The 288,358-nt window shown below is 43.7% G+C and overlaps 4 protein-coding genes, 1 non-coding gene and 1 pseudogene across 5 annotated transcripts; 1 reads left to right on the top strand and 5 right to left on the bottom strand.

Annotated features, from left to right (window-relative positions):
- The first annotated feature begins 23,190 nt into the window (after nucleotides 1-23,190).
- Nucleotides 23,191-25,877, top strand: LOC139378943 (uncharacterized). Its single transcript, XM_071121572.1, has 3 exons — nucleotides 23,191-23,371; nucleotides 23,750-24,095; nucleotides 24,359-25,877. The coding sequence occupies exons 2-3, from the start codon at nucleotides 23,906-23,908 to the stop codon at nucleotides 24,409-24,411; spliced, it is 243 nt and encodes an 80-aa protein (XP_070977673.1). The 5' UTR covers nucleotides 23,191-23,371; nucleotides 23,750-23,905; the 3' UTR covers nucleotides 24,412-25,877.
- An 89-nt stretch (nucleotides 25,878-25,966) lies between these two features.
- LOC139378942 (claudin 7a) lies at nucleotides 25,967-42,309 on the bottom strand. Its single transcript, XM_071121571.1, has 4 exons — nucleotides 41,664-42,309; nucleotides 39,055-39,219; nucleotides 29,125-29,209; nucleotides 25,967-28,004 (listed from the first exon to the last, which is right to left on the bottom strand). Exons 1-4 carry the CDS (start codon nucleotides 41,884-41,886, stop codon nucleotides 27,830-27,832), a joined length of 648 nt encoding a protein of 215 aa, XP_070977672.1. The 5' UTR covers nucleotides 41,887-42,309; the 3' UTR covers nucleotides 25,967-27,829.
- Nucleotides 42,310-43,796: 1,487 nt separating this feature from the next.
- trnaa-ugc (transfer RNA alanine (anticodon UGC)) lies at nucleotides 43,797-43,867 on the bottom strand. The gene has a single exon. It is a non-coding gene; the product is annotated as a tRNA-Ala (tRNA).
- A 6,525-nt stretch (nucleotides 43,868-50,392) lies between these two features.
- Nucleotides 50,393-69,980, bottom strand: LOC139379197 (acetylcholine receptor subunit beta-like; annotated as a pseudogene).
- A 2,724-nt stretch (nucleotides 69,981-72,704) lies between these two features.
- Nucleotides 72,705-97,787, bottom strand: LOC139378941 (cholinergic receptor, nicotinic, beta 1 (muscle)). The gene is made up of 11 exons (XM_071121570.1): nucleotides 97,562-97,787; nucleotides 95,678-95,811; nucleotides 94,888-94,932; nucleotides 94,239-94,348; nucleotides 92,851-92,959; nucleotides 91,473-91,617; nucleotides 91,023-91,211; nucleotides 84,022-84,245; nucleotides 79,842-80,017; nucleotides 73,859-74,006; nucleotides 72,705-73,535 (listed from the first exon to the last, which is right to left on the bottom strand). The coding sequence occupies exons 1-11, from the start codon at nucleotides 97,620-97,622 to the stop codon at nucleotides 73,389-73,391; spliced, it is 1,488 nt and encodes a 495-aa protein (XP_070977671.1). The 5' UTR covers nucleotides 97,623-97,787; the 3' UTR covers nucleotides 72,705-73,388.
- Nucleotides 97,788-110,711: 12,924 nt separating this feature from the next.
- On the bottom strand, nucleotides 110,712-244,128 carry LOC139379423 (fibroblast growth factor 11-like). The gene is made up of 5 exons (XM_071122235.1): nucleotides 242,960-244,128; nucleotides 184,195-184,305; nucleotides 167,538-167,641; nucleotides 111,150-111,348; nucleotides 110,712-110,973 (listed from the first exon to the last, which is right to left on the bottom strand). Exons 1-5 carry the CDS (start codon nucleotides 243,150-243,152, stop codon nucleotides 110,831-110,833), a joined length of 750 nt encoding a protein of 249 aa, XP_070978336.1. The 5' UTR covers nucleotides 243,153-244,128; the 3' UTR covers nucleotides 110,712-110,830.
- Between the last annotated feature and the right edge of the window lie 44,230 nt (nucleotides 244,129-288,358).

The raw sequence follows: 288,358 nt of genomic DNA, 5'->3' as shown, positions 1-288,358 counted from the left end.
AGTACTTCTCAACAGAAGATGTATGTGGTTGGCCTCCCGGGTGGCACAGTGGTTAAGGGCGCTGTACTGCAGCGCCAGCTGTGCCAACAGAGACTCTGGGTTCGCGCCCAGGCTCTGTCGTAACCGGCCGCGACCGGGAGGTCCATGGGGCGACGCACAATTGGCCTAGCGTCGTCCGGGTTAGGGAGGGCTCGGTCGGTAGGGATGTCCTTGTCTCATCGCGCACCAGCGTGTCCTGTGGCGGGCCGGGCGCAGTGCGCGCTAGCCAAGGTTGCCAGGTGCGCGGTGTTTCCTCCGGCACATTGTTCCTCCGGCACATTGGTGCGGGTTGGATGCGCGCTGTGTTAAGAAGCTGGGTTGGGTGTTAAGAAGCAGGGTTGGGTTGTGTATGCAGGATGCATAACTTTCAACCTCTCCCGTACGGGAGTTGTAGCGATGAGACAAAAAAGTGGTTAAAAAAAAAAAAGAAGATGTACTAGGAATACAATGGTTCATGGTCAAATTGGTCAAACATCTTCAACAACACAACCTTGCGTTTCAGTTTAACAATTTTAATGTTATTTTATTTATTTATTTAACCTTTATTTAACTAGGCAAGTCAGTTAAGAAAAAAATCTTATTTAAAATGACTGCATACCCCAGCCAAACCTTTCTCCAACCCACACGACGCTGGGCCAATTGTGCGCCACCCTATGGGACCCCCGATCATGGCTGGTTGTGATACAGCCAAAGATTGAACCCGTGTCTATAGTAACACCTCTAGAACATCGATGCAGTGCCTTAGACCGCTACGCCACTCAGGATCCAAAATCACACATCAGCATATTGTCTAAGGGTAACTAAGGACTCTACAGTCTGCAGGTCATCAGATGTGTTCAATTACTATCCACTAACCGTGTACATTATTGGATTCAAACGATACATTGTTTTGAAGAATTTATTGTTTGACGAGTGATTTAGGTGCATATCCTGAGTCAAGTTTAGCTTTACAACTGCATTGAAATCTGTCACTTTTTCCATGCAGTGTTTATTTAAAGCTGCACTATCCAGGTCTGTAGCGACCCAAAATATTTTCAGATAACAATATGGGTTGTAAAAACAGGATTTGGGTCCATTCCATTTAAATTCCAGTCAATTCAGGAAGTACACTGAAATTCCAATTCTATTCAATGCTTTTCAATGAAGAACATTTGGAATTGGAATTTGGTTAACTTTCTGAATTGACTGGAATTAAAATGGAATTCACCCCGACCCTGGTTATAGATCTGTCATTTTGTGGCAGATCTGTTCCATGTACTATACTTCTATGCTTCCCCTTCAGTTTATTGAAATATTTGTTGTAAATAAAAAATAAACAGAAAAAAAGGTGCCTACATATCTTGAAGTTTCAGACAAAAGGGGGTATTTACTTCGTAGAGGTCTTGTGAATTCATAGCCATTTTAATTAAATGGTGAAACGGACCACTAAAGCAGACCTCCAATTGTTTTGTGCTATGGATCCTTTATATGATGTAATCAATGGAAGCTATAGATAGGTACAGTATGTAACGCATTTTGTTGTAAATTATTGTATTGCTTACATTAACAAATGTATCCTTTGCAATAATTTACAAGTACATTGAGTTTTAATGTTATTCTCTTTGAAATCAGGTCTTACCATGAAATTGATGGTAATGATTGGTGAATCATTGAAACCCATTTGCTGTGACGAGTCCATCTCCATGGGTAGTCTGAAACTGACTCGCTTCCAGAGGACTCACAAGGTACAGCGCGTTCGGGAAAATATTCAGAACCCTTGACTTTTTCCACATTTAGCTACATTAGAGCCTAATTCTAAAATGGATTAAATTAAATTTAAAAAATGTATATAATAAGCAAAAACAGGTTTTTAGAAAAGTTTGCAAATGTATTACAAATAAAAAACAGAAATGCCTGGTGCATCCTGTTTCCATTGATCATCCTTTAGATGTTTCTACAACTTGATTGTAGTCCACCTGTGGTAAATTCAATTGATTGGACATGATTTGGAAAGACACACACCTGTCTATATAAGGTCCCACAGTTGACAGTGCATGTCAGAGCAAAAACCAAGCCATGAGGTTGAAGGAATTGTCCACAGAGCTCCGAGACAGGATTGTGTCGAGGCACAGATCTGAAGAAGGGTACCAAAACATTTTCTGCAGCATTGAAGGTCCCCAAGAACACAGTGGCCTCCATCGTTCTTAAATGGAAGAAGTTTGGAACCAGCAAGACTCTTCCTAGAGCTGGCTGCTCAGCCAAACTGAGCAATCGGGGGAGAAGGGCCTTGGTCCGCGAGGTGACCAAGAACCCAATGGTCACTGACAGAGCATTAGAGTTCCTCTGTGGAGATGGGGAAACCTTCCAGAAGGACAACCATCTCTGCAGCACTCCACCAATCAGGTCTTTATGGTAGAGTGGTCAGGCGGAAGCCACACCTCAGTAAAAGGCATTAGACAGCCTGCTTGGAGTTTGCCTAAACGCACCTAAAGGATGCAGACCATGATCTCTGGTCTGATGAAACCAAGATTGAACTCTTTGACCTGAATGCCAAGCATCACATCTGGTGGAAACCTGGCATGATCTCTACGGTGAAGCATGGTGGTGGCAGATGTTTTTCGGATGCAGAGACTGGGAGAATAGTCAGAATTGAGGGAAAGATGAATGGAGCAAAGTACAGAGAGATCCTTAATGAAAACCTGCTCCAGAGCACTCAGGACCTCAGACTGGGGCGAAGGTTTACCTTCCAACAGGACAATGATCCTAAGCACACAGCCAAGACAATGCAGGAGCGGCTTTGGGACTAGCCTCTTAAAAAACCTTGAGTGGCCCAGTCAGAGCCCGTACTTGAACCCCATCAAACATCTCCGGAGAGACCTGAAAATAACTGTGCAGCAACGCTCCCCAGACAACCTGACAGTGCTTGATAGGATCTACAGAGAAGAATGGTAGAAACTCCCCAAATACAAGGGTGTCAAGCTTGTTGCGTAATACCCAAGAAGACTCAAGGCTGTTATCGCTGCCAAAAGTGCTTCAACAAAGTGCTGAGTAAAGGGTCTGAATACTTATTTACATTTTAAAAAACTGATTTTGTTTGGTCATTATGGGCTATTGTGTGTAAATTGATGCAATAAAAAAAATCCAACCATTTTAGAATAAGGCTGTAACTTAACAAAATTTTGAAAAATTCAAGGGATCTGAATACTTTCTGAATAGACTGTATATACAGCAAAGTCTTATTTTTATCAGTTAAAATAAAAGTAGGGATATTTATATATATTTTTTTTAGGTATTTGTAATTCAGAGATCAATTGCCATGTGAGTGAATAAAACAACTTGAAATACGTACAATAGTGAACTTGGGGTAGGTATCCAAAAATGTTTTAATTTTTTTATACAGAGTTCATCTTGAATCTTGAAGCGTCTCCCCTGGAAGGCACATCTGGGGCTGACGCCCCTGAAAAAGGCTGGCCAGACAATTTCACCACATGTGAGGACACTGTCACGAATCCCGTTTCCTGAGTCTGTTTTTTGCCTATGTTCTGTCCTGGAGTGTTTTTTCCGGCGTCCTGGAACGCACCCTGTCTGGTTGCCGGGCAATGTAGCCAGATGGGGTTTCTGATTACCCGCACCTGTATCCCATCAGCTATCTGCACACCTGGTCCTGATCATCATCTCTCCTCTTCATAAGCCCGGACCTGACATCCATTCCCTGCCGGATCGTTAGCCATGAACAGTATGTTGTGCCATAGTATCAGCCTCAAGTTGGATAGAATTTGTTTTGTTGTTTTTTTCATATTGCTTGCCTTAAACTTACCTCCGTTTGTTCTGTCTTCAGTTACTCACCCGGATTATTTACCCCATTCCCGCCTGGTCGTCGGAGGATTCCGCTTCCCCATTGGATCCACCTATTTACTCCCATCAACTCACCACCGATGCCCGCTACGCCACCTGGATATATCTACCCATTCACTTGTAAATAAATACTCACCTTCTTCCTACTCTCCTTGTCTGCTTCTGGGTTCGATTTTGAAGAAACGTGACAGACACTTTGTTAATGAAGCTTCAAAATGCCTTTTGGAACAAAGTGGATCTCACAAAGCCTCAATTTCATCACCCGAGGGGTATGTTGCAGTCTGCATTTGTTGACGAAGCACACAACATATTTATTTTATATATTTATTTTGCTCCCTTGCACCCCAGTATTTCTACTTTGCACATTCTTCCACTGCAAATCTACCATTCCAGTGTTTTACTTGCTAAATTGTATTTACTTTGCCACCATGGCCTTTTTTTTGCCTTTACCTCCCTTATCTCACCTCATTTTCTCACATCGTATATAGACTTGTTTCTACTGTATTATTGACTGTATGTTTTTTTACTCCATGTGTAACTCTGTGTTGTTTAGGTCGAACTGCTTTGCTTTGTCTTGGCCAGGTCGCAGTTGTAAATGGCAACTTGTTCTCAACTTGCCTACCTGGTTAAACAAAGGTATAATAAAATATCATGAAAGGTACCAGAAAATGTTTATGGCAAATGCCATAATCTGGAAATGGCAACACCCTGAAGGCCAAATGGGGTTCACCCACTACAGTGTGGCTTACGTGTGTTATTGACAAAGTAAAGAACAGACGACGAGGCATAGTCTGGCGTTTTAGGAAAAGAGCAGCAGAGGGTGAGGGAGCGTCTCAGACACCAAAACAAAATGTAGGACTGACTCTTCAACCGGTGTGAACTTGGATCCACCGACATGCCAGGCCACAGCAGATGCAGTATCACTACTGAATGAAGAAATAAGATAAGTGTTCTTGAGGAAACATTCACAGAAAGGAGAAAGTTACTAAATGCGTGACAATAAAGATGAAATATTCATGGAATATCCCTTTTTGTTCAACAAATATGGATTTAGCTTAGACTTTGAACTACTCACTAACTCAACACAGGTACTCAGTGACTTTCAGAGATATGCTGCCACTCAGGCGGTAAAGTTATTGCATATGGGCAGAGACAAAATTGAAAATGGAGTGCAACCCACAGCGAAGGAACAATTAAAAGGGAGCATTCCTCCAAGACATTGTGGAGAGAATGAACATTACCTTCGAGGAAGACATGAAGGCACAAGACCCAAGTTGAATGGTAACACAACACCATACTATAGCTGGCCTCCTGATGCTTCCCCATCTCTTTGGGGAAGAAAGTACACTGTAAAGTAGTTTTCAGTAAGTTACTATTTACGGTATTTCAGGTATTGGTGTATGCTACATTCTTTTTCATTCAATTCTATGATATATTGTATTTTATTCATTTCAAGAGACTTCCACAACATCTGGTGTCACCACAGGACTTCCTATGTTGTGACTATTGGCTCAGTCCATTCCTCAACACGTTTCTACTTGGTGGTGGACAACAAAGCACTTTTATCCCTAGTTTTATCCCTAGTTTTATCCCTCCATCTCAGTCATTTTCTCATAGGGATTTTACCCATGGCAAACAATGTCAGTATACAACAATTTATCTTTAAAGATTAGATTCACAGCTATACATAAGACACATTTTCAGGGAATGTTCAGGTCAACAGAAGTTTGAACTTTGACCTCTATGGAACATTTCAGAATGATGTGTATAAATTGCTTTTTAAAAGGAAATACTAATACATTTTCAACTTTGTTTGACAAGTGATTCTGAAATGTTTCTTAGTGATATAATATAACCAACTTTGAAAGCACTAGCTATAGCTTATAGCCTTATAGCCTTATACAATTCCGTGTAATTATGCAGCTATGTTTTTGGATTGTAACTTTGGTGATAGAGGCACCAAATGTTACATACACAGCTAGAACAGGGTTTTAAAAAGATTTGTATATTTCAGGGCTATCACAGGATTCACACATTAACCCCACAGAAGCCTTTTTTTTCAATATGGCCGCCAAACAACTCAATCGAGTCTTATTGGATACGTTTCGCATGACCATACCTGTATGAAATATAATTGTAGAATATGCTCAATAATATCTAAAAATGTTCATAGTGATGTAGAATACACAACCAAATCAGCCAGGTGTGCCAGATATATAAAGACGTTAAATTATTCACAGAATTGTTGTAAGAATGCACCCAGAAAGCTGTAATATTGCAACTATTGATCATAACATCTTCAGAAATTAGCTCTTCGGACAGTTTTTTGCATCTTAGGTGTCTAGGGCACCGCACCAGAATCTCTCATTAGTGTTCAATTGGGTTGAGATCTGGTGACTGATACGCACACACACATACACACACCCGTTAAACCCCCTATGCTCCTTTGAGAGTCCTCTTTCAAAGTCACTGAGATCTCTTCTAGCCATGGTAGCCAAAATAATGGGCAACTGGGCATTTTTATACACGACCCTAAGCTTTTGAGGTTAATGTCTTAATTAACATTTGGCAGTTACCTGTATCTGGTAGCATTGAATATAGGACCCTCCCTGTATGTTAGCAACCAAGATTCTGCAAAAAAGCTTGAAGTGCTGCTATTTCTCTAGAATCACCTAAAACAATGTATTATATGCAGACATATCAGTGACAATCAAAATATCAAAGACGTGTGAAACACAGAAACAAAAGACGGCCTTTACAACTCTAGTTGATCCCCTCTGATTATTTTCAGTTTCCTCGGAACTTGTTTGGCATGGTTTTGGAATGTTAAGGCCCCGAGTCAGTTCCTAGAAGATTGGATGTCATCTATTTGGTGGTTGAAGGAGGCCATCGAAACCTCATAAACCACAAAGAGAATAGAATGCCGACTGACTGCATTCCACCTCATTCCACCCAAAGTGACAGTAAAAGAGGCAAAGACAATAATAATTGAGATACAGTGCCTTGCGAAAGTATTCGGCCCCCTTGAACTTTGCGACCTTTTGCCACATTTCAGGCTTCAAACATAAAGATATAAAACTGTATTTTTTTGTGAATCAACAACAAGTGGGACACAATCACGAAGTGGAACGACATTTATTGGATATTTCAAACTTTTTTAACAAATCAAAAACTGAAAAATTGGGCGTGCAAAATTATTCAGCCCCCTTAAGTTAATACTTTGTAGCGCCACCTTTTGCTGCGATTACAGCTGTAAGTCGCTTGGGGTATGTCTATCAGTTTTGCACATCGAGAGACTGACATTTTTTCCCATTCCTCCTTGCATAACAGCTCGAGCTCAGTGAGGTTGGATGGAGAGCATTTGTGAACAGCAGTTTTCAGTTCTTTCCACAGATTCTCGATTGGATTCAGGTCTGGACTTTGACTTGGCCATTCTAACACCTGGATATGTTTATTTTTGAACCATTCCATTGTAGATTTTGCTTTATGTTTTGGATCATTGTCTTGTTGGAAGACAAATCTTCTTCCCTGTCTCACGTATTTTGCAGACTCCATCAGGTTCTCTTCCAGAATGGTCCTGTATTTGGCTCCATCCATCTTCCCATCAATTTTAACCATCTTCCCTGTCCCTGCTGAAGAAAAGCAGGCCCAAACCATGATGCTGCCACCACCATGTTTGACAGTGGGGATGGTGTGTTCAGGGTGATGAGCTGTGTTGCTTTTACGCCAAACATAACGTTTTGCATTGTTGCCAAAAAGTTCCATTTTGGTTTCATCTGACAAGAGCACCTTCTTCCACATGTTTGGTGTGTCTCCCAGGTGGCTTGTGGCAAACTTTAAACGACACTTTTTATGGATATCTTTAAGAAATGGCTTTCTTCTTGCCACTCTTCCATAAAGGCCAGATTTGTGCAATATACAATATATAGATTGTTGTCCTATGGACAGAGTCTCCCACCTCAGCTGTAGATCTCTGCAGTTCATCCAGAGTGATCATGGGCCTCTTGGCTGCATCTCTGATCAGTCTTCTCCTTGTATGAGCTGAAAGTTTAGAGGGACGGCCAGGTCTTGGTAGATTTACAGTGGTCTGATACTCGTTCCATTTCTATATTATCGCTTGCACAGTGCTCCTTGGGATGTTTAAAGCTTGGGAAATCTTTTTGTATCCAAATCCGGCTTTAAACTTCTTCACAACAGTATCTCGGACCTGCCTGGTGTGTTCCTTGTTCTTCATGATGCTCTCTGCGCTTTTAACGGACCTCTGAGACTATCACAGTGCAGGTGCATTTATACGGAGACTTGATTACACACAGGTGGATTGTATTTATCATCATTAGTCATTTAGGTCAACATTGGATCATTCAGAGATCCTCACTGAACTTCTGGAGAGAGTTTGCTGCACTGAAAGTAAAGGGGCTGAATAATTTTGCACGCCCAATTTTTCAGTTTTTGATTTGTTAAAAAAGTTTGAAATATCCAATAAATGTCGTTCCACTTCATGATTGTGTCCCACTTGTTGTTGATTCTTCACAAAAAAATACAGTTTTATATCTTTATGTTTGAAGCCTGAAATGTGGCAAAAGGTCGCAAAGTTCAAGGGGGCCGAATACTTTCGCAAGGCACTGTAGTTCTTGTTGTAGTGTTAGCTTTGGTACTAACTGCAATTTGTGCATGTTGTGTTGTAATGGTTTTCTTGAGGTGAAGGAGAGGCAGACCAAAATGCAGAGTGGTTTCTATTCATGGTTCTTTAATAAAGAAAACTATACATGAATAGACTAACAAAACAAACGTGCGAAAATCTAAACAGCCCTATCTAGTGCAAACACAGAGACCGGAACAATCACCCACAAACCCCAACACCAAACAGGCTACCTAAATATGGTTCCCAATCAGAGACAATGACTGCCTCTGATTGAGAACCATATCAGGCCAAACACAGAAACAGACAAACTAGACACACAACATAGAATGCCCACTCAGATCACACCCTGACCAAACAAAACATAGAAACATACAAAGCAAACTATGGTCAGGGTGTGACATGTGTAGAGAAGCAGCAGTGGAAATGCCACTCTGTGTATTTATCAAGACTGGACAGACTAGTTGCCATCGCCAAGATGATTGACACTAAAATATTTTAAAGCTGAGTCACACCCACCTTCACTGAATATCACTCATCGTTCCTCTCCTCTCTCATTTCTTCTATCGCCATTCTTTAAACTTTTGCCCTTTTAAAGTTTTCCTTGTGTAATTGTACCTTGTTCGCCGCTCTCCTAACAACATCACCATTTGCTTCTCTACTATCTTCCTTTTTTTTAATGAATTATCAGAGGAGACCACAACAAATTTCATTTACAAAAGTATATGACTATTTTGAACAAGCTGCTTTGTTCATTCTTCATGCAATAGGTTGGCTTGCATGACGCATCAGAAGCTGGAGAGATGAGGAAGGGATCAGGGAGAGGAAGGACAGAGCCTGCATGTGGTGAAAAGCCCTGAGGGTGTAGTCAGTAGTCGGTGTCAATGATGTCATAGGTTTGTCTCATGGTGCTATAATATGAAGTTGCCTCAGGAAGAGACTGAATGTTACGAGAATTAAGTTCTCATGTTCATTAACCAATTCAATTAAACTACTCAGTCTGCTATATCAGGATTTGTAGGATACTGATAGAAATGAAAACAGACAGAGGCCAGTCTACAATAGTCATGAATGTTTATTTATGAGAGCTCTCATCATTTCCTGTACATCAGTCTATATACCTCACATTTTGTCATAAATGTCCCTTCCTCCTCTCAGAAACAATGACAATATAGTTCACAAGTCTTCTCCTACTCATACATTGTCTGCCACCTGTTATACAATCTACTACAAGCCCAAGGTCTCTCCCCTCCCTGGGTGGGGACAGAATGTCCTGTAAAGAACACAGTAGTATAGCTTGTCTGTCGATAGCTCCTCTTATCATTTGTTTCACACTTGCACCCTGCTTACATACTAAAAAGGGGAAAAAAAGTCCTAGTTCTAATTCTGACTAGAACTACACACAACAGATTTAGATATATGATTCTAATGAATTTCATACGATCATATAGTGACAGGGTAGAATTCTGTTAGTTATAGTTCTACGTTAAATGTATACATAATTTAGTCATTATTCATAAAATTCATAACACTGAACCAATGTCATTTTTCCATTGCTATCTCCATCTACATCAAGTGCACCCCCTGCAGGGAGGTGAGAGCGGTGGAGAGGTGGGTAGAGGTAAAGGTGGAGGAGGAGGAGGAGGAGAGAGAGGGATCAATAGAGAGCGAGTGTGTGAGAGAGAGAGGGGGGGGAGTGAGTGAGTGAGTGAGTGAGCGAGCGAGCGAGTGAGCGAGTGGGTAGCAGAGAGCTCAAACTGTGTAGGTGGTTATAAACTAACAATAAACAAGGTGTTCACTGAATATCTCTGTGTTGCAGTACTTGATACCACATAAACAATTCACATGCAAAGGAGTGTTCAAACAGGTGGTGGATCAGCTATTAGTCTTCGACACCTGTCCATGTTGCTTCATTTTATTTTCTTAATCATCAGAGATTAATAGTGAGTCTGACAAGTGCATTGACCAATAGCCTCTGTTTTTGTGTGGAAGAGCTCTCTCTAGAGACAAAGATGGTGTACGGCAGTGCCGTCAAAAACTAGACCTTGTATCTGATATTTCCACACTATAAGGTTGATAAAGCCTTAAATTGAATTAAAAAATTTTAATTGTAAAAATTACGGTAATGTCCTTTTTGTGAAAGAGGAAGCCATTGTTATTTTCATGAAATAAACACAGTGATTTATTAGGCATACAGTGATGATTTAAAATGCAATCAAATAGTCTGCATGGGGGCTTTGATGTCTTGCAGGTCCTGGAACATTGGCGCCCTGTTTTTCAACTACTTGGAACTACCTTTAATCTGTGGTTTTGATTTGCTCTGTTGCAGATGCTGGTGAAAGGTGAATGCATCGTACCAGTGTGTATGGAAAGATAGAAGCAGGATGTGAGGGTAACACAGATGTGAGCATTTATCTGTGTGTCTAACCAGAAGAAGAACATACAAAATGTTTTGCACCAAAATGTATGTTGTAATTTTTTTAATTAATCCCCTTTATTAAAATAGTGAATTTAAGGATATTTTTAATACATGACAATTAAATCAGATGCTCGTCCATCAGATACTAACTGCACATACTGCTTAGCAGAAGGTATGGTATCTATAGCTCACATACTGCAGTAGCAGCAACAGCCCACTCTATCTCAGTGGGCCAAAACCATTCGATTTCTATGGCCTGACTCCAACAACTGGTATCAGCCCATTGCCCATCAGTTCCTCTCTTATCTCGATTCTCTCGTCTTCCTCTCTAACAGGGAATTTCAGTTCTGTTCTTTTGGTTCATACGTGCACCTTGGCCCAGGCAAGCTCTTTTTGCTGTGTTGTGTTGCCCAAATTTGCCTACCGCCAACCGCACTGTCAGTGACTGAAACTGTGTGAGCTGATGACCTTCAGTTTCAGAGGCCCTGGAGACAAACAGGTGCCATGTCAGGCTGTTGTGTTGACAAACAATACCTACTAGCTACTTGCATCTGTGCGCAGTGTCCAGATGCATGCTTATTACACTGTCATTACATTATCATGGTGACCTGGCAGGATATATATTCATATTAGAATAATAATATAATAATATACCATCCTAATAGTAATATATCAATAAAGCAATTGCTAATTGAAAGGGCTAATCCCCCCCCCCCCCCCCCCCACAAAAAAAATATGAAGTTTAAAAGTTCTACACAATGACATCGTCATGTTACATTTTAAAAACAGTGATTTTCAAGCACTATGAAATTCGCAGTGATGCAGAGACCAAGAAAATACTCTCTCTCTGGCTAGAAACTCGTTGCAGGTTTTGAAAATCACTGTTTCTCTTCATTTTAATCCTACCCTGTCACGTCAAAGAGAAGCATTTTTTAGGACCTTTCTTGTCATCTTTTTAACCACAGATCATAGAAACTTGCTGTTTTCACATACAGTATGTAGACACTGGTATGGTGCTGGAGATAATCAACATAAGGTTGAAAAGTGGTGGAATTGCCCTTTAATGTATGACAATTAATCAATTAAGAAGGCCCTTTAGTTTACCCTTACCTCTATGCCATATTGTTTCCTGACAGACACTCTCATGGCCAGTGAGGCAGGGGGCACACACATCCCCCAAAGCACAGACATCCCTGGGTTGCTTGTCTTTTCAGTTTGCTGCAGCTAGAAACTGGAACGAGCTGCAACAAACACTCAAACTGGACAGTTTTATCTCAATCTATTCATTCAAAGACTCAATCATGGACACTCTTACTGACAGTTGTGGCTGCTTGCGTGATGTATTGTTGTCTCTACCTTCTTGCCCTTTGTGCTGTTGCCCAATAATGTTTGTACCATGTTTTGTGCTGCTACCATGTTGTGTTGCTACCATCTTGTTGTCATGTTGTGTTGCTTCCATACTGTGTTGTCATGTGTTGCTGCCATGCTATGTTGTTGTCTTAGATCTCTCTTTATGTTGTGTTGTCTCTCTTGTCGTGATGTCTGTTTATTTGTATTTTTAATCCCAGCCCCCGTCCCCGCAGGAGGCCTTTTGCCTTTTGGTAGGCCGTCATTGTAAATAAGAATTTGTTCTTAACTGACTTGCCTAGTTAAATAAAATAAATAAATAAAACATATCTGATACAGTCCAGCAGGGGAAGATGGGGGCATTCCCCCAACACACTGGTTGTCTTACACAGGCAGACACCACAGGGCACAGCAACCGGGAGACAGACATTCACATATGTACGCACGCACGCACATACACACAGACACACACGTTCTTGTTTTGGTTTACGACCCGTAGTTTCCGATCAGTTAAAGAAATGACACAGGACAAATTCCATTGGTGAATCTTTCACTTAAGTTGACCCACCATATGTCAGTGTCTCAGGGTCCATCGCTGACCAGTGGAGAATGAGCCATACAGTTACAGATGTCTTTAAAAGGAGTTCAGTTCATTGGAAACTGTCGTGTTGCAATACCATACAATATGACTGTATGTGTTGCTTCCTGGCTTGGAAGCTTGTTGCTAAGTCAGACTCACAGACAGGGGTGTTGATGGCTAGTTCCTGATGTGAAGACTGGGTTCCCATACAGGAGTCTCCTGATCAGTGTTCACCCGTGTCTCAGTACTCTCAGATTACAGTCCGTGCTATCATGTTTAACCTCTCTGTTACTCGTCCTTACCAGTGGTTTACAGTGTAAACAGACAGAAACCACCTGGAGTAAACAGCAGTGGACTCACGTTCCCACGGAAGCTTACAAGGATTTGCTGACCTGACTGTAGTTTGCATAGTTTTTCCTTTCACTTGGTGATATTTTATGCCAAAGGACTTTGACATAAAGTAGGACTTTGGCACAAAGTAAAACTAAAACCAGATTGAGGTTGAGCTCTCCATGATGAATAAAACAACTGAACATCCATTACAGTACTGCGCCATCACTTTAAAACTGTGATTTCACATGTTATTGGTTGATGATATAACTGATGCCAAGGCCCAGCAGTGTGTGTGTGTGATCTGTCATTGAGATTTCCTCATGACTCTTAAGTCAGGGTTAGATGATAGAGATACAGTACAGGTTATTTTGCAGCAAAGGCATTTCATCAGCTTGTGCCTCTCGGTGTCAGTTTTGGGAAAGAGTGGTTTACAGCAGATTTCTCTCCCAGTGGGAAGAACTGAAGAGAGAGAGAATGAGATCCACTGAGCCATTCAATTACACATGCGTATGTCTTTAAACACATGACAGATTCATCATAGTTATGCTATGTTTGGATGTTGACGAGGACCTTTCCCCAGGCCTGTAGGATACTTTGTACAGAAATAAGTTGTAGTTTGAGTTCAAGTTCAAGTTTAAGTTTAAGTTTAACTAGGCAGTGGTGTTAACTTACAGCAACTGCTTTATAGTCAACAAATACAATGAATATGTCTTCATTGGCATTTCTAATTTACAGTACTTACTAAATAGGCATGCTCACCTTTGCACCGGCACGTACAGAGCATGTCCCTCACAGACCATTTGGCAAAAGAGATGATTAGACAAAACGGAGAAGAGTTAACTTAATCATTGTTCCCATTTTGCCATAAATGTTGAAATGCTGCAACAACGCGTTACTGATCAACCCCTGAGAACACAACAGTCCATTCAAAAGGTGTGAAGTACATTCACTGTTTAATATCGGTTAGTCATTGACCGTGCGATGTTCAGGTGTCATAAACTGACAACATGCAGGCATGCAAGACTTACCTATGTAATGCAGAAAATGTATTGTAAACCCACATATAATATACTGCATACTGTATTGTACCTGTGCTGTCGCACCAAAAGGAGACCACGACGACCAGCAGGAGAGACACCCAGATGATCTTGGACATGATGATGGCAGCCGTGAACACTGGACAAAGTGGGTCTTTACTCTTGGTAATGTCTCAGTAGTGTTTCAGTGAAATAGTACATTTCCTCCTAAGACCTCCTTTATATAATATCTGGCAAGAATCACCAACCCCTTGCCTCTCTGTCAACTCTCCATGGGTTTTATTTGTGTTCTTGCCAGGCAGAGAAAGAGATAGGTCTGCACAGGCCGTAGGGGCTTTTTGATTTCGTCTACCACGGGCCTGCCTTCCCAGCTGATATGTGATGATGAAGGGGCTAGAAAAGGCAGGACAACAGGATGTGAAGCAGAAAAACCCATGAAGACCCATCTATGGCTAGCCCCAATGCTGCAAGAGGTGTTGTGGTGGTGGTGGTTAAGACTGATTGGGGCTGTGTTCATATTAATATGGTAAAGATTTGATCTGTAACTAGGGCTACAATATGCAAGGTGGGTGATCATTGCCCAACCATTAGTTGTTGCATTTTTACCAATGGCTTTTCAATCGGTAACTATTCAAAGAAAGGCCTTCACATGTAAAATGTGCATTTCTTTCTCTGATTATATCTGTTTACCTGGAATTTAACAGTGCTCTCTGCAATCATATCACATTATTCAAGATGTATAAAATATGAACATTTACTACATAGGCCTAGAGACCCTTCACAAACACTTTACACAAGGTAAAGGGCTACCATTGAATTCTGCAAAAAAAAATACACAAAAAGAACTGAGGTTGGCACAAGATGGAGGGAAAGTTGGAGCATAACTAACAAAATTACAGTTAACAAAAATGTACAGTATAAACTAATGTATAGAATTTATTATACAAGAGACAAAATTCACAAATTCTACAGCACAACGCCAGAGTAATGTCTTAAGTTTAAACTAATAATTACTCGACAATCCATGCTTTCTGGTAAAGCTATAAAGTCCGGAAGTTGTGGGCGGAGCTAGAAAGTTGGTTGTCAGAGGTATTACAATGTAAACTTACTTTGAATCCATCTGTCTACATATTTCAAGTATGGCATATGGGGGAGATACCCAATGGGCTGGCGATTCTCTTTTCATCACTCATCTTGAAAAAATGTATACTAAAAACTTGGAAATCAATCTGTCATCATTAACACAATGGAAAAATCTATGATTTACAGTGCCTTGCAAAAGTATTCATCCCCTTTGGCGTTTTTTCTATTTTCTTGCATTACAACCTGTACTTTAAATTGATTTATATTTGGATTTCATGTAATGGACATACACAAAATAGTTATTGAAATTATTGTTTAAAAAAAAAAAAAAAAATGGAAAAGTGGTTCGTGCATATGTATTCACCCCCTTTGCTATGAAGCCCCTAAATAAGATCTGGTGCAACCAATTACCTTCAGAAGTCACATAATTAGTTAAATAAAGTCCACTTGTGTGCAATCTAAGTGCCACATGATCTGTCATATGATCTCAGTATATCTATACCTGTTCTGAAAGACCCAGAGTCTGCAACACCACTAAGCAAGGGGCACCACCAAGCAAGCGGCACCATGAAGACCAAGGAGCTCTCCAAACAGGTTAGGGAGAAAGTTGTAGAGAAGTACAGATCAGGGTTGGGTTATAAACAAATATCTGAAACTTTGAACATCCCACAGAGCTCCATTAAATCCATTATGAAAAAATTGAAAGAATATGGCACCACATCAAACCTGCCAAGAGAGGGCTGCTCACCAAAACTCACGGACCAGGCAAGGAGGGCATTAATCAGAGAGGCAATAAAGAGACCAAAGATAACCCTGAAGGAGCTGCAAAGCTCCACAGTGGAGATTGGAGTATCTGTCCATAGGACTACCTTAAGCCATACACTCCACAGAGCTGGGCTTTATGGAAGAGTGGCCATAAAAAAAGAAAAAAATTGGTGTTCACCAAAAGGCATGTGGGATACTCCCCAAACATATGGAAGAAGGTACTCTGGTCAGATGAGACTACAATTTAGTTTTTTGGCCATCAAGGAAAACGCTATGTCTGGCGCAAACCCAACACCTCTCATCATCCCGAGAACACCATCCCCACAGTGAAGCATGGTGGTTGCAGCATCATGCTGTGGGGATGTTTTTCATCAGCAGTGACTGGGAAACTGGTCAGAATTCAAGGAATGATGGATGGCGCTAAATACAGGGAAATTCTTGAGGGAAACTAAACAAATAGTTTGCATCTTCACAATGATAGGCATGTTGTGTAAATCAAATGATACAAACCCCCCCCAAAATACATTTTAAATCCAGGTTGTAAGGCAACAAAATAGGAAAAATGCCAAGGGGATGAATACTTTTGCAAGCCATTGTAATATTGAAATAGCATGGGCGACCGAGAAAAACAAATTTGTACAATTTAAGACTAAGTGGCAAACAACAGCGCAGATTAGATGTAGTCATTGTTTGTGTGTTTCTCTGTAAGTTTTGTTTGTGTAAATGTGCATCTGTAGTGGGGGAAAAAATATGAAAGGATTTTGGGAAAAAATATTATATACAGTACGAGTCACACTAACTCATTCCAGGGTTTTTCTTTATTTTGACTATTTTCTACACTGTAGAATAATAGCTAAGATATCAAAACTATGAAATAACACATATTTATTTAACTAGGCAAGTCAGTTAAGAACAACCTTTTATTTACAATGACGGCCTACCGGGGAACAGTGGGTTAACTGGCAAAAGGCCTCCTGCTGTTATGGGGGCTGGGATTCAAAATGTTTAAAAAAAATAAAATAAAAAATAAAATAAAGAATATATACAGTGCCTTGCGAAAGTATTCGGCCCCCTTGAACTTTGCGACCTTTTGCCACATTTCAGGCTTCAAACATAGAGATATAAAACTGTATTTTTTTGTGAAGAATCAACAACAAGTGGGACACAATCATGAAGTGGAACGACATTTATTGGATATTTCAAACTTTTTTAACAAATCAAAAACTGAAAAATTGGGCGTGCAAAATTATTCAGCCCCTTTACTTTCAGTGCAGCAAACTCTCTCCAGAAGTTCAGTGAGGATCTCTGAATGATCCAATGTTGACCTAAATGACTAATGATGATAAATACAATCCACCTGTGTGTAATCAAGTCTCCGTATAAATGCACCTGCACTGTGATAGTCTCAGAGGTCCGTCAAAAGCGCAGAGAGCATCATGAAGAACAAGGAACACACCAGGCAGGTCCGAGATACTGTTGTGAAGAAGTTTAAAGCCGGATTTGGATACAAAAAGATTTCCCAAGCTTTAAACATCCCAAGGAGCACTGTGCAAGCGATAATATTGAAATGGAAGGAGTATCAGACCACTGCAAATCTACCAAGACCTGGCCGTCCCTCTAAACTTTCAGCTCATACAAGGAGAAGACTGATCAGAGATGCAGCCAAGAGGCCCATGATCACTCTGGATGAACTGCAGAGATCTACAGCTGAGGTGGGAGACTCTGTCCATAGGACAACAATCAGTCGTATATTGCACAAATCTGGCCTTTATGGAAGAGTGGCAAGAAGAAAGCCATTTCTTAAAGATATCCATAAAAAGTGTTGTTTAAAGTTTGCCACAAGCCACCTGGGAGACACACCAAACATGTGGAAGAAGGTGCTCTGGTCAGATGAAACCAAAATTGAACTTTTTGGCAACAATGCAAAACGTTATGTTTGGCAACACAGCTCATCACCCTGAACACACCATACCCACTGTCAAACATGGTGGTGGCAGCATCATGGTTTGGGCCTGCTTTTCTTCAGCAGGGACAGGGAAGATGGTTAAAATTGATGGGAAGATGGATGGAGCCAAATACAGGACCGTTCTGGAAGAAAACCTGATGGAGTCTGCAAAAGACCTGAGACTGGGACGGAGATTTGTCTTCCAACAAGACAATGATCCAAAACATAAAGCAAAATCTACAATGGAATGGTTCAAAAATAAACATATCCAGGTGTTAGAATGGCCAAGTCAAAGTCCAGACCTGAATCCAATCGAGAATCTGTGGAAAGAACTGAAAACTGCTGTTCACAAATGCTCTCCATCCAACCTCACTGAGCTCGAGCTGTTTTGCAAGGAGGAATGGGAAAAAATGTCAGTCTCTCGATGTGCAAAACTGATAGAGACATACCCCAAGTGACTTACAGCTGTAATCGCAGCAAAAGGTGGCGCTACAAAGTATTAACTTAAGGGGGCTGAATCATTTTGCACGCCCAATTGTTCAGTTTTTGATTTGTTAAAAAAGTTTGAAATATCCAATAAATGTCGTTCCACTTCATGATTGTGTCCCACTTGTTGTTGATTCTTCACAAAAAAATACAGTTTTATATCTTTATGTTTGAAGCCTGAAATGTGGCAAAAGGTCGCAAAGTTCAAGGGGGCCGAATACTTTCGCAAGGCACTGTATATAGGACATAACACACATCATGTCAAGAGAGACAACACAACACTACATAAAGAGAGACCTAAGACAACAACATAGCAACACATGACAACACAGCATGTTAGCAGCACAACATGGTAGCAGAACAAAACATGGTACAAACATCATTGGGCACAGACAACAGCACAAAGGGCAAGAAGGTCACGCAAAGCAGCCACAACTGTCAGTAAGAGTGTCCATGATTCCATGAGTCTTTGAATGAAGAGATTGAGATAAAACTGTCCAGTTTGAGTGTTTGTTGCAGCTTGTTCCAGTCGCTAACTGCAGCGAACTGAAAAGACGAGGAACCCAGGGATGTGTACTTTGGGGACTTTTAATAGAATGTGACTGGCAATACAGGTGTTGTATGTGGAGGATGAGGGATGCAGTAGATATCTCAGATAGGAGGGAGTGAGGCCTAAGAGGGTTTCATAAATAAGCATCAACCAGTGGGTCTTGCGACGGGTATACAGAGTTGACCAGTTTACAGAGGAGTATAGAGTGGAGTGATGTGTCCTATATGGAGCATTGGCGGCACCCTTTCCTGCCGATCTATAAATTACGTCTCCGTAATCTAGCAGGGGTAGGATGGTCATCTGAACCAGGTTTATATTGGTAGCTGGGGTGAATAAGGAGCGATTACGATAGAGGAAACCAAGTCGAGATTTTACTTTAGCCTGCAGCTTTGATATGTGCTGAGAGATGGACAGTGTACCGTCTAGCCATAATCCCACGTACTTGTATGAGGTGACTACCTCAAGCTCTGAACCCTCAGAGGTAGTAATCACACCTGTGGGGAGAGGGGCATTCTTCTTACCAAACCACATTACCTTTATTTTGGAGGTGTTCAGAACAAGGTTAAGGGTAGAGAAAGCTTGTTGGACACTAAGAAAGCTTTGTTGTAGAGCGTTTAACACAACATCTTGGGAAGGGCCAGCTGAGAATGAGACTGTATCATCTGCATATAAATGAATACGAGAGCTTCCTACTGCCTGAGCTATGTTGTTTATGTAAATTGAGAAGAGCGTGGGGCCTAGGATCAAGCCTTGGGATACTCCCTTGGTGACATGCAGTGGCCGAGACAGCAGATGGTCTGACTTTATACACTGCACTCTTTAAGAGAGGTAGTTAGCAAACCAGGCCAAAGACCCCTCAGAGACACCAATACTCCTTAGCCGGCCCACTGGAATGGAATGGTTTACCGTATCAAAAGCTTTGGTTAAGTAAAAAAAAATAGCAGCACAACATTGCTTAGAATCAAGGGAAATGGTGTTAAGGTTGCAGTGACACATCCATAACCTGATAGGAAACCAGATTGCATACCAGAGAGAATACTATAGACATCAAGAAAGCCAGTCAGTTGATTCGTTTTTTCAGCACTTTTGATAAACAGGGCAAAATAGAAATAGGCAGTTAAGATCAGCTTGATCTCCCCCTTTAAGTAAATGATTAACCGTGGCTGCCTTCCAAGCAATGGGAACCTCCCCAGAGAGGAGAGACAGGTTAAAAAGGTCAGAGATGGGCTTGGCAATGATTGGGGAAGCAACCTTAAAGAACCAAGGGTCTAATCCATCTGACCCAGATGGTTTTTGGGGGTTAAGTTTAAGGAGCTCCTTTAGCACCTCAGACTCAGTGACTGCCTTCGGGGAGAAACTTTGTAGCGGGGCAGGGGAAAAAGATGGAGAAGCATCGGGATAGTGGCATTAGAAGGGGTGGGAGATGAGGAAATGTTGGACGGGCAAGGAGGCATGGCTGAGTCAAATAGGATTCCTGACTTAATGAAGTAGTGATTAAAGAGCTCAGCCATGTGCTTCTTGTCAGTAACAACCACATCATCAACATTAAGGGACATGGGCAGCTGTGAGGAGGAGGGTTTATTTTCCAGGTCTTAACCGTTTTCCAGAACTTCTTGGGGTTAGACCCACAGAGAGAGAACTGCTCCTTAAAGTAACTAACTTTGGCCTTCCGGATAGCCTGAGTGCACTTATTTCTCATTTGCCTGAACGAGAGCCAGTCAGCCTGAGTATGCTGGTGCCGAGCCTTTCACCAAATGGAATTCTTGAGGTGGAGTAACTCTTCAAGATCACGGTCAAACCAGGGGCTGAACCTGTTTTTAATTCTAATTTTCTTTATGGGGCCTTATTTGTAAACAATACCACAGAAAATATTAAAAAAGAAGGTCCCAGCACCTTTGACAGAGGGGATCAAGCTGATTCTATACCATGTTACAGAGGCCAGTTCATGAAGGAAGGCTTGCTCATTAAAGCTTTTTTAGCAAGCTTCTATGAAAAATCAGAACAGGTCGTTTCACTGAGCAGCCATTACGAGCACAGGCTGTAAAACAGTGATCACTAAGGTCATTACAGAAAGCACCAGACTGGTACATATCAGGATTATTTGTGAGGGTAGAGGAGAGTAGCCTTTTCTGGGTGTTTGGAGTCATACCTTGTTGGATTGGTAATGATCTGAGAAAGATTTAGGGAGTACCATTGCTTTAGGAGTCACAGTTTAGGTCACCTAGCAGGACAAATTCAGACTTAGTGTAAGGGGCCAGGAGAGAGCTCAGGGCAGGTAGGGTACAGGCCGGTGCAGATGGAGGACGATAGCACAAAGCAACAGTCAACAAAGAGCTATTTGAAAGTTTAATGCTTAAAACCAGCAAATCAAATTGTTTGAAGACAGACTTGGTGGAGACAACCGAGCACTGAAGGTGATCCTTGGTAAAGATTGCCACTCCCCCACCTTTGGAAGATCTGTCTTGCCAAAAAAGGTTATAATCAGAATGGTTAACTTCAGTATTCACAACACTCTTGGAATCATGTAGTAACCAAAAAGTGTTAACGAAATCAAAATATATTTTTTTTATTTGAGATCATTCAAAGTAGCCACCCTTTGCATTGATGGCAGCTTTGCACACTCTTGGCGTTCTCTCATTCAGCTTTATAAGGTTGTTACCTGGAATGCATTTCAATGAACAGGTGTGCCTTGTTAAAAGTTAATTTGTTGAATATCCTTCCTTTTAAGCCAATCAGTTGTGTTGTGACAAGGAAGGGGTAGTATACAGAAGATAGCCCTATTTGGTAAATGACTAAGTCCATATTATGTCAGGAACAGCTCAAACAAGCCAAGGGAAACAACAGTCCATCATTACATTAAGACATGAAGGTCAGTTAATATGTAACATTTAAAGAACTTTGAAAGTTTCTTCAAGTGCAGTCGCAAAAACTATCAAGAGCTATGATGAAACTGGCTCTCATGAGGACCGCCACAGGAAAGGAAGACCCAGAGTTACCTCTGCTGCAGAGTTACCTCTGCTGCAGGGTTACCTCTGCTGCAGAGTTACCTCTGCTGCAGAGTTAGCTGCACCTCAGATTGCAGCCCAAATAAATGCTTCACAGAGTTCAAGTAACAGATACACCTCAATATCAACTGTTCAGAGGAGACTGTGTGAATCAGGCCTTCATGGTTGAATTGCTGCAAAGAAACCACTACTAAAGGACACCAATAATAAGAACAGACTTGCTTGGACCAAGAAGCCCGAGAAATGGACATTAGACCGGTGTCCAAATTTTAGATTTTTGGTTCCAACCGCCATGCCTTTGTGAGACGCAGAGTAGGTGAACAGATGATCTCTGCACGTGTGGTTCCCACCATGAAGCATGGAGGAGGAGGTGTGATGGTTTGGGGGTGCTTTGCTGGTGAAGCTGTCTGTAATTTATTTAGACTTCAAGGCACAATGAACTAACATTGCTGCCACAGCATTCTGCAGTGATACGCCATCCCATCTGGTTTGTGCTTAGTGGGAATATAATTTGTTTTTCAACAGGAACATGACCTAAAACCCACCTGCAGGCTGTGTAAGGGCTAATTTACCAAGAAGGAAAGTGATGAAGTGCTGCATCAGATTACCTGGCCTCCACAATCACCTGACATCAACCCTGCAGAGTGGACTGCAGAGTGAAGGAAAAGTAGCCAACAAGTGCTCAGCATGTCTCCTTCAAGACTGTTGGAAAAGCATTCCTCATGAAGCTGCTTGAGTGCATGCCAAAAGTATGCAAAGGTGGCTACTTTGAAGAATCTAAAATCTAAAATATATTTTGATTTGTTTAACACTTTTTTTTGGCTACTTCCATACTTCCATGTGTTATGGCATAGCTGTGATGCATTCACTATTATTCTAGAAAATAGTAAAAATAAAGAAAAACCTTGAATGAGTAGGCGTGTCCAAACTTTTTTATCTGCCATTTGACCTCAATGCATCTGGAAGAAACCAGCTACTGCAGATGGCAGATGAGTCACTTATTTTGTGTGGTTGGTGCGTTATAGGTTATGCATATATTGCGTGGATGGCGCGGGTAGGTTCTATTACACCCACGTTTCAATACAGTCCCTCGCAGTGACGTAGAAAAGAGCAATGTGTGTGAGTCAGAAAAACTAGGAAATCCCCCAGTGAGAGTTACGACAGAAGGTGCTGTTCCTTTAAGCGGAGACTTCCTAAAACAAGCACGACACGAAAGGAGCAGATAAACAACAACTGCCGGGGGTAGAATAACCTCGAATAGACCGTTTACCGGGATTAATCTTGTTCATACAAACGACGGATCTTTAAGGTAAGAGTGTTGTTTACAGCTAGACAATTATACACAAAACGTATGTTATTTATTAGTTATAAGGAAAAGGGTACATTGTACGCTTTCTTATAGCCCAGGCCGGCTTGGCAAATATGGACATTGACATGACACACACCACACTTTAAGTCCAGAAATGAATCCATATTGTATAGGCTATTGCAACACTATGTTTATGTGTACAGGTAGGCCACTATATAATTCATAGGCTCAATGCTGTGAATAATTATGTAGCTAAGAGACTTAATTCGTCAATACTGTTGTTTCATCGGCAAACGAGCTTCTCCCGTTATGCGCACTTCATTTGGTTAATACTCAGGAACGCAACTAATTTCATGGCAACTATTTCCCCATCCGTAGGTGTGTCCGAGCACAATTTCTGCTGATTTTGCATATCAAAAATCCCAGAACACTGTTGAAAGCCATTGCGGAAGTAAACCCAACCTCGACGTGAGAAGAGAGAATAGGGGGCCACCAAGTGGACTCAACGGAGAAATACTGCGCGCGACCTTCTGTATGGGAGAGATGTACGGATCGTCAGGAATGCCAGATCTGATTCCATCGAATGGCCCGCGACAGCCTGGTCCGGCCGGCCAGTTCAACCCGGGGCATAGGCAGGTAGCACAGAATGGGCATGAGAGGCCCAACCCCCAGAGACTAGGGCAGCGGGCGCCCAAGCTCGGACAAATTGGTCGTTCCAAGAAAGGTGAGTAAAGTGGAAATATTCCTCTCCCTGTACACCCACATATTTTGAGAGATATATGCCTACTGTATTGTGATTTTGTGGTTATGTCAGGTTTTATGAGTATAGACCAAGATAGAGACATTTAAAACCAGAATCTGTCATCTTTCCAGCCTCCCCACCACTATATAATCTAATCAAAATAGGAATAAAATCTGATTATTCTCAACCTTATTGACACTTGTATGAGTAGATATTCAACTAATTGTTACCTTTCCCTTTTCCAGTGGACCTAGGGGATGAGGACGTGGATGACATCATGAATAATAATGGCCAATAAAAATGTTCCGTGTCCCTCAACCTCTCACCCATCTCCTAAACCACACCACATGTGCCAATGAAGATCTTCGAAGCCAAACTCAACTGAATCCATTTGACCTTGATCAATCAACTTTACAAGTGACCTCCCCTGAAGCTTGGCCTAGGATATCATAGCTGAAAAGCTCATCGTGGCACATTGAGGGACAGTTCTATTGCCGGAATTCTAGACATTAGTTCTAGACATTAATTTTAGGATTCTATAGACCTTTGCATCAAAAGCTTGTATATTGCGGTTTTAACTTGTCTGTTGTTATACTGTGAATGAATTGTACTGAAACTTGTTCTGCTCTTATTACCTCTGTAGTGGACTATCTGCACTTGGGAAAGTACAGTGTGGCTTGTCTTTAAAGCTTCTAAAGGGCTACATTTGAAAAAAGTTGCACTCTTTAAATGATAAGGTAAAATGAAATGGAGTAGGAGTGCTGATCTAGGATCAGGTCCCCACTTGTCTATAGAATCTTATTAAATATCATCTAAAAGGCAAGTCTGATCTTAGATCAGCACACAGAGGCTATGAATACAGTTTTCTTCTTGGTTACTGATTTTACAAGGTGGATGTTGTGTAGAAGAAGGCAGGACGGAAGCCTGTTAACATGTAACGTACAGGTGGAACATTGAGTTACTGACAGTTGTAATTTAATCTAAATCTGTGGTTCTCTCACCTTGTGGAGTATCAGGTTACTGCTGAATGATCACTGTTTTGGAATGCATGGACAGTTGGAAAAGGTTACTACTGATCATTTATATTTACAAAAAAAATATTGTTTTGGTTTATTACCTTGTTTTAAATCAATTATGGATGGCTATTATTTTCCAGCACATTTTTTTTTTAGAGTTGATATAATATATGGTTTATGTTGTTTTTCGTATGTTATTGCGTAATGGTGCACTTTGTGGGAATGACTGTTAAATATGTGACGATGAAACTTTACATATTTCTATGCACGGATTCTATTTAAGCATCAACAAGTCGGGGTATACTTCCTGTCCAGAAGGGCTACTTTCTTCTTCGTTTAAATGTTTTTTATCATAAAGGCTGAGGCCCAAACGGCACCCTATTCCCTACATAAGTCCTATGGGCCATAGTCAAAAGTAGTGCACTATATAGGGAATAGGGTGCCGTTTGGGACACATATAATATTTAATGTGGACTATAAGGACAATGTTGACCTAACTAATGCCTGTAACTTTCTTGTACACTGGTCACTACTTTCAGTGAAACATTACATTTCACAGCATAGCTAATAGTGACGCTGTCATGATCACATGGCTTAAATGGATGGAATTGTTATGTGCATTGGGAATGTTTGCATGAAAATGTGATTTTTGCATAATAATTCATTATTGGTAATAAAGGAGGGAAGAGCTTTTCTTTTTTTAATGGAACATTTATTATATCATTATGATTGAAATGCAACCTCCAGAATTACACTCGCCCGTGTCGTACTTCTAAACAGCCAAATACGAGCCCCCATGTCGAACCAAATACGACAAAGAACACACATCACCCGTTGTATAATATTCCTGTCGTGTATTTTATTATCAGAGATGTTCCATATTGGGATATTGATAGGTATAACATTGCATTTTAACTGTTGTTATGAGAAAACAAGAACCATTGGATAACCTTTCAATAAAATAAAAATGGGCGACATATACAAATTGTAGAAGAACATGTATTATGTAGTAAGCTACATGGCCATTTATTAAAATAAACATTTCTAGAAACATTTTGGACATCTTACAACCATAGAAATATCATTTCTATTTAGTAATCTGGTTACTATTACTATCTAATAATTGTATTTCTATGCTTACAACATCACCTAATACAAAAGCACCCACGGTTAAAATTCCGCTGAGCATCTTCTCAGTCAAAGGCAGGATGGTTGAGCTTTCTCAGTGATCACAAATATCAAACATAACATATTATTTATGCTGTCTAAAGCTAAAAGCAAAAACACAAGACTGTACTGGAGACACAAGGCTACACTAGCACTTGGGAATGGTACTACCATATTCTGCTACATTTAAAACACAAACAGAGGCTACAATCAGAGCTCAACACTAGCATACTATATAGAATGCATTCCAAACATATTGCTCCGCCCTAAGTAGAATACTAGTGTGGACATCAGAACAGAGCAAGACTTCATACAGAGTAATTAACAAATGGTCAAACACATAAATAAAAACCTGTTTTGATGATAATAATATATATTGTGTATTTCCGTAATAAAATAAAAAACACTCCTTAGTAATAGTCAAGGCACCTGTTAAGAATGACTGCGGTGAAAGATATTTTATAATGGGATAGAGTATATTGCAGGCCTGTATGAAAAGCCCTCTCCCTTTTGGAGTGCAGTGGTGAATTGCTTGGGGATTCACCATAGTGTATGCAGTCACTCACAATTAGTGTGACGTCAACACTTGGCTTGAACGTTGAACGTCCTTGGTGACAGTCACGTCGACAGAAAACTCCATTATAAAAGAACTGGTGGCGCGCTAGTCCCTTTTGCTATTATACATACATAGCTATCCCCTGAGTGTGCCAAAAGTATGCCCTTAGCACCACACCGAGTTTAATTTATTACCTTCAATTACAATGGAAATGCTAAATTAAATGCACAGTGTTTCTTACAGGGGGGTGAGAGTGTTTGCCATGATGCTGCATCTTGGCTGTAATACGAGAAGTGTGTGTGTGTGTGTGTGTGTGTGTGTGTGTGTGTGTGTGTGTGTGTGTGTAATACGAGAACATACACCCTAAGACATGGTCTGTTAATATAAGGCGCTTCCAATAACCAATTACAGTGTATTTGTGAGGTCCACTCATAAACTCATAAACAATTGTGGAATGTTGGGAGGGGGTGAGAGACGTCACTCAAAAACAAACTACTGCATGATAGAGTCTTGTTGGGGTGGGGGTCGGGCGGTCTCCTCTGTAAAACTATATTCACATCCAGTAATTCTTTCTTTTTTTGTCATCCTGTCATACTATCTCTATATGCCCCCCAAATGCAAACTTCATGGGCAACATTTACACTGTCCAAAAGAGCACAGATCTGTGCAAATTTCTTTTACAGTAAATCTCATTATAATCTGGCAGCTGGTTCAATTTGAAACTCATGCGTTACTCTTTATGCATTGCTCAGTTTACTAAACTCTAGTTAAATAACCGCATCCTTAATACACATTTCAGATGAAATCACGGTGCCAGAATATAATGAAGTTTACGGTATTTCTTATACATATCTGTGCTCTTTTGCGCATCAAAAATTTCACCCCATAAGTACAACAGACTAGTAAAGTTCGACTCCATGTACAAACGCTTTCATATTCAAGCTTCTGTTATTCCGGTTATCGGCAGTAGAGGGCACTCACACATACTCCTTGGTGCTGCTGGGGGGGGAGCGGGCGCTCACGCCACTCATGGCGGGGTATTTGGGCACCGGCTTTTTACTCCTGGGGCAGGAAGATGCCAGCATGGCTCCCCCCAGCACATCCAGGAAAGAACCTCCCCAGGCAATGAAGATGGCTGCTCCAAACTCAAACCTGTGAGTGGGGAGAGGGAGAGAAGAGTGAGACATGGTTTTAGAGCAGTGTTCTTACATTCTTCGGTAACACTTTACACCTTAAGTTGCCCCTATAGCCTTACAATAATAAAACATAGTTTTGTCCATTATCGCCCTTACGAAAAAAAAATAGCAGTCATAGTGCAGTATAACTGCAGTTAAAGTGCAGTTTAACTGCAGTATGCTGCAATTACTGCGCCCAAAATACCAGTCGACTGCAGTTACTACACTTTACTGCAGTTTAAAAACTGCAATCTTTTTTTGTAAGGCCGCAAACAGGTTAATGTAGCCCTAAAAAAAAAATCAGGAATTGTGTAGGCAGCCAGGGCTGTCTCAGCCTCCAGTATTTATGCTGCAATAGTTTATGTGTCGGGGGGCTAGGGTCAGTCTGTTATATCTGGAGTATTTCTCCTGTCTTATCCGGTATCCTGTTTGAATTTAAGTATGCTCTCTCTAATTCTCTTTCTTTTTCTTTCTCTTTCTTTCTTTCTTTCTTTCTTTCTTTCTTTCTTTCTTTCTTTCTTTCTTTCTTTCTTTCTGAGGCCCTGAGCCCTAGGACCTTGCCTCAGGACTACCTGGCCTGATGACTCCTTGCTGTCCCCAGTCCACCTGGTCGTGCTGCTGTTTCCAGATTCAACTGTTCTGCCTGCGGCTATGGAACCCTGACCTGTTCACCGGACGTGCTACCTTGTCCCAGACCTGCTGTTTTCAACTCTCTAGAGACAGCAAGAGCGGTAGAGATACTCTGAATGATCTGCTATGAAAAGCCAACTGACATTTACTCCTGAGGTGCTGACCTGTTGCACCCTCTACAACCACTGTGATTATTATTATTTGACCCTGCTGGTCATCTATGAACATCTTGGCCTTGTTCTGTTATAATCTCCACTCGGCACAGCCAGAAGAGGACTGACCACCTCTCATAGCCTGGTTCCTCTCTAGGTTTCTTCCTAGGTTCCGGCCTTTCTAGGGAGTTTTTCCTAGCCACCGTGCTTCTACACCTGCATTGCTTGCTGTTTGGGGTTTTAGGCTGGGTTTCTGTACAGCACTTTGTGACATCAGCTGATGTAAGAAGGGCTTTATAAATAAATTTGACTTACTTGGTGTTGACAGGAGTATAAGGGTTATAGAAGGCCCGGATGACATTGTGAGCGAACCACGAACAGGCCACTACTGCACACAGAGCTGAATGAGAAAGAAAAAACATTCACATACAAATAAAGAGGGATGAGAGGGATCAGCATTGTTTTACGTCAGACGGTGTCACTCCTAAGTGACGCTCATCCCTCAACCGATCAGTCTTGTAGGATGTGTAACTCATATTAACATTTTAATATTCCAGAGCATCCGACATTCAAATATGAAAACATATTTCCTAATTTATGATGTCACTGCGCTTTCATTGATCCTCTATGAAATAGGCAGAATAGCTAGCTAAATCATCAATTGCAATGGGAGAAAAAACAAAATGGTGGCTACCTCCTAGTAAAATGATGTGCAAGCACGTTAGCCGCAAGTGCCGCAGCTGCTTAATGTTAGCTAACTTGTAGCTAGCTTACTGGCATAGCTACCTAGCTGACTCTACCTTACTGACATAATCGGATTGCTTGGCTTGTTTAATTACCCTCAAGTTGTAGACATGCTGCCTCAAAAGTAGGAGGGAATGTTATCTGATTCTGGGCACAGACAGAACAGGTAGCGCATCTGCCTCATGAAAACAGCTAGCTTTGGTGGAAGCATTCAGCATTGAGTGTGCAGCACAATGTAGCTGGTTGGTTAGCAGCATCCCATTATTTGTTTTATATGAAGTGACTGGCTCAGCTAGCAAGCTAATGTTGGACAAATTTAAGCTAGCTTTCGTGCACATTGTCAATCTTTAGAAATACTGCTTGTTAAAGCACAAACTCCTCTGCTAGATGTAAAATGATGCGACTAAGACTTCCTCACCAAAAACCGTCAGAATTATTGACTAGGTCTGTTATGGTGGCCGTATTACCACCACAACGGCAGGCACATACATTCCATGTGACCGTTTACTCAACGTAACTAGACTTCTCCAAGCTATGATGCTGATGCTGGTCATTAGTAGCCCATCAAACTTGCTAACTGCCTGGTACTCAGCACACTATTGTCCATCTAATCTCTCTGACATCAATGCAAATGTAATCAAAAATCTAATTAAAACACTTCATGAGAGCCCATGAGCTCATGTTGCTCAATATTTCAATAGGCTATGCAATTGCGTGAGAAAACAGAGTTTGGATGGCCTATATTAAAAAGAAGAGGATCCCATCAGCTTTCTATAGGCTAGGCCAACTATATTTATTTCTCAACTTTCCTAACATTAAGCACATTGCTTTGCTTTACATCAGGAGTATAGCCTACCTGGCTGGTATGAAAATGAACCCCGGGAAAAGTATCCCTCATTTGCTATTTAAGTGCATAGATGACATTTATTTTTTCCCCTGCCCCTGTTCCGAGACAGGTGCATGATAACCATCCATGCGTAATTGCACTTGTGGTCAATTTTGAGAAGAGTGTTTTCCTGCTAATTGATTGCATTTTGGAACATTTGCACTTATGGCCTACTGCTGTGCGTGCATTTCTGCACTTACAATGTGAAGAAATAGCCTAATAGTTTATCAACATTTTAAGCTCAATGTTCTGATCTGTTGCATCAGACTAATTGCTATTAAAAGGTTTTTGATGGGAGTGGCTGTATTAACCTCTCTTGGGTAGGGGGCAGTATTTTGACTTCCAGATGAAAAGCGTTCCCAAAGTAAACTGCCTGTTACTCAGGCCCAGAAGCTAGGATATGCATATATTGGTGGATTTGGATAGAAAACACTCTAAAGTTTCTAAAACTGTTAAAATTCTGTCTGTGAGTATAAAATAACTGATATGGCAGGCGAAAACCCAGAGGACAACCCCAGCCTACCTCTATTTTCAATGGCTATCATTTTAATTACAAAGCCAAGTCCTCCCAGATTGCAGTTCCTAGGGCTTCCACTAGATGTCAACAGTCTTTAGAAAGAGTTTCAGGATGGTTTTTGGAAAAATGAGCCAGAAATTGTAGTTTTTCTAGGTGGCTCCCATTTTGGCTGTAGTGTTTCCATGCGCGTGGTATTTTTCTCCGGTAAAGACAATAACGATTCAACGTCTTAAATTGTATCGTTTATGTACGTATAAGGGTACCTAAGGTTTGATTATAAACATTATTTGACTTGTTTGGAAAAGTTTATTAGTAATGTTTGGGATTCATTTTGTATGCATTTTGATGGAAGGAAACTGGGTGGATTAGTTGACTGAAGCACGCCAGCTAAACTGAGTTTTTATGGATATAAAGATGAACATTATCGAACAAAAGGACCATTTGTGATGTAACTGGGACCATTTGGAGTGCCAACGGAAGAAGATCATCAAAGTTAAGGCATTTTAATTCCACACAGTTATACATAAAGAGATCAATGATCAATTCAAACAATTTTACTCTGCGCTATACACCTATGAATCCCCTCAAGACCCTTTGCTGATTGATTCCTTCTTTAATGGCTTGAATATGCCTTCAATTGATACAGACTCCCATGACTGTCTAGAAGAAGAATTTACACCTGAGGAGATTGCAACAGCAGTGTCCGCAATGAAAAGTGGTAAATCACCGAGTCCGGACAGTTTTCCAACCAAATTTTACAGAATGTTTTCTGGTCTGCTTTGCCCATTCTTGTCTCGATTATTTGCATAGTGCGTTAATACCTCAAAGATACCACCTAGTCTTTATCAGGCTTCAATTTTACTATTAAAGAAAAACAAAGACCCCCTGGAATGTGGATCCTGTCGCCCAATCTCGCTTTTAAACTGTGATTACAAAATCCTAGCCAAGCTTTTAGCCATCCTTATGGAAGGCTCGCTGCACCAGGTAATACACCCTGACCAGACTGGTGTAACAGTATAACTTTAGACCGTCCCCTCGCCCATACCCGGGCGCGAACCAGGGACCCTCTGCACACATCAACAACAGTCACCCACAAAGCATCGTTACCCATCGCTCCACAAAAGCCGCGGCCCTTGCAGAGCTACTTCAAGGTCTCAGAGCAAGTGACGTCACAGATTGAAACGCTATTTAGCGCGCACCACCGCTAACCAAGCTAGCCGTTTCACATCCGTTACACTGGCTTTATGAGAAATAGGCATTTGTTTTTCAATATTAGGCGCCTTATGAATATACTGTACTCCCCAGCGTCAGGTGGTGGTCTCAGTTGATGCAGAAAAAGCTTTTGACCGCGTTGAGTGGGATTACCTAACAGCTGACCTTAATAGATTTGGCTTTGGCCCCAAATTCATTGCGTGGATAAAGATTCTTTATTTTTCCCCCATGGCTTCGGTACGGACTAACAACTTGTCCTATGACTATTTTCCCTTGCACCGCGGTTCCAGACAGGGTTGTCCACTCTCCCCCCTGTTGTTTGCTTTGGCAATCGAGCCTCTCGCTATTGCACTATGCTCTAATGATGCCATTCAAGGAATAATTAGGACGGGCTTAGAGCAGAAAGTCTTGTTATATGCTGACAACCTCCTTTTGTTATCTCTAACCCTGATACCTCATTCCCATGTGCCTTATCTGTTCTTAAAAAGTTTGGATCAATCTCAGGGTACAAGCTGAATCTAGGCAAGAGTGAGCTTTTTCCTGTAAATAAGGCTGCTTTAAAGTGCTCTTTTACAAGTTTTCAGTTTAGGATTGTCCGGGATCAATTCACCTACTTGGGAGTTAAAGTGACAAGGAAATATTCAAATTTGTTTCAGGAAAACTTTGTTGCTCTAGTAGACAGTTTGAAATAATCTTTTACTTTTTGGAATTCGCTACCTTTCTCTCTTATCGGAAGGATTAATGTCATTAAAATGAATGTGTTGCCCAAATTTTTATATTTATTTCAATGTTTACCCATTTTTATTCCAAAATCTTTTTTTAATTCACTGGATCAAACATTCATGTATTTTATTTGGGATGGCAACGTACCACGGATTGGTAGAAAACATTTACAGAAGCCTAAGGCATTGGGGGGTTTAAGCTCTACCAGATTTTCAGACATACTATTGGGCTGCAAATTTCAGAGCCCTTCTGTACTGGCTGCAGACTGACCCTACTGGCCCTAGACCACTCTGGGTCCAGATGGAGTCTGAATCGTGTAAACCTGCTGCACTTTCTTCTGTGTTGTGCTCGTCTCTCCCAGTGTCCCTAGGCAAAAGGTGTGTCAACCCAATTGTAAAGCAGTCTCTTAAAATTTGGAATCAGTTCCTTTTAGCCTTTAGCCTCCGAGGCTTTTCTCTATCAGGCCCAATCAATCAGAACATTTTATTTCCTCCATCTTTGAATGATGGGGCTTTGCCATCTGGCACTCACTAGGCCTCTCCTCACTAGCCCAATTATTATTTGATGATACATTTACCTCTTTTGCTCAGCTACAGGACAAGTTCAACCTCCCCCAATCCCACTTTTTCCGCAATCTCCAGACTGGGAACTTTGTCAGAGCTAACACACCTGAATTTCCCCATAGGCCTGCGAATACAGCTATAGAGAGCATCTTTGAGCTGAACAAGCTTCCTAGGGGCGCAATTTCAGATGTATATGCAACCATTCATGACTTACAGAACCCTTCTTTGGTTCCTTTAAAGCCTCGATGGGAAAAGGATTTGGGGGAGGAACTTGGGGAAGACACCTGGGAATCTGTGCTGCACAGGGTGCATTCTTCCTCTTTTAGCACGAGACACAGCCTCATTCAATTCAAGGTGGTTCACTGTATCCACTGGTCCGGGGCCAAACTTGGAAGAATATTCTCTGATTTTGATCCTGCCTGTGTCAGATGTAAAATGGAACCAGCCACACTGTTGCATATGTTTTGGGGCTGTCATAAACTGTCAGGTTTCTGGGAATTAATATTTAAAAGTTTCACTGATATATATGACACTGTTATAGATCCGTCTCCCCTTTTTGGAGTACTGCCCATAGGTACCCCCCTGTCAAGAATCCAGTTGGACACTGTTGCTTATACAACTCTTTTAGCTAGACGGCTAATATTACAGAACTGGAAAATGGCAGCACCCCATCTTATAAATATTGGGTGAGAGATGTGTTGTGCTCTCTGAGTTGAATATATTATTTATATTGCTGTGTGTTGTCTTCTGTGTAAAATGTAATAAACAGAGTTTTCAAAAAAAGTTAAGACATTTTTTATATCGCTATTTCTGACTTTCATGTCGCACCTGCCTGGTTGAAATATGTTTTTCATGTGTTTGTATGCGTGGTGCTGTCCCCAGATAATTGCATGGTTTGCTTTCGCCATAAAGCCTTTTTGAAATTTGACACCGTGGCTGGATTACCAAGACGTTAAGCTTTATTTTGATGTATTACACTTTAAATTTTATGAAAGTTAAATATTTCTAATAGTGTCATTTGAATTTCGCGTTCTGCAATTTCACCGGATGTTGGCCAGGTGGGACGCTACCGTCGCATCTCACAACTGTCCAAGAGTATGTTTGGAATATTTATTTCTCACACAGAACCAATAGAATAGGTAAACTTATGTACTATGGGGATAGTAGATGGACACATTGCGCAGCAACTCACTGCCTTCCAGAAGACAAACAATGTATACGAAATGCTTCAGTCTGGTTTTAGACCCCATCATAGCACTGAGACGGCACTTGTGAAGGTGGTAAATGACATTTTAATGGCATCGGACCGAGGCTCTGCATCTGTCCTCGTGCTCCTAGACCTTAGTGCTGCTTTTGATACCATCGATCACCACATTCTTTTGGAGAGATTGGAAACCCAAATTGGTCTACACGGACAAGTTCTGGCCTGGTTTAGATCTTATCTGTCGGAAAGATATCAGTTTGTCTCTGTGAATGGTTTGTCCTCTGACAAATCAACTGTAAATTTCGGTGTTCCTCAAGGTTCCGTTTTAGGACCACTATTGTTTTCACTATATATTTTACCTCTTGGGGATGTCATTCGAAAACATAATGTTAACTTTCACTGCTATGCGGATGACACACAGCTGTACATTTCAATGAAACATGGTGAAGCCCCAAAATTGTCCTCGCTAGAAGCATGTGTTTCAGACATAAGGAAGTGGATGGCTGCAAACGTTCTACTTTTAAACTCTGACAAAACAGAGATGCTTGTTCTAGGTCCCAAGAAACAAAGAGATCTTCTCTTGAATCTGACAATTAATCTTAATGGTTGTACAGTCGTCTCAAATACAACTGTGAAGGACATCGGCGTTACTCTGGACCCTGATCTCTCTTTTGAAGAACATATCAAGACCATTTCAAGGACAGCTTTTTTCCATCTACGTAACATTGCAAAAATCAGAAACTTTCTGTCCAAAAATGATGCAGAAAAATTTATCCATGGTTTTGTCACTTCTAGGTTAGACTACTGTAATGCTCTACTTTCCGGCTACCCGGATAAAGCACTAAATAAACTTCAGTTAGTGCTAAATACGGCTGCTAAAATCCTGACTAGAACCAAAAAATTTGATCATATTACTCCAGTGCTAGCCTCCCTACACTGGCTTCCTGTCAAGGCAAGGGCTGATTTCAAGGTTTTACTGCTATCTCTCTGATTTGGTCCTGCCGTACATACCTACACATACCTACGGTCACAAGACGCAGGCCTCCCAATTGTCCCTAGAATTTCTAAGCAAACAGCTGGAGGCAGGGCTTTCTCCTATAGAGCTCAATTTTTATGGAATGGTCTGCCTACCCATGTAAGAGACGCAAACTCGGTCTCAACCTTTAAGTCTTTACTGAAGACTCATCTCTTCAGTGGGTCATATGATTGAGTGTAGTCTGGCCCAGGAGTGTGAAGGTGAACGGAAAGGCTCTGGAGCAACGAACCGCCCTTGCTGTCTCTGCCTGGCCGGTTCCCCTCTTTCCACTGGGATTCTCTGCCTCTAACCCTATTACAGGGGCTGAGTCACTGGCTTACTGGGGCTCTTTCATACCGTCCCTAGGAGGGGTGCGTCACTTGAGTGGGTTGAGTCACTGATGTGATCTTCCTGTCTGGGTTGGCGCCCCCCCTTGGGTTGTGCCGTGGCGGAGATCTTTGTGGGATATACTCGGCCTTGTCTCAGGATGGTAAGTTGGTGGTTGAAGATATCCCTCTAGTGGTGTGGGGGCTGTGCTTTGGCAAAGTGGGTGGGGTTATATACTTCCTGTTTGGCCCTGTCCGGGGGTGTCCTCGGATGGGGCCACAGTGTCTCCTGACCCCTCCTGTCTCAGCCTCCAGTATTTATGCTGCAGTAGTTTATGTGTCGGGGGGCTAGGGTCAGTTTGTTATATCTGGAGTACTTCTCCTGTCCTATTCAGTGTCCTGTGTGAATTTAAGTGTGCTCTCTCTAATTCTCTCTTTCTCTCTTTCTTTCTCTCTCTCGGAGGACCTGAGCCCTAGGACCATGCCTCAGGACTACCTGACATGATGACTCCTTGCTGTCCCCAGTCCACCTGGCCGTGCTGCTGCTCCAGTTTCAACTGTTCTGCCTTATTATTATTGGACCATGCTGGTCATTTATGAACATTTGAACATCTTGGCCATGTTCTGTTATAATCTCCACCTGGCACAGCCAGAAGAGGACTGGCCACCCCACATAGCCTGGTTCCTCTCTAGGTTTCTTCCTAGGTTTTGGCCTTTCTAGGGAGTTTTTCCTAGCCACCGTGCTTCTACACCTGCATTGCTTGCTGTTTGGGGTTTTAGGCTGTGTTTCTGTACAGCACTTTGAGATATCAGTTGATGTACGAAGGGCTATATAAATACATTTGATTTGATTTGACATAGGTTAGTGCTTTTGCTGTTTGTTAGGCCTACTTATCTTGTTGGCTGATGAAAAGTAAATGTGGACAGTTCTTCTAACATCTTGAATATGCTCCTCGGAATGAGATAAGAAGGAAATGCGCAGTTGCGTCCCTGATGTGTCTGTCTCCACTTGTAGCCTACTTCGAAGCTAAGATGCCTGTGAAATGGACCCGATCACGCAACGGGCATTGGCTAATAAGAATTGAGATCTCTGAGAGAGCCATGTGAGTGAGAGGTGCTTAGGAGAACAGCGATTAGCAGCCGGGAGAAGGGAATTATAATTATTATATTCAGCCCCAGGGCAAAACAGCCACACAAGGATGCTGCCGGGAAATTCAAGGCTTGGTGAGAATATTATCAAGTGCTTGTCAAATTGTGAATGAGAGACTGATGAAGTGTGTGCAGCCTGTGCAAGAAACAAAGCAGAGCTCATGCCTTTCATGAGACTTTTTTCAAATCATCATTAGAGTCACATCATGCAGCCTTGGAATGTACAGTATGAAAAATCAAAACATATAGCCCAACGTTTGAATCACAACTAAAGGTGCATAAATAACTCTAAATGAAGTATTTGGAGAACCTATTTCTTTGTTACCCGCTCAAAATAGAATAGCCACATGTGCACACTCCCTCTGAAATCATTTGGAGAAAATATCCTTTCTATTTTATTCAGCTTTTTTCAATTGTGTTCTTCATACTATTTTGCCACAGAATTCTAAGCCAATCTTGTCTGCTAAATGAACTAGTGTATCCCACAGCCATATGGCATAGCCAGATGAGGACCTAACATAACGTCAGGGCATGCTATTCTGTTCTTCTGAAATAGACTACATTTTCTTCATGTCATGTTTCTTTAGACCTGTCTAAAATAAATAATGGTTTTATTGTGATGGTGTAGGCTATATTAAATTGATTTATTATACTTAATGTTAATGTAGACATTCCAAAGGTCTGCATCAGTGGTTTATAGGCTATGCGTGGAAGCTAGGAGATGCTAAACATTTTTATGTTAATTAACAGGCAATTACCATGAGACCGGCAGCTATTGGCTTGACAATCAACGGCTGACAAAATGTCATGACTGCAACAGCCCTATTATTGACAGAGTTGTTGTTTTAGCTTAGATTAATTGAGACGGTTTTGAGGCATAAATGGGGTTCAGCAGACAAAGTTACCTAGGTAATGGTATGATAGCCCATTGTAGCAGGACTACTTTAGAGCTATCCCATTACGCTTTGCGAAATATGAGACAGATCATTGCAGGAGGAATTGAAGCGCTATCGGACAATGGCAGATCAGTACATTCAGGTATCATCAATACATATTTGAGAGAGGGGAGCCAAACACTTCTCAAGAAGTCAATGGGCGGCTAGCTATTAAATCCCCCCTCCCCCCCAACCATACTGCCATTGTCCTATAAGAGTTTTCACATGATCTAAGATTGCATGCTAGTTCGTTCATTATAATCTAAAAGGCAAAACTGATCTTAGATCAGCACTCCTTCTCTGAGACACTTTAGACCTGTAAAATTGCAGGTAGTCTAGTACATATTTTTTTCTACTCTGAGACCCATTAGCTTTTTACTGGCATTGTTCTATGAGAGTTTCTAATGACCTCTTATATAACAGTAACAATCTGTATCCCAAATGACACCTTATTCCCTATATAGTTCCCTTAATATGACCACCAGTGACCAGTGACATTTGACTAGTGAAAAGGAGTGCACTAAATAGGGAATAGTGTCAGAGTAATAGCCACAGTCAGTAAAACGTGCCCATTCTCTCCCTCTTTGATCTCCAGGGGAACCTAGGTAGATGAGTGGGACTTTTATTGTGCAACTTTTTGACCCGAAGGCCTTTGCCAGGTTTAGATGAGTGGGAGAGCAGCTGGTGGCCAGCCAGAGGAACAAACCCCTCATTTATAATGGTGACCAACTGAGTGTGGTGATTCTCTTGATCTCTTTCTATAGCTCCTGGTATGGACCAGAATGATCAAGTGATCTAATGAGCATGGATTTCAGACCGGTTTAGAATGATTTTTTTTACAAAAGTAGGGCCCTGAGATTTTCATGACCAAGTCATTTAATCATGTGGGGAAAACTCTGGACCCTAAAAAATAACATGTTTGTGGTGATTCTCCTGATCTCTCTCTCTCTTTCTCTCCCTCCCTCTCTCACCTCCAATCAGTAGGATGATGCCTCCAGTCATGGCGGTCCGAGACTTGCGCACTTTGTTGTTCCCTCCGCAGGTGGTACACTTCATGCCCATAGTGGCCACGCCCAGCCCAGCGATGGATACGATGATGCCAACGATCATCAGGGCACGGGTGGCCTGGAGAGCACCTAAGACACACACACACAAACACCAGGGAGGGGAGCGAGAGAGGGATAAGGGAGAGGAGGGAAAGGAGTAGCAAGATAGTGAGAGAATGAGGGAGGGTGTGTGTGTGTGTGAGAGAGAGAGAGAGAGAGAGAGAGACAGAGACAGAGACAGAGAGAGAGAGAGAGAGAGAGAGAGAGAGAGAGAGAGAGAGAGAGATGGTACAGTTAGTTATAGAACGATATTGTTTAGAAAGCTTTCATTTATAGGCATGGAGGATATATTGCAAATGTCAATTAATAAACTTTTGTTTTTTATCAGCAAGTAAGCAAAAGTTGTGAACAAATATAAAATATGCATTATCAACACAATCCAACCCCAACCGTGGATCATATACAGTATGGTGTTCACAAAGTATTGGATTTTAAAAAAGTGACTGTATAAACACAGCTCAATGGATCACTGGGGTTTAATGTGCGCTGACAGGATACTTTAATGTGTGTTTTTCCTGGATGAGAAACCCTGAGATACACCCTTCCTCTCCCTCCCCCTCTCTCTCCCTTTCTCTCTCTGTCTCTCTCTCTTTCATGCTCTCTCTCTTCCATCTGCTTTTGTTGAGAGGAAGGGGGCAGTGAAAGCTACTGTCAGGACACCCTAATCTGTCACCTCCCTCCTAAAACTGACAGAGGGTGGGAGACAGAGAGGGAGAGTACCTCCTTGGTCCACCCTGAACCAGTCTGTGCCAGTCCAAGCCATCCCTGAGCTCACAAACACAACCCTCCATCCATGAGAAAGGGAGGGAGGGAAGGAGAGAAGGGGAGAGTAGCTTTCTTTTACTTTTAGATTGGTGTGTATTGATGTGAATTGTTAGATGCTACTGCACTTTTGGGGATAGGAACACAAGCATTTTTGCTACACCCACAATAACATCTGCTAAATATGTGTACATGACCAATAAAATAGGATTTGAGGATGGGGGTGGGAGAGAAGGCAACTGTGGGTGGGGAGGAGAGGGAGGAGAGAGGGAGGCGGAGAGGGGAAGAGGGTGATGAGGAGAGAGGAAGGAAGAAATACTAATCTTCTGCTGTACTTTAAACACACAATGAGGGTCCTTTCACCAGCATGCAAATTGGGGCTACCATGGAATATCACCCCATCACCTCTGTACCCCACCCCCTGTACCGTTCCAATAACCCCCAAACCTGCCCTCTGTCAGCAGGTGCAGTTACAACAAGTTAACCCCCCCCCAAGTGTTCTGAATCTGAACAAGCCTCTCTGTTCAATGAAACCCCTCACACCAACAACAATGACCAGAGAAACCAACAGGAGTAGATGGGGAGTTATATCAAATCACACCCTGGTTCTCGTCATCATGGTGCCCTAAGGGTTTGGGGCGAACCGAAGTGGGGGGAGGAGGAGGTACAATTCCTGTACAGGGTACTGTGCTGCTGTCGTCATGGCTACTCCTGTGTTCTGTATTCTTCTGGTTGTTTACTGTTAGGTCGTTAGGACCAAGTCGTCTCTGGCATCTGGAGCCCCAGCCAGCCCCCAGTCCCCTCTCTATGCCAGGGAACAGTGGGTGATGAATGGGCAGGGGCCTGCTTAGGGGGTGGAGCGGCCCAGCCATGTGAGAATATACAGCAGAGAGGGGTGGAGGTGGGTGGGGAGGTTGGTGAGAGGGTGCCAGAAGTTAACAATAACCCACTGTATGTTAACACGAAGGGTGCTACTAAATGATAACCATGAGGGCCAATGACTGACTAACAGCTCTGAGCCAACACCTTTATCAGCAGCACCAATGTGCTATATTGAGGATGCACTACACCATAAAGGGGAGTGTGGGGAACCTCAGCTGACCGTCTCAGGTGTCTGCTCACCTGTATCACCCGTCAATCAATACTATTTACTGGTACAACATGAGACTTCCTGACACAAGTGAAGTCACCAACTTCCCAGAAATTCTCCTTTGATAATTAGATAATAGTGGATATACAACAAAGTGCTGCACAGGATGCACATATAGTCACAGACATTGGAAGAAAAAATAAGCATGGCATACATTTTATATTTTGCTTAAACTGGCAATCTGCAGTTGCTACTTCCCTTTTTGGAATTTATAAATTCATGATGATGTGTACCCATTGATTCTTGAAGACTATAACTTATAACTGCCTCATGAGCTTACTTCAACTGTCCTACCCCATCAGAACCCAAAATATAACATCGTTTTACTCCAATAATGTAAACAAAGAAAACCCAAACAAACACTATATAACCTTGAAACATGCTTAAAACTATAATGTTGATATCATGGATGGTCAGTCCTTGTATCCATAGCTCTGTCTATGAATTTGAGAGTGGGTGTATCTCTCCAGCCACATCCATCAGCTTTTTACCAAAACAGGGGCCGGGATCGCTTTCTTATTGTTTCAACTTCTGATTGCCACTTTAAAGCATCTATACTTACTGTCGAGCTGCAGGATCGAGTCGTATATTTTACATTGGAGCTGCCCTGTGCTCTGAAAAGCGCATGACATCCATAATCCTTGGTACATGGCAACCGCCGTTATGATGTTGTCTCCTATGTACGCAGACATCTTCCACTGTGGCAGAATGGTCCCCACGATCAGTGCAATAACACCGACGAGTGACAGGGCGAATCCTAAAAGTTGAATTCCCGAGTTTGCCATCTTGAAAAAAAATAAGATTTTGTGGATTATTTTGATTCCTAAATAAATACGTTTCTGTTGGCGAAAAAACGAAGAATCCTTTGGGTGCGTGTGTCTAAAGGCTACGGTTATCTTGCTGCCCACCCTTTCTCACTACACCTGCTGTCGTTATACTTCCAATTAGGTATATCTACCTATGTCCCTTTTACGCGGCAGAATAGCGGAATCAGTAAACACAATCTCTGAGTTGTGAAAAGGTTTTGCTTGTCTATCTCCTTTCCACCTGTTTTCTGTTATAGTTCGAGTCGCGCCTTGAATACTATAGTAGTGAGAGTGCGGGCGGAATATTTAAATTCTGGATGGTGTGCGCGCGAGAGGTGTCCGGTGCCGGGTGATGCGTAGGTCTCTTCTCGCATCCCCTCCTCCGGTGGCAGTTACCGTTATGTCACGCCCATTGATTTGGCTACTCCTGCATTCCGAGGAAGTTGTTCCTCAAGCTCTAGCGGTTCGGTAGTCGGTACTGTAAAAACCACGGTACAGTTCATATCGGGCTGACCCCCCCAGTGGGTTCATATTTTACCTTCAACAGTTGTCCAGCTGACAGTAATTGACCTTTTCTTAGAACTTGTTTAACAGTCAGTGATGCCTCTCCTTGTAGTCATAGACGTGCATTTGTTTTAAGATAGATGGCATTATAGGCCTTGTTAATAACATTATAAAGGCTTATATGTGCTTATAACAAGTTAGACATCAGTATACGTGAATGCTTTAAGTAAAACGTTACCAAAATATCCACCTGATTCTTTATAATACGTTAGTCTTGTGTTGAATCATATTGCATTGTTCAGTTCAGTAGGTAAACCTTGTTTGTTATGTAATTTAAACACAGGATACACCTCATTAGAATATTATCAATCTTTAATAAAACATTTTTGTCGGAATAATATTTTTTATTGTCTAGACTTTAGAAAAGCGAGCAATTACAAATTATACCGAATAACAATCACATTCCTTTCAATCTTTCACCCAGATTTTAGCAGCGATACAGAGAAGCATTTTTAGTTCTTTAAAAAAATTGCCTCCAATTAGGATACAGACAGATCAAGCGGTATGCTTACATATGCAGAAAAATACTTGGTTTAAATGTAATCTGGTACCTTATGATAATATCATGATATTTGTGTATTAATTATAATGCCAGGGTATGTGCCTGTATTGATGATGTGTGTTATGATCCCATGTGCTGTGTTGTAAATTGGATGTAATATCATAGGCGTGTTAGTGCAGTATATTGAGATGTGTGATTTACAACAGTCAGAATGACACCCTAATTAAAATTACAATTAGACAGGTAAAGTCGTATGCTTAGATGACCTAAGCAGACAAATCGACATATTTTTTTACACAGAATTAGGCATAATGATTATGGCTCCAGATTGCAGGAAAAAGCTGTTTCAGGTGTTTGAAAAATGCAAAATTCCAGTCAATTTAGTACACTGAAATGACACAATTCCAATTCTCTTCAATGAGGAACATTTGGAATTGGGTTTACTTTCTGAATTGACTGCAATTGAAATGGAAGCGACTCCAACCCTGGCGGGGCCAGTTGGAATCTGATGGTTTTCAGCATTTTCTCAAAGAATCATCTAATCTTTTGCGGCCAAATTTGGCTTGATTTGAATCAATTGCAAACACATTTGAGTTCATGTTTGATAGATTTTGTCATTGGCTACAGTAAAGGAATCATTGCCAATTCTGTTTGGCACTACTTGTTAGAGTAGGCCTATAGTTGAATCAACTGACCCAAATCTGATCCCTTACCCATCTAGTCCACATATAATGATCTCCCTACAGTATTTCATTTGCATAATTCAGCAGACGCTCTTATCCAGAGCAAGTTACAATTGTGAGTGCATACATTTTCATACTAGTTCCCCGTGGGAATCGAATCCACAACCCTGGCAGTGCAAGTGCCATGCTCTACCAACTGAGCTACACGGGACTACTCCCAGAGCTGTCATGCTGGCTGAATCAATCAATCATCCAATGAGCACTTCACTTCACTTCCTGGTTGTGATTGGGCCGTAATCGTAGAACAATGACCGCCATTGTCCCAAGAGCAACATGACTGGCGCCACAGTGTGTGTGACTTCACACAGCTAGGAAATCCCGATCCACAGCCGGACACTGGGAGGAAGCTATGATCATAGACGCTCGGGAGGAAATCATATCTGCAGTGCCAGAATACTAAGATTTTTACAAGCTGCCAGTGGATTAAAATCATGCATACTTAGAGCTTGATGGGTGTTTCTCACAAAGCATGGTAGGCTACAGGATGTCCCAAGGGCAGGGCTGAGTCCCCTCCCCAATCACCCCTCCTCCGTCCCTTGAATCTCCGCAATCCCCTCCCCTCCTCCACCAGCACCCTTCATCTCCCCACCCTGCAGCCAGTAGCCCTGTTTATACCTGGCTCTAACATGCATCCTTTGTCCTGATCTTCTCCACATTCTGATTGTTTTCAGACAGGTGTAGACGACTAAAAGATGCGTTGTGATCTGCATGTGTATCAGATCTTCCCGACCACCTAAGCCAGTAGGCACCCCTTGTGTCTGGATATCTTACAAGTGCAGAGACATATGGACAGTGAAACCATTAAATCATCATTATCCCATCTTCTTAAATCATTGACAGTTTACACCATTGACTTATGGCATCACCATTTGACTTAAAATTAATAAATATTGTAGCTGTCAAATCATTTCCCTAGCCGAAGGGTGTCACAAGGAAATCGGGTCACAATGCAGACACAGTGGACAGATATCAGACATTTTAATACCATGTATTGACATATTTCAAAAAATGTGGGCACAATCAGAATGTGTACAAGATCAGGACAAAGGACCCATGTTAGTGCCACGTATAAACTAGGCTAGTGTTCAGCCTCTTCCTAGCTAGGCCCGGAGCCTTGATGCTGGGCTCAGAGGACCAACAAATGGCCCATTGTCACTGGGGAGAAGGTCCCTGTAACTTAAGGAATGTCCTCTAGTCCTGTAGCTTGACTCTGAGAAAGCATGGAGGTAGAGGAGGAGAGGGGGTATGTAACTTATCCTCAGGGTAACCCCTATAGCTATCTCAGTGCTGATAAATAACCAGGTGCTGTTGCTCCTGGTTACAGCATGCGATTCATCTATCGTCCTATTGGCCGGTATTGGAACCAGAGTTGCCAGGACACACAAAATAAACTGTTTTCTCCCTCCGTCTCGCTTTCCCGTTCTCTTTAACCACCCCCCCCCCGGAAAACTCACATTTGTCTTTTTTTTTGCCGTTGCACTGCTCGATGGGAGAGCAAAAACAGCTAAATCAGCCCTTAAGAAGGGCAAGGCTAACATCTCTGCCTTTCTCCTGCGGGCCCCCTGCCCTCCTCTGGTGTTGGAGAAAGTGAAGCCCAGTGAAAAGCAGTGATTTAAGTCCTGCAAGCTCCCTTGGAAGCCACTGAACCGTTAACAATAAAACATGCTGGGTCCTATGGCTTTCCCTGAAAAGCCAACAGTCCACAACAGGGTAATGGGAAAGACTGACTCCCTCCGCCACTTTTCTTTTCTCCCTCTCTCCCCTGACTCTCTCTTTCTCTCTCCCTAATTTCTCTCTATATTGCTCAGTTACATTCTCTCTCTATTTCTCCCTTAGTCTTCTTATGCAACAAGGTAAGCCTGTAGTCCATAGATAGCAACATAGTCCGGGGGAAATTGTCTTGAACTTTTGGGTTCATTTCTCATGTCAAACGACATTAAGAGAGGTAATGTTCTTTCCATTTAGTATGTGTGTACTCAACTTCATGGCCAATTGACCATCTAACCTGTATGGGAGTGAAAACATGTTTTGATGACTGGTTAAACAGAAGAATACAGTATGTAGCGAATGTCATGGTAGTTTGTACTCATACCTCAGTTGGTGGTTTGTATTGAACCTTTCCTTTACCAGGTTGTCCCATTGAGATCAAAATACCTCTCTTTCAAAGGAGACCTGGCAATGAAAAAACATTACCACCAATTGATCTACATCACTCGGTGTCAAGAACCTTATTAATGTTTACATTCTGGTTTCCCCACTTCATATGTACAGTTGAAGTCGGAAGTTTACATACACTTCGGCTGGAGTCATTAAAACTTGTTTTTCAACCACTCCAACAAATTTCTTGTTAACTAACTATAGTTTGGGCAAGTCGGTTAGGACATCTACTTTGTGCATGACACAAGTCATTTTTCCAACAATTGTTTACAGACAGATTATTTCACTTATAATTCACTGTATCACAATTCCAGTGGGTCAGAAGTTTACATAACCTAAGTTAAACAGCTTGGAAAATTTCAGAAAATTATGTCATGGCTTTAGAAACTTCTGATAGGCTAATTTACATCATTTGATTCCATTGGAGATGTACCTGTGGATATATTTCAAGGCCTACCTTCAAACTCAGTGCCTCTGCTTGACATGGGAAAATCAAAAGAAATCAGCCAAGACCTCAGAAAAACAATTGTAGACCTCCACAAGTCTGGTTCATCCTTGGGAGCAATTTCCAAACGCCTGAAGGCACCACGTTCATCTGTACATACAATAGTACGGAAGTATAAACACCATGGGACCACACAGCTGTCATACCGCTCAGGAAGGAGACACATTCTGTCTCCTAGAGATGAACATACTTTGGTGCGAAAAGTGCAAATCAATCCCAGAACAACAGCAAAGCACCTTGTGGAGATGCTGGAGGAAACAGGTACAAAAGTATCTATATCCACAGTAAAACGAGTCCTACAGTATATCGACATAACCTGAAAGGCCGCTCAGAAAGGAAGAAGCCACTGCTTCAAAACCAGCTTAAAAAAGACAGACTACGGTTTGAAAATGCACATGGGGACTAAGATTGTACTATTTGGAGAAATATCCTCTGGTCTGATAAAACAAAATTATAACTTTTTGACCATAATGACCATCGTTATGCTTGGAAGAAAAAGGGGGAGGCTTGCAAGCCGAAGAACACCATCCCAACCGTGACGCACGGGGTGGCAGCATCATGTTGTGGGGGTGTTTTGCTGCAGGAGGGACTGGTGCACTTCACACAATAGATTGCATCATGAGGGAAGAAAAGTATGTGGATATATTGAAGCAACATCTCAAGACGTCAGTTAAAGCTTGGTCGCAAATGGGTCTTCCAAATGGACAATGACCCCAAGCATACTTTCAAAGTTGTGGCAAAATGGCTTAAGGACAACAAAGTCAAGGTATTGGAGTGGCCATCACAAAGCCCTGACCTCAATCCTATAGAAAATGTGTGGGCAGAACTGAAAAAGTCTGTGTGAGCAAGGAGTCCTACAAACCTGACTCAGTTACACAAGCTCTGTCAGGAGGAATGGGCCCAAATTCACCCAAATTATTGTGGGAAGCTTGTGGAAGGCTACCCGAAACATTTAGTTAAACAATTTAAAGGCAACGCTACAAATACTAATTGAGTGTATGTACACTTCTGACCCGCTGGGAATGTGACGAAAAAAAATAAAAGCTGAAATAAATCATTCTCTCTGCTATTATTCTGACATTTCACATTCTTAAAATAAAGTGGTGATCCTAACTGACCTTAGACATGGAATTTTATGATTAAATGTCAAGAATTGTGAAACCTGAGTTTAAATGTATTTGGCTAATGTGTATGTAAACTTCCGACTTCAACTGTAAGTGGAGAGCCTGTTTACAACTCTAAGCATTTTCCTGCTGCCGCCCCCAAGGTTACAAAGCACATAGTGTAGTCCTGGGTTTTCTAGGTAGCTGTGCACTTCAAAGTAATCAAGGGGCAGGGCTAAAGATGAGGAGGGGGAGGAAAGAAGGGGGAGCTTCAATTAGAAGACAATGTTATGTAACAGTTTGAGAGTGTTGAGGACAGTTATCTTTCAACATGGTCAACTTTTTTGGAATTCTTAACAATAGGGGGAAGATTGTATGTGAAAATGAAAACAAAGAAATCCTACATAAATAGTTGAAGTGTGAACCACACCATGAACCGAAGTTCATAAATAATCTATTCATTTACAGTATCTCTAGAGCAGGCATATTTAACCATGATCATTGTGAAAAGAAAACATACAGTACCTACTCATTCAATTGTTTTTTTTCATTATTTTTTACTATTTTCTACATTGTAGAATAATAGCGAAGACATCAAAACTATCACATAACACATATGGAATCATGTAGTAACCAAAAAAGTGTTTAAGTAGCCACCCTTTGCCTTGATGACAGCTTTGCACACTCTTGGCATTCTATCAACCAGCTTCACCTGGAATGCTTTTCCAACCGTCTTGAAGGAGTTCCCACATATGCTGAGCACTTGTTGGCTGCTTTTCCTTCACTCTGCGGTCCAACTCATCTCAAACCATCTCAATTGGGTTGAGGTCGGGTGATTGTGGAGGCCAAGTCATCTGATGCATCACTCCATCACTCTCCTTCTTGGTCAAATAGCCCTTACACAGCCTGGAGGTGTGTTGGGTTGTTAAAAAGCAAACGACAGTCCCACTAAGTGCAAACCAGATGGGATGGCGTATCGCTGCAGAATGCTGTGGTAGCCATGCTGGTTAAGTATGCCTTGAATTCTAAATAAATCACTGCAAAGCGCCCCCACACCATCACACCTCCTCCTCCATGCTTCAAGGTGGGAACCACACACGCAGAGATCATCCGTTCACCTACTCTGTGTCTCACAAAGACACAGCGGTTGGAACCCAAAATCTCAAATTTGGACTCAGGGTTAGGGTTAGACCTGGACTTTTACCAAGAAGGGCTATCTTCTGTATACCAACCCTACCTTGTCACAACACAACTGATTGGCTCAAACGCATTAAGAAGGAAAGAAATTCCACAAATTAACTTTTAACGAGGCACACCTGTAAATTGAAATGCATTCCAGGTGACTACCTCATGAAGCTATTTGAGAGAATGCCAAGAGTGTGCAAAGCTGTCATCAAGGCAAAGGGTGCCTACTTTGAAGAATGCTAATTATAAAGTATATTTTGATTTATTTAACACTTTTTTGGTTACTACATGATTCCATATTATTTCATAGTTGTGATGTCTTCACTATTATTCTACAATGTAGAAAATAGTAAAAATAAAGAAAAACCCTTGAATGAGTTGGTGTGTCCAAACCTTTGACTGGCACTGTCCATATTACATGATGTAAGTAATAAAGAAACATGTGTTCTACAAAAACTCCTGTTCTGAGGTGTTGTGGATCTACTCAAGACTTTGGAAATAGCTCAAACTCAAAGTGAAAGCAACAGTCATGCAGTCACATGCTCACAGACCCAGCAGAGTGGCGCTAATACCAGTAGCAGGTGAATATACAGTGCAGTCTGCTGCCCCCCTCTGTCTAAATGACCAACTGCAGGCGATGAGAGGTTAATCACCATTATTTCGCACTCCCAAAACATCTGTTACTTTTTAATTTCAACCTCTATAAATCATTCTAGGGCTGCACGCTAAACAGAACCTTAGTCCCTATATAGTGCACTACTTTTGACCACAGGTCTATCAATATATACTGAATAAGGTGCTTTTTTAGATGCAGACTGTTTGAATGGGTCATTAGAATAGCTTGGTATAAGAGGATGTTGAGTTTAATAATGCAGCCAACCATTGAGTCAATCTGCCAATACAAGCATGGGAACTTTACACTCAGACTAGAGAAACTACTATACCCTTCTACTATATCCTGGTCCCAGATCTGTTTGTGATCTTGCCAACTCCCTTTCTGTCATTGCCGAGCCAAACATGGCACAACAATTCCATAAGGAGATAGCAAGAGAGCAGATACAGACTGGCATCCAGCAGACTGGCGCCAAGCAGACTGGCACCAAGCAGACTGGCACCAAGCAGACTGGCACCAAGCAGACTGGCATCCAGCAGACTAGCACCAAGCAGTCTGGCACCAAGCAGACTGGCATCCAGCAGACTGGCATCCAGCAGACTGGCATCCAGCAGACTGGCACCAAGCAGACTGGCACCAAGCAGACTGGCACCAAGCAGACTGGCATCCTGCAGACTGGCACCAAGCAGACTGGCACCAAGCAGACTGGCACCAAGCAGACTGGCACCCAGGCTAACCTCTCTACGGAGAATAATTATTCGACAATGGTTGGTACATGGATTCAGTCTTGAAATATCACGAGGTCAAACCATATATTAAATATATAACATTCATAACTTATATAAATAATACATTTGCAATATATAAATAGATGCTAATCTATAAACCGTATATATTAGATTAGAATTGGAGAAGGGGACTATAAAAGTACATGGTACTGTGTCATCCCAAACAATGCAACAGTGACAATTATACATAGGGCCCTGAGTTTTACCAGGGAATACCTCTGGCCCTATTCATACAAAACAAGTTGACACTCATTGTAATCCCGTGTGGGCAACAGAGTGGCTGTACTGGGGTGTGTGAATGGACTACTGCCCCAGGGGGAAGGGTTCATCTGGAGTGTAGTTGAGTCTGGCGTACATAAACATGAGTCCCCAGAGTAGAGATGATGACAAACAGCCACAGGAACAGCCTGTCCACCACGATGGCTATGTACGGCCAGTCCTGTCTCCTGTAGGGCAAACACACGCAGGCACACACACACAAAGAGACGGAGACATACAGTGCCTTTGGAGAGTATTCAGATCCCTAGACTTTTTCCACATTTTTGTAGGGTACAACCTTATTCTAAAATGGATTCAATTGTTTTTTCCCCTCATCAATCTACACACAATACCCCATAAGGACAAAGCAAAAGCTGATCTTTAGAAATGCAAAAAAAATGTACTTAAAAAAAACTGAAATAGCACATTTACATAAGTATTCAGACCCTTTACTCAGTACTTTATTGAAGCACCTTTGGCAGTGATTACAGCCTCGAGTGTTCTTGGGTATGACGCTACAAGCTTGGCACACCTGTTTTTGAGAAGTTTCTCCGATTTTTCTCAGCAGATCCTTTCATGCTCTGTCAGGTTGGATGTGTAGTGTAGCTGTACAGCTATTTTCAGGTCTCTCTAGAGATGTTCAGTGGGGTTCAAGTCCGGGCTCTGGATGGGCATATCCAGGACATTTAGAGACTTGTCCCGAAGCCACTCCTGCGTTGACTTGGCTGTGTGCTAAGGGTCATTGTCCTGTTTTTCTCTTGTTCTCCCATCTCCTCAGGTGACCATCATTGGTTACCATTGGTTACCATTGGTTACCTCCCTGACCAAGGCCCTTCTCCCCCGATTGCTCAGTTTGGCCGGGCGGCCAGCTCTAGGAAGAGTCTTGGTGGTTCCAAACTTATTCCATTTAAGAATGGTGGAGGCCACTGTGTTCTTGGGGACCTTCAATGCTGCAGAAATGTTTTAGTACCCTTCCCCAGATCTGTGCCTTGACAAAATCCTGTCTGGGAGCTCTATGAACAATTCCTTTGACCACATTGCTTGGTTTCTGTTCTGACATGCACTGTCAACTGTGGGACCTTATATAGACAGGTGTGAGCCTTTCCAAATCATGTCCAATCAATTGAATTCACCACAGGTGGACTCCAATAAAGATGTAGAAATATCTCAAGGATGATCAATGGAAACAGGATTCACCTGAGCTCAATTTTTGAGTCTCACAGCAAAGGGTCTGAATACTTATGTCAATAAGGTATTTCTGTTTTTATTTTTAATACATTTTCTGCTTTCGGCGTCGTCATTATGGGGCATTGTGTGTAGATTGCTGAGGAAATTGTTTTATTTAATCCATTTTAGAATAAGGCTGTAACGTAACAAAATGTATAAAAAGTCAAGGGGTCTGAATACTTTCCGAAGGCACTGTACGCAAGCAATGTAAGTATTGAAGAATGAAGTACAGTATGTCTGCAGTGACACATGGACATCACTAGAGCATGCTAGGAACACTGACTGTGCTATGGGACTGGAGATGAATGTGATGAGAAGGGAGGTTGTGTGTGTGTGTGGTGCCAATCGAGGCAGTGCCATCCTGCTTCTTCAGCTGCTCAGCCATGTATGTGACGGCAGCTATGGCTGACTTGAGGTCCGGGGGGAGGATCAGACAGTAGTTGTCACTGTCAAAGAGCCTCTGGAGCTGCACTGTACTCTCACTCCTGAGAGGGGGGGGGGAGAGGGAGGGGTGTATGGAAAGGAGGAGAGAGAGAGAGCAACAGCATATGAACACACACACAAACAAACAAATGCACACACACACACACAAACAAACAAACAAATGGACACACACAAGTATTATGTATTTAGGGCCCCCCCCCCCTGTCCGTCTATCACTACTTGCACATCCTCATCTGCACATATATCACTCCAGTGTAAATTGCTATATTGTAGTTACTTTGCCACTATGGCCTATTTATTGCCTTAACTCCATACTTCATTCGCACACACTGTATATAGATTTTTCTATTGTGTTATTGACTGTACATTTGTTTATTCCATGTGTAACTCTGTTGTTGTTTTTGGTCGCACTGCTTTATTTTGGCCAGGTCGAGGTTGTAAATGAGAACTTGTTATCAACTGGCCTACCTTGTTAAATGAAGGTGAAAAATATATATCAATATATCATTAGCAATATATCACTATGTCATTAGCAATATATCACTATATCAATATATCACAATATTACTATATCATTAGCAATATATACACACTCAACGTCAACAAAACTAAGGAGATGATTGTGGACTTCAGGAAACAGCAGAGGGAGCACCCCCCTATCCACATCGATGGGACAGTAGTGGAGAGGGTAGTAAGTTTTAAGTTCCTCGGCGTACACATCACAGACAAACTGAATTGGTCCACCCACACAGACAGCATTGTGAAGAAGGCGCAGCAGCGCCTCTTCAACATCAGGAGGCTGAAGAAATTTGGCTTGTCACCAAAAACACTCAAAACTTCTACAGATGCACAACCGAGAGCATCCTGTCGGGCTGTATCACCGCCTGGTACGGCAACTGCTCCACCCACAACCGTAAGGCTCTCCAGAGGGTAGTGAGGTCTGCACAACGCATCACCGGGGACAAACTACCTGCCCTCCAGGACACCTACACCACCCGATGTCACAGGAAGGCCATAAAGATCATCAAGGACAACAACCACCCGAGCCACTACCTGTTCACCCCGCTATCATCCAGAAGGCGAGGTCAGTACAGGTGCATCAAAGCTGGGACCGAGAGACTGAAAAACAGCTTCTATCTCAAGGCCATCAGACTGTTAAACAGCCACCACTAACATTGAGTGGCTGCTGCCAACACACTGACTCAACTCCAGCCACTTTAATAATGGGAATTGATGGAAATTGATGTAAAATATATCACTAGCCACTTTAAAACAATGCTACTTAATATAATGTTTACATACCCTACATTATTCATCTCATATGTACATGTATATACTGTACTCAATCATCTACTGCATCTTTAAGTAATACATGTATCACTAGCCACTTTAAACTATGCCACTTTGTTTACATAGCCTACATTACTCATCTCATATGTATATACTGTACTCGATACCATCTACTGCATCTTGCCTATGCCGTTCTGTACCATCCCTCATTCATATATCTTTATGTACATATTCTTATCCCTTTACACTTGTGTATAAGGTAGTAGTTTTGGAATTGTTAGTTTAGTTTACTCGTTGGTTATTACTGCATTGTCGGAACTAGAAGCACAAGCATTTCGCTACACTCTCATTAACATCTGTGTGTGTGACAAATAAATTTGATTTATATCCCTATATCATTAGCAATATATCACTATCAATATATAAGTATTGATGCTCATTGAATATTTATTTCACCATACATGTACAGTTGGTTTTATGGAGATACATGTACAAATATTTCAAATTATGTTCTTTCTTTGGCACTATTTGATAGTCACACAGCCGACGAGAGATGTGTGTGTTCATTAGCCAGGCCCAGGTCCATTCAGTATCTACCAGCTATCACCTCTTTAGGGAGGCCAGACTGGCACCAGAGCCCACCTATTAGTCACCACCTCCACCATCATGTGGACATCATAACCTCCTGGCAACACAAAGGCTAAGGGAGTGTGTGTGTGAGCTAGGGTGTCACTGAGGGGAGCATGATGTCACCAGGGACACAGGGCGACACCGGATATCTCCCCTTAGACCGGCGAAGTAGGAAACCAGACCAGCTCCGGTAAAGAAAGGGGGATTAAGTGTGTGTGTGTGTACGTATGTGTGTGTGGTATAAAGGGTATCGGGATAGGAGGAATAGAACTACAATGCCAGACTCATATTTTATGGGGGCTGTATATCCCTGAGATGAGACATCAATTGGTCTAGTGAAGATTATACTACTGCCAAGAACGGGCACACAGTGGACCTAACTGTAATAGCAAGGCTGGCACTGGAGAAAAAGGGTCAAATAAAGTAGCTGTGATCTACTGGTGTGTCTCTGTTCTGTCTGTGTGTCTGTGTGAGAGGGTGTGATATGTATGAGTTCATGAGTATGTGTGCCTCTATTTGTTTACTCTAAGTGTGGGTGTCTGTGTGAGTTTGTAAACTATATCTGTCTCTGTTTATGTGACTGTGTGAGTGTGTGTGAGTGACAGAGCGAGGCAGGCTCCATCTGTCTGTGGTAATGAATAGAAGCCCTGGAATGCTGCTGTCACGCAGTAGGCAGAACGGAGCATAGCTGGGCCCTGAGGTGGAAAGATCTCTCTCTCTCTCCCCCTCACTCTCACACACACACACACAGGCGCTTGTTTAATGTGAGCGAGACGCAATCTGAGGGCCACCGAGCCCATCTTTGAGCAGTCCCAGACATCCTGACATTTTCAAACAGGTTTGATTTCATGCTTCCCGAGTGGAGTAGGCATCACTACTGACCCAGATTTGATCCCGTGTTCTGTTAGAGCCGGACGTGACCGGGAGACCCATGAGGCGGCTCACAATTGGCCCAGCGTCGTTCGGGTTAGGGAGGATTTGGCCGGTCAGGTTGTCCTTGTCTCATCGCGCTCCAGCATCTCCTTGTGGCAGGCAGGGTGCCTGCAAGCTGACTTCGGTCGCCAGTTGCACGGTTAGATCCGAAACATATTGGTGCGGCTGGCTTCCAGGTTAAGCGAGCAGTGTGTCAAGAAGCAGTCGTGTTTCAGAGGACGTATGGCTCTCGACCTAAGTTGCAGCGATGGGACAAGTCTTTAAGTACCAATTGGATATCACGAAATTGGGGAGAAAAAGGAGTAAAAGATTTTAAAATAAAATAAACGTTTGATTTTAACAGCACAAAGTCTGCTATGCTCTTGTAGTGTGCAACATCAAGTTTTGAGAACAGTTATCGGCAATAGCCAATGAGATCTCGCCAGAGAAGAAGCCAGTGAGATGACGTTGTTTCGCGTCACCCAGGATGTGTAGACTCTCGAGCAGGAGCAATGATTACAACTAAATTAGTATGCATTTGTACTTGGCTTTGACCAGAGCCAAAGTTCACCACCAATGTTATTCAATTCAAAATGATGGCTAGACATTTCAACTCTGTATGGCAAGAGTGAATTTCTGACTGAAAACAATTATGAGCCCACTTTGAGGCACAGCTCATTCTAGCTACGTTAACATTCTAATCACATCATTACATAATTGTTTTCGCGAGACAGCATGGTATCGGGAATTCTCACAACCTAGTGAAGAATCTTGTAGTGTGATCATCGTGTGGGCACCACTACGTTGGCTAGAAACAACTACAGAAAAGTTGGTCGTCTAATGTGAGAGGCTAAGCAATTAGGATTTTGAACATTGTGCAATGCACACCCGGCATTAGACTGTTGTCCTATGTACACACTCATTGAACACAGGTCACTTGTTCCAGTACCCTGAACCTAAGCAGAAGCAGAAAAAGAAGAAGCAGAAGAAAGAAAAAGCAGAATCCTAGAGTCTAAATCTCATGTAGACTCCATAGCGCCGACATGTAGGCTACAGCTTACCTTGTGTGTGGAGGGGGACCAGGGGTGCAGGTTGAGGACCACCACACTGAGGATGACTGAGAAGGTGACCACGATCATGGTGAACATGACATAGTTAACTACAAGAGTGATAGCCAGGGTGTCACGTCCTGACCTTAGTTCCTTTTGTATGTTTCCATTTTAGGTTGGTCAGGGCGTGAGCATTCTATGTTTTGTTCTTGTGTTTCTATTTCTATGTGTTTGGCCTGGTATGGTTCCCAATCAGAGGCAGCTGTCAATCGTTGTCTCTGATTGAGAACTATACTTAGGTAGCCTGTTTTCGCACTCTTGTTTGTGGGTGGTTGTTTCCTGTTTAGTGTATGTCACCTTGCAGAACTGTTTCGTTTCTTCCATTCACTTCGTTATTTTGTTTTGTGTGTTCAGTTAATAAATTAACATGGGCACTTACCACGCTGCGCATTGGTCCGATCCTTCCTACTCCTCCTCAGACGAAGAGGAGAAGCGTTACACAGGGAGGTCTCAGGGACCTTGTCAGTCAGCAGAAGCATGGGCACAGTGCCAGTGATGAGGACAGTGATGGTCAGGGTCATCTCCACAGCTAAGAGAGAAAGGGAAACACAGGGTTAAAAAATGGTGACTATTGATCTACTGTTGTTTGGCAAGTGATAAAGACTGGGCATAAACATTATGAACCAGCTAAAGACAAATAGTTTATTTTACAACTACGGGCCACATTAAATCAGTTCACGGGCCGCATCTGGCCCACAGGCCGCCAGTTTGACCCATGCTCTAAAAAATAAATAAAGAATAAACAGACTAGATAAACATCTTCCCCGGAGCACAACATATATTCTTAATGATAAATCCTTGCTTTGTAATAAACAATGGCAAACTACCCATCTCAAGTTATCATAGAGATGGAAAGAGGGTACATGTCATGTCTTTGTGCTGCCCATGCTAAAGCATGCTTTGTGGCAAGTGTGCCCTGTATCCATCTCTATGCAAGTTACGCATGCCAATGAGACAATGTGCATGTTTGGCATGGTGTGCCTGCATGGGACGGACATGCGTCAGGTGGTAGATAGAAGACAAAGATGCCCAGGACCATGTTGAGGATGTAGGGCACGATGATGAGGGGAGAGTGTGGAGTTAGAGAGGAAGGAGGAGGTGACAGGGAACAGGGGCGTAAAAAAGGGCATTGTGGTGCTAGAAGAGGAGAGCAGAGAAGAGCGAGAAAAGAAAAGTAGGAGATACGAAAAGAGAAGCCTGGCGAGATTAGAGAAGACACTAACCAATTAAGGCATTCTCATCTATGTCCTGTATCTCCTCTTCATTCTCATCCAGGGCATATTGGAGACCCACCTCTGATGAGTTATAGGTATAGGAGCAAAACACCACAATGCAGCTCTGCCAGTCAAATGGGAAGTACGCCACCTACAGGCAAGGAGGAGTTATTACAGAACCCCCCCATCCATCTGGCACTCCAGGCAGGCTAATGCAAACTTGTGGCGGGCCGGGCGCAGTGCACGCTGACACAGTCACCAGGTGTACAGTGTTTCCTCTGACACATTGGTGCAGCTGGCTTCTGGGTTAAGTGGACATTGTGTCAAGAAGCAGTGCGGCTTGGTTGGGTTGTACTTCGGAGGACACACGGCTCTCGACCTTCGCCTCTTCCGAGTCCGTACAGGAGTTGCAGCGACGAGACAAGACTAACTACCAATTGGATACCATGAAATTGGAGAGAAAAATGGGTAAAAAAAAATATTAAAAAAGGAGGATATGAAAGATCTTAAATAGTATTTGAACCCAGGTCTGGCTATGATGTCCTGGTTTATAGGGCAGCTGCTGTGGTAGATAGCAGGAGGCAGCCAGGTCACAGTCTCATCGCTGTAGACCAGCACATTGACACACACCACGACAAGAGAGACAACACAACATAAAGAGAGACCTAAGACAACATAGCATGGCAGCAACACATGAAAGCACAGCATGGCAGCAGCACAACATGGTAGCAGAACAAACATGGTACAAACATTATTGGGGACAGACAACAGCACAAAGGGCAAGAAGGTAGAGACAACAATACATCACGCAAAGCAGCCACAACCTATTGCAGATTCAGTCTTCCCAGGCCTGGTGCAGGTCTACAATTTTGTTTCTGGTGTCCTTTGACAGCTCTTTGGTCTTGGCCATAGTGGAGTTTGGAGTTTTGACTGTTTGAGGTTGTGGACAGGTGTCTTTTATACTGATAACAAGTTCAAACAGGTGCCATTAATACAGGTAATGAGTGGAGGACAGAGGAGCCTCTTAAAGAAGAAGTCACAGGTCTGTGAGAGACAGAAATCCTGCTTGTTTGTAGGTGACCAAATACTTATTTTCCCCCATAATTTGCAAATAAATTCATTAAAAATCCTACAATGTGATTTTCTGGATTTCTTTTCTAATTTTGTCTGTCATAGTTGAAGTGGTCAGATGAAAATTACAGGCCTCTCTCATCTTTTTAAGTGGGAGAACTTGCACAATTGGTGGCTGACTAAATGCTTTTTTGCCCCACTGTATATTGTACACATTAACACCAATAAGCTCTAAATTCTGCTCTAAGTAAATGAAGAAAACTGTTCCATAAAAACCACAAGAAAACTTTAAGAATGTTCAGAGAACGTCCTAAGAATGTATACAATTCTGTTCTCAGCATCAACAAAACTCTCTATCAAGTTAAGTGTGTTAAGGTGTGTTGGTCATGCCCACTAATTAGTGACACCCGATGTTAATGAGTGCTTGTTTCCATTCCTTTGAAATGGGGTCTGTTTGAGTAGACTAAAAAAGAACAGCTTTGTTTAAGTAAAATAATCATGGCATGCTAGCTCCATCCTGGTGGCCCAGTGGAATTTGATTGTTCCTATATCGTTTGATACCAGAACTACTGAAGGTACAAGGACACACTGGTTACTTAGCATTGTATTGATGACATTATGAACACTGTGATTTGTATCCTTAATACAAGCATCTAGGGCGGATGTTTAGAAAACATTTGTCTGATTGGAATATAAAGGGCCCGTCTCCAAGAGACCCGTTAGACTTTTTCTTTGCCTCTGCTCTGAAGGTGTTCTCCCTGACTTCTTGTACTTTACCAGATGTGTTTCTTTTTATTGATGAACAACTGCTCTTCTTTTGGTTCACCTGAAAATACTGCCTACACCAGGATTACCCACAACAATTGAGAGGTAGAGCCTAAATGTGAAGTGTTCAGATGATCCCAGTCTTACAGGGATCAATAGCTTTTTCATGTTGCTGTGAAACAACTCTTACATTTGAAATAAAGTCAAAAGGCAGCCCAGTCACTTGGTTTGCAATTAAGCTGAGGGATGGGGCTGAAGGAATCCAATCATAATCAAATTCATAGCTGGAGGTCTGGATGCAAGAACTAGCAGTCCGTGAGATCAGCATGGCCGTTTTTTACACTTTCCATCATTGACGATTCCAGTTACTGTATGTGGAAAATATCTGTGTTAGGCAATTGCATCGTCTCAGAAAGCATGCATTTCCTCCTACACTAGAACTAACTTTTTTTCTTTTTTTTATATAGCTGAAAACATAGTAATTGGATTGCTATACCCGGAAATGTTAGCCTTTGACCAGCTTCAGCCTGTCACTAGTGAAATGTATGAGGCTACTGTATTTAACACTTGAGGTTTGTGGAATCCAAACTAAGGGATACTACACCCATTGAGAGGGAGAGTTGAAGTGTCTTATTTTTGACTTCCCTAAGGTCATGTTTCTGTATACGTGTCACAAGAGCCCAGGCAATGCTGACAACACTAGAAAAAAACATTGCCTGCTTGTTAGAAGCTCTTTGTAGAGTACTGCTTACTTTTCCCACTCTCTCTTCAACAGATTCTTCTGGTGACATCGATCTGAACGTACAGACCCATTATATCACGTCTGGGGCTGGGCTCAGTCTTAAAGGCAAAAGCTTCAGCATGCTGGCCATCATTGAGTCCTAGGAAGAGGACGGGAGCTGCCGCGAGGACAACACCAGCCAATATCTGTTAATATTTCTGTTAAATGTTGGCCTGGGCTGCCTGGTCCTGTCCATGTGTCTACAGATGGACAGAACCATGCGTCTGCACACCTTCATGGGAGCCTGTGGCCTCTCAGTATTCCTGTTCGATGTGGTGTTGGCGTGTGGTGTTCTGGCTCAAGAGCGATTGGCTGGGGCCGTACAGCGATCTCCCTGATGACATCTGCCAGTGGCAGGTTTACTGGCACTTAAGTAGAGTTGTTACAGACTCTGAGAAACATCCCAAGGCTGTGTTCAGCCTGTCAGGCAGGGACAGAAACCCACTCCTACATGTCTGAATCAGGACAAATGACAAGCGGACGTGACTCATGGGAGATAAGAAAGCAATTATGCTGTTAGACAACCTAGTTACCAGGCCTAGCCTCTGATTGCCAATAGTTCTTGCCCTTGACATAGCCCTTAGTTTAGGCTACCTCATAATTACCACACACGCTATGACATGGGCATAAAAAGGACCTGCAACAGTTTATGTAGTCTACTTTTTCAAATCAAATCAAATTTTATTTGTCACATACACATGGTTAGCAGATGTTAATGCGAGTGTAGCGAAATGCTTGTGCTTCTAGTTCCGACAATGCAGTAATAACAAGTAATCTAACTAACAATTCCAAAACTACTGTCTTGTACACAGTGTAAGGGGATAAAGAATATGTACATAAGGATATATGAATGAGTGATGGTACAGAGCAGCATAGGCAAGATACAGTAGATGGTATCGAGTACAGTATATACATATGAGATGAGTACGTAAACAAAGTGGCATAGTTAAAGTGGCTAGTGATACATGTATTACATAAGGATACAGTCGATGATACGTATGCATATGAGATGAATAATGTAGGGTAAGTAACATTATATAAGGTAGCATTGTTTAAAGTGGCTAGTGATATATTTACATCATTTCCCATCAATTCCCATTATTAAAGTGGCTGGAGTTGAGTCAGTGTCAGTGTGTTGGCAGCAGCCACTCAATGTTAGTGGTGGCTGTTTAACAGTCTGATGGCCTTGAGATAGAAGCTGTTTTTCAGTCTCTCGGTCCCAGCTTTGATGCACCTGTACTGACCTCGCCTTCTGGATGATAGCGGGGTGAACAGGCAGTGGCTCGGGTGGTTGATGTCCTTGATGATCTTTATGGCCTTCCTGTGACATCGGGTGGTGTAGGTGTCCTGGAGGGCAGGTAGTTTGCCCCCGGTGATGCGTTGTGCAGACCTCACTACCCTCTGGAGAGCCTTACGGTTGAGGGCGGAGCAGTTGCCGTACCAGGCGGTGATACAGCCCGACAGGATGCTCTCGATTGTGCATCTGTAGAAGTTTGTGAGTGCTTTTGGTGACAAGCCGAATTTCTTCAGCCTCCTGAGGTTGAAGAGGCGCTGCTGCGCCTTCTTCACAATGCTGTCTGTGTGAGTGGACCAATTCAGTTTGTCCGTGATGTGTATGCCGAGGAACTTAAAACTTGCTACCCTCTCCACTACTGTTCCATCGATGTGGATAGGGGGGTGTTCCCTCTGCTGTTTCCTGAAGTCCACAATCATCTCCTTAATTTTGTTGACGTTGAGTGTGAGGTTATTTTCCTGACACCACACTCCGAGGGCAATCACCTCCTCCCTGTAGGCCGTCTCGTCGTTGTTGGTAATCAAGCCTACCACTGTTGTGTCGTCCGCAAACTTGATGATTGAGTTGGAGGCGTGCGTGGCCACGCAGTCGTGGGTGAACAGGGAGTACAGGAGAGGGCTCAGAACGCACCCTTGTGGGGCCCCAGTGTTGAGGATCAGCGGGGAGGAGATGTTGTTGCCTACCCTCACCACCTGGGGGCGGCTCGTCAGGAAGTCCAGTACCCAGTTGCACAGGGCGGGGTCGAGACCCAGGGTCTCGAGCTTGATGACGAGCTTGGAGGGTACTATGGTGTTGAATGCCGAGCTGTAGTCGATGAACAGCATTCTCACATAGGTATTCCTCTTGTCCAGATGGGTTAGGGCAGTGTGCAGTGTGGTTGAGATTGCATCGTCTGTGGACCTATTTGGGCGGTAAGCAAATTGGAGTGGGTCTAGGGTGTCAGGTAGGGTGGAGGTGATATGGTCCTTGACTAGTGTCTCAAAGCACTTCATGATGACGGAAGTGAGTGCTACGGGGCGGTAGTCGTTTAGCTCAGTTACCTTAGCTTTCTTGGGAACAGGAACAATGGTGGCCCTCTTGAAGCATGTGGGAACAGCAGACTGGTATAGGGATTGATTGAATATGTCCGTAAACACACCAGCTGGTCTGCGCATGCTCTGAGGGCGCGGCTGGGGATGCCGTCTGGGCCTGCAGCCTTGCGAGGGTTAATACGTTTAAATGTCTTACTCACCTCGGCTGCAGTGAAGGAGAGACCGCATGTTTTCGTTGCAGACCGTGTCAGTGGCACTGTATTGTCCTCAAAGCGGGCAAAAAAGTTATTTAGTCTGCCTGGGAGCAGGACATCCTGGTCCGTGACTGGGCTGGATTTCTTCCTGTAGTCCGTGATTGACTGTAGACCCTGCCACATGCCGCTTGTGTCTGAGCCGTTGAATTGAGATTGTACTTTGTCTCTGTACTGACGCTTAGCTTGTTTGATAGCCTTGCGGAGGGAATAGCTGCACTGTTTGTATTCGGTCATGTTACCAGACACCTTGCCCTGATTAAAAGCAGTGGTTCGCGCTTTCAGTTTCACGCGAATGCTGCCATCAATCCACGGTTTCTGGTTAGGGAATGTTTTAATCGTTGCTATGGGAACGACATCTTCAACGCACGTTCTAATGAACTCGCACACCGAATCAGCATATTCGTCAATGTTGTTGTCTGACGCAATACGAAACATGTCCCAGTCCACGTGATGGAAGCAGTCTTGGAGTGTGGAGTCAGCTTGGTCGGACCAGCGTTGGACAGACCTCAGCGTGGGAGCCTCTTGTTTTAGTTTCTGTCTGTAGGCAGGGATCAACAAAATGGAGTCGTGGTCAGCTTTTCCGAAAGGGGGGCGGGGCAGGGCCTTATATGCGTCGCGGAAGTTAGAGTAACAATGATCCAAGGTCTTTCCACCCCTGGTTGCGCAATCGATATGCTGATAAAATTTAGGGAGTCTTGTTTTCAGATTAGCTTTGTTAAAATCCCCAGCTACAATGAATGCAGCCTCCGGATAAATGGTTTCCAGTTTGCAAAGAGTCAAATAAAGTTCATTCAGAGCCATCGATGTGTCTGCTTGGGGGGGGATATATACGGCTGTGATTATAATCGAAGAGAATTCTCTTGGTAGATAATGCAGTCTACATTTGATTGTGAGGAATTCTAAATCAGGTGAACAGAAGGATTTGAGTTCCTGTATGTTTCTTTCATCACACCATGTCACGTTAGCCATAAGGCATACGCCCCCGCCCCTCTTCTTACCAGAAAGATGTTTGTTTCTGTCTGCGCGATGCGTGGAGAAACCCGTTGGCTGCACCGCCTCGGATAGCGTCTCTCCAGTGAGCCACGTTTCCGTGAAGCAAAGAACGTTACAGTCTCTGATGTCCCTCTGGAATGCTACCCTTGCTCGGATTTCATCAACCTTGTTGTCAAGAGACTGGACATTGGCAAGAAGAATGCTAGGGAGTGGTGCACGGTGTGACCGTCTCCGGAGTCTGACCAGAAGACCGCCTCGTTTCCCTCTTTTTCTGAGTCGTTTTTTTGGGTCGCTGCATGGGATCCACTCCGTTGTCCTGTTTGTAAGGCAGAACACAGGATCCGCGTCGCGAAAAACATATTCTTGGTCGTACTGATGGTGAGTTGACGCTGATCTTATATTCAGTAGTTCTTATTGATCAAACACGCTTCCATGTTTGATCAATAAACTCTGACACTCACTACACACGTTTAATGTTTCTGTGCAACAGTAGGTAGGTCCAGGGTTGTGTTTCTGTGCAACAGTAGGTAGGTCCAGGGTTGTGTTTCTGTGCAACAGTAGGTAGGTCCAGGGTTGTGTTTCTGTGCAACAGTAGGTAGGTCCAGGGTTGTGTTTCTGTGCAACAGTAGGTAGGTCCAGGGTTGTGTTTCTGTGCAACAGTAGGTAGGTCCAGGGTTGTGTTTCTGTGCAACAGTAGGTAGGTCCAGGGTTGTGTTTCTGTGCAACAGTAGGTAGGTCCAGGGTTGTGTTTCTGTGCAACAGTAGGTAGGTCCAGGATTGTGTTTCTGTGCAACAGTAGGTAGGTCCAGGGTTGTGTTTCCGTGCAACAGTAGGTAGGTCCAGGGTTGTGTTTCCGTGCAACAGTAGGTAGGTCCAGGGTTGTGTTTCTGTACAACAGTAGGTAGGTCCAGGGTTGTGTTTCTGTGCAACAGTAGGTAGGTCCAGGGTTGTGTTTCTGTGCAACAGTAGGTAGGTCCAGGGTTGTGTTTCTGTGCAACAGTAGGTAGGTCCAGGGTTGTGTTTCTGTGCAACAGTAGGTAGGTCCAGGGTTGTGTTTCTGTGCAACAGTAGGTAGGTCCAGGGTTGTGTTTCTGTGCAACAGTAGGTACACATGGTTTTTCAATATGCTTCAGAAAAACTAGAGTACTGATGTCTATTTTTATAAAAAAAATTAGAACAATGGTATTTTTTTTTTCTCTTGTTTTACGTTTTGCGATGTACACTGACTACACCTGAAATGTTATGCAAATTGAATGGTACATGACAGCTATTGCTATGCTACATCAACTGGAATCTTTCAATAGAGATTAAGCCTAATGCGTGGGAATAAGATGGACTATCCTATAGCCACAATCATGGCCGCGTTAAGATGTGGTGGGGGTGCTGTCTACGGGGGTATTCACTGCTAACTCAGGAGTAATTTGGTTGGGATTTCTTATGTCAAATTACTCAAGTTGACTTTGTTCACAAATACAGCTTAATGTATGTGGAATTCATCTTTATGGCCTTGTCATCTAGACTGTGCCTGTTGCCAAGTGTCTAACCGTCACCTAAACTGGCCAATCCTGGTGGCGTAGGCTACATTTTAAATCAACCAATGAGGGGAGACTAGACTGGTACATTATTCTGGCTTGTAAAATCATTGATTTTAACTGACCATGAGAAAAGACAGCTACTGTACGACAGTGAATTGAGCCCCTAGTGTGGGCATACACTGACCTACACAATTATAAATAAACTTTGTCATCAAATGTGGTGGCAGCCCTTTTGCTGCCAACTATACTGCCTGTGTGTGTCACACGGCCCAAACCAAATTGACAAAAGACTCCACATGCTAGTAATGGAAAACGGGGAATATCCTAATGAGTCATAGATGGGTTAGCTGAGAACGTCACGAAAACGATGTGCGCGCTTCAGTGGGGCAGAAGTCCGTGTCTCGTTTCAGAAAGTTTTATCTTGTTCTTGATAGTGTCCTGTTTTGAGGTGTTTTGACTGATGTCACGTACATGCTAATATACAGTTGAAGTCTACATACACTTAGGTTGGAGTCATTAAAACTTGTTTTTCAACCACTCCACAAATTTCGTGTTAACAAACTAGAGTTTTGGCAAGTCGGTTAGGACATCAACTTTGTGCATGACAAGTAATTTTTCCAACAATTGTTTAATTCACTGTCACAATTCCAGTGGGTCAGAAGTTTACATACACTCTATTGATTATGCATTTAAACAGCTTGGAAAATTCCAGAAAATGTGTCATGGCTTTAGAAGCTTCTGCTAATTGACATAATTTGAGTCAATTGGAGGTGTACCTGTGGATGTATTTCAAGGCCTACCTTCAAACTCAGTGCCTCTTTGCTTGACATCATGGGAAAATCAAAAGAAATCAGCCAAGAACTCAGAAAACAAAATTGTAGACCACAAGTCTGGTTCATCATTGGGAGCAATTTCCAAACGCCTGAAGGTTCCACGTTCATCTGTACAAACAATAGTACGCAAGTATAAACACCGTGGGACCATGCAGCCGTCATACCGCTCAGGAAGGAGATGCGTTCTGTCTCCTAGAGATGAACGTACTTTGGTGCAAAAAGTGCAAATCAATCCCAGAACAACAGCAAAGGACCTTGTGAAGATGCTGGAGGAAACAGGTACAAAAGTATCTATATCCACAGTAAAACAAGTCCTATATCGACATAACCTGAAAGGTCGCTCAGCAAGGAAGAAGCCACTGCTCCAAAACCGCCATAAACCAGACTACAGATTGAAACTAAACAAGATTGTACTTTTGGGAGAAATGTCCTCTCGTCTGATAAAACAAAAATATAAATGTTTGGCTATAATGACCATCGTTATGTTTGGAGGATAAAGGGGGAGGCTTGCAAGCCGAAGAGCACCATCCCAACCATGAAGCATGGGGGTGGCAGCATCATGTTGTGGGGGTGCTTTGCTGCAAGAGGGACTGGTGCACTTCACAAAATAGATGGCTTCATGAGGGAGGAAAAGTACGTGGATATATTGAAGCAACATCTCAAGACATCAGTCAGGAAGTTAAAGCTTGTTCACAAATGGACAACGACCCTAAGCATGCTTCCAAAGTTGTGGCAAAATGGCTTAAGGACAACAAAGTCAAGGTATTGGAGTGGCATCACAAAGCCCTGACCTCAATCCTATAGAAAATTTGTGGGCAGAGCTGAAAAAGCGTGTTCAAGCAACGAGGCCTACAAACCTGACTCAGTTACACCAGCTCTGTCAGGAGGAATGGGCCAAAATTCACCCAACTTATTGTGGGAAGCTTGTGGAAGGCTACCCGAAACGTTTGACCCAAGTTAAACAATTTTAAAGGCAATGCTACCAAATACTAATTGAGTATATGTAATCTTCTGACCCACTGGGAATGTGATGAAAGAAATAAAAGCTGAAATCATTCTCTACTATTATTCTGACATTTTACATTCTTAAAATAAAGTGGTGATCCTAACTGACCTAAGACAGGGTATTTTTACAAGGATTAAATGTCAGGAATTGTGAAAAACTGAGTTAAATATATATTTGGCTAAGGTGTATGTAAACTTCCGACTTCAACTGTATAATATCAATTAAAATCTGGACATCGAAGCCAGTGTAGTTCCACTGCTGATTTTCATTCTTCCTCTCTATACAAGGACTGATTTAGACCTGGGACACCAGCGGGGTGTAATTATCAGGTATAACAGAAAACCAGGGGTGTATTCATTAGTTGGATTCTGTTGCAAAATGTTTTGCAATGGAAACAGTTCACTCAAAAAGCTCTTCAACATGAAGTAAAATTGGTTGGGTTCTTAAACGGAAGTTGTAGGTCATTTAAATTGTACTAAGTGGCTGCGGATCCATCTTCTCTGGAACCCTCTTCCCAACAGCTAAAGGTCCAAAGCTTCTGCACATGTGCATGATTCTCTACTTTACACACAGTCTTTGCTCTACTTCAGATGCTCAGAGAACAGGCTGCTCTGACGAATGGTGCTTGTTGGAACTAACAGAACCGGATATAGTAGCATAGTATAATGTTACTGTAAGACAAAAACTTTTTAGAATTATTGTGCGAATGATCGCATTTCTCTCTCATGCGGGCCAAAATCATATGGCCCCGCACCACTAGGCAAAATATGTGTTTTTATTCAATCAAAACACTGTAGGTTACTTCGAAACAACACTTTAGCCTACATAACTCAAGAACATCTAAACGCATGACCCCATGAAACTGATTGAAATCAAATGGTTGGCATGCAGATGCTGCATGGACGTTTCCCCCGGTAAAACTTGAATAATTGTTGTAGGCTGACGTTTATGGGAATGAGTCTTGTCCTTGAGGCAGAACTGAGAGATTTCCTCTAGATGGGCTAATAGGCTATATTGTAAAAATGCATTAAAAAAAGCTTTTTTGTCTTCATTTAATAAGGTTAGTGTTAGGCATTAGGGTTAGCAGTGTGATTAAGGTTAGGGTTCAAATCGAATTTTGTGACTGTGCCAGCTAGTGACCACTGCCGAGCTGCTTCCAGAACAAGAGTCATGACGAAAAACGCTAACCTGCAAAATGATCATTCACGATTGACATTTCGAGAAATGAGAAGGGAGGGTTGAGGTAGCTGTACAGAAACACATGAGCAGAACGTGATTTGAACGGGACAGGGGCGGTTACCTCCGGGATTTCCTCCGGTTCCGCAAGGCCCCAGTTTTAGGGACATCTAAGGAGTGCAGAGTTTTTCCAGTTCAGTGTCACATAGTCAGAAAAAACTGACGGTCATGGAACAGGGATGGCGTTCTATGCTATTCTAAACTCTTGGTCATGTTCTACGCTATTCTAAACTCTTGGTCATGTTCTATGCTATTCTAAACTCTTGGTCATGTTCTATGCTATTCTGAACTCTTGGTGGTGTTCTATGCTATTCTATTTCGGAGCGGGACAGGAGTCTGCCACACCTTGTCGGGAGGAATCGTGAGGACTTCTATATTATTCTAATCTTCTGGGTTCCATGATAGCCTGTAGTCTGTCCACGCCTAGAGAAAGAGGGAGGGGGGAGAGAGAGAGAGATTAAGTCACGAAACAAGGAGGAGATAATAGAGAAACGACAGAATGGGAACAGAGATGAAATCGTTATTACAGTTCTCTGATGTTGCTGTCATTTCTAACGCTGCTGTGGCGGTCTCATTTACAAAGACACTGCACTGTCACACACACACACACATACCTTCTCCAATAACAATTTGCGCTGCAGACCAAGGAAAAAAAAGCCAGGCGAAAAGCGAGAAGAGCGAGGCTACACACGAGAGAGATCCAGAAATAAATAATTTCATTTTGAAAAGAGACGAGAAGAGAGCGAAGCTTAGAGGAGAGATGAGGATAAATGTTTGACGCTCACCATATTCATGGACATTGTTGGTTGTCATCGCCTCGTTCTTCTCATACTGCCCAGAGAGATAGACTTTAGACTGGGGTTGGGGGTGAATCTTCTTGTACATGGCAGCCTGCTATACTCAATCCTGTCCTAGGAAAGCTTAATTAGCCATGCATGATTGGAGGCTCGATGTCGCTGAGACAGGGCTGGCTGGCAGTGCCAAGGGAAGGAGGCCGTGGCTGTGTTTATATATGCATGCGCAAGTGTGTGTGTTTACGAGTGCATGTTTATACAATGAGTATACCAAACATTAGGAACACATTCCTAATATTGAGTTGACCCCCCCACTCTGAATGGCACACATACACAATCCATGTCTCAAGGCTTAAGAATCCTTCTTTATCCTCTCCTCCCCTTAATCTACACTGATTGAAGTGGATTCAACAAGTGACATCAATAAGGGATCATAGCTTTCACCTGGATTAATCTGGTCAGAGCAGGTGTTCTTAATGTTTTGTGTACTCAGCGTATGTGTTGTGTTGTACCAGACTGACAAGCTGGGAGAAGGATAACCTCACTCTGACCTAGACTTTCTGCTCCCAGTGTTTGGCTGGCTGGGCCTTCAGGTTGTAGTTATGGAAGATCTTCTGGTGAAGCTGCACCTGGGAGGGGGGAGATTTGGGTAAGGACTTCTGATTTACAGTTTTGATTCGATCAACGTTATTTAATTTACCAGCAAACCATCTCTACCCCCCCCCCCAACAGGTCGTTAGCTTCCTGGTTTCTTGTCCTCCAATCCTAGTGACTATGACTGTCTGGCCGCCTCTCTCCTTCACCCCATTTACCTCTGTCTCCCCCTTTCTCCTGCTCCCTTTCCCCCTCTCCCTTCTCTCCTCCCCCCTCTCTCTTTAGAGGAAATCATAAAATCCCTGATCCATCCATACCTGTCCTGCCTGGTTTTCCTCCCCAAAGAAAGATTGTCTATCCTCTGACACTACACCAGCACTATAGGCACCTAATTGCCCAGAGGTCACTACACCAGCACTGTAGGCACCTAATGGCCCAGAGGTCACTACACCAGCACCGTAGGCACCTAATGGCCCAGAGGACACTAGACCACCACTGTGGGCACCTAATGGCCCAGAGGTCACCAGCTAGCATGGGGGGGTGTTTGTTTTTCAACACCCCCACTGGGTCACAAGGTCAAATTCAAAGGCATTGTCGTTCAGGAACCTGGGTAGTAGGAACCCAACACGTCTCCGAAACCATTAACCCTCACACACACTCCAACTAACACATGCCTCCACACACACACCCAGGTCCAGAGTGTGAAACAGGCCAGCACAGCCGCTACACCGCCGTATAGCTACACCAACCTGCTTGTGCGTGCAAAACGTTTCTCCCTCTCTCTGTCTCTCCTCTCTTTATAGGTGGGCGTCGTCCGCTTGGGGAAGCTCTCGCCTGATTGGCCGGCGGTGCTGGGATTGACAGGATGGAGGAATGGGTTTTGGCCTATGGAAGCCACCGTAGTCAGATACCTGTTGTTGAGGTTTGGTCGGGGTGGGGAGAGGGGGGCATGACAAATGGGGATATTTTTGGGGAGAACAAAGTGGGAGAGGTTCAGATGATCACTCCCCCCCCCCCGTAGGAAGGAGGGGGGTATACCGGAGACGCCACACATCAGGTCGCACCATGCTTTTGGTGGAACCCTCATTGCATGCTACCCCCTAATGTCTCTGTCTGTCCATCTGTGTCTGTCTCTCTGGCTAGTTAGACTATCCGTTGCTCTCACTCTACTACCCCCCAGACTCAGATTCTCTCTCTCTTCTTCTGTCCTTTGATGGAATGGCAGGTGTTCTCAACTCTGCCCATTGTGTGATATGCAGATCATTAGAAACCCTGGGGGAACTCCAGCACACATAAAGTCCAGACCATAAAACACCACAGCAGTATTCAACACCTGGTCAACACACTCAAACATCACCATCAACAGAGGTAATCAGGCTAGAAAGCAGCCTCAAGGGCTAAATGCATGTGTAAATCGGAAAAACATAGGGACAGGAGTTTTCATTCATGACAATCCTACAGGAAAACTCTGTGTCTTGTTGTAGCCTATGGGTGTTTTCATAGAGGAAAACTAGGGCCCAGAGTTTTTTCAGGTCAAGTCAAACAGTCTGTTGACGAGGCCTCCCACTCTGTGTGTGTGTGTGCATTCTCCATTATTATGCGCAGGGATCGCATTTTGACAACAGATGGAGCCTTTGATTTGACTCATCTCAGATCTTTATTTTAAAAAACTAAACAAAAGCACGACAAGCTTAACAGACAGGTGTGTGTGTGTATGGGAGAGAAAGGTGGTACAGATTTCTATAGTAATGGGAATTCCACAGACGGTTGGCATGCATGCATACATGCATACATGCATACCAACCGCCTGTGGAATTCCCATTACTGTATAGTATACATACAGTGGGGCAAAACAAGTATTTAGTCAGCCATCAATTGTGCAAGTTCTCCCACTTAAAAAGATGAGAGGCCTGTAATTTTCATCATAGGTACACTTCAACTATGACAGACAAAATAAATTCCAGAAAATCACATTGTAGGATTTTTAATGAATTTATTTGCAAATTAAGGTGGAAAATAAGTATTTGGTCACCTACAAACAAGCAAGATTTCTGGCTCTCACAGACCTGTAACATCTTCTTTAAGAGGCTCCTCTGTCCTCCACTCGTTACCTGTATTAATGGCACCTGTTTGAACTGGTTATCAGTATAAAAGACACCTGTCCACAACCTCAAACAGTCACACTCCAAACTCCACTATTGCCAAGACCAAAGAGCTGTCAAAGGACACCAGAAACAAAATTGTAGACCTGCACCAGGCTGGGAAGACTGAAACTGCAATAGGTAAGCAGCTTGGTTTGAAGAAATCAACTGTGGGAGCCATTATTTGGAAATGGAAGACATACAAGACCACTGATAATCTCCCTCGATATGGGGCTCCACGCAAGATCTCACCCCGTGGGGTCAAAATGATCACAAGAACGGTAAGCAAAAATCCCAGAACCACACAGGGGGACCTAGTGAATGACTTGCAGAGAGCTGGGACCAAAGTAACAAAGCCTACTATCAGTAACACACTACGCCGCTAGGGACTCAAATCCTGCAGTGCCAGACGTGTCCCCCTGCTTAAGCCAGTACATGTCCAGGCCCGTCTGAAGTTTGCTAGAGAGCATTTGGATGATCCAGAAGAAGATTGGGAGAATGTCATATGGTCAGATGAAACCAAAATAAAACTTTTTGGTAAAAACTCAACTCGTCGTGTTTGGAGGACAAAGAATGCTGAGTTGCATCCATAGAACACCATACCTACTGTGAAGCATGGGGGTGGAAACATCATGCTTTGGGGCTGTTTTTCTGCAAAGGGACCAGGACGACTGATCGGTGTAAAGGAAAGAATGAAAGGGGCCATGAATCGTGAGATTTTGAGTGAAAACCTCCTTCCATCAGCAAGGGCATTGAAGATGAAACGTGGCTGGGTCTTTCAGCATGACAATGATCCCAAACACACCGCCCGGGAAACAAAGGAGTGGCTTCGTAAGAAGCATTTCAAGGTCCTGGAGTGGCCTAGATCTCCAGATCTCAACCCCATAGAAAATCTTTTGAGGGAGTTGAAAGTCCATGTTGCCCAGCAACAGCCCCAAAACATCACCGCTCTAGAGGAGATCTGCATGGAGGAATGGGCCAAAATACCAGCAACAGTGTGTGAAAATCTTGTGAAGACTTACAGAAAACATTTGACCTCTGTCATTGCCAACAAAGGGTATATAACAAAGTATTGAGATAAACTTTTGTTATTGACCAAATACTTATTTTCCAACATAATTTGCAAATAAATTCATTCAAAATCCTACAATGTGATTTTCTGGATTTTTTTCAAATTGTCTGTCATAGTTGAAGTCTACCTATGATGAAAATTACAGGCCTCTCTCATCTTTTTAAGTGGGAGAACTTGCACAATTGGTGGCTGACTAAATACTTTTTTGCCCCACTGTACATACATATATACATACATATTCACATATACATGTGTGTGTGCTATTCTACTCTTGAATACAAGAATAAACTTCACACACACTAAAATACACAACAGATGACCAGAGGTACATATAGTATATATGCCAAACACACATTCTCACTCTGGTAAATTAAATGTATACACTTGGTATTTTATAGTATCTGGTTTTCACTGTCTTTATCCTCAAAACAAACATATAGCAATCAATAAATATATTTTTGTAAAACCATGGCCCCTATTCAGAAAGCATCTCACAATAGAAGTGCTGATCTAGGATCAGTTTAGCCTTTTAGAACATAATGAATAAGATTCCATCGACTGTGGGCTGATCCTAGATCAGCACTCCTACTCTGAGATGCTTGATTCCTACTGCCCCAGAACTACAGCAATGTCACACTTCAGCACAGCAGATATAGAAAAAGAAACCCTTCCATGTACAGTATAGAGTAGCTATGTCCAAGGCATGTAGAGGATCTCGCTATGCATGTCTGTTTTGGAGGCTGGGGCAACTGTCATGGCTTCTGGGGTTTCAGTGAGGTAAAGTTTGGGATCTTGTGTGTGTGTGTGTTCATGCATACGTGGAGTGTGTGTCCCACGTTAGGGGTACTTAAAGGGGTCGCTGGGGGTGTGGTTGAAGCTGGCGTCGGCGAAGATGCCCAGGGTTCCCACAGTAGTGAAGACCACAAAGATCCACAGGAACATGCGATCCACTACCATGGCTACATACTGCCAGTCTTCCTTCAGCTGGAGGGGGAGAGAGAGAAACAAAGAAGAGACAAAAGTCAGGAAAGTAAAGGGATAGAGAGAGAAAAGGAATCCATAACAGGAATAAATAGGTACGAGTGAAGGAAGAGAAATAGACGGAGCTATGGGGAAATGTACAGGCTAGAAGCTATAGACATCTAGACTTTCCCTTTCCTCTTAGACCCCTCTCCATCCACTCAGCCCATGCCCAGACCCTATATAGCTCTTCAATATTTTTCCAGAAGCTGGAGAAATTGTAAGGGAAACTAAAGACTTCAAATGAGAACGCTCAACCCAGGCAGGTCCCCCCACACAGCACTCACAGCAGCAAAGTCCTTCTCAGCCTGTAGCTGCTCAGCGATGTAGATGATGGCCTCGATGGCAGTCTTGAGCTCCGGAGGCAGAGTGAGGTAGTGGCTGGGTCCGTCAATGAACTTCCTCAGGTCAGTACACATGCCCTCAGACTGGTACCTAGACATAAACAAGATACAAATGTCCAATCCCGAATAAACTACTACTACCTCCTATTCCCTATACGCCTAGGCCGTTTCGTGGCTCTGGGCCTGTATTCATAGTGTCTCAGGGTGCTGGTATAGGACTAGTTTCCCTTTCTGATCCTAGATCAGCACCCATTAAAGCTGATACGCTTTATGAATAAGGGCCCTGAAGGCAATGATTGGTGTAGGCAAAACAGGGTACATTTCTGCCACGCTACTGTATCAGGGATTGCAAAGTGGACCTAAAACTTCAATCTTCTTATCTTTTCATATCTACAGAACTGCATAGTGGGAACAGGGGTTGATTTGAGAGAAAGGACGGGTAAGGGAGATAGAAGGGGTTAAAACTAGTCCAGATGTCACCACAGAACAAGCAGGCAGAGATGTGCAGACAGGCCCAAACTCCACAAAGCTCATCACTAATTAACCAGCCAGCTAACAACAGTCTGCACTTCCTTTCCCTGTATGTTGAGAGAGAGAGAGGAGAAGGTCAGATAAACTTCCTCTCAGCTTCTCCCTCAGCTCTTTAGCTAGACTGGGCCTTTTCCTGCTGAGATAAGGTCAGAGAAACTCCCTCTCCACTCCTCCTCACATTTTCTCCCTCAGGTCTTTAGCTAGACCGGAGCAGTTTTTGCTGACAAAGCTGTTCTGAAGAAGTGGGGTTGCCATGTGTTATGATGGGGTGCCGTGGGTTACAGAAGGTTACTAGCTATAACGATGGGTCGACACAGCTTTACTGCGAGTTGCCTTGAGCAAAGTGGGCCCTATGGGCCCTGGTCAAAAGTAGCGCAATATCTAGTAAATAGGGGCCATTTTAAACCTCTAATCTTTGACATATTGAGATTATTCTACTAGTGGACCAGATGTAGTCTCTTCTCTCAGGTGGCGGCATCCTAGCATCTGTTTTGTCTGAAACAGCCCTCTCAGTTGCTGTAGCCCTGGGGAGACTGGAAACTGTTAGTGTTGCAGTCCTCTGTAGCTACCACCAGGAGTCAGCATGGTGCTGTGTCTTTTAGCCTGGCTATGGTGTGGTCCTAAAGCATCTCCCGGGCAAACAGGCAGGTCTTCTATCGCTCTCTGTAGTCTATCTACTTGGTATTCCGGGCAAATCCTGGCTTTACAATGCAGTGGTGTGTGTGTCTCTCCCGGGCCGGCGAGGCGAGCAAATCACCACTGACCTCAGCAGCTCGTCTCCATCTCTGTTTTTCTGGGATGAGCTACCTGACTGAGGGGGAATAGACTCCTCTCTTCTCCTCCCTTCTCTTGGTCCCCCTCTCACAGCGTCACTTCATCAGGGAGATGTAGATGAGTAATCAGCGAGACTAATTAAACTAAGACCGGCCACCAACGGTGCCAAGACACACACTAAAACCAATTAAGAAGGCCAGGGGGGGCACAGGCTGTGTAGGGGGGGCGGAGGGGCGTGGGCAGAGAGATATTGCTGCCTCATCGAATCGCTCTAGTAGTCACCCCCCTCTCCTCCATCTCCGAATCGCAGAGTCCCCCCACACACACACCCACCCACGCACACCAGGTCTAATGTGTTAGAGGCGATTTGCGCTGATCATCATTATTTTAGCAATGATTTTCGCACTCTCCCTCTCACGGCCTCAAACTTCAATTCCCCTGTGAGTTGATTTAGAGCGGCGGGAGAACGTGCCTGTGGTTAATAAAGCTGTAGGTGCCTGCCTGCTTTTCAATGTGTGAGTGTGTGTGCGCTTGCGTGCCTGTGTGACTATGCGTGTGTGCGCTTGCGTGCATGGCTCTGCGTGTGTGTCTGTGTAAATGACCTCCAGGGAGGGTTAAAACATGTTCTCAGACACTAAGTTATCCATTAGGTCCTCATGGCAGGAATCCCTGGGGGGCTGCTCTTCCTCAGAACTGAATGAGTTAACAGTAAATGATGGTAGTTCACCTTAGGGGACACTAGCGAAAGTCAATGACCCCAGAGGTGAGTCGTCCCCAACAGACCCATGAGTAGAGGCTGTGGCTAAGTCTCAATTGGCACCCTATTCCCTACATAGTGCACTACTCGCGCTGGTCAAACGTAGTGCACTATGCAGGGAATAGGGCGCCCTTTGGGAGTCAGCCCAGGACAGTACTTTCACCAAGTAATCTGTGATAGAAGTTGCACCCCTATCTCACAGCCATCTTTACCACCAGAATGACAATTATAATTATTTTTTTTAAATCATTGAATTGGTGCAAGCATTGGCTGGAGGGAGTTTCCACCATTGTTAAATCCACGATGGGGAGAATAGGTACACTTAATATGGCCGCTGGTCCCATCTATCACATCACAGACACAGAAATCGAATGGGAATGTATATTCTAGAATGACCTTCAAATTACCAGAGAGATAGTTAGAGGATTCAACTTGGATATAACCCACTTTAGCATGGACATTGCCATTGAGGGCTTCCATCATTTTAAAGAAGTCAACTGGGTGGAGATTCCTATGGGTTGGGCGCGATCACCCAATGAGCAGAGCATTGTCTTCTTTAAATAGGGTGCTATCACAGAGTTTCTAAACCCAGAGACTTCCAGAAAGGCTTGCGAAACAGACCAGGCCGTGGCTTGGGGTTTGAGAAGTCAATGAAAGTGAAAAATTCTTCATTAGTTGTTCATTTTCTCTAAATCTAAAAGCCACGACCTAGATTCGAGCCGCTGTCTTAAAGATGCACTATGCAGAAATTGCTAAACCATTTGCTGGTTGCTAAAATTCTCATAGCCTAATTTCAGTTCATGTGACAAAACAAGCAAGTATAATGTAGAGCAGTGGTCATCAAACGGTCGATCGCGGGTCGATCTCCATGGCATTCCTAGTCGATCACCAAATATTTCTGTAAAAAAACAAACAATGATAAAGCCTTGCGTTCCTAGTTAAATTTATTGCCCTGTTGACAGTAGGTGCACTTGATTCAGCAGCCCTAGCGCCGGGGAAGTCAGTGTTCCCATTTTATGAAGGTAGAACTCCAGCTACCCGGCAGGCCCAGAGAGCAAATCAAGTGAACCTATAGGCCTTACCGCTGGCCAACCAGTTAGCTTAGATCACTGTGTCTGTAGTTTCCTAGAGCCACAGACTTTAAAAAGAAACCTCAAATGCACAGCAAAGTTGATACTGTGAGATTTCAAAACCATGACTAGAGAGACTCAACGAATAGAGCAAAGAGCAGCTGTTTTTTATGAGTAAGTTCAATGTTGAAGTTGTTTCCAGCACTGTCAACACTCTGTTAAAGCCATAAAATGCGTGTTCTCCCTACTTCCACTCACACTACAACCAGCACTGTAATAGGAGTAACCACCATGAATTGGTGCATGAGGCAGAAATAATGCAGTGCAACTTGAGATTTGCTACCAGCTGGAAGACTGCGTCCCCTTTTCTCAGCGGAGGGAGGGAGAGCGGAGGGACGGTGTCAGTGAGGTGAGAGGTAGCCTCACCACTGCTCCCTCCCTTAGTGATGGGCCATTCGCAATTTGCATATTGCGACTGTTTTTTTTATAGCTCAATGTTATTCTGCAAATAAGTTACAAAATAATTATCTGAGGAGGGTGAATGTTCACTGCAGAAACAATACATAGCGGGGAAAGCACATCTGGTCCACAGTGATTATTTTCCACTGCGTAAAAACAAAAGAAATGTACAGATCTAATATTTTGGCCAGGTAAAAATGTATTTCAATACACATTTCACGATCTGACATAATGGTAGCCTGCCTTTTGGGATTTACATTGGAGATGTGACATTTTTTTCATGGTTCTAGATTGATTTTAAAACCTCTTGGTGTTAGGGGGCAGTATTTTCATTTTTGGGAAAAAAACGTTCCCTTTTTAAACAAGATATTTTGTCAGGAAAAGATGCTAGAATATGGCATATAATTCACAGCTTTGGATAGAAAACACTAACGTTTCCAAAACTGTAAAGATATTGTCTGTGAGTATAACAGAACTGATGTTGCAGGCGAACGCCTGAGAAAAATCCAATCCGGAAGTGCCCCAGGTTTTGAAAGCGCTGCGTTCCAATGACTCCCTATTCAGCTGTGAATGTACCATCAACGAGCTTACACTTTCTACGTATTCCCCAAGGTGTCTACAGCATTGTGACGTAGTTTTACGCATTTCTGTTGAAGAATAGCCATAGGCGGCCACATTGCGTAAGTGGTCACATGGTGGCTCCGAGAGAGATTCTCGCGTAAAATACAGGAGGTAGCCATTATTCCAATCGGTCCTAGTGAAAAACGAATTGTCCCGACGGATATATTATCGAATAGATATTAGAAAAACACCTTGAGGATGGATTCTAAACGTTTGCCATGTTTCTGTCGATGTTATGGAGCTAATTTGGAATATTTTTCGGCGTTGTGGTGACCGCAATTTCCAGGCGATTTCTCAGCCAAACGTGAAGAACACACAGAGCTATTTCAGAGCTACTACAAAAATAATATTTTGGGAAAAAATTAACATTGGCTGTCTACCTGGGAGTCTTGTGAGTGAAAACATCCAAAGTTCATAGGTAAACGATTTAATTTGATTGCTTTTCTGATTTCCGTGACAAGGTTGCCTGCTGCTAGCAAGGCATAATGCTATGCTAGGCTATGATAAACTTACACAAATGCTTGTCTAGCGTTGGCTGTAAAGCATATTTTGAAAATCTGAGATGACAGGGTGATTAACAAAAGGCTAAGCTGTGTTACAATATATTTCACTTGTGATTTTCATGAATAGGAAGATTTTCTAGGAAGATTTATGTCCGTTGCGTTATGCTAATTAGTGTCAGATGATGACAACGGTCCCGTTCACGGGATGGGGTGTCACTACAGGTTAAGCATTTTGAACGAAGAGCCGTTTGGGAGCCTGCTCAATGAAAATACTCTGAAAGCCCATCACTACCCTCACTCCCCTCACACTGACCATCATATGCAATCAGTCCAGTAAAAAAAAAAAAAGTTACATTTTATGCTCTCTCAGCTGTGCCTCACAAGTAATACAACAAATGATCTACTACACATACATTTTTAAAATATCATATCAAAATGGTCTGAGAAGAACATTGGCAGGGCAATTCAAGCGTAGCCAATATGCAGTTATAATGTATTGGGCCTATAGTCTACTGCACAAACCTCATTGCTACAGCACTGTTTTTAATTGGTTAATGTTGCATAGGCTCATTTTAAGTCATGTTTTAAAAACAAATCTGAGCGGTAGATCTCGGCTTGCATTTGGACTCAAAGTGATCTGGACTCAGAAAAGGTTGGTGACCACTGGTGTAGAGAATAATTCATTGTACCCTCCAAACCGCTGAGAAATATATTTTCAGCTGTTTGAAGTTGCTGTACAAAACCTAAAGTTTGCATCGTTTACTTTAGGTTTTGTACAGCAACTTCAAACAGCTTATATATATATATATATATATATATAAAATACACATTTCTATGTGAATTTGGTCAGGTCACTATCGAGGGAGTGCCTTGATTTGACGGCCTGCACATGCACAGTTCGATGAGAGACGACTGTTAGAGCCAATGACGTCAACATTGCCATGACATAGCCTACAAGTGGGATTGGGGACTGCTATTGGATTTACTGCTACTACAGGTGGCGGTAAATCACCAATATTAGCATTACACTTTTTTCAAAAACAAAATAAGAAAATTGACTACTATAAAATGAAGATTGCCTCAATGGCACCACCCATGCTGTTACAGATGCCATAATGGCACAGATACAAAATTAGACCTCTTTTCATCTCTTTGGTGTTGGGTTAACATTTGACCCGCTCCCCAGTGACCTGTAACCCCTGACCTCTCACCTATTGGGTTTGGGGAAGAGGAAGCAGGTGTTGGGCTTGCGTATGAAATACTCGTCAGCAGCGCGGCTGATAGCCATATTGTTCTTCTCCCTCCTGGGGGGCTGGTCCAGGGAGAGGGGCATCTCCACCTTGGGCCGCAGCATGCCCAGGTAGGGGGGCAGCATGTGGATGAAGATCTGGGAGGGGAGGAAAGGAAAGGGAGGAAGGAGCGAGGGAGGGGAGAAGGGAGGGCTTAGCACAGCAGGCAGCGTAACATTGATTGAACTATAGAAAAATGCCTTGTTTTTTTACTGCATGGGGGTAATCATTCAAAGTAATATTCAGTGATATTCATGGTTTGAACAACCTTCATGGCTTTCCAGAGACCTACTGTCAGTAATGAATGTTTCAGTGGATATGTCTGTAGAAATACCTTCAGAAATACCATGAATCAGCATGTTATTATCAGCAAGGCTGTTGACCAGCTGTTGCTTCCGCTAACTATACTTGTATCTCGTGTGTGCGTGCGTGCGTGCGTGCGTGTGTGTGTCCGTGTGTGTTTGCCTCTCTTTCTGAATGGCGGCAGGTAGCTGGTTCAATTACCTGAGCTGACAAGGTGAAAAATCTGCCGATGTGCCCTTGAACAAGATACTTCACCCTAATTTGCTCCAGTGGCACCGTACTTCTATGGCTGACCCTGTAAAACGTTCGGCAAACTCATTCCACGGAGGGCCAAGTGTGGGTTCTCTCCTCCCTTGTACTCGATTGATAAATGAAGGTCACTGACTAGTAAGGAACTGCCCTCACCTGGTTCTCTAGGTCTTAATTGAAAGGAAAAACCTAAAACCAGCAGACACTAGGCCCTCCACGGAATGAGTGACACCCCTGGTCTAAAACAACACATTTCACTGCACCTATCAGGTGTATGTGACAAGAAAACATCTACATACACTGTGTACAAAACATTAGGAACACCTGGTGACTATCGAGGTGAAAGCTATGATCCCTTATTGATGTCACCCGTTAAATCCACTTCAGTCAGTGTAGATAAAGGAGAGGAGACAGGTTAAAGAATGATTTTTAAGCCTCGAGACAATTGAGACATGGATTGTGTATGTGTGCCATTCAGAGGCTGACTGGGCAAGACTAAATAGTTACGTGCCTTTGAACGGGGTATGGTAGTAGGTGCCAGGCGCACTGGTTTAAGTGTGTCAAGAACTGCAACACTGCTGAGTTTCACGCTAAACAGTTTTCTGTGGGTATCAAGAACGGTCCCACCACCCAAAGGACATCCAGTCAACTGTGGGAAGCATTGGAGTCTACATTGGCCAGCATCCCTGTGGAACGCTTTCGACACCTTGCAAAGTCCATGCCCCGACCAATTGAAGCTGTTCCGAGAGCAAAAGGGGGTACAACTCAATATTAGGAATGCCAAGAGAGTGTAAAGCTGTCAAGGAAAAGGGTGGCTACAAGGAAAAGGGTGGCTTTTTGGTTACTACATTATTCCATGTGTCATTTCATAGTTGTGATGTCTTCACTATTCTTCTACAATGTAACACTATATAGTTGGAAGGCTACTGTCCACCACTCCAGTGTCAGATATACACTCATTGAGTTTGCACTAAAGCCGACCTTCTCGTTCTGTGTGTGTGTGTGTGTGTGAACGTGTGCTTGCATTTGTGTGCGCGCTTGTGTGTCCACTCAATCACTCCGACACACAAGCCAGCGCTTCATGTGTGTGTGTCTGAGTGAACACACCGTAGAAAACTATTTTTTGCATGACTGAGTCTCAATGCCTCAACCCTCTCATTCTCAAAAGTAGTCGTATCAGGGAGGAAAATTCAATCAGGTGCCAGTAGAAAAGCTATTGGGGCAACGGACTGGGAGCGTCCACATGCGTCTGTTTGCAGATAATGGGGCTTAGATATGAGAGAGAGAGAGAGACCGTGTCCGAATACCCGTACTTGCATAGGCATTTTTGGTATGCGAAAATGGAACGTTTTATAGTATATGACATTTCTAAAACATAGTATACTTTAAATGCCAGGATGTCACTCATTTTCGTCAAAGCTGCCAAGCGCCGACATCAGAGCGAGAACTATCAGACAAGCAGCGCCTGCCAGCACACACACACACACGGATGAGCACACACACACACACACACACACACACACACACACACACACACGAGTACGCACAAATGTACACAGGCACATGCGCCAGAGGAACACACCAAATAAAACTCTCCCAGCTTGAGATAACACATTTCAACTAGACGAGCAGTAGGTTAAGAAGAAGGAGGATGTAGTATGTACTGCTTGGCGTCTCTCTTGTTTTTCCTCAATCCATGGCCTTAAACAACCCCAGATTTCACTCATCTTTACCGGAGTTCTGTTACATCATGCACAGTATGAGGCTATGTATTAGTCCACCGTGGTCAGTGTGTATCAGAGGTGGCTGGCGGGAGGAGAAATCAGAGGACAGGCTCACTGCTATGCCTGAGATTGATGAATGGAAAGGGCTTGATACCATTCTATTTACTCCATTCCAGCCATTACAATGAGCCTGTCCTCCGATATCTCCTCCCAACAGCCACCTCTGATGTGTATCTAAAGAAGGGGACTGAGCCTCATAGACGACATACTTTCTGGAAACAGCTACCGTTTCAGAATGAGGGGTACTGTAGCTCTGCTGGTCTGTCTGTCTGTCTGTTGCATGGGCATAGAGGTGTCCAAGAGAATGACATCACTCAACAAGGTCACAGGACTGAAGCTAGAGACAACCCCAACCTGACGGCTGAGCTGAGAGATATGGGTTTGGAACAGAGAGTGGAGCTGAGGTACATGGAGGCCAAACTGACAGCCGGTGAGATGGAGGAACTGAAGAGAGAATGCCGTGTTAGTGAACAAGGTGGTCGAGCAAGGAGTGGTCTGAGCATCACCAAGACTGAACTGCAGAGCCACAAGAACCCAGTGGATCAACTGAGAGGAGAGGTGGAGGAGCTGAAGAGAGAGAGAACGCAGGCCTTCTCTGCTGCTTTAGGCCACCCAGTGGGCCCTTTCAATGCTGACACCTCTCTGGTCTACACCAATGTCCTCACTAACATTAGTAACGCCTACAGCCCTGATACAGGGCCTTCACAGCACCAGTGAGAGGGGTCTACTAGATCAGATTCATTGGTATGGACAACCGTATAATGGCGGCAAACAACTACAATGATGGACACAACCAGTACTGTATGTATCCAATGCAGTGATTCTGTTGCTGGAGAAAGAAGACTCCATACGCCGGGACTCGGTATGTTTATTGAAATCAGCCTGTCTTCAGTGGCTTCCTGCTGTTTCCTATGTGATGGGAACACCATATCTGAGGTTTAACTGATTTCAGTAGATGTCACATTGAAACTCTAAGTGCATTCCTGAATTTGACAATAAAGGCTTTTTAAAATCACTCTCTCTTCTTCACATAAACAGACACACGAAGTGTGGACTAAACCACAATGGTCATAAGCAATTAAGGCTAACTGTCATCTTTGATCCAATGTGTGATGTCACAGTGAGTAACAAGCATATCTGGTAGTGATCTCTGATCTCTGCTATATCCAATTTCATTTAAATACAGTCAGCTCAGGAAGTAAACTGACATTCCAATTACATTATTTCTCAGTGCTTGCTACTCACTGTGACATCAATACTTTTCAAATTGTATAATATATATATTTTAGGGGGGGATTTTGAATTTGTTTACTTCTTGTATTGGCTGAATTTAAATGGAATTTACCACAACCCTGGATATCGCATTTCACTCTGTCCTATGTGGCATTCCCCATTCACTGCGAGTACACTGATATGCTAACCAGCTAATGAATAGATCCTGTCAACGGGTCTCTCTGCTCAGGAAGGAGAACTCCTCAGTTGAATATCTTCTAGTTGTTGATGTACACGCACTTTTAGAGGAGGGAAAAGAGGAGGAGGAACAGAGGGAAAGGCACGTATGGACACACACACACACCTTCCCGCCTGCCTGAGACTCCCTTTAGAAATCTTTTTCTTCTATCGTTTTCTTCTGCATTCCTCCTCCGACCATCATAAATATTTTTTGCGTTTTCATCGTATCAGTTTCTATGAGGAAAGGAAGGGAGAGAGGAAGGCATTTCTTGGGGGGGGGGGGGGGGTCCTACAACAGGGATGCCCAATCTCACCTTGCGGACCCACATGGGCATGTGGTGTGTGGAGGGGGACCGGTGGTGCAGGTTGAGGACCACCACACTGAGGATGACTGAGACGGTGACCAGGATCATGGTGAACATGAGGTAGTTGACAATGATGGGGACACCCAGGGAGGTCTCGGGGACCTTGTCAGCCAGCAGCAGCAGGAACACAGTCAGGGTGAGCAGAACGTTGATGGACAGACCCATCTTCTCACCTGGAGAGAGAAAGGAGGACACACAGAGAGATAAATAGATGAACAACATACAGAACAAATATTTTACACATAGGTTAGAGATGACACACACACAGACGAGCGAGAGATCTATATATACACACTGACATTATACAGAATTGATATTATACAATTTAGATATGGATACACACACACACTTTCTTTCCCCCACACACACCCCATCTCCTCCACCCTCCTCCCGTCCCCAGTTGCTACCAACACTGAGGACACACAGCGTGAGTCCTCCCGTGGTCAGGTTAATGCGGTGCACAGCGGATATATAAAGCCTAATAGGTTATTAACAGAGGAATTATCCCCCTTTAAATCATTTGTAACATGTCCTTAGTCTGGCCTACTGAGCTTGTGTGTGCAAACGAACGTGCGTGTGTGTAGTTAGTGAGAGGAAGGGAGAAGACAAAGGGGATTGATTCTGTGTGTTAACAGTAGCTGGCCCATTATGTAATCCATCAGCTAATGACTTGTAATGGGGGGGGGGGGGGGGGGGGGGGGGGGGAATTCATCTAACGTTCACTTTCTGGGGAGGCAGGGAGCCCTAAAATAGCATATCGTCAAAATCAATCAATTGCAGCACATTTTTGGATTCATTCAGCGGTTTTAACCTGATTAAGCACAATACCATTTTGAAATTTTATGTTGAAAGTTCCATTTATATTCCTAAAACGTATGTGGAAAAATGTTGCTGTCACCGCTTCCTGTTGACAAGACATATTGATAAAAAGCCCAATGTCAAAACACAGTTTTAAAGTGTCAAAAATCAATAGCCAATATTCAGAAACAGTTTGTGATATATTGAAAATCTCAACATAAAATGTACAATCTACACACACATGTGCAACAATAGTAATCAAATTACTTATCAAATTACCGTGCACCTTGTAAAGTGCACACGCACCAAAAACCCTGTTGCTTTGACAAGTGGCAATAAATCACTCATCGATTGAAACCAACTCAAAACTCACATGGAAACGGGATATATTTTTACATCAGTGGTTAGAGGACTACCTGCAGAACACAGTCCACTCAGCTACATTATGGAACGTAGCATACTGATACTGGGGTCACCAAAACAGAAAGAGAAGTGCAACACTGTTTTGTCAATCACTAATTGATTATCACGTTGAAATCAATCACGCAAGAGGGGAGAGGAAGTTCCACATCCTGATAAAACTAACACAGCTCAAAAACCCACACGGAATCTGGGAATAATGGGTACATCACTGGTTAGAGGACACTTTGTGGAAGACGGCTAGCTCCATTTTGAAGTGTTGCATTTTGATTCAAGTGGGTCGCCAACACCATAAGTGTAACGCAATCCTTTTTTTATGAATCCCTTCCATGGATATCACGCTGAAATCGATAGAACAGGGGGCAAACATTCAAAAGCCACACGGAAACGTAATAACCTACACATGATTGGTTAGATGAGAACTTGTAGAAGGCTTATATCTACAGTTGAAGTCGGAGGTTTACATACACTTAGGTTGGAGTCATTAAAACGAATTTAGACAAGCACATTTCTTGTCAACAAACTATAGTTTTGGGAAGTCGGTTAGGAAATCTACCTTGTGCATGACACAAGTAATTTTTCCAACAATTGTTTACAGACAGATTATTTCACTGTATCACAATTCCAGTGGGTCAGAAGTTTACATACACTAAGTTGACTGTGCCATTCGGAATTTTGGATGAAAAGCATGCCCAAATTAAACTGACTGCAACTCGTCCCAGAAGATTTGGATAGAAACACTAAAATAATGTCTGAGTATAACAGAACTGATATGGCAGTTCACGAGCTCTATGGCTTCCTCAACATGTGACCAGTCTTTAGGCATTGTTTCAGGCTTTTACTCTGAAAAATTAGGGAGATACAGCACTTTCAATCAGTGGCCAGTGGAAATCTCCATTCATCAGCCATGCCCCCTGATCATGAACGCGCCTTTCTTGTTTCTCCTTTCCTATTGACAAAGCTTTTGTCCGGTTGAAATATTATTTATTATTTATGACAAAAACAACCAGAGGATTGATTTTAAACATAGTTTGGCATGTTTCTACTAACTTTTATTGTACTTTTTAAAAACGTTTCATCTGGAATTAGTGCACGCGCCTTCTGCAGTCGGATTACTGGACAAAAAGCGAACAAAGAGGAGGTTTTTGCTCATAAAGAGGGACATTATCGAACAAAACAAACGTTTATTGTCTAACATGGAGACCTGGGAGTGCCACCAGATGAAGATCAAAGTTAAGTGATTAATTTGAATGCTATCTCTGACTTTTGTGACACCTCTCCTTGTTTGGAAAATGGCTGTATGGGTTTCTGTAGCTAGGATTCAAAGTGTGCTTTCGCCGTAAAGCATTTTAAAAATCTGACTCAGCGGTTGCATTAAGGAGAAGTTTATCTATAATTACATGCTTAACACTTGTATCGTTTATCAATGTTTATGATGAGTATTTTTGTTATTTGATGTGGCTCTCTGCACTTTCACCGGATGTTTGTTTGAGAATGCATTTCGGACCATAACGCGCCAATGTAAACTGAGATTTTTGGATATAAATATGAACATTATCGAACAAAACATACATGTATTTTGTAACTGAAGTCCTATGAGTGCCATCTGATGAAGATCATCAAAGGTTAGTGATTAATTTAATCTCTATTTCTGCTTTTTGTGACTCCTCTCTTTGGCTGGATGGCTTTGTTTTTCTGTGATTAGGTAGTGACCAAACATAATCGTTTGGGTGTGCTTTCACAGTAAATCCGTTTTGAAATCGGACACTGGTTGGATTTACAAGAAGTTTATCTTTAAAATGGTGGATAATAATTGTATGTTTGAGGAATTGTAATTATGGGATTTCTGCTGTTTTGAATTTGGTGCCCTGCAATTTCACTGGCTGTTGTCGAGGTGGGATGCTAGCGTTAAACAGCTTGGAGGTTAAACAGCTTGGAAAATTCCAGAAAATGTCATTGCTCAAGAAGCTTCTGGTAGGCTAATTGACATCATTTGAGTCAATTGGAGGTGTACCTCTGGATGTATTTCAAGGCCTACCTTCAAACTCAGTGCCTCTTTGCTTGACATCATGGGAAAAATCAATAGAAATCAGCCAAGACCTCAGAAAAAAATGGTAGACCTCCACAAGTCTGGTTGATCCTTGGGAGCAATTTCCAAACGCCTGAAGGTACCACGTTCATCTGTACAAACAGTACGCAAGTATAAACACCATGGGACCACGCAGCCATCATACCACTCAGGAAAGAGACGCGTTCTGTCTCCTAGAGATGAACGTACTTTGGTGCAAAAAGTGCAAATCAATCCCAGAACAGCAAAGGACCTTACTTCCAAAGTTGTGGCAAAATGGCTTAAGGACAACAAAGTCAAGGTATTGGAGTGGCCATCACAAAGCCCTGACCTCAATCCTATAGAAAATGTGTGGGCAGAACTGAAAAAGTGTGTGTGAGCAAGGAGGCCTACAAATCTGACTCAGTTACACCAGCTCTGTCAGGAGGAATTGGCCAAAATTCACCCAACTTATTGTGGAAAGCTTGTAGAAGGCTACCCGAATCTTTTTACCAAGTTAAACAATTTAAAGGCAATGCTACCAAATACTAATTGAGTGTATGTAAACTTCTGACCCACTGAGAATGTGATGAAAGAAATAAAAGCTGAAATGAATCATTCGCTCTGCTATTATTCTGACATTTCACATTTTTAAAATAAAGTGGTGATCCTAACTGACCTACGACAGGGAATTATTACTATGATTAAATGTCAGGAATTGTGAAAAACTGAGTTTAAATGTATTTGGCTAAGGTGTTGGTAAATTTCCAACTTCAACTGTATATTTTGGAATGACGGGTGTTGATTTCGGGAGGCAGCCATCACAGATCAGGAACCATAACCCTTTTTCTGTTAACTTCAAGGAATCACGACCCGTCATAGGATATCAACATCGTCAACGGTTGGCTGCCATATAAGTGATAGTTTGACTGTCAAATCAGTGAATTGGTATGTGGTCAGCAACTTTTACAGAGAGACCGACCCACATTGTCAGTGCCATTTGAGAAAGAGAATTACAGCTGCGTTTTAAGTCTCATATACTTCTCACCAATTTAACCATCTAGGAGATCAAATAAAAACAGGCCCTCTATAATAGAGCGTCCATTGGGACAGTGAACATTTAACGTCCCGACTAAAATTGATATAAGCAAGTGACGTAACAAAGTTGCTTAAAGGACACAATTTTTCACACCTTAAGGAGTGGGTTTGTGGCCTTTGTTGTCTCTGCAAACAGGGAGTACACATGCATGTGTGTATGAGACCTTGAGGAGGGGGGGGGCATAGAGAAGCAGAGAGCTGAACAGAGACAGAAAGAGACTGTCTTTACATACAGAGCCACAGGGACCCGTGCTTAAACGTGTCCTTGTACTGTCTGTGTGTTGTGCTGCTACGCTACAGTGCTATCACAGTGTGGCCAAACACCCCCCCCCTCTCTCTAACTCCCCTCCTACAGAAGCCTTGGGTCCATAAAGAGAAACATGTTCACAGGTAGGTGGGTTTTAACAAGCTTTTTTAGTGTTGAAGTGTGTGTGTGTGTGTGTGTGTGTGTGTGTGTGTGTGTGTGTGTGTGTGTGCTTGCGTGTGTCTTGGAGCCTGAAGGAACATTCTATGTTCGTGGTCACCCATGAGAGGCTGTGTGTGTGTAGGAAGACGAAGGTCATAGGAAAAACACACAATTTCTGCACAATGAGAAACTCTGTGATAGTTAGCCTGGTCTTCCACTGTGCCATAATATACATTAGAAATTGGGTGGTTCAAGCACTGAATGCTGATTGGCTGACAGACGTGATATATCAGACTGTATACCATGGGTATGACAAAACATTTATTTTTACTGCTCTAATTATGTTGGTAACCAGTTTATAATAGCAATAAGGCACCTCGGGGTTTGTGATATGTGGCCAATGTACCACGGCTAAGGTCTGTGTCCAGGCACTCCGCATTGCGCGCAAGAGAAGCCCTTAGCCGTGGTATATTGGCCATATACCACATCCCCTCGTAGCTTATTGCTTAAGAATGCCAGACCCGTAGCACTCATGTCTGTAGCCATGAAATGCTTTGAAAGGCTGGTAATGGCACACATTAACACCATTATCCCAGAAACCCTAGACCCACTCCAATTTGCATACCGCTCAAACAGATCCACAGATGATGACATCTCTATTGCACTCCACACTGCCCTTTCCCACCTGGACAAAGGGCACACCCACGTGAGAATGCTGTTTATTGACTACAGCTCAGCGTTCAACACCATAGTGCCCTCAAAGCTCATCACTGAGCTAAGGATCCTGGGACTAAACACCTCCCTCTGCAACTGGATCCTGGACTTCCTGACGGGCCGCCCCCAGGTGGTGAGGGTAGGTAGCAACACATCTGCCACGCTGATCCTCAACACTGGAGCCCCTCAGGGGTGCGTGCTCAGTCCCCTCCTGTACTCCCTGTTCACCCACGACTGCATGGTCAGGCACGACTCCAACACCATCATTAAGTATGCAGATGACAACAGTGGTAAGCCTGAACACTGAGACAGCCTATAGGGAGGAGGTCAGAGGCCTGGCCGGGCAGTGCCAGAATAACAACCTCTCCCTCAACGTGATCAAGACAAAGGAGATGATTGTGGACTACAGGAAAAGGAGGACCGAGCATGTCCCCATTCTCATCGACGGGGCTTTAGTGGAGCATGTTGAGAGTTTCAAGTTCCTTGGTGTCCGCATTGCCAACAAACTAGAATGGTCCAAACACACCAAGACAGTAGTGAAGAGGGCACGACAAAATCTATTCCCCCTCAGGAAACTGAAAAGATTTGGCATGGGTCCTCAGATCCTCAAAAAGTTTTTACAGCTGCAAAATCCAGAGCATCTGGTTGTATCACTCACTGCCTGGTACGGCAACTGTTCAGCCTCTGACCGCAAGGCACTGCAGAGGGTAGTGCGTACAGCCCAGTACATCACAATGCACAATGACTCTGTACCGGTACCACCTGTATATAACCTCGTTACTGTTATTTTCACCGTTTTTTAAAATTTCTTTACATAGGTATTACGTAAAACAATGGATATTTTTAAAACTTAAATTGCACTGTTGGTTAGGGCTTGTAAGTAAGCATTTCACTGTAAGGTCTACACCGGTTGTATTCAGCGCACGTGACAAATAAACTTTGACTTGATTTAGCAGACGCTTTTATTTGACTTATGGGTGGTCCCACTACCCTGGCGCTACAAGCACCATACTCTACCAACTGAGCTTCAGTTGGACCATACTACAACAGCAGGCTAATTTTAAAACCTGTATACCGATCTATATGGTTCTATAAATTAATCTGTTCAACCTACTATTAAATATCGGCAATCCTGTTTTAGGATGAATATCATGATGAACACGGCAATATCAACATAGACATCCACTCCTTAAATGTATTCATTTCACTCATTCTATAACTCATTCTCTCTGCTATATTAGAAGGAGTTGCACCTAATGTCTGTCTTGCATTACACCCCTAATAGTTAAGGTTAGTATTAGAGGATGCTAAACTGATCCTGAATCTGTGGCTCACCAGCTTCAAGGTTAGGGTTATGATTAAGGTCGATGAGGCTAAACTGATCTTAGATCTGTGCCTATGTGTGGTGAGCGCTCTAGTACATAAATCCATTATTATTACACTGATCCTAGACCTGTGCCATCTCACCAGCGTCGGGCGGCAGGTAGAAGTTGAAGATGGCTATGCAGGTGAGGAGGATACAGGGGATGATGATGTTGAAGACATAGTAGAGAGGCTTCCTCTCGATGATCAGGTAGAAGGTGATGTCTTCATACAGGTCCTCACGGATCTCATTCTTCCTGCTGGGCTGGTGGCGGATGTACCATTCACCACTCTCTGGGGACAGTGGGTGTTTGGTAACATAATGAAAACGTATCCAAAACAAAGTCTTTTTTTTTTTTGTGAACACACACAGCAATGAAGATTGTTTTAATCATCAGTGTTCTAATCTCTTCTCTAGCCCTGGTCTCAAATAGTATTTGTGTTCTTTCAACACACACATTCGATTGTTTCCATTGTGCCAGCAGGACAACTCCATCTAAGTGCAGCTGGAGTAGTTGCACGTTTGTGCGAGGGTGCGTCCCCTCGTGTCCTCACCACTGAAGCCCCCGTCGTATTGGATCTCTTTGATCTCGTTGCCCTGGTCATCCAGAGCGTGCTGCAGGTCCACCTCTGATGAGTCGTAGGTGTAAGACTTGAACACCATGGTGCAGTTCTGCCAGTCAAATGGAAAGTACGTCACCTGGACACATGAAACAGGAAGAGGGGATGTTAGGGTCACGGCTAGAAGGGATCCAGCTTTGTCAAATTAACGTCAGATGTAACTTTTGGTAGCAGGTTAGGAAAACTTACGCAGCAGGTTAGGATCATTTACATAGCAGGTTAGGAGAATTAGGTTAAGGTTAGAAAAATTCAACTTGAGGTTAGTTTGACAAAAGGATCCCTTCTAGCCGTGACCGTGTGATGACAAAAAGAGAGAACAGACACACAGAGAGGGTAAAAGTAACGGCAACAAGCGTGTGTGTTTATATGCATGTGTGTCTGCGCGCGTGAATGTGTGCGCACCTGCATTCAGTGTGTGTGTGTGTCAGTGTTTCCGCTGCAGTCACTTAGCTGTGGCGCCGCACCACGTCAAAAATCATTGCCGACAACGACCCCAAAATATGGAACATGAAAGAAGAAATTGTTTCTGCCGAGGCGCACTTTGAAGATGCTAGAACTCTCCATATTTACTTTTCCTCTGCAAACAAAACGAGTAATGAATAGAAAAATCAGACAACCTCAGAATAGATCTATTTACCTAGTCGGCACGTTGTTGGTTGGAGAGAGAAGTACAGGCATGTTTTACCCAGGTGGGGGTTACCCCAAGTTACCCTAACAGGTAGACCTATATTATATTCACTGTGCTCATGCAAGTTATTTGGGACATGAAATGAATCAATAGGATGCTAACTAGTTAAAGGATGCAGATGGGCAACCCCATGCTTCAGCCTATTCATTTATAGCCACTATGCTGCATCAGTTGGGCTATGATAATGCTTATACCTGATAATATGGACCCTGCATGGTCCAATATGTTACAATTATTTTAACAATTAACAATTTCTGGAGGTGAAAATCATATTTTAAATGGAGTATGATGTCCTTTTAAAAAGTCACCAGAAATGAGTTTCTCAGTCCTTCTACATAATAATGGGGGGGGGGGGGGGGGGGGGCGACGCTGGGCCAATTGTGTGCCGCCCCATGGGTCTCCCGGTTGTGGCCGACTGCGACAGAGCCTGGACTCGAACCAGGATCTCTAGTGGCACAGCTAGCACTGCAGCGCCTTAGACCGCTGTGCCACTCGGGAGGCCTGCGACACATCTTTAAATAAAAACTAGGGTGTATGTGTGTGTCTTCGCATCCATGTATGAATGTGTGCGAACCTGCATTCGGTGTGTGTGTGTACGTCCATGTGTGTGCATGTGTGTGTCACCTTGACCCCACAGGAACTACAGAAGAGGGCAGGGGGAGACCAGGTCACCCTCCCACTACTATAGGCCTGGACAGCGACATGGAGGGCCACATCAAACACACCATCATTACTGCAGAGAGAGAGAGAGGGGGGGGGGGGGGAGGTGCAGAGAGAGCGACAGAAAAAGAGACAAAGAGAGAGAGACAGAAAAATACCATTCTCACTGTAGATTAAGTATCCTGTCTAAAGGGCTGTAAGAAATAAGCTTGCAGTTCCAATTAAACTCATAATGCAAGATACAACAGAGACATCACCACAATTAGACAGGCAGATTGAGCATGCAGTACTGCAGTCTACACGGCATGGTTTTATAGGCTTGGCAATATGCTATTGAAAGCTCGTCCTTATGGCTAGGGCCCCTCTAAAACCCTCTCCCTGTTTTCAGAGGTAATATGAGAAACATTGAGCACCCTCTCTCTCACACACACACAGACGAGTGCACACACTTGCACGCACGCACACACACACACAAATAGGTGGAGCTAAACTCTTGTAAAAAAGGGTTCCAAAAGGGTTCTTTAGCTGTCCCCATAGCAGAACCCTTTTTGGTTCCAGGTAGAACCCTCTGTGGAAAGGGTTCTACGTGGAACCCAAAGGAGTTCTACCTGGTACCAAAAAGGTTCTACCTGGAACCAAAAAGGGCTCTGCTATGGGGACAGCCGAAGAACGTTTTTAGGTTCTACGTAGATCGCACCTTTTTTTCTAAGAGTGTTGGAGAGTGTGTGTGTGTGTGCTTGCTTGTATGTGCGTCCAGCTCCACTCCCCACTCCTCTGTGGTTCTGTGTGAGTAGGTTCCCAGCTGGAGCGTTGTCTGAGCGGTGCGGTGCCACTGGCTCTGTTATTGGGGAGCCGCGCTGCCTAATTGCCTATAAAGCAGTGATGAATGAACGGAGCAGAGGGGATATTTACAGCACAGTTAATGGGAGCCTCCACACTGACTGAGCGAGTGTGTGTGTGTGTGTGTACGCTGTCCTGACTGACCCATCCAGGTTCTGCCAAAACTATTGCAGTTAACTTAAAAGACATGGTGTTGAATGATAATGGCCAGGAGCAGAAGCCATCAAAATAGCCAATATTCTCAAAAAAGCTTTAGGACACAAACCTTAGCTTTTTAGTATCTAAATGACTGAGACCACTAACATTATGTTATTCATTTTGGAATTGGAACGTCAGTATACTTCCTGAATTTAAATGGACACCCGGGTAACAATATATACCATTTCAAATATGCTTTTATCCAAAGTGTCTTTTGTATGGGTGGCCCCAGCGGGAATCAAACCCATGTCCCTGCTGTTGCTAGTGCAATGCTCTACCAACTGAGCTACACAGGAGGAATAACAGGTTCTTACTTGTTGATGAGGACGATGTCAGGCAGCCAGACCTTCCCAGCAGGAAGTCGCATCACCTCGATCCCGTCATTGTCTTTAGGTTTCCAGGAGAGACGGTGGTCTGTCCACTCCTGATATCACAGCGATGTGTGTGTATGTGTGTGTGTGTGTGTGTTGGGTTTAAGTTTCAATGATTTAAAACAGATGGAAATATCCCGAGAAAGACAGGATAGAAAAAGAGGAGGGAAGAATGTGCGTGTGAGCGGGAGAAACAGAGAGAGACGGAAGGGATAACTTTCTGATTTGAAATCTAACCACTTCGTCATTTGATCAATTTATTTCACATTTTCCAGCTAGTGTCATTAACTATAGGGAGCACAATATTGCGGTGCATTTGTCCATGAATAATATCAATAACATTTGCATAAGTTTTTCATTTTGCATAAACTGTGTATTATTATTTCAAGTGTTCTCACTGGGTGCATGATTTGTATTGCGGTGTTGTGTGTGTTGACATTTTAGCTTTATAAAGCTCTGCTGATGCACGGAGAAACGTTTTACATGCAAATAAAGTTATTGAATTGGAGCCTGGGTCAAGGTAGACTGAATAGTAACATTAAAGAAAGAGAGAAAGAGAGAGAGAGAGAGTACAGTTTGTACAGACACTTACCAGGTTCATGATAACAATTGTGCTCATCTCTTCTGCTTTCATGTTCTAGGGAGAAAGAGCACACAGTAAGGTCGTGGTGCATTATGGGAAGGCCCTCCCCTACAAGACAGTGTGGATGTCTGCACTCCTTCTCTCTCTATACCTGAAACCAGAGAGGGGTAGTGTTTGGAAACAGGTGTACAGTGGGGATAAAAGGGGTGAGTTGTTGGGGTTTGTGGTACAGTACGTAGAAGTCACCTAATGATTATGATTAGAATGCCGGTTGGGTAATCTGATTTTAGATCTGTGGTGAAAAGCAGCAGTGAATGGGGTTGGGGTGATTGTCTCTGACCAGGGGCACATAGTTGCACTGAGCACAGAGAACCGACCGGCCAGGCGCTGCTATTTAAAACCTGCAGAGGAATGTCAGCTAGCTAGACAGCTGTCCTGACCTAGCAGAGAGAGGAAAGGAGATGAGAGGGGGAGAGGGAGGGGTCTAGCTAGACAGCTGTCCTGACCTAGCAGAGAGAGGAAAGGAGATGAGAGGGGGAGAGAGGGGGTCTAGCTAGACAGCTGTCCTGACCTAGCAGAGAGAGGAGAGAAGAAGAGGGGTGGGGGGGTGGGAAGGAGGGGTGAACCATGTAACTCTCCCTCTATCACCTGATCTCTACATAGGGCTATCACTTACTCATTCACTTCCTGTAACACTTTGGATGTGTCATGTTCACTGGTATGTTGATGGAATGTTGCCAGTAACGTAGTGGTTAGTTGTTTGTGTGTGAGTGCGTGTTTGTGTTGCGGCACCCCTTACCAGGCTGACGAAGGAGGAGAGGATCATGCCAATCCGGACCACCACCTTGGCGCCAGGTGAGGCCGTAGGGCGAACCTTCAGGTTGTAGTTGTTGAACAGGGCTTTCATCAGCTGCTTCTCCCCCTCCGACGCACCTGAAGGGGGAGGGAGGGAGGATGGGACCATAGAATGACATAAAATGCTATAATATAATATACAGTTGGAGTCAGAAGTTTACATACACTTAGGTTGGAGTCATTAAAACTCTTTTTCAACCACTCCACAAATTTCTTGTTAACAAACTGGAGTTTTGGCAAGTCGGTTAGGACATCTACTTTGTGCATGACAAGTCATTTTCCCCAAAATAATACTCTACTATTATTCTGACTTTTCACATTCTTAAAATAAAGTGGTGATCCTAACTGACCTAAGACAGGGAATTTTTACTACGATTAAATGTTAGGAATTGTGAAAAACTGAGTTTAAATGTATTTGGCTAAGGTGTATGTAAACGTCAGACTTCAATTGTATCTGGATTGGTTAATTGATTGTGCTGGAATATAAGCCTATACTTTGGTGGCTCGCCAGGACCAGCCACTCCTGGCATGTTGTGGAACAGTGCCTTAACCTTCTGCACCTCACGCCTCTGAAATATTCTTATACATTTTTTGTCTACCAAAAAGAGAGAGACATATACAAATAATATTTGAAATCCTTGCCATTGCAACAGACAAGCTCAATCAAGCGCAGCTGAAATGTTTGAAAATATTTCAAATCTGAATTGAACCCAGGTCTGGAGAGAGTGCAAGCCCCTGTATAACCAGCCCGGTGGCCTTGTAAGCGTCTAACCCTTAGCCACGCCAAACTGTCCAATATTGCCGCAGGGTAGCACTTCCATGCATAACTACTGTTTTCCCCTCTTCCTCTGAAGGTTTCACAGCATTTATAAAATGGCCAGTTTTGGAGGCAGCAGCATTCATCATGTGGCCCTACGAACCAGTTGCCCAGCAGGACCGCCTCTGACAGGGACAAATTACAGCCATCACACAACCAGGCACCTCCATTAGCCAAGCACAGGAAGGGACAGACAGATGGGGAGCCGGGAGGGACTCAGACAGTTGTTAAGCGTTTAGTGCCTTTACCTCTCCCATTTAGCCTACACCACGTAGGCCTCGAAATCAGGTAGGATGTGTGAGTAGAACGTATTTGGAATAAAAGTATACACCAGATTTCTATGTGAGCTCATGACAAAGGCCACAGTCACTTGTTATTCAGTGGCCTTTTAACTGTACAGAAATGATAGGATAGATAGCTGAGAGTAGAGGCAGTAATGAGTCCTTCTGTATAGATGCCAGATGCCACACACACACCTCCCCTCAAACGAACTACAGACAGCTGGGTGGTAAAAAAAACTTTTTTTTAAATTGTAGAAATTACATTTTTTTTAAAAACACCATTATGGACCTCTCCTAATTATAAACCTCAATCATACTGATATGGTCTGGGGTGGTTTCTCCTGGGGAGTTTCTGAAGACAGGATTCCCTGTCAGGATTTCACATTGGAAATAGGTTGTGACTCATATGCAGGCAGTAGCCGAGGCCTAAATAATGCAGTTGGTCTGTTTTTTTTGTTGCTCCAAGTACTTCTCCTATTGATATATCTTGTAATAATCTTGTAATTTAAATCATATCTGTATGATGTCATCACGTCAGACTGATTTTATGGTTCACTCACTGCTTGAGTTGCGCAAAACTGCACATAGTAAAGTGCATGTTTTAGGGGAACGCGCATAAAATAGCCGGCCCATCAACACTTGACAACAATTGAAATAAGTAGGTATTTTCAAACTACATCAACCGTGAGTTACCATACCTCCACAACTCTGTTTCTGAAGTCCCACTTACCTCCCACCGCGTATAGGCCACACAAGCAACATAACAGCAGGAGCAAGTCCAGGGCCCTCATGTCGACCCACAAACCGACAGGCCTTCAAAACAGTGAGTATTTATACTCTTTTACACGACAAATATCAGTTATTATACAGTTTGTGCGGTGTAGTTCCTCGGTCTCCTTGTAAATCCAGAGTGTTGCTGTCTGTCAGTCAGGCAGCTCGAGTTTACTGCTGTCTGCTCAAATTACCTCCACGTGAGCGGGGGCACTGTGTCCACCGGGAGAGTCCGTAGACGACTTGCACTGGAGACGCGCGGATTTGATTCAGATTCTCATATAAAGTACCAGTCAAACGTTTGGACACACCTCATTCAAGTGTTTTTCTTTATTTTTACTATGTTCTACATTGTAGAATAATAGTGAAGACATCAAAACTATGAAATAACACATATGGAATCATGTAGTAACAAAAACAGTGTTAAATTAGATTCTTCAAAGTAGCCACCCTTTGCCTTGATGACAGCTTTGCATACTCTTGGCATTCTGTCAACCAACTTCACCTGGAATGCTGTTCCAACAGTCTTGAAGGAGTTCCCACATATGCTGAGCATTTGTTGGCTGTTTTTCCTTCACTCTGCGGTCCAACTCATCCCAAACCATCTCAATTGGGTTGAAGTTGGGTGATTGTGGAGGTGAGGTCATCTGATGCAGCAATCCATCACTCTCCTTCTTGGTGAAATAGCCCTTACACAGCCTGTAGGTGTGATGGGTCATTGTCCTGTTGAAAAACAAATGATAATCCCACTAAGCGCAAACCAGATGGGATGGCGTATTGCTTCAGAATGCTGTGGTAGCCATGCTGGTTAAGTGTGCCTTGAATTCTAAATAATTCACTGACGGTGTCACCAGCAAAGCACCATCACGCCTCCTCCTCCATGCTTCACAGTGGGAAGCACACATGTAGAGATCATCCGTTCACCTACTCTGTGTCTCACAAAGACACAGCGGTTGGAACCAGAAATCTCACATTTGGATTCATCTGACCAAAGGACAGATTTCCACCAGTTTAATGTCTATTGCTCGTGTGTCTTGGCCCAAGCAAGTCTCTTCTTCTCATTGGTGTCCTTTGGTATTGGTTTCTTTGCAGCAATTCAACAATGAAGGCCTGATTCACACAGTCTCCTCTGAACAGTTGATGTTGAGATGTGTCTGTTACTTGACCTCTGTGAAGCATTTATTTGGGCTACAATCTCTGAGTCTGGTAACTCTAATGAACTTATCCTCTGCATCCTCTGAGGTAACTCTGGGTCTTCCTTTCCTGTGTTGGTCCTCATGAGAGCATGCTTCATCATAGCGCTTGATGGTTTTTGAGACTGCACTTGAAGGAACTTTCAAAGTTCTTGACATTTTCTGAATTGACTGTCTTAATGTAATGATGGTGGACTGTTGTTTCTCTTTGCTTTTTTGAGCGTTTTTTGCTATAATATGGACTTGGTCTTTTACCAAATAGGGCTATCTTCTGTATACCAGCCCTACCTTGTCACAACACAACTGATTGGCTCAAATAAATTAAGAAGGAAAGTAATTACACAAATGAGAGTTTAACAATGCACACCTGTAAATTGAAATGCATTCCAAATAGAGGTCGACCGATTACGATTTTTCAACGCCGATACCGATTATTGGAGGACCAAAAAAAGCCGATGCCGATTTGTTTAAAATGTATTTGTAATAATGACAATTACAACAATACTGAATGAACACGTATTTTAACGTAATATAATACATCAATAAAATCAACGTAGCCTAAAAATAATGAAACATGTTCAATTTGGTTTAAATAATGCAAAAACAAAGTGTTGGAGAAGAAAGTAAAAGTGCAATATGTGCCATGTAAGAAAGCTAACGTTTAAGTTCCTTGCTCAGAACATGAGAACATATGAAAGCCGGTGGTTCCTTTTAACATGAGTCTTCAATATTCCCAGGTAAGAAGTTTTAGGTTGTAGTTATTATAGGAATTATAGGACTATTTCCCTCTATACCATTTGTATTTCATTAACCGTTGACTATTGGATGTTCTCATAGGCACTTTAGTATTGCCAGTGTAACTGTATAGCTTCCGTCCCTCTCCTCGCTCCTCCCTGGGCTCGAACCAGGAACACAACGACAACAGCCACCCTCGAAGCAGCATTACCCATGCAGAGCAAGGGGAACAACCACTCCAAGTCTCAGAGCGAGTGACGTTTGAAACGCTATTAGCTAGCCATTTCACATCGGTTACACCAGCCTCATCTCGGGAATTGATAGGCTTGAAGTCATAAACAGCGCAATGCTTGACGCACAACGAAGAGCTGCTGGCAAAACGCACAAAAGGGCTGTTTGAATGAATGCTTACGAGCCTGCTGCTGCCTACCACCGCTCAGTCAGATGCTTGTATGCTCAGTCAGATTATATGCAACGCAGGACACGCTAGATAAACTAGTAATATCATCAACCATGTGTAGTTAACTAGTGATTATGATTGATTGATTGATTGTTTTTTATAAGATACGTTTAATGCCAGCTAGCAACTCACCTTGGCTTACTGCATTTGTGTAACAAGCAGTCTCCTTGTGGAGTGCAACGAGAGGTTGCAAGATTGGTTCCCCCGAGCTGACAAGGTGAAAATCTGTCATTCTGCCCCTGAACGAGGCAGTTAACCCACCGTTCCTAGGACGTCATTGAAAATAAGATTGTGTTCTTAACTGACTTGCCTAGTTAAATAAAGATGAAAGAAATCGGTGTCCAAAAATACCGATATCCGATTGTTATGAAAACTTGAAATCGGCCCTAATTAATCGGCCATTCCGATTTAATCGGTCGACCTCTAATTCCAAGTGACTACCTCATGAAGCTGGTTGAGAGAATTCCAACAGTGTGCAAAGCTGTCATCAAGGCAAAGGGTGTCTACATTGAAGAATCTCAAATTGAAAATATATTTTGATTTGTTAAACACTTTTTTGGTTACCACATGATTCCATATGTGTTATTTCATAGTTTTGATGCCTTCACTATTATTCTACAATGTAGAAAATAGTAAAAATAAAGAAATGCCCTTGAATGAGTAGGTGTGTCCAAACTTTTGACTGGTACTGTATAATGATAATCTTCTTTAGCCTACACATCCATATTCAGGGCATGACTGTGCTAGATTAGGGTATATCAAAACTTTTTCAATTGATTAAGGGATACATTCAAACTTACTTATCAATTTGATCCCTTGCCTGTTTAAAAAAAAAAAAGAGGAAGGTTATGTTCGAGGCTACAAGGTTGGGAATGCATAAAATTCTACAATTAAAATATTAAAGAAATAACAAGGGATGAGAGTTTGGGTTTTTATTTTAGGGGGGAATATCATTTGAAGATGTATTTGAATCACTGCCAGCATAATTAGCCTATGTGGTTTCTGAAGTGTTTTGGCCAGAAGAGTAGTCCTCATAGCCCTAGTTATTAATGCAATGTACTTTTAGGTCATTAGTGAAAGTTATTCATAGGAATTACTCACTCTTATCTCTGCTATTAAACTAAAATATGATACAGAGATTTTAATAGTGAGATTAATTATGCTGTTGAAGCCCTTGCATACCTAATGGCGCATTTCCATACAGGATTTACGCCACACTGGGCCATGGCTCCGGGGGACCTGCTCTCACTTGGGCCAAAGCCAGACCACTGGTACTTTTCACTAACTGTGAAATGTACACCTCACAAGCAGCCGTTTTGATTCTGCAGAGGTTGTTGACTCTGCTCTTCACAAGTGTTTACTGTCAGCCCTAGCTATGGAAACACAATTTCACTAATATAACATATGTGTGTATACACTAGTGTAACACTGGTGTTACAGTTGAACTCAACAGAGGACTTCTGAGGTGAAAGGCAGAGAATGGGTGACTCAAATAGCCTACAGTCAGGCAACGCGCATTAGCTGCCTGTCACTGTCAGGATAAAGATGCAATTGCATAAGTAGATGGATGGGCTGTCATCACAGAGAGTCATTGGCACATCTGAAAATATTGACGGGTCCTGCTTCTCTTTGAAATAAAGCCCGCTGTGCTGGGTCAATTTTGGCCGGCTGCGGTCGCACGGGACCCGGCATAATGCAGAGACAAAGCCCCGAAGGCACGCACAGCATATGCCGCCACCGATCCGCACTTCACGAGCACCCGTCGTGATGTCCCGGTATTTTATGATGCACTGTCAGTAGCATCTGGAGCCCCGCCAATTTAATTACCATAGAAGCTAACTATTAACAACTCTGCAACTGGTGTCAACTCAACACCCACGCTAGTCAAAAGTCAGTTTTTAAAAGCTTCCTTTTTGGTACTAACTCAAAGAAAGGGATTCATTTGTACCATCTTTTCACACCCGTCTTTCTTATCTCTTGAAGAATATCAAGTGGCATAATAATGGGTTGCATCTGATGGCGAGGAGATATGGGAATCAGATTATTCATCTATCAGATATGCTCAGCAATGATATTTTAATTAAGTAGTCATCAATGATATCTTATTTACGTAGTCATATGCACAAGTGAATGACCAGACATGAGTTATTTGTCGAACAGGATATAGCCTTGGTTATTTACGTAGTTGTAACAAGTATGAAAGAAAGCACAGAACACAATTTAAAGAAGCAAATCCAGGAGACAATTTTTTTTTTTTTACAATCATACAAATATATTAGTTTTTATTCAATTATATCCAATAATATGCCTCCCTTGACATTGTGTAAGTTATTATAGAAATGAATACAGATCATATTGCAAATGCAGAGAAGACAAGGGTTCAAGGAGGAAGAGTGTTTATGGGGGAAGGGGAGAGTAAATAGAGGACTCCTTGACTTTCTTTTTTGATGTTTCCAGTAAATGTTGGACGCATGCATGCTTGTAGTACGGTCTGTCTGTGACCCTCTCTGCTGCTGTAGGCTATAGTGCTCAAATCAACCTTGGATAGATAGAACTTTATTGTCCCACCTCCCATTCCCTTCTTTTTTCCTGTCGTCCATGTTTATTATAGTCTCATTGTTTTGTTACAAAAATAGTGTCATTGTGGCTTTTTAGTTAGCTGGAAGACTGATGCACTGTTTTTGCATTGGAAGACGAGAAAAAAAAGTTATATGGAGATTTTCTTAAAATCCTTTTTTGGAAGACTTCATTATTATCATCATCACAATAACTTGGATCATCCATGCAATACAAAACTCTAGGGGCTCCAATGTACAAAGCAGACCACTTTGATTGATCGCAAAATCACACAAGTGGGTTATACTGTGTGTGTGTGTGTGTGTGTGTGTGTGTGTGTGGTGTGTGTGTGTGTGTGTGTGTGTGTGTGTGTGTGTGTGAGAGAGAGAGAGAGACGGTGAGCGAGCAGTGTACATGCTGCTGGAGAGCTAGTTAGATTCCTTTCAAGGTTCAGAGGTCATCCAGTTTGATTGTAGCCAAAAGGTGAATATCCTTCCTCCTTTGCACTCTGTCACTCACTAATATTTTACTTTTCTGTTTGTCTTTTAGTTTGCATTGTCGGGTTGATGTTCAATGTTGGGTGGGTGGCGCACGTCAGAGTCTGATTAGAAAATAAACAGGTTGAATAGAGACATACAGTCACTAAAAATAACATTTTGTACAACAGTAACAATATCACAATATCCCCAACAACAATACCCCCACCGATGACAATCAATCAATCGCTGTCTTCACCAACAAGATCCCACTTTTTAAAACAGTAGTACATCTTCCCTTTAGCATAGTCAACGTACAATCACTATGCGAAGCCACTGTGTACCGTCATACTATAGTAGGCCTGGGCTCAAATTCTATTCTAAATCTTTCAAACAGTTTGAGTGTTTGTTTGCCCTAGTCTTCATGAAGTGCCCAATGGGAAGGGTTTGCACTCATGCCAGTATTCTATTGGTTCCATTATGCCGGGCAAGCTCAATCAAGCCATGATAAAGTATTTGAAATTATTTCAAATAGTATTTGAACCCAGGTCTGGTATACAGTACCTCTGGGCAGCTCCCCAGCTTAGCTCTTATTTTAAAGGTGACCTCTGCAATTTACATCTGCGCCAGCCCAGCCCGACTCCATGCAGAAGTGCTGTGTGTGCATTGCAGATGTGCTTCAGGAGAGCACTATACCTTTTAAAATGCAGCGTTACTCCAAGGTCTAACAGGATCGGGGATTGGAGATAGCTACGGGCCAGTGGTATTTTAGCATTAAACTCAGTGCTGGGTTGGGTCAGGGTTTTAAAAAATGAATATATATATATCTGAGAACGAGGCGGCTGGTTCATCTCTCTCTGTTTTTTTGTGTGTCTATTTTCTACTGCATTGCAGATGTGGGGAGAAAGACTATACCCCAAAGGAGCACACACAGACATGTGACGGCAACCCCACTCACTCACAAACAAAACATTAGAAAAATAAAAAGATCTGACAAACAACACATTTTAGCTTTATATTTGCTAAGTCGTTAAACACTCTCCTAGATATATCCTCTGCGTTGCATGTTTTAATGAAGTTCACTGCTTTCCGCCCGAGGACTAGCGCTCATTGATTTGGCTTCTCCACGTATTCCTCTCCTCATTCACACACCCTTATGCTGTCAGGAGCGCACACGGAGTGAACAGACACATTTCCACACTTAAAATACATGTACTGTAGACAGGCCGTACACAGAGATGGACACAGACAGACAGATGGGATGCAGAGGAGATGCGTGCGCACGCGCACAGCCTCTGCCTTCAGGTTGAAGGGAAGTTGTGTTCGGGAGACGGATCAATACAGGAAGCCCCTCTCCCTCTCTCTGTCTTTCTCTCTCCATCCCTCTCCCCCGAGTCCTCCAGAAGACCTAAACTGCAGTTCTCTCTTTCTCTGACTGGGGGAGAAATGGAGGGTGAGAAGGCGGGAGAGACGGAGGGGAGGGAGAGAAGTTCCCCTGGGAACCAAGGGCAAACGGAGCGTGTGAAGTGTACTCCTGCACAGAACCTCTAACGCTTAACCTTGTTTAATAACCATATCTGTCACAACACACACACATATTCGAATGGCCTTACACACACATACTTAAGCATGCACAAGCGTCCACAAGCTCTCTCCCACTTACACGGTCAGAATGAATGTATTAATGTAATGTCATACGCGTTCTAAAGGGAGGCTGTTTTGCACGTGAAATCCTGGAGCAATTTATGGGGAGTTTAGCAGCTGTAAATCCAGCTCTTTATCTTTCTGATCAATGTACAGTACCAGTCAAAAGTTTGGACACACCTACTCATTCAAGGGTTTTTCTTATTTTTTTTAAACTATTTTCTACGTTGTAGAATAAGAGTGAAGACATCAAAACTATGAAATAACACATATGGAACCATGTAGTAACCAAAAAAGTGTTAAACAAATCTAAAATGTATTTTATATTTGAGATTCTTCAAAGTAGCCATCTTTTGCCTTGAGGACAGCTTCGGACACTAAACGTTTGACTGGTACTGTATGTGTTCAGGTAAAACATGGAATGGACAGATAAAGTATCTAGGAAAAAGATGATTGGAGGCGCCATACAGGTTGCAAAATAGTTTGGAATAGATTTTTGATGCGCCGATTCCATGGCACGTGGTTTATGAACTGACACACAAAACGACGCTTGATTCAAAAATATGTTTTTCAATTAAAATTATAGTGGATTCCTGCCACAAACAGAATGTTGTGTACAGTATACAGGGCAAACACCCATTTCAGCTGAGCATATTTTGCTGCGAAGACACAGAATCATTAGATCACTTATTCTGGTATTGCCCCTATGTAGCTTGATTCTGGTCACCGGTTCAGGAGTGGGTAAAAAGTCAGTGTTCCAGAATGAACATTACAAATAGCACTGTTGGGCGTTCTGGAAAGCCATAGTCAATCAATCAACACCATAATAATACTCTTAGCTAAAATGTTCATTTTTAAATCACAATCTGTTGATAATATGGGATTACAAAGGTTCAGAATCTATGTAAGACATATATATGACACAAAGAAATCAAGAGAGGATGGTCTATGGAGATGGGTGGGATGGGCTGAGAAGAGGGGGGTGTGAATATAATCTGTAGTAGTTGTGACTGAAAATAATATATATCATGTGTACTGGACATGTCTGAGCACTATGAATCCAAATGTTTAGAAAAAATCCAATGTATCCAAATGATGTATCAAGAATGGTCCACCACCCAAAGGACATCCAGCCTACGTGGCACAACTGTGGGGAGCATTGGAGTCAACATGGGCCAGCAGCCCTGTGGAACGCTTCGACACTTTCTAGAGTCCATTCCCCGATGAATACAGGCTGTTCTGAGGACGGGGGGGGGGGGGGGGGGGGGGTTCAACTCAATATTAGGCAGGTGTTCTTAATGTTTTGTACACTCAGTGTATGTTAGAATATGTAAAAAAAAAAAAAAAAAAAAACATGTATGTAAAAATGTATTTGTAACAAAGTTACTTTGTCCCCCGAGGGGGGGGGGGGGGGGGGGGGGGGTGGACGGGACAATTAAACAATTCAAAAACGAGATGAATGGCCGTCTTTACACACAGTAATTCAAGCTGAATGACTTGAGGTGTTATCTGATTGGCCGAAGGAAGACGAGATGATGAGGAGGGCGTCTGTTCTTCGATGTATTCAACACTTTAACGGTTCAAGGAACACGTTGAACACGGCTAAAAACACAGCACACCACACACTTATGAATGCGCACACAGAAATCCATGAACTCACAAACACACGCGCGCACACACACACACACACACACACTTATGAATGCGCACACAGAAATCCATGAACTCACAAACACGCGCGCGCACACACACACTTATGAATGCGCACACAGAAATCCATGAACACACACTTGCCACTCTATACACATATTTATAGTCTCCCCTCTCTGCATCTAATGAAAGAAGGTCAAACACTGCAAACCCAACATCTACGGGACTATATAAAACAGCAGTCCATCTGAATAACAACGTAATCCTCCTCTACTGTACAGTACCATTTACAATATGCTATTGGATGCTATCCCATCTTCATTATTGCAACTTAGATGCAGACGTAAATTAGTCAACTTTGAATACAGTCGGACTTGTTTTGTTCCGTGTGTGCGTGGGCATGTGTGTACATTTTAAGACGGAAGCGTCTACCCTGCTGGTTTTGATGTCAGATTAACACGAGAAGTGGAGGAATCCGACTCGTCAGCTACGTCAGATTAGAGCCATACACAATCCATTATACCCCTGCATCGATATGTTATAAACTGCCACCATACACTCCATAACCTACCTACATATGCTAGCATAAAAGCACCCTGTGGCTATGTACATGTACGTACAGGTGCTCACACCTTGTGCGTTCATAGATATACTGTACATGCATGTGTATACACACACACACAAAACATTTATTTTTTTAGATTTAGAACAAATTGAATGTGGTGTAAAGTTGCACCTATCCCTACAGTGACACAAACATACCCTTATGAACACACTCCGATCAGATGTGATGTGTAATAGCAATGACATACTCACACGTAAACGCACTCACATTCATTACCTCTAATGTAAGCGTGATCTCAACCAGCTGAAGAGGACAGTACTCTATCGCATGGCCAAGGGACTAGTGGGTATCAGTGTTGTACTATCACGACTGCGTTGTCTTCGTACGCCATCTGCTGCTACTCAGGTAACTTACTCAGCGTTAGCCCTTAACTTACTTACAGTACACTCTAATCTCATAGCTAATAGTAACTAACGCTTATCAAGGTGCGTTTGGAGAGTTGTGATGGAAAAGTTATGCCAAGGAAAGACATTGGAGAGGCGTATAATAATAATAATAATAATAATAATAATAATAATAATAATAATAATAATAATAATAATATGTTGCAACAGATTTTCCCGGCCCTTAAAGAAAACAGTAAAATCACAGGATTCATAGCTATTTCCCAAAAATCCCATTTATGGATTCACTGACCTTATTCAACATTGACTGGTTTGATAAACCAGTAGAAGCCCTCGCTTAATGTATCCTCTTATTCTCGCTGCTCTGCTCACCTCTTCCCTCATCCCCTCCCCCTCTCCTTCCCTCTACCCCCATCTCCTCCTTTTCTCTCCTCTCCTTTCCCTCCCCCCTGTCTCCTCCTCCCCCTCACCTGACAGTCTCACACCCTTTAGTTCGGAATCTTCCCAGAGACTCATGTTTTCAAAACCTTTCTTCAGAAGGACGTGCTTGGAAATTAGCTTGCGGAATCAGTGGATCAGGCGTGGTGTGTTAATGTGTGTTTTGTATGTGTCTATGTTAACGTGAGCCTGTTGTCTCAGCACCCGGGGGGGGGGGGGGGGGGGGGTTTAGCCACAGTCATAGACAGAAAGACACCCTGTAGGCCTCTATCTTCTGCTGCTTATGAAGGTGGACTGTACAACATTGGTCCAGTAGGGTTGCAACACTGCAGTGTATACAGCTTACAAATCTTCACAGCAGGTTGTTTGTGTGTGTGTACGTGTGTGTGTGTGTGTGTACGTGTGTGTGTGTGTGCGTGTGTGTGTGTGAGAGATGCCTGTTGTCAACACCTTATTTGGGATTACCTGGTCTGCCATGGGAAGAAGCCATCATAATTCCTATAATTCTCTCTGAACCTTCGTTACTTCCTTTCTCTCCTTTTGCTCGACCAAACAAGCATGCTCAGTCTAAAATAAGGACCTCCCTATCTACCACTCTGCCCTAGCTCTGGATACTTCCCAAATGGCACCCTGTTCCTTACATAGTGCACTACTTTTGACCAGTCCCCATAGGGCACTAGGGTGCCATTCGGGATGGGATGCATACAGAGCTCAAATCCCTCCAGTAAACACGTCAACATGAACAAAAAAAAACACTCATCATAGAATTATAGACTTACGTCAGTGACTGGCAGAAAGATTGTTCATGGCTAATCTTCTTTTTTTAAACGGAGTAGGAAGCACATGTAGCTTCTTCTAGCTATGCGTTCTCATCCTTATTACTAAGCCATCGCCCTCTTTGTATTATGTCTGTGCCTTTAGCATCCGGTCTTTACCATTAGCAACATCGTTGTTGTGCAGCATGGGGTGTGACATTGACAGCACAAGTTACAGGTTGATAATAGTCTATGGTTCCTCTCCCCTGTAGAGAGCTACTTTTGACCAGGGCCCTGGTCAAAAGTAGTGCACTATATAGGGATAGGGTGCCATTTTGGACGCCCCCTATGAGACATGATGGCGAGATGCGCGTTTTTAAAGAAGGCTTGTTTCCTTTGCATAATAACTAACACACTTGACCCAGTGTTGGAGAGGTTCAGTGCATACTAGTTGCTTATTACATATAAAGTAGAGATTAACAAGAAGAAATCAACGTGGAATTAGGAGGTCGTTAGGCCGGGTGCCAGTCTGTTTGCTATGACAATCCCATAAGGATTTTGACAGTGGAAACTGACTGGCACCCAGGCTAGGAGGTTGTAGCCCTCTGAAAAGAACCACAACTGTCCTGCAATATCACATACCCAACCAGACAATAAACCCCACAGTGGGCATGTGTGCTGTATCTCCCTGGCTTACATGCTGACCAGACCGTTCGCGCGCATGTTGATCTTGTCCACCCACACCAGACGCGATCAGGACACCCAGGTTAAAATATCAAAACGAACTCTGAACCAACTATATTAATTTGGGGAAAGGTCGAAAAGCATTAAACATTTATGGCAATTTAGCTAGCTAGCTTGCTGTTGATAGTTCATTTGTCCTGGGATATAAACATTGGGTTGTTATTTTACCTGAAATGCACAGGGTCCAACAGGACTGTGGCTCTCAGTTCATTTTTCAATCGCCCACGTGGGAATATGCTCCTAAAAACCAATAGGAGATAGGAGAGGCAAGACTTGTAGCGCATCAAGCGTCACAAATACCAAGTTCTATTCTAGCGCCTGGCTAGGAGTGTGGGTGCAATGATTGAATAACATGTATGTGTACATTTGTTTTGCAATGCTCGCGCACGCGACGCGGGCGGTGTGGTCAGCATGTTAGGGGCATGAGCTAGAGAAATGATCTAGTTTGGTTATAGGATGGTGTAACGCATGGCTGGGCACAGAGAGGGTAAAGCAGTCAGTTTAATAATAACCTACATGGACAAACAGACTCCCAGAACATCTACACCATCTCACTGATTATATCGTCATCATTCTTCAACCTCTGACCCACACACAATCACCCTCTCCCTCTGCTGCCCAGCCGGTGTGTGTGTGTGTGTGTGTGTGTGTGTGTGTGTGTGTGTGTGTGTGTGTGTGTGTGTGTGTGTGTGTGTGTGTAGTTCAGTGCAGCAGGGAGGTTTCTCTCTCTCTTTCAAGAGTTGTGGAGATTTTGATCAGTGGAAGCTGCTGTTAAACAGCCCTAGAGAGGAACAAGGAGTTTTTTTCTTGTGCTGCCGAGTGGAAAACTGAGGTTAACGAGGGAAAGAAAAAAAATGAAAAAAGTATGGAGGAGATACATAGCTATGGTCACAAAGGTGCTGACGGACAGAGAAGACCTGCTAACTGATAACTAAGAACAAAAGGATGTTTTGGGCTTGCATCCAAAATGGCACCCTATTCCCTTTGTAGTGCACGACTTTTGACCACAACCCACACAAAGTAGTGCACTATATTGAAAATAGGGTGCAGACGCATCCTGGATCAACCTTACATTAGTATGGATGGAAGCTTTGGGAATGTAGAACAATAGGCCCCTCCTGCTGCTCAGTGGGACAGGGGGGAAACATTTAACCGTGACGACCCTGTGTAATAAAAACAGGAAGACATTGTTCGTTGTGAAGTGACGTAGATTAAAAACAGACGATGCTGATGACAGGTGTCGGTCTTCTTTCCGGGAATTTCCCGTAGTGGATGTGTATATAGTTGTGACGTGACCAGTGCATGCTACGACGCACCCAGCCTCATTCCTCAAGTTTTATTGCTCTGAAATCTCAGACTCATACAGGGGCGGTGTTGGGTAAGAGAAGGGGAGGGGGCTGCAGTAAGTGGGGGACACACCATGTCTTTAAAGAAGGGTTCCATTGGCATTTATTTCCCCAACCCTTCACTATTGCATTATGGGAGATAGAGTTCTTCTAATGCTACCATCAAGTAGCTCCATTGCTTCTATATATCATCCCTGTAGTTCCTTTAGGTGCCCATGCCAGTGCCCAGTGCCCGTATGACCGTCCCTGTGTTCTCTGTGCGCTAGGAGGTTTTGGTTTTTGAGGGCGGGTCTTTTTTGCCGTTCTGCAGCACAGGTGAATCGGAGGCCTTGGCCATTTTCCTGGGCGAACTCAGCTCGGCGACCACCACCACTTCATGTAGCGACGGCTCCCTGTACATAGCCACTGTAGGGGGGAGGGAAGGGATGTGAGAAAAGGAAAGAGGGAGACAGAATAATATTGAATAGAACAAATCTCTTTAATAAAAAAATGAAACCAGAGTGCATCATGAAAAGCAAACGTGACAAAATGACAGAGCCAACTAATGACCATCATTAACTTCCTACTGTACTGTACTGCACCTTCGATGAGTTTGGGCAGGAAGTGGGCGGCCCCCTTGGTCTTCTTGACCCTGTTGCCCTTCATGACCTGCCCGTCCCGGTTGATGCCGATGTACCAGGCCCTGCCCGACTGGGTCTGCCGGTACAGGATGGACGAGTACGTCACATAGTAGTTCTCAAACACACTCTCTTTGAACTTGCACTCTGGGGTGAAGTGTTCCTGTGGATTAGAAGACAGACACACACAGATAAAGCATAGGTGAACACATAGCGAATACAAGCGCATGTGTGCATACACACACACACACACACTCTTAGAAAAAACTCAAAAGGGTTTTTTGGCTGTCCCCATAGGAGAACCCTTTTTGGTTTTAGAGAGAATCCTTTTTGGGTTCCATGTAGAACCCTCTGTGTAAAGGGTTCTGCATTGAACTCAAAAGGGTTCTAGATAGCACCTTTTTTCAATGCGTGTACATATACACAAACACACACACTCCGGGTCAGCGGAGAAGAATAACAGATTGGAAGTGCTGACCATTTTTTATTCATTCCATTATTTATATATTTATTTTCCAATTCCAAAGGCTCAGCTGGGGAATGGTGGGAAATGGAGCCCACATTTCATTGTGACAGGGTTAGGAGAGCATCTGTGTCTGCTGTGAGGAAAATGAACACATAACCACACACACACACACACACACGCCCACACACGGAGGCTATCTGTCTTCTCTCTCTCTCTTGTGTCATAACAAACACACGCTCGCTCTCAAACACACACACAAGGAAAAAATTGAAAGAAGGAAGAACAAAAAAACAATTAACATACGGATGACATTCTGTTTCCAGTAACAACCAGCAATCAACAGAAGTCCTTCACTCCTTCCCCAGTTTAACTGTCCCGTCTATAGTCACCCATATCACCACCACAATCTCTGTCTCTCTCCTCTCTCTGTCTGTCTGTCTGTCTGTCTGTCTCTCTCCTCTATCTATCTCTCTTCCTCCATCCCACCGTCATTTGGTAACCTTGTTGAGGAGCAAACCAATTTGCAGGATTGATTTGGAGCCTTGATGTGACTGGTGAACAGAAACGCCCTGAATAAGGACTTTACTCTCCCTCTCTTTCTCATCCCTCTCTTTATTTATCCTTTTCCCGCTCTTTACCTCACCTACTTCTTCCCTCTTTTTCAGTTTTTTCCCTCATTATCTTCACTCTCTCACTCCCCCACTGTCTCCCCACTTTCCCTCTCTCTTTCCCCCTTTTCTCCCTCTCTCTCCATTTCTCCCTCTCTCTCTATATCCCCCTTCTCTCTCTCTCTCTCTCTCTCTCCCCCTTCTCACTCTCTTTCTCCCCCTTCTCGCTCGCTCTCTCGCTCTCTCTCTCTTAGTGGCTGGAGAAGTGGGTATACTCTAATTTTGCCAAACATTTCCCAGCGAAGGAAAGGCGCCCTGTATGAAGAATGATATGACAAACAGTCACATAAACTCTGAATGACCTAAAATGATAAATCCCATCCAAGTAACTGATTCACTCATTAACTTACTGTTAATAGTATTATCTATCATTAGTTCATGAAATTGTTTGCACTATAAGATCCAGCCCATGATATCATCCTCAAAACGTGGTGGATTGCCTCCCGAGTGGCGCAGTGGTCTAAGGAACTGCATCGCAGTGCTTGCTGTGCCACTAGAGATCCTGGTTCGAGTCCAGGCTCCGTCGCAGCCGGCCCAGCATTGTCCGGGTTAGTGGAGGGTTTGGCCGGCAGGGATGTCCTTGTCCCATCGCGCAATAGGGACTCTTGTGGCGGGCTGGGCGCAGTGCTGACACAGTCGCCAGGTGTAAAGCCACGAGGGACAGTACCCTTAAATACCAGGTCCTCAGACACTCTCAGAAATACCTTCCAGGTCCTCAGACACTCTCAGAATACCTTCCTACTATTGAGTTGCACCCTCTCAGAACAGCTTGAATTTGTTGGGACATGGACTCTACAAGGTGTCGAAAGGGTTCCACAAGGATGCTGGCCCATGTTGACTCCAATGCTTCCCACTGTTGTGTCAAGTTTGCTGGATGTCCTTTGGGTGGTGGACAATTCTTGATACACACAGGAAACTGTTGAGCATGCAAAACCAAGCAGCGTTGCAGTTCTTGACACACTTAAACCAGTGTGCCTGGCACTTACCCCGTTCAAAGGCACTTAAATATTTTGTCTTGCCCATTCCCCCTCTGAATAGCACACATACACAATCCAATGTCTCAAGGCTTAAAAATCCTTCTTTACACAATGTAGTGGCACCTTTCCTTGATTCATCACATCCTAGCTCCTCACCTCCTCAAATCTCATTGGAGGAGAAGGTCAGAAGGGAAGGACCTTAGACCCTCTCCTCCAATACAGTTGAGGCGGAGGCGAGGAGAGAGGATGCGAGGAATTTTACCAAATGTCTCCATCTCACCTTTGCCTGACAAAGATTGGGTCCTCCCAGGGGCCACACATCAGCTCTTTCTCAATTAATCTGTCCTCGATTCCTTGCATCCTCGATTCCTCGCATCTGAGGGCCCCAGACATGGCAGGGCCCATGCCACCTCATTAAATAAGCAGGAGTCCATTGGGGCGCCTAAACACAGCCAGTCAGTCCCTCTCCCCACCAGGTTCATCAATAAACATGGCAACAGTAAACATGTTGTCCCCCACGAATGATGCTGCGCCCCCCTTGGGCCAATCAGTGTAATTTTGAAAATGTCAGATCTCTTTGGCAAGACGCATCATTCACCCAAGTTTCATCAAAATTGGGCCAGTGATGTCAGATATTGCGTGGGTCAGTTAGACTCATATCCCTGAGCATGTGTGCCAAATTTCATCACTCAGATCAAGAGATATAAACATGTGCCTGTTATAGCACCACCGTGTGGTCGATATGAATGTTCTCACATATGGTGAGTCTTGACAGTGTTTGCAACATGTGTACTTTATGTACCAGACCACGCACATGTGAATGTTTATTGGTCCACGCCCATGTAAAGGTTTATTGCGTTGCGAGACCTTTGTCCATAGGTGCCACATATCAAGTTTTGTGTAGATCGGTCATTCGGTGCCAGAAGAGTAGCATGTTTTTCACAAATTTCAAAATGGCGGAAAATCCATCATGGCAGACCTTATGCGTCCCAGGGCAATTTCTTTCCTTGTGAGGAGAGTGACCTATGAACCGAATTTCCTGACTAGGTCAAATTGGGTGCGGGGCGTGACCTTTCAATGTTTGCATTTTAAATCTCCTGTTATAGCGCCACCATCTGGCCAATGAGTGTAATTTTGTAAATGCCGGATCTCTATAGCAAAACAAATAATTCAACCAAGTTTCGTGAAGATCGGGCCAGTGCTGTCTGAGATCGTGTGTGGCTAACGTATGCACTAACAGACAGAGACAGATCCACAGTCCCCTCCCCAATAATAACCACGCTGCCCTCTGAGCTGCCATTGGGGAATTAATTAATGGACGGAGGGAGGGGAAGACTTAAACAGAGAATGTTAAAAAGTGGCACCCTTCGGTACTCTAAGGCCTAAAATTAAGGAAATGAAGAAAAAGTACCCTAAAAAAGTACCCTTCACTCCAAAAAGGAATGATTGTGTTGAAATGAATGAACCCAAAGCTGCATCCCTTCGCCTGGGACTAGGAGGGAAGGAGACTTGTATCATGACGCGTGCCCGGCCCAAACTCTCCATCACACACAGACATATTAACACAGGCAGGCATGCTTACACACACATGCACGCATGGATGCACATACGCACACACACAAACACACACACAACTATTCACTCACTCACGCAGACAGGCAAGCTTACATGCGTACACGCACGTGCACGCGCACGCGCGCACACACACACACACACACACAGACAATGACTCCCCCTGAACTGATTATATCAACTCTGCAGGACATCAGCAGTGTTTCTTAATAGGATAACAGCCATTTAAACAGAACGATCGTTTGGACAGGAGGCTGAGCCACCCAACACACCAACCACAGGACACAACTGCACACCCATTTATCGTAGACATCCTTCTCGTCCCTCTCTTTCTCTCTTTCTTTCCTCTGCTGTAGGCTATTCTCATTGGTAGCCCCCTCGAATCCTTCTCTTTGTTTTGGCCCTCCACTCTGTCTACCCCGTTTCTATTGTTCTATTCTATTGTGTGTTTATTACAGGTTAAGATTGATTTCATACTAGCTTATAAATGGGTGCTGTCTCTATCTTTAGGTCAGTTAGATCAGTGGTTCCCAAACTGTGGTGCACGTCTCCTGGGGGGGGGGGGGGGGGGGGCTTAGTCCGGCTTTAAACTTTCTCTTGAATAGTAGAATGCAGAATCTCTTAATAGTAGAATGCAGAAGGTGCGAAGTTGGGTAGTGCATCATCAGTTCCTCTTGTCACGTTAGTCATTGCATACCTTAGATAGCTATTTATAACTTGTCGGGTTATGTCCAGGTCAACTAGCCCATGTGAGTTTATTTATCACTCAAATATCATAAAAACACATTAGACATGGCAAAATGTATAGAATTGCAAGAAAAGTTGCTTTAAAACTACAAAATGTTATTTGCACCCCATGACAAAATGTGTAGAATTGCAGGAAATATGCTATAAACCTGCAAAATTCTCTCCACCAACAAGAGGGGTGTGAACAGTTTGTGTCTTGAACAGTGCTTGTGCCCATAGAAATAGATGTGGTGGGTGCGTGCATGCAGGGGAGGCGGGGGATGTTCCCCGATGCTGGAAGGGGGTGTCCCCAGATGCAGAAGGCTGCCATTGGTGGATGAGATGGATTGAGACGCAGCCCATACAAACAAATTTGCTAAAACAGATTTTGATGGGGATTTTTTTATTACGCAAATTCGATGTATGCCGGATGTGGACATCAACTCTAAGGGGTTAATTGTTACCCAGAAATGATTTGATGTTAAGATTTTTTATTTTATTTTTATTAATAATAGTCTGCATTACCAGGCAGGTCACCTGTGATGCAAGTCAGTATTCAAGGTCCATCCATGTCTGAGGACGTCAGGTGATGATGTGGAAACCGGCCACTAGGGGCAACAGTGAGCGCTGTTACCTTCAAGTAAGCTTTGGTTTAGCTAGGGAATGGTTAAGGGTCTTGTGGATGGGGATGGTGGGTTGCTTGTAAGCATCTGCCTCTGGTTCCAAAGGATGCATGTTTGGATCCAGCGATAGAAAGTTGTTTTAGAATGTTTGTTTTAAAAGCTTAACCCTTACCTTAACCGAGCAGCTAACCGATCGCTGCAGCTGTACATAGTCTATCGGTAAATAGCCCACCCAATTTTACCTACCTCATCCCCATACTGTTTATATTGATTTACTTTTCTGCTCTTTTGCACACCAATATCTGTATATGACCATCTGATCATTTATCACTCCAGTGTTAATCTGCAAAATTGTAATTATCCGCCTACCTCCTCATGCCTTTTGCACACAATGTATATAGACTCTCTTTTTTTTCTACTGTGTTATTGACTTGTTAACTGTTTACTCCATGTGTAACTCTGTGTTGTCTGTTCACACTGCTATGCTTTATCTTGGCCAGGTCGCAGTTGCAAATGAGAACTTGTTCTCAACTAGCCTACCTGGTTAAATAAAGGTGAAATAAAATGTAAAAAATAAAAAAACATTTGGAGTTAATGCCTAACCTTAACCATTCGGAGTTAATGCCTAACCTTAACCATTCGGAGTTAAAGCCTAACCTTAACCATTCGGAGTTAAAGCCTAACCTTAACCATTCAGAGTTAAAGCCTAACCTTAACCATTTGGAGTTAATGCCTAACCTTAACCATTTGGAGTTAATGCCTAACCTTAACCATTTGGAGTTAATGCCTAACCTTAACCATTTGGAGTTAATGCCTAACCTTAACCATGTGGAGTTAATGTCTAACCTTAACCATTCGGAGTTAATGGCTAAACTTAACCTTGAAATGATACAGAGAAGTAACCAAAAACTTTGACGTTTGGAATGACTTCGAAATTTTACGTTTGATGCTGACGTGAGACTGTGAGAGCTTGTTGGCATTGGACCTTTTATGAATGTGGACTTTTGAGAATGACACAAATATTAATTTTCAAAGAGTCTGCTGCCTCAGTGTCTTTAGATATTTTTGTCAGATGTTACTATGGAATAGTGAAGTATAATTACAAGCATTTCATAAATGTCAAAGGCTTTTATTGACAATTACATGAAGTTGATGCAAAGAGTCAATATTTGCAGTGTTGACCCTTCTTTTTCAAGACCTCTGCAATTCGCCCTGGCATGCTGTCAATTATCTTCTGGGTCACATCCTGACTAATGGCAGCCCATTCTTGCATAATCAATGCTTGGAGTTTGTCAGAATTGTAGGTTTTTTGTTTGTCTCCTGAGGATTGATCACAAGTTCTCAATGGGATTAAGGTCTGGGGAGTTTCCTGGCTATGGACCCAAAATATTGATGTTTTGTTCCCCGAGCCACTTAGTTATCACTTTTGCCTTATGGCAAGGTGCTCCATCATGCTGGAAAAGGCATTGTTCGTCACCAAACTGTTCCTGGATGGTTAGGAGAAGTTGCTCTCAGAGGATGTGTTGGTACCATTCTTTATTCAAGGCTGTGTTCTTAGGCAAAATTGTGAGTGAGCCCACTCTCTTGGCTGAGAAGCAACCCCACACATTAATGGTCTCAGGATGCTTTACTGTTTGCATGACACAGGACTGATGGTAGCGCTCACCTTGTCTTTTCCGGACCAGCTTTTTTCCGGATGCCCCAAACAATCGTAAAGGGGATTCCTCAGAGAAAATGACTTTACCCCAGTCCTCAGCAGTCCAATCCCTGTACTTTTTGCAGAATATCAGTCTGTCTCTGATGTTTTTCCTGGAGAGAAGTGGCTTCTTTGCTGCCCTTCTTGACACCAGGCCATCCTCTAAAACTCTTTGCCTCACTGTGCGTGCAGATTCACTCACACCTACCTGCTGCCATTCCTAAGAAAGCTCTGTACTGGTGGTGCCCCGATCCCGCAGCTTAATCAACTTTAGGAGACGGTCCTGGCGCTTGCTGGACTTTCTTGGGTGCCCTGAAGCCTTCTTCACAACAATTTAACCGCTCTCCTTGAAGTTCTTGATGATCCGATAAATGGTTAATTTAGGTGCAATCTTAGTGGCAGCAATATCCTTGCCTGTGAAGCCCTTTTTGTGCAAAGCAATGATGACGGCACGTGTTTCCTTGCAGGTAACCATGATTGACAGAGGAAGAACAATGATTCCAAGCACCACCCTCCTTTTGAAGCTTCCAGTCTGTTATTCGAACTCAATCAGCATGACAGAGTGATCTCCAACCTTGTCCTCGTCAACACTCACACCTGTGTTAATGAGAGAATCACTGACATGATGTCAGCTGGTCCTTTTGTGGCAGGGCTGAAATGCAATTAATTACAATTCATCTGATCACTCTTCATAACATTCTGGAGTATATGCAAATTGCCATCATACAAACTGATGCAGCAGACTTTGTGAAAATTCTTATTTGTGTCATTCTCAAAACTTTTGGCCACGACTGTACTATAAGCACTAATGCAAATCCACTTCTCTCCAGCAGGGGCTGCTCAAACACACACAATATTAACATAAAGACCTCTCCTCTCTTACCACTTACCCAAACCTCAGACCTACCACCGCCTGGGCCCTCTTAAAACACGCTAAAGCCCATTTAATTTACAGACCCGCGTTACAAATCCACGTGTGTTTTTTTTAGCTGACTCAGTCTCTCCTGTTGCATGTTGGGGGATTTGAGGCAGATTTGTTATTAGCACATCCTCTCACTTTCACTCCACATTACATAAGTTAATCAGGAACAGAGGAGATTGAGGATGGGGGGAATAGAGGGATAGGGGGAAAGAGGGAAAGAAACCAAGGGAAAGAAGGAGTGAGATGGAAAGGTGCCATAGAGAGAGGAGGAGAGGGAGATGTACACAGACTCATGGACAGGGCATAGACACAGAGACAGACAGAGGGACAGACAGAGGGACGGAGTTCAATTAAATCACATTTTTTATTTGTCACGTACACGTGTTTATGTTATTGCGGGTGTTGCAAAATGATGGTGTTTCTAGCTCTGGCAGTGCAATGATATCTAACAAGTAATATCTAACAATTTCACGACATATACCCAATACACACAAATCTAAGTAAAATAATGGAAGTAAGAATATATAAATATATGGACAAGCAATGTCAGAGCAGCATATACTAAGATACAGTAGAATAGTATAGAATACAGTATATACATATGAATAATGCAAGACATGTTAACATTATTAAAGTGACTAGTATTCCATTTATTAAAGTGGCCAGTGATTTGTAAGTCTATGTATAAAGGCAGCAGCCTCTGTGTGCTAGTGATGGCTGTTTAACAGTCTGATGGCCTTGAGATAGAAGATGTTTTCAGTCTCGGTCCCAGCTTTGATGCACCTGTACTGACCTCGCCTTCTGGATGAAAACAGGGGTGAATCAAATCAATTCATATTGTATTTGTCACGTGCGCCGAATACAACACGTGTACAACAGGTACAGTGAAATGCTTACTTACAAGCCCTTAACCAACAATGCAGTTTTAATAAAAATGCCTAAAATAAAGAAATAAATTAATTAACAAATTAATTAAAGAGCAACAGTAAAATAGCAATAGCGAGGCTATTACAAGGGGTACAGGTACAGAGTCAATGTGCGGGGGCACCAGTTAGCCGAGGTAAATGAGGTAATATGTAAATGTAGGTAGCAGAGAGAACAGTCTATGACTAGGGTGGCTGGAGTCTGACAATTTTTAGGGCCTTCCTCTGACACCGCCTGGTATAGAGGTCCTGGATGGCAAGGAGATTGGCACCAGTGATGTACTGGGTCGTACGCACTACCCTCTGTAGTGCCTTGCAGTCGGAGGCCGAGCAGTTGCTGTACCAGGCAGTGATGTAACCAGTCAGGATGCTCTCGATGGGGCAGCTGTAGAACCTTTTGAGGATCTGAGGACTCATGTCAAATCTTTTCAGTCTCCTGAGAGGGAATAGGTTTTGTCGTGCCTTCTTCATGACTGTCTTGGTGTGTTTGGACCATGTTAGTTTGATGGTGATGTGGACACCAAGGAACTTGAAGCAACCTGCTCCACTACAGCCCTGTCAATGAGAATGGGGGCGTGCTCGGTCCTCCTTTTCCTGTAGTCCACAATCATCTCCTTTGTCTTGATCACATTTAAGGAGAGGTTGTTGTCATGGCACCACACGGCCAGGTCTCTGACCTCCTCCCTATAGGCTGTCTCGTCGTTGTCGGTGATCAGGCCTACCACTGTTGTGTCATCGGCAAACCTAATGATGGTGTTGGATTCGTACCTGGCCATGCAGTCATGAGTGAACAGGGAGCACAGGAAGGGACTGAGCACGCTCCCCTGAGGGGCCCCTGTGTTGAGGATCAGCATGGCAGATGTGTTGTTACCTACCCTTACCACCTGGGGGCGGCCCGTCAGGAAGTCCAGGATCCAGTTGCAGAGGGAGGTGTTTAGTCCCAGGGTCCTTAGCTTAGTGATGAGGGCACTATGGTGTTGAACGCTGAGCTGTAGTCAATGAACAGCATTCTAACATAGGTGTTCCTTTTGTCAAGGTGTGAAAGTGCAGTCTGGAGTGCAATAGAGATTATATCATCTGTGGATCTGTTGGGGCGGTATGCAAATTGGAGTGGGTCTAGGGTTTCTGAATAATGGTGTTGATGTGAGCCATGACCAGCCTTTCAAAGCACTTCACGGCTACAGACGTGAGTGCTACGGGTCGGTAGTCATTTAGGCAGGTTACCTTAGTGTTCTTGGGCACAGGGACTATGATAGTCTGCTTGAAACATGTTGGTATTACAGACTCAGACAGGGAGAGGTTGAAAATGTCAGTGAAGACACTTGCCAGTTGGTCAGCACATGCTCGGAGTACGTGTCCTGGTAATCCGTCTGGCCCTGCGGCCTTGTGAATGATGACCTGTTTAAAGGTCTTACTCACATCAGCTGCGGAGAGCGTGGTCACACAGTCATCCGCAACAGCTGATGCTCTCATGCATGTTTCAGTGTTACTTGTATTAAAGCGAGCATAGAAGTAATTTAGCTCGTCTGGTAGGCTCGTATCACTGGGAAGCTCTCGGCTGTGCTTCCCTTTGTAGGCTGTAATAGTTTGCAAGCCCTGCCACATCCAACGAGCGTTAGCCGGTGTAGTACGATTCAATTTTAGTCCTGTATTGATTATTTTCCTGTTTGATGGTTTGTTGGAGGGCATACCGGGATTTCTTATAAGCTTCCAGGTTAGAGTCCCGCTCCTTGAAAGCGGCAGCTCTACCCATTTTAGCTCATTGCAGATGTTGCCTGTTATCCATGGCTTCTGGTTGTATGTATGTACAGTCACTGTGGGGACGACGTCATCAATGCACTTATTGATGAAGCCAGTGACTGTGGTGTACTCCTCAATGCCATCGGAATAATCCATGAACATATTCCAGTCTGTGCTAGCAAAACAGTTCTGTAGCTTAGCATCTGCTTCATCTTACCACTTTTTTATTGACCAAGTCACTGGTTCTTCCTGCTTGATTTTTTGCTTGTAAGCAGTGATCAGGAGGATAGAATTGTGGTTAGATTTGCCAAATGGAGGGCGAGGGAGAACATTGTACATGTCTCTGTGTGTGGAGTAAAGGTGGTCTAGAGTTTTTTCCCCTATGTTTTCACATTTAACATGCTGGTAGAAAGGAGGTGACATGGATTTAAGTTACCCTGCATTAAAGTCCCCGGCCACTAGGAGTGCCTACTCTGGATGAGCATTTTCCTGTTTGCCTATGGCCGTATACAGCTCATTGAGTGTGGTCTTAGTGCCAGCATGGGTTTGTGGTGGAAAATATACAGCTACGAAGAATATAGATGAAAACTCTCTCGGTAGATAGTGTGGTCTACAGCTTATCATGAGATACTCTACCTCAGGCGAGCAAAACCTTGAGACTTCCTTAGATATCGTGCAACAGCTGTTGTTTACAAATGTACATAGACCACCACCACCTTGTCTTACCAGAGGTGGCTGTTCTATCCTGTCGATACAGTGTATAACCCGCCAGCAGCATGTTATTAATGTCGTCGTTCAGCCACGACTCGGAGAAACATAAGATATTACAGTTTTTAATGTCCCGTTGGTAGGATACACGTGCTTGTAGTTCGTCCACTTTATTTTCCAGCGATTGTACGTTGGCCAATAGTAGATTAGTCAAATTAGCCACTCTTCGCCAGATCCTCACAAGGCACCTCGATCTCCTCCCGTGATACCTCCTTCGCTTTCTCTAGCGAATGAGGGGGATAAAGGCCTGTTCGGGTGTCTGGAGTAAATCCCTCTCGTCCGACTCATTAAAGAAAAAATCTTTATCCAGTTCAAGGTGAGTAATTCTGATGTCCAGAAGCTATTTTCGGTCATAAGAGACGGTAGCAGCAACATTATGTACAATGCGCAAAAACAAACAAAATAGCAAGGTTGGGTAAGAGCCCATAAAATCTCATCCATCCCTACGGCTCCATCTTAACACACACAGGCAGTGGCTTGAGTGTTGTCCTTGGCATTCCTGTGACATCGGATGCTGTAGGTGTCCTGGAGGACAGGTAGTTTGCCCCCGGGGATGCGTTGGGCAGACTGCACCACCCTCTCGAGAGCCCTGCGGTTGCGGGTGGTGCTTTGCCGTACCAAGCGGTGACACATCCCGACAGGTTGCTCTCAATTGTGCATCTGTAAAGGTTTGTGACGGTTTTAGGTGCCAATACAAAATTATTTAGCCTCCTGAGGTTGAAGAGGCGCTGTTGTGCCTTCTTCACCACACTGTCTATGTGGGTGGACCATTTCAGTTTGTCATTGATATGTACGTTAAGGAACTTGAAGTTTTCCACCTTCTCCACTGTAGTCCCGTTGTCCCGTGGATAGAGGGGGTGCTCCCTATGCTGTTTCCTGAAGTCCACAATCATTTCCTTTGTTTTGTTGACGTTGAGTGAGAGGTTATTTTCCTGGCACCACACTCCCAGAGCACTCACCTCCTCCCTGTAGGTTGTCTCGTCATTGTTGGTAATCAAGCCTACTACTGTTGTGTCGTCTGCAAACTTGATGATTGAGTTGGAGGCATGCTTGGCCACACAGTCATGGGTGAACAGGGAGTACAGGAGGGGGCTGAGCACACCCCCTTGTGGGTCCCCAGAGTTGAGGATCAGCGAAGCGGGGGTGTTGTTTCCTACCTTCACCACCTGGGGGTGGCCCGTCAGGAAGTCCAGGACCCAGTTGCACAGGGCAGGGTTCAGACCCAAGGCCTCAAGCTTAATGATGAGCTTGGATGGGAGTATGGTGTACATAGGTCTTCCTCTTGTCCAGATGGGTTAGGGCAGGTATACTGTAGGTGTGTGTCTTATTGTCTGCTTGTGGGCCCAGTCTTGTTGTGACAGCCAGACATGAAAGATCCTTCCTCTCCTTCACCAGGCAGCAGGATAGAAGGATGGAGTTAGGGAAGGAGGGAGGTGAACCATCCAATTCTCGCTGACATTAGTAACAGATGGACCAGTCCCCTCACTCATCACTCACTCTCACTCTGAGAGATAGGGAGAGTGAGATGGGGAGAGAGAGATGTAGAAAGATATGGATAGAGAGGGAAATTGGGAAGAGAGGCAGGAGAGAGAAAAAGAGGGATAGAAAGTGAGTGGGAGAGAGGTGGTAGAAGAGGTGGTAGGTAGTTTAACACATCTTACATAATATTCTACAACACTATAGGGAGAGAGAGAGCAGCAGAGTTGAAAAGGTTTACCAAAGCACCTTAACCAAGGTGTCATGGCAACGATATGATATCATGCCGTGGCACTTTAGAATTCTTCTTCATAAGGCCAATATAAATACTACTGTACGCTTAAAGGGATGGAGCCAATTTACATCCTACTGCTAAAATCTGAACTTGCACAGGTCCGAGGAAGCAGGTTGATTTCCATACACTACCAGCAACACCCCTCCTCTACTCCCCCTTTCCCCCCTTCTCCCTTGCCAGTACTTGCTGGGTTGACATTAACCATTGAGCTCTCATTGCAGTCAACTGGAGAATTGATTTCATGTTGGACACATGTGAAAAGTCAATAGGCATTTGGTTGGCCACGCCACGCATGCATACACCCAAGCATGGAGAAGATAGGAGCACTTACATTACAAGCTCCGTATCGGCCAACTAGAAGTTAAGCCTGGGTTTAACCATCCTGACACTTATCGAATGTCTCCCAGGGGACAAATGTATTTCACACCGTCGATAGGACCGGACGCGTGTGTGTGCGTGCATGCAAGCGTGTGCGTATGTGTATGTGCGTGCGTGAGTGTGTTGCAATGTCATAGTCTCAAACATGATCTGCAAAAATCAAACAACTTAGAAGTCATAACAAGATATCCTAGTAGTCATAACAAGATATCCTAGTAGTCATAACAAGATATCCTAGTAGTCATAACAAGATATCCTAGTAGTCATAACAAGATATCCTAGTAGTCATAACAAGATATCCTAGTAGTCATAACAAGATATCCTAGAAGTCAGAACAAGATATCCTAGTAGTCATAACAAGATATCCTAGTAGTCATAACAAGATATCCTAGAAGTCAGAACAAGATATCCTAGAAGTCATAACAAGATATCCTAGTCATCATAACAAGATATCCTAGAAGTCATAACAAGATATCCTAGTAGTCATAACAAGATATCCTAGAAGTCATAACAATATATCCTAGTAGTCATAACATCCTTCATCAGTCCTTTATCAGTCATATCAATCATCAGTCCATGTCTTTATAATGAACGAAGATTGGGACATAACTGTCGTAATGGCAGGGTTGTAGTAGGGTGTCTTACACACGCACACACAGGTGGAGGTTATAGTACAGTAGTAGTACCGTAGACCAGGTGCATGGAGAGGTCCTAAGCCAATAAACTGGCAGCTAGATGGACGCCTTGGATCATTACCAGGACCTCTGAGCTGCAGGAGCCTTCACAGTCACTGACCCCACTGCCAAACAAACATATGCATACACACACACATACAGAAACACACGCACTTGCACAGGCGCACACACACCATGTTTAGAACAGCTGGAGAGGAGGAGGAGGAGGAGGAGGGGGGTGTCCTCTGCATCTCACCTTGTCTGCCAGACCCCGCGTTTGGGGATTTTCCAGAGGAAACTAGAACTAACCTACACTCTCTCGTTCTCTCTCTCACACTCTCTGTCCCTCGTTCTCGCTCTCTCTCTCTACCTCATTATTTTTCTCTCTCTTTTTCTCGCTCGCTCCCTTGCTCTCTTTCTCTCACTTTGTAACCCTTGCTCTCTCACCCTTTCTCTTTCTCATCTCTCTCTCTCTCTCCTACCTCTTTACCTCCGCCCATATCTGAGGGCCACGTGTGTCTGCATGCCTTTACTGCTCGGTCAGTTTCAGGGAAGGGAGGGGGAGAAGAGGGAAGTAGGGGAGGATAAACAGAATGAGAAAAACACTGAGAAGAGGTTGACTAAAGGGACGGAGGGAGAGGGAGTAAGAGGAGAGAGTGCTGACTCAATCAAAAAAAAGACAAGCGTTTTCTGATTCGATGAAAGGTGTGGAAGGTCAGAAGAGAGGGATGGAGAGGGTGATCAGTGTGTGTGTGTGTGTGTGTGTGTGTATGTGTGCGCGTGCATAACGGGCGCGCGTGTGTGTTGCACAGTGCAGATTGGTCCTCTGAGGTCAGTGTGGATCCTTGCAGGTTCTAGTGATATTGACTAATTAGCTCATCCGTCAGGGCCAGGGGCTGAGGGCCAAGGAGGGCCAGGGGTGAGGGCCAAGGAGGGCCAGGGGTGAGGGGGGCCAGAGGAATATGACCCCTACAACTCACCCCCTTCAACCGCCTCCCAAACCAGACATGACCAGTATGAAGAATCACCCTGACAATGTACTTTATATATACTATGTGTGTGTCCACATACAACAGGTTGTCTATAGGCCTATATACTGTCCTGTATACACTGTGTGTGTCACTGTGTCCACACCCCCGACAACAGACCATTCATATGAATAGAACATCCTAATAAAATATCTAAATATGAGAGCACTCTCACTTTGGCATCATTTCAACAACACACACACACACACACACGCTCCACTGGGTTGTTTACAGGGATAAATGTCACTCAACAGTAGCTGGACTTCCTTGTGTTCTCCTCTACTGTTCACAATGGCATTGTGTTCTCCTCTACTGTTCACAATGGCATTGTGTTCTCCTCTACTGTTCACAATGGCATTGTGTTCTCCTCTACTGTTCACAATGGCATTGTGTTCTCCTCTACTGTTCACAATGGCATTGTGTTCTCCTCTACTGTTCACAATGGCATTGTGTTCTCCTCTACTGTTCACAATGGCATTGTGTTCTCCTCTACTGTTCACAATGGCATTGTGTTCTCCTCTACTGTTCACAATGGCATTGTGTTCTCCTCTACTGTTAACAATGGCATTGTGTTCTCCTCTACTGTTCACAATGGCATTGTGTTCTCCTCTACTGTTCACAATGGCATTGTGTTCTCCTCTACTGTTCACAATGGCATTGTGTTCTCCTCTACTGTTCACAATGGCATTGTGTTCTCCTCTACTGTTCACAATGGCATTGTGTTCTCCTCTACTGTTCACAATGGCATTGTGTTCTCCTCTACTGTTCACAATGGCATTGCAGCAAAGCACCGATGGGCACACTACTGTACTGTGTTTAAGAGAAACCATGTATACACAAACACACACACACACACACACACACACACACACACACACACACACACACACCATGCATACAGGGAAGGGATGGGAACATCTAACTATTAAAAATGTATACATTTGGGAGCTGAGAAACCCCAAAATATAATCTCTCTCAATTAGCGTGTTTTGTATGACAGCCATTAAATGACACAGGATGTAGTTCATAAAGCATGTCTGTGATAATAAATATTGGAAAATAGTGTGTGTGTGTGTGTGTGTGTGTGTGTGTGTGTGTGTGTGTGTGTGCACTGTACATTATTCTGTGTAGTGTGTGTTTATGGATTGTTAGTGGTGATCAGACTACAGAACAAGGGCCATTCAGTGCTTCACCCACTCATTGGGCACATAACTCTATCAGATTGCAGGCAATTTATTGTGTTAGCCATAGCTGCAATATATTTAGGTGAATGTGGAATCCTCCTCTCTCCTCCTGCCTCTTATGTCCCTATGTTTCCTTCCCTTCTTCCTTCCTTCCCTTGTTCCCTCTCCTCCACTCCTTCTTCTCCACCCCTACTCCTCTCTCATTCTCTCCCTCCCTCAGTGGTTGCGTGAGTCACGTGACAGGGAGGTGATCCCTATCTTGCGGGCATTGCCTTGCTGCATCTCAATAAGGCCTTTTAAAGAGATGAAACGAGCTACTCAAGGAGGATGGCAGGGAAGAAGGAAACCGAGAGAGGGCCAGAGAGGGAGAAATGAACAGATAGAGAGAGGAAAGAGTGTAGGAGAGGAGAAGAGAGGAAGGATGAGTGGGAGAGAGAGAGCAGTTGCTACATCCATTTTTTGGATATATAAATAAAGATATGTACACATTGATTCATGAAGAATATAGCTGTCGTACCCCGTCAGAACCCAAAATATAACCTTGTTTTACCCCAATGTTTATAAACAAAGTAAATGTAAGCAAAAACTACATAGTTTTAACCATGTTTTGAGGCTATCATTTTGATATCATGGATGGTCAGTCCTTGCATCCACTGCTCTGTCAATGAATTTGAGAGTGGTTACATTTCTCCAGGACCATCCCTCTTTTCCCCTGAAACACTTTGTTATTGTTTCACCTTCTGATTGCCCCTTTAAGCACACAAATATGCCTGCGGTGTGTATTAAAAATGTCTAGTCTCTCTACGTCTTTCTCTCGCTCAGTTTTACAACATTATTCAAGTGTTCGTTTATCTCTATTGTATTAACCCACAATGTCATCCCTCCGTTTAAACATTTTCCAGCCAACTTTCTTTCCCCCAGCCTCTTAGAGAGAAAAAAGCCGGTCAGTTCTAGCTGCCTGGTCAGAGCCTACTGTCCTAATTATGTCTACCTCCCTCTGTCAATTTGTTTAGACCTGCATCCAGTGTGTGTGTGTGTGTGCGTGCGTGCGTGTGCAACTTCATCTCCCACCCTCCCTCCTCCCATCCATCCATCCCTCCATCCCTCTCTCGCTCTACCCAGGAGGGTTTTCCAGAACACACAGCTAATAAAGTGGGCCAGACCTATTTTCATCAGAAGCAATTTCCACCCGTCGCCCCACAGGTAGCTGTAGTTGAGCCCAGGCAAGCCGCGTCTCAGACAATAGACCAATGACAAGGAGTTTCCCTCAAACATGAACCTCTGTCTAGTCCCTACAGCTCCCCCAGGAGCTGAGGCTAGGCATGGCCCGCACCCCAAGGCCCCTCTTCTAGTGGAAAGGAAGAGAGAGGAGGGATGGAGGGAAGGGGAGAGAGAGAGCAGTGAGGGCGAGAGGTGTAGGGGGAGAGGGGAAAGGGAGAGAGAGGAGGGAGGGATATAGAGAGAGGGTGGGGGAGGAGAGAGAGTTGTGGAGGGTGCAGGGTGAAAGAGAGGAAGAGAGAGAGGGAGTGCTAGTTAAAGAGGAAGGGGAAGAAGGGAGGTCAAGGACAATAAATGAGGATATGCAAAGCCAGGTACATATCAGGACAAAACTAGAGATGGGAGGAAGAAATAAAAAAGAGAAAGAGAGAAACCACGAGTCCGAGAGAAAGGCGAATAGCACGATGGATATACACCAAACAAAAATATAAAGTGTTGGTCCCATGTTTCATGAGCTGAATTAAAAGATCCCCGAAATGTTCCATACTCACAAAAAGCACATTTCTCTCAAATGTTTTGCACAAAATGTGTTTACATCTCTGTTAGTGAGCATTTCTCCTTTGCCAAGATAATCCATCCTCCTGACAGGTGTTGCATATCGAGAAGCTGGTTAAACAGCATGATCATTACACAGGTTAATCTTGTGCTGGGGACAAAAAAAGGTCACTCGAAAATGTGCAGTTTTGTCAAACAACACAAGGCCACAGATGTCTCAAGCTTTGAGGGAGCGTGCAATTGGAATGTTGACTGCAGGAATGTCCACCAGAGCTGTTGCCAGGGAAGTGAATGTTAATTTCTCTACTATAAGCCGCCTCCAATGCCATTTTAGAAAATTTGGCAGTACTTCCAACCAGCCTCACAACCGCAGACCACGTATATATGGTGTCGTGTGGGCGAGCGGTTTGCTGATGTCAACATTGTGGACGGAGTACCCCATGGTGGTGGGGTTATGGTAATGCATTAGCAGGGGACACACAAAAATACCATTATGAGATGCTGAGGCCCATTATGAGGCCCATTTTTTCCCGAGGTATCTGTGACCAACTGATGCATTTCTGCATATCTGCATTCCCAGTCATGTGAAGTCCACAGATTAGGGCCTAATGAATTTATTTCAATTGACCGATTTCCTTCTATGAATTGTAACTCAGTAAAATCAATCAAATTGTTGCATGTTGCATTTATATTTTTGTATATTTTTGTTCAGTATAGATGGCTGGACAGGGAGTGAAAAGGAATGAGACAAGAAAAAGGAGAGAGACGAGATGGACGGAGTGAGAGAAAGAGGAGGGAACGAGAGAGTGCTTTCTTCTCCCTACAGGCAGTACTGAGTGTATCTGGCACTGTCAGGCCATTCTACACATGCATTTGCACTTGCACGCATGCACAGACACAGACTTTACTTTGTGTCTCCCTACAGAGGGTGTGTGTGTGTGTGTGTGTGTGTGTGTGTGTGTGTGTGTGTGTGTGTGTGTGTGTGTGTGTGTGTGTGTGTGTGTGTGTGTGTGTGTGTGTGTGTGTGTGTGTGTGTGTGTGTGTGTGTGTGTGTGTTCTGGTCCCCTGTCAGACCATCCCTCCTACTCTGATCTGTTCCTGTTTGTTACTGAGTTAAATACTTCTGTTTGCTCCTGGTGTTTGCTACTGCTGTTTGTTACTGCTGTTTGTTACTGCTGTTAAATACTGGTGTTTGCTACTGCTGTTTGTTACTACTGTTTGTTACTGCTGTTAAATACTGGTGTTTGTTACTGATGTTTGTTACTGCTGTTTGTTACTGCTGTTAAATACTGGTGTTTGTTACTACTGTTTGTTACTGCTGTTTGTTACTACTGTTTGCTACTGCTGTTTGTTACTGCTGTTTGTTACTGCTGTTAAATACTGGTGTCTACTACTGCTGTTTGTTACTTCTCTTTGTTACTACTGTTAGTTACTACTGTTTGTTACTACTGTTTGTTACTGCTGTTAAATACTGGTGTTTGCTACTGCTGTTTGTTACTACTGTTTGCTACTGCTGTTTGTTACTACTGTTTGTTACTGCTGTTAAATACTGGTGTTTGCTACTGCTGTTTGTTACTACTGTTTGCTACTGCTGTTTGTTACTACTGTTTGTTACTGCTGTTAAATACTGGTGTTTGCTACTGCTGTTTGTTACTACTGTTTGTTACTGCAGTTAAATACTGGTGTTTGCTACTGCTGTTTGTTACTTCTCTTTGTTACTACTGTTTGCTACTGCTGTTAAATACTGGTGTTTGCTACTGCTGTTTGTTACTTCTCTTTGTTACTACTGTTTGCTACTGCTGTAAGATCTGTCTGCCTCTGCCGCTCACAACCTGTCACCAGGGAACCAGTCATGTGCTATACCATTCCCCCAGGGAACCACTCCTGTACTATACCCTTCCCCCAGGGAACCACTCCTGTACTATACCCTTCCCCCAGGGAACCACTCCTGTACTATACCATTCCCCCAGGGAACCACTCCTGTACTATACCATTCCCCCAGGGAACCAATCCTGTACTATACCATTCCCCCAGGGAACCACTCCTGTACTATACCATTCCCCCAGGGAACCACTCCTGTACAATACCATTCCCCCAGGGAACCAATCCTGTACTATACCATTCCCTAAGGGAACCACTCCTGTACTATACCATTCCCCCAGGGAACCACTCCTGTACTATACCATTCCCCCAGGGAACCACTCCTGTACTATACCATTCCCCCAGGGAACCACTCCTGTACTATACCATTCCCCCAGGGAAACACTCCTGTACTATACCATTCCCCCAGGGAAACACTCCTGTACTATACCATTCCCCCAGGGAAACACTCCTGTACTATACCATTCCCCCAGGGAAACACTCCTGTACTATACCATTCCCCCAGGGAACCACTCATGTACTATACCATTCCCCCAGGGAACCACTCCTGTACTATACCATTACCCCAGGGAACCACTCCTGTACTATACCAATCCCACAGGGAACCAATCCTGTACTATACCCTACCCCCAGGGAACCAATCCTATACTATACCATTTCCCCAGGGAACCACTCCTGTACTATACCATTCCCCCAGGGAACCACTCCTATACTATACCATTCCCCCAGGGAACCACTCATGTACTGTACCATTCCCCCAGGGAACCACTCCTGTACTATACCATTCCCCCAGGGAACGACTCCTGTACTATACCATTCCCCCAGGGAACCACTCCTGTACTATACCATTCCCACAGGGAACCAATCCTGTACTATACCATTCCCCCAGGGAACCACTCCTGTACTATACCATTCCCACAGGGAACCAATCCTGTACTATACCATTCCCACAGGGAACCAATCCTGTACTATACCATTCCCCCGGGGAACCACTCCTGTACTATACCATGCCACCAGGGAACCAATCCTGTACTATACCATTCCCCCAGGGAACCACTCCTGGCCTATACCATGCCACCAGGGAACCAATCCTGTACTATACCATTCCCCCATGGAAACATTCCTGTACTATACTATGTTCCCAGGGAACCAGTCCTGTACTATACAATGGAACCAGTCCTGTACTATACAATGGAACCAGTCCTGTATTATACCATGGAACCAGTCCTGTACTATACCATAGTTCCAGTCCTGTACTGTACCATGGTTCCAGTCCTGTATTGTACCATGGTTCCAGTCCTGTATTATACCATGGAACCAGTCCTGTATTATACCATGGAACAAGTCCTTTATTATACCATGAAACCAGTCCTGTACTATACCATGGTTCCAGTCCTGTACTGTACCATGGTTCCAGTCCTGTATTATACCATGGTTCCAGTCCTGTATTATACCATGGAACCAGTCCTGTATTATACCATGGAACCAGTCCTGTACTGTACCATGGTTCCAGTCCTGTATTATACCATGGAACCTGTCCTGTACTATACCATGCCACCAGTGATCCATTCCTGTATAATTCCATGGAAATAGTTATGTACTTTATCATGTAACCAGTCCCGTACTATACCATGCCCCCAGGAATCCAGTCCTGTACTATACCATGCCCCCAGGCATCCAGTCCTGTGCTATACCATGCCCCCAGGAATCCAGTCCTGTACTATACTATGCCCCCAGGGAACCAGTCATGTAAGATACCATACCACCAGGGAACCAGTCCTGTACTATCCCATGCCACCAGGGAACCAGTCCTGTACTATACCATGCCACCAGGGAACGAGTCCTGTATTATACCATGCCACCAGGGAACCAGTCCTGTACTATACCATGCAACCAGGGAACCAGTCCTGTACGATACCATGCCACCAGGGAACCAATATTGTACTATACCATGGAGCCAGTCCTTTTACGATACCATGGAACCAGTCCTGTACTATAACATGGCCCCAGGGAACCAGTCCTGTACTATACAGTGAAACTAGTCCTGTACTATAACATGGCCCCAGGGAACCAGTCCTGTACTATAACATGCAACCAGGGGACCAGTCCTATATTATACCATGCAACCAGGGAACCAGTCCTGTATTATACCATGCAGCCAGGAAACCAGTCCTGTATTATACCATGCAACCAGGGAACCAGACCTGTATTATACCATGCAACCAGGGAACCAGTCCTATATTATATCATACAACCAGGGAACCAGTCCTGTATTATACCATGCAACCAGGTAACCAGTCCTGTACTTTACCATGGCCCCAGGGAACCAGTCCTGTATTATATCATGCAACCAGGGAACCAGTCCTATATTATACCATGCAACCAGGGAACCAGTCCTGTATTATACCATGCAACCAGGGAACCAGTCCTGTACTGTACCATGGCCCCAGGGAACCAGTCCTGTATTATATCATGCAACCAGGGAACCAGTCCTATATTATACCATGCAACCAGGGAACCAGTCCTGTATTATACCATGCAACCAGGGAACCAGTCCTGTATTATACCATGCAACCAGGGAACCAGTCCTATATTATATCATACAACCAGGGAACCAGTCCTGTATTATACCATGCAACCAGGGAATCAGTCCTGTACTGTACCATGGAACTAGTCCTGTTCTGTAACATGGCCCCAGGGAACCAGTCCTATATTATACCATGCAACCAGGGAACCAGTCCTGTATTATACCATGCAACCAGGGAACCAGTCCTATATTATACCATGCAACCAGGGAACCTGTCCTGTATTATACCATGCAACCAGGGAACCAGTCCTGTATTATACCATTCAGCCAGGAAACCAGTCCTGTATTATACCATGCAACCAGGGAACCAGTCCTGTATTATACCATGCAACCAGGGAACCAGTCCTATATTATATCATACAACCAGGGAACCAGTCCTGTATTATACCATGCAACCAGGGAATCAGTCCTGTACTGTACCATGGAACTAGTCCTGTTCTGTAACATGGCCCCAGGGAACCAGTCCTGTATTATATCATGCAACCATGGAACCAGTCCTGTATTATACCATGCAACCAGGGAACCAGTCCTATACTATAACATGGCCCCAGGGAACCAGTCCTGTACTATAACATGGCCCCAGGGAACCAGTCCTGTATTATATCATGCAACCAGGGAACCAGTCCTGTATTATACCATACAACCAGGGAACCAGTCCTGTATTATATCATGCAACCAGGGAACCAGTCCTGTACTATATCATGCCGCCATGGAACCAGTCCTGTACTGTACCATGGAAACAGTACTGTACTATAATATGCCCCCAGGAAACCACTCCTGTACTGTACCATTCCCACAGGGAACCACTCCTGTACTATACCATTCCCACAGGGAACCACTCCTGTACTATACCATTCCCCCAGGGAACCACTCCTGTACTATACCATTCCCCCTGGGAACCACTCCTGTACTATACCATTCCCCCAGGGAACCACTCCTGTACTATACCATTCCCACAGGGAACCACTCCTGTACTATACCATGCCACCAGGGAACCAATCCTGTACTATACCATTCCCACAGGGAACCACTCCTGTCCTATACCATGGCACCAGGAAACCAATCCTGTACTATACCATTCCCTCATGGAAACAATCCTGTTCTATACCATGTTCCCAGGGAACCAGTCCTGTACTATACAATGGAACCAGTCCTGTACTATACAATGGAACCAGTCCTGTACTATACAATGGAACCAGTCCTGTACTATACAATGGAACCAGTCCTATACTGTACCATGGTTCCAGTCCTGTATTATACCATGGAACCAGTCCTGTACTGTACCATGGTTCCAGTCCTGTATTATACCATGGAACCAGTCCTATACTGTACCATGGTTCCAGTCCTGTATTATACCATGGAACCAGTCCTGTATTATACCATGGAACCAGTCCTGTACTATACCATAGTTCCAGTCCTGTACTGTACCATGGTTCCAGTCCTGTATTATACCATGGTTCCAGTCCTGTATTATACCATGGAACCAGTCCTGTATTATACCATGGAACCAGTCCTGTATTATACCATGGAACCAGTCCTGTACTATACCATGGTTCCAGTCCTGTACTGTACCATGGTTCCAGTCCTGTATTATACCATGGTTCCGGTCCTGTATTATACCATGGAACCAGTCCTGTATTATACCATGGAACCAGTCCTGTACTGTACCATGGTTCCAGTCCTGTATTATACCATGGAACCTGTCCTGTACTATACCATGGAACCAGTCCTCTACTTTACCATGCCACCAGTGATCCATTCCTGTATAATTCCATGGAAATAGTTATGTACTTTATCATGTAACCAGTCCTCTACTATACCATGCCCCCAGGAATCCAGTCCTGTACTATACCATGCCACCAGGGAACCAGTCCTGTACTATACCATGCCACCAGGGAACCAGTCCTGTACGATACCATGCCACCAGGGAACCAATATTGTACTATACCATGGAGCCAGTCCTTTTACCAGTCCTGTACTATAACATGTCCACAGGGAACCAGTCCTGTACTATACAGTGAAACTAGTCCTGTACTATAACATGGCCCCAGGGAACCAGTCCTGTACTATAACATGCAACCAGGGGACCAGTCCAATATTATACCATGCAACCAGGGAACCAGTCCTGTATTATACCATGCAACCAGGGAACCAGTCCTGTATTATACCATGCAGCCAGGAAACCAGTCCTGTATTATACCATGCAACCAGGGAACCAGTCCTGTATTATACCATGCAACCAGGGAACCAGTCCTATATTATATCATACAACCAGGGAACCAGTCCTGTATTATACCATGCAACCAGGGAACCAGTCCTGTACTGTATCATGGAACTAGTCCTGTTCTGTAACATGGCCCCAGGGAACCAGTCCTGTATTATATCATGCAACCAGGGAACCAGTCCTGTATTATACCATGCAACCAGGGAACCAGTCCTATACTATAACATGGCCCCAGGGAACCAGTCCTCTACTATAACATGACCCAGGGAACCAGTCCTGTATTATATCATGCAACCAGGGAACCAGTCCTGTATTATACCATGCAACCAGGGAACCAGTCCTATATTATATCATACAACCAGGGAACCAGTCCTGTATTATACCATGCAACCAGGGAACCAGTCCTGTACTGTACCATGGAACTAGTCCTGTTCTGTAACATGGCCCCAGGGAACCAGTCCTGTATTATATCATGCAACCAGGGAACCAGTCCTGTATTATACCATGCAACCAGGGAACCAGTCCTGTATTATACCATGCAACCAGGGAACCAGTCCTATACTATAACATGGCCCCAGGGAACCAGTCCTGTACTATAACATGGCCCCAGGGAACCAGTCCTATATTATATCATGCAACCAGGGAACCAGTCCTGTATTATACCATGCAACCAGGGAACCAGTCCTGTATTATATCATGCAACCAGGGAACCAGTCCTGTACTATATCATGCCGCCATGGAACCAGTCCTGTACTGTACCATGGAAACAGTACTGTACTATAATATGCCCCCAGGAAACCACTCCTGTGCTATACCATTCCCCCAGGGAACCACTCCTGTACTATACCATTCCCCCAGGGAACAACTCCTGTACTATACCATTCCCCCAGGGAACAACTCCTGTACTATACCATTCCCCCAGGGAACCACTCCTGTACTATACCATGCCACCATGGAACCAGTCCTGTACTGTACCATGGAAACAGTCCTGTACTATAATATGTCCCCAGGAAACCTGTCCTGTACTATACCATGCCCCCAGAAAACCAGTCCTGTACTATACCATGCCACCAGGGAACCAGACCTGTACTATACCATGCAACCAGGGAACCAGTCCTGTAGTGTACCATGGCACCAGGGATAAAATCCTGTTCTGTACCATGGAACCAGTCCTGTACTGTAAGATACCTCTAGAGAACCAGTCCTGTACTATTTCATGTCCCCAGGAATCCAGTCCTGTCCTCTACCATGCCACCAGAGAACCAGTCCTGTACTATTTCATGCCACCTGAGAACCAGTCCTGTACTATTTCATGTCCCCAGGAATCCAGTCCTGTCCTGTACTGTACCATGCCACCGGAAAACCAGTCCAGTACGAAACAATGTCACCAGGGAACCAGTCCTATACTCTACCATGCCACCAGAGAACCAGTCCTGTACTATTTCATGCCACCTGAGAACCAGTCCTATACTATACCATGCCACCAGAGAACAAGTCCTGTACTATACCATGCCACCAGAGAACATGTCCTGTACTATTTCATGCCACCTGAGAACCAGTCCTGTACTATACCATGCCACCAGAGAACCAGTCCTTTACTATACCATGTAACCAGGAAACCAGTCCAGTCCTGTCCTATACCATTCCTCAAGAGAACCAGTCCTGTACTATTTCATGTCCCCAGGAATCCAATCCTGTACTATACCATACCCCCAGAGAAACAATCCTGTACTCTACCATGCCACCAGAGAACCAGTCCTGTACTATACAATGTGCCCAGGAATCCAGTCCTGTCCTCTACCATGCCACCAGAGAACCAGTCCTATACTGTACCATGCCACCGGAGATCTAGTCCAGTCCTGTTCTGTACCATGCCACCGGAAAACCAGTGCATTACGAAACCATGTCACCAGGGAACCAGTCCTATACCATACCATGCCACCAGGGAACCAGTCCTGGACTATACCATGCCACCAGGGAACCAGTCCTGTATTATACCATGCCACCATGGAACCAGTCCTGTACTGTAACATTCCTCTAGAGAACCAGTCCTGTACTATTTCATGTCCCCAGGAATCCAGTCCTGTCCTCTACCATGCCACCAGAGAACCAGTCCTGTACTATTTCATGCCACCTGAGAACCAGTCCTATACTATACCATGCCACCAGAGAACAAGTCCTGTACTATACCATGCCACCAGAGAACATGTCCTGTACTATTTCATGCCACCTGAGAACCAGTCCTGTACTATACCATGCCACCAGAGAACCAGTCCTGTACTATACCATGCCACCAGAGAACATGTCCTGTACTATTTCATGCCACCTGAGAACCAGTCCTGTACTATACCATGCCACCAGAGAACCAGTTCTGTACTATACCATGTAACCAGGAAACCAGTCCAGTCCTGTCCTATACCATTCCTCAAGAGAACCAGTCCTGTACTATTTCATGTCCCCAGGAATCCAATCCTGTACTATACCATACCCCCAGAGAAACAATACTGTACTCTACCATGCCACCAGAGAACCAGTCCTGTACTATACCATGTGCCCAGGAATCCAGTCCTGTCCTCTACCATGCCACCAGAGAACCAGTCCTATACTGTACCATGCCACCGGAGATCTAGTCCAGTCTTGTTCTGTACCATGCCACCGAAAAACCAGTGCATTACGAAACCATGTCACCAGGGAACCAGTCCTATACCATACCATGCCACATAGAGAACCAGTCCTGTACTATTTCATTCCACCTGAGAACCAGTCCTGTATTATACCATGCCACCAGGGAACCAGTCCTGTACTGTACCATGCCACCAGGGAACCAGTCCTGTACTGTACCATGGCACCAGGGAACCAGTCCTGTACTGTACCATGCCACCAGGAACCCAGTCCTGGACTATACCATGCCACCAGGGAACCAGTCCTGTACTATACCATGCCACCAGGGAACCAGTCCTGTACTATACCATGCCACCAGGGTACCAGTCCTGTACTGTACCATTGCACCAGGGATAAAATCCTGTTCTGTACCATGGAACCAGTCCTTTTACTATACCATGTAACCAGTCCTGTACTATACAATGGAACCCTGTCCTGTACTATACAATGGCCCAGTCCTGTACTATACAATGGAACCAGTCCTGTACTATTCAATGGAACCAGTCCTGTACTGGACCATGGTTCCAGTCCTGTATTATACCATGGAACCAGTCCTGTATTATTCCATGGAACCAGTCCTGTATTATACCATGGTTCCAGTCCTGTATTATACCATGGAACCTGTCCTGTACTATACCATGGTTCCAGTCCTGTACTGTACCATGGTTCCATTCCTGTACTGTACCATGGTTCCAGTCCTGTATTATACCATGGAACCATACCATGTACTATACCATTCCCACAGGGAACCAATCCTGTACTATACCATTCCCACAGGGAACCAATCCTGTACTATACCATTCCCCCGGGGAACCACTCCTGTACTATACCATGCCACCAGGGAACCAATCCTGTACTATACCATTCCCCCAGGGAACCACTCCTGGCCTATACCATGCCACCAGGGAACCAATCCTGTACTATACCATTCCCCCATGGAAACATTCCTGTACTATACTATGTTCCCAGGGAACCAGTCCTGTACTATACAATGGAACCAGTCCTGTACTATACAATGGAACCAGTCCTGTATTATACCATGGAACCAGTCCTGTACTATACCATAGTTCCAGTCCTGTACTGTACCATGGTTCCAGTCCTGTATTGTACCATGGTTCCAGTCCTGTATTATACCATGGAACCAGTCCTGTATTATACCATGGAACAAGTCCTTTATTATACCATGAAACCAGTCCTGTACTATACCATGGTTCCAGTCCTGTACTGTACCATGGTTCCAGTCCTGTATTATACCATGGTTCCAGTCCTGTATTATACCATGGAACCAGTCCTGTATTATACCATGGAACCAGTCCTGTACTGTACCATGGTTCCAGTCCTGTATTATACCATGGAACCTGTCCTGTACTATACCATGCCACCAGTGATCCATTCCTGTATAATTCCATGGAAATAGTTATGTACTTTATCATGTAACCAGTCCCGTACTATACCATGCCCCCAGGAATCCAGTCCTGTACTATACCATGCCCCCAGGCATCCAGTCCTGTGCTATACCATGCCCCCAGGAATCCAGTCCTGTACTATACTATGCCCCCAGGGAACCAGTCATGTAAGATACCATACCACCAGGGAACCAGTCCTGTACTATCCCATGCCACCAGGGAACCAGTCCTGTACTATACCATGCCACCAGGGAACGAGTCCTGTATTATACCATGCCACCAGGGAACCAGTCCTGTACTATACCATGCAACCAGGGAACCAGTCCTGTACGATACCATGCCACCAGGGAACCAATATTGTACTATACCATGGAGCCAGTCCTTTTACGATACCATGGAACCAGTCCTGTACTATAACATGGCCCCAGGGAACCAGTCCTGTACTATACAGTGAAACTAGTCCTGTACTATAACATGGCCCCAGGGAACCAGTCCTGTACTATAACATGCAACCAGGGGACCAGTCCTATATTATACCATGCAACCAGGGAACCAGTCCTGTATTATACCATGCAGCCAGGAAACCAGTCCTGTATTATACCATGCAACCAGGGAACCAGACCTGTATTATACCATGCAACCAGGGAACCAGTCCTATATTATATCATACAACCAGGGAACCAGTCCTGTATTATACCATGCAACCAGGTAACCAGTCCTGTACTTTACCATGGCCCCAGGGAACCAGTCCTGTATTATATCATGCAACCAGGGAACCAGTCCTATATTATACCATGCAACCAGGGAACCAGTCCTGTATTATACCATGCAACCAGGGAACCAGTCCTGTACTGTACCATGGCCCCAGGGAACCAGTCCTGTATTATATCATGCAACCAGGGAACCAGTCCTATATTATACCATGCAACCAGGGAACCAGTCCTGTATTATACCATGCAACCAGGGAACCAGTCCTGTATTATACCATGCAACCAGGGAACCAGTCCTATATTATATCATACAACCAGGGAACCAGTCCTGTATTATACCATGCAACCAGGGAATCAGTCCTGTACTGTACCATGGAACTAGTCCTGTTCTGTAACATGGCCCCAGGGAACCAGTCCTATATTATACCATGCAACCAGGGAACCAGTCCTGTATTATACCATGCAACCAGGGAACCAGTCCTATATTATACCATGCAACCAGGGAACCTGTCCTGTATTATACCATGCAACCAGGGAACCAGTCCTGTATTATACCATTCAGCCAGGAAACCAGTCCTGTATTATACCATGCAACCAGGGAACCAGTCCTGTATTATACCATGCAACCAGGGAACCAGTCCTATATTATATCATACAACCAGGGAACCAGTCCTGTATTATACCATGCAACCAGGGAATCAGTCCTGTACTGTACCATGGAACTAGTCCTGTTCTGTAACATGGCCCCAGGGAACCAGTCCTGTATTATATCATGCAACCATGGAACCAGTCCTGTATTATACCATGCAACCAGGGAACCAGTCCTATACTATAACATGGCCCCAGGGAACCAGTCCTGTACTATAACATGGCCCCAGGGAACCAGTCCTGTATTATATCATGCAACCAGGGAACCAGTCCTGTATTATACCATACAACCAGGGAACCAGTCCTGTATTATATCATGCAACCAGGGAACCAGTCCTGTACTATATCATGCCGCCATGGAACCAGTCCTGTACTGTACCATGGAAACAGTACTGTACTATAATATGCCCCCAGGAAACCACTCCTGTACTGTACCATTCCCACAGGGAACCACTCCTGTACTATACCATTCCCACAGGGAACCACTCCTGTACTATACCATTCCCCCAGGGAACCACTCCTGTACTATACCATTCCCCCTGGGAACCACTCCTGTACTATACCATTCCCCCAGGGAACCACTCCTGTACTATACCATTCCCACAGGGAACCACTCCTGTACTATACCATGCCACCAGGGAACCAATCCTGTACTATACCATTCCCACAGGGAACCACTCCTGTCCTATACCATGGCACCAGGAAACCAATCCTGTACTATACCATTCCCTCATGGAAACAATCCTGTTCTATACCATGTTCCCAGGGAACCAGTCCTGTACTATACAATGGAACCAGTCCTGTACTATACAATGGAACCAGTCCTGTACTATACAATGGAACCAGTCCTGTACTATACAATGGAACCAGTCCTATACTGTACCATGGTTCCAGTCCTGTATTATACCATGGAACCAGTCCTGTACTGTACCATGGTTCCAGTCCTGTATTATACCATGGAACCAGTCCTATACTGTACCATGGTTCCAGTCCTGTATTATACCATGGAACCAGTCCTGTATTATACCATGGAACCAGTCCTGTACTATACCATAGTTCCAGTCCTGTACTGTACCATGGTTCCAGTCCTGTATTATACCATGGTTCCAGTCCTGTATTATACCATGGAACCAGTCCTGTATTATACCATGGAACCAGTCCTGTATTATACCATGGAACCAGTCCTGTACTATACCATGGTTCCAGTCCTGTACTGTACCATGGTTCCAGTCCTGTATTATACCATGGTTCCGGTCCTGTATTATACCATGGAACCAGTCCTGTATTATACCATGGAACCAGTCCTGTACTGTACCATGGTTCCAGTCCTGTATTATACCATGGAACCTGTCCTGTACTATACCATGGAACCAGTCCTCTACTTTACCATGCCACCAGTGATCCATTCCTGTATAATTCCATGGAAATAGTTATGTACTTTATCATGTAACCAGTCCTCTACTATACCATGCCCCCAGGAATCCAGTCCTGTACTATACCATGCCACCAGGGAACCAGTCCTGTACTATACCATGCCACCAGGGAACCAGTCCTGTACGATACCATGCCACCAGGGAACCAATATTGTACTATACCATGGAGCCAGTCCTTTTACCAGTCCTGTACTATAACATGTCCACAGGGAACCAGTCCTGTACTATACAGTGAAACTAGTCCTGTACTATAACATGGCCCCAGGGAACCAGTCCTGTACTATAACATGCAACCAGGGGACCAGTCCAATATTATACCATGCAACCAGGGAACCAGTCCTGTATTATACCATGCAACCAGGGAACCAGTCCTGTATTATACCATGCAGCCAGGAAACCAGTCCTGTATTATACCATGCAACCAGGGAACCAGTCCTGTATTATACCATGCAACCAGGGAACCAGTCCTATATTATATCATACAACCAGGGAACCAGTCCTGTATTATACCATGCAACCAGGGAACCAGTCCTGTACTGTATCATGGAACTAGTCCTGTTCTGTAACATGGCCCCAGGGAACCAGTCCTGTATTATATCATGCAACCAGGGAACCAGTCCTGTATTATACCATGCAACCAGGGAACCAGTCCTATACTATAACATGGCCCCAGGGAACCAGTCCTCTACTATAACATGACCCAGGGAACCAGTCCTGTATTATATCATGCAACCAGGGAACCAGTCCTGTATTATACCATGCAACCAGGGAACCAGTCCTATATTATATCATACAACCAGGGAACCAGTCCTGTATTATACCATGCAACCAGGGAACCAGTCCTGTACTGTACCATGGAACTAGTCCTGTTCTGTAACATGGCCCCAGGGAACCAGTCCTGTATTATATCATGCAACCAGGGAACCAGTCCTGTATTATACCATGCAACCAGGGAACCAGTCCTGTATTATACCATGCAACCAGGGAACCAGTCCTATACTATAACATGGCCCCAGGGAACCAGTCCTGTACTATAACATGGCCCCAGGGAACCAGTCCTATATTATATCATGCAACCAGGGAACCAGTCCTGTATTATACCATGCAACCAGGGAACCAGTCCTGTATTATATCATGCAACCAGGGAACCAGTCCTGTACTATATCATGCCGCCATGGAACCAGTCCTGTACTGTACCATGGAAACAGTACTGTACTATAATATGCCCCCAGGAAACCACTCCTGTGCTATACCATTCCCCCAGGGAACCACTCCTGTACTATACCATTCCCCCAGGGAACAACTCCTGTACTATACCATTCCCCCAGGGAACAACTCCTGTACTATACCATTCCCCCAGGGAACCACTCCTGTACTATACCATGCCACCATGGAACCAGTCCTGTACTGTACCATGGAAACAGTCCTGTACTATAATATGTCCCCAGGAAACCTGTCCTGTACTATACCATGCCCCCAGAAAACCAGTCCTGTACTATACCATGCCACCAGGGAACCAGACCTGTACTATACCATGCAACCAGGGAACCAGTCCTGTAGTGTACCATGGCACCAGGGATAAAATCCTGTTCTGTACCATGGAACCAGTCCTGTACTGTAAGATACCTCTAGAGAACCAGTCCTGTACTATTTCATGTCCCCAGGAATCCAGTCCTGTCCTCTACCATGCCACCAGAGAACCAGTCCTGTACTATTTCATGCCACCTGAGAACCAGTCCTGTACTATTTCATGTCCCCAGGAATCCAGTCCTGTCCTGTACTGTACCATGCCACCGGAAAACCAGTCCAGTACGAAACAATGTCACCAGGGAACCAGTCCTATACTCTACCATGCCACCAGAGAACCAGTCCTGTACTATTTCATGCCACCTGAGAACCAGTCCTATACTATACCATGCCACCAGAGAACAAGTCCTGTACTATACCATGCCACCAGAGAACATGTCCTGTACTATTTCATGCCACCTGAGAACCAGTCCTGTACTATACCATGCCACCAGAGAACCAGTCCTTTACTATACCATGTAACCAGGAAACCAGTCCAGTCCTGTCCTATACCATTCCTCAAGAGAACCAGTCCTGTACTATTTCATGTCCCCAGGAATCCAATCCTGTACTATACCATACCCCCAGAGAAACAATCCTGTACTCTACCATGCCACCAGAGAACCAGTCCTGTACTATACAATGTGCCCAGGAATCCAGTCCTGTCCTCTACCATGCCACCAGAGAACCAGTCCTATACTGTACCATGCCACCGGAGATCTAGTCCAGTCCTGTTCTGTACCATGCCACCGGAAAACCAGTGCATTACGAAACCATGTCACCAGGGAACCAGTCCTATACCATACCATGCCACCAGGGAACCAGTCCTGGACTATACCATGCCACCAGGGAACCAGTCCTGTATTATACCATGCCACCATGGAACCAGTCCTGTACTGTAACATTCCTCTAGAGAACCAGTCCTGTACTATTTCATGTCCCCAGGAATCCAGTCCTGTCCTCTACCATGCCACCAGAGAACCAGTCCTGTACTATTTCATGCCACCTGAGAACCAGTCCTATACTATACCATGCCACCAGAGAACAAGTCCTGTACTATACCATGCCACCAGAGAACATGTCCTGTACTATTTCATGCCACCTGAGAACCAGTCCTGTACTATACCATGCCACCAGAGAACCAGTCCTGTACTATACCATGCCACCAGAGAACATGTCCTGTACTATTTCATGCCACCTGAGAACCAGTCCTGTACTATACCATGCCACCAGAGAACCAGTTCTGTACTATACCATGTAACCAGGAAACCAGTCCAGTCCTGTCCTATACCATTCCTCAAGAGAACCAGTCCTGTACTATTTCATGTCCCCAGGAATCCAATCCTGTACTATACCATACCCCCAGAGAAACAATACTGTACTCTACCATGCCACCAGAGAACCAGTCCTGTACTATACCATGTGCCCAGGAATCCAGTCCTGTCCTCTACCATGCCACCAGAGAACCAGTCCTATACTGTACCATGCCACCGGAGATCTAGTCCAGTCTTGTTCTGTACCATGCCACCGAAAAACCAGTGCATTACGAAACCATGTCACCAGGGAACCAGTCCTATACCATACCATGCCACATAGAGAACCAGTCCTGTACTATTTCATTCCACCTGAGAACCAGTCCTGTATTATACCATGCCACCAGGGAACCAGTCCTGTACTGTACCATGCCACCAGGGAACCAGTCCTGTACTGTACCATGGCACCAGGGAACCAGTCCTGTACTGTACCATGCCACCAGGAACCCAGTCCTGGACTATACCATGCCACCAGGGAACCAGTCCTGTACTATACCATGCCACCAGGGAACCAGTCCTGTACTATACCATGCCACCAGGGTACCAGTCCTGTACTGTACCATTGCACCAGGGATAAAATCCTGTTCTGTACCATGGAACCAGTCCTTTTACTATACCATGTAACCAGTCCTGTACTATACAATGGAACCCTGTCCTGTACTATACAATGGCCCAGTCCTGTACTATACAATGGAACCAGTCCTGTACTATTCAATGGAACCAGTCCTGTACTGGACCATGGTTCCAGTCCTGTATTATACCATGGAACCAGTCCTGTATTATTCCATGGAACCAGTCCTGTATTATACCATGGTTCCAGTCCTGTATTATACCATGGAACCTGTCCTGTACTATACCATGGTTCCAGTCCTGTACTGTACCATGGTTCCATTCCTGTACTGTACCATGGTTCCAGTCCTGTATTATACCATGGAACCAGTCCTGTATTATACCATGGAACCAGTCCTGTACTATACCATGGAACCAGTCCTCTACTTTACCATGCCACCAGTGATCCATTCCTGTATAATTCCATGGAATCAGTTATATACTTTATCACGTAACCAGTCCTGTACTATACTATGCCCCCAGGAATCGAGTCCTGTGCTATACCATGCCACCAGGGAACCAGTCCTATACTATACCATGCCCCCAAGAATCCAGTCCTGTACTATACCATGCCCCCAGGGAACCAGTCCTGTGAGATACCATACCACCAGGGAACCAGTCCTGTATTATACCATGCAACCAGGGAACCAGTCCTGTATTATACAATGTGCCCAGGAATCCAGTCCTGTCCTCTACCATGCCACCAGAGAACCAGTCCTATACTGTACCATGCCACCGGAGATCTAGTCCAGTCCTGTTCTGTACCATGCCACCGGAAAACCAGTGCATTACGAAACCATGTCACCAGGGAACCAGTCCTATACCATACCATGCCACCAGGGAACCAGTCCTGGACTATACCATGCCACCAGGGAACCAGTCCTGTATTATACCATGCCACCATGGAACCAGTCCTGTACTGTACCATGGAAACAGTCCTGTACTATAATATGTCCCCAGGAAACCTGTCCTGTACTATACCATGCCCCCAGAAAACCAGTCCTGTACTATACCATGCCACCAGGGAACCAGACCTGTACTATACCATGCAACCAGGGAACCAGTCCTGTAGTGTACCATGGCACCAGGGATAAAATCCTGTTCTGTACCATGGAACCAGTCCTGTACAATACCATGGAACCAGAGAACCAGTCCTGTACTATAACATTCCTCTAGAGAACTAGTCCTGTACTATTTCATGTCCCCAGGAATCCAGTCCTGTCCTCTACCATGCCACCAGAGAACCAGTCCTGTACTATTTCATGCCACCTGAGAACCAGTCCTGTACTATTTCATGTCCCCAGAAATCCAGTCCTGTCCTGTACTGTACCATGCCACCGGAAAACCAGTCCAGTACGAAACAATGTCACCAGGGAACCAGTCCTATACTCTACCATGCCACCAGAGAACCAGTCCTGTACTATTTCATGCCACCTGAGAACCAGTCCTATACTATACCATGCCACCAGAGAACAAGTCCTGTACTATACCATGCCACCAGAGAGCATGTCCTGTACTATTTCATGCCACCTGAGAACCAGTCCTGTACTATAACATTCCACCAGAGAACCAGTCCTGTACTATACCATGTAACCAGGAAACCAGTCCAGTCCTGTCCTATACCATTCCTCAAGAGAACCAGTCCTGTACTATTTCATGTCCCCAGGAATCCAATCCTGTACTATACCATACCCCCAGAGAAACAATACTGTACTCTACCATGCCACCAGAGAACCAGTCCTGTACTATACCATGTGCCCAGGAATCCAGTCCTGTCCTCTACCATGCCACCAGAGAACCAGTCCTATACTGTACCATGCCACCGGAGATCTAGTCCAGTCCTGTTCTGTACCATGCCACCGAAAAACCAGTGCATTACGAAACCATGTCACCAGGGAACCAGTCCTATACCATACCATGCCACATAGAGAACCAGTCCTGTACTATTTCATGCCACCTGAGAACCAGTCCTGTATTATACCATGCCACCAGGGAACCAGTCCTGTACTGTACCATGCCACCAGGGAACCAGTCCTGTACTGTACCATGGCACCAGGGAACCAGTCCTGTACTGTACCATGCCACCAGGAACCCAGTCCTGGACTATACCATGCCACCAGGGAACCAGTCCTGTACTATACCATGCCACCAGGGAACCAGTCCTGTACTATACCATGCCACCAGGGAACCAGTCCTGTACTGTACCATTGCACCAGGGATAAAATCCTGTTCTGTACCATGGAACCAGTCCTTTTACTATACCATGTAACCAGTCCTGTACTATACAATGGAACCAGTCCTGTACTATACAATGGCCCAGTCCTGTACTATACAATGGAACCAGTCCTGTACTATTCAATGGAACCAGTCCTGTACTGGACCATGGTTCCAGTCCTGTATTATACCATGGAACCAGTCCTGTATTATACCATGGAACCAGTCCTGTATTATACCATGGTTCCAGTCCTGTATTATACCATGGAACCTGTCCTGTACTATACCATGGTTCCAGTCCTGTACTGTACCATGGTTCCATTCCTGTACTGTACCATGGTTCCAGTCCTGTATTATACCATGGAACCAGTCCTGTACTATACCATGGAACCAGTCCTCTACTTTACCATGCCACCAGTGATCCATTCCTGTATAATTCCATGGAATCAGTTATATACTTCACGTAACCAGTCCTGTACTATACTATGCCCCCAGGAATCGAGTCCTGTGCTATACCATGCCACCAGGGAACCAGTCCTGTACTATACCATGCCCCCAAGAATCCAGTCCTGTACTATACCATGCCCCCAGGGAACCAGTCCTGTGAGATACCATACCACCAGGGAACCAGTCCTGTATTATACCATGCAACCAGGGAACCAGTCCTGTATTATATCATGCAACCAGGGAACCAGTCCTGTATTACACCATGGAACCAGTCCTGTACTGTACCATGGAACTAGTCCTGTTCTTTAACATGTCCCCAGGGAACCAGTCCTGTATTATACCTTGCAACCAGGGAACCAGTCCTGTATCATTTCATGCAACCAGGGAACCAGTCCTGTATTATACCATTCAACCAGGGAACCAGTCCTATACTGTACAATGGAAACAGTCCTGTACTGCACCATAGAAACAGTCCTGTATTATACCATGCAACCAGGGAACCAGTCCTATACTATAACATGGCCCCAGGGAACCAGTCCTGTATTATATCATGCAACCAGGGAACCAGTCCTGTATTATATCATGCAGCCAGGGAACCAGTCCTGTATTATACCATGCAACCAGGGAACCAGTCCTGTATTATACCATCCAACCAGGGAACCAGTCCTGTACTATAACATGGCCCCAGGGAACCAGTCCTGTATTATACCATGCAACCAGGGAACCAGTCCTGTATTATACCATGCAACCAGGGAACCAGTCCTGTATTATACCATGCAACCAGGGAACCAGTCCTGTATTATATCATGCCACCATGGAACCAGTCCTGTACTGTACCATGGAAACAGTCCTGTATTATACCATGCAACCAGGGAACCAGTCCTGCATTATACCATGCAACCAGGGAACCAGTCCTGTATTATACCATGCAACCAGGGAACAAGTCCTGTATTATATCATGCCACCATGGAATCAGTCCTGTACTGTACCATGGAAACAGTCCTGTATTATATCATGCAACAAGGAAACCAGTCCTGTATTATACCATGCAACCAGGGAACCAGTCCTGTATTATACCATGCCACCAGAAAACCAGTCCTGTACTCTACCATGCCACCAGGGAACCAGTCCTGTACTATACCATGGCACCAGGGAACCAGTCCTGCACTGTACCATGGCACCAGCGAACCAGTCCTCGACTGTAACATGCAACCAGGGAACCAGTCCTGTATTATACCATGCCACCAGAAAACCAGTCCTGTACTATTTCATGCCACCTGAGAACCAGTCCTATACTATACCATGCCACCAGAGAACCAGTCCTGTACTATTTCATGCCACCTGAGAACCAGTCCTATACCATACCATGCCACCAGAGAACCATTCCTGTACTATTTCATGCCACCAGGGAACCAGTCCAGTCCTGTCCTATAACATACCTCTAGAGAACCAGTCCTTTACTATTTCATTTCCCCGGGAATCCAGTCCTGTCCTCTACCATTCCACCGGAAAACCAGTCCAGTACTATACCATGCCACCGGAGATCCAGTCCTGTACTATTTCATGCCACCAGGGATCTCGTCCAGTCCTGTACTGTATCATGCCACCGGAAAACCAGTGCTGTACGAAACAATGCCACCTGAGAACCAGTCCTATACTCTACCATGCCACAAGTCCTGTACTATTTCATGCAATAAGATAACCAGTCCTGTACTATACCATGCTACCAGATAACCAGTCCTATACCATGCCACCTGAGAACCAGTACTGTACTATACCATGCCACCAGAGAACCAGTCCTGTACTATTTCATGCCACCCGAGAACAAGTCCTGTACTATTTCATGCCACCTGAGAACAAGTCCTGTACTATTTCATGCCACCCGAGAACCAGTCCTATACTGTACCATGCCACCAGAGAACCAGTCCTGTACTATTTCATGCCACCTGAGAACAAGTCCTGTACTATTTCATGCCACCCGAGAACCAGTCCTATACTGTACCATGCCACCCGAGAACCAGTCCTATACTATACCATGCCACCAGAGAACTAGTCCTGTACTATTTCATGCCACCTGAGAACAAGTACTGTACTATTTCATGCCACCTGAGAACCAGTCCTATACTATACCATGCCACCAGAGAACCAGTCCTGTACTATTTCATGCCACCAGAGAACCAGTCCTGTATTATACCATGCAACCAGGGAACAAGTCCTGTATGCCACTATGGAACCAGCGCTTTACTGTACCATGGAAACAGTCCTGTATTATATCATGCAACCAGGAAACCAGTCCTGTATTATATCATGCAACCAGGAAACCAGTCCTGTATTATATCATGCAACCAGGAAACCAGTCCTGTATTATACCATGCAACCAGGGAACCAGTCATGTATTATACCATGCCACCAGAGAACCAGTCCTATACTGTACCATGCCACCGGAGATCTAGTCCAGTCCTCTTCTGTACCATGCCACTTGAAAACCAGTGCAGTACGAAACCATGTCACCAGGGAACCAGTCCTATACCATACCATGCCACCAGAGAACTAGTCCTGTACTATTTCATGCCACCTGAGAACCAGTCCTGTACTATACCATGCCACCAGAGAACCAGTCATGTACTATAACATGGCCCCACAGAACCATTCCTGTACTATTTCATGCCACCAGGGAACCAGTCCTGCACTGTACCATGGCACCAGCGAACCAGTCCTCGACTGTAACATGCAACCAGGGAACCAGTCCTGTATTATACCATGCCACCAGAGAACCAGTCCTGTACTATTTCATGCCACCTGAGAACCAGTCCTATACTATACCATGCCACCTGAGAACCAGTCCTGTACTATTTCATGCCACCTGAGAACCAGTCCTGTACTATACCATGCCACCAGAGAACCAGTCCTGTACTATACCATGCCACCAGAGAACCAGTCACGTACTATAACATGGCCCCAGAGAACCAGTCCTATACCATACCATACCACCAGAGAACCATTCCTGTACTATTTCATGCCACCAGGGAACCAGTCCAGTCCTGTCCTATAACATACCTCTAGAGAACCAGTCCTTTACTATTTCATTTCCCCGGGAATCCAGTCCTGTCCTCTACCATTCCACCGGAAAACCAGTCCAGTACTATACCATGCCACCGGAGATCCAGTCCTGTACTATTTCATGCCACCAGGGATCTCGTCCAGTCCTGTACTGTATCATGCCACCGGAAAACCAGTGCTGTACGAAACAATGTCACCAGGGAACCAGTCCTATACTTTTTCATGCCACCTGAGAACCAGTCCTATACTCTACCATGCCACAAGAGAACCAGTCCTGTACTATTTCATGCCACCTGAGAACCGGTACTATACTATACCATGCCACCAGAGAACCAGTCTTGTACTATTTCATGCCACCAGAGAACAAGTCCTGTACTATTTCATGCCACCTGAGAACAAGTCCTGTACTATTTCATGCCATCAGAGAACCAGTCCTGTACTATACCCTGCTACCAGATAACCAGTCCTATACCATGCCACCTGAGAACCAGTACTGTACTATACCATGCCACCAGAGAACCAGTCCTGTACTATTTCATGCCACCTGAGAACAAGTCCTGTACTATTTCATGCCACCTGAGAACAAGTCCTGTACTATTTCATGCCACCCGAGAACCAGTCCTATACTATACCATGTAACCAGAGAACCAGTCCTATACTATACCATGCCACCAGAGAACCAGTCCTGTACTATTTCATGCCACCAGAGAACCAGTCCTTCACTATTTCATGCCACCAGGGAACCATTCCAGTCCTGTCCTATAACATACCTCTAGAGAACCAGTCCTGTACAATTTCATGCCACCAGGCAACCAGTCCTATACTGTACCATGCAACCAGGGAACCAGTCCTATACTGTACCATGCAACCAGGGAACCAGTCCTGTATTATACCATGCAACCAGGGAACAAGTCCTGTATTATATCATGCCACTATGGAACCAGCGCTTTACTGTACCATGGAAACAGTCCTGTATTATATCATGCAACCAGGAAACCAGTCCTGTATTATATCATGCAACCAGGAAACCAGTCCTGTATTATATCATGCAACCAGGAAACCAGTCCTGTATTATACCATGCAACCAGGGAACCAGTCATGTATTATACCATGCCACCAGAGAACCAGTCCTATACTGTACCATGCCACCGGAGATCTAGTCCAGTCCTCTTCTGTACCATGCCACCTGAAAACCAGTGCAGTACGAAACCATGTCACCAGAGAACCAGTCCTGTACTATACCATGCCACCAGAGAACCAGTCATGTACTGTAACATGGCCCCACAGAACCATTCCTGTACTATTTCATGCCACCAGGGAACCAGTCCAGTCCTGTCCTATAACATACCTCTAGAGAACCAGTCTTTTACTATTTCATTTCCCCGGGAATCCAGTCCTGTCCTCTACCATTCCACCGGAAAACCAGTCCAGTACTATACCATGCCACCGGAGATCCAGTCCTGTACTATTTCATGCCACCAGGGATCTCGTCCAGTCCTGTACTATTTCATGCCACCTGTGAACAAGTCCTGTACTCTACCATGCCACCAGAGAACCAGTCCTGTACTATTTCATGTCCCCAGGAATCCAATACTGTACTTTACCACGCCCCCAGAGAACCAGTCCTGCACTATACCATGTCCCCAGAGAACCAGTCCTATACTATACCATACCACCAGATAACCATTCCTGTACTATTTCATGCCACCAGGGAACCAGTCCAGTCCTGTCCTCTACCATGCCACCAGAGAACCAGTCCTATACTATACCATGCCACCGGAGATCCAGTCCTGTACTATTTCATGACACCAGGGATCTAGTCCAGTCCTGTACTGTACCATGCCACCGGAAAACCAGTCCTATACTATACCATGCCACCAGAGAACCAGTCCTGTACTGTACCATGCCACCAGAGAACCCTTCCTGTACTATTTCATGCCACCTGAGAATCAGTCCTGTACTATACCATGCCACCAGAGAACCCTTCCTGTACTATTTCATGCCACCTGAGAATCAGTCCTGTGCTATTTCATACCAACTAAGAACCAGTCTTATACTATACCATGCCACCAGAGAACCAGTCCTGTACTATTTCATGCCACCTGAGAACCAGTCCTATACTATACCATGCCACCAGAGAACAAATCCTATACTATACCATGCCACCAGAGAACCAGTCCTGTACAATTTCATGCCACCAGGTTACCAGTCCAGACCTCTACCATGCCACCAGAGAACCAGTCCTATACTGTACCATGCCACCAGAGAACCAGTCCTGTACTATTTCATGCCATCTGAGAACCAGTCCTGTGCTATACCATGTCACCAGAGAACCATTCCTGTACTATTTCATGCCACCAGGGAACCAGTCCAGTCCAGTCCTGTCCTATAACATACCTCTAAGGAAACAGTCCTGTACTATTTCATGCCACCAGGGAATCAGTCCAGTCCTATTTTGTACCATGCCACCGGAGATACAGTCCTGTACTTTTTCATGCCACCAGGGATCTCCTCCAGTCCTGTTCTGTACCATGCCACCAGAAAACCAGTGTAGTACGAAACCATGTCACCAGGGAACCAGTCCTATACGATACCATGCCACCAGAGAACCAGTCCTGTACTGTACCATGCCACCAGAGAACCCTTCCTGTACTATTTCATGCCACCTGAGAATCAGTCCTGTACTATACCATGCCACCAGGAAACCAATCCAGTGCTATTTCATGCCACCTGAGAACCAGTCCTATACTATACCATGCCACCAGAGAACCAGTCCTGTACTATTTCATGCCACCAGGGAACCAGTCCTGTACTATACCATGCCTTCAGGGATCCAGTCCTGTACTGTACCATGCCACCAGAGAACCAGTCCAGTCCTCCTCCATGCCACCAGATAACAAGTCCTCTTCCATTCCACAAGAGAACGAGTCCTCTACTTTACCATGCCACCCGTGAACCAGTCATGTACTATACCTTGCAACCATGCAACCAGTCCTGCACTATACCATGTCCCCAGAGAACCAGTCCTATACTATACCATACCAACAGATAACCATTCCTGTACTATTTCATGCCACCAGGGAACCAGTCCAGTCCTGTCCTATAACATACCTCTAGAGAACCAGTCCTGTACTATTTCATGTCCCCAGGAATCCAGTCCTGTCCTCTACCATGCCACCAGAGAACCAGTCCTATACTGTACCATGCCACGGGAGATCCAGTCCTGTACTTTTTCATGCCACCTGAGAACCAGTTCTGTCCTATACCATGCCACCAGAGAACTAGTCTTGTACTATACCATGTCACCAGGGAACCACTCCTGTGCCATACCATGCCACCAGAGAACCAGTCCTGTATTATATCATGCAACCAGGAAACCAGTCCTGTATTATATCATGCAACCAGGAAACCAGTCCTGTATTATACCATGCAACCAGGGAACCAGTCATGTATTATACCATGCCACCAGAGAACCAGTCCTATACTGTACCATGCCACCGGAGATCTAGTCCAGTCCTCTTCTGTACCATGCCACTTGAAAACCAGTGCAGTACGAAACCATGTCACCAGGGAACCAGTCCTATACCATACCATGCCACCAGAGAACTAGTCCTGTACTATTTCATGCCACCTGAGAACCAGTCCTGTACTATACCATGCCACCAGAGAACCAGTCATGTACTATAACATGGCCCCACAGAACCATTCCTGTACTATTTCATGCCACCAGGGAACCAGTCCTGCACTGTACCATGGCACCAGCGAACCAGTCCTCGACTGTAACATGCAACCAGGGAACCAGTCCTGTATTATACCATGCCACCAGAGAACCAGTCCTGTACTATTTCATGCCACCTGAGAACCAGTCCTATACTATACCATGCCACCTGAGAACCAGTCCTGTACTATTTCATGCCACCTGAGAACCAGTCCTGTACTATACCATGCCACCAGAGAACCAGTCCTGTACTATACCATGCCACCAGAGAACCAGTCACGTACTATAACATGGCCCCAGAGAACCAGTCCTATACCATACCATACCACCAGAGAACCATTCCTGTACTATTTCATGCCACCAGGGAACCAGTCCAGTCCTGTCCTATAACATACCTCTAGAGAACCAGTCCTTTACTATTTCATTTCCCCGGGAATCCAGTCCTGTCCTCTACCATTCCACCGGAAAACCAGTCCAGTACTATACCATGCCACCGGAGATCCAGTCCTGTACTATTTCATGCCACCAGGGATCTCGTCCAGTCCTGTACTGTATCATGCCACCGGAAAACCAGTGCTGTACGAAACAATGTCACCAGGGAACCAGTCCTATACTTTTTCATGCCACCTGAGAACCAGTCCTATACTCTACCATGCCACAAGAGAACCAGTCCTGTACTATTTCATGCCACCTGAGAACCGGTACTATACTATACCATGCCACCAGAGAACCAGTCTTGTACTATTTCATGCCACCAGAGAACAAGTCCTGTACTATTTCATGCCACCTGAGAACAAGTCCTGTACTATTTCATGCCATCAGAGAACCAGTCCTGTACTATACCCTGCTACCAGATAACCAGTCCTATACCATGCCACCTGAGAACCAGTACTGTACTATACCATGCCACCAGAGAACCAGTCCTGTACTATTTCATGCCACCTGAGAACAAGTCCTGTACTATTTCATGCCACCTGAGAACAAGTCCTGTACTATTTCATGCCACCCGAGAACCAGTCCTATACTATACCATGTAACCAGAGAACCAGTCCTATACTATACCATGCCACCAGAGAACCAGTCCTGTACTATTTCATGCCACCAGAGAACCAGTCCTTCACTATTTCATGCCACCAGGGAACCATTCCAGTCCTGTCCTATAACATACCTCTAGAGAACCAGTCCTGTACAATTTCATGCCACCAGGCAACCAGTCCTATACTGTACCATGCAACCAGGGAACCAGTCCTATACTGTACCATGCAACCAGGGAACCAGTCCTGTATTATACCATGCAACCAGGGAACAAGTCCTGTATTATATCATGCCACTATGGAACCAGCGCTTTACTGTACCATGGAAACAGTCCTGTATTATATCATGCAACCAGGAAACCAGTCCTGTATTATATCATGCAACCAGGAAACCAGTCCTGTATTATATCATGCAACCAGGAAACCAGTCCTGTATTATACCATGCAACCAGGGAACCAGTCATGTATTATACCATGCCACCAGAGAACCAGTCCTATACTGTACCATGCCACCGGAGATCTAGTCCAGTCCTCTTCTGTACCATGCCACCTGAAAACCAGTGCAGTACGAAACCATGTCACCAGGGAACCAGTCCTATACCATACCATGCCACCAGAGAACCAGTCCTGTACTATTTCATGCCACCTGAGAACCAGTCCTGTACTATACCATGCCACCAGAGAACCAGTCATGTACTGTAACATGGCCCCACAGAACCATTCCTGTACTATTTCATGCCACCAGGGAACCAGTCCAGTCCTGTCCTATAACATACCTCTAGAGAACCAGTCTTTTACTATTTCATTTCCCCGGGAATCCAGTCCTGTCCTCTACCATTCCACCGGAAAACCAGTCCAGTACTATACCATGCCACCGGAGATCCAGTCCTGTACTATTTCATGCCACCAGGGATCTCGTCCAGTCCTGTACTATTTCATGCCACCTGTGAACAAGTCCTGTACTCTACCATGCCACCAGAGAACCAGTCCTGTACTATTTCATGTCCCCAGGAATCCAATACTGTACTTTACCACGCCCCCAGAGAACCAGTCCTGCACTATACCATGTCCCCAGAGAACCAGTCCTATACTATACCATACCACCAGATAACCATTCCTGTACTATTTCATGCCACCAGGGAACCAGTCCAGTCCTGTCCTCTACCATGCCACCAGAGAACCAGTCCTATACTATACCATGCCACCGGAGATCCAGTCCTGTACTATTTCATGACACCAGGGATCTAGTCCAGTCCTGTACTGTACCATGCCACCGGAAAACCAGTCCTATACTATACCATGCCACCAGAGAACCAGTCCTGTACTGTACCATGCCACCAGAGAACCCTTCCTGTACTATTTCATGCCACCTGAGAATCAGTCCTGTACTATACCATGCCACCAGAGAACCCTTCCTGTACTATTTCATGCCACCTGAGAATCAGTCCTGTGCTATTTCATACCAACTAAGAACCAGTCTTATACTATACCATGCCACCAGAGAACCAGTCCTGTACTATTTCATGCCACCTGAGAACCAGTCCTATACTATACCATGCCACCAGAGAACAAATCCTATACTATACCATGCCACCAGAGAACCAGTCCTGTACAATTTCATGCCACCAGGTTACCAGTCCAGACCTCTACCATGCCACCAGAGAACCAGTCCTATACTGTACCATGCCACCAGAGAACCAGTCCTGTACTATTTCATGCCATCTGAGAACCAGTCCTGTGCTATACCATGTCACCAGAGAACCATTCCTGTACTATTTCATGCCACCAGGGAACCAGTCCAGTCCAGTCCTGTCCTATAACATACCTCTAAGGAAACAGTCCTGTACTATTTCATGCCACCAGGGAATCAGTCCAGTCCTATTTTGTACCATGCCACCGGAGATACAGTCCTGTACTTTTTCATGCCACCAGGGATCTCCTCCAGTCCTGTTCTGTACCATGCCACCAGAAAACCAGTGTAGTACGAAACCATGTCACCAGGGAACCAGTCCTATACGATACCATGCCACCAGAGAACCAGTCCTGTACTGTACCATGCCACCAGAGAACCCTTCCTGTACTATTTCATGCCACCTGAGAATCAGTCCTGTACTATACCATGCCACCAGGAAACCAATCCAGTGCTATTTCATGCCACCTGAGAACCAGTCCTATACTATACCATGCCACCAGAGAACCAGTCCTGTACTATTTCATGCCACCAGGGAACCAGTCCTGTACTATACCATGCCTTCAGGGATCCAGTCCTGTACTGTACCATGCCACCAGAGAACCAGTCCAGTCCTCCTCCATGCCACCAGATAACAAGTCCTCTTCCATTCCACAAGAGAACGAGTCCTCTACTTTACCATGCCACCCGTGAACCAGTCATGTACTATACCTTGCAACCATGCAACCAGTCCTGCACTATACCATGTCCCCAGAGAACCAGTCCTATACTATACCATACCAACAGATAACCATTCCTGTACTATTTCATGCCACCAGGGAACCAGTCCAGTCCTGTCCTATAACATACCTCTAGAGAACCAGTCCTGTACTATTTCATGTCCCCAGGAATCCAGTCCTGTCCTCTACCATGCCACCAGAGAACCAGTCCTATACTGTACCATGCCACGGGAGATCCAGTCCTGTACTTTTTCATGCCACCTGAGAACCAGTTCTGTCCTATACCATGCCACCAGAGAACTAGTCTTGTACTATACCATGTCACCAGGGAACCACTCCTGTGCCATACCATGCCACCAGAGAACCAGTCCTGTACTCTACCATCCCATCAGAGATCCAGTCCTGTACTATACCATGCCACCAGGGAACCAGTTTTGTACTATACCATGCCACCGGAAATACAGACCTGTACTTTTTCATGCCACCAGGGATCCAGTCCTGTCCTGTACTGTACCATGCCACCGGAAAACCAGTCCAGTACTATACCATGTCACCAGGGAACCAGTCCTATAGTATACCATGCCACCAAAGAACCAGTCCTGTACTATTTCATGCCACCAGGGAACCAGTCCTGTACTATTTATTGTCCCCAGGAATCCAGTCCTGTACTATACCATACCCCCAGAGAACCAAACCTGTACTGTACCATGCCACCAGAGAACCAGTCCAGTCCTCTTCCATGCCACCAGATAACACGTCCTCTTCCATGCCACAAGAGAATGAGTCCTCTACTTTACCATGTCCCCAGAGAACCAGTCCTGTACTATACCATGCCACCAGAGAACCATTCCTGTACTATTTCATGCCACAAGGGAACCAGTCCAGTATTTTATGAAACCAGAGAACCAGTCCTGTGCTGTACCATTCCACCAGGGAACCAGTCCAGTCCTGTCCTATAACATACCCAGGAATCCAGTCCTATACTGTACCATGCCACCGGAGATCCAGTCCAGTACTTTTTCATGCCACCAAGGATCCAGTTCAGTCCTGGACTGTACCATACCACCAGAGAACCAGTCCTGTACTATTTCATGACACCAGGGATCCAGTCCTGTACAATGTCATGCCATCAGAGAACCAGTCCTGTACTGTATCATGCCACCAGAGAACCAGTCATGTACTATTTCATGCCACCTGAGAACCAGTCCTGTACTATACCATGCCACCTGAGAACCAGTCCTGTACTATACCATGCCACCTGAGAACCAGTCCTGTACTATACCATGACACCAGGGATCCTGTCCTGTACTATACCATGCCACCAGGGATCCAGTCCTGTACTATTTCATGCCACCAGGGAACCAGTCCTGTACTATACCATGTCACCAGGAATTCCAGTCCTGTACTATACCATGCCACCAGAGAACCAGTCCTGTACTCTTTCATGTTCCCATTAATCCAGTCCTGTACTATACCATGCCCCGAGAGAACCAATCCTGTTCTGTACCATGCCACCAGAGAACGAGTCCTCTACCATGCCACCAGGGAACCCGTCCTGTACTATACCATGTCCCCAGAGAACCAGTCCTGTACTATACAATGGAACCAGTCCTGTACTATACAATGCCACCAGAGAACGAGTCCTCTACCATGCCACCAGGGAACCCGTCCTGTACTATACCATGTCCCCAGAGAACCAGTCCTGTACTATACAATGGAACCAGTCCTGTACTATACCATCCCACCAGTGAACCGGTCCTGTACTATACCATCCCACTAGAGAGACAGTCCTGTACTTTTTTATGAAACCAGGGAATCAGTCCTGTACTGTACCATGTCCCCAGAGAACCAGTCCTGTACTATACCATGCCACCAGGGAACCATTCCTGTGCTATACCATGCAACCAGGGAACCAGTCCTGTACAATACCATGTCCCCAGAGAACCAGTCCTGAACTATACCATGTCCCCAGAGAACCAGTCCTGTACTATACCATGTCCCCAGAGAACCAGTCATGTACTCTTTCATGTCCCTAGAGAACCAGTCATGTACTCTTTCATGTCCCCAGAGAACCAGTCATGTACTATACCATGTCCCCAGAGAACCAGTTCTGAACTATACCATGTCCCCAGAGAACCGGTCCTGTACTATACCATGTCCCCAGAGAACCAGTCATGTACTCTTTCATGTCCCCAGAGAACCAGTCATGTACTCTTTCATGTCCCCAGGGAACCAGTCCTGTACTATACCATGTCCCCAGGGAACCAGTTCTGTACTGTACCATGCCACCGGAAAACCAGTCCAGTACCATACCATGTCACCATGGAACCAGTCCTGTACCAGATCATGCCACCAGAGAACCAGTCCTGTACTATACTGTGCAACCATGGAACCAGTCCTGTACTATACCATGTCCCCAGTGAACCAGTCCTGTACTATACCGTGCAACCATGGAACCAGTCCTGTACTATACCATGTCCCCAGAGAACCAGTCCTTTACTATTTTATGCCACCAGGGAACCAGTCCTATGCTATACCATGCATCCAGGAAACTTGTCCTGTACTATACCATGTCCCCAGAGAACCAGTACTTTACTATTTTATGCCACCAGGGAACCAGTCCTATGCTATACCATGCATCCAGGAAACTTGTCCTGTACTATACCATGTCCCCAGTGAAACAGTCCTGTACTTTTTTATGCATCCAGGGAACCAGTCCATTACTATACTATGCCACCAGGGAACCAGTCCTGTACTGTACCATGTCCACAGAGAACCAGTCCATTACTATAATATGCCACCAGGGAACCAGTCCTGTACTGTACCATGTCCCCATTAATCCAGTCCTGTAATATACCATGCCCGAGAGTACCAATCCTGTACTGTACCATGCTACCAGAGAACGAGTCCTCTACCATGTCCCCAGAGAACCAGTCCTGTACTATACCATGCCACCAGGGAACCAGTCCTGTGCTATACCATGCAACCAGGGAACCAGTCCTGTGCTATACCATGTCCCCAGAGAACCAGTCCTGTACTATAACATGCCACCGGAAAACCAGTCCAGTACTATTTTATGGCACCAGGGAACCAGTCCTATACTATACTATGCCACCAGAGAACGAGTTCTCTACCATGCCACCAGAGAACCAATCCTGTACTGTACCATGCCACCAGAGAACCAATCCTGTACTGTACCATGCCACCAGAGTACGAGTCCTCTACCATGCCACCAGAGAACCAGTCCTGTACTGTACCATGCCACCAGAGAACCAGTCCTGTACTATACCATACCACCAGAGAACCAGTCCTGTTCTATACCATGTCACTTGAGAACCAGTCTTGTACTATACCATGCCACCAGAGAATGAGTCCTGTACTATACCATGCCACCAGAGAACCAGTGCTGTACTATACCATGCCACCAGAGAACCAGTCCTGTACTATACCATGCCACCAGAGAACCAGTCCTATACTGTACCATGCCACCAGGAATCCAGTCCTGTACTATACCATGCCACCAGGAATCCAGTCCTGTACTATACCATGCCACCAGGAATCCAGTCCTGTACTATACCATGCCACCAGGAATCCAGTCCTGTACAATACCATGCCACCAGTCTTTACACACACAGGGAGGGAGGCAGGCAATCACACGCACGTCTAACTGGTGTGACACGGCTAGCTAGTCAGCTGTGCTCGCTAGTGGCCTTTCAATCGGTGACGTCACTCTCTCTTTAAATACCTTTAAATAGTTGTTTCCTTTGCTCTGCAAAGGCCACTGCTTTTGTGGAGCGATTGGCGACTGTTGTTGATGTGTGCGGAGGGGTTCTGGTTCAAGCCCAGGTTGGAGGAGAAGGACGGAAGGACGGAAGCAAACTTTAAGGCTAAAAAGACAAGGATTCAATCTTTCAATTGTTTCCATATCAAGTCTCTGTTGATTTTGTGACGTTGTTCTTACACCACACATTCTGTGACGTGCTTTGCCTCTGTCCTTGTGGAGGTGCTTTAGTTCTTTACAGGACAGTGATCCACAGTGTGTTGTTAGAAAGTTTTCAAGACACCACTTTACTTTCTTGACATTGACTGAGCTGAACCTATTTACTCTCTCTCTCTCTCTCTCGCTCTCTCTCTCTCTCGCGCGTGCGTGCTCTCGCTCTCCATCTTTCTCTCTGTGTGTCTTCTCTCCCTCTCTCTCTCACTCGTGCTCTCTCTCTCTCTCTCTCCTCTCTCTCTCTGTCTCTCTCTCTCTAGTACTAGTTGAGTGATCCTAAAATACCAGCAGTAGGTCTGAAGTGGGATGATTTAACTTCTCCTTGATCTGCTGAGAAAGACTTTCTGCTCAGAAAGCTCTCTTCTTTCAATTATATCCTTGTTTACATCCTCAGATCCTGACTTGCTTTCCTGCAGAGAGAGTGTGTTCTCTAGTTAAAGGAGACAAGAGTGGAGGAGAGGAGAGGAAAGGTGTGTGTGTGTGTGTGTGTGTGTGTGTGTGTGTGTGTGTGTGTGTGTGTGTGTGTGTGTGTGTGTGTGTGTGTGTGTGTGTGTGTGTGTGTGTGTGTGTGTGTGTGGCCTCGGAGGAGAACATAATGACAGTGTGTTGGGGCTTTGTTTGCCATAGGGACACATTAATGATTAATGCTGAGAGACTACTGGACCAGTTGTGTGTGCGTGTGTGTTATTGACTGTTCTTAAATTAACCCCACGACTGTACATCAATTGTTTAAAACCACACTCGCAATCCCAGCGCGGTATGCTCTGTACTCTACCTACTACTTCTATATTCTGCGCCAAAGTTATGGCTATCAACGCCTTCCTAACTCACTTTGAACTTGTACACCTTTCTGATTTAAGACATGTTACAGATGCCATATCTTAATTTGACCCAGTTTCACACAGCAGCAAAATAATCCTGCAGCAATGGATATTGTTTGTAGGGGTTGATACATTTTTCATTAGGGCAAATCAAGTCTGAAATGTTGAAGTGGAAATTACAAACTTTAGAAGCCTTTTTAAACCTAATAGTTTGCAAATTCCTGCAACAACATGTTCATCAAATTAAGATGCGGCACTGTACACTAATCCTCTCCAACAGGCTAGTGGAGCTTTCCATTACTACTCTCAATTTTGATGGCAGACTGTCTTTTTGAGACTAATATTGTTGTATGCGTCACGTGCAATGATGTCCGAGGGGGAAAAACTGTGTTCATTGTTTGCAGTAACTTCTTTGTTGTGGTAATATCACAAATGGATGTGGCAGTTTCACCATTAAGGATTCCATCTTTAAGCTTGGAATGGTATTTACACCGAGTGTACCAAACATTAGGAACACCTTCTTAATATTGAGTTGCACTCCCTTTTGCCCTGAGAACCACATGAATTTGTCAGGGCATGGACTCTACAAGTTGCTGTCGGATGCTGGCCCATGTTGACAGCAATGCTTCCCACAGTTATGTGAAGTTGGATGGATGTCCTTTGGGTGGTGGACCATTCTTGATACACATGGGAAACTGTGGACCATGAAAAACCCAGCAGCATTGCAGTTCTTGACACTCTCAAACCGGTGCGCCTGGCACCTACTACCATACCCCGTTCAAAGGCACTTAAATCTTTTGTCTTTCCCATTCAGCCTCTGAATGGCACACACATACTGTACATAAACCATGTCTCAATTGTCTAAAGGATTAAAAATCCTTCTTTATCTGGTCTCCTCCCCATCATCTACACTGATTGAAGTGGATTTAACAAGAGACATCAATAAGTGATCATAGCTTTCACCTGGATTCATGGAAAGAGCAGGTGTTCCTTATGTTTTGTACATTCGGTGTATATTGGCCTTATGCAGAATAGTTAAAATTCTAAAGTATCACTGCATGATATCACACCGTTACCATGACAACCTGGTGACAGTTTGGGAATTTAGCCAGGACCCCGGGGTTAATACTACCTACTCTTACGATAAGTGCCATGGGATTTTTAGTAACCATAGAGAGTCAGGACACACAATTTAACAGCCCATCCGAAAGACAGTACCCTACACAGGGCAATGTCTCCTATCACTGCCCTGGGGCATTGGGATATTATTTTTTTTTGTGTGTTAAAGCGCTATAGTCCCTACCACCTTCCCTTGTTCTGATGCTTTCAGTCCTCTGAGTTACTTGGAGGTGTGTGTGTGTAGTGTATGTGAATGTGTATGGGTTCAGCAGCAGCTAGTGTTCAGGTAATTTGAGGTGAGCCTTCCTTCACACTGTGGAAAAAGACCGGGGAAAAAAAGCTCCCTCTCTTCTCCTCTCTTCAAAGGGATTTTCTCTCTTTCTCTCTTTTGTGATTCTTTTCCCTGTGAAAATAGGTCACTTTTCTTCTGTTTGGAGAATGCCTGGGTAGTATATCCTCTACAGCCGTGTGTGTGTGTGTGTGTGTGTGTGGGAGGGGGGGGGGGGGGGGGTGAAGGTGTGTGTCAAAGTGTGTGTGTAGATTGATCCGCCGGAAAGGCAAGGTGTTTAAAAACTTCACACCAATCCTCTGTATACCCCAGCTCCTGCAGTAGGCAGGCAGTAGGCAGGCAGTATACCGACTTTGAAGTGAACGCACAGATCTACTTCAAATAGAAACTTGCACACTTTATTTACTTCACAGCAGACTAGATGGGAGCATCTCTCTTTTTACCTTCCCTCTCCACTCTCCCAGATCAAGGTGAAAAACCCCTCTTAAAGAGCTGTGGACCAGTACACTGTTGATTGGCCCAAATGGAACCCTATTTTCTATATAGTACCTTATAAGCCCTGGTAAAAAAAAAGTGCATTCAATAGGGAATAGGGTGCCATTTAGGAAGTAGAGATCACCGTGCATTAGACTGTGAGATTTGTAGTGACACTGAAAACTCTATCAATGACTGTTAAACACAGTTCCATAGAGATAATAAACATTAAATCAACAATTTCTCTCTCATCAGGTACTGCATCATCTCTGTGGGTCTGACAGTATTTTTTACTGAACCCTTATTTTACCAGGTAAGTTGATTGAGAACACATTCTGATTTACATCAACAACCTGGGGAATAGTTACAGGGGAGACTGTTGTACACACTGCTATAACAACAGTACAGGTGATAATGTGTAGACTGTTATTGAGGTACACCATTTGCCTTGATGACAGCTTTGCACACCCGTGGCATTCTCTCAACCAGCTTCATGAGGAATGTGTTTCCAACAGTCTTGAAGGAGTTCCCACATGCTGAGCACTTGTTGCCTGCTTTTCCTTCACTCTGCGGTCCAACTGATCCCAAACCATCTCAACTGGGTTGAGGTCGGGTGATTGTGGAGGTGAGGTCACCTGATGAAGCACTCCATCACTCTCCTTCTTTGTCAAATAGCCCTTACACAGCCTGGTGGTGTGTTTTAGGTCATTGTCCTATTGAAAAATGAAGGATAGCCCCACTAAGCGCAAACCAGATGGGATGGTGTATCACTGCAGAATGCTGTGGTAGCCATGCTGGTTAAGTGTGCCTTGAATTCAAAATAAATTACTGACAGTGTCACCAGCACAGCACCCCCACACCATCACACCTCCTCCTTCATGCTTCACGGTGGGAACCACACATGCAGAGATCAGATACTCTGTATCTCACAAAGACACGGCGGTTACAACCAAAAATCACAAATTTAGACTCATCAGACCAAAGGACATATTTTCAACAGTCTAATGTCCATTGCTAGTTTCTTGGCCCAAGCAAGTCTCTTCTTGTTATTGGTGTCCTTTAATAGAGGTTTCTTTACAGCAATTTGACCATGAAGGCCTGATTCACATAGTCTCTTCTGAACAGTTGATGAGGAGATGTGTCTGTTACTTGCTGGTAACTCTAATGAACTTATTCTCTGCAGCAGATGTGACTCTGTCTTCCTTTCCTGTGGCGGTCCTCATGAGAGCCAGTTTCATCATAGCACTTGATGGTTTTTGCGACTGCACTTGAAGAAACTTTCAAAGTTCTTGAAATTTTCCGTTTTGTTTCTCTTTGCTTTTTTGAGCTGTTCTTGCCATAATATGGACTTAGTCTTTTACCAAATAGGGCTTTCTTCTGTATACCACCCCTACCTTGTCACAACACAACTGATTGGCTCAAACGCATTAAGAAGGAATGAAATTCCTAAATTAACTTTTAACAAGGCACACCTGTTAATTGAAATGCATTCCAGGTAACTACCTCATGAAGCTGGTTGAGAGAATGCCAAGAGTGCGCAAAGCTGTCATCAATGCAAAGGGTGGCTACTTTGAAGAATCTCAAATATAACATATATTTTGATTTGTTTAACAATTTTTTGGTTACTACATGATTCCATGTGTTATTTCATAGTTGTGATGTCTCTTCACTATTATTCTACAATGTAGAAAATAGTAAAAAATAAAGAAAAACGCTTGAATGAGTAGGTGTCCCTATGCTGCTATAACATCATAAGAGGTTGCCGTACCGAGGTATAGAGATGTTATAACTATAGTAGAAGTGGTATCTATAGCATTATAATGTTAATAATAATTTGTTGCCTTACCGAAGTGTAGAGGTATCCATCGCTGTTCATCCCAATGTAGAGCCCTGTCTTAGTGCTCTGGATGGCTACTATCCTCAGGCCCACAGGAATCAAGTTGAACTGCACTGCAAAACAGACACAAGGACAAGAAATAGAGGGATTGGGGAGAGGGAGAGAGAGGTGTTAGAGTAATCTGCCCTTGTTTCTTACTAAAACATTCTCAGTGTTTGAAAAAGACAATTGGAGCCTCCTCTCGTTTCATTCCTCCCACCATCCGTCAGAGAGAGAAGGAAGAGAGGGAGAGGCCGCCTGGGGCGATCAAGCTTTTAGAGACGCTTCAGCCGCTTCCTTCGGCGCGCCCTTCTGCCACAAATAACTAAATCTCACCCGAGTTACTTGATTTAAAGGGCGGTAGTGGTAGAGCATTGGACCAGTGGTAGAGCATTGGACTAGTGGTAGAGCATTGGACCAGTAACCGAAAGGTAGCTGGTTTGAATCCCTGAGCCGACAAGGTGAAAAATCCATTGTGCCCTAATTTGCTTCAGGCCTGCCCTACTACTATGGTTGACCCTGTAAAACAACACATTTCATTGCACCTACCCGGTGTATCTGACAATAAAACATATTTTTTTCTGTTTGCGGTAGGGGAGAGAGGGAGTGAGATAGACGGAGATAGAAAGAGAGAGGAGACAGAGGACAGTGGGAAAGAGGGAGAGGCGAATGAGAGGGAGAGAGAGAACAGAAGGCTTTATGCCTCTGGAATACATTACTGAGTGACACCTCTTAAAACAACTCTTAAGAACACTGTAAACACCACATTCATTTAGTTTTCTGTCTTTTTACTGCAGTTGAGTGCATCTCCTCTATTTTGAACCTTTTTAATGTGCATTGTTTTCCATAAAGACACCACACCTGGGTCGATGTAAAAAGCATTATGTGTGTGTTTGTGCGTTGTCACAGAGTCTTGACCATAAGCCCTCTGTGTTGGGGGGGATATGCTAAGTAACATGTTAACTTGAGTGATATTGACAAAACGCCCCTCGGCAACACAACGCTGCGGGAGCCATGCAGATTTTAAACGGACGCCTGAAAGCATTGCGGCGACTGCTGCCGTGACAACCAAAGCCCTCAATGACTGCCCTTGAAGGTCCTAAAAGGTCCCAAAAAAAACCAGCCAGGAATAGTAGCTTTGAATAGGCCATTTAATAGTCAGTTTAAAAATGGAAGAACAACAGCAACAACTGCTTTCGTCTAATAGGGTTTTCTTGCTGAAAGAAAGAGAGTGATGATAGGATGGGTGATGAAGGAGTGCAGGCTGCCCTGGTCCTCTGTATCCCCCCCCCCCCCTCTCCCCCCGCTCTCTCTAGGCCCTGCTTTTATTTGTTCTATCGATCCCTGAATCTCAACCAGGCCGTTTCGCAAATGAACATGGTGTCACTAAAGACCACGGAGAAGGTGACACATAGAAGAGCACACACAGTCCCTCTCTCTTGTCTCTCTCTCTCTCACACACTCACACAGCCATACTTACACGTATAGAATATATAGTACCCCCTACTCACACATGGAGTCTATGACCCTCTGTAACCCTGGACACTGCTACAGACAGACACTCTCTCGCTCTCTCTTCCTTTCTCTCTCATTTTGACCATTCGCTCTCCTGTATCTCAGTTTCACTCTCCCCTTCCCTCTCCTTTCTCCAATCTCCTCTCTTTAACTCTCTCTCTCTCTCTCTCTCTCTCTCTCTCTCTCTCTCTCTCTCTCTCTGTGTGTATCTACATTGCCTTCAGAAATGATTCAGACCCCTCCACATTTTGCTGTTACAAAGTTCGATAAAAATGGATTTTTGTCAACTATCAACAAAAATGATCTAATGTCAAATTGGATAAAGAATTCTAACATTTGTAAAAAAAAAAAAAAAATTAAGTCAACAAAAATAATGCACTACATGACCAAAAGTATGTGGACACTTGCTCGTCGGAACTCTTTAACATGGGGTTGGTCCCCCCTTTGCTGCTATAACAGCCTCCACTCTTCTGGGAAGGCATTCCACTAGATGTTGGAACATTGCTGCGGGGACTTGCTTCCATACAGCCTAAAAAGCATTAGTGAGGTCGGCACTGATGTTGGGCGATTAGGCCTGGCTCGCAGACTGTCTTCCAATTCATCACAAAGGTGTTCGATGGGGTTGAGGTCAGGGCTCTGTGCAAGCCAGTCAAGTTTTTCCCATCGATATTGACAAGCCACTTCTGCATGGACCTCGCTTTGTTCCTGGAGGCATTGTCATGCTGAAACAGGAAAGGCCATTCCCCAAACTGTTGCCACAAAGTTGGAAGCCCAGAGTCGTCTAGAATTTCATTGTATGCAGTAGCGTTCACTAGAACTAAGGAGCCTAGACCAAAACATGAAAAACAGCCCCAGACCATTATTCCTCTTCCACCAATATTTACAGTTGGCACTGTGCATTGGGGCAGGTAGCGTTCTCCTGGCATCCACCAAACCCAGATTCATCCGTCGGGATGTCAAATAGTGAAGCATGATTCATCACTCTAGAGAACACATTTCCACTGCTCCAGAGTCCAATAGCTGCAAGCTTTACACCACTCCAGCCGACGCTTGGCATTGCGCATGGTGATCTTAGGCTTGTGTGCGGCTGCTCGGCCATGGAAACCCATTTCATGAAGCTCCCAACAAACAGTTTGGAAACTGGTAGTGAATGTTGCAATCGAGGCCGGACAATTTTTATGCGCTCACAGTCCTGTTCTGTGAGCTTGTGTGGCCTACCACTTTGCGGCCTACCACTTTGAGTCGTTGTTGCTCCTAGATGATTCCACTTCACAATAACAGCACTTACTGTTGACTGGGGCAGCTCTAGCAGGGCAGAAATTTGACAAACTGACTTGTTGGAAAGGTGGCATCCTATGACGGTCCAACGTTGAAAGTCACTGAGCCCTTCAGTAAAGCCATTCTACTATGTTTGTCTATGGAGATGCATGGCTGTGTACTTGATTTTATACAGCTGTCAGCAACGGCTGTGGATGAAATAGCCAATCCACTCATTTGAAGGGGTGTTCACATACATTTGTATATATTGTGTATCTTGATTTAATATTTTAACATGTATTGATAAGTATTCAACCCCCTTAATCAATACATGTTAGAATCATATTTGGCAGTGATCTGGGTAAGTCTCTAAGAGCTTTGCACACCTGGATTGTCAAGTTGGTTGTTGATCATTGTTAAACAAACATTTTCAAGTTTTTCCATAGTTTTTCAAGCTGATTTAAGTCAAACTGTAACTCGGGACACTCAGGAACATTCAATGTCGTCTTGATAAGCAACTATTGGCCTTTTCTTTTAGGTTATTGTCCTGCTGAAATGTGAATTTGTATCCCAGTGTTTGTTGATAAGCAGACTGAACCAGGTTTTCCTCTAGGATTTTGCCTGTGTTTAGCCATACCATTTATTTTTATCCTAAACAACTCCCTGAAACTTGCAGATGACAAGCATACCTGTACCATGATGCAGCCACCACAATGCTTGAAAATATGAAGAGTGGTACTCAGTGATGTGTTTTTTTGGATTTGCCTCAAACACAACGCTCTCATAAAGTTAATTTATTTGCCAAATTTTGGCAGTTGTACTTTAGTGCCTTATTGCACTAACATAAAACTAAGTTAGGAAGAACGCCTGTATTTAATAGTGAATGGGTGTATTGACACACCATTCAAAGAGTAATGAATAACTTCACCATGCTCAAAAGTATATTCAATGACTGCAATAGGTGCACTTCTTTGTGAGGCACTGGGAAACGTCCCTAGTCTTTGTGGTTGAATCTGTATTTGAAATGCACTGCTCAGCTGAGAGGCCTTATAGATAATTGTATGTGTGGGGTACAGAAATGAGGTAGTCATTCAAAAATCATGTTAAACACTATTATTGCATACAGAGTGAGTCCATGCAACTTGCATTAACAAAGGGGTTGAATACTTATCAACTCAAGACATTTCAGAATTTTAAATTCAGGCTGTAACACAACAACATGTGGAAAAAGTCTAGGGGTGTGAATACTTTCTGAAGATACTGTATCTACTATGTTTTCCACTTTCCTATTAATCTCTCCCTCCCTCCCACCTCTCTCATAACACTCATTCTCTCTACGAGAGTGAGAGTTAGTCCTCCTTTCTCTCTCCATGAAAGGTGTCTCTCTTTCTAATCATATGGATTACAGCAGATAATAGGTCAGCCTGCCGTTTCTCTCTTTCGCTTCCCCTTCTCTTTCTTCTACTCCCCTCTTTCTTTCTCAAGACTCTCCGCGTGGCGCTTTGGAGACTGCTAGGTTAATTAAAGTTGTTAGAGTAAGAGACAGAGGGAGGGAGAGAGCGAAAGAGAGAGATAGAGATGGGTGGGGGGAGATGGGGAGATAGGCGGCTTTGCTGAATCAATCCCAGCAAGTCAATACACAATAAATAAACGAGGAGAACAACAACCAGGGAGGAAGGGGTGATGGATGGAAGGAAGGCATGGAGGAGAGGGAGGATGGGGAGATGGATGGAAGGTATGGAGGAGAGGGAGGAAGGGGAGATGGATGGAAGGCATGGAGGAGAGGGAGGAAGGGGAGATGGATGGAAGGCATGGAGGAGAGGGAGGAAGGGGAGATGGATGGAAGGCATGGAGGAGAGGGAGGAAGGGGAAATGGATGGAAGGCATGAAGGAGAGGGAGGATGGGGAGATGGATTGAAGGTATGGAGGAGAGAGAGGAAGGGGAGATGGATGGAAGGTATGGAGGAGAGTGAAGATGGGGAGATGGATGGAAGGTATGGAGGAGAGTGAGGATGGGGAGATGGATGGAAGGTATGGAGGAGAGGGAGGATGGGGAGATGGATGGAAGGTATGGAGGAGAGTGAGGATGGGGAGATGGATGGAAGGTATGGAGGAGAGGGAGGATGGGGAGATGGATGGAAGGTATGGAGGAGAGGGAGGATGGGGAGATGGATGGAAGGTATGGAGGAGAGGGAGGATGGGGAGATGGATGGAAGGTATGGAGGAGAGGGAGGATGGGGAGATGGATGGAAGGTATGGAGGGGAGGGAGGATGGGGAGATGGATGGAAGGTATGGAGGAGAGTGAGGAAGGGGAAATGGATGGAAGGCATGAAGGAGAGGGAGGATGGGGAGATGGATGGAAGGTATGGAGGAAAAGGAGGATGGGGAGATGGATGGAAGGTATGGAGGAGAGGGCATCAGTGGTCTTTCTGAAGATGTTGTGCTGTATTGAGCCGAGAACGAGAGGATTAGCTGTCTGTGTCATGGAGAGAGTTCAACACATGGACAGGAAGTAGAGGGACAGGAAGTAGAGGGACTACAAGTAGAAGAAACACAGGAAGTATTGCTCATTCTCAACTTCCTGTTTGGGGTGACGGGTGAGAGAGACCTAATACTCGTACTTGCGTCCTAAATAGTAGGCCGTTTGAGTATGTGAAAAATGTAGTTTAATAGTGTGACATTTTGAAGATTGAGTATACTTTCAAAGCCTGGATGTCATACTCATTTTGGCTTTGACAACAGCTGATCAGTTAGATATGGGGACGTACTAGCGAAATCAATGAATAGCGGGAAACAAAGTATTCTCAATATGTGAAAATAAAACGAGTTAATAGTATGTGAATTTTCTTAAATCAAGTATGGTTTAAATGCCAGGATGTTATAGTCATGTAGGCTCTTCATCTAGTAGAATGCACACTTTCCCACAGTGCATTGGAAGAGGTGAGCTGCGAATGATAGTGCCGGGTGCTCTTCAAGTAGCCAAACAACAAAACGAGGTTACTTAATTGGGAAGTTGCTGTACAGCAAAGCTTCTGCAGTGGTGTTCAAATGTAAGCTCAGTGGTGTTTTGTTCTCCTTTAAATGAACATGAGTCGCTACATCTTTGAAAACAGAAGTCTTTTTTTGTGTGCTTTTTTTTGTCATTGAAAAGTGCTTATTTTGAAAAGTGTTCCTTCGTCAGAGCTTTTAAACTAAATACTAAACCATCTTTTGATTTCTGAATGTGTCGGCACCGGGGATTCGGGATGTGGCTGCATTATTGATGACGTGTTAATCGGGACTTGTGATTTGAACACATTGATTGTTTTCGTTTTGTAGGCTAGGCTACATATATAATTATTACATGTATGGATCAGGCCTTTAGCAGTCATTCTGATCTCGTTTCCAATGATCATGGCTTTAGTTTATTATGTTGCTGTCCAGTGGTTCTGAATTTGCGATGCACCCGACTGTCCATGTTTTTTTTGTGCAATAGCCTTAGTTTTGCTGTATACTAGGCTATTTGATTTAATTGATATATGTTACAGCACTTTGGTTTCACTAATAAATATGTTGAAATGGAACCAAATTATATGTTTCTCTCTTCAGTCCTTTTTAAATAGGATAGATGGGCGATATGGGCTACGGTGAAGGTCTAATAGTCTGCCTATAACCAGCCTGAGTAGGATTATAACTCCATTCCTATTCTATTCAGAGTTTAGAGAAATTAATCAAATTGGAAAGGATCTATTATCAGGTGCATGTCTGTTGAATTTGGAAAGATCCACCTGAACTAGGCCCCGCCCCACCTACTCAGCCAGTCAGGAGCCGCTACTGCATTGCGGCCATGGCATGCTACATCATTTTTTCTAAACGGTATGTGTTAAATGGTAGGCAGTTTAAGTATGAAGTACACCTAGTATGGGTATTCAGACAGTCACTCATTGTTAAGGGCTTGGGTGTTCGACATGTTATTGAAGTATAGTGTCATACTCTTTTTATGTTCAAAGCCTGAGTGCACCCCTATCGGGCTGTCACTCATCTCTCATCGCCATGGCAATGCTGCTGTAAGGGATTAGAGTTGCCTGGATGGCTGGTGACAAGCTTCTGCTCCCTTCACCATCACTCACCAATCAGATCAGAGACAGATCAACAGGAAGAGGATAGGGGTCACGAGAGATCAAATACTATAGAGACCACAAGCCATCTACCCATACCTCTATTTTTAGGATATATAATACAAAATATATATATTATTTTCTCAATTTCTCTCTCTCCCCACCTACTCACACAACCTTTAAACTCTATCTACCTGCCTCTGTCTGTCTGTCAAACATTTTGTATGCATTTAACCTGACTCTATTCCTTTAGTGCTGTTGTTTCCCTATCTAGTTCTCTCATTCAATCCCCTCTTCTTGTCTTTCATTCTCCCTCCTGCGAAGCTAATATCTCTTATTCTACTCTCATGCATCTGTATTGTTCTAAATCCTAATTTCTCAGCACCTCTTCTTTCTTCACTCTTTTCTCTCTGTCTCCTTGACTCACTCTTTCTCTCTCTCTCCTCTCTCTTTCGCTCTCTCTGTCTCCCTGACTCACTCTCTTTCCCTCTCTCTCACACAATAGTTCCTTGATTTCACCTTCTCCATATTCCTCTCCCGCTCATCAAATCAAATCAAATGTATTTATATAGCCCTTCTTACATCAGCTGATATCTCAAAGTGCTGTACAGAAACCCAGCCTAAAACCCCAAACAGCAAGCAATGCAGGTGTAGAAGCACGGTGGTTAGGAAAAACTCCCTAGAAAGGCCAACACGTAGGAAGAAACCTAGAGAGGAACCAGGCTATGAGGGGTGGCCAGTCCTCTTCAGGCTGTGCCGGGTGGAGATTATAACAGAACATGGCCAAGATGTTCAAATGTTCAGAAATGACCAGCATGGTCAAATAATAATAATCACAGTAGTTGTTGAGGGTGCATCAAGTCAGCACCTCAGGAGTAAATGTCAGTTGGCTTTTCATAGCCGATCATTAAGAGTATCTCTACCGCTCCTGCTGTCTCTAGAGAGTTGAAAACAGCAGGTCTGGGACAGGTAGCACGTCCGGTGAACAGGTCAGGGTTTCATAGCCTCAGGCAGAACAGTTGAAACTGGAGCAGTAGCACGGCCAGGTGGACTGGGGACAGCAAGGAGTCATCATGCCAGTTAGTCCTGAGGCATGGTCCTCCTCTCTCTCTCATCCTCTCTCAATTCAATTTCAATTTAAGGGCTTTATTGGCATGGGAAACATACAGTGCCTTGCGAAAGTATTCGGCCCCCTTGAACTTTGCGACCTTTTGCCACATTTCAGGCTTCAAACATAAAGATATAAAACTGTATTTTTTTGTGAAGAATCAACAACAAGTGGGACACAATCATGAAGTGGAACAACATTTATTGGATATTTCAAACTTTTTTAACAAATCAAAAACTGAAAAATTGGGCGTGCAAAATTATTCAGCTCCCTTAAGTTAATACTTTGTAGCGCCACCTTTTGCTGCGATTACAGCTGTAAGTCGCTTGGGGTATGTCTCTATCAGTTTTGCACATTGAGAGACTGAAATGTTTTCCCATTCCTCCTTGCAAAACAGCTCGAGCTCAGTGAGGTTGGATGGAGAGCATTTGTGAACAGCAGTTTTCAGTTCTTTCCACAGATTCTCGATTGGATTCAGGTCTGGACTTTGACTTGGCCATTCTAACACCTGGATATGTTTATTTTTGAACCATTCCATTGTAGATTTTGCTTTATGTTTTGGATCATTGTCTTGTTGGAAGACAAATCTCCGTCCCAGTCTCAGGTCTTTTGCAGACTCCATCAGGTTTTCTTCCAGAATGGTCCTGTATTTGGCTCCATCCATCTTCCCATCAATTTTAACCATCTTCCCTGTCCCTGCTGAAGAAAAGCAGGCCCAAACCATGATGCTGCCACCACCATGTTTGACAGTGGAGATGGTGTGTTCAGGGTGATGAGCTGTGTTGCTTTTACGCCAAACATAACGTTTTGCATTGTTGCCAAAAAGTTCCATTTTGGTTTCATCTGACCAGAGCACCTTCTTCCACATGTTTGGTGTGTCTCCCAGGTGGCTTGTGGCAAACTTTAAACGACACTTTTTATGGATATCTTTAAGAAATGGCTTTCTTCTTGCCACTCTTCCATAAAGGCCAGATTTGTGCAATATACGACTGATTGTTGTCCTATGGACAGAGTTTCCCACCTCAGCTGTAGATCTCTGCAGTTCATCCAGAGTGATCATGGGCCTCTTGGCTGCATCTCTGATCAGTCTTCTCCTTGTATGAGCTGAAAGTTTAGAGGGACGGCCAGGTCTTGGTAGATTTGCAGTGGTCTGATACTCCTTCCATTTCAATATTATCGCTTGCACAGTGCTCCTTGGGATGTTTAAAGCTTGGGAAATCTTTTTGTATCCAAATCCGGCTTTAAACTTCCTCACAACAGTATCTCGGACCTGCCTGGTGTGTTCCTTGTTCTTCATGATGCTCTCTGCGCTTTTAACGGACCTCTGAGACTATCACAGTGCAGGTGCATTTATACGGAGACTTGATTACACACAGGTGGATTGTATTTATCATCATTAGTCATTTAGGTCAACATTGGATCATTCAGAGATCCTCACTGAACTTCTGGAGAGAGTTTGCTGCAATGAAAGTAAAGGGGCTGAATAATTTTGCACGCCCAATTTTTCAGTTTTTGATTTGTTAAAAAAGTTTGAAATATCCAATAAATGTCGTTCCACTTCATGATTGTGTCCCACTTGTTGTTGATTCTTCACAAAAAAAATACAGTTTTATATCGTTATGTTTGAAGCCTGAAATGTGGCAAAAGGTCGCAAAGTTCAAGGGGGCCGAATACTTTCGCAAGGCACTGTATGTTAACATTGCCAAAGCAAGTGAAGTAGATAATAAACAACAGTGAAATAAACAATAAACATTAACAGTTAACATTACACTCACAAAGTTCCAAAAGAATAAAAACATTTCAAATGTCATTATCTCTCTCTCCCTCTTGCTCACTCTCTCTGTGTGTGTGTGTGTGTGTGTGTGTGTGTGTGTGTGTGTGTGTGTGTGTGTGTGTGTGTGTGTGAGTGTGTCTGTGAGTTGCTGAAACTGAAAAGACGATGTCAGCCTAGACCAATCCCGAAGCTGAGAGAGATGAATAAATGTTTTTCTCAGCAGGAATTGGAGGGGATAAATGTTCAGGGAATCAAGTTAACTGGTCTTTATGGATTTCTGATGGACTTTCCATTCCTCCCACTCCCCCTGTCCCTCTGGATGGATGGAGATCTCCAAAGCAGGCCAAATCCATTGACACCACCCTTTCAAACCCAATATCTCACTTTCTTGTCTTCCTCTGCAACTCTCTGGTTCTCTGTTTTTCTCTGTCTCAGCCACCCTCTTGTAAACTTATCTCGCAGCCTCTCACCCTCCCTTCCTCTCTCTTTCTCACCCTCTCTCTCTTTCACCCTCTCTCTCTCACCCTCCCTTCCTCTCTCTTTCTCACCCTCTCTCTCTCACCCACCCTTCCTCTCTCTTTCTCACCCTCTCTCTCTTTCACCCTCTCTCTCTTTCACCCTCTCTCTCTCACCCACCCTTCCTCTCTCTTTCTCACCCTCTCTCTCTCTTTCACCATCTATCTCTTTCACCCTCTCTCTCTCACCCTCCCTTCCTCTCTCTTACTCACCCTCTCTCTCTCACCCACCCTTCCTCTCTCTTTCTCACCCTCTCTCTCTTTCACCATCTATCTCTTTCACCCTCCCTTCCTCTCTCTTTCTCACCCTCTCTCTCTTTCACCCTCTCTCTCACCCTCCCTTCCTCTCTTTTTCTCACCCTCTCTCTCTTTCACCCTCTCTCCCCACCCTCCCTTCCTCTCTCTTTCTCACCCTTTCTCTCTTTCACCCTCTCTCTCTCACCCTCCCTTCCTCTCTCTTTCTCACCCTCTCTCTCTTTCACCCTCTCTTTCTTTCACCCTCTCTCTATCACCCTCTCTGTATTTTTCTCCCTCATCATTTCATTTTCCAGTCTGTTTCTTCTTCCTGCCTTTTTGTGTAGGACGGGAGAGTCCCTCCTCCCCCACTCCTCTCCACCTCTCTCCCCCTGTCTCCCCTCCCTCCTCCATGTCCGTCAGGTGGGAGGTCTGGCTCTCTTACACACACATTCATGTCACCGTGACAATCCACTGGTCAGTCCAGCTGGACAGAGAAGAGGTGTCCAAACTCTGGATCCCCCTTCTCTCCTTCTCTCTCTCCATCCCTCCCTCCTCCCCCTTTCCCTCATTACCCCATTACATAACCATCTGAAAGAGAGAGAGAGAGGTGGGGGGGGTAGAGAAAAAGCCAGTCTCTTGTACCTCCCACCAGAGGGGGGAGACACAGTGATTGAATGGCCATCAGTGGCTCGCCAGCTGCTTCTTTGGCAGCGCATTCCCTCCTCTCTCTCTATCCTCTTTCCCTCATCTCTCATCCTTCCCCTCTCTCCCTATTCTCTGTCTTCCCCTCTGTTCCTCTGCTAGCTTCCCTCCCTCCCTCCATTGCTTGCTTCCCCCTTTCTCTTTCCCTCCCTTCCTCCATTCCTTCGAAGGTCCAGACCTCTAAAGTCATAGAGGAAGAAAATAAGCATTTTCCACCGAGATGAGAGCAGAGGGGTTGAATCAAGACATAGGTGATGGGGGTGGATGTATACCCCCATCCCCCCTTTCCCTCCTGGGTGAGTGCTGGTTCCCGTGGCCCGACCCGTCGTGGCTGTAAGGGGGCCTTGGGGGAAAGTTCCCATGGCTGAAGCCGGGGGCTGGATCTATGTGTCCAGGGTGGGGGATGGGTCTATGTGCCCAGGACTGGGGCCTTGTGTCTGGGGTCTGTCAGGGGGCCGGGGGTGGAAGTTCCCAGGGCGGAGGCTGAAGGCTGAGGGGGGGTCATCCTGACAGGCCGGCGTTAGTAAAATTAGCAATTAACTGACAGGGCGGTGCAGCCGCAGTGTGTAATACCCCTGGCCAGGGACCAAACACCCAGGGGCCTCCGCCAACAACAGCATCTCTACTTAATTGTCAGAGCGAGGGAGGGAGGGATGCATCCCATCCCAGTGTCCTTTGACAACTTCCAACGGTCAAATGTACTTTGAGGGAGTTTCTCTATGTTTGTGTGTGTGTGTGTGTGTGTGTGTGTGTGTGTGTTCGTTGAACATAATTTTACGTCTAGATCTGTCTTATTTAACCTTTATTTAAACAGGGGGTCACATTGAGATGAAGAATCTCTTTACACAGAGAGCCCTGTACACATGACAATAAAAACATAAACAACATACAGTCGTGGCCAAAAGTTTTGAGAATGACACAAATAATAATTTTCACAAAGTTTGCTGCTTCAGTGTCTTTAGATGTTTTGTCAGATGTTACTATGGAATACTGAAGTATAATTACAAGTATTTCATAAGTGTTAAAGGCTTTTATTGACAATTACATGAAGTTGATGCAAAGAGTCAATATGTGCAGTGTTGACCCTTCTTTTTCAAGACCTCTGCAATCCGCCCTGGCATGCTGTCAATTAACTTCTGCGCCACATCCTGACTGATGGCAGCCCATTCTTGCATAATCAATGCTTGGAGTTTGTCAGAATTTGTGGATTTGTGTTTGTCCACCTGCCTCTTGAGGAATGACCGCAAGTTCTCAATGGGATTAAGGTCTGGGGAGTTTCCTGGCCATGGACCCAAAATATAGATGTTTTGTTCCCCGAACCACTTAGTTATCACTTTTGCCTTATGGCAAGGTGCTCCATCATGCTGGAAAAGGCATTGTTCGTCACTAAACTGTTCCTGCATGGTTGGGAGAAGTTGCACTCGGAGGATGTGTTGGTACCATTCTTTATTCATGGCTGTGTTCTTAGGTAAAATTGTGAGTGAGCCTACTCTCTTGGCTGAGAAGCAACCCCACACATGAATGGTCTCAGGATGCTTTACTGTTGGCATGACACAGGACTGATGGTAGCGCTCACCTTGTCTTGTCCGGACAAGCTTTTTTCCGGTTGCCCCAAACAATCGTAAAGGGGATTCATCATCAAAAATGACTTTACCCCAGTCCTCAGCAGTCCAATCCCTTTTGCAGAATATCAGTCTGTCCCTGATGTTTTTCCTGGAGAGAAGTGGCTTCTTTGCTGCCCTTCTTGACACCAGGGCGTCCTCACCTCACTGTGCGTGCAGATGCACTCACATCTGCCTGCTGCCATTCCTGAGCAATCTCTGTACTGGTGGTGCCTCGATCCCGCAGCTTAATCAACTTTAGGAGACGGTCCTGGCGCTTGCTGGACTTACTTGGGCGACCTGAAGCCTTCTTCACAACAATTGAACCGCTCTCCTTGAAGTTCTTGATGATCCGATAAATGGTTGATTTAGGTGCAATCTTACTGGCAGCAATATCCTTGCCTGTGAAGCCCTTTTTGTGCAAAGCAATGATGACGGCACATGTTTCCTTGCAGGTAACCATGATTGACAGAGGAAGAACAATGATTCCAAGCACCACCCTCCTTACAGTCTGCTGGAATCAGCATGAATCAATCAGCATGACAGAGTGATCTCCAGCCTTGTCCTTGTCAACACTCACACCTGTGTTAATGAGAGAATCACTGACATGACGTCAGGTGGTCCTTTTGTGGCAGGGCTGAAATGCAGTGGAAATGTTTTTGGGGATTCAGTTCATTTGCATGGCAAAGAGGGACTTTGCAATGAATTGCAATTCATCTGATCACTTTTCATAACATTCTGGAGTATATGCAAATTGCCATCATACAAACTGAGGCAGCAGACTTAATATTTGTGTCATTCTCAAAACGTTTGGCCACGACTGTACACATGTGTATAAAACAATATGATTCAGCACAACAACAAAAATCGCATTCATACATTGTAACGGCTTTCTTCAGTAGAAGGAGAGTCGGACCAAAATGCAGCGTGTAGATTGCGATCCATGTTTAATGAACAAAACGAAACACGAAATAATACAAACACTACAAAAACAAAGAACGTAACGAAAACCGAAACAGCCTATACTAGTGAAAACGAATGCATAGACAGGAACAAGGACACTAAGGACAATCACCCACGACAAACTCAAAGAATATGGCTGCCTAAATATGGTTCCCAATCAGAGACAACGATAAACACCTGCCTCTGATTGACAACCACTCCAGACAGCCATAGACTTTGCTAGATAACCCCACTAGCTACAATCCCAATACATACACACCAAAACCCCAAGACAAAACACACCACAATACAAAAACCCCATGCCACACCCTGTCCTGACCCAATACATGAAGAAAAACACAAAATACTTAGACCAGGGCGTGACATACATAGAGGTCCTCAATCAATAATGGAAACTGCCTGAGTGACACCGGCACATCTAACTGCAGTGAACTCTGCAGATTGTTCCACAAATTAGGGGCAAAAAATACAAAACACAGATTTTCCCTAAAATTGTCCCCTGTGATAAAGCATATTGCTGAATGGCGTGTGTGTGTGTGTATGTGAGAGAAAGTAGCGTGTGTTTGTCCTGTTAGCAAGAGAGAGCAGGGGAAGCCTGCGTAGGCCTGGTCCATCAGAACATCCAGACTGTGTGTGTGTCCATAATGGAAACCTATTCCCTACATAGTATACTATGCAATATGGAACCTGGTCAAAAGTAGTGTACTACATGGGGAATGCAATTTGGGAGGCAGTTTGTCTCTGTAGAACTCAGATATGAATCTGACTGTTTCCTCCTTAATTATTTATCTCCATTTGCTGCTGATTTGGCCCTTTACTGACTGGCCTCAGCACACTCTGCAGTGGGGTGTGTAATTACACATATATCCACACACACACACATGGACACACACAAATGCAAACACACACACACACATGGACATGTACACAGGCAGACACACACACACGCATCCGGGCATGCACGTAAACACACACACACGCACACACACACTTTTTTCATGGGAGAGGTCAGGGAACAGGTTGGGGGTCCCACCCTGGGGCTGATGGCAGAGAGAAAGAGAGGGGGAGAAGGAGAGAGGCTGAGGAGGCTACGCTGTAGTGAGACAAAAAGTTGTGGTGTATGAGAGGAACCTCTGCTCCCTCCACAGGGAGGCCTGCCATTCTGTTCTGGCCTACAGTAAATACAAAATGAGATATTCCAGACCTTGATCATAGACGCTCAAACACATACACAAACAGAGACGCATGCACACACTTCGCACACACACACACATACACACACGCAAAACACTAATCTATCCCATTCAATATTCTGTGCGGTGGGGTAGATGATTATGCCGTTGTGATGTCAATCACTCAACAATTCTACCGTGCTGTGGGAATGAATAAATAATCTGCTTTGAATGAAAAGTGAACGATTTATGAGTCCTGTACTGGGCTGTACATGCCAGATCTCTCTCCATCCGCCTCTTTCTCTCTCTCCATCTCTCTTTCTATCTCCCTCTCTTTTTATCGCTCTTCACCTCTCTCTCTCTCTCTCTCTCTCTACACCTCTTTCCTCTCTCTCTTCACCCTTCCCTGCCTCCCTCTCCCATCCTGCACTTCGCCTCTTCCTCTCCCCTAAGCCTGTTCCCCTTACAGAAAGCTCACAGTAACAGTAAGCCTGATGTAAGGATTGATAGAGTTATAGTTGTTATGAAATATACCGTAACTCACACTCAAAAACACTTCACAGTTGTCCTCTAATCTCTGAACAAACTTTAATACCCCAACCGGGACCTGTTATGTTATGCAGTGATTTACTCTGCTTACAGTTTCTATACTGTACCTACCTAAAAAAGTATCCACACTGGCTAAAGTGTGAGAGCCCTGTACACATCTACAATATATTTAAGATTCACAGACTGTTATGCAATAACTTGTGTACAATAACTGTCTAGAAATTCGTACTGTCTAAAGATTCTCACTGTGTCTATACAGACTTTTATATTTCAATACAAACTGTGGAGAGAGAGACAGACAGACAGACAGACAGACAGACAGACAGACAGACAGACAGACAGACAGACAGACATGTGTGAGACTTACAGACAGACAGCAGGGTTAGAGAGACAGACAGACACAGAAAGACAGGTGTGAGACTTACAGAAGGACAGCAGGGTTATAGAGACAGACAGACAGACAGACAGACAGACAGACAGACAGACAGACAGACAGACAGACAGACAGACATGTGTGAGACTTACATACAGACAGCAGGGTTAGAGAGACAGACAGACAGACAGGTGTGAGACTTACAGAAGGACAGCAGGGTTATAGAGACAGACAGACAGACAGGTGTGAGACTTACAGACAGACATCAGGGTTATAGAGACAGACAGACACAGAAAGACAGGTGTGAGACTTACAGACAGACAGCAGGGTTATAGAGACAGACAGACAGGTGTGAGACTTCCCGAAGGACAGCAGAGTTATAGAGACAGACAGACAGACAGACAGGTGTGAGACAGATAGACAGACAGCAGGGTTATAGAGACAGACAGACAGACAGACAGACAGACAGACAGACAGACAGACAGACAGACAGACAGGTGTGAGACAGATAGACAGACAGCAGGGTTATAGAGACAGACAGACAGACAGCAGGGTTATAGAGACAGACAGAAAGACAGGTGTGAGACAGATAGACAGACAGCAGGGTTATAGAGACAGACAGAAAGACAGGTGTGAGACAGATAGACAGACAGCAGGGTTATAGAGACAGACAGACAGACAGGTGTGAGACTTACAGAAGGACAGCAGGGTTATAGAGACAGACAGACAGACAGACAGGTGTGAGACAGATAGACAGACTTACAGAAGGAGCTGCTTTCGTCCTTTGTGCCGTCCATGGTGCCATCCGGAAGCATCTGGAGGTAGAAGCCATGCCGGTTGTAGAGTCTCGTGACAATGCCTTTCAGTTGGGGCTCTGCAGGGGGACAGGACAGGGTTAATTTGTGTCCTCATATTGCATGATAGTCAGTGATGTTTGCACTCAAACTCAGCATCTGGGAACAAACAACAGTAAAGGAAGATTCTACATTCTAATGTATTTTCTCCCAAATATATTACAACGTGATTTACACTGAAAGGCAGGATCTGTGTCCACAGTGGCCTTCTCTATTAAATGATTTTGTATTGTTTATCTAACCTTTATTTAACTAGGCAAGTCAGTTAAGAACAAATTCTTATTTACAATGACGGACTATTGATGAGACCTTGGTGCCTGCTTAAAAAGGGTCCGCGTCTACGATGAGGGGAGGTAGGGTGCCTACTGCCTAGCACGGAGAATGCTTCGTTAAAGATGAATAGCATGTGAGGCTGTGCTGCTCTGTTCGCGATAAGGCAGAGGAGTGAGAGAGAGAGATAGGAGGAGCGCTAAAGACAAAAACACAAACAAGAAAAACTCGACTGAGCTACTAAAAGTTTAATGACACGGGACCACGTCTTCCATCTACTGTGACGCTCCGTTTTGTTGTTTACAGAGTATGTTCTGAGGCAGAAAAATTGTTTGTAGAGCTAACTGGGATTTGTATCTCCAGATGAACAGAGTTCACCTGCTACATTTGCAGGCTCTTATTGTGTAGTAGCTTCTGGTTGACAGCAAGCGTGCTAGCTAATGCTACGGGACAACAGCAGTCGTTTACCCTTCCCCATAACCATGGCTGTAACTACATATGAGGACACAGGTCTGGGCCTCCGCAATTTTTTTCTGAGAAGAAAAAATGAACCAGTCAAAAAATTGGACACATCTACAAGGGGTTTTCTTTATTTTTTATATTCTACATTGTAGAATAATAGTGAAGACATCTGCAATAAAAATAACCCAATCATGTAGTAACCAAAAAAGTGTTAAACAAATCCAAATCTATTTTATATTTGAGATTCTTCAAAGTAGCCACCCATTGCCTTGATGACAACTTTGCACAATCTTGGCATTCTCTCAACCAGCTTCACCTGAAATGCTTTTCCAACAATCTTGAAGGAGTTCACACATATGCTGAGCACTTGCTGGCTGCTTTTCCTTCAATCTGCTGTCCAACTCATTCCAAACTGTCTCAATTGGGTTGAAGTCGGGTGATTGTGGAGGCCAGGTCAATTGATGCAGAAATCCATCACTCTCCTTCTAGGTCAAATAGCCCTTACATAGCCTGGAGGTGTGTTAGGTCATTGTTTTGTTAAAAAATAAATGATAGTCCCAATAAGCCCAAACCAGATGGGATGGCATATCGCTGCAGAATGCTGTGGTAGCCATGCTGGCTAAGTGTGTCTTGATTTCTAAATAAATCACTGACAGGGTCACCAGCAAGCATCCCGGTGGGAACTACGCATGCAGAGATCATCCGTTCACCTACTCTGTGTCTCACGAAGACACAGCAGTTGGAACCAAACATCTCAAATTTGGACTCATCAGATCAAAGGACAGATTTCCGGTCTAATGTCCATTGCTTGTGTTTCTTGACCCAAGCAAGTCTCTTCTTATTATTGGTGTCCTTTAGTAGTGTTTTCTTTGCAGCAATTCGACCATAAAGGCCTGATTCACGCAGTCTCCTCTGAACAGTCGATGTTGAGATGTGTCTGTTACTTGAACTCCGTGAAGCATTTATTTGGGCTGCAATTTCTGAGGCTGGAAACTCTAATGAACTTATTCTCTGCAGCAGAGGTAACTCTGGGTCTTCCTTTCCTGTGGCGGTCCTCATGAGAGCCTGTTTCATCATAGCGCTAGATGGTTTTTGCGACTGCACTTGAAACTTTTATGAAATTATCCGTATTAACTGACCTTCGTGTCTTAAAGTAATGATGGACTGTCATTTTTCTTTGCTTATTTGAGCTGTTCTTGCAATAATATGGACTTGGTCTTTTACCAAAAAGGGCTATCTTCTGCATACCACCCCTACCTTGTCACAACCCAACTGATTGGCTCAAACGCATTAAGAAGGAAAGAAATTCCACAAATAAACTTTTAACAAGGCACACCTGTTAATTGAAATGCATTCCAGGTAACTACCTCATGAAGCTGGTTGAGAGAATGTCAGTACTGTATATTTTGTACTCAATAAAGAAAATCAACTATGGTCAAAGTTGGGGCACCACGGAAAATCTTCAGACTATAAAGTTATACTTTTCCGAATATAATAATATATATAATAATATAATATAATATAATATTTGATCAATTAGTCTTCTATTAATGAATTATTATTTACCTCATGCCAGTCTCATTCTAAACGTTGTAAATTGTTGGGTTCTGCATGAACCCAGCCTAAACTATGAATCATCCATAAACCAATTGGCTTAATAATTTATTTACTAAGTAACAGAAATGCATAAACTCACAGAAATGCATAAACAAACAAATATTGGTTACTAACAATGATCGGGAAGATCCCCTAGTGGGCTAAAGAGATATAACGGCTTGGTGCACAAAGGGAAGGGGGTGTGGAAGAGAGAGAGCGGGAAAGACAAAATGGATCACTACACACAGTGGATAATTGTATTCATTGAAATGCTAATCCTTTGCACATGAACGCTCGCTCATTCGGGAATAATTGCAATCAATATATTTACGCCATTGTGTAGTTGTTGTCTTCTCTGTTGGAATCGTTGGTCAGTTCATCAGAGAGTCTCTGGCTACTCATGGTGGCGACTCCTGATAGTATCTGTTTTAATGGAACCGTCAGGCGTCCATTGTTCTTAGAATAAATGTTTCAGCTGTTGTCGTTATTCGCTTCCGAGGTTTGCATAATTTCTAGCTAGTAATTAGTATCTAAGATTATTCTACTCTCATTCTTTAGGGATCGATAGTCTGAGTTTATTTCCAGCTGTGTAGCCAATGCTCCACGTGGTATGGTTAGGAATTCAACAACCATTACAACCTTAGTTTACACTGAGGTTTTTGTGGTCTTAACTATTCGCAAACACAGCTCACGCTGTGGGTTTGTTTAGTCTTAAGAGGATTTTCTCAGGAGGGGCTTTTATTCGTAACAGTAGAAGAGGGCGGTTCCATGATGCCAGATCATGTCTGTGCTCACGGGGGCGTGGCCGCTGACTAGTTACATTTTTACAGGGAATACAATTCTCTCAAAATTAAAGGTTAACATCACATACATCATTTCACAAATAGTTTCATCTTTACTCATTCATTTTATACAATAATTAGATGAAAACACCATAATTGAGAAATGTATACATTCAGAGATATAGTTGTGTGTGTTTCCTGTACTTCGTGAGGTCACCAAGTGAAACACACTCAACATAACTATAGTGTCCACGGACCCTTCCCACATTCTCACAAGTGGACATAGTTTCATTTTCCCATTTGGGGGATTTAGGAGTTTGGCCACGTGAAATCCTTTGAGGCTGTAATTGCTGCCAAAAGTGCTTCAACAAAGCACTGAGTAAAGGGTCTGAATACTTATGTGAATGTGATATTTCAGTTTTACATTTTTTTTAAAATTTGCAACAAATTCCAAAAACCTGTTTTTGCTTTGTCATTATGGGGTATTGTGTGTAGATTGAAGAGGAGAAAGGAAATTAAACAATTTAAGAATAAGGCTGTAATGTAACAAAATGTCTGAATACTTTCTGAATGCACTGTATCTATGTAGAGTTGAGCATTTTATGCAATTCATCATTACAACTGACTGAAGAGTTGCTGATGCTACATGTCAGTGTGAATCACTTCTCATATTTCCCCCTTTCAGGGGTATAACATCACAATTGCATATCTAATAGGCTATGTGTTTGTAGATTGACTGAATAAACATACAGCAGCCAAGGTGATAATGGCTAGGGTCATTTTTGCTTGTTGATTTCTGTTCTCCATACAACATTTTTAAGTGTTTTAATTGTATCGAAATGCAGTAAACTTTCAAAAAGTTATTCCGGACCTCACTAAAACTCAAACCCTGGTTACGGCCCTTCCTACAACAGAGAAAATCTTTCCCATAAGACCTCAAAAGAGCAGGGAAATAATATGTAACATCGTGTGTAGCTTCCTGTTGACAGCTTGCGTGCTAGCTAATGCTATGGGACAGCTGTGCTATTTAGAGAGAATCCTCCCCTTTCAACCTCCAAAGAGCAAGGAAATACACCTGGAATTATGTCGCCTGTTGAGAGCTACTGTAGCGTGCTAGCTAATGCTACAGGACAGCAGCAGTTGTTGTTTTCTGCCTCCACACAACATAACCCTACAATTTAGAGCTCAAAAGAGCAGGGAACTACTGTATGACATGAAGTGTGTTGCATCTTATGTAGCATCCTAGCTAGCTAACACTGTGCTATACACTGAGTGTACAACACATTAAGTACAGCTGACCAGGTGAATCCAGGTGAAAGCTATGATCCCTTATTGATGTCACTTAAATCCACTTGAGTCAGTGTAGATGAAGGGGAAGAGACAGGTTAAAGAAGGATTTTTAAGCCTTGAGACAATTGAGACATGGATTGTGTATGCCATTCAGAGGGTGAATGTTCTAACTGGTATAGGCCTATTTCTATTTTGCCCTGTTTATCAAAAGTGTTGGAAAAACTTCTCAATAATCAACTGACTGGCTTTCTTGATGTCTATAGTATTCTCTCTGGTATGCAATCTGATTTCCACTCAGGTTATAGATGTGTCACTGCAACCTTAAAGGTCCTCAATGATGTCACCATTTCCCTTGATTCTAAGCAATGTTGTGCTGCTTTTTTTATTGACTTAGCCAAAGCTTTTGATGCGGTAGACCATTCCATTCCAGTGGGCCGGAGTATTGGTGTCTCTGAGGGGTCTTTGGCCTGGTTTGCTAACTACCGCTCTCAAAGAGTGCAGTGTATAAAGTCAGAACATCTGCTGTCTCATCCACTGCCTGTCACCAAGGGTGTACCCCAAGGCTCGATCATAGGCCCCATGCTCTTCTCAATTTGAATAAACTCTCATCCATTTATATGCAGATGGTACAGTCTTATACTCAGCGGGCCCCTCCCCGGATTTTGTGTTTAAACGCTCTACAACAAAGCTTTCTTAGTGTCCAACAAGCTTTCTCTGCCTTTAACCTTGTTCTGAAGACCTCCAAAACAAAGGTCATGTGGTTTGGTAAGAAGAATGCCCCTCTTCCCACAAGTGTTATTACTACCTCTGAGGGTTTAGAGCTTGAGGTAGTCCCTTCATACAAGTATTTGGGAGTATGGCTAGACGGTACACTGTCCTTCTCTCAGCACATATCAAAGCTGTAGGCTAAAGTTAAATCTAGACTTGGTTTCCTCTATTGTAATCACTCCTCTTTCACCCCAGCTGCCAAACTAACCCTGATTAGAATGACCATCCTACCCATGCTAGATTATGGAGACGTAATTTAGAGATTGGCAGGTAAGGGTGCTCTCGAGCGGCTCGATGTTCTTCAGATTTGCCACCAATGCTCCTTATAGGACACATCACTGCACTCTATACTCTTCTGTAAACTGGTCATCTCTGTATACCCGTCGCAAGACCCACTGGTTGATGTTTATTTATAAAACCCTCTTAGGCCTCACTCCCCCCTATCTGAGATATCTACTTCAGCCCTCATCCTCCACATACAACACCCATTCTGCCAGTCACATTCTGGTGCGGAACTCAATATTATACACAACAGAGATAATCCTTTACTTTAGACCTCCGAAGAGCAGGGATATACTGTATGACAGGGAATGTCAAAATAGTTAAGCGCCGCAATCAAGATTTAAGGAACGACATTCAAATATCCATGAGGATACACTATTAGGAAAAAGGGTTCCAAAAGGGTTCTTCGGCTGTCCCCAAAGGACTAACCTTTTTGCTTCCAAGTAACAACAAAAAGATCACATGGGTGGTCAAACATCAGACAAACCGAGGTCCGAGTTCGACAACTTGGTTGTAATCTGTCATCTCCATTCTGGACTGGAGTATTCTTCACCTTTCAAAAAAATGTTGTAGTAACATCACACACGCATACACAGACACAAAAACACACACAAACACACTCACACTCCCCCTCCAGTCAAGGTTAAAAGCAGCAGTATCCGCTGTGAGTGGTGTGGAGGCGGGGGATCATGTCAATTAGACTGGGCTGTGTTCAGCAGGACGTCTGGGGGTTCTGGAGAGGGCAGGTGCGAGCCGAGGAGAGCTTCCCCCTCCTGAGTGCCTCCTGCCAGGGCTGGACAAGCTGTTAGACGGACCCTCCCTTGTTCTGTATGCTAAACACTGCAGCGGCACTACCACTCTACACCATCTCACATGCACACACAGACAGTCCCACCCAGCTCATCCCAAGCCCCAGCCATCACCGGCGCCTGAAAGAGAGAGCCATCGATCCAGGGTTAGGGCTCTCAGGGCTGTACAGGACATTTTTTCTATTCGGGTTGTGAAGCAAGAGGTAAGAAGACAAACCAAGTGGACACTAGACTTGTCAGTCCCAATATTCCCCTGTGACTCCCATCTAACTTGATCCATTCCCATTGGTTTCTTTGTCATGTCGGAGGGCTGTGTGTAGGATCTGAGAGTTCTGATATGGATGTGTGTGTGCAAGTTCTGAGATGGACATATGAGTGTTGGCAGGCCTCATCCCAGAGAATGGCAGTGAGGGACACATCTTAAGGAATGGGGTTGGCAGGGGGCAGAGGGGTGAAGCAGACATGCCAAAGACTGGAGCCGTCACACACAGAGAGATGCCCACAGTGGGACCTCACTCTATTTTTTCCGTTTACATTTGAGTCATTTAGCAGACTCTGTTACCCAGAGCGACTTACAGTAGTGAGTGCATACACTTTCTTACTGGTCCCCTGTAAGAATCAAACCCACAACACTAGCATTGCAAGCTAGCATATGCTCTACCAACAGAACCACACGGGACCTCACTGGCAATGTTTCTCCCTCTTTCTTTCTCTCTACTCTCCATCTCTTCCTTCTAGCCTCCTGTCTTTCCCTCTCTCTCTCGCTCTCTCTCTCTCTCGCTCTCTCTCTCTCTCGCTCTCTCTCTCTCTCTGGATCATTCTCAGTAACTCCATGTACACAACCGTTCAAAGGTTTGGGGTCACTTAGAAATGTCCCTGTTTTCCATGAAAACATACATGAAATGAGTTGCAAAATTAATAGGAATGTTATAAATAATGATTTGTAATTGAAATAATAATTGTGTCCTTCACAACAGCTCAATGGGGTTGAGATCCGGTGACTGTGTTGGCCACTCCATTATAGACAGAATACCAGCTGACTGCTTCTTCCCTAAAAAGGGAAGAGGCAGGAGGAAGGAGGAAATTGTCTCCAATTAAGCGCCGTCCACAGGGTATGGCATGGCATTACCAAGTGATAGCCTTCCTTCTTCAAGATCCCTTTTACCCTGTACAAATCTCCCACTTTACCACCACCAAAGCACCCCCAGACCATCACATTTCCTCCACCATGCTTGACAGATGGCGTCAAGCACTCCTCCAGCATCTTTTCATTTTTTCTGCGTCTCACGAATGTTCTTCTTCTGTGATCCAAACACCTCAAACTTAGATTCGTCTGTCCTTTTTTCCAATCTTCCTCTGTCCAGTATCTGTGTTCTTTTGCTCATCTTAATCTTTTCTTTTTATTGGCCAGTCTGAGATATGTCTTTTTCTTTGCAACTCTGCTTAGAAGACCAGCATCCTGGAGTCACATCTTCACTGTTGACGTTGAGACTGGTGTTTTGTGGGTACTATTTAATGAAGCTGCCAGTTGAGGACTTGTGAGGCATCTGTTTCTCAAACTAGACACTCTAATGTACTTGTCCTGAGTTGTGCACCGGGGCCTCCCACTCCTCTTTCTATTCTGGTTAGAGACACTTTTCAGTTTCTTGGCAGTTTCTAGCATGGAATAGCCTTCATTTCTCAGAACAAGAATAGACTGACGAGTTTCAGAAGAAAGGTCTTTATTTCTGGCCATTTTGAGCCTGTAATCGAACCCACAAATGCTGATGCTCCAGACACTCAATTAGTCTAAAGAAGGCCAGTTTTATTGCTTCTTTAATCAGAACTACAGTTTTCAACTGTGCTAACATAATTGCAAAAAGGGTTTTCTAATGATTAATTAGCCTTTTAAAATTATATACTTGGATTAGCTAACACAACGTGCCATTGGAACACAGGAGTGATGGTTGCTGATAATGGGCCTCTGTACGCCTACAGTATGTAGATATTCCATAAAAAATCTAGTCATTTACAACATTAACAATGTCTACACTGTATTTATGATCAATTTGATGTTATTTTAATGGACATAAAATATGATTTTCTTTCAAAAACAAAAAAAATCCTAAGTGACCCCAAACTTTGAATGGTAGTGTACATCAACCAATCAGCAGGGGATACCAAGTCATTACTTTTCTCTGCTGAAAGAGAGAGGGGAGAAAGAGGGAAAGAGTGAGAGAGGGTACATTTTAAAAAGGAAGCAAGAAAGTGGGAGTGAGAGGAAAGAGAGAGAGGGTGGAAAGAGATACACAATATATACAAAAGTATGTGGAGACCCCTTCAAAATAGTGGATTTGGCTATTTCAGCCACACCCGTTGCTGACAGGTGTATAAAATCGAGCCCACAGCCATGCAATCTCCATAGACAAACATTGGCAGTAGAATGGCCTTACTGAAAAGCTCAGTGACTTTCAACATGGCATCATCACAGGATGCCACCTTTCCAACAAGTCAGTTTGTCAAATTTCTGCTCTGCTAGAGCTGCCCCAGTCAACTGTCAGTGCTGTTATTGTGAAGTGGAAAAGCCTAGGAGCAACAACGGCTCCTAGGCCACACAAGCTCACAGAACGGGACCACCGAGTGCTGAAGTGCGTAAAAATCGTGTGTCCTCAGTTGCAACACTCACTACCGAGTTCCAAACTGCCACTGGAAGCAACGTCAGCACAATAACCTTTCGTCGGGGCCTTCATGAAATGAGTTTTCATGGCCGAGCAACCGCACACAAGCCTAAGATCACCATGCGCAATGCCAAGCGTCGGCTGAAGTGGCTGAACAACAGCTCAATAGGGTTGAGATCCAGTGACTGTGCTGGCCACTCCATTATAGACAGAATACCAGCTGACTGCTTCTTGCTGCAGGAAGGAGGAAATTGGCTCCAATTAAGCGCCGTCCACAGGGTATGGAGTTCCTTCTTCAAGATCCCTTTTACCCTGTACAAATCTCCCACTTTACCACCACCAAAGTGTAAAGCTGAAGTGGTGGAGCAGTTGAAACGCGTTCTCTGGAGTGATGAATACGCTTCACCATCTGGCAGTCTGACAGATGGATCTGGGTTTGGCGGATGCCAGGAGAACGCTACCTGCCCGAATGCATAGTGCCAACCGTAAAGATTGGTGGAAGAGGAATAATGGTCTGGGGCTGTTTTTCATGTTTCGGGCTAGGCCCCTTAGTTTCAGTGAAAGGAAATCTTAACGCTACAGCCTACAATGACATTCTAGACGATGCTGCGCTTCCAACTTTGTGGCAACAGTTTAGGGAATGCCCTTTCCTGTTTCAGTATGACAATGCCCCCAGGTACAAATCGAGATCCATACAGAAATTGCTTGTCGAGATCGATGTAGAAGAACTTGACTGGCCTGCACAGAGCCCTGACCTCAACCCCTTTGAACACCTTTGGGATGAATTGGAAGGCCGACTGCGAGCCAGGCCTAATCGCCCAACATCAGTGCCCGACCTCACTAATTCTCTTGTGGCTGAATGGAAGCAAGTCCCTGCTGCAATCTTCCAACATCAAGTGGACAGCCTTCCATGAAGAGTGGAGGCTGTTATAGCAGCAAAGGGGGGACCAACTCCATATTAATGTCCATGATTTTGGAATGAGATGTTCGACGAGCAGGTGTCGACATACTTTTGGTCATGTAGTGTATGCTCAGTATGAGTGCTGAATCTAGGATCAGTTTAGCCTTTTAAGACAAAGCTAAAGAGAGAAGTAAGAGGAAGAGAAGGAAGTGTGAGAGAGAAAGAGAGAAACAAAAGGAAGAGAGCGAGAGTAGAGAGTAAGAAGGAGAGATAAGGAGGGAGGGGTGTGTGGGAATAGCGTGGCTGCAGTGTAACGCGGAATGACACTGTTATTTCATTAGGAGAGATTCACACTAAATAAAAGAGGAGGGCTCGTCACGCCCAACGTCAATAAAGCACTGAGGCGAGACCGTAAGACACCCACCCACATTGGTTTTTACTACACTCTTTACTACACGGCTTTCCCTTTTTGGTTCCCGGTAGAACCCTTTTGGCTTCCATGTAGAACCAACCCGGTGGAATGGGTTTTATCTGAAACCAAAAGCGTTCTCTTATGGGGACAATAGAAAAACCGTTTTAGCATTTTTTTTCTAAGGGTGTAGAGTCGTGGCCAAAAGTTTTGAGAATGACACAAATATTAATTTTCACAAAGTTTGCTGCTTCAGTATCTTTAGATATTTTTGTCAGATGTTACTATGGAATACTGAAGTATAATTACAAGCATTTCATAAATGTCAAAGGCTTTTATTGACAATTACATGAAGTTGAGAGTCAAAGAGTCAATATTTGCGGTGTTGACCCTTCTTTTTCAAGACCTCCGCAATCCGCCCTGGCATGCTGTCAATTATCTTCTGGGCCACATCCTGACTGATGGCAGCCCATTCTTGCATAATCAATGCTTGGAGTTTGTCAGAATTTGTGGGGTTTTGTTTGGCCACCCTCCTCTTGAGGATTGACCGCAAGTTCTCAATGGGATTAAGGTCTGGGGAGTTTCCTGGCCATGGACCCAAAATATCGATGTTTTGTTCCCCGAGCCACTTAGTTATCACTTTTGCCTTATGGCAAGGTGCTCCATCATCCTGGATGGTTGTTAGAAGTTGCTCTCGGGAGAATGTGTTGGTACCATTCTTTATTCATAGCTGTGTTCTTAGGCAAAATTGTGAGTGAGCCCACTCCCTTGACTGAGAAGCAACCCAACACATGAATGGTCTCAGGATGCTTTACTGTTGGCATGACACAGAACTGATGGTAGCGCTCACCTTGTCTTCTCTGGACAAGATTTTTTCCGGATGCCCCAAACAATCGGAAAGTGGATACATCATCTAAAATTACTTTACCCCAGTCCTCAGCAGTCCAATCCCCTTTGCAGAATATCAGTCTGTCCCTGATGTTTTTCCTGGAGAGAAGCTGCTTCTTTGCTGTCCTTCGTGACAACAGGCCATCCTCCAGAAGTATTTGCCTCACTGTGCATGTAGATGCACTCACACCTGCCTGCTGCCATTCCTGAGCAAGCTCTGTACTGGTGGTGCCCCGATCCCGCAGCTGAATCAACTTTAGGAGACAGTCCTGGCGATTGCTGGACTTTCTTGGGCGCCCTGAAGCCTTCTTCACAACAATTGAACCGCTCTTCTTGAAGTTCTTAATGATCCGGTAAATGGTTGATTTAGGTGCAATCTTACTAGCAGCAATATCCTTGCCTGTGAAGCCCTTTTTGTGCAAAGCAATGATGACGGCACGTGTTTCCTTGCAGGTAATCATGGTTGACAGAGGATGAACAATGATTCCAAGCACCACCCTCCTTTTGAAGCTTCCAGTCTGTTATTTGAACTCAATCAGCATGACAGAGTGATCTCCAGCCTTGTCCTCACTGTGTTAACGAGAGAATCACTGACATGATGTCAGCTGGTCCTTTTGTGGCAGGACTGAAATGCAGTGAAAATGTTTTTGGGGGATTCAGTTAATTTGCATGGCAAAGAGGGACTTTGCAATGAATTGCAATTCATCTGATCACTCTTCATAACATTCTGGAGTATATGCAAATTGCCATCATGCAAAATGAGGTTGCAGATTTAAAATTAATATTTGTGTCATTCTCAAAACTTTTGGCCAAGACTGTAGCGTTAATATTGCACATTGAACCATTTATTGCATCCATGGCAAATCACCTGGACTGAAGGTACACAATTAATAATAATAATAATAATAAGAAGAAGAAGACTAATATAATAATAATAGTATTAGTAATAACACTAAAGAACAAGCTACCACTTCTTTACCTACACACAACTGTGGCTGTGTCCCAAATGGAACCCTATGCCCTATGCGGTTCACTACTTTTGACCAAAGCCCTATGAGTCCTGGTCAAAGGCAGTGCACTACAAAGGGAGCAGGGTGCCATTTTGGGATGTAGCAGGCATGTCTACTGTACCAAAAGCTGCTGTCGGTGAAGCTGCAACATCTCCCATCGCTGTTCCTGTCACGCCCAAATACAAAACTCTAGAGAGCAGTTAGAGCGTTCGAGAGAAATACATACACACGCGCCCGCAAACACACACACACACACACACACACACACACACACACACACACACACACACACACACACACACACACACACGCACAGGAGGCATAAAAAGCTCTAGGTGTATCTTCCATCACATTTTCACATATTCATATTCACGATAGGTCTGCATTTAAATTGCATCAAATGACCATGGCTGCTCTTGGTGGCCCTGTGTGAGTAAGAGTAATGGGGAGGGAGGCAGGGAGAGCCCACTTCCTAATGGGCGTATTTAGTGGGACCATCAATCATATCTGGCTGTGAAAGACTTCCTCATCATTCATCTAGAGATGGGCGTGGTGACACTTTAAAACAAACTATTTTCTCCCCGCTGCTCTGACTCTGCAGCCCGCCCAACGCCCGCTTTTAGGGAAATCGATAATGATAATTAATGAAAGTGATTTATTCGGTGTTGATAATGAATGGTCGTGGAGCTTATTGGACATCTATTAACGTGTTAGGAAAGGTTAGTGATAAGAAGAGGAAAAAGCAACCAGGTCCAATGAAATGGAGCCCTGTCACGACGTACAACAGCTCCAACCCTTGCTGTCACTTAGACCACTAAGTAAGTTACAATGGCTCACCAACTGGGACAGTATTTCTCTCCTGACATTGCATTGGCTGAAGAGAGATGACAGCTAGCCAATGAAGACGGTACACATCTCTTGGGATATGCCCTAAATGGCACTGTAATCACATATAGTGCAGTTAGGAAATAGGCTGCCATAGGAGGTAGATATGTACATTTATGGATGCAGATGGCAGGCCTGAGAAATGGGCAAAAATGGACAGAAAGGGAGGGAAAAATGTGTGAGTAGGAGATAAAGTGGATATTTGTCAGCGGTCTCAGTCTAATTCCAGAATGTCTGTCTCTATATCCAGAGAGACTAGATACATACAATGAAGGCAGAGAGGCTAAGACACAAAGCCATACATCATATTTATCTCCCATCTACTTCCTGAAAGACAGTCACACACACAGGACACTTATACACAGAACACACACGCACACACAGATATTCACTCATACACATATGCACAGATGCACACACACAGACACATGCACACACACGACACACACACACCCCGCTGAGAGGTCAGAGTGAAGGAGGGGAGTTGAGGATTAATTAAAGAGCGACTAATGAGCAGTTTGTCTGTAAAGCTTAATGATTTGTAGCTTAACGGACAGCAGAATGATTAAGACCGAGATAGAGATAGAGGGAGCCAGAGAAAGGAGAAGGGGGGGGAAAGAAAAGCAGCTGTCAGAGAAATGAGTGAGCGATGGGCTAACGAGGAAGAGATAAGAGGGAGGATGAAGGGGAATATTGATATGGAAGAGAGAGAGGAAGACAAATGAGGGAAAGAAGGGGGGAAGGGAGGGAGAAAAGAGAGGGGAAAGAAGAGAGGCAGGGAGGAAGGGAGGGAGAAAAGAGAGGGGAAAGAAGGGAGGCAGGGAGGGAGGGAGGAAGGGAGGGAGGGAGAAAAGAGAGGGGAAAGAAGGGAGGCAGGGAGGAAGGGAGGGAGGGAGAAAAGAGAGGGGAAAGAAGGGAGGCAGGGAGGGAGGGAGGAAGGGAGGGAGGGAGAAAAGAGAGGGGAAAGAAGGGAGGGAGGGATAAAAGAGAGGGGAAAGGAGGGAGGGAGGGAGGGAGGCATGACAATGCTATAGAAGAGGAAAGTTTCCCTTGGGGGCTGTCATGTTCAGAGGAGAAAATAGGAAGAGTGAGAAAGGCAGACCGACAGACAGACCGACAGACAGACCGACAGACAGACAGGCGGACAGGCGGGCAGACAGACGGGTAGAGTGACAGGCAAACCGACAGACAGACAGATGGATAGAGTTAAAGAGAGAGAGGGAAGGGAGAGCGAGATGGAGAGAAAGCGTGAAGGAGAGAGCCATTGCGGAGGTTTCCCAAGCCGAGCCGTTAGTGATGTTAATGACGTTAACGATTAGACCCACAATGCTCTGGTGTCTGGCCTCCACCCAACACCTGATAGAACAGGGAGGAGCGGAGAGAGGGAACAAGATAAAGAAAAGAGAGCGGTGAGGAGGGAGGGGAGAGGGAGGGGGAAGAGAGAAAAGGAAGGGAGGGAGTGGAGAGGAAAGGAGAGAGAACGTGGGAAAAGAGAGAGGGGTGGAAGGAGGAGGAGAGAATGAGCGAGAGAGAAAAGGGAGAGGAAGGGAGAGGGTGAGCGAGAACGAGAGAGAAGAAAGAAAATTTTAAAGCGGGGCGGAGTCAGCGAAGGAGTGGGGGAAAAAATCAATCTAGCTTGAACTCTTGTGTTGCAACTGAAAGACGAGGAACCCTACTCGTCTTTCAGCTTTTTAAATGGTTTAATACCAACACATTTAACAGGAAAGTGATCCAACGTGGTAATATTAAAGTGGTATGACCTATGGACAGATACATTCTGTATATTCCCTGAAGTGCCGTTAGAGGCCGATACTAGCACAATAATCTGCCTGAAACCTCTGTCCCATCGCTCTCAGGGTGACAGTTACTGATTGGCATCATTCTACAGTGTGACTCACTATTCCATAGTCATTTCACAGTCAACAGTTAACACTGCTTCCAGGCAGTTATTCGTATCACCTTGCAAATTCCTATTGTGAACTGAGACTTTGTACTCCCACTGCAGTGCTACTGTTCTGTGTCTGACTCACTGAGCTGAGGAGAGACAGTGTGTGGCTGCCAATGCCTTACACGTACACACACACATCTCTCTCTCAGCAGTTTTTGAAGACGGCTCCATTCATCTGTGTATTTATCAGCGAGTGTGTGTGTTTATCAGTGTGTATGTGTGTTTGCGTGTGTGTTTATCAACGAGTGTGTGATAGTGAATGTGTGTATGTGTTTAACAGCTAGTGTGCGTGTGTGTTGTGTTGGCACAGCAGTATGACAGAGATAGATGGGGTGGAGTGACCCTCCGATGGACTGGTGTTCTCTTGCATCAGTGCCCCCCTGACCCCTGTGTGGCGGGCAGCGGTGGGCACGCTCTCCCCGCAGTCCATTAGTTAATGACCGCTGTACCGTTCTCCCGGGGAGCACCAGTGTGTGACTGTGTCTGAGCGGTGTACAGTCTATGTGCTGTCTCCTTAAACACCCGTATGGAGCAGAGTGTTTTAGCACGTCAGCAGCAATGCACAGGACGAGAGAAGAGGACACACCCTCAACAGCGAGAAGAGAGAAAAGAATGACGGCGGGGGACAGGAAGAAGAACAGAAGGAGAAAAAGAAGAAGAGCAATACCTAGCTGTTTTATTACCACAGTTCAATGAGGCACCACAGACACAGAGAACGGGGGGAAGATAGAGGACAGAGGAGGAAGAGAGAAAAGTGTCAATTATCCTGTATGAGGGTGAAGTGCCCTCTTGTCTGCAGTTCCACCCTTCTCTCTCTCCCTTCTCTCCCCTCTCTCTCTCCCTCCATCTCTCTTTCTCTTTCTCTAAATAAACAGGTCCACCAGACTCCTCTCTTCTCCTCCGCCCCAGAGTGCTGAGGCAGCGATTCTGCCACTTTCTCTCTCCATCCCTCTGTCTTTCTATCTATCTATCTCTCTCTCTCTTTTTAGCGGTGAGTCGAAGCCACGGCAGTGGGACATGGACCACAATGCTAATCAGCTTTCAATGGTGTACATCTCTGTCTCTCTCTCTCTCTCTCTCTCTCTCTCTTTCTCTCTCGCTCAAAAACACCCTGCCTACCTTGTGTCAGGAGTCATAAAAACAAACAAACCTCAGCTAGCTATTTATCTCTTTACTTCCCTCCCTCACACATTCCCTCCGTTACTCCAAAATCTATCTCTATATACATCCCTGTCAATTCCCACGGGGGCAAGTAACAGCTATGCAACTTAATGGTCTCACATGCACACACACACACACACACACACACACCCTATTTCACAGCTGTCCTCCATAAAGATAGAAACAAATTAAAGTCCTGACATATTTAGTATTCTCACTGTCATACTCGGTGACGTGTGACACTGCGTGTGTTGACAAATAAATGCTATGGGTGTCCTGACATATCGTGTGTGTGTGTGATTAAGCTCGCTGGCTCGCTCTCTCTCCGGCAGGCCCTGTCTCGTCACCTTCTTCTGGGTGACATTCCTAATTAGGGACTGGAGGACAGAGTGTGTGTGTGTGTGTGTGTGACAGGCCGACGCGCACACAGCCGTAAATGTCACAGTCACCCACATGTCAGCCGGCGTTGCCATGACAACAGGAAATACCTTGGGTGCCTTGGCAACCAAGCAAAAGCACGCTGTTTAATCTCCGTGGGCAACTGAGAGAGTTGGTGGGAGCTCTCTTTCTTTTGTTTATCTGGTCTTTCACTCACTCTCCGTCTCTCTCCATCTCGTTCTCCCTTTCTCAGTATTTATCTTTCCTCTGTCTGTCTGTCTGTCTGTCTGTCTGTCTCTCTCTCTCTCTCTGTCTCTCTCTCTCTCTCTCTGTCTCTCTCTCTGTCTCTTTCTCTCTCTCTCTGTCTCTCTCTCTCTGTCTCTCTCTCTCTCTCTCTCTCTCTCTCTCTCTCTCTCTCTCTCATAATCATATCCTTTACACCATAGGCTCCCAATCTAATCTCATGCATCAATACTCTTTAATTAATCTGATTTGCTGGGAGTCTCTTTGTCCCTCTCTGATTCTGTCCTCAGTTTATCCGCTCCCCCGCTACACGCGCACACACAGTCAGTGCATGCACCCACACACACACACCAATCATTCCCCCATGATTGCCCTGCAATCACCTGAAATATTAGTCCTAATCATTTCCCCCATTCATTTGTACCACTGCTGTTTCCACCTCCTGCGTAATCATCTCTAACTGCTCAAATTCAATTGTGGCACTGGCTCCCAGACAAAAACAACTATAGATAGACAGACTACCATGTCCTGATACAGAGTTTGGTCAGGGCCAAATGAAGTTTTTATGATGGTTTCATATTGTTCAGTTGATGCTTTCGCAACGGTGGTTCTGTGTTTTTGTCTCCTGGCCACTGAACCAAAATACTGCTATCCTACCCCAGTGTGGTCTGTAGTAAGTCTACCACAAAGGGAGACAGGGAGAGCAGTGGTGTGGTTTCTTTTTCTCTCTCTCCGCCAGCCAGCAAGGCTACCCACATGGTTTACAGTTGCAGCAGGTGCTTCCTGCTCCATCTGTTCATCACCTTTTATCTTTCTCTTTCTCTCTCTCAATCTCTCTCAAGGTTGGGGAGAAACTGGGTGTATGTAGAAAGACAAATGTAAATGTAGAGAGTTACAAGTAATCTCATTACAAAAAAGCTGTAATCAGTTACGTTACCAGCAAACATATGTAACCCGTTTCAGGAAACTAGGCATATGCTTCACAGGAGCCGTTTGAACGTAAACTTTTTTTTTTTAAATCGAAATCCGTTTTTTTTGGAAGAAATGCCTTCTTGAACATGTGAACTTTCATGTGCTTTAATAATAAACATGCATGCCATCTGTAAATACAAAATGCAATTGTTAAATTACGGGCCTAGTTGGTTTAGCCACAGAAAAACACAGCAACCTTCCCGCTAGCCATGATTGGCTGAGATAATGAGTGGGCTGGACATGCCGAGAGATGAGTTTAGATTGGTCTGCCATATAGCACGCTTCTGTCTATTTGAGCTGGTCAGTATGTCTAGGTAATCCTAAATAACGCAAGTTTAAAAAAATGTTTTATTGCGTAGTAAAACTGCATAAGTGTTGCTCTCCACTTTCTGGAGGACCGAGTGTTGAAATCAGTGGAATTTGTGTATGATAGCTAAGATGGAGAAAACACCTGTGTTTACGGATTACGTCTTCAAACTACGGGCAACCATGGCATCCGACAGGAAAGGAATCCATCCATGATGTAAGATAGTCTTGCTAGCTACCTTTTTCAGATATTACATGTTTCTAATTTTGACAGAAAGTGGTTTCATTTCAAGTTAAAGTGTACTGTTAGCTAGTTAAAGTTAGATGGCTGGCTCGCTAGGTAAGGTTACGTGTATGATCATATTATTCGTATCTCAGAGCCATTTTTTTGGCTAGTTATAGCCTAATGTTAGCTAGCTAACATTGAACCTGGTGTGTTAGCTACCTGCAGATTCATGCAGGGTAGTAATGTCATGAATTGGGATTATGGTTCATTGTTTAGCTAGCTAGCTACATGTCTTAACAAAAGACTCCACTTTGCAAGTATCCATTTTAATAGAATGCCACTGCATCAACTGTTGATAGACGCACTAGCTGGTATATTCGCTCTGGCTATCTACTCCGATTTCAGACCACGGGTAAGATAGTCTAGCCATCTACATTTTTAGATTTTACAAGTTTCTAATCTTTTAATTTCAAGTTAGTGTACTGTTAGCTAGCTAGCTAACGTTAGCTGGCTGGCTCGTATGATCTTATTATTCGTATCTCAGAGCCATTTGCTTGGCTAGTTATAGTCTAATGTTAGCTAGCTAACATTGAACCTGGTTGGTGAGCTACCTGCAGATTCATGCAGGGTAGTAACATCAAGAGTTGGGATTATGGTTCATTGTTTAGCTAGCTACATGTCTTAACTTCTTATGGCTGCAGGGGCAGTATTGAGTAGCTTGGATGAAAGGTGACCAGAGGTGCCCAGAGTAAACGGCCTGCTCCTCAGTCCCAGTTGCTAATATATGCATATTATTATTAGCATTGGATAGAAAACACTCTGCAGTTTTTAAAACTGTTTGAATGATGTCTGTAAGTATAGCAGAACTCATATGGCATGCAAAAACCTGAGAAGATATCCAAACAGGAAGTGAGAAATCTGAGGTTGGTTGATTTTCAACCCAGCCCCTATTGAATTCACAGTGGGATATGGATGAAGTTACACTTCCTATGGCTTCCACTAGATGTCATCCGTCTTTAGAAATTTGAATGAGGCTTCTACTGTGTTGTGGGGATGAATGGGAGCTGAATGAGTCAGGTGTCTGGCAGAGAGCAGTCACGCGCAATTCACATGATAGCGACCTGCGTTCCATGGCTTCTCTACACACAATAAAGTTCCGGTTGGAACTTTATTGAAGATTTATGATAACACCCTAAAGATTGATTCTATACTTAGTTTGACAAGTTTTTTCGACCTGTAATATAACTTTTGGAAGCTTTCGTCCGACGTTTGGATGGACCTGCACGAGCGTTTGGATTTGTGTACTAAACCGCTAACAAAAGTAGCTACTTGGACATAAATAATGGACATTATCGGGAGTGCATTCTGATGAAGATCATCAAAGGAAAGGGAATATTTATAATGTGATTTCTGTTGACTCCAACATGGCGGATAATTTTATTTATTTTCTGAGCGCTGTCTCAGATTATTGCATGGTTTGCTTTTTCCGTAAAGTTTAAAAAAAATCTGACACAGCGGTTGCATTATGGAGAGGTATATCTATAATTCCATGTGTATAACTTGTATTTTCATCTACATTTATGATGAGTATTTATGTTGAATTGATGTGGCTATGCAAAATCACTGGATGTTTTTGGAACTAGTGAACGTAACGCCCCAATTTAAGATTTTTTTAATATAAATATGAACTTTATCAAACAAAACATACATGTATTGTGTAACATGAAGTCCTATGAGTGTCATCTGATGAAGATCATCAAAGGTTAGTGATTCATTTTTATCTCTATTTGTGCTTTTTGTGACTCCTCTCTTTGGCTGGAAAAATGGCTGGGTTTTTCTGTGAGTTGGTGGTCACCTGACATAATTGTTTGTGGTGCTTTCGCTGTAAAGCCTATTTGAAATCGAACACTGTGGTGGGATTAACAACAGGATTACCTTTAAAACGGTATAAGATACATGTATGTTTGAGGAATTGTAATTATGAGATTTCTGTTGTTTTGAATTTGGCGCCCTGCACTTTCACTGGCTGTTGTCATATCACCCCGTTAATGGGATTGCAGCCCTAAGAAGTTTTAACGAAAGACTCCATTATACAATTAACCATTTCGGGTGCGTTCATAAATTCAGTCTGGCCATCTACTCTGATTACAGAGAACTCTCATCTGAGTGTGCCAGAGCACAGAATAACAGGTGAATTTACGAACGCTCAACACCCGTTGAATTTGCCCGGTGTTAGTAAACGTTGGCAAAAAAAAGCAATTCAATTGTTACCAGCAGCACAGTTACAGTCACCAACGCTCTGGATAACATGAAAACAGCCTAACCAGCTCTGCTAAGGCGAGTAAAATGATCAGAGTTTGGGTGGGGGCTAAAGCTTATCGTGAATGATGCTGAATGGGTGTAGACAAAGAAGAGCTCTCCAGAAGGTACCAAAACATTCAAAGGCCATTTTCTCAAAAGTGAGGTTACAAGTTTATCAACTTTCAAAGCAGAATTACTTTCCCCATTGTTCCTCAAATGCAGTGTATGATATAAGATGTTGTAACTCTGTGTCTCTGCTTTTATCCAATGTAAAAATCACAATTTCAAATATCGCTACATAAGACCGAGATCAAGGCGGTCGGTCAAATATTGTAATCAGAATACAGATACTTTTGAAAAACCTAGATGATTACTTTTAAATTCAGAAAGGATGTTTGCGAAATATAATACATTATGACCCGTTTCTGTTTTCTCATTCAGCAACGAAAAAAGGAAGTTTAAGTTTCTTCCACCTAAACGAGACTGACCACAAGTCAGAGACCCCTATGATGACACACCACATGTTTGTGATGGATTATTTTAGTCTCGTTCTAATGCCTCTTAAGTGGAAAGTAATTTAAAAGTAACTGAAAGTAATCAGATTATGTTACTGAGTTTGGGTAAATCAAAAGTTACGTTACTGACTGATCACAATTTTGGACAGGTAACTAGTAACTGTAACAGATTGCATTTATAAAGTAACCTACCCAAACCTGCATCCAATCTTTTTTTTGACCATCCTTTTTATATCAGATAAAAAATGTCAAGACAGGCCTCATGGAAGCAGCAGATTTGTCGGTAAACTTTCCAGATGTCGACAAAACAAAATACGCTAGAGAAGGTGGAATCTTTTTATGTCTGTAAAATGTATTAAATTATGATGATCGATCAATGTTTTGCTGCCATTTCACAAATACAAGCTCATCAAGTAGGCAAGCTTACCCACACTTTATCACTGTTGGCCAGAGTTCAGAGTGGACAAGTTCGCAATCTAATTTTTGGGGGGACAATACCATCAGCAGAGTTGAAAATGTGATGGAAACCCACTTAACTTGTATTTTTTATTTGGTATGTGATGGAAATGTTATACTAGTGCTTTTATATTTACCAATTTCTATGTTCTATGTTTATGCTTTTCTATAAACCAATTTCTGTGTTTGTGCAAGTGACTGACTGAACAAATCCTCATTATCAGTGTCTGCAATTTGGCAGTACGCCCAGACCTTGTTTTGAGAACAAAAGATCTGTTTCAAGGTCTCAGCTTGGAGAGAAGAGGCCTCGTGAGGTATTGGTCTGTCACATGTCATGATGGGTTCGGTCACATGAATGAAACAAAATGCTAATGCTGAATTAATGATGTTAAATCATGCAAATATAACTTGTCTGTGTATAGCTGTATATAACACAACTGCTGGGACTGCCCCAGCAGAGCATCTGACAGACGTTCACTATGGTGCATTAAGTTTGTTGGAACCTCTCCAGCGTGCTGACAATACATTTAAGATTGACTTCGAGTGTCCCTGTGTAAGAATTTCCGCAATGGGTACATGGGAACTTAACCACAGAAGTACATTTTATGTGCACTACATCATCACGCACAGTCTTTTATCCGCAACTAGTCAATTTGATAGAAACACAACTCTGGTGGAAATTGTTTTTAGTCACCAATTGGATGGAAACCTAGCTAGTGACTCACTTATTATGTCTTTAATTTCTCAGGGACTGCCAGGTTGGATACTGTAACACACAACCCTCCACTCACACAGGCTTGTGCAGTCTCATCATGTCTATTTGGCTCTTTCCTGGAGAAAGGCCACTGGGTAAAAAAAAAACGGGTCAGTTAAAACAAGTTTTTCCAAGCATCTGGCAACCCCCGTGGTTCATCATCAGTCTAATCATTATCATCATGCAATACAAGGGGAAACATTAGTAATTGCTTCCACCCTCCGGTCCCTGGAGTTTAGTTTAAAAGATGGGTTTTAGAGGAGAGGAGAAGAGAGTGGGATGGATGGAGGGAGGGAGGGATTCTCTGTTCTCCCCTTCTTATTATTCTCTCTCTGTCTCTCTTCTCTATCTCTGTCCCTGCACTCTCTCTTTCTGTGTTTAATTGGAATACAGGGAAAACCCCGGAATCCTTCCAATGTTTTCTCTTAATTGCGTGTGGGTGGGATGCAGTCTTTTAGCAATTACTGTTGTCAAAGCCCTTTAGCTATGGGATAATGAGAGAGGAGATGGACAGTTTTAACTAAGTAAAAGCTTAATTTACTTTGAGAGAGGTAAAGAGAGAGATTGAGGGAGAGAGATGGGGAGGTAAAAGAGAGAGGGAGAGAGAGAACATCCATTATCATGAAATCCTGTCAACAACAACAGCAACAAACACAAACAGCCCATATGTTGCCACAGCCTCTTCCTACTACAATAAAATCCATTTTAACACTACAACAACATTTTCAGGAGGTCACGGTCACTCTCAGAAGGTATTTTCCTCACCAGCCATATGTCTTGGCCACAAGGAACTTACATCACACAACTTACTGTGCTGTCGGTCCCCATACACGCTTCAGTCACTCTGCAAACTAATGCATGTGACAGACGCACGCAAGCAAGGAAGCACAGTTACACACACGCACGCACACACACACACACACACACACACAATAGCCCGATACGTACACATACAGTACCAGTCAAAGTTTGGACACACCGACTCATTCCAGGGTTTCTCTTTATTTTTACTATTGTATACACTGAAGAATAATAGTGAAGACATCAAAACTATGAAATAACACATATGGAATCATGTAGTAACCAATAAAGTCTTAAACAAAATATATGTTATATTTGAGATCCTTCAAAGTAGCCACCCTTAGATTTGAAGAATCTAAGATAGTAAATATGTTTTGATTTGTTTAACCCTTTTGTGGTTACTACATGATTCCATATGTGTTATTTTATAGTTTTGATGTCTTCACTATTATTCTACAATGTAGAAAAGTAAAAATAAGAAACCCTTGAATGAGTAGGTGTGATCCAAGCTTTTGACTGGTTCTGTACACATACTCTCGCCCTCTCTCTCTGACACACACCCTCTCTCTCACACACAGCCCCCCCGCCTCCCCGCACCACCCCACTCACGTCCCACTCAGCCCCTCTCTCAGATCGTCCCTCCTGATTGCCATCCAACATTTATAACACCCGCCATGTGACATAAGTGGGTCTGAAAACTTCTCAGCGTCACCACAAACACAACCCCACCCCCAAAGGGTGTACTGCACCTTTCCTACCGGAAATACAGTACATACCACAGATACTCAAAGAGCTCTTACTCTGTTAAAATACTGTCTCATTTATTACTGTAAAGCTTTGGGGTGGTGGGGGGATACTCAGGAGACACATGTAACTGTAAAGCCTACTTTGAGGAGGGTGTTCTGCTACACTAAACAGGTAAGTTGACTCAGGACACATTCTAATTTACAGCAACGACCTGGGGAATAGTTGTAGTATTTTATTTATTTTATTTATTTAACCAGGTAGGCTAGTTGAGAACAAGTTCTCATTTACAACTGCGACCTGGCCAAGATCAAGAAAAGCAGTGCGACAAAAACAAGAACACCGAGTTACACATAAACAAACGTACAGTCAATAACACAAAAGAAAAATCTATGTACATTGTGTGCAAATGTAGAAGAGTAGGGAGGTAAGACAATAAATAGGCCATAGAGGCAAAACAAATACAATTGAGCATTAACACTGGAGTGATAGATGTGCAGATGATGATGTGCAAGTAGAGATACTGGGGGGCAAAAGAGAAAGTGGATAAATAACAATATGGGGATGAGGTAGTTGGGTGTGCTATTTACAGAATAGCTGTGTACAGGTACAGTGATCGGTAAGCTGCTCTGACAGCTGATGCTTAAAGTTAGAGAGGGAGATAAGACTACAGCTTCAGTGATTTTTGCAATTCGTTCCAGTCATTGGCAGCAGAGAACTAGAAGGAAAGACGGCCAAAGGAAGTGTGGGCTTTAGGGATGACCAGTGAAATATACCTGCTGGAGCACATGCTACGGGTGGGTGTTGCTATGGTGACCACCAAGCAAAGACTTATAGATGACCTGGAGCCAGTGGGTTTGGCAACAGATATGTAGTGAGGGCCAGCCGACGAGAGCATACATGTCGCAATGGTGGGTAGTATATTGGGCTTTGGTGACAAAACGGATGGCACTGTGATAGACTGCATCCAGTTTGCTGAGTAGAGTGTTGGGGGCTATTTTGTAAATGACATCGCCAAAGTCAAGGATCGGTAGGATTGTCAGTTTTACGATGGTATGTTTGGCAGCATGATTGAAGAAGGCTTTGTTGCGAAATAGGAAGCCGATTCTAGATTTAATTTTGGATTGGAGATGCTTAATGTGAGTCTGGAAGGAGAGTTTACAGTCTAACCAGACATCTAGGTATTTGTAGTTGTCCATATATTCTAAGTCAGAACCGTCCAGAGTAGTGATGCTAGTCAGGCGGGCAGGTGCGGGCAGCAATCTGTTGAAGAGCATGCATTTAGTTTTCCTAGCCTTTAAAATCATTTGGAGGCCACGGAAGGAGTGTTGTATGGCGTTGAAGCTCGTTTGGAGGTTTGTTAGCACAGTGTCCATGAGGGCCAGATGTATACAGAATGATGTCGTCTGCGTAGAGGTGGATCAAAGAATCGCCTGCAGCAAGAGCGACATCATTGATTAATACAGAGAAAAGAGTCAGCCCGATAATTGAACCCTGTGGCACCCCCATTGAGGTCGGGCCCTCAGAGTTCTGTGTGTCAAATCGATCTGAGAAGTAGTTGGTGAACCAGGCGAGGCAGTCATTTGAGAAGCCAAGGCTATTGAGTCTGCCGATAAGATTGCAGTGATTGACAGAGTCAATGGCCAGGTCGATGAAGACGGCTGCACAGTACTGTCTTTTATCGATGGCGGTTATGATATCGTTTAGGACCATGAGTGTGGCTGAAGTGCACCCATGACCAGCTCAGAAACCAGATTGCATAGTGGAGAAGGTACGGTGGGATTCAAAATGGTCGGTGGTCTGTTTGTTTACTTGGCTTTCAAAGATTTTAGAAAGGCAGGGCAGGATGGATATAGGTCTATAACAGTTTGGGTCTAGAGGGGATGACCGGGGCAGCTTTCCAATCGTTGGAGATCTGAGACGAAAGAGAGGTTGAACAGGTTAGTAATAGGGGTTGCAACAATTTTGGCGGATCATTTTAGAAAGAGAGGGTCCAGATTGTCTAGTCCAGCTGAGTTGTAGGGGTCCAGATTTTGCAGCTCTTTCAGAACATCAAGTGTCTGGATTTGGGTGAAGGAGAAGCGGGGAGGGGGAGGGGGAGCTTGGGCAAGTTGCTGTAGGGGGTGCAGAGCTGTTGGCCGGGGTAGGGGTATTCAGGTGGAAAGCATGGCCAACCGTAGAAAAATGCTTCTTGAAGTTATCGATTATCGTAGATTTATCGGTGGTGACAGTCTTTTCTAGCCTCAGTGCAGTGTGCAGCTGGGAGGAGGTGCTCTTATTCTCCATGGACTTTACAGTATCCCAAAAGTTTTTGGAATTAGTGCTACAGGATGCAAATTTCTGTTTGAAAAAGCTAGCCTTAGCTTTCCTAACTGACTGAGTATATTGGTTCCTGACTTCCCTGGCAAGTTGCATATCGCGGGGGCAATTCGATGCTAATGCAAAACGCCACAGGATGTTTTTGTGCTGGTCAAGGGCAGTCAAGTCTGAGGTGAACCAAGGGGGGCAATCAATTCACATATGGTGTCCAGGGCACAGCTGAGGGCTGAAGGGGGTCTATAACAAGCAGCAACAGTGAGAGACTTGTGTCTGGAAAGGTGGATTTTTAAAAGTAGAAGCTCGAATTGTTTGGGCACAGACCTGGAGAGTATGACAGAACTCTGCAGGCTATCTCTGCAGTAGATTGCAATTCCACCCCCTTTGGCATATCTATCTTGTCGGAAAATGTTATAGTTAGGGATTGACATTTTAGGATTTTTGGTGGCCTTCCCAAACCAAGATTCAGACACAGCTAGGACATCAGGGTTGGCAGAGTGTGCTAAAGCAGTGAATAAAACAAACTTAGGGAGGAGGCTTCTAATGTTAACATGCATGAAACCGAGGCTTTTACAGTTACAGAAGTCATATAATGAGAGCGCCTGGGGAATGGGAGTGGTGCTGGGGGCTGCAGGGCCTGGGTTAGCCTCTACATCACCAGAGGAACAGAGGAGGAGTAGGATAAGGGTATGGCTAAAGACTATAAGAACTGGTTGTCTAGTGCGTAATGAACAGAGAGTAAAGAGAGAAGATTTCTGGGAGCGGAAGAATAGATTCAAGGCATAATGTACAGACAAGGGTATGGTAGGTTGTGAGTACAGTGTAGGTAAACCTAGGCATTTAGTGACGGTGAGAGAGGTGTTGTCTCTAGAGGGACCAGTTAAGCCAGGGTTGGTCACCGCATGTATGGGTGGTGGAACAGAAGGGCTATCTAAGGCATATTGGGCAGGACTGGGGGCTCTACAGTGAAATAAGAAAATAATCACGAACCAAAACAGCAATAGACAAGGCATATTGACATTAGGGAGAGGCATGTGTAGCTGAGGGATCATAGGGTCCAGAGAGTATCAATAGATGAGTCATAGAGCCAATTCAGTAGTCGCTACTACGCTAGGTGAGCTGGAGACGCAGCGATTCAGACAGCTAGCGGGCCGGGGGTAGCAGATGGGCCTATGGCGGCATCGCAACGAAAGAGCCTGTTGAAACCACTTCGGACGGTTACGTCGGCAGACCAGTCGTGATGGATCAGCTGGGTTTCGTGTCGGCAGTAAAGTATCCAGGCCAATTGGCAAAAGAGGGATTGTAGCCTAAGAATTGGCTGATGGACCTCTTCGGCTAGCCGGGAGATGGGCCCTAGCTCCAGGCTAGCTGGTGCTTGCTTCGGGACAGAGATGTTAGCCAGGAGTAGCCACTCGGATAGCAGCTAGCTTTCTGCGAAGATCCGGTGTAGAGGTTCAGAGATTGTGGTAGGAATCCGGAGATGTGGTAGAGAAACAGCAGTCCGGTACGCTCTGGGTTGATATCGCGCTGTGCAGACGGACAGGAATTGACCGGGCTGAGGCTGGCTGATGTCCAAGTTAACAGTCAGGACCGCTAGCAGTAGCTAACTGACTACTAGCTAGTAGCTAGTTAGCTGGCTAGCTTCTGATGGGGGGGTTCCGGTTCTAAAGTATAGAAATAGCAGATCCGTACCACATTGGGTGAGGCGGGTTGCAGGAGAGTATATTCAGTCCGTAGATGGAAAGTGAGATTAAAATATATACGAAATATATACAAAGAAAACAATATATACAAGGGACAGGATGGGACAAAACAAAACACACGTCCGACTACTATGCCATCTTGGATTACCAAGGAGTAGTTGAATGAATGAGCCAATTGGAAGCTGGGGATGATTATGTAGCCATGATGGTATGAGGGTCAGATTGGGAATTTATCCAGGGCACTGGGGTTAACAACCCTACGATATTGCCATTGGCTCTTTCGTGACCACAGAGAATCAGTACAATCGTTTAACATCCCATCCGAAAGACGGCACCCTACACAGAGCAATGTCCCCAATCACTGTCCTGGAGTATTGAGATAGTTTTTTGTACCAGAGGAAAGAGTTCCTCCTACTGGCCCTCCAACACCACTCTCAGCAGCATCTTGACTCCCAAATGGGATGCAGGGTGGCATCCAAAATGGTACTGTATCCCCTACATAGTGCACTACTTTTGACCAGTCCCCCTTCACTAACACTGAAGATAAGCACAATATTATAATATTATATACTACTCTATTATATAGAGTAACATACCTATTATAAAATCTAATTCTACATTAATTATAATAATGATGTATACCTGTTCCATTACTGTAGCATGTTGTTTCCTCTGCAGTGTAGCATGTTGTTTCCTCTGCAGTGTAATATGTTGTTTTCTCTACAGTGTAGCATGTTGTTTCCTCTGCAGTGTAGCATGTTGTTTTCTCTACAGTGTAGCATGTTGTTTCCTCTGCAGTGTAGCATGTTGTTTTCTCTACAGTGTAGCATGTTGTTTTCTCTACGGTGTAGCATGTTGTTTTCTCTGCAGTGTAGAATGTTGTTTCCTCTACAGCGTAGCATGTTGTTCCCTCTATAGTGTAGCATGTTGTTTCCTCTACAGTGTAGCATGTTGTTTCCTCTACAGTGTAGCATGTTGTTTCCTCTACAGTGTAGCATGTTGTTTCCTCTACAGTGTAGCATGTTGTTTCCTCTACGGTGTAGCATGTTGTTTTCTCTACAGTATAGCATGTTGTTTCCTCTACAGTGTAGCATGTTGTTTTCTCTACAGTATAGCATGTTGTTTCCTCTACAGTGTAGCATGTTGTTTTCTCTACTCGACGGTGTAGCATGTTGTTTTCTATACGGTGTAGCATGTTGTTTCCTCTACAGTGTAGCATGTTGTTTCCTCTACAGTGTAGCATGTTGTTTTCTCTACAGTGTAGCATGTTGTTTCCTCTACAGTGTAGCATGTTGTTTTCTCTACTCTATAGTGTAGAATGTTGTTTCCTCTATAGTGTAGAATGTTGTTTCCTCTACAGTGTAGCATGTTGTTTCCTCTACAGTGTAGCATGTTGTTTCCTCTACAGTGTAGCATGTTGTTTTCTCTACAGTGTAGCATGTTGTTTCCTCTACAGTGTAGCATGTTGTTTTCTCTACTCTACAGTGTAGCATGTTGTTTCCTCTATAGTGTAGAATGTTGTTTCCTCTACAGCGTAGCATGTTGTTTTCTCTACAGTGTAGCATGTTGTTTCCTCTACAGTGTAGCATGTTGTTTCCTCTGCAGTGTAGCATGTTGTTTTCTCTACGGTGTAGCATTTTGTTTCCTCTACAGTGTAGAATGTTGTTTCCTCTACAGCGTAGCATGTTGTTTCCTCTACAGTGTAGCATGTTGTTTCCTCTACAGTGTAGCATGTTGTTTCCTCTACGGTGTAGCATGTTGTTTTCTCTACAGTATAGCATGTTGTTTCCTCTACAGTGTAGCATGTTGTTTTCTCTACAGTATAGCATGTTGTTTCCTCTACAGTGTAGCATGTTGTTTTCTCTACTCGACGGTGTAGCATGTTGTTTTCTATACGGTGTAGCATGTTGTTTCCACTACAGTGTAGCATGTTGTTTCCTCTACAGTGTAGCATGTTGTTTTCTCTACAGTGTAGCATGTTGTTTCCTCTACAGTGTAGCATGTTGTTTTCTCTACTCTATAGTGTAGAATGTTGTTTCCTCTATAGTGTAGAATGTTGTTTCCTCTACAGTGTAGCATGTTGTTTCCTCTACAGTGTAGCATGTTGTTTTCTCTACTCTGCAGTGTAGCATGTTGTTTCCTCTATAGTGTAGAATGTTGTTTCCTCTACAGCGTAGCATGTTGTTCCCTCTATAGTGTAGCATGTTGTTTCCTCTACAGTGTAGCATTTTGTTTCCTCTACAGTGTAGCATGTTGTTTCCTCTATAGTGTAGAATGTTGTTTCCTCTACAGCGTAGCATGTTGTTCCCTCTATAGTGTAGCATGTTGTTCCCTCTATAGTGTAGCATGTTGTTTCCTCTACAGTGTAGCATTTTGTTTCCTCTATAGTGTAGAATGTTGTTTCCTCTACAGCGTAGCATGTTGTTTCCTCTACAGTGTAGCATGTTGTTTCCTCTACAGTGTAGCATGTTGTTTCCTCTACAGTGTAGCATGTTGTTTCCTCTATAGTGTAGAATGTTGTTTCCTCTACAGCGTAGCATGTTGTTTCCTCTGCAGTGTAGCATGTTGTTTCCTCTACAGTGTAGCATGTTGTTTCCTCTACAGTGTAGCATGTTGTTTCCTCTACAGTGTAGCATGTTGTTTCCTCTATAGTGTAGAATGTTGTTTCCTCTACAGCGTAGCATGTTGTTTCCTCTACAGTGTAGCATTTTGTTTCCTCTATAGTGTAGAATGTTGTTTCCTCTACAGCGTAGCATGTTGTTCCCTCTATAGTGTAGCATGTTGTTTCCTCTACAGTGTAGCATTTTGTTTCCTCTACAGTGTAGCATGTTGTTTCCTCTATAGTGTAGAATGTTGTTTCCTCTACAGCGTAGCATGTTGTTCCCTCTATAGTGTAGCATGTTGTTCCCTCTATAGTGTAGCATGTTGTTTCCTCTATAGTGTAGAATGTTGTTTCCTCTATAGTGTAGAATGTTGTTTCCTCTACAGCGTAGCATGTTGTTTCCTCTACAGTGTAGCATGTTGTTTCCTCTATAGTGTAGAATGTTGTTTCCTCTACAGCGTAGCATGTTGTTCCCTCTATAGCGTAGCATGTTGTTCCCTCTATAGTGTAGCATGTTGTTTCCTCTATAGTGTAGAATGTTGTTTCCTCTATAGTGTAGCATGTTGTTCCCTCTATAGTGTAGCATGTTGTTTCCTCTATAGTGTAGAATGTTGTTTCCTCTATAGTGTAGAATGTTGTTTCCTCTACAGCGTAGCATGTTGTTCCCTCTATAGCGTAGCATGTTGTTTCCTCTACAGTGTAGCATGTTGTTTCCTCTACAGTGTAGCATGTTGTTTCCTCTACAGTGTAGCATGTTGTTTTCTATACGGTGTAGCATGTTGTTTCCTCTATAGTGTAGAATGTTGTTTCCTCTATAGTGTAGAATGTTGTTTCCTCTACAGCGTAGCATGTTGTTCCCTCTATAGTGTAGAATGTTGTTTCCTCTATAGTGTAGAATGTTGTTTCCTCTACAGTGTAGCATGTTGTTTCCTCTATAGTGTAGAATGTTGTTTCCTCTATAGTGTAGAATGTTGTTTCCTCTACAGCGTAGCATGTTGTTCCCTCTATAGTGTAGAATGTTGTTTCCTCTATAGTGTAGAATGTTGTTTCCTCTATAGTGTAGAATGTTGTTTTCTCTACAGCTTAGCATGTTGTTCCCTCTATAGTGTAGCATGTTGTTTCCTCTATAGTGTAGCATGTTGTTTCCTCTATAGTGTAGAATGTTGTTTCCTCTACAGTGTAGCATTTTGTTTCCTCTACAGTGTAGAATGTTGTTTCCTCTACAGCGTAGCATGTTGTTTCCTCTACAGTGTAGCATGTTGTTTCCTCTACAGTGTAGCATGTTGTTTTCTATACGGTGTAGCATGTTGTTTCCTCTACAGTGTAGCATGTTGTTTCCTCTACAGTGTAGCATGTTGTTTCCTCTACAGTGTAGCATGTTGTTTCCTCTATAGTGTAGAATGTTGTTTCCTCTACAGCGTAGCATGTTGTTTCCTCTGCAGTGTAACATGTTGTTTCCTCTACAGTATAGCATGTTGTTTCCTCTACAGCGTAGCATGTTGTTTCCTCTACAGTGTAGCATTTTGTTTCCTCTACAGTGTAGCATGTTGGTTCCTCTACAGTGTAGCATGTTGGTTCCTCTACAGTGTAGCATGTGTAGCACAGTACAGTAGACTGGGTTTAATGTGCCAGGCCTTTTCCTTTCTCTAATGGAGTGCTCATTAACAGATTTATTAATGGCCTCTTAATTATGCCTGCTTATCTCTGTCTGAAGCAGTGGAGCTGCCCGCAGAACAGAGGAGAGTACAGTCTCACTTCAACTACATAAATGGAGACACACACACAAACCCTTCACACATCACAAGGGGCCTAACTCAAAAACCGGCGCTGTGGGCCACATTTCCCTCCATCCTTCTTCTTCCATCCCTCCATCTTGTCCTCTTCCTGTAATCAAACTGCAGGCTGGGTCCCCAGGCAGTCCTTTTTCTCTCTCTCCCCCTTTCAAACTCCTCTCATATAAAACAGGGCCCGATATGGGGAGGAAGACAAATTAGCTAATGCACAGCAGCTTCCTGCTAAATGGACGGGGGCTGTACCCAAGGCTTCCAGGCTCGTACAGTAGCTCTCACAGATGTGAAGGTTTGTGTGTGTGTGTTTTTTATTTTACCTTTATTTAACTAGGCAAGTAAGTTAAGAACACATTTTTATTTTCAATGACGGCCTAGGAACAGTGGGTTAACTGCCTTGTTCAGGGGCAGAACGACAGATTTGTACCTTGTCAGCTCTGGGGTTTAACCTTGCAACCTTCCGGTTACTAGTCCAACGCTCTAACCACTAGGCTACCCTGCCGCCCCGTGTGTGTGTGCGTGTGCGTGCGTGTGCGCTCTCCCATCCTGAGTGAGAGCCCCAACTACCTTCCTCCGAATAGAGCTTTAAATAGAGCCGTTGAAAGTAAAGTGCAGGTGAAAATAATGTTGGAAGATAAAGAGAGGGGGAGGGGGCAGGGATGACGTTTTAGTCATTGGTGACGAGTTACCTAGCATACCTGAGGCAAACGGCACCTGACATCTTCCTCTACCCACACCTCCCTATTTCTCTTCTCTACCCCCTCTCTGTATCTCTCTCCCATCCCTCACTCCCTCCATCCACTGCCCCTTGCTCCAAAACAAACCCACACCCCTCTCCCATTATCCCCTCCCTCCCTTTTTGTCTCTGTGGTTACCTCTCAGTACATGTCAGGCTGAGAGAGAGAGAGAGAGAGAGAGAGAGAGAGAGAGAGAGAGAGAGAGAGAGAGAGAGAGAGAGAGAGAGAGAGAGAGAGAGAGAGAGAGAGAGAGAGAGAGAGAGAGAGAGAGAGAGAGAGAGAGAGAGAGAGAGAGAGCTTCATTAAGGACACAACTCTACCGCCTGCGACCCACACTCATTCTCTCTCATCTACTGGGCTATCTTACAGGTCCATGGCCCTGGCTTAGTCAGTGTCTATGTCCAACTGAATATGTCTGTGATTGTGCAAGCTTTTATGTGTCACCATGATGTTTGTGAGTAAGCATTGTCCACTTGTAATCGGACTAGCTGTATATTCATACAATATCGGTTTTGGCTCACTTCACTGCACTCCAGTCCATCCAGTTTGAACCAGGCTATTTCTACCCTGTTTTGACTTCAATAGCGGCCTGTACAGCCTGGGTTGGCTTGGATAGAACCCTTCTGTAGTATGGCTTTAATCTGGTTTGGACCAGACTACATAGTCTCTGCTCCTGATTGATTTGTACTGAGCGGGGCCATTCTCTCTCTGTTCTCTCCTCTCCCCAGATGGAGCATTGCCACGCAATCCTTGTTCCTTACAGAAGCCGTGAACAGCACTTGGCAGAGAAGCCTCCATTTTGTGATTTGATTTGGAGAGTGAATGACCAGTAAGCTGAAGCGCTTCAATTTCTATTGGATTAGAGCTGGTCGCTGCAGTGTCTCCTTTTCATTACTACTTGTTGTTAATGCTTGTAAAGGATTAATTCTGTTGGGGCTTTTCACTGGCCTGGTGTGGAAGATTGAACTCCATGTTGGCATTTGCTCTTATACTTTTCCTGAGGTTTGTTGTTGATATGCTTATGAACAGGATTTAAAGAGGACTTTCTGTATGATTGATGTCAAAACATCATTTAATGGGGAAAAAATGAGTGCCAGAGAAAATGCTAAATTTAAATCACCATTATATAGGCCTGATGTATGAATCCAACATTTAACCAAAGCTAAAAAATAAAATAAAAAATAATATATTTTTCTGTGTGGCTACAGAATTTATTCATACATTAACTGATGATTCACTGTCATCTTTCCCTTCTTCTTGTCTGCCTCCTTCTCCTCTCCTTCTCCATCTCTCCTGTTTATGCTGAGGTAAAGCCAAGTTGATGATGAATATTTTACATCAACTCAAAGGTTGAATGTTACCTCTTATCCCCCACCAATATGTAGCTACACTGTATCGGAAAACTGTAATTTATATGGTAATTTGGGGTATTATCAACAGTAAAATACTCTGAAACGTTTTACTGCAGCATACTGTAAATTATGGTGCATTGTGCGGAAATGTTGTGGGAGGGAAATAATTGCTGTTGTACTGTAATTCTACCCCACAGAATACAGTGCCGTATTGTATCTTTGAAGCGCCAAAAACCTTTTGACCAGCAGTGGGTGCATGGTTTTGACTCATTAACATATTTGTAGGCGTGTCTTGTAAGAGGCTAAATTTGTTGCACATGTGAGTAGCAATTTAACTCCTACAGTATGTGGTTATGCAGTCTAAAACAATAAATAGTTGAGCATTTAGAAGTGCAAGTGATATATAAAATACCAAATATTCATTTATATGCTGTAATGTGCAAACACTTTACCTAGCAGCCAACCAGCTTGCATCAATCCCTTGTAATTACAGTAAAATACTGTGAAATACATACCACTCCCCTCATCCATGTATCCATTCATTCGTTCCGATTACGGTACCAGTCAATTTTATGGTATTGTGTCTTTAAAAAAAACTTCTTTTTTTTAATTATGAACACAACAAATACAAAAACAGAAATATACAAACAAGAGTACATAAACCTAACAGACATAAACCAAACCTATTTTACATAAACCAAACCTATTTTACATAAACCAAACCTATTTTCAATTTGTCAAAATGTTTTATGGTGCCATATTGCTTTTTTGTTTTTACATTTACTGATAATTTCAAAATAATATTTAAATTCTATCTTAAATAATGCGAAGAGAGGTTTGTTCTCCTCCCACTTCTTTTATGGATAAAGAATCTTCCATGAAAAATGAACAATGAAATTTAAACCAGGGTCCATATCATTTAGAACAAAATAAAACATAATATCAGTCTCTCAGATTAACATTAATAGTCGTTTCTTTTAAAATAAAATCACTCCAAAATCTTCTGACATAAGAACAGTCCCAAAATTATTGGTCAAGAGTTTCTGGGTCACAACCACAAAATAGAAATTTGTTATCAATAACTATTTTGAATCTGTGTATTTACAGGGTAGATTTTATGAATGAGTTTGTATGATACTTCTTTCACCTTATTAGATATACTATATTTATCAGACAACAACGAGACTTTGTTCCAGTTCACTTGTCCTAGGGCTGCATTCCAGTACATTTTAGCAGAGGGAATAGTAACGTCTCGTCATGGTTTTCTTGTATACATGTTATTTATGGTTTAAAATGTCAATTCATTCTAGTTGTATTGAGGCTACAAAATCGTCAACAGTTGCACTTTGAGTATTGTTATATTCTCCCAATAGAAGAATAGCACCTTTAGAGACCGCTCTAACAACAACTTGTTACTCTAACAACAATTTGATACTCAGGAGTGAATGTAACATTGTGTCTTCTCATTAATTCTGGATAATCATATAGTTGTCCATCATTATTCAATAATTGTTTAACCCAGATAATGTTGTTGGTATTGTGTGTCATTACACAGTACTTGCTTTGATACTGTATCAGAAAGTATTCAGACCCCTTGACTTTTTCCACGTTTTGTTACGTTACAGCCTTATTATAAAATTGATTAAAAAAAATTAAAAATCCCTCATCAATCTACATTGAACCGATTCTGTACTGGTCCCATTCTGCGTTATGTTCTGGTGAGGTGTAGGTGGAAGGGAAGGCTCTAGACACAATTCTGCTGGTTGTCTCTCTTTTAATGGCTGCATGGTATGGATACAAATGCAAGGCAAACTTTAATGCTGCCGTTTGGACTCTCACGCACAAGTATATTTGCCTCTCCTCATCACGCTTTGAGCAAACTCTACATCAACAAAAAAATGCATTGTACAAAATGTACATGTTCATATTTTCAAAAGACTCACATTTCATCTTATAAACGTTGTACATCAATAGACTAATTGTATTTATTTTGTATTTTATTTCACCTTTATTTAACCAGGTAGGGTAGTTGAGAACAAGTTCTCATTTACAACTGCGACCTGGCCAAGATAAAGCAAAGCAGTTCGACACATACAACACAACAGAGTTACACATGGAATAAACAAACATACAGTCAATAATACAGTAGAAAATGTCTATATACAGTGTGTGCAAATGAGGTAGGATAAGGGAGGTAAGGCAATAAATAGGCCATGGTGGCAAAGTAATTACAATATAGCAATTAAACACTGGAATGGTAGATGTGCAGAAGATGAATGTGCAAGTAGAGACACTGGGTTGCAAAGGAACAAGATAAATAAATAAATACATGTTGGGCATGAGGTAGTTGGATGGGCTATTTACAGATGGGCTGTGTACAGGTGCAGTGATCTGTGAGCTGCTCTGACAGCTGCTGCTTAAAACTAGTGAGGGAGATAAGAGTCTCCAGCTTCAGTGATTTTTGCAGTTCGTTCCAGTCATTGGCAGCAGACAACTAGAAGGAAAGGCGGCCAAAGGAAGAATTGGCTTTGGAGGTGAACAGTGAGATATACCTGCTGGAGCGCGTGCTATGGGTGGGTGCTGCTATGGTGAGTGCTCAGTGAGCTGAGTTAAGGCGGGGCTTTACCTAGCAGAGACTTGTAGATGACCTGGAGCCAGTGGGTTTGACGACGAGTATGAAGCGAGGGCCAGCCAACAAGAGCGTACAGGTCGCAGTGGTGGGTAGTATTCTGGATCCCCACAAACAAAATCTGCAGAGCAGATTGTTGGAGGCTACTTTGTAAATTACATCGACGAAGTCTAGGATCGATAGGATGGTCAGTTTTACGAGGGTATGTTTAGCAGCATGAATGAAAGAGGCTTTGTTGCGAAATAGATTTAATTTTGGATTGGAGATGCTTAATGTGAGTCTGGAAGAAGAGTTTACAGTCTAACCAGACATCTAGGTATTTGTAGTTGTCCACATATTCAGAAGTCAGAACCATCCAGAGTAGTGATGCTGGACGGGCGGGCAGGTGCGAGCAGTGATGGGTTGAAGAGCATGCATTTAGTTTTACTTGCATTTAAGTGCAGTTGATGGCCACGGAAGGAGAGTTGTATGGCATTGAAGCTCGTCTGGAGGTTAGTTAACACACTGTCCAAAGAAGGGCCAGAGGTACACAGAATGGTGTCATCTGCGTAGAGGTGGATCGGAGAATCACCAGCAACAAGAGCGACATCCTTTATGTATACAGAGAAGAGAGTCGGCCCGAGAATTGAACCCTGTGGCACCCCCATAGAGACCGCCAGAGATCCGGACAACAGGCCCTCCGATTTGACACACTGAACTCTAATAATTTGTTAATTCGTGCTAGATATTTATTTGAGTGTACTATTGTACCATTATACCTGAGGCATACTAATAAGGCAACAACGCCATTTTTGACATGACCGGACAAGTAGCAAAATGAATGGCCGCTAACTAGGCACATTAAACATGAAATACAAAAACATAACCAGCATGGAATGGATACAAATGCTATGCAAAGTTTAATGCTGCTGTCTGGACTCTCATCAGTATATTTGCCTGATAAAATGCAAAAGACAGTGTATAATGTCCTTGAGAAAATCATCAGAAAACTCATGCTCTCTGTACCTGAAAGAGACCCTCTCCCGCAACCAAAGCTAACGGTAGCTGCCCTAGCATTGCAAAGTTGCAATCAAAGTTGCGCTCTAAAATTATCCCCATTAACGCCAATTTATTGGCTAATTATTCCTACAAACAGTAGTGCAACAACACTAAGTCAATGATGATATCATTTTTGCTTGTCTTTTTCATGCATTTGTGAACGTTTGCATTCAAAAGACCAGAGCATACATAAACACATACCTCTCGTTATCATTTGAGCAAACTGAGGAGTAAAAGCATGGCTCCCGTTGATGACACCACAACATTAACACAACTTAGAAAATGAATACAATAAAATAGTTCACTCTTGAAAGTACAGTAATATATCTCAAAACCTGACAATAATAAATTAAAATAAATATCAGGGATTTCCGTGAAATACATAAAGTATATTTTACACCTGTTACATACACACAGTACCCCATAATGACAAAAAACAGTTAGAGACATTTTTGCTAATTTATTGAAAATGAAAAACTGAAATATTATATTTAAATAAGTGTTCAGACCCTTTACGCAGTACTTGTTTGATGCACCTTTGGAAGCAATTACAGCATCAAGTCTTCTTGGTGTGACGCTATAAGCTTGGCACACCTGTATTTGGGGAGTTTCTCCCATTCTTCTCTGTCAGGTTGGATGGGGAGCGTCGCTGCACAGCTACTTTCAGGGATCTCCAGAGATGTTCGATCGGGTTCAAGTCCGGGCTCTGGCTGGGCCACTCAAGGACATTTAGAGACTTGTCCCGAAGCCACTCCTACATTGTCTTGGCTGTGTGCTTAGGGTCGTTGTCCTGTTGGGAGATGAACCTTCACACCAGTCTGATGTCCTGAGTGCTCTGGAGCAGGATTTCATCAAGGATCTCTGTGTACTGGTCTTCCAGTCCCTGCCCTGAAAAACATCCCCACAGCATGATGCTGCCACCACCATGATTCAGCATAGGGATGGCTCCAGGTCTACTCCGGACGTGACGGTTGGCATTCAGGACAAAGAGTTCAATCTTGATTTCATCAGACCAGAGAATCTTGTTTCTCATGGTCTGAGAGTGCTTTAGTTGCCTTTTGGAAAACTCCAAGGGGGCTGTTACTGTGACTTTTACTGAGGAGTGGCTTTCGTCTGGCCACTCTAACATAAAGGCCTGATTGGTGGAGTGCTGAAGAGATGGTTGTCCTTCTGGAAGGTTCTCCCATCTCCACAGAGGAACTCTACAGCTCTGTCAGAGTAACCATCAGGTTCTTGGTCACCTCCCTGACTAAGGCTCTTCTCCGCCGATTGCTCAGTTTGGCCGGGCGGCCAGCTCTAGGAAGAGTCTTGGTCTTTCCAAACTTCTTCCATTTAAGAATGATGGTGGCCACTGTGTTCTTGGGACCTTCTAGATCTGTGCCTCGACACAATCCTGTCTCGGAGCTCAACGGACAAATCCTTCAACCTCATGGCTTGGTTTTCGCTCTGACATGCACTGTCAACTGTGGAACCTGTGGGACCTTATATAGACGGATGTGTGCTCTTCCAAATCATGTAGAACCATCAAGGATGATCAATGGAAACAGGATGCACCTGAGCTCAATTTCGAGTTTCATAGCAAAGGGTCTAACTACATTTGCAAAAATTTCTATAAACCCGTTTTAGCTTTCTCATTAGGAGGTATCGTGTGTAGATTTCTGAGGAAAAAAAACATATTTAATCCATTTTAGAATAAGGCTGTAACGTAACAAGATGTGGAAAAAGTCAAGAGGTCTGAATACTTTACAAAGTCACTGTATATTACAATAGGTTTACTGGAACATATAATACCTGATTTTACTTGCCACTGAGCTGCCTGCAAGTTACTGTTAAATTCACACCAATCCCTTTACAGTGTAAGTGTGTGAATGTCTATGCCTTGATGCGTATCCTGCAACATCCTTGAAGTGTGTACCTTGTGTGTGTGTGTTCTCTGGCGTGTCTCCAGTGTGAGAGATTGATGGCACATTAAAGTGAAGGACACATCGTGCACCTGTGCTCCTGTAGCACAGAACCAACGCACAGGTAGACATGGTGCTGCAATTATCAAGGTGCCCCAGACACACACACACACACACACACACACACACACACACACACACACACACACACACACACACACACACACACACACACACACACACACACACACACACACACACACACACACACACACTTCAAGTGTTAAAGGGGAATGGAAACACTAGGCTTTAGAACAGCAGCTAACTGTAACTGTAGCAAAATGTGCTGGTGTCAAGCCATATAAAAATACACAAACACTCAGTGAGGGAAAAAAGTATTTGATCCCCTGCTGATTTTGATTTTGTACGTTTGCCCACTGACAAAGAAATGATCAGTCTATTATTTTAATGGTAGGTTTATTTGAACAGTGAGAGACAGAATAACAACAAAATCCAGAAAAACGCATGTCAAAAATGTTATAAATTGATTTGCATTTTAATGAGGGAAATAAGTATTTGACCCCCTCTCAATCAGAAAGATTTCTGTCTCCCAGATGTCTTTTATACAGGTAACAAGCTGAGATTAGGAGCACACTCTTAAAGGGAGTGCTCCTAATCTCAGTTTGTTACCTGTATAAAAGACACCTGTCCACATAAGCAATCAATCAATCAGATTCCAAACTCTCTCCAAGGATGTCAGGGACAAGATTATAGACCTACACAAGGCTGGAATGGGCTACAAGACCATCGCCAAGCAGCTTGGTGAGAAGGTGACAACAGTTGGTGTGATTATTCACAAATTGAAGAAACACAAAAGAACTGTCAATCTCCCTCGGCCTGGGGCTCCATGCAAGATCTCACCTCGTGGAGTTGCAATGATCATGAGAACGGTGAGGAATCAGCCCAGAACTACACGGGAGGACCTTGATCTCAAGGCAGCTGGGACCATAGTCACCAAGAAAACAATTGGTAACACACCACGCCGTGAAGGACTGAAATCCTGCAGTGCCCGCAATGTCCCCGTGCTCAAGAAATCACATATACATGCCCGTCTGAAGTGTGCCAATGAACATCTGAATGATTCAGAGAACAACTGGGTGAAAGTGTTGTGGTCAGATGATACCGAAATGGAGCTCTTTGGCATCAACTCAACTCGCCGTGTTTGGAGGAGGAGGAACGCTGCCTATGACCCCAAGAACACCATCCCCACCATCAAACATGGAGGTGTTTTTCTGATAATGGGACAGGACAACTTCACCACATCAAAGAGACGATGGATGGGGCCATGTACCGTCAAATCTTGGGTGAGAACCTCCTTCCCTCAGCCAGGGTATTGAAAATGGGTCGTGGATGGGTATTCCAGCATGACAATGACCCAAAACACACGGCCAAGGCAACCAAGGAGTGGCTCAAGAAGAAGCACATTAAGGTCCTGGAGGGGCCTAGCCAGTCTCCAGACCTTAATCCCGTAGAAAATCTGTGGAGGGAGCTGAAGGTTCGAGTTGCCAAACATCAGCCTCGAAACCTTAATGACTTGGAGAAGATCTGCAAAGAGGAGTGGGACAAAATCCCTCCTGAGATGTGTGCAAACCTGGTGGCCAACTACAAGAAACGTCTGACCTCTGTGATTGCCAACAAGGGTTTTGCCACCAAGTACTAAGTCATGTTTTGCAGAGGGGTCAAATACGTATTTCCGTTATTAAAATGCAAATCAATTTATAACATTGTTGACATGCGTTTTTCTGGATTTTTTTGTTGTTATTCTGTCTCTCACTGTTCAAATAAACCTACCATTAAAATTATAGACTGATCATTTCTTTGTCAGTGGCAAACGTACAAAATCAGCAGGGGATCAAATACTTTTTTCCCTCACTGTACTGTATTTTCAAAGCTGCGAAACAGCCCGTTCAAATGAAATGACATACAATAGCACTGCATCAATGAAATGGTAATCAGTCAAGAAAAAACACCTGTGAAAATGTGTATGAAAATCAACACGTTTTTCCCAAACAACTACCATTTACACAACTTCTTATGAGGACAGAGAAAAACGTAGATCATATTGAGTCTTTCTTATTCTAGGATTGAAAATCTGAAATCAGAATATTAATGCCTTGTACTGTGAATGGGTTACATCCGTTTTAGTGAACGGTGTTTTTTTCTAGAATTCCATGGAATGTTCCATTATTACACATTTTCTTATCTGGACTGTATATTAAACACATGTCTGCACCAAAACATTACAAATGGCATTTAGTCTTACATATGATAAGGAAGGTCATACACAAGTAATATAATATTAATAAATCAAGAACTTTATTGAAAGTACTTTATTGCAGGGAATACATTGTCTCACTCAAACCTGAAAACAAAGTGCAAGTTACATTGAAAATTTGAATGACAAAATATGATAAGAATAAGGCATATAATAAGAATATTTGGCTTTAAAACGTCTATTTCTTCTGTACACACTAGGCCTATAGCCTAATACACAATGCCAATAGCCAAATGCATTCCACTATGCTAATAGCCTAATACATGAAGAGTCAGAATGGGAACAAATTAAAAGCATGCAAGGGAGGCAAAATGACTAGTGACAATCTAAGCTACTGGGTGAGGACTAGGTGTCCCTTTACTAGTCCCTATGTCTGCAATGAGTCTCACTCAATGGAGTACCACAACCTAAAACAATGTAGGTCCTCCACGATGCATTACTGCTTGCCCTTGCATCCTGGCGCAACACAAACAAACCACGTCATATCCTCCTCCCTATGTTTCTATCTAGGCTGTGAGGGTATGATTGTCCCTCAGCCCTGTCTGCAGACTCAGCAGCATGTTGTCCAGTCTCTCCAGCCCCTGTCTGTCCTTGGCACCTTGGAGACACCTTCCATTGACTGCCTGGTGCACAGGTGACATGTCTACAGTGTCGTCCTCTTCACTAAGTTCTGAGAGCTGACAGTCCACCAGTGTCCTACAGAGAGAGAGAGAGAGAGAGAGAGAGAGGAAGCAAAACATTTTAAACATAGACCTAATGTACATCACACATAGGCCCAGTAGTACACAACAATAATACATAATTAACAGTTAGAGTGCCAGCTAGACAATGATAATGTAGTTACCGAGCTGACTACCTGCCTGAACTTTCAAAAGTCAGAGCTATTAGCTAGCTAGCTGTAAGGGTTAAGCTTCATGTTTAGGCTACATTCATTATTGCAATCAACAGTCAGCAGGCTTACTATTTTTAGGAATCATATCACAGATGAAGACGCCTAAAGAGATATCTACCTATGTAGCTAGTTATTTAGCTAGCTGATAATTATATGGGTATCATACATTTTACTTGTAAAATAGCAATCCTGCAGCAGCTCTCTCTTGTAGCTGACTAGCTACTAGCTAGCTTGCTACACATCGAATCAGACACTAGCCATTTAATTTTAGCTCTTAGCTAATACCAATGACAAATTCTCTTTTGAATTGTCAGTATGAGCATTGTATTTTGTACATCTATCAATGAAAACATAGCTAGATATCTCATTAGGCGTCAAAGAGACAAGAGAAGAGCTAAATCAAGTAGGCTAGCCAGCTACCATGGCTCGTTTTGCCTGACTGTGTACTCGGATTCATATCAAAGTTAATTTCACAGACTCATAGTATAATCGGAAAAAATACTTTAAAATGTAAATATTATAATTTACCAACGTAAAACTTTTTTTTTTCCTTCTACCAATTGGTAGTTATGATCTTGTCTCATCGCTGCAACTCCCCAACAGGCTCGGGAGAGTCGAAGGTCGAGTCATGAGTCCTCCGAAACATGATCCACCAAGCCCCGCTGCTTCTTAACACCAGCTCGCTTAATCTGGAAGCCAGCCGCACCAATATGTCGGAGGAAACACAGCTCAACTGACGACCGAAGTCAGCTTGCAAGCGCACGGCCCACCACAAGTAGCTAGAGCGCGGTGAGCCAAGGAGAACCCCCCGGCCAAACCCTCCCCTAATCCGGACTACGTTAGGCCAATTGTGCACCGCCTTATGGGACTCCCGGTCACGACCGGCTATACAGTGTCTTACCTTAATATTGTTGTCCTGATCTCAATGACAAAGCTGTCAAAGTTGTGAGAAACATTTCAGGTCCAGTGTAGGTGAGGCCCGTGGCACCATTCATTCACTTTCAGTCCCCCACTCAAAATAGATCTCGCCAGCTTGTAGTCCTAAAAAACGGAAATGATTTACCTCTGGTTCGTTCAGCCATTCCCATGGGCAAAATAAATGGGGAAAAATGTGGGTTTTGGAATAAACTCCGAAGGTCTGTGGTTAATACAGACTTATGAGATCTTAGACGTTTTGCTCTATGAGATAATGTCAGTCAGTGATCTTTATGAATTATGAAGCCTTTGTGTGTTGTGTTTTTATTACATAAAGGCGTCAAAATTGACAAAAAGTGACGTTAGCTGATGAAGATTAGCTCATAGAACAAAACTTATAAGATCTCCTAAGCCTGTGTTACCACAGACCTTATTTTCATTGTTTATCCAAAAACCCAATACATTTTCCCATAGGCTTTGCTAAACGAACCATGGCGGAGTTAGTTCTTACAAAAAGACCCCATTACTATTGCTCACTATTCGCTGTCTCCCGCCAGTCGTCAGTGGCAATTTAAGATTGCGCTACTCATACCTCTAATAAACATACAATATCAACATCCTAAAAATAGAGATGTTTCTATGTCAAATGCTCATGTTTAGTATTAGTGGATGGAATACACGTGTGCTTATAGCTTTACTTCCTAAAGTGTTTCCATTCCCCTTTAAGACACATACAAGTCCACACACTTGTTCTCACATCTTTCAAAGGTGGCTAACCCACACAAAATGTACATACATTCACACACGCAGACATCCACAAAGGTCACCTACACATACACTGTGTACAGTGGCTTGCGAAAGTATTCACCTCCCTTGGCATTTTTCCTATTCTGTTGCCTTACAACCTGGAATTCAAATGGATTTTTTTGTATCATTTGATTTATACAACATGCCTACCACTTTGAAGATGCAAAATATTTTTTTATTGTGACGCAAACAAGAAATAAGAAGAAAAAAAACTGAACACTTGAGCATGCATAACTATTCACCCCCCCAAAGTCAATACTTTGTAGTGCCACCTTTTGCAGCAATTACAGCTGCAAGTCTCTTTGGGTGTCTCTATAAGCTTGGCACACCTAGCCACTGGGATTGTTGCCCATTCTTCAAGTTAAAACTGCTCCAGCTCTGTCAAGTTGGATGGGTTCTGCTGGTGTACAGCAATCTTTAAGTCCTACCACAGTTTCTCAATTGGATTGAGGTCTGGGATTTGACTAGGCCATTACAAGACATTTAAATGTTTCCCCTTAACCACTTGAGTGTTGCTTTAGCAGTATGCTTAGGGTCATTGTCCTGTTGGAATGTGAACTTCTGTCCCAGTCTCAAATTCCTGGAAGACTGAAACAGGTTTCCCTCAAGAATTTCCCTATATTTAGCGCCATCCATCATTCCTTAAATTCTGACCAATTTCCCAGTCCCTTCCCATGAAAAACATCCCCACAGCACTATGCTGTCACCACCATGCTTCACTGTGTGGATGGTGTTCTCGGGGTGATGGGAGGTGTTGGGTTTGCGCCAGACATCGCGTTTTTCTTGATGGCCAAAAAGCTCAATTTTAGTCTCATCTGACCAGAGTACATTCTTTCATATGTTTGGGGAGTCTCCCACATGCCTTTTGGTGAACACCAAACGTGTTTGCTTATTCATTTTTTTAAGCAATGGCTTTTTTTCTGGCCACTCTTCCGTAAAGCCCAGCTCTGTGGAGTGTATGGCTTAAAGTGATCCTATGGACAGATACTCCAATCTGTGGAGCTTTCCAGCTCCTTCAGGGTTATCTTTGGTCTCTTTGTTTCCTCTCTCATTAATGCCCTCCTTGCCTGGTCTGAGAGTTTTGGTGGGCGACCCTCTCTTGGCAGGTTTGTTGTGGTGCCATATTCTTTACATTTTTTAATAATGCATTTGATGGTGCTCCGTGGGATGTTCAAAGTTTCAGATATTTTTTTATAACCCAACCCTGATCTCTACTTCTCCACAACTTTCTCCCTGACCTGTTTGGAGAGCTCCTTGGTCTTCATGGTGCCGCTTGCTTAGTGTTGCCCCTTGCTTAGTGGTGTTGCAAACTTTTCAGAACAGGTGCATATTTACTGAGGTCATGTGACAGATCATGTGACTCTTAGATTTCACACAGGTGGACTTTCGAGTCTCATAGCAAAGGGTCTGAATACTTACATAAATAAGATATTTATGTTTTAAATGTTTTATAAATTTGCACAAAAATCTAAAAAACAGTTTTCGCTTTGTAATTATGGGGTATTTTTCATTTAATCCATTTTAGAATAGGGCTGTAACGTAACAAAATGTGGAAAAAGTAAAGAGGTCTGAATACTTTCCGAAGGCATGTATACAAATGTGGGCACCCCTTCAAATTAGTGGATTTGGCTATTTCAGCCACAACCGTTGCTGAAAGGTGTATAACATCAAGCACACAGCCATGCAATCTCTGCTAGAGCTGCCACGGTAAACTGTAAGTGTTGATATTGTGATGTGGAAAAGTCTGTGAGCAACAACGTCTCAGCCTCGAAGTGGTAGGCCAAACAAGCTCAAAGAACGGGACTGCAAAGTGCTGAAGCACGTAGCGCATAAAAATTGCCTCTCTTTAGTTGCAGCACTCACTACCAAGTTCCAAACTGCCTCTGCCTCTGCCTCTTGCCCAGCAGCCGCACACAAGCCTAAGATCACCATGCATAATGCCAAGTGTCGGCTGGAGTGGTGTAAAGCTAGCCGCCATTGGACTCTGGAGAAGTGAAAACGCGTTCTCTGGAGTATTGAATCACCCTTCACCATCTGGCAGTCTGACAGACAAATCTGGGTTTGGCGGATGCCCGACTGCATAGTGCCAACTGTAAAGATTGGTGGAGGAATAATGGTCTGGGGCTGTTTTTCATTGTTCCAGTGAAGGGAAATCTTAACTCTACAGCATATAATGAAATTCCAGACAATTCTGTGGTTCCAACTTTGTGGCAACAGTTTGGGGAAGGCCCTTTCCTGTTTCAGCATGACAATGCCCTCTGTGCACAAAGCGAGGTCCATACTGTAATGGTTTGTCGAGATCGGTGTGGAAGAACTTGACTGGCCTGCACAGAGCCCTGACCACAACCCCATCAAACACCTTTGGGATGGAATGCAGACTGCTTGCCAGGTCTAATCGCCCAACATCAGTGCCCGACCTCACTAAAGCTCTTGTGGCTGAATCGAAGCAAGTCCCTGCAGCAATGTTCCAACATGTACTATAAAGCCTTCTCATAAGAGTGGAGGCTGTTATAGCAGCAAAGGGGGGACATAGTCCATTTTAATACCCATGATTTTGGAATGAGATGTTTGTCGAGCAAGTGTCCACATACGCCTGGTCATGCAGTGTACACACACACACACAAATGAACATACATTACATGCATCTGCACTCATTGCTCTGCACGCACACCAGGTTCCCAGGGGAGACCCCAGAGTGCACATAGATCAGCCCCGTCCCTGTAATGCAGAAGGTCCTGTTACATCATCAGCCCTACCATCACAACACTACCCTGCCTTAGCAGAACATCACCAGGGAGCCTCTTTACTGCCGTAATGTACTCCTTGTTAGTCTAAATACTAGCACTCTACACTCTACTCTAGCTACCTCTTATGGGATGGTTGACACACACACACACACACATGGGCACACATACACGGAACCATGCAGGCATGAGCAGACACACACACACAGACAAGAACAGTCACACAGACAGACGTGAAAGCTCAGGCACGTATGCATACACGTGCCATTGCGTGCACACACACACACACACACTGCTCTTCCGGATGTCATTTTGATAATGAGTAGTGTGGTGGCTGGCTGCATGGCAGAAGAGCATGAATGTTTTAATGTAGTTCATGTACTTAGTATGGAAGGTGTTGAATATTTAACGTAACTGCCCAGTGTTTCCAGATTTCTATGAAATAGTACCTATATATAGTTTTCCTTCCTAATTAAAAAAAAATAGGTATGTTAAAAAGCTGCTTTTCTGTGTTGGAACGGTGTGTGTGTACCCCAACAACAGAAGGGTGTGGGCGTATAATGGTCATTAGACTGCTGATTGGCCAGATTATCCTCCTCAGGGAGATGACATCATGTTCTATAAGGAAATAGCAAGCATTTTTTGAACGCTGTTTGAGATACAATTTTTTTTTGGGGGGGGGGGGGGGGTTAAGTGTTTTTTCTCCAATTTATGCTTTGGCCACAAATACGAGTATAGGACAAGTCAACAACATTATTTGGTTATGAGTTAACAGAATATGAACTTTTAAAAGTGAGATTTCACTTGGCAGTTACTTTAACTGTGTTTCATGTACTCATGTCAAAAGATTGCTTTAAGTGACCGCTAGTATACATGTTTTAGTGCAGCATGTGTATACAGTGGGGCAAAAAAGTATTTAGTCAGCCACCAATTGTGCAAGTTCTCCCACTTAAAAAGATGAGAGAGGCCTGTAATTTTCATGATAGGTACACTTCAACTATGACAGACAAAATGAGAAAAAATTCCAGAATATCACATTGTAGGACTTTTAATGAATTTATTTGCAAATTATGGTGGAAAATAAGTATTTGGTCACCTACAAACAAGCAAGATTTCTGGCTCTCACAGACCTGTAACTTCTTCTTTAAGAGGCTCCTCTGTCCTCCACTCGTTACCTGTATTAATGGCACCTGTTTGAACTGGTTATCAGTATAAAAGACACCTGTCCACAACCTCAAACAGTCACACTCCAAACTCCACTATGGCCAAGACCAAAGAGCTGTCAAAGGAAACCAGAAAATTGTAGACCTGCACCAGGCTGGGAAGACTGAATCTGCAATAGGTAAGCAGCTTGGTTTGAAGAAATCAACTGTGGGAGAAATTATTAGGAAATGGAAGACATACAAGACCACTGATAATCTCCCTCGATCTGGGGCTCCACGCAAGATCTCACCCTGTGGGGTCAAAATGATCACAAGAACGGTGAGCAAAAATCCCAGAACCACACGGGGGGACCTAGTGAATGACCTGCAGAGAGCTAGGACCAAAGTAACAAAGCCTACCATCAGTAACACACTACACCGCCAGGGACTCAAATCCTGCAGTGCCAGACGTGTCCCCCTGCTTAAGCCAGTACATGTCCAGGCCCGTCTGAAGTTTGCTAGAGAGCATTTGGATGATCCAGAAGAAGATTGGGAGAATGTCATATGGTCAGATGAAACCAAAATATAACTTTTTGGTAAAAACTCAACTCGTCGTGTTTGGAGGACAAAGAATGCTCAGTTGCATCCAAAGTACACCATACCTACTGTGCAGCATGGGGGTGGAAACATCATGCTTTGGGGCTGTTTTTCTGCAAAGGGACCAGGACGACTGATCCGTGTAAAGGAAAGAATGAAAGGGGCCATGTATCGCGAGATTTTGAGTGAAAACCTCCTTCCATCAGCAAGGGCATTGAAGATGAAACGTGGCTGGGTCTTTCAGCATGACAATGATCCCAAACACACTGCCCGGGCAACGAAGGAGTGGCTTCGTAAGAAGCATTTCAAGGTCCTGGAGTGGCCTAGCCAGTCTCCAGATCTCAACCCCATAGAAAATCTTTGGAGGGAGTTGAAAGTCCGTGTTGCCCAGCAACAGCCCCAAAACATCACTGCTCTAGAGGAGATCTGCATGGAGGAATGGGCCAAAATACCAGCAACAGTGTGTGAAAACCTTGTGAAGACTTACAGAAAACATTTGACCTCTGTCATTGCCAACAAAGGGTATATAACAAAGTATTGAGATAAACTTTTGTTATTGACCAAATACTTATTTTCCACCATAATTTGCAAATAAATTCATAAAAAATCCTACAATGTGATTTTCTGGATTTTCTTTTCTCATTTTGTCTGTCATAGTTGAAGTGTACCTATGATGAAAATTACAGGCCTCTCTCATCTTTTTAAGTGGGAGAACTTGCACAATTGGTGGCTGACTAAATACTTTTTTGCCCCACTGTATGTGTGCGTGTGTGGGAAGGGGTAGTGGTAGCTGGAGAGAGGCGTGGGGCGGTAGAGAGAGAGAGAGATGCCAGGAGCATAGTATGCCATTATCTATTTTGTCTTTCACACCTGTTGTCACCCCCTAATCCCTCCATGATCAAAGCAAATTAACACGCGCCCAGCTCTGACACACCACACACATACACTGGCCGTGGGGAGAAGAGAGGGGGAGGAGACGGAGGATAGAAAAGAGGGGGTTAGAGGGAAGAGTTATTTAATGAGGGTGTGTGAGGCCGGTGTGACAGGGCCGACAGAGATATCACACTTTGCACGCATGGCCACGAGGGGTGAAGGGGAGAGGGGGGAGCGGGGGGTGCATGCGCATTTGTGTTTTTTTCTGCATGTACACTACCGTTCAAACATTTGGGGACACTTTGAAATGTCCTTGTTTTTGAAAGAGAAGCAAAAAAAATTGTCCGTTGAAATAACATCAAATTGATCAGAAACACAGTGTAGACAGTGTTAATGTTGTAGCTGGGAACGGCAGGTGTTTAATGGAATATCTACTTAGGCGTTCAGAGGCCCATTATCAGCAACCATCACTCCTGTGTTCCAATGTCAAGTTGTGTTAGCTAATCCAAGTTTTTCATTTTAAAAGGCTAATTGATCATTAGAAAACCCTTTTGCAATTATGTTAGCACAGCTGAAAACTGTTGCTGTGGGGATGTTTTTCAGGTCAGGGACTTGGAGACCAGTCAGGATCGAGGCAAAGATGAACAGAGCAAAGTACAGAGAGATCCTTGATGAAAACTTGCTCCAGAGCTCTCAGAACATCAGACTGGGGCAAAGGTTCACCTCCCAGCAGGACAACGACCCTGAGCACACAGCCAAGACAACGCAGGAGTAGCTTCAGGACAAGTCTCTGAATGTCCTTGAGTGGCCCAGCCAGAGCACAGACTTGAACCCGATCGAACATCTCTGGAGAGACCTGAAAATAGCTGTGTGGCCCCATCCAACCTGATAGAGCTTAAGAAACTCCCCAATGTGTTCCAAGCTTGTAGCGTCATACCCAAGAAGACTAGAGGCCATAATCACTGCCAAAGGTGCTTCAACCATGTACTGAGTGAAGAGTCTGAATACTTATCTAAATGTGATATTTCATTTTTTTTATTTTTTATAAATTTGCAAACATTTCTAAATGCCTGTTTTTGTATTTTCATTATAGGGTGTTGTGTGTAGATTGAGGAGAATATATATTTTTTTATACATTTGCTACAAATTCCCAAAACCATTTTTTGCTTTGTCATTATGGAGTATTGTGTGTAGATTGATGAAAAAACTATTTCATCCATTTTAGAATAAGGCTGTAACAAAGTGTGGGGAAAGTCAAGGGTTCTGAATACTTTCCGAATGCACCGTATGCACATCTGTGTGTGCATAAAATCAGGCAAATTGAAAGTGCTAATGTAGGCTTTCCTCTCTTTCCTCTGTTAATACTGACATGATTAAAGGGACAATGCTTCATTCATGTCATCTCGCCACTTGCTCATTTTTGACATTGAGTCAAGAAGGTGGGGAGAGAGGAAGATGCTGCCTTGGCAGAAACACATATTTTACCTGCATGTGCTTAAGTCACATATTCACAATAAGAGAGAAGGCTGCCAACTACATACAGTCGTGGCCAACAATATTGGCACCCTTGCACTTTTTTCAAATAATGCCGCATTTCTTGCAGAAAAATGTTGAGATTAAAGCTTATTTTGGGATCCACATATGTATGTCTTCGGTGTGCAGTTGAATTTTTTTTTTTTTTTATGGAATAATTTACTGAATTTTAGCTAATTCCACAAAGAAATCCTAAAATGGCCCAGACAATATTATTGGCACCTTCTAGAAGCAGTTAGAAATAATTAGATTTCAAACAGGTGATTCTCATTTACTTTGGAATTGAACTCACCTGTGCTGAGTTGAAGTTGTCTGCAGTATAAAAAGAATGTATTCAACCAGTTTGAGTAGAGAAAAGGACTCATTCTCCTGTTCTGTGTCACTGTGTGTACCGCAATGAGTATGGACAAAATAAAGAAAACCAAAGAACTCTCTGAGGAGGCCAGACACAAGATTATAGCCAAGCATGGACAATCTCAAGGCTACAAGTCCGTCTCCAGAGACCTTGATGTTCCTGTTTCCACCGTACGTAATGTTATCAGGAAGTTTAAGGCCCAAGCCGCTGTCGCCAACCTCCCAGGACGTGGCAGGAAGAGAGAACTTGGCGGAAGAGTGCAGCGAAGGATTGTTTGAATTGTGGAGAAATCACCTCGATCAACTGCCACACAGATTCAAGCTGACCTTCAGACACAAGGTACGACAGTTTCAACTCAACCATCCGTCGCCAACTCCATGAAAGGTGGTTATGTGGTAGGAGACACAGAAGGACCCCATTGCTGAGAGAAAGACATAAGAAAGCTGGGCTGCAATTTGACAAAACACACCTGAACTTGTCAAAACCCTTCTGGGAAAATATCCTGTGAACAGATGAGACCAAATTACAGCTTTTTGGTAAAACACACAATCTCTATGTTCACAGAAAACAAAATGAAGCCTTCAGATAAAATAACAACTTCCCTACAGTCAAACATGGAGGATGTTCAGTGATGTTTTGGGGTTGCTTTGCTGCCCCTGGCACTGGGTTCCTTGAACGTGTGCATGGCATCATGAAATCAGGAGAATACCAAGGTATTTTAGAGCGCAGTGTCAAAAAGCTGGGTCTCTGTCAAAGGTCCTGGGTCTTCCAGCAGGACAATGACCCCAAGCACACTTCAAAAAGCACCCAGGATGAGTTCAAGACAAAACACTGGACTGTTCTGAAGTGGCCAGCAATGAGTCCAGATCTAAATCCCATTTAAAACTTGGAGAAATCTGAAAACAGCAGTTGGGAGAAGGCCCCCTTCTAATCTGGGAGAACTGGAGCAGTTTGCACAAGAGGAGTGGGACAAACTACCAGTACAGAGGTGCAGGAAGCTCATTGATGGTTATCGGAAGCGCTTGAATTTTGACCAAAGGCAGTGCTACCAAATATTAAGTCTAGGGTATCAATTTTGTCAATGCCAATCCTGTTTATTTTCTGATTTAAATGGATATATTAAGTTTTGAATCAAAAACAAAGGTTCTGTAATATTAACAGTGAAATAAAGAATTGTGGAGACCAAATACTTTGTTCAATTACAACTTATTTTTAGGGAAAATTGTGAGTGACTTGAACAAAGTGCAAGGGTGCCAATATAAACTGTACATGACAAGACCGGATCAATCAGTCCCTACAGATTTTTGGACCAAATAATTGGATTTTGTTTTTGTGGTAGCTGCGGTCCAAAATGTTAGATTTTTGCTTGGGCAATCATGACATTCTGCATGACAATTTGTGATGATTTTGTCCAATTTGTCACATAAAACAGTTTGTTGACGTGTTGTTTGATTCCACCATTATATGCTGTAAAAGTGTGGTGATTTGTTAAAATTGCGAGCCCTGTTGTTGCAGTGCAGTTTTTGAGTGTGTGTGTGTGTGTGTGTGTGTGTGTGTGTCTGTGTCACCGGTACAGATGGTGTAACAGGTTAATTGTGCATTGATGACCCCTGAGCTGTTTGACATACTGATATCAGTGGCACACCTGTCACAGATTGTGTGTGTGTGCATGTGTGTGTGTGTGTGTGCGTGTGTGTGTGTATTGTCCCTCTGTGCTCTTACTTTGAAGGTCATCTGAAGCACTGTTATTCCGATCCCAAATCGACTGCCCTTCTCTCTCTGTCCCACTTTGGTACCATGGCAATCGCACCAATCCATGCCAAATAATGCCTTTACCAGGCACTATACACAGCCCCCTCCCCCCCCACCTCCCCAAAGTCATCGCCCATAGATGATGATTGACATCCAACCCAAAACCACAGAAAACAAATAGACTTTCCACATAAAACCATAAATCAGTCAGGTAGGACCTTCAGCATTTACACTCATTGATCATTAGTGAGACCAAACGTGATCATCTAAAACCCATTGCCACCGGGCACCATTTTACACACAACATCTGTCCCATTGGCATTAAACAGGAGGTGAGTAGTGAAAAACAATGGAACTGAAGAATGGAAATTTACGGCCATCTTAGACAGGTAGAATCAGACATCATTCTTTTGGATGGCGGTGGTCTGAGCGGTGGGATAGAAATTGCTGTCATTCGCTCACAGCTCATAGCCTTTTATAGATCTGCGACCGTATTTGGAAACTCAGTGTAATGAAATAATTACAAATGTTCAGTGGTATGTAACACTTACATTTTCTGTGGTTTATTGCAGTAGTTGTATTTTTCACACACTACAACACTAATGGGAAAGCAATATCCTTATTGACGGACCCATATCCTTATTGACAAACTTGCTGTGTGTGTGTGTGTGTGTGTGTGTGTGTGTGTGTGTGTGTGTGTGTGTGTGTGTGTGTGTGTGTGTGTGTGTGTGTGTGTGTGTGTGTGTGTGTGTGTGTGTGTGTGTAATACTCTCTATTGTATGTAGTTACTTGCATCAAGCATCATGCATACACAATCCTCGCACAACAGTGAACACCTGTCATCTCATCCCCAATAGTAGCCACTCCCCTATAATAATTAGAGTTACTGTACATTATAGATGCACATGATCAGCTTCACAATAGACTGGTTCCTGGGTCTATGTACTGTAGCATAATACACAATGCCCCAGCTCCCCTTTGTCCCTGACTAACTGCCTGGCTCACTGACAACGCTGCCATGGTTACTTTAGCCAGGGAGAGAAGATACACTTTGAGGGTGAGGGAAGGATGGAGGGGGAGAGAGAGAATAGAGAGAAAGAGATGGGTTAACCTCGGGACAGGCCGATACCGCTCTGTGTGTGTGCAGGGCTGAGAGGCTGCTCTCTAAACTGAGCACGGTGTTGTTGATCAAATCTGTGTGTGTCTGTTATTGATAAATCAGTGTGTTAATGAGTGGGCCTGATGAATCACACTGCAAGAATGAACCGCTCACACGCTGCCTCTATACACACACACTTCCTTTATACACACCAGCAGCCAGCCAGAGTGTGTGTGTTGTCACCACATCATTTGTCTCTATGCAAACACAGACATCCTCATGCAGGCCCACTGTCATGCAGACACACACAATAGATGAGCGTGCCCCAAAATGATGTGTGGTCTAGGTGTTGCTGTATTCTGTTTGGTTAACAGCATTTATGCCCTATACATCATCCCATTCATTCTCTGTCTCTCTGTCTCTGTCTCTCTCTCTCTGTCTCTCTGTCTCTCTCTCTCTGTCTCGCTCAATTCAATTCAATTCAAGGGCTTTATTGGCATGGGAAACATGTGTTAACATTGCCAAAGCAAGTGAGGTAGATAATATATAAAGTAAATATATAAAGTGAAAAACAATAAAAATTAACAGTAAACATTACACATACAGAAGTTTCAAAACAATAAAGACATTACAAATGTCATATTATATATATACTGTGTTTTAACAATGTACAAATGGTTAAAGGACACAAGATAAAATAAATAAGCATGACTCTCTCTCTCTCTCTCTCTCGCTCTGTCACTCTGTCTCTCGCTCTGTCACTGTCTCTCTCTCTCTCTCTCTCTCTCTCTCTCTGTCTCTCTCTCTGTCTCTCTGTCTGTCTCTCTGTCTCTCTCTCTCTTGCTTTGTCTCTCTCTCTCTCTCTCTGCCTCTCTCTCTCTCTGTCTCTCTCTGTCTGTCTCTCTCTCTCTCTCTCTCTCTGTCTCTCTGTCTCTCTGTCTGTCTCTGTCTGTGTCTGTAATTCCCATGTGGTGATTCCTCCTCCATGTAGTGTTGGTTGCAGTGGAGCAGGCTGACCTTCTTAACAGCTGACTGGGCTGAAGTGGAGGGTGGGCCGGCATTAGTTTGTAGTTTGGGATAATACCCACCGGGGGGAGGAGGGGGGGGTCACATGATATCACAAATCAATTGAAGTTTCACATGCGAATGGCTAGGAGGTGTGTGGCTAATTATTCCCCCTCTAACATTCACCACTCACCTCATTCTCAAACTGACATCTCATGTGGTTTTTCTGTAAGGGATTGCGTTGCCACTCACACAGTCACAGAGACACACAAACACACTAAAACATATTGACCCATATCACCCGCACCACCACACTCACCAACACAAACCAAACAACACACACCAATGGAGAGATCACACACTGCCACACTACACGTTTGAACTGTCACCATAGTCGATACAGGAATTAAACATGACACAGCTATCCCCTCTCTCCATTCCTCTCTCCATGCCCCTCTCCATCCCTCATTACCGTGCACCACACACACACCTTCTCACACACCCGGAGCAAATGATTGTCTTTCTCTCTCTCTCTCAGCAATATTCCCACAATGACAGGGACCCAGCTATATCTTAAAGTGAATGTCACCATTGTGGAGATCATAAAACAATCAGACTGTGGAGAAAAGGAATGGGTCTCAAACAATGGCAGGCCATTAGGACCTGGCCTGTATATCTGTTTTCACTGTGGCCTCGGTCGGTGTGACTGTGAGCGTGTTCCGCCATATTTTACACCTGTAATTACAGTGCGGTCACCGCGACGGCAGATGCTGTGTTCAGGGTTAAGGTTTCCATGGTGATTATCCTGATGAAATACGGTGGGTTGACATTCATAGAACGTTCACACCGCATTTGTCGAATGTTCACACAACATTTATAGAACGTTCACACAACATTTATAGCAGCGATTCTCAACTGAAATGACTAAAACCAGGGAGAGTGACTACATTTTTAATGAGGTGCTATTAGCAGGGCTTCTTAACATTCTTCATCAAGAATATGGGCAACATTGAATTATTTCATTTGTCACACGATTACTACAACTACTATCAATATAGCGTTACAAATTGTTTCCCAGCTTGGTTTAATGTGGGTTGAGAACCACTGATTTATAGAACGTTCACACAACATTTATAGAAAATTCACACAACAATCCAACCACAATAGAGGTCAAACCTCAAACAGAATCAAACAGTAATTGAGCATTCAATTCTTAAAATGACATGCCTGAAATCGTACTCGTAAATATGATATTAAATAGAAGACGGGTATACTGAGCGAGAAAAGGCTAATGGATTCTAAAGGTGACGTCACAGTCCTATAAATCAATCCAATTCATTGACACCCAGCACACTCCAAACGACCGGATCCAAATGTCAAGAGGACCGAGATGTGTGTCACAGTGTGTGAATATCACACAAAATCAGGATGTGCTCTTTATTTCCAAACATCACAATGTTGTAAATAATATTCATATTATTGCTTTTTTATTTTATTTTATTTTTTTTACATTAAAGGGATACTGCGAGATTTGGCAATTAAGCAGTATTATAGTCAAAAATGAAGCCATTTTCTAGTTAGCATTGGTTTGCAAATAGACCTCTTATTTCCTTCCTGCAGCACGCATAGACAGAAAAATGGTGTCCACGAGTTCATCCCAAATGCCAGAATATCCTTTTAAGAACTGTTTGTCTTAGACTTCATGCTCAACCCAATGTCTCACACTACCTCGTAGAAATACTACTGCCACCATTAAACATCATTTTGGTACATTTACATAGGAGGTCATAAAACGCCACCAGATGAAGTGACGAAGACCCCAAAGCAGTCTGGGAATATGCCTCCTCACGTCTAGTTTAATTCCGCTAACTAGAAATGTATTTTGATAGATTTCCTCTGACAGGCTAAATGTGTCTCTGAGTTTATAACACACACACACACACACACATACACACACACACACATACATACACGGTTTATTTTACACAACACCTTATGTAGAAATAGTCCCAAGCCAGTTACCATGGGGGCCCCTCGGTGAACGGCCCCCAGAATCGTAAATGCGACTAGTGACGTTTTCATACGGCGCTAAATCACTACGCCATATGTCAAGTTCATTCGACTGTCGCGGATGACCGGGACCTGTCTGCTAGTCAGTCCGCCGTGTTGACACCTAACACAATAATCAGAGCCATTACAGACAGTGAAGGGGTCAGTTTTCTGGTTAATTCTCTGCCATGTATACTTTGACCCTTGAGGTGTATTGTAACGGGGGAAATGAGGTGTTTAGAAAATGTACTTTTACTGTGTTGTCAGATGTGACTGGATATATGTCTGAAGGTTTTAGATTCTCTACAGACAGGCTGAACAGAACCAGTACATACAAGTAGTTATTCCCTCTCGCTTCCATTTAGCTGATAATGCAACAGATGTTCCAGCCATTCCCCTGATGATTCAAGAGAACCTTGACCTGAGTTCAATAAACCTGTGATCAGCTCCATTGACCTCTCACACACATGACGGGGGCTTATGCTAGTGTCCCCGCTTGGTCAATACCCGAACAACACCTCTCCTTCCTACCGGGAGCACAGACTCAACTCATATTCTGCGTGTGTGTTCAGTAACAGGGAGGTAAATGAGCTTTTATTTTAATAAACCAGACCAAAGACACAATCCTGAATCTCAGCGGGAAAGAAAGAAAGACAAGAAAAAAAGACAGAAAAGAGAAAGATAAGTGTTGACTCACCCGGTCTTTTTTCTAATTTTCGGCCTCGATTGCCACATAGTCGGACTTTTGAAATGAGTAATAATATCTGTTTCTGGCACAGGGACTTGTTGGCCTTGGGGCACGGCTTCCTCTTGTTGGCCACCTGCCGGTTGGCCTGGGGGTCCTTCACTTCCCGCCGCTGGCGGATCAACGAGCTGGCGAGAGCCGCCATCTTGCTGCCCGCGCCCGCTCTTCACCCGGTTGTGGTCGGGGGGAACCGTGGGCCGCCCCCCTGCCCTTTCACCCAGGGCGATGGAGCACCGCCCGGGGTGATTACCCAGAATCCTTTGAGCAAACTTGCCTAGATTGACATATAAATGTCAATATAATGTCAACAATATCTGGATAAATATAGTAGCAGAGTGGGGTCACTAGGGGATTCTCGCTGGAGGATGAAGGGAGAAGGACACCACAGCAGGGAGAGAGGGGGATGGAGAGATGGAGGGGTGGGGTCCTTGTCAAAGGCCCACCCAAAGTTATCAGGTGTTGGCTGATTGAGGTTTGGTTAGATGCAGTGCATTTTTGCTGTCACTGGTGGTTTACCTGTTGTTGTCTTTTAGATATGGCTGTTGCCTGTCCTTGCTGTTATCGTTGTTGTTGTTCAGGTGTTGCCCTGGTATGTCACTGTCCCTCCGTCAACATGGCAACAGAACAATAGAAAACTACTGTTGTCATTTTCCTGTACACAGAAAACAGTGGGTGAGAAGAACCACTATGCCAGTGTCCCTCTCTGCATGTGTCCCAATGCGGGTGCTCTGTCGTGGGCCCCAGGCCCTCCCCACGGCCCCCTCCTCTCCCTTGAGCTCCAGCTAACTTTGATACAGCTCCGCCAGGATAGGAAAGAATTTGCCTGACGACCGGATCATATCAAAACAGATGAGTCTCAAAGTCCTCATAGGCTCCAGTCCTGCGTCTCACACACACTCTTCAATTCAGTCAGGAGGAGGACAAATGAGGGATCGTTGAAAAAACAACAAACAAAAGATGTATAAACGACATGACCTGGCAGACGTCCACAATGTAGCTCCTCCTTTCTTCACCTGATCTTTAACATCCCGCCATCAAAACAAGAGAATGACAAGAGAAAAGGAAGAATTCAAAATGGGACAGTCCGACCTGAGATACCGGCTCCCAAAAAAAGGGGGTTGATGATGAAGAGGCGGACGGACGGACAGATGGATCTTCCCTTCCTTTCAAGCTCTCCTGGCATAACCCCTTTTATCACCCACCCCCCCCCCCCCCCCCCCCCCAAGAGTGACAGAGAGAGAGAGAGAGAGAGAGAGAAAGAGGGAGAGAGAAAGAAACATTTGTAAACACCAGCAGTTCCCACAGACAGAGGTGACATTCATGAACGAGGGAGCGAGAGAGATGAAGAACGAGAGCAGAGAGAGAGGGGGAACACATTCAGTACGCCTGCTGCCTATCCTCCCCTCAGATCTCCAACTCTGCAAGGCGCGCTAACTACAGAACCACTACAGCCGAGTGCCCTTCACACAGACACTGATGAGTTGAGGGGGAGAGAGGGATGGATGAAGGGATGGAGGTGACAGGTAGCTGTAGTCTCTTACGGTGCTGTGGCAGTGGCTGTGGCTCATCGGCTGGGGGCTGGTAGGTAGGTGACGGTCCGTTCAAGCTTAAGAGTCGTCTGTCCTCTGTACTGGCTAGTCCTCTCTCTTACTCTCACTGCTGCTTCAAAACGCACCGGAGCCTGCCTTCACCACTCCCCCTGTGTGTGTGTGTGTGCATGTGTGAGAGAGTGAGAGTGCGTGCATGTGTCTCTCAATCTCCCAAGCAAGACACTTCTCAGTTTCTGTGTGTGTGCGTGCAAGAGACAGGGTGTGTGTGTGTGACTCCCTCTCTCCCTCTTTCTTTCTCGTCCTTTGCTCACAGTGCATTACAGAGCCAGCAGCAACATGCTTTACACGCTCTCTCGCTCAATCACACGCTCTCTATTTCCCTAAGCCCTCCCCTTTGCTCTCCTTCTCCCTCCCTTCTCTTTGATTCGAAATCCCTCCTCACTCCTTGTATCTCTCCCATCCTCTCCTCCCCTCCCTCCCCCTTTCCTATTCTCTCTCTCTCTACCCCCCCCCCTTTCTGTGATGTTGGTGTAAAGAGACAAACAGAGAGTGGATGTCAGTGGCTGTAGTCCCTCTCCACACTGCTCTATGTGACAAGGACATGGACAGTCAGACAGACAGACACACTGCGTCAGGCAGGACAGCGTCATCGGTACAACGTCACTTATCAAACGTCTTAGACAGACGTATGAAGGCACCCGCGCCAACTTATTTGCTCTTTTCCACCTGGGTCCGCATGGCAAATGGTCCAAGACAATGCTCAAGGACCAGTTAGCCCTTCCCCCGTTAAGAGGACAAAATGCCTCTATAGAAATGTGTGTTAGAATAATGCTATTGTAGCCACGTTTGGTATTCGTCTGAAACTTGTCCTCTGTGGAGAATTTTTTTCACACAAGCCTAAGATCACCATGCAGAATGCCAAGAGTCCGCTGGAGTGGTTTTAAGCTCGCCGCCATAGGACTCTGGAGCAGTGGAAACGCGTTCTCTGGAGTGACAAATAACGCTAAACCATCTGGCAGTCTGACTGATTAATCTGTGTTTGGCAGATACCAGAAGAACCCTACCTGCCCGAATGCACAGTTCCAACTGTAAAGATTGGTGGAGGAGGAATAATGGTCTGGGGATGTTTTTCATGTTTCGGCTAGGACCCTTAGTTCCAGTGAAGGAAAATCTTAACTCTACGGCATACAATGACATTCTAGATGATTTTGTGCTTCCAACTTTGTGGCAACAGAATGGGGAAGGCCTTTTCCTGTTTCAGCATGACAATGCCCTCTGTGCACAAAGTGAGGTCCATACAGAAATGGTTTGACGAGATCTGTGTGGAAGAACTTGACTGGCCTGCACAGAGCCCTGACCTCAACCCCATCAAACACCTTTGGGATGAATTGGAACGCCGACTGCGAGCCAGGCCTAATCGCCCAACATCAGTGCCCGACCTCACAGATGCTCCTGTGGCTGAATGGAAGCAAGTCCCCGCAGCAATGTTCCAAAATCGTGTGGAAAGCCTTCCCAGAAGAGTGGAGGCTGTTATAGCAGCAAAGGGGGGACCAACTCCATATTAATGCCCATCATTTTGGAATTCGATGTTCGACGAGCAGGTGCCCACCCTTCTAGGTGGGTATGCCTGGCTGCCAAGTGGGTTGGTCTAGGCCCACACAAGGCTGCACCCCTGCCCAGTCATGTGAAATCCATAGATTAGGGCCTAATGAATTCATTTAAATTGACTGATTTCCTTCTATAAACTGTAACTTAGTAAAATCTTCAAAATTGTTGCATGTTGCATTTAATATTTTTCTTCGGTATAGTAATAGCAGTTTAACAGTGCTTATATTATATGGATATAAGCCCTGGATTGGATTCTCACCTGCTGGGTTTTCTCTCCTTGTAAGATTCTTCCTCTCCTGGGAACTTACACACACATGCGCATGCACACACACACGTATTCCAGTTTTCTCTGCATATCCCTACTGCACCTCTCTCTCTCTCTCCCATCCCGTACCCTCTTATTCTCTCTCTCTCTCTCTCTCTCTCTCTCTCTCTCTCTCTCTCTCTCTCTCTCACCCTAGTATTATCCCTTTCTCTCTCCTTTTGGCTCTGGAGTTAGCTTAGCTCTCCTCACACCACAGAACTCCAGCGGATCAGAAGGACCCCGTTTCTCACAGCTCCACATTGAGGGGAGGTAGACACTTAAAACTGGAAAGAGCCACAGACACAGGAGATTTGTGATGAAGACATCACTCAGTCCAAACAAGCCAAGACCTGCTACAGAGTGCCAGGAGGAAGAGAGAAGTGGAGGGAGGGAGGCCAAGGAAAGATAACACTACAAAGGAGATAAAGGGTTTGTGAGAGAGAGAGAGAGAGAGGAAGACATAATGAGAGAAGGGAGAGAGAAGAAGAGGAGGGAGAGATGAGAATATAAGGAGTTAATGAGTCCATGTGTTTTGGTGTGTGTCGGTTTTCATTACTGTCAAATCCCTGAGCTTGACACACCCAGGTAGCGCTGACCAGAGATCACACATCAGATGATCTCCTCTCCTCTCCAGTGTCTCCAGTGTTTTAAATTAACACTTTGCTCAGTGTAAAGCTCTATTTGCATATTTCCCCGTGTGCCTTGCCTTTTTTGAGTGAATCGTAGAGAGTTACTACCCATGACTGTATTTGTTAGTGATATGGTTGTTGGATTCATTTTTAGTCATGTGGCTTTCACCAAGTGAGATCCTAAGCAAATAAGTTATCATTAAAATGTTATTATTTAAGAAGAAACTATACATATTTCATAAGGCCTTATTTTTTAAGGCCTAGTTTTACCCTAATGTAGTGGCCTGACACTCAGGCCTGCAAAGTCACATTATTCTGGCTTGCAAGGGACGTGTATTCCTATTGGAATCCAGCCAGAGTGGGGATATCCAACATTTGAATTTTCTTTTCATCAACTGCAAACCCCCACAATCCAGTGTTAACTCTGTTACTGTTAGCCCAAATGGGAAGTTTCAATTTATGGATTAAATTGAAGCCTTGGCGGGGAGGAAACTCCATCTGTAGCTCATTTATGAGCTGAATTGCACAGGTGCTAGAGTGAAAACTGTGGTTGAAGCCTTAGCTGGGGAATTGTTGCATTTCCATTTTCATCCGTTTTCATTGCACTTGCGTTCAGCAACATCTATGAATCACATTATTATTATGAATAGTATTGACGTCAAACGGGAGACCCAAGGACACGGCGGTTCCCAATGTTGTGAGATTCTCACAAGTTTTTACAGAACAACTGGTTCTGAGAGATAAGGATCAGGACGTGCAATTGTAACAGTAAGCGACTAAAACAAAATGGATGACTGCAGTGTAGCCGTTATTATGATTATGGAAGTGTATTCTTATTTTAAATTGATATAATTCTGTACCTGTCTATTAATGTTATTTATTATGCCACCAGATGTGTACCAAACTCACTAAAAGTGGCAGTAATAAAGCCTCTCTTGAAAAAGACAAACCGTGACCCAGAAAATCTAAAATACTAATCGGCCTATATCGAATCTCCCATTCCTCTCAAAAAGTTTAGAAAAAGCAACTCATTGCCTTCCTGAAGACAAATAATGTATATGAAATTCTGTAGTCTTGTAGATTACATTTATTTATTTCCAAATCAATCTACACAAATACCCTATAATGACAAAGCGAAAACATTTTGCAAACATTTTGAGAAATAAAAAACTGAAATACCTTATTTACTCAATTGAGCTCAGGTGTTTCCATTGATCATCCTTGAGATGTTTCTACAACTTGATTGTAGTCCACCTGTGGTAAATTCAATTGAATGGACATGATTTGGAAAGGCACACCCTTGCCTATACATGGTCCCACAGTTGACTGTGCATGTCAGAGCAAAAACCAAGCCGTGAAGTGGAAGGAATTGTCCATAGAGCTCAGAGAAAGGATTGTGTCGCGGCACAGATCTGGGGAAGGGTATTATAAATGCCTGCAGCATTGTTTATTTTTTATTTAGAGGGTAGATCAGCTTTAATATTGCAGATACATTGTAGCTTCCATGAATGTAATTGTCTGCATCTTTTCCAATCCCCCATATATTTTGTAAATATATATATACACACACACACACACACACACACACACAGACTGTACACACACACACACACACATATAAATATACATACATAAATACAGCGGCAACCCGTCATTCAAGACAGGTGTCTCACCCGCAATAACATCTGCTAAACACGTGTATGTGACCAATAAAATGGTATTTGATTTGATTTGATTAGTAAGATGTTAGTAGCCCATGTGGCTCACCTGAATAATTTGGTCTATTTACACCTCTTAATTTCACCTACTGTTCTGACTTGGTGGTGCAAAGTAGCCTATAACCTGTTTTAGAGAAATGTAATCATCAATTTTTGCAACAGCTTTCATTGTCTGCTTATATGCCCCCTTTATTTATCCTACGGTTCGCACTTGGTGTACAGGGAGAACACTGTAAGAATGGCCCATGATCTGAATTCTGTCGCTGTACATTTCAAATGTGCTAAGCAAATAGTTACAGTTGAAGTCGGAGGTTCTGACCCACTGGAATTGTGACACAGTGAACTATAAGTGAAATAATCTGTCTGTAAACAATTGTTGGAAAAATTCAGCTCCATTCAACCACTGCCATCTGTATCTTAATGCCATCCATCTTGGATTTCTATTTGCCATATATTTTTCAACTGTGCTGTGATGTTTCACAAAAGTTCTGAACCTTTCTATTCTCATTAAAGATCAAATGTTTTGCAAAAAGTATTATATTATTAATTGATTGACTATGATTTTTCAAATCACCCAGTAGTGCTATCTGCAGAATTAGCTCCAGGTAAGTGTTGCAATTCTTCTGCCAATCCTGGACCTGTGAACAAAAACAAGATACACATGTACAGTACCAAAATAAATGATTGAATTACTCTGTCTCTTAGTAGCAAAATCTGCAGAGCTGGGAAGGTTGTGTCCCCCAAATACAGTTGAGGTCGGAAGTTTACATACACCTTAGCCAAATACATTTAAACGCAGTTTTTCACAATTCCTGACATTTAATCCTAGTGAAAATTCCCTGTCGTAGGTCAGTTAGGATCACCACTTTATTTTAAGAATGTGAAATGTCAGAATAATAGTAGAGAGAATCATTTATTTCAGCTTTTATTTCGTTCATCACATTCCCAGTGGGTCAGAAGATTACATACACTCAATTAGTATTTGGTAGCATTGCCTTTAAATTGTTTAACTTGGGTCAAAATGTTTTGGGTAGCCTTCTACAAGCTTCCCACAATAAGTTGGTTGAATTTTGGCCCCATTCCTCCTGACAGAGCTGGTGTAACTGAGTCCGGTTTGCAGGCATCCTTGCTCGCACACAATTTTTCAGTTCTGCCCACAAATTATCTATAGGATTGAGGTCAGGCCACTCCAATAACTTGACGTTGTTGTCTTTAAGCCATTTTGCCACAACTTTGGAAGTATGCTTGGGGTCATTGTCCATTTGGAAGACCCTTTTGCGATCAAGCTTTAACCTCCTGACTGATGTCTTGAGATGTTGCTTCAATATATCCACATAATTTTCCTCCCTCATGACGCCATCTATTTTGTGAAGTGCACCAGTCCCTCCTGCAGCAAAGCACCCCCCACAACATGATGCTGCCACCCCCGTGCTTCACGGTTGGGATGGTGTTCTTTGGCTTGCAAGCCTCCCCCTTTTTCCTCCAACCATAACGATGGTCATTTTGGCCAAACAGTTCTATTTTTGTTTCATCAGACCAGAGGACATTTCTCCAAAAAGTTTGATCTTAGTCTCCATGTGTAGTTGCAAACCGTAGTCTGGCTTTTTTATGGCGGTTTTGGAGCAGTGGCTTCTTCCTTGCTAAGATGCCTTTCAGGTTATGTCGATGTAAGACTCGTTTTACTCTGGATATAGATACTTTTGTACCTGTTTCCCCCAGCATCTTTACAAGGTTCTTTGCTGTTGTTCTAGGATTGATTTGCACTTTTCGCACCAAAGTACGTTCATCTCTAGGAGACAGAACACATCTCCTTCCTGAGCGGTATGATGGCTGCGTGGTCCCATGGTGTTTATACTTGCATGCTATTGTTTGTACAGATGAACGTGGTCCCTTCAGGCATTTGGAAATTGCTCCCAAGGGTGAACCAGACCAGATTTTCCAAGCTGGTTAAAGGCACAGTCAACTTAGTGTATGTAAACTTATGACCCACTGAAATTGTGATACAGTGAGTTTTAAGTGAAATAATCTGTCTGTAAACAATTGTTGGAAAAATGACTTGTGTCATGCACAAAGTAGATGTTCTAACCGACTTGCCAAAACTATAGTTTGTCAATAAGAAACTTGTGGAGTGTTTGAAAAATGAGTTTTAATGACAGTATTTATATATATATATATATATATATATGACTGTACAACCATATATATATACATTATATATATACATATACATAACATTCCATTGGTTGCAAGAATTTTGTTTAATAATTTAAATAGAAAAACTTGAAGTTTTGAATCCGGCATCGTTTTGCGTATCAGTTCAAAAACCATGTGCCGTGGAATCGGTACATTGGAATTGTCTTCCCAACTATTTTGACATCTATATGGCACAGCTATCAGTTTTTTGGTCCTAAAATTAGACCGATATACTGTTTTTTATTTATTTTGGTCTTTAATGCTGGGCCTACAGACATGTTCCTTACTTTTTCCCCCTTCCCTTCCACTTGCCTCTTCCATTTTTGCGGTAATGTTGCAATTATTTGTTTGTAATTTTGGGTAGAGCAAACATTTTCATCTATTTTTGTTAGCTGCATGTATGACATAACTCCACCAGTTCTATTTCTGATATAATTTACAAAGATCATACTTTCTTTTTTCTTTTTTCTTTCTTTTACCTTTATTTAACTAGGCAAGTCAGTTAAGAACAAATTCTTATTTTCAATGACGGCCTAGGAACAGGCCATTCTTGAACATGGGGTGAAACATTCTTACTAATTTGCTCGAGAACTGGTTTGGAAAGAAAGAATTAGAGAGAGCATACTTAAATTCACACAGGACACCGGATAAGACAGGAGAAGTAGTCCAGATATAACAGACTGACCCTAGCCCCCCAACACATAAACTACTGCAGCATAAATACTGGAGGCTGAGACAGGAGGGGTCAGGAGACACTGTGGCCCCATCCGATGATACCCCCGGACAGGGCCAAACAGGCAGGATATAACCCCACCCACTTTGCCAAAGCACAGCCCCCACACCACTAGAGGGATATCTTCAACCACCAACTTACCATCCTGAGACAAAGCAGAGTATAGCCCACATAGATCTCTGGCCCAACCCAACGGGGTGCGCCAACCCAGACAGGTAGATCACGTCAGTGACTGAACCCACTCAAGTGACGCACCCCTCCTAGGGACGGCATGGAAGAGCACCAATAAGCCAGTGACTCAGCCACTGTAATAGGGTTAGAGGCAGAGAATCCCAGTGGAAAGAGGGGAACCGGCCAGGCAGAGACAGCAAGGGCGGTTCGTTGCTCCAGAGCCTTTCCATTCACCTTCACACTCCTGGGCCAGACTACACTCAATCATATGACCCACTGAAGAAATGAGTCTTCAGTAAAGACTTAAAGGTTGAGACCGAGTCTGCGTCTCTCACATGGGTAAGCAGACCATTCCATAAAAATTGAGCTCTATAGGAGAAAGCCCTGCCTCCAGCTGTTTGCTTAGAAATTCTAGGGATAATTAGGAGGCCTGCCTCTTGTGACCGTAGCGTACGTGTAGGTATGTACGGCAGGACCAAATCGCAAAGATAGGTAGGAGCAAGCCCATGTAATGCTTTGTAGGTTAGCAGTAAAACCTTGAAATCAGCCCTTGCCTTAACAGGAAGCCAGTGTAGGGAGGCTAGCACTGGAGTAATATGATCAAATTGTTTGGTTCTAGTTAGGATTCTAGCAGCCGTATCTAGCACTAACTGAAGTTTATTTAGTGCTTTATCCGGGTAGCAGGAAGGTAGAGCATTGCAGTAGTCTAACCTAGAAGTAACAAAAGCATGGATTCATTTTTCTGCATCATTTCCGACAGATAAGATCTAACCAGGCCAGAACTTGTCCGTGTAGACCAATTTGGGTTTACAATCTCTCCAAAAGAATGTGGTGATCGATGGTATCAAAAGCAGCACCAAGATCTAGGAGCACGAGGACAGATGCAGAGCCTCGGTCTGACGCCATTAAAAGGTAATTTACCACCTTCACAAGTGCAGTCTCTGTGCTATGATGGGGTCTAAAACCAGACTGAAGCATTTCGTATACATTGTTGGTCTTCTGGAAGGCAGTGACAGCCTTTTCTAACATTTTTGAGAGGAATGGAAGATTCAATGTTTGGCTTTTTCAAGAGAGGCTTTATTACTGCCACTTTTAGTGAGTTTGGTACACATCCGGTGGATAGAGAGCCGTTTACTATGTTCAACATAGGAGGGCCAAGCACAGGAAGCAGCTCTTTCAGTAGTTCAGTTGGAATAGGGTCCAGTATGCAGTTTGAAGGTTTAGAGGCCATGATTATTTTCATCATTGTGTCAAGAGATATAGTACTAAAACACTTGAGTGTCTCTCTTGATCCTAGGTCCTGGCAGAGTTGTGAAGACTCAGGACAACTGAGCTTTGGAGGAATACGCAATTTGCTTTCTTATGATCATGATCTGTTCCTCAAAGAAGCTCATTAATTTATTACTGCTGAAGTGAAAGCCATCCTCTCTTGGGGAATGCTTCTTTTTAGTTAGCTTTGCGAAAGTATAAAAAATAATTGTACTTATTTTCCTCAATTAAGTTGGAAATAGGATGATCATGTAGCAGTGAGGGCTCTTCGATACTGCACGGTACTGTCTTTCCAAGCTAGTCGGAAGACTTCCAGTTCGGTGTGGCGCCATTTCTGTTGCAATTTTCTGGAAGCTTGCTTCAGAGCTCGGGTAATTTCTGTATACCAGGGAGCTAGTTTCTTATGACAAATGTTTTTAGTTTTTAGGGGTGCAACTGCATCTAGGGTATTGCGCAAGGTTAAATTGAGTTCCTCAGTTAGGAGGTTAATTTATTTTTATCCTCTGATGTCCTTAGGCAGAGGGAGTCTGGAAGGGCATCAAGGAATCTTTGGGTTGTCTGAGAATTTATAGCACGACTTTTGATGCTCCTTGGTTGGGGTCTGAGCAAATTATTTGTTGTGATTGCAAACGTAATAAAATGGTGGTCCGATAGTCCAAGATTATGAGGAAAAACATTAAGATCCACAACATTTATTCCATGGGACAAAACTAGGTCCAGAGTATGACTGTGACAGTGAGTAGGTCCAGAGACATGTTGGACAAAACCCACTGAGTCGATGATGGCTCCGAAAGCCTTTTGGAGTGGGTCTGTGGACTTTTCCATGTGAATATTAAAATCACCAAAAATTGTAATATTATCTGCTATGACTACAAGGTCCGATAGGAATTAAGGGAACTCAGTGAGAAACACTGTAAATTGCCCAGGAGGCCTGTTAACAGTAGCTATAAAAAGTGAGTGAGTAGACTGCATAGATTTCATGACTAGAAGCTCAAAAGACGAAAACGTTGGTTTTTTTTGTAAATTGAAATTTGCTATCGTAAATGTTAGCAACACCTCCGCCTTTGTGGGATGCATAGGGGATATGGTCACTAGTGTAACCAGGAGGTGAGGCCTCATTTAACACAATAAATTCATCAGGCTTAAGCCATGTTTCTTTCAGGCCAATCACATCAAGATTATGATCAGTGATTATTCATTGACTATAACTGCCTTTGAAGTGAGGGATCTAACATTAAGTAGCCCTATTTTGAGATCTGAGGTATCACGATCTCTTTCAATAATGGCAGGAATGGAGGAGGTCTTTATTCTAGCGAGATTGCTAAAGCGAACACCGCCATGTTTAGTTTTGCCCAACCTTGGTCAAGGCACAGAAACCGATGGTCACTCTGACAGAGCTTCAGAGTTCCTCTGTGGAGATGGGAGAATCATCCAGAAGGACAACAATCTCTGCAACACTCCACCAATCAGGCCTTTATGGTAGAGAAGCCAGACAGAAGCCAGTCCTCAGTAAAAAGCACATGACAGCCCACTTGGAATTTGCCAAAAGGCACCTAAAGGACTCTCAGACCATGAGAAACAAGATTATCTGGTCTGATGAAACAAGATTGTACTCTTTGGCCTGAAAGCCAAGCGTCATGTCTGGAGGAAACCTGCCACATCCCTACGGTGAAGCATGGTGGTGGCAGCATCATGTTGTGGGGATGTTTTTCAACAGCCGGGACTGGGAGACCAGGGAAAGATGAACTGAGCAAAGTAAAGAGAGATCCTTGATGAAAACCTGCTCCAGAACGCTCAGGACCTCAGTCTGGGGTGAAGGATCACCTTCCAACAGGACAATGACCCTAAGCACACAGCCAAGAGAACGCCAGAGTGGCTTCGGGACAAGTCTCTGAATGTCCTTGGCCCAGCCACGGGTCCGGACTTGGACCCGAATGAAAATCTCTTGAGAGACCTGAAAATAGATGTGCAGCAACGCTCCCCATCCAACCTGACAGAGATGAAGAGGATCTGCAGAGGAGAATGGGAGAAACTCAGTCACAAAGTGCTATGCAGAAACCCAGCCTAAATCACCAAATAGCAAGCGATGCAGATGTAGAAGCATGGTAGCTTGGAAAACTCCCTGAAAGGCAGGAACCTAGGAATAAATTTAGAGAGGAACCAGGTTCTGAGGGGAGGCCAGTCCTTTTCTGGCTGTGCCGGGTGGAGATTATAACAGTACATGTACAAGATGTTCAAACGTTCATAGATGACCAGCAGGGTCAAATAATAATAATCACAGTAGTTGTAGAGGGTGCAACAGGTCAGCACCTCAGGAGTAAATGTCATTTGGCTTTTCATAGCCAATCACTCAGAATTAGAGACAGCAGGTGCCGTATAGAGAGAGAGTCGAAAACAGCAGGTCGGGGACAAGGTAGCACAACCGGTGAACAGATCAGGGTTACATAGCCACAGGCAGAACAGTTGAAATGGAGCAGCAGCACAACAAGGTGGACAGCAAGGAGTCACCGGGTGAGGTAGTCCTGAGGCATGTTCCTAGGGCTCAAGAGAGAGAGAAAGATAAAGAGAGGGAGCATATTTAAATTCACACAGGACACCTGATAAGACAGGAGAAATACTCCAGATAACAGACTGACCCTAGCCCCACGACACAAACTATTGCAGCATACAGTGCCTTGCGAAAGTATTCGGCCCCCTTGAACTTTGCGACCTTTTGCCACATTTCAGGCTTCAAACATAAATATATAAAACTGTATTTTTTTGTGAAGAATCAACAACAAGTGGGACACAATCATGAAGTGGAACGACATTTATTGGATATTTCAAACTTTTTTAACAAATCAAAAACTGAAAAATTGGGCGTGCAAAATTATTCAGCCCCTTAAGTTAATACTTTGTAGCGCCACCTTTTGCTGCGATTACAGCTGTAAGTCGCTTGGGGTATGTCTCTATCAGTTTTGCACATCGAGAGACTGACATTTTTTCCCATTCCTCCTTGCAAAACAGCTCGAGCTCAGTGAGGTTGGATGGAGAGCATTTGTGAACAGCAGTTTTCAGTTCTTTCCACAGATTCTCGATTGGATTCAGGTCTGGACTTTGACTTAGCCATTCTAACACCTGGATATGTTTATTTTTGAACCATTCCATTGTAGATTTTGCTTTATGTTTTGGATCATTGTCTCGTTGGAAGACAAATCTCCGTCCCAGTCTCAGGTCTTTTGCAGACTCCATCAGGTTTTCTTCCAGAATGGTCCTGTATTTGGCTCCATCCATCTTCCCATCAATTTTAACCATCTTCCCTGTCCCTGCTGAAGAAAAGCAGGCCCAAACCATGATGCTGCCACCACCATGTTTGACAGTGGGTATGGTGTGTTCAGGGTGATGAGCTGTGTTGCCAAACATAACGTTTTGCATTGTTGCCAAAAAGTTCAATTTTGGTTTCATCTGACCAGAGCACCTTCTTCCACATGTTTGGTGTGTCTCCCAGGTGGCTTGTGGCAAACTTTAAACAACACTTTTTATGGATATCTTTAAGAAATGGCTTTCTTCTTGCCACTCTTCCATAAAGGCCAGATTTGTGCAATATACGACTGATTGTTGTCCTATGGACAGAGTCTCCCACCTCAGCTGTAGATCTCTGCAGTTCATCCAGAGTGATCATGGGCCTCTTGGCTGCATCTCTGATCAGTCTTCTCCTTGTATGAGCTGAAAGTTTAGAGGGACGGCCAGGTCTTGGTAGATTTGCAGTGGTCTGATACTCCTTCCATTTCAATATTATCGCTTGCACAGTGCTCCTTGGGATGTTTAAAGCTTGGGAAATCTTTTTGTATCCAAATCCGGATTTAAACTTCTTCACAACAGTATCTCGGACCTGCCTGGTGTGTTCCTTGTTCTTCATGATGCTCGCTGCGCTTTTAACGGACCTCTGAGACTATCACAGTGCAGGTGCATTTATACGGAGACTTGATTACACACAGGTGGATTGTATTTATCATCATTAGTCATTTAGGTCAACATTGGATCATTCAGAGATCCTCACTGAACTTCTGGAGAGAGTTTGCTGCACTGAAAGTAAAGGGGCTGAATCATTTTGCACGCCCAATTTTTCAGTTTTTGATTTGTTAAAAAAGTTTGAAATATCCAATAAATGTCGTTCCACTTCATGATTGTGTCCCACTTGTTGTTGATTCTTCACAATAAAATACAGTTTTATATCTCTATGTTTGAAGCCTGAAATGTGGCAAAAGGTCGCAAAGTTCAAGGGGGCCAAATACTTTCGCAAGGCACTGTATTTACTGGAGGCTGAGACAGGAGGGGTCGGGAGACACTGTGGCCCCGTCCGACTATACCCCTGGACAGGGCCAACCAGGCAGGATATAACCCCACCCACATTGTCAAAGCACAGCCCCCACACCACTAGAGGGAATCCATTTAAGAATGATGCTGTAATGTAACAAAATGTGGAAAAAGTCAAGAGGTCTGAACACTTTCCGAATGCACTGTATGTGACATGTATGTGATTTCTAAATCTATGGATTTCACAACTGGGCAGGGGTGCAGCCATGGGTGCGCCTGGGAGGGCATAGATCCAGCCCTTGGGATCCATGCCCACCGACTGGGGAGCCAGGCCCAGCAAATCAGAATGAGTTTTTACCACAAAGGGGCTTTATTACAGACAGAAATAGTCCTCAGTTTCATCAGCTGTCCAGATAGCGGGTCTCAAATGATCCCACAGGTGAAGAAGCCGGGTGTGAAGGTCCTGGGCTGGCGTGGTTACACGTGGTCTGCGGTTGTGAGGCCGGTTGGACGTATTGCCAAATTCTCTAAAACGACGTTGGAGAAATTAACATTAAATTCATTGGCAACAGCTCTGGTGGATATTCCTGCAGTCAGCATGCTATTTGCACGTTCCCTCAAAACTTGAGACATCTGTGCCATTATGTTGTGTGACAAAACTGCACATTTTAGAGTGGCCTTTTATTGTCCCCAGCACAAGATGCACCTGCGTAGGTGGATGGATTATCATGGTAAAGGAGAAATGCTCACTAACAGGGATGAAAATAAATGTATGCACAAAATTGGAGAGAAATAAGATTTTTGTGCGTATGGAACATTTCTGTTATCTTAAATTTCAGGTCATGAAACACGGGACTAACACTTAAAGTGTTGTTTATATTTTTGTTCAGTGTAGATTGAGACACCCCTGCCTCAGAACAATTCAAGAATATTCAACTGATTTCAAAGCCCACTCAGCTTGTCACACCCTGATTTCACCTGCCTTTGTGATTGTCTCCACCCCGCTCCAGGTGTCACCCATCTTCCCCATTATACGCTGTGTATTTATACCTGTGTTGTCTGTTTGTCCGTTGCTAGTTCGTCTTGTTTGTCAGGTTAACCAGCGTGTTTGTTCTCAGCACCTGCTTTTCCCAGTCTCTCTTTTCTCGCCCTCCTGGTTTTGACCCTTGCCTGTCTGGACTCTGAGCCCACCTGCCTGACCACTCTGCCTGACCCTGAGACTGGCTGCCGACCTGTGCCTTGGCCCCACCTCTGTATTGTTGACCTCTGTCTACCCTGAGCCGGCCTGCCGTCCGGTACCATTGCCCCACCTCTGGTTGACTAACCCCTGCCTGTCTTGACCTGTCTATTGCCTGCCCCTGTCGGATAATTAAACCATTGTCAATTTGATGTGTCTGCATCTGGATCCTACCTTGATTCCTGATACAGCTCAATGTGGAAAACCCTGCTAACTCCTCACTGATTGATTTAATTCTGACTAATAGCGCCCACAAGTATTTGTCTAGTGGTGTCTTGGCAAATTATCTCAGCGATCACTGTCATATTGCATGTATTAGAGATACCAAACAGAAAAATACTCATCCTCATTTAATTATGAAGACATACTGTATCTAATCTTTTTACTTTTCTCCTGGGATTCTTCATTTTTTATTACTGAGCTTTCCTTTATCAGCTGTATACCTGACCATGAATTGGCTGTAGAACATTTGTCATCTATTTTTATCTCTCTTGCAGACAAACTTGCCCCCTTTAAACACCTTTGAGTAAAAAATATGGCAAATCCTTAATTCTCTATAGAACTTTCAGATCCCATTATGAGGAGACTACTGATGATCCGTCAACATTTTGGGGAACAGTTAATGCACTGAAGTGTGATAATGAATCTCTTTCCTCGCCTAAGCAAGATGTCAGACTCTAGCATCATTACAGAGTTAAAATGAATCATCATGAATCAGCATTTTATACCTGCAGGCTTTTTATTTAAAATAAATGGTGGTTTAATTGACCCTGGTCAGTCGACTGCTTTTCCCTCTCCTAGCCTCTAATTGACATGATGGAAGATCCATCAACTTCTAGTGAATCGTTGTTTTCATTTCAACAACTTTCTACTTGTGATGTGCTAGACACCTTGCTTAAGATTGATGTAAAAAAAAATCCACTGGGCTGATTTTCTTGATCCTTTCTTGGTGCAGATTTCTGCTCCACTGATTGTGGAATCATTGACACATTTTTTACTTTCTCAGTTGCTATCCCTAGGGTTTGGATGGCTGTCCATGTGCTCCGTCTCCACAAATGAGGTGACCCCACTGACATGAATAATTCATCGCCTGATCTCTGAACTGTTTTGCCTCGTGAAAATCTTAGAATCTTTAATCAACAAGATGTATTCTAAGTGCTTATCAATCGGGTTTCAGGCCAGATCATAGCATATTTCTGCTGCTTCATATGTTATAAATGATCAAGTAAACTGTATGGACAGAAGGCAGCATTGTGCTGCCCTTTTCATTGACCTTTCAATAATGTTGACCACTCATTATTAATTCATAGGTTATCTGAAATTGGCCTGGATCAGGCATTTGGTTTGAAAATTATCTGACAGACAGGACACAGTGTGTATCTTCTGATGGTGCTAAGTCAGGGTTCCTTAATATTACTAAAGCTGTCCCACAAGGGTCGATGTTGGGCCTTGTACTTTTTACTATCTATGTAAACAATATTGGTTTGTCTGTAAGTAATTGTAAACTCCACTTGTCTATAGACGATACTGTTGTGTATACCGTTGCCCCTTCTGTTGACAAGGCTCTTTCGGAGCTACAATCTGCCTTTATTGCTTTGTAGAAATCTTTTGTTGAACTGAAATGGGTACTTAATGCAGGTAAAAAAGTACATGTTATTTTCCAAAACTCTTAAAAATGTATCTGATTTATGCATGGATGGTGCCCAAATTTATCATGTCACACTTCTCTCCCCTCTGTTCCTACATTCGTCCTCTCCTCCATCTCTTCCCTCCTCTCCCTAGTGGTTAGAGCGTTGGGCCAGTAACCGAAAGGTTGCTGGATCGAATTCCTGAGCTGACAAGGTAAAAATCTGTCGTTCTGCCCCTGAGCAAGGCAGTTTGCCCACTGTTACCTGGGCGCCGAAGACTTGGATGTCGATTAAGGCAGCCGCCCGCACCTCTGATTCAGAGGGGTTGGGTTAAATGCAGGAGACACATTTCAGTTGAATGCATTCAGTTATACAAATGACCTGGTATCTCCCCCCCCCCCCCCCCCTCTCCCCCTATCTCTGACACAACAGAGGTGACTGGTCTCATTTTCTCTCTCTAATCCTCCACATCATTATGTAAGGATGGAGGGATAGAGGGATGGTGTGGCTTGGTTGTTATTTTTGGCTGACCTAATATGAACACCGTAATTCCATATTTCCATCCCTCAATCCCTCATCCTTCCATCTTTCTATCAAGTCACACTGAGGCATTCAGGAAGTCTCTAGTTATTACCTCTCGACTGCAAACATGTCACTGTCAGTCCAGTCCTCAATCATCAACCACATGCTATACTAGAGTTGGAACACTGTGTTTTCAGTTGTTCATTGGGATAGAGAGATAACGTCCCAACCTTGGTCAGATGATGTAACATCATCGTGCTGCTGTCCATGGCTCCGCTTATGAAGTCCACTTCCTCTTTTAATCTGTCAAGTAGAAAATCCCAAACACATGTTTTATATGAGCACACAGATTAGCACTAAAACACACTCTTTAGTCCCTGAATATCACATCTCATCAGACTCTCTCCTATCACACCGCTGTAGGCTAGGGGGGGGGGGGTTCAAGCAGATGGGATTGTGGGATTTGGAGTCCAGACACAGTGTCCGTGTGAGAGATTAGTAGCCTGAGGGCCCAGAGACCTCTCCAGAGGAAATCCCATTTAGACACACAGTGGGGAAACACATGATCATCGCCACAAACACACAAAGTGCTCTACACACATTTACACACACTCTCCCCATAAAGAATCATCTTCTCTCACACAGAAACATCCTCAGTTACATGTAACATCTAGTCTCTTACTTGGGCTTTGAAAGGAGGGAGCAGAGCAGTGGACTAGTTTTGATGTTCAATGTCCGAACCCTCCATTGGAGAGGGAAGGGGAGGGGACTGTTAAAGATTAGCATAGCACTAAGGGCTCTATTCATTCTGTAAAGCTGTACTGTTACAGATTCCGCAATAGAAATGTAAAGGTCATTTCCGATTGAGCCGACATATGCAACGTTTACCGTGAATGCAGCCCCCGCTAAAGCGGAACATTGCCTTTAAATGTCAATCACGCTGTAAAGCAGCTGAATTTCCACGATGCGGATTGAATAGAGCCCTTAATCTTTACAGATCTGAAGGAACGAGTGCATCGCCTCCTCTCAGCCCTGTGTGTGTGTGAGAGAGAGTGAGCGAGAGAGAAACACAGAGGCCGAAACAGAGGCCGAAGGCTACCTCCACAACTTTCAATTATAGATGGAGAGAGGGGTGTAGAGGGAGGGAAACAGGAAAGGGAGGAGGGATCACAGAGAATGACTAGAGGGGAAAGGAAAGGAAGGAGAGAGTGGAGATGAAGTTTGCAATAGCCTGCATAATGCCAGCTTCCTCTGTAATCCTTAGGAAACAGTGCCTACCATGCCAACATAATCTGTGGTAACACGGCACCATATTCCCTATATAGTGCAGTACCTTTGACCAGGGCCAATCAAAACTAGTGCACTACGCAGGGAATAGGGTGCCATTTGAGACGCAGACATGCATATAGACAAACACGCATATAGACAAACACAGACACATTCGCATACAGATAGAATAACAATAGCCAGCTTTAGTTTATCAACTAAACACACTGGCACACATGCGTAGTATGCATAGTCCCTTATATAGATATATAAATATATACCACACTGTGTGGAGGCTACGTGTTGTCATTTTGTGTAGTCTGCAACACTGTGCCGAGACATGGGAGTCACAGATGAATATACCCAATAAAACTCAAATGTACACAACCACAGGGCCATAAAAACACAAATGCAGAGATGTGATAGCAATACAGACCTATGGTGTGTGTGTTTGTGTGCCTGCTTTGCGATACTACGACGGCTACAATTGAAAGGATCCAACTACTATAAATCCACAGATACAGCCGTCGATAAGGCCTGGGTAAATTATAACCTTTCGCCAAGCAACGCAGTAATACACGAGTGCCTGTGTCAGTCAGTGGTTGTTAGCCTGGTGTCGCTCGGAGATGAATAACCCCTCAAAACAAGGATTGATATTGAAACGCGTCCTACAGGGAACGTTTAATAAATGTATCATCTCTCTCTCCACAGACACATAAACCTCAGGTGACAGAGTTCCTGCTCTGAGACGAGGGTTGTTAACGTCTTTGTTAGACTGTGATGCATTTGGCCATCAGCCTGCAGTTACCTCATATCCTGCCAACCGAGGTACTGATGAAACACACACACGTTATGCCTTACTCTATACAGACACATCTTAAAACAGGGTTTCCCAACTGGCGGCTTGTTCCAAAGTATTCCCACACATAATAGTATTCCCTCGCATAATAGTATTCCCTCGCATAATAGTATTCCCTTGCATAATAGTATTCCCTTGCATAAGAGTATTCCCACGCATAATAGTATTCCCTCGCATAATAGTATTCCCTTGCATAATAGTATTCCCTTGCATAAGAGTATTCCCACGCATAATAGTATTCCCTCGCATAATAGTATTCCCTCGCATAATAGTATTCCCTTGCATAATAGTATTCCCTTGCATAAGAGTATTCCCACGCATAATAGTATTCCCTCGCATAATAGAATTCCCTCGCATAATAGTATTCCCTTGCATAAGAGTATTCCCACGCATAATAGTATTCCCTCGCATAATAGTATTCCCTTGCATAATAGTATTCCCTCGCATAATAGTATTCCCTCGCATAAGAGTATTCCCACGCATAATAGTATTCCCTCGCATAATAGTATTCCCACGCATAATAGTATTCCCACGCATAATAGAATTCCCACGCATAATAGTATTCCCTCGCATAATAGTATTCCCTTGCATAAGAGTATTCCCACGCATAATAGAATTCCCACGCATAATAGAATTCCCTCGCATAATAGTATTCCCTCGCATAATAGTATTCCCACGCATAATAGTATTCCCACGCATAATAGAATTCCCACGCATAATAGTATTCCCTCGCATAATAGTATTCCCTTGCATAAGAGTATTCCCACGCATAATAGTATTCCCTCGCATAATAGAATTCCCACGCATAATAGTATTCCCTCGCATAATAGTATTCCCTTGCATAATAGTATTCCCACGCATAATAGAATTCCCACGCATAATAGTATTCCCTTGCATAACAGCATTCCCTTGCATAAGAGTATTCCCACGCATAATAGTATTCCCTCGCATAATAGAATTCCCTCGCATAATAGTATTCCCTTGCATAAGAGTATTCCCACGCATAATAGTATTCCCTCGCATAATAGTATTCCCTTGCATAATAGTATTCCCTTGCATAAGAGTATTCCCACGCATAATAGTATTCCCTTGCATAATAGTATTCCCTTGCATAAGAGTATTCCCACGCATAATAGTATTCCCTTGCATAAGAGTATTCCCACGCATAATAGTATTCCCTCGCATAATAGAATTCCCTCGCATAATAGTATTCCCTTGCATAAGAGTATTCCCACGCATAATAGAATTCCCACGCATAATAGTATTCCCTTGTATAATAGTATTCCCTCGCATAATAGTATTCCCTTGCATAAGAGTATTCCCACGCATAATAGTATTCCCTCGCATAATAGAATTCCCTCGCATAAGAGTATTCCCACGCATAATAGTATTCCCTCGCATAATAGAATTCCCTCGCATAATAGTATTCCCTTGCATAAGAGTATTCCCACGCATAATAGTATTCCCTCGCATAATAGAATTCCCTCGCATAAGAGTATTCCCACGCATAATAGTATTCCCTCGCATAATAGTATTCCCACGCATAATAGTATTCCCACGCATAATAGAATTCCCACGCATAATAGTATTCCCTCGCATAATAGTATTCCCTCGCATAATAGTATTCCCACGCATAATAGTATTCCCTCGCATAATAGTATTCCCACGCATAATAGTATTCCCTCGCATAATAGTATTCCCACGCATAATAGTATTCCCACGCATAATAGTATTCCTACGCATAACAGTATTCCCTCGCATAATAGTATTCCCACGCATAACAGTATTCCCTCGCATAATAGCATTCCCACGCATAATAGTATTCCCACGCATAATAGCATTCCCACGCATAGTATTCCCATGCATAATAATATTCCCTCGCATAATAGCATTCCCACGCATAACAGTATTCCCACGCATAATAGCATTCCCACACATGATAGCATTACCACGCATATTAGCATTCCCACGCATATTAGCATTCCCACGCATAATAGTATTCCCACGCATAATAGTATTCCCTTGCATAACAGTATTCCCACGCATAATAGCATTCCCACACATGATAGCATTACCACGCATATTAGCATTCCCACGCATATTAGCATTCCCACGCATAATAGTATTCCCTCGCATAATAGTATTCCCACGCATAATAGTATTCCCTTGCATAATAGTATTCCCACGCATAATAGTATTCCCACGCATAATAGAATTCCCTCGCATAATAGAATTCCCACGCATAATAGTATTCCCTCGCGTAATAGTATTCCCTTGCATAAGAGTATTCCCACGCATAATAGTATTCCCTCGCATAATAGTATTCCCTCGCATAATAGTATTCCCACGCATAATAGTATTCCCTCGCATAATAGTATTCCCACGCATAATAGTATTCCCTCGCATAATAGTATTCCCACGCATAATAGTATTCCCACGCATAATAGTATTCCTACGCATAACAGTATTCCCTCGCATAATAGTATTCCCACGCATAACAGTATTCCCTCGCATAATAGCATTCCCACGCATAATAGTATTCCCACGCATAATAGCATTCCCACGCATAGTATTCCCATGCATAATAATATTCCCTCGCATAATAGCATTCCCACGCATAACAGTATTCCCACGCATAATAGCATTCCCACACATGATAGCATTACCACGCATATTAGCATTCCCACGCATATTAGCATTCCCACGCATAATAGTATTCCCACGCATAATAATATTCCAACGCATAACAGTATTCCCTTGCATAATAGTATTCCCTCGCATAATAATATTCCCTCGCATAATAGTATTCCCACGCATAATAGTATTCCCACGAATAATAATATTCCTACGCATAACAGTATTCCCTCGCATAATAATATTCCCACGCATAATAGTATTCCCACGCATAATAGTATTCCCACGCGTAATAGTATTCCCCCGCATAATAGTATTCCCACGCATAATAGTATTCCCTCGCATAATAGTATTCCCACGCATAATAGTATTCCCTCGCATAATAGTATTCCCACGCATAATAGTATTCCCACGCATAATAGTATTCCTACGCATAACAGTATTCCCTCGCATAATAGTATTCCCACACATAACAGTATTCCCTCGCATAATAGCATTCCCACGCATAATAATATTCCCTCGCATAATAGTATTCCCACGCATAATAGTATTCCCACGCATAATAATATTCCCTCGCATAATAGTATTCCCACGCATAATAGTATTCCCACGCATAATAATATTCCTACGCATAACAGTATTCCCTCGCATAATAATATTCCCTCGCATAATAGTATTCCCATGCATAATAGTATTCCCACGCATAATAATATTCCTACGCATAACAGCATTCCCTCGCATAATAGTATTCCCACGCATAATAGTATTCCTACGCATAATAGTATTCCCTCGCATTATAGCATTCCCTTGCATAATAGTATTCCCACGCATAACAGTATTCCCTTGCATAATAGTATTCCCTCGCTTAATAGTATTCCTTCGCATAATAGCATTCCCACGCATAGTATTCCCATGCTTAATAATATTCCTACGCATAACAGTATTCCCTCGCATAACAGTATTCCCTCGCATAATAGCATTCCCACGCCTAATAGTATTCCCACGCATAGTATTCCCATGCATAATAATATTCCCTCGCATAAGTGTATTCCCACACATAACAGTATTCCCTCGCATAATAGCATTCCCACGCATAATAATATTCCCTCGCATAATAGTATTCCCACGCATAATAGTATTCCCACGCATAATAATATTCCCTCGCATAATAGTATTCCCACGCATAATAGTATTCCCACGCATAATAATATTCCTACGCATAACAGTATTCCCTCGCATAATAATATTCCCTCGCATAATAGTATTCCCATGCATAATAGTATTCCCACGCATACTAATATTCCTACGCATAACAGCATTCCCTCGCATAATAGTATTCCCACGCATAATAGTATTCCTACGCATAATAGTATTCCCTCGCATTATAGCATTCCCTTGCATAATAGTATTCCCACGCATAACAGTATTCCCTTGCATAATAGTATTCCCTCGCTTAATAGTATTCCTTCGCATAATAGCATTCCCACGCATAGTATTCCCATGCTTAATAATATTCCTACGCATAACAGTATTCCCTCGCATAACAGTATTCCCTCGCATAATAGCATTCCCACGCCTAATAGTATTCCCACGCATAGTATTCCCATGCATAATAATATTCCCTCGCATAAGTGTATTCCCACACATAATAGTATTCCCATGCATAATAGCATTCCCACGCATAATAGCATTCCCACGCATAATAGCATTCCCACGCATAATACTGTGTATGTGATCATATACAAATTTAACCAACGTTTCAAATAATTATGTTTTTGTCAAATGTTATATTTATTTGGGCTTCTTGCAGTCAATTTGCAGTCTACAAATGATTTGTATTTATGTTCCGGCCCCCTGACCATCCGCTGAAGAAAAGAAGTGCACTAAGCTAATGGCAGTAATTGAAGTCCGCTGCACTACTCTCTGACAAAGATACCTGGCAAATGTATCTACCTCTCAAAGTCACACAGGGAAAAAAGTGAGTGAGTGTGTAGCACGTTTGTGTGTACCATGGTTTCATACCCCTTGACTTTTTCCACATTTTGTTGTGTTACAGCCTGAATTCAAAATGGATTAAACAGATGTATTTTTCTCACCCATCTACACACCATTAAGAAAAAGTGAGAATATGTTTTAGAAATGTTTGCCAATGTATTGAAAATGTAATACAGAGATATTGAATTGTGTATGCGACAAATACAATTTGATTTGAGATATTGAATTTACATAAGTATTCACACCCCTGAGTCAATACTTTGTAGAAACACCTTTGGCAGCCATTACAGCTGTGGGTCTTTCTTGGTAAATCTCTAAGACGTGTGTCACGTTCTGACCTTAGTTCCTTTGTTTTTGTCTGTGTTTTAGTATGGTCAGGGCTTGAGTTGGGGTGGGCAGTCTATGTTTGTTTTTCTACGTTGGGTTTTGAGTTCGGCCTAGTATGGTTCTCAATCAGAGGCAGCTGTCAATTGTTGTCCCTGATTGAGAATCATACTTAGGTAGCCTGAGTTTCACTTTTGGTTTGTGGGTGTTTGTTTCCGAGTGTTTGGGCCACACGGTACTGTTTCGTTTTGTTCACATCGTTTATTGTTTTGTTCCAGTGTTAAGTTTGTTTATTAAAAAAGACATGAATACTTACCACGCTGCACCTTGGTCCTCCTCTCTATCTCCAGACGACATTCGTTACAACGTGTTGATCATTGCCATATATTTTCAAGTAGATTTAAGTCAAAACTGTAACTGGGCCACTCAGTAACATTCACTCAGTCTTCTTGGTAAGCAATTTCAGTGTAGATTTGGCCTTGTGTTTTCCATTCCGTTTATTTTTTATCCTGAAAAACCACTCAGTCCTTAACAATTACAAGCACACCCATAACATGATGCAGCCACTACTATGCTTAAAAATATGAAGCGGGGTACTCAGTAATGTGGTGAATTGGATTTGCCCCAAACATAACACTTTATTTTCAGGACAAAAAGATAATTGCTTTGCCACATTTTTCGCAATATTACTTTAGTGCCTTGTTGCAAACAGGATGCATGTTTTGGAATATTTTTATTTTGTACAGGCTTCCTTCTTTTCACTCTATCAATTATGTTAGTATTGTAGAGTAACTACGATGTTGATGATCCATCCTCAGTTATCTCCTATCACAGCGATTAAACCCTGTAATCCCTGAGCAGTTTCCTTCCTCTCCGGCAACTTTGTAGTGACTGGGTGTATTGATACACCATCCAAAGTGTAATGAATAACTTCACCATGCTCAAAGGGATATTCAATGTCTGTTTTTTTCCATCTACCAATAGGTGCCCTTCTTTGCTAGCATTGGAAAATCTCCCTGGTCTTTGTGGTTGAATCTGTGTTTAAAATTCACTGCTTGACTAAGGGACCTTACAGATAATTAATTGTATGTGTGGGGTACAGAGATGAAGTAGTCATTCAAAAATCATTTTAAACACTATTATTGCAGTTCATGCAATTTATTATGTGACTTGTGAAGCACATTTTTAATCCTGAACTTTAGGCTTGCCATAACAAAGGGGTTGAATTCTTATTGACTCAATATTTTTCAGCTGTTCTTTTTGTATGAATTTGTTTTGTTTTTAAATTCAACATAATTCAACTTTGACTTTAGGAGGTATTGTGTGAAGGTCAGTGACCAAAAATCACCATGTAATCAATTTTAAATTCAGGCTCTAACAAAACAAAATGTAGAATAAGTCAAGGGGTATAAATACTTTCTGAAAGCACTGCAATTGATGATCCCTACATTATACCTTACTTAACCCTAAAACCTAACATTAACCCTAAACCTAACCCTAGCTACCGAACCCTAAAACTAATTCTATCCTTAACCCTAAACCCACTAGAAATAGCATTTGACCTTGTGGGGACTAACAAAATATCCCCAGTTGGTCAAATTTTTGTTAATTTACTATTCTTGTTGGGGTTTCTGGTCCCCACAAGTATAGTTAAACATGCACGCATGCACACACACACACACACCTGATACCCTACTCTACAAACACACAAACACACATACCTTATACCCTATTCTACTCTACAACGCTGATGTTCACACACAAGCACACACAAACACACCATATAGGTTGCATGCATTTGCAACATGTTTTTCTCTCACACAATGATTATCATTTTTCTCTCACACTACAAGGCCTGCAACAAGGCCCAACCTACAGAACAGTACAGGAATGATTCAATACAACTAAACCATATTCTGTCCCAACAGCACCCGGAGCTGTGTCTGCTACTGTAGTCTGGAACCAAGAGGACTGGGATTAAACCTGTCCAACTGCTGACAGAATATAATCTAGAGGAGGAGAGGAATGGGGAAGGAGGAGGAGGAACCAGGGAGGAATAGGAAGGAGAACTAAAAAGGAGAAAAAAAAATAAAAATAAAACTAGATGGGAGGGAGACAGGGGAAGAGAAAAATAGTCTGAAAAAAACTCCTCACCGATCTTCAGTTGAGTGTGGTGTGCAGAGACATCGGAGACACCGCAAACAGTCGAACCACAGCCATGAATAGATCTGTGTGTGGTCTAAACCTCTCTAGAGATCTATATATGGAATCAGTTCAACCACTCTCCAAAACTCTCCCTCTGTCAAACAAACCAGTCAACAACCAGAGCTGATGGATAGAAATATCATAGCCACTACGTCCCTTCCCTCAAGTTCCCAGTACAGACATGAAGGGCTTGAGTGCTGTTGGGATTTAGTGATGCATTACAAGAATTCTCCAAATGCCAGCCAGCCAAGCCAACCAAAGACAATAGGCAGCCTAGCCTCCCTGCAACCCATCTCCACTTCTCTTCTCTCTTCAGATAACTAGAGAACAGTACTTGTGAAAGAGAGGTTCTCTTGCAACACTGAAACAATGCACGGGTCATGGAGCAGCCCTTTCTTTGTGTGTCTAAGAGAGGCAGGCAATGGAGATGAGAGGGGAGGAGAGGAAACTAATGGAAAGGAGAGGGGAGGAGAGGAGAGGAAGAGCGGGTTAAAATGACAAGATGATGAAGAGAGAAAAAGAACAGAAGAGAGAAGAGAGCAGAAAAGAGACAATTAAATGTGAATATGAAGTAGAAATTATAAATGTGCTGATGAGAGGAGAGAAAGTGAGAGGAAGTGAGGAAGCGGACAGGTCGACAAGGGACACAGCCTTAGCCCCACTCAAAACAGACTGAGGACAGGAGAGAGAAAAAGCCTGGCTGGTAGCTTTAAATACTTAAAGAGCCAGAGAAAGAGAGCCAAAGAGAGAGCCAGAGAGAGAGCCAGAGAAGGAGAGAGACAGAAGGAGAGAAAGACAAACCATGGGAGAGAGAGAGAAATAGAGAAACAAAGAGAGAGAAATAGAGAGAGAAACAAGAGAGAGAGAGAGAGAGAGAGAGAGAGAGATAGATGCAGTACAAACTGTGGCAATGTCTTTAAAACACAATCCTCTTTCCAGTCTCAGTAACATAACACACACACTCTCATCTCAGAGGAAGTATCAAAGTGTGTGTGTGTGTGTGTGTGTGTGTGTGTGTGTGTGTGTGTGTGTGTGTGTGTGTGTGTGTGTGTGTGTGTGTCATAGAGTTCTCAAGAGTGTATGTACTGCTTCGTTTGGCGTGTTGGTTTGTGAGTTGTTTCTCCATCAGAGTGGTTAAATGGGAGGTATATAGAGTCCATCGTTTGATGAAGTTTGGATGGGAGTGTCTGTCTTCTGCTGCTAGAGTGACAGGAAACGCGACTACCCTGAGATAAAGCATTATGAATAGTGTAGACTCCCTCTCCTCTGTTCCTCTTCTCTCCATCTCTCTGTCTTTCTCTCTCCTCTCCTCCCCCTTTTCCTCTCCCTCCCTCCCTTTCTAAGCCTGTCATCCCATGCTATCTTGTCATTTGTTTTGTTTTTCTAAAGCCGCCGATGCGAGTGCTGATCTGCTAAGTAGGAAAGCATTTTGAAATGAGCTTTATTTCTTTCTTTTTAATTAAAGCATTCTGAACAGGCGTTATGTAAAGGTATTATGACATTTCTATGGGGTTTGGTGCGACAGGGCTTTTTGGGGGAGGATTAAATGGGTGATGCTAAGTACACTGATGATATCACAGTAGGAATGTTTGTATAATCATGCAGACAGCTTGCGATAGATATGAAACACTGATTTTGAAATGACATGCAGGCAAACTGCAGGCAAAGGGTGAGTTAGGTCACTGATTGAGTATTCAGATTGTGGTGTTGCAGGTACACTCTCAGGTAAAAGAGTAAAACAGCCACGGGACAAGGTTTTTTCTTGAGCGGAAGGTCAGGGGGTCGGAACATAATTACAAATAATATGTAGACTGCAAATTGACTAAAACATAATCATTTCAAACCTTACTTGCATTTGTATACGGACACATATACAGTTGAAGTCGGAAGTTTACATACACTTAGGTTGGAGTCATTAAAACTTGTATTTCAACCACTCCACAAATTTCTTGTTAACAAACTATAGTTTTGACAAGTTGGATAGGACATCTACTTTGTGCATGACGCAAGTAATTCTTCCAGCAATTGTTTATAGACAGATTATTTCACTTTTAATTCACTGTATCACAATTCCAGAGGGTCAGAAGTTTACATACACTAAGTTAACTGTGCCTTTAAACAGCTTGGAAAATTCCAGAAAATGGCTTTAGAAGCTTCTGATAGGCTAATTGACATCATTTGAGTCAATTGGAGGTGTACCTGTGGATGCATTTCAAGGCTTACCTTCAACTCAGTGCCTCTTTGCAAAACATCATGGAAAAATCAAAAGAAATGAGCCAAGACTTCAGAAAAAAAATGTAGACCTCCACACATCTGGTTCATCCTTGGGAGCAATTTCCAAATGCCTGAAAGTACCACGTTCATCTGTACAAACAATAGTATGCATGTATAAACACCATGGGACCACGCAGCCGTCATATCGCTCAGGAAGGCGACGCGATCTGTCTTCTAGAGATGAATGTACTTTGGTGTGAAAAGTGCAAATCAGTTCCAGAACAAAAGCAAAGCACCTTGTGAAGATGCCCTTAGAAAACAGGTACAAAAGTATCTATATCCAGAGTAAAACGAGTCCTATAATCGACATAACCTGAAAGGCCCCTCAGCAAGGAAGATGCCACTACATCAAAACCGCCATAAAAAAAGCCAGACTACGGTTTGCAACTGCACATGGGGACAAAGAGTTATTTTTGGAGAAATGTCCTCTGGTATGATATAGAAAAATAGAACTGTTTGGCCATAATGACCATTGTTATGTTTGGAGGAAAAAGGGGGAGGCTTGCAAGCCGAAGATCACCATCCCAACCGTGAAGCATGGGGGTGGCAGCATCATGTTGTGGGGGTGCTTTTCTGCAGGATGGACTGGTGCACGTCACAAAATAGATGGCAACATGAGGGAGGAAAAGTATGTGGATATATTGAAGCAACATCTCAAGACATCAGTCAGGAAGTTAAGGCTTGGTCGCAAATGGGTCTTCCAAATGGACAATGACCCAATGCATACTTCCAAAGTTGTGGCAAAATGGCTAAGGACAACAAAGTCAAGGTACTGGAGTGGCCATCACAAAGCATTGACCTCAATCCTATGGATCATTTGTGGGCAGAACTGAGAAATCGTGTGCGAGCAAGGAGGCCTACAAACCTGACTCAGTTACACCAGCTCTGTCAGGAGGAATGGGACAAAATTCACCCAACTTATTGTGGGAAGGTTGTTATAAGACTCCCTGAAACTTTTGACCCAAGTTAAACTTTTTAAAGGCAATGCTACCAAATACTAATTGAGTATATGTAAACTTCTGACCCACTGGGAATGTGATGAAAGAAATAAAAGCTGAAATAAATCATTTTCTCTAATATTATTCTGACATTTCACATTCTTAAAATAAAGTGATAACTGACCTAAGACAGGGAATATTCACTAGGATTAAATGTCAGGAATTGTGAAAAACTGAGTTTAAATGTATTTGGCTAAGGTGTATGTAAACTTCCGACTTCAACTGTACCTCCCTACTATGCGTGGGGATACTTTGGAATAGATTTCCAAACTAAAATCACTCGGAGCTGATTTGCTGGCGTTTTTCCAGCAGTTGGACAGGTTTCATCCCAGTCCTCTTGGTTCCAGACTACAGTAGCAGACACAGCTCTGGGTGCTGTTGGGACAGAATATGGTTTAGTTGTATTGAATCATTCCTGTACCAACACTTTAAAAAAAAAATATGCAAATTTAATTGTTTTGTTCAGAAAACTTGGGGGGGGGCAAATAAAATCACACTTGGGCCGCCAGTTGGGCAACCCTGGTGCAAAGGTTATATAGACATAGTCATAATTGTGTACTCATCTTTGAAGAGGTGTAAAGACCAAGAACAAATGCTTTGACAGCGAAGTCCCTTCATGGTGATTAACTAACGATACAGTAGTTTGACTGAGTTGACATTTAACCAGCACTTACAAGAAATCTAAAAAGCGTGAAATAATAGAAGAGATTGTCGGTGTGTGGGTACTGGACAGAGCTGTGGATGGATGGATGGATGGGGTCATGGAAACCTCCTAAAGCAATTAGGTGGCATCAGGGCTGCAGCGACACTGGGTTGTGCCCAAATCGTTGTGTGTGGGTGTATATGTGTTGGGTTGGCACGGGCTGGGACTGCACTGTGATCGGCTGCCCAATAGACTGGATGGAATTACATTGACAATAGAGCCGTTGTGATATCACACTGAAACAGATTGTGATTAGCCCTGTATGATCCAGACGTGGGAAAAAGAGAGCGGGAGAGGGAGGGAGGAGAGAGGGAGAAAGAGAGAGAGTTGGAGGCTTGATCCAGAAGGGAAAATGGAGAGACGGAGAGAGGGAGGGTAGAAGGAGAAATAGAGAGAGCTTTGATGCTTTGGGGGTTTTCTCTAGTAGAGGCATCAGAGAGAAATGGATGGATGGTGTCAATCCTGCGGGAGGAGAGGAGAGAGAAGAGGCTCTTTCTCTCCCAGGCTCCCATGCCCCTCGCCTATTTAATTGACCCTTCCTTTTCTTCCGTGTCATTTTCCGTCTCCTTCCTTCCTTGCCTCAGGCTTTCCCTGCATCCACTGACCCCCACACTACCTGAACATGAGGAGCCACTTCACCAAAGCTGCTTAGAAATACATCATTACAAACCATTGGTGCGTTCCTCTAACCAATTATCTGCTTCCCTTCCTTCTTTCCTGTCAATTATGACATCTCCTGATGTGAAACCTTTCTTCCTCCGTTTCTCCTCTCCTTCCTTGTCGCTTAGCTTCTATTTCTGCGGGAAGTACACGCATGACAGACAGCTGATTGGTTAATTAGCTTCATAACTAACACGTGATTGGTGAAGTGTTCCCATGATGACACAACTGAGAGACATTGTCCCAGAAGAGTCCCTTGCCAAAATAATGGCTCTCGGTGTGAAAGAAGAGAAGGGAACGAGAGAGCAAATAAATTAAAGGGATGAAATGAACGAAGAGCAGGTAACAAGGGAGTGAATAAATGAAAGGAATGAAATGGAAAAAAGAGCAGGTAACAAGGGAGTGAATAAATGAAAGGAATGAAATGGAAAAAAGAGCAGGTAACAAGGGAGTGAATAAATTAAAGGGATGAAATGGAAAAAAGAGCAGGTAACAAGGGAGTGAATAAAGGGTTAAGATGGCGGATGAATCTGACCTTGTCAATCCAGCAGGCTGTTAAATATGGATGATTAGCGAGAGGGTCACGGGAGGTCCTTAGTCAACACTAACTGAACGCTGTCACATTAACGCTGTCGTAACGGCGTCGGGTGTGTGTGTGTGTGTGTCCTCTGGAGTCAGGCATGGTTAAACGGGGCAGGCATGGTTAAACGGGGCAGGCATGGGCGTTTTAGAGAACAGATAGAGAGGAGAGTCTGGCCCAAGTCTTAAATCATTCAGCTTTGGGTTGTCATCACCACTGCTCCTGTTTGTGTGTGTGTGTGTGTGTGTGTGTGTGTGTGTGTGTGTGTGTGTGTGTGTGTGTGTGTGTGTGTGTGTGTGTGTGTGTGTGTGTGTGTGTGTGTGTGTGTGTGTGTGTGTGTGTGTGTGTGTGTGTGCTCTTTCACCTGGTGGGAATAAATAGTGTGGTCCTGTCGAGAGGAGAGCGAGAGAGAGAGAGAGAGAGAGAAAGAAAGAGGACCTTGCGAGGTGTTTTCCATGTGGCTATTACCTCTCATTGGTACAACCAGCACTCAGTCAAGTCATTGACCTGACACACTCCTAAGCGTACACACTCTCCTAAAAAGGCATACACACACTTCCCCTTTGGGCCCTTGCATCCCAACAAGACTAGTGTAATTACAGATGGACCAAAATAGGGTCTATGTCACCTCAGAAGAAGGTCAACCTTTTGACTTCTCTAGTCATATTACTGGTTATCAGTGGATGGACTGGAAAAGCAGTAAGACACAAGTCCTTTCTCTGCACCTACCTGTGAAAGTCCTTCTGATCCAAATGAAAGGTGACTGAGCTGGCATTGATGGATGACGCATCACTTAACGCCATCACACAATACTGAGCAACTCTTAGATGCTGAGAATATGTCTCCTCTTGTTATGAACAGGGAACAATTCAGATAGAAGCCAGAATATCTATCAGCTTATAACAGAGATATTAGAGTAAGAACGAGAAGGGAGAGTTTTGCTAGTGTTTCGCCATACTAGATGTCTTCAGAGGGGCTGTGGAAGGAGAGGAAACCCGACTGAAAAAACGCTGTGGTTCTCACCTTTCAACTAGCTCCTGGATCTCCTTCACTCCTACACACACACACACACACACGCACACACACACACACACACACACACACACACACACACACACACACACACACAAGTAACAAATACCCTTCAGTGATCAGCTTTATAAATATTCATATAATCCCATGATTGCAGGAATGTAAATAAGTCAACAGACGTGAAATTAACAGCATCTGGTCATTAGGGGACGTGTGTGTTTGTAGAGAGAGAGAGAGAGAGAGAGAGAGAAAGCACTAACCCTGAAAATTGCTTAGATCATGTTTTCCTCATCTCCACGGTGGCTCTTGCTAGACTACAATTCCCCAGCGATTGTTGCGTAATAAATGTTCCTAAACTAAATCATCACCTCTTTTTCCCCCTTTCGGTAAAAAAAGAGAACATCTTTGAAAGATGGAAAACATCAGTCTCTGGACACCAACTGATAACACTACACTTTGGCAGCTTCATTAAATAGTACCCAGTCTCAACGTCAACAGCGAAGAGGTGACTCCGGGATGCTGGCCTTCTAGGCAGAGTTGCAAAGAAAAAGCCATATCTCAGACTGGCCAATAAAAAGAAAAGATTAAGATGGGCAAAAGAACACAGACACTGGACAGAGGAATTCTACCTAGAAGGCCAGCATCCCAGAGTCGCCTCTTCACTGTTGACGTTGAGCCTGGTACTATTTAATGAAGCTGCCAGTTGAGAACTTGTGAGGTGCCTGTTTCTCAAATTAGACACTCTAATGTACTTGTCCTCTTGCTCAGTTGTGCACCGGGGCCTCCCACTCCTCTTTCTATTCTGGTTAGAGCCACTTTGCGCTGTTCTGTGAAGGGAGTAGTACACAACGTTGTACGAGATCTTCAGTTTCTTATCAATTTCTCAGAATGGAATAGCCTTAATTTCTCAGAACAAGAATAGACTGACGAGTTTCAGAAGAAAGTGATTTGTTTCTGGCCATTTTGAGCCTGTAATCCAACCCACAAATGCTGATGCTCCAGATACTCAACTAGTCTAAAGAAGGCCAGTTTTATTGCTTATTTAATCAGCACTACAGTTTTCAGGTGTGCTAACATAATTGCAAAAGGGTTTCTAATGATCAATTAGCCTTTTAAAATGATAAACTTGGATTAGTTAACACAATGGTTGCTGATAATGGAACTCTGTACGCCTATGTAGATATGCCATGAAATCATCTGTTGTTTACAGCTATAGTAGACATTTACAACTTTAACAATGTCTACACTGTATATTTGATGTTATTTTAATGGACAAAAAAAACAAGGACATTTCTAAATTACCCCAAACTTTTGAACGGTAGTGTGTGAATGTATACAGTGCCTTGCGAAAGTATTCGGCCCCCTTGAACTTTGCGACCTTTTGCCACATTTCAGGCTTCAAACATAAAGATATAAAACTGTATTTTTTTGTGAAGAATCAACAACAAGTGGGACACAATCATGAAGTGGAACGACATTTATTGGATATTTCAAACTTTTTTAACAAATCAAAAACTGAAAAATTGGGCGTGCAAAATTATTCAGCCCCCTTAAGTTAATACTTTGTAGCGCCACCTTTTGCTGCGATTACAGCTGTAAGTCGCTTGGGGTATGTCTCTATCAGTTTTGCACATCGAGAGACTGACATTTTTTCCCATTCCTCCTTGCAAAACAGCTCGAGCTCAGTGAGGTTGGATGGAGAGCATTTGTGAACAGCAGTTTTCAGTTCTTTCCACAGATTCTCGATTGGATTCAGGTCTGGACTTTGACTTGGCCATTCTAACACCTGGATATGTTTATTTTTGAACCATTCCATTGTAGATTTTGCTTTATGTTTTGGATCATTGTCTTGTTGGAAGACAAATCTCCGTGCCAGTCTCAGGTCTTTTGCAGACTCCATCAGGTTTTCTTCCAGAATGGTCCTGTATTTGGCTCCATCCATCTTCCCATCAATTTTAACCATCTTCCCTGTCCCTGCTGAAGAAAAGCAGGCCCAAACCATGATGCCGCCACCACCATGTTTGACAGTGGGGATGGTGTGTTCAGCTGTGTTGCTTTTACGCCAAACATAACGTTTTGCATTGTTGCCAAAAAGTTCAATTTTGGTTTCATCTGACCAGAGCACCTTCTTCCACATGTTTGGTGTGTCTCCCAGGTGGCTTGTGGCAAACTTTAAATGACACTTTTATGGATATCTTTAAGAAATGGCTTTCTTCTTGCCACTCTTCCATAAAGGCAAGATTTGTGCAATATACGACTGATTGTTGTCCTATGGACAGAGTCTCCCACCTCAGCTGTAGATATCTGCAGTTCATCCAGAGTGATCATGGGCCTCTTGGCTGCATCTCTGATCATTCTTCTCCTTGTATGAGCTGAAAGTTTAGAGGGAAGGCCAGGTCTTGGTAGATTTGCAGTGGTCTGATACTCCTTCCATTTCAATATTATCGCTTGCACAGTGCTCCTTGGGATGTTTAAAGCTTGGGAAATCTTTTTGTATCCAAATCCGGCTTTAAACTTCTTCACAACAGTATCTCGGACCTGCCTGGTGTGTTCCTTGTTCTTCATGATGCTCTCTGCGCTTTTAACGGACCTCTGAGACTATCACAGTGCAGGTGCATTTATACGGAGACTTGATTACACACAGGTGGATTGTATTTATCATCATTAGTCATTTAGGTCAACATTGGATCATTCAGAGATCCTCACTGAACTTCTGGAGAGAGTTTGCTGCACTGAAAGTAAAGGGGCTGAATAATTTTGCACGCCCAATTTTTCAGTTTTTGATTTGTTAAAAAAGTTTGAAATATCCAATAAATGTCGTTCCACTTCATGATTGTGTCCCACTTGTTGTTGATTCTTCACAAAAAAATACAGTTTTATATCTTTATGTTTGAAGCCTGAAATGTGGCAAAAGGTCGCAAAGTTCAAGGGGGCCGAATACTTTCGCAAGGCACTGTATATATATATATATATATATATATATATTTTGCAACAAAAAATGATATATATATATATATATATATATATATGTATATTTATATATATATATATATATATATATATCATTTTTTGTTGCAAAAATTTGTAAAATCCTGTTTTAACTTGGGAGGACACCACGGAAGAAGCCACTGATGTCCCCAAAAAACATTGCTGCACGTCTGAAGTTTGCAAAAGTGCACCCGGATGTTCCACAGCGCTACTGGCAAAATATTCTGTGTACAGATGAAACTACAGTTGAGTTGTTTGGAAGGAACACACAACACTATGTGTGGAGAAAAAACGCACAACACACCAACATCAAAACCTCATCCCAACTGTAAAGTATGGTGGAGGGAGCATCATGGTTTGGGGCTGCTTTGCTGCCTCAGGGCCTGGACAACTTGCTATCATCAACGGAAAAATGAATTCCCAAGTTCATCAAGACATTTTGCAGGAGAATGTTAGGCCAACTGTCCACCAATTGAAGTTCAAGAGAAGTTGGGTGATGCAACAGGACAACGACCCAAAACACAGAAGTAAATCAACAACAGAATGGCTTCAACAGAAGAAAATATGCCTTCTGGAGTGGCCCAGTCAGAGTTCTGACCTCAACCTAATTGAGATGCTGTGGCATGACCTCAATAGAGCAGATCACACCAGACATCACAAGAATATTGCGAACTGAAACAGTTTTGTAAAGAGGAATGGTCCAAAATTCCTCCTGTCCGGTGTGTGCAGGTCTGATCCGCAACTACAGAAAACATTTGGTTGAGGTTATTGCTGCCAAAGGAGGGTGAACCTGTTATTAAATCCAAGGCTTCACATACTTTTTCCACCCTGCACTGTGAAAGTTTATACGGTGTTCAAAAAAAGACATGAAAACGTATAATTGTTTGTGTGTTATTAGTTTAAACAGACTGCGTTTGTCTATTGTTGTGACCTAGATGAAGATCAGATCAAATTGTATGACCAATTTATGCAGAAATCCAGGTATTTCCAAAGGGTTCACATACAGTGGCAAGACAAAGTATGTTCACACGGGCCCAGCATTGTCCAGGTTAGGGGAGGGTTTGACAAGCCGTGATTTCGTTGTCCCTTCACGCTCTAGTGACTCCTTGTGGTGGGCCAGGTGCCTGCAAGCTGACTACGGTCGCCAGCTGGATAGTGTTTCCTCCAACACATTGGTGCGGCTGGCTTCCAGGTTAAGCGAGCAGTGTGTCAAGAAGCAGTGCGTCTTGGCAGGGTCGTGTTTCGGAGGATGCATGACTCTCGACTTTCGCCTCTCCCGAGTCCATCGGGGAGTTGCAGCGATGGGACAAGACTTTAACTAGCAATTGTATATCACGAAAGTAAAATTAACACGTATATGTTCGGAAACGCACTTTCAAATATAAACACACACGCACTTAGAGTCCCCCCTCTTTCTCTTGTGTAGAGTACTCATGAGTTATATCTCCAGATTACAACAAAAAAAACTTCTCCCTGTGATGTAATTCTTACCCAATCATACTAATCTAGTCCTGACACTTCCCTTGAGTGTTTGGCTCTATGATAGACACATGCACATAAATAACGTTTCCAATACCGTCAACACACAGAAACACACACACATACGTATATACCCGCACATCCAACAGCCGTCCCCAAGGTCACCCTGGCTGTATGATAGAAGATAACTTCATAAGTTGTGAGTGTGACATCTGCCACCGCAGTGTGAGCATCCATTACACCAGTGAGCATGTTTCTCTCTCTCTCTCACACACACACACACACACACACACACACACACACACACACACACACACACACACACACACACACACACACACACACACACACACACCTGGGTAGAGCTCCTAAATCTCCATCAGTACTACCAGCCCACCTGAGGATCTGAACAGAAAAAAACAAACTGATAAATGACTCAATTATGTCTGTGTATTTGCGTGTGGACACAGAACACCGCCCACAATCAGCTACAGAGCCACTAGGAGTAATATAGTGGTGCCAGCTCCTGAGGGCGTAGAGGATTCACCAAGATTAGATTACCAGGCCAACAGTGATTAGAGAGACCAGGGGTCACATAATACATTGGCCCCTAGGGGACCAAACTACTACAACTATTACACCAAAGCTACTCAATACTACAGTACACTTGTCCCTGTTCTGTTCTGTTTTGTTTCATCTTTCATCTTTGTCTCTCCGAGCAGATGCTGTTATTGATGTTCGGCTATAGGCTAAATCCATTTGAATTCAATAACTTTTGATAGACACCTTTTCATGTGAAAGAAGCCTTCCATATGTATTTGCCCATTGTAGAAGTGCTCAGATATTTTTTGGAACTGAATGCCAAAATATTCAAGAGTTAAAAGTGGACCCCTTTTGCATACCCCACCATACCACGAGGCATACCCCACCATACCACGAAGCATACCCTACCATACCACGAGGCATACCCCACCATACCACAAGGCATACCCCACCATACCACGAGGCATACCCCACCATACCACGAGGCATACCCCACCATACCACGAGGCATACCCCACCATACCACGAGGCATACCCCACCATACCACGAGGCATACCCCACCATACCACGAGGCATACCCCACCATACCACGAGGCATACCCCACCATACCACGAGGCATACCCCACCATACCACGAGGCATACCCTACCATACCACGAGGCATACCCCACCATACCACGAGGCATACCCCACCATACCACGAGGCATACCCCACCATACCACGAGGCATCCATGTCTTCACCACTGTAAAAGATAAATGGTTGAGATGTATATAATCTTTAAGCTTACTACAAACAGGGTTGTCAAACTGTTTTCATACAAATTAAGTCATTTTTTAGCTTTAAAGTCAATTGTCAGAAAACACTCATATACCTTGCAGGTTAGACACTATTTTGTATATTTTTGTTGAGACACAACATTCTCTTGAATGCAGGGTGAGTGCAGGGTGGGTGTCATGTTTTGGCTGATAAATGTTCTATGGGAATAAAATACAAATTTCGACTTTCAAATGGTACCACAAAAATGTTTGGAGGTCTACACATCAGAGAATGTTGACTTGAATCTGAATATCTGTTGTTTTAAATGATACTGTTAATCCTCCATAGGAAACCTGTTGAAATCCTAGAAAATACAGATAGTAGAATGGACATGACCACTTAAGACGGTGGGTGGACCGGCGGCCATCTTTCTGGTAGTAATTATACATTTCAATTTACATTCAATTTACATTTCAATGGTGTATCAGCCAAATTACAGTGGTCTGAAGGGATAGGTCCAATCTATGAATTCTATTTCTATGACTCAAATGATACCCACCCTGTATTCCAGGGAATGTTGTGTCTCAACTGATGGCGGTCGCAACACAAGAACCTCAAATGGTGTAAAGTCGGGTCTAAGCTACAACATATGCAAATATTTAAAAAATGTGAGTTTTTGTTTTGTTCAAGAAATGATGACATAGTTTAACAGCCCTGTTTGTAAGTTTTTAAATTACATCAAACTAAACTGTTAATCTTCACCAGTGATGAAGATATGGATGTCTAATTGTATGGTTGGGGTATGCAAAATTGGTCAACTTTGAGCACATTTATCTCTGGAATGTTTTGGCATTCAGGTCCAAAAGGTCCCTTTCTGACCACTTCTTCCATGGGCAAACATGTACGGAAAGTGTTGTTTCAATCAAAATGGATGCTGTCAAAAAGTGATTGAACTCATATGGATTTACCCTATAACAATGTGTCACGAATCAATAATAATGTCGTTTTTTTTACACAAAATGTGTTTTATGCAGAAGTCCGTTGTGACACAGGTGCTGAAGGACTATAGACTGTGACAATTGACTTTGGGATTAATTGATGGACTGATTGACTAGTTAATTGACCTCTGGCATACAAGTGTGTTACACACCAAGTCCAAATCATCGTCTTTGAACATGGAACTCTAATGCTCTAGTGAATGGAGGTTATTGGAGATTTGACTTTTTATTTGGCCAGACGATACGAGATATGGGCCAACAATCTGTCCCTATTCAAACTGTCTGAACATGAGTGATTCCCTCCTCCCCTTGTTCTTTTAACCTGGATTATTTTACCAGGTTAGTTGACTGACAACACATTCTCATTTACAGTAACTGGATCTACAACAATACAGTGTAACGAGTGCACTAGTGTATCAAGTTATATTTAAAGAAGAGCTTCTCAATACGCTACAGTAGTCCCCATCAGCCTGCAAAAGGCCAGCTCCCGGGGGTATAGTGGAACAGTGTATCTGAGGACTATGGCCGTGTGTGTGTGTGTGTGTGTGTGTGTGTGTGTGTGTGTGTGTGTGTGTGTGTGTGTGTGTGTGTGTGTGTGTGTGTGTGTGTGAGTGAAGGGGGGACGGGGGAGAGAGGGGGAGATGTATGTCTGAGGAAATGGAGAGTGACAGGCACCATTCACCTCCTGCCCCCCTGCTGGCTCGGACAGTCTTCCAGCTACGCCTCCACTGTCACATGGAGTATAGAGATGGAAGGATGGAGGAGACATAACAGAGGTCTACCATTACAACAGAGACATGCTGTAATACAGGACTGGTTTCATAGACTGTGTCATGTGTTCTCTCTCTCACTCAGTCACACAAATACATGCCCACATTACAGCTTGTCTCTGTAACTCAGTCTGTGTTGTAATAGGTGACCTCATATTATGTTTGAGAGCTATAGTCTGTTACAGTAGAGTGGAATAGGCCTACTCTCTTTCATTCTACCTCTTGATTCTCCCTGCCCCCCCCCCCCCCCCCTTCCTGCAGGTGTCTCCATCTCCTTGTGTCAGTACATCCATACTGCATGTCAATGTTCATCAGTCTCTATTGGAAAAAGAGATGTGTGGCTCAGAGCACCATGAATAGACAGATGGATAGCGAGGGCTGGAATGAAGACTGGAGAAGGACACAGGGAGACAGGGAGGGTTGAGATGACTCATCCTGCCGTGTGAAAGACAAGAAACACCAGCCGGCCGCTCTGCCCGGCACCCCGCCCTCCATTCTGCCATCCCTCCCTCGCTCCACCCCTCCCAAGACACACCAGCCAGGGGCTCTGCCCGGCGGCACCACTCTCTCTCTCCCTCCCTCTCTTCCTGTGTCCTTCCCCAGTCTTCACTCCAGCCCTCGCTATCCATCCCTCTGTCTATCCGTGGTGCCACACATCTCCTTTTCCAATAGAGACTGGATTATGGATGTACATCTGGTTTCAGAAACATTCACCGACACAGCATGTAGCCATGAATATGATTCCGTGCAGTATGTGAACAATATGCATGGTTCCTGGTTACGGGTATGTGTGTGTTTGACTGTGTTTGCGTGGTGCAGGGTTATACTTCTGTGGAGAGTTCTTACTAACGTGTGTGTGTGTGTGTGTGTGTGTGTGTGTGTGTGTGTGTGTGTGTGTGTGTGTGTGTGTGTGTGTGTGTGTGTGTGTGTGTGTGTGAGAGAGAGAGTGTGTGTATGGGCGCGCAAGGACTCAAGGGTGGCTTAAGTGCAGAACCATGTTCTCACAAGGGTTCTATGTGTTCGGAGTACGCACGGAGTACGCACAAGCGTGCGTGTGTACTCCGAACATACAGAACCCTTGTGAGAACATTATTCTGCACTTAAGCCACCCTTGAGTCCTTGCATGTCCAGTCTTCTCTCTGTATTTATTTAATGTATTCCCACGATAAGCTTGTTTTCCTCTTCCGGCAAACACATGCAAGAGGCATGAAGACCAACACACACAAACACACCTATTTCTGGGTTGCTGTTGTACTAGTATATCCACACCAGTTCCCTGACACAACAGCAATATCAGAAACATAGCGTGCCCACATGCCTCTACATTTCCCGTTCCCCTCTTCCGCTCCAATCCACTGTCTGTTCTACCTTTCCTGCAATCCCAGAAGAAAACAGGTGTGCACAATTGGATTACACTTTTTCCCCAAGATTTATTTACATGAGCTTTTCAGTCACTTATTGTTACGGGTCGAAAAGCAGCCAGGATAATAGATGATAGTGTTGGAGGTATGTGTCGTGTGAGTCGAGTGGACGTGTGTTTTTTTGCGTGTTTGTGTGTGTGTGTGCGCGTTAATGCCTGCATTTATTCCCTGTATATTACTGGCAATTTGACCACCCTCCCAGTCGAATGTGGAGCCAGTGGAAATCTCTCCTCTCCAGTGTTCAGATATCTAGGCGGAAAATGAAAGAAAAAAATAAGCAAACAATAGTCAGACAAGCAGAATAAATGTCCCTACATTGTGATTTATGAGGGCAGGTAGCTGAGGCCCAGAACAGGGACTAATCAGTTGGAGAAGGGGTGTGGGAGGGTCTGTGGATTGGAGGTGTGAGAGTGGGGAGGGTTGTAGGAGTGGCTAGTAAAATGATGTTTCTGTCATTTTAGCCTCATCAGTACAGGAGCCAATACTGCCACCCCCTCCCTCCCTCCCTCCCTCTGTCCCTCAATGTCAATGCATAGTCTGTGGTGGTGACACGCACACAGAATATACAGGCGGATTGGACGTCCCATTAGGAATTCAATTTTCCATCGACACGCACCTCATTGTAATTTCCCTCAGCAACTCTATGTTCCTACGTGTGTATGCGTCCATGCATTTGTGCGCACGTGTGTGTGTGTGCTTACGTAGGCAGGTCGTGGTTTGCATTTGTATCGCTTTCAATGAGTTGGCATTCTTAGAATCAATTATTCTAGTAGACTGGGAGAGTGCTTTCGGTGGGCGAACGAGGGATGGAGGAGGGGATAAGTGATATCCCATCATCTCCCAACTGTGGCCGTCTGGCGACTGAAGCTCCACACACACACACACGCACGCACGCACGAACACACACACACACAGTCTTCACTCCCTTTTATAAAGCTGATCCTATTAAACTAAGTGCTATAATAAATACAGGTCTGCTTCCGAATTATTCAGCATTACCCAGACTGGACCTACTCATCAGGAGGAAGAGAGGGATGAAGGGGAGAGAAAGAGAGCGAGAGGGATAAAATGATAAGGGGTGGAAAATCTGTTCAGCATACATTTTTGTCTACGTGTATCTGAATGCATGCATGTGTCTGCGTGTGGAGAGTTCAAGTTCAAAGCCAATCGGGCCCCCTCTTGTAGAATTGCTGCTCCTCTAACAGGAGAATCGATGTGAGCATCTGCTGTAATGGCCACGGTAATAACTGGTAAATAAACACCACAACAGAGGGATCAATAAGAGGTCGTAGGGTAATCACTGCCCTCTAAGAGGCTAATATCCGAGGCGTAACAATAACCCATAAATTATACTGCATTTTATTTCCCCAGTCATACTGTATTGATGTGTATTCCTGCCAGACCTGGGTTCAGATACGATTTGAAGTATTTCAAATAGCTTAAGCTCTAGCCTGCCTGAATTGCAAGATGGATGGGGTTTCCCATTTTGGGACTGTTCTATTGGTCAATTAAGCAGGCAAGCTCAAGTATATACAGTACACACGGAAGGTATTCAGTATTCAACCTTTTTGTTACGTTACAGCCTTATTCGCCAGCAGCATACCACCCTGCATACCACTGCTGACTTGCTTCTGAAGCTAAGCAGGGTTGGTCCTGGTCAGTTCCTGGATGGGAGACCAGATGCTGCTGGAAGTGGTGTTGGAGGGCCAGTAGGAGGCACTCTTTCCTCTGGTCTAAAAAAATATCCCAATTCCCTACTGTGTAGGGTACCGTCTTTCGGATGGGACGTTAAACGGGTGTCCTGACTCTCTGAGGTCATTAATGATCCCATGGCACTTATCGTAGGGGTGTTAACCCCGGTGTCCTGGCTCCCCTAATAATCCCCAGTTTACAATTGGCTCATTCATTCCTCTCCCCTGTAACCATTCCCCAGGTCGTTGCTGCAAATGAGAACATGTTCTCAGTCAACTTACCTGCTAAAATAATGGATAAATAAATACAATTCTAAAATTGATTAAATAGTTTTTTCCCTCAATCTACACACAATACCCCATATTGAAAATGTTGCAATTGTTTTTCCCCCTAAAAACTGAAATATCACATTTACATAAGTATTCAGACCCAGCACTTTGTTGAAGCACTTTTGGCAGTGATTATGGCCTCGAGTCTTCTTGGGTGTGATGCTACAAGCTTTGCACACCTGTATTTGGGGAGTTTCTCCCATTCTTCTCTGCAGCTCAGGTCTCTCCAGGGATGTTCGATCGGGTTCAAGTCCGGGCTCTGGCTGGGCCAATCAAGGACATTCAGAGATTTGTCCCGAAGCCACTTGTGCGTGGTCATTCCTGTGTGCTTACGGGTGTGGTCCTGTTGGAAGGTGAACCTTCGACCTGTCCAAGGGCCTGGGCCCTCTGGAGCAGGTTTTCATCAAGGATCTCTCTGTACTTTGCTCCGTTCATCTTTCCCTCGATCCTGACTAGTCTCCCAGTCCCTGCCGCTGAAAGACATCCCCACAACATGATGCTGCCACCACCATGCTTCACCGCAGGGATGGTGCCAGGTTTCCTCCAGACGTGACGCTTGGCATTCAGGCCAAAGAGTTCAATCTGGGTTTCATCAGACCAGATAATCTTGTTTCTCATGGTCTGAGAGTCCTTTAGGTGCCTTTTGGCAAACTACAAGTGGGCTGTCATGTGCATTTTACTGAGGAGTGGCTTCCATCTGGCCACTCTACCATAAAGGCCGGATGGGTGGAGTGCTGCATAGATGGTTGTCATTCTGGAAGGTTCTCCCATCTCCACAGAGGAACTCTGGAGCTTTGTCAGCGTGACCATCGGGTTCTTCTTCACCTCCCTGACCAAGGCCCTTCTCCCCCGATTGCTCAGTTTGGCCGGGCGGCCAGCTCTAGGAAGAGTCTTGGTGGTTCCAAACTTATTCCATTTAAGAATAATGGAGGCCACTGTGTTCTTGGGGACCTTCAATGCTGCAAAAATATTTTGATACCCTTC

This window comes from Oncorhynchus clarkii, chromosome 21 (genome assembly GCF_045791955.1).
Source record: "Oncorhynchus clarkii lewisi isolate Uvic-CL-2024 chromosome 21, UVic_Ocla_1.0, whole genome shotgun sequence".
Taxonomy (NCBI): domain Eukaryota; kingdom Metazoa; phylum Chordata; class Actinopteri; order Salmoniformes; family Salmonidae; genus Oncorhynchus; species Oncorhynchus clarkii.
The sequence above is the reverse complement of the archived record's forward strand: the minus strand, read 5'-3'. Positions and strand labels throughout refer to the sequence as shown.

Bases quoted from the DNA above. Each gene is read 5' to 3' on its own strand.
- LOC139378943 (XM_071121572.1), top strand. From the start codon at position 23,906: ATGGGAGAGATGTACGGATCGTCAGGAATGCCAGATCTGATTCCATCG. The intron at 24,096-24,358 runs GTGAGTAAAGTG...TCCCTTTTCCAG, and splicing joins AATTGGTCGTTCCAAGAAAG to TGGACCTAGGGGATGAGGAC.
- LOC139378941 (XM_071121570.1), bottom strand. From the start codon at position 97,622: ATGAGGGCCCTGGACTTGCTCCTGCTGTTATGTTGCTTGTGTGGCCTA. The intron at 74,007-79,841 runs GTGAGAGGTCAG...GTTTATGTCTAG, and splicing joins CTCTTCCCCAAACCCAATAG to GTACCAGTCTGAGGGCATGT. The intron at 73,536-73,858 runs GTGAGTGCTGTG...CTCCCCCTCCAG, and splicing joins CTGAGAAGGACTTTGCTGCT to CTGAAGGAAGACTGGCAGTA.
- LOC139379423 (XM_071122235.1), bottom strand. From the start codon at position 243,152: ATGGCGGCTCTCGCCAGCTCGTTGATCCGCCAGCGGCGGGAAGTGAAG. The intron at 167,642-184,194 runs GTAAGTCTGTCT...TCTGTTTTGCAG, and splicing joins GGACGAAAGCAGCTCCTTCT to TGCAGTTCAACTTGATTCCT. The intron at 110,974-111,149 runs GTGCAGTACAGT...TCCCCCCTACAG, and splicing joins CCTGCCCAAACTCATCGAAG to TGGCTATGTACAGGGAGCCG.
- LOC139378942 (XM_071121571.1), bottom strand. From the start codon at position 41,886: ATGGCAAACTCGGGAATTCAACTTTTAGGATTCGCCCTGTCACTCGTC. The intron at 29,210-39,054 runs GTGAGAGAGGGA...TTTCTCATTCAG, and splicing joins CATCATCCTACTGATTGGAG to CTCTGTGTGCAGTAGTGGCC. The intron at 28,005-29,124 runs GTAAGTCAAATT...CCCCACTCACAG, and splicing joins TATACTCCTGTCAACACCAA to GTTTGAGTTTGGAGCAGCCA.